Here is a 267,508-nt window from a genome sequence, read left to right on the forward strand (position 1 = left end):
TCCTGCAGCGGCTGGAAAATTCACTTGTCCTTGCCCAGTGCACCCTGACACCAACAACTTGGACAGCCGGAAAAGTAATTCAGAGTTTTGTTTTTCTGGTACTTCTTTGGGAGCATGTTAAGGTCTCAGAGATTTTCACTGCTGGAATGTTCTGCTCATATTAAACATGTCTGGGCAATTTAAGGCAACAGATGAATTTACTGAGTTTTAACGGGTTATTTTCTTTCACAGCAAACATCAGCAGGTATAGCATGACTGTGCAGAGCAGGGTGCATGAATATGCATGAACATAATAATTTTTGGATGCTCCCCAGTGTCCATTGAATACTCCCTGGAAACTTGGCATACTTCATTTACCTGTAGACAACCAGGATTAATATACTACTGACACATAAGCAGATAAAAAGTTGTGGGCAACTTTTGGCAGGTGACCATCTATTGACGTGACAAACGTGTTGCTTCCATGCCAAGCAACCATTTATGCGCTGCCTTTTTGTAATCCACAGTGTAGCTTACACAGACAGGGGAGTTCAAAGATCTGTTCTTATGAAATATATATTTTGTATGTGTAAATATAATTTATTTACTTAATGAGCTTGCCTGCAGAAAATCATGCTGCTCAGAATAAGAAAGCACTGTCAGCGTAGTCATCAGCAGGTCCAGCAGTAGTCCTCTGGCAAATATCCCCTTGTTTCATATAGAATGTAAAACTCATGCTTTAATTCCACTAGTTAATATTCAGAGAGTGCTTGCTATTATTCTCCCAGGAAATAACTGAACTATTTCATTTTGCCTGAACAGTTCTTCCTCATTTGTTAATGAACTCTTCTCTCTTTCTGTTCCACAGTGCATTAATATGATTTACATTTGCTTGTCTTTTTCTCTTGGTTTGAGGACAAAGAATTTGACAGTGCAATACGCAGTCCAAGTCTTTTTCCTTAAAAATGAAATAGAAGCAAAACATTCAGATCTTTTATAATCAATGACTGAAGAGGAATTTAGGTTTTAGGATTTTTTTTATTAGAAAATACTTTACAAAATGCTCTAAGAGTTGAGGTTAATGTTACATAAGACAAAAACAGGCAAGATAAGTAGTAAGATGTTCATGCCCTCAGCCTTAGCAACCTTTACCCCAGACACTTAGGATGCCATTAAACAACAATATGCAGCAGCAGATTCTTTTCCCTTGCAGTGGTCTTGCAAAAAAAAAACAAAGTTTCAGTACCATTAGGGTCACCAAGAAACTTCTGAATTTCCTAGTGAGCTGGAATGCCACACAGTGGATGTAGCAGAGAATCGTTGAGAGGTCCCTCCACAGTCCCTTCTCTGCTTCATAACACTTAAAGCCATGCAAACAAATGTCATGCTCAAAGAGTTGGAGAAATAAACATGGTCTGGTGTGAGAATGTGGCTGGGGAAAATCAGCTCATGAAAGCCAAACATTACATTACTTTTGGACTTCATTAGACTTATTTTTTTGTACAATCATAACCTCAGCTGTTGCTCTGGGGATAATAATGTAATATTTTAATTCTCAGTATTTCAGGCATCAGTTAGCAAATTTTTTGAGATAGTCATTATTTGTGTAACATAAAATATACCCACTTTATCTACTTTCCATGGTGTCCAATGAGAGGACAATGCAGGCATTTTCCTTGATGAACTCTGATTCAAGGAATTGAGCTAAATCTTAATACATGTGCACTATTAACACTCCAACTACACTTCATGTCAGCTCAGTGCATTTTACAGAAAAACTCCTTAAAAACCATATTTCACAGAATCACAGAACGGCCAGGGTTGGAAGGGACCTCAAGGATCATGAATCTCCAACCCCTCTGCCACAGGCTGAGCCACCAACCTCCCCATTTAATACCAGACCAGGCTGCCCAAAGCCTCATTCAGTCCGGCCTTGAACACTTCTAGGGACGGTGGCATCCACAACTTCTCTGGGCAGCTGTTCCAGCACCTCACCACTGTCTCTGTGAAGAACTTCCCCTTGACATCCAACCTAAATCTTCCCTCCCTCAACTTAAAACCATTTCCCCTTGTCCTGCTGTTACCTACCCTTTCAATGAGTTGATATTTCAAGCTGCTTTATGATAGACTAGTTCATTACTCTCTTCAGTGGAGCCTTAGGTCCTGTCTTCTTCATCATCATCTCTGCTTTAGCACAGCCTTTCGAGATGGATGCTGTGGAATATCTCTCCTAGCACTAAAGACAGCTCGTAGCTCCAAATCAGACACATCTCCAAGGAGTTACGAGAGCCCCTGCACATTATCAGAATTATAATGATATTTATAGTAAGGATATACTTAGGTTACTTTCAATTCCTCTTTTTCTATTGTTTCCATGCAGAATTACTTGTAATTCTTGGCGTTCTTGTTATCAAAGCTCACCATTCTGGCCTACATCAAAAAAAGGCTGCCTGGGTAGACTCCAATACTCCATGGGGTTTCCCAAGGTTCTCACTGAAATATGTGGGTATCATCCAGACAACTAGATGTTACCATACATACTTGAGGCAGTTTATTCTTCCCTATTTCCAAGCAAAACAAATCTTTGCTGGTAGACATTGAGAAATACAGCATGCTTCTCAATTACTTTAATTTTTTTTTAAAAATATGTTATAAAATTAAATATAAATATCCAAGCTTAATGATTTATAAATAACCCAGAATTTTATATTCCTCCATTGAGCATGGTGATTCCTTTTATTTCATTTTATATCATGATGTATAAATCCAGATCTTCAAAACCAGCTGCTAATCTTGATGTCTCCTTCTGGAACAGAGCTGAAAGGAATGTCAGAACATCTGAAACAAAGGTTGCCCCGTGTTGTCATTTCTTCCAGATGACAATAGCACTAGATGTAGAACTATGCAGATGTAATGACAGCAACTGAAAGAGAGAGGGGAAAAAATCTCACTAAGAGGATGAATATTGATTTAGACAAGAGGAGGAAATTTGATGCTCAGAGGAAAAAAACAAGGTATTGCCAGAGCACAAGAGTAGGAAAGAGCAGGTAGGATGCAATGTGGAATAATCAATGTGTTATTATGTGATCCAGACCACAATATAAATGCAATCAAAGTAGGGAAATATTAATTAGAAATGTTTTGAGATGATTATCAACAATTACCAGCATCATTTCTGTGCTTACTGCATTTCCGTTTGCTTTATCTGTGTTGCTGATGGCTCTTCTATAGAAAGTTGTTTCCATCAGTTCTCTTTGTAGCAGCATCTGTGAAAGTATCAGAGCAAATAAGGGCAAATGAAATGCAGAAGCTAGAAAAGAACAATTCTGGAAAGAAAGAAAGAAAAAAATAGCTGTAAAATAGCACAAGAAAGGAAAGGAAAATAAAAACAGTCAACCTAGCAACATACTGAAAGATGGGCAGAACAGTTCACTATATTTTACCAGATTTTATTTAGACATGAAATATTATTTTTTCTAACACGAAATTTTTGTCTCAAGTTTTCCCAAAATCAGAATGAGAAGAAAAATAGTTCATGCTCTAAAAATGGATCTATGCATTTTGTCAGACAGGAGACAGATGAGCATTAGCAGTGGGATGAATTAGAGATTTCTTGAGATCCATTCCAATTCCGCCTCCTACAATCCCACGATAAAGCAAAAAGCTATCACAGGCTCAGATACACAAAAATAACTGAACAGGTTGAACAAATATGAGACACGAGATCTTTTTTTTTTTTTTTTTTTCAAAGAACTCTGAAGAAAATACTATGTACAGGATTTATATTGTGACAGAATGATCTCAGTGGTTTTGGTTCATGTTTTAGGATTACTATCTTGCTACACATGAATTGGAACACTTGTTTGTGTTGGATGCTTCCCTTTTAAAAATTCCCCTGTGGCTTCTTTTTCAGATATAAATAAAGTTGGAAAAAATATGTGAAGTGTGGATGAAGGAGATAAACAACACATCCAGACTCCCTGGTACCATTCAGTGGTAGCAGATGCCAAAAATAACAAGTTTTACAAACTTAATGCACCAGTCACCTTTTTCAAGAAAACTGTGAGGCAAGAAAAAAGAGTTGCATTCTGCACCTCTCAGTAGTTACACATATCCATAAAACAGAGATATCTTTGATGCAGTGAATGAATCCTGTGCTTTTTGTTCATTTATGGCTACAGTCTAAAACTGAGCAAAAGCCTATAGGAGCTGCGTAGACTCAGAGGTGAGAGGTTCTGTCCTGCAACCTAGAAGAAAGGGGCCCATCTGTCTCCCTGTTGTATGAAGGCCACTTTAGAAAGACACTGTTCAGACTATTGTGTACTAAAGACACAAAGTTATTGATCTGCGGTCTGAGCACTGAGCTATATAAAAACAAATGAACAAACAAAAACTATGTTTTCATTGATACATAAAATGTTTCTGTTAATAGTCCGGAAAGATAATTGCCTGGTTTTGACATGGCTCTTTGACACCTCATCATGAGATTTACGTGATAGCAGCTAGTAGCCATGTCCCAGTGGTTTCAGATAGCTTGGTAAAGGAGATGTGTCTTTTAAAGTGCAAATTACAGTAATTACTCAAAACTGTGAAGTGAAATGTTTTTTCCTAAACACAGCAAACTATGTAAGGCCACCAGCCAGTGGTCTGCAATAGTTTTGATCCAGTTGACTACCATCTTTCAATATTGCAAGTAACTTTTTATTTATTTGTTTTTTAGTGTTCTCCTTATCCTTTTGGATGAACAACAGATGGAGCATGTTTTATCTGCCTAACAAGATGATACTTGTGATTACTTTATGATACTTTTCTGGTGCACACCTCCATAGTTTTTGTGATTGAATTCAATATCCACTTACAAAGGAGCATGAAGGTAGACTCCAGTGAAATTATTTTTATGTTAAGTTTTGACACATACATTTCTTCACTAGCATAGCTACTTTATCAACCTAGAAATGGAGTGATCACTAAGTTTGCAGTTAACCACCAGAGGGAGTTTACCTAGCTCCACATCTAGCACAAAATACCATCTCAAGAAGAAAGGAGGGAAGGAAGGGAGAGAGAGAAAATATTTCTGACTATAAATTTTAAAATAAAGTCTGATAATGCATCTCTGAAATAGGAAAACATGAGTGGTAACCCTACAGTATGTTCTGAGTATAATCTGTGTTTCCAAGTGTGTTTTAAGCACTTAAGTTAGAAAAGAAAGTCTTCTAGTTTGTTGATTTAATCAAGTATCATGCTGCTTCTGCCAGCTTTGAGATGTCTGGGGAGAAAAACAAAATCTAATGCACTGCTTTTCTTTAAGGAAAAAAAATTACAAAATCTTCTGACTGAAACTGATGAAATTTTCCAGAAATAACATGCTCATCTAAAATAATAGGTTCCATATCAGCATGCTGACTGAGTGCACAAAAACATGTTTTTGACAATAACTTAGAACAAAAAGCTCGCTGGTCCAAAATAGCATTTGCTTTATTTTTTTATACTTCTGATTAAATAACAGCATGAGAATTTCTTAAGTTGATGATTTATGCTTACAATTTTTTAATAGAAATGGCTTCTTAGTAACATTTGTTCTCCAAACCAGAAAACTCACAATGCATTCCTGTCATACTGAGGTCATCATTACAAATTCACTAATGTTTTCAATTTGATTTCATTTTGATATTCTAGTGCTTGGATCTAGAAAATAGTACTTAGTGTCTAGAAAACAGGATTTAGTTAGTATTTAAGTTTTTGTCCATCAGTGTCAGAGAAGACTTTTATTTCTTCTAAGTTTTAAATTGCTTAAGTCAAAATATATAAGTCCTGGAAAAAAACAATATCAAAGAAACGTATCCCATGCAGTATTCAAAGGGGTTACATTAATTGTAGTCTTCTCTTGGTATGCATACACTGCTTATATCACTCAGAAAGATGAAGATATATCATGCACCCATAATTCAACCCTGAACCCCACACTTAGGCAGTGCTGAGAATCAAATAAATGGCCACACTTTTATTTACCTGCCCATGTCATCTCTGTCAGCTTTCCAGACATCTCCTGGAGGCTCCAGCTGTATCCAGAGCACATCGCTCTGCACCTGTGCACAGAGGGTAAGATGTGCTAGCACAGCCTTTCAGTCCTCCCAGAACCATGATGATAGGGAAGTCCATTTGGTACATGGCCTACCCTCAGCCTGCTCTTATCTGGGCAGAACAAAGCGAGCAGTCACTCCAACTCCTTAGCTGCCAGCTGTACACTTCTGTCCAGGTGCTGCTGCATCTCCTTGCAAGGGATGGCAGTAGAGACCAGGACTCATGCAGAACACCCTTGGGTGCAATTCTGGCCCAGGTCCTTGCAGGCACCATAAGTTTTTCTGTCAGGCAGAATCTGCCCTATCACTGCATGGGAATTCTTCGTCCCCTTCTGCACGGAGGCAGTGCTGCTCTAACCCAGGGAGATGCTGGATTTTGTCTGCTCTAGGCAGCTGATGGCTCCAGTAGTGGCTCCTACTGTTCCAAGAGCTCCAAGTGGATTTTTTTCCCCGACAGAAGCAGGCATTTTCCCAGCAGGTGCCTGTTGATGGTACAGCAGCTTTTAGGCAGTCCTGAATGGTCCTGGGGCTGTGAGGTAAGAATTTGTAATCACTCATCTAGCTACACACCTCTGCAAAGCAGAGGTTTGTATGCATAGCATTCCTGTCTATAGTGCTGACAAACCCGAAGGAAATGTAGGAACAACAAAGAACAGAGGTCCTATACCAACCACTAAATAAAAATGGTCCTCCCACATAATAAAACAAAGAGAGGGTGAAGGGAATCAACTTTTTACAAAGATAGACAGTGATAGGACAAGGAGGAATGGTATAAGCTCAAGGAGGGAAATGGTTTAAATTGGATGTCAGTGAGAAGTTCTTCACAGAAGGAGTGCTGAGGTGCTGGAACAGCTGCCCAGAGATGCTGTGGATGCCCCATACCTGGAAGTGCTCAAGGCCAGGTTGGATGCAGCCCTGGGCAGCCTGGTCTAGCATTAAATGGGGAGGTTGGTGGCCCTGCATGTGGCAGGGGTTTTGGAGCTTCATGATCCTTGACGTCCCTTCCAACCATCTGGCCTACCAGGTCACTGCCAGCTGCTCCCATAGCTTTGAACTCCTCTTGAAGGAGTGCTCCTGCATGACACACTGAATGCACTGATTTATGAAGAGGAACCTGGACATGTTTGTTGGATTAGATTCTTCAAAATAATTCAAAGAGCTATGTCTTGAAATACTTAATTCCACAGAATGGCTGTGTTTGTTGTTCTGGATAGGTCAGCTTGTCAGCTACGAATGGCCTATTTACTTACCACCAGGCAGGAACTGGGAGGTTACTTTTCCTTCTTCCATGTTAATCTACAAATCTGCAAACAAGAAGGGGAGATGTCAGTCCATTATCATTACACTAATGTATCAGTACACTAGCAGCCACAGGAAGAATGCTCAGCGACCTCTAGGAAAAACAGAAGTTTTTATTTGCTAAGAAACTGTACACAATTGTACAACATAATACTTAGACATGCTCAGACAGAATTTTATTAATAACATTTTAACTTCTTATTCATTTTTTCCTGAACAGGTTAAGTGATTGTACTATTTAACCTGCTGGCATAATAGTACCGTATCATCTATTCTATTGAAATGAGGTGCTCGAAACCCTGTTTTTTGACATGCATAGCACTACTTCAATCAAAGAAAATAAATTACACTCTAAAATACAGCATATAGCCCACATGAAAAGAAGATTAAAAAAACAACATGCACAAAGTTTTTAGCTCCATTTCTAACTTATGCAGATTAAGTACTTATAAACATCCTCTGAAGACATCAAGTGAATCTCAGAAACTCACTTCTGAAGCTCCCATCTCTATGTCAATGGATTCCTCACTCTCTTAGGACTGCCGTGTTCCTCTTTAAACTTCTCTGAGCTCATGAAGTAGCTTTCTTACAAAAAATAAAAAAATAAAAATAAATTAATTTTAAAAATAATTCAACAGTTATAGTTTATTTAGACAGTATACTTTTTACTTTCTTGAGAGATGCATTTCTTTTCTCTCTATTCATGTTTAGCATTTGTTATCTTTTCAAGCATAAACTTGAAAGAAAAAGCTTTTCTAAGCCCAAACTTACTCCTTCATAGGATAAATTTAGTTGGAGCATACTGAAATAAAATTTGTTAAAGAAGGACACTGCTGCAAAACCAGATTTTTACTTAATAAGCACGAAAATAACTTAAAGAAAATATATGTGCTAATGCTCTTGTGGCTACAGTGCCAGGTTATTCTTTTGTGTTGCTACCCTGTTACTTACAGATCAAGGCATAATCAACATTAAATTGATAAACTAATTGTTATAACAGTCAGAGACAGTGCTATTTGGTGGAAATCAATTATGCTAGAAGTTTTTCATTTTTCCTACTTATCTTTCACCTGGTCTGCCCATAATGTAGACAGATGCCCCAAGTCAGTTTACAGCAAAATTGTAAACGATGCAAATTACAGCTGCATTTGGGCTGTGCAACTTTGAAATAAAGCAAATACTGTTTCATGCACGCTCGATGTGTGATGAAAAATTGTTCTCACATGCTCTTATGTTACATATTTCCAAAAAGGAAAAAAAATTCAGAGGACTAGAGATTGTGCTCTGAAGAAAATGACTAGAGACATTTGAAACAATCTTTTCTAGCATCTCCCTCTTTTAACCCACGCAAAAGCAAATATTTTGATAGATATTTTAAAATTTGAGCATGCTTTTTATTTTCTTTAATTCTAAGGATCTGGGTTTTTTGTTTGTCTTATTTTGTTTGACTTTTAGGGTTTTTTTAAACAGCAGGAGCACCAAGCCTTTGTATGCCTGGAAAGGAGGGAAGTCCATTTTTGGCAGACTGATTTTGGACAGACTATTATCAATAGTATTTTGAGTCCAGTTAATTTAATCACTTTATAATTTTTATGATGATAGATAACATAATCATCCATCAAGCTCTATTTAAGATTAAGGCTCCATTTTAAAGAGGGTTTGCAGTTTAGGATATACATGTGTGCTTTGCTGAATGAGATTTTCTCACCTAACTGCAGTTGCCCTAAAGTTAAGCATCTATGTATGCGTTTTGTAATCACCCTGTATACAGTGGAAACAGGCAGTCATCACACAATTCATCCTAATACAGCAGTTTAAGACACATAGGATTGCAGAGGAATTACCTTTTATTTTGATTCCCTCTTTCCATTCCCTATAAATTGCGCTGAATATGTTACAGTACATTTCTGCCTTTTAGAAAGCTAAAGACAGCTAAAACCTACATATATATGGAAATGCTGATGAGAAACTGAAATACAGGTTTTTGGAGCCATGAGTTGGATATGAGCATTCTTAAAATTCCAGCAGTCGTGTCAGGGAACAGAACTGTTTTCTCAGTTTCTGCTTTTAAATCAAACTGTTCACCCCACACAAGCTGAGAGGGGCAAACTATTTTAAAGCACTGAATATCTATGTAAGGGCAGAGCAGCACCTCCTTCATTCTGCATATGCGTAATCACCACAGAGGAACTGCTGGGATCTACAGACCTAGTCCTCCCCACAGCTCTCTAAAGACCCTCTTGGCAGCTGCCCTGGCAATGGTTTCAAAGACTTTTCACCCCTGAGAAAATACCAAATACTTTCTCTTAAAAATAGCATAACTCCTTATCTGTCCAAAAGTACAGGTTGCAATTTTTGGCCTCGCTTCTTATGCGCATTTTATCAATGGATGAATTAGCAAGCAATTTAGTTTAATGTTACAATAGCATAGACTATCTTACAAAAGAAATCTTGTAAAACTTAAAATCTGGGTTGTTCAATTCTACAGCAGCAACTGAAAACTGTCTGGCCCCTTAGGATATAGCAAGGCCACCAGTGCTGTAATGGAACTGGCAGATGTATCTATGTATTGCAGCCAATGTTTTATGCCAAGTAAGAGGAAAATAAACTTCCTTCCCAAAGGCTCGTGCTGCCAGAGTTTATGTCTATGATGGTGGACTGGGAGGTGACCTATTTTTCTTGCATGTCACTCATTTTCTTCCTCACTGACATCTTCTCTGCCTTCAGCCTTCGGCCATAGGGGCCCATGAGGTTCTCACACAAAAACCTTCCTCTTAGTACAGGTTATTTCCTATTCACCTTTTGCAAAGCTTCCAAACTGAGATTGGCCACAGAAGCCCATCATTTTGGAACCTTCTTCAGCTATCAAGTGATAACATAAAACCTGTGAGCTTTCATCCAAGTCCTACACTAGATGGGGATAGTACCACTGGCTGATAAACTTACACTGAGATGCAGCTCCGACTGCATTAACTTTTTAATGAAGTATGCATTTTTCAGCAGATTATTTTTCTCCCCAAAACCTGGCATTTGTGAATTGTAGTTGTTTTCATGAAATTGTTTTCACTATAGTTCTATATAATTCTACTATGGTTCCGAGTCCGATGTTCTCACACAGTTACTTTTTAATTGTACAGGGCTGTGGGTGAACAAATAACTACTCAGCATTTAGGCTGCACTACTGTGAACTCCTCACTTTCTTTAATGTGATTAAGACTGTGCTTGTCCCTACTAAGGGGGCCATAAGCAGAGGGCTGGAGAAGTGTAAGCTTCAGGCAAGTGGCTATGACAGTTCTCCTAAACACTGATCTACCTTCTACTATTCTAGAGCTTTGAGACATATTTCTTCTACACTGGCAAGGAATGCCTCAGGTCAACTACTTGCTAGCCACATATTTACATATGAATGATTCAAATACAAACCTTGACTAGCTTTGAGAAGCACTGACTAATGAAGACCAAAGCAAATCAAGTTATCTCAGAAGCTGCTGTGTATTTGCCATCATATTAGTCAGGTTTGGATTGAAGTGTTAAATAAAAACAAATATTTGCTAGGCGGCTTTCTGTCTCTTGTAAAGCATAAACAGTGGAGGACAATCATGACAGCAGACAAATGACAAATGTGTATTGTGGTAACCAAGGTTTCCCTTGCTGTGAGTGTTTTTAAAGATGGGGAAAAAAAAAAAAAGCTGTCCTTCCTCATAATTTTAATTTGGTTTAGTAAGGAAACCAGTGATGGTGAATTGAACATCTGAGTTGTTATAAAACCTGATAATTTGCATAACAGCTGTTTGTTTCTAATGCATGAAGAACACAGCTACTCAGCAAAGAATAAGACCAAGGTGCCAGAGCAATTATTTTTTTTAACATGCAATTAAAAGCTCAGATGGAAAGTGGCATATGCTTCATGGAAGAACAGTCATTCTGAGTGTAGTGCTCATTTGGCTAACTGGATGAGTGGGTACATGTGTCACACACACAGATTCCATAAATATTTGTGTTTTAATTTTTCTTAGTAAGGGTGACTCATTGCAGTGCTCTATCACTGCGAACAAGTACAGGCTCCGTAATAGCATTATTACTTTTTAAATATTTTCTAAATGGAAAAAATCAAATCTCTGAAATTTATGAACTCTGGTGGTTATTGTTCCCTTACTGCACTCAGCCATTTCCTTACAATACCACTTAGTGAGGAAATAGTCTTTAAGCATTTCTTGAACATTTATCTACGTGACTTTCTCTTAAGGAAGCTAATGGAACAGTATTTGCAACCTAATGTAGAGTTGGTACAAAGCTGGTGAGAATACACTGTTACAGAAGGATGCATTGAATGAAAGACAACAGTGGTCTATTGCAGGCCTGATAAGATTTAATATTCTCTTCAATGATGAAACGGGCACAGTGCTCATTATATTTGCGTTATATTTCCAAACAGGTGAAGCATAGCAAAATGATTCAAAATTGTCAAAACAGATTGGAGAAAATGTCAGTAAAAGGAAAGACAAAACTCAGCAAGGAATATGAGGTTTTACTCCATAGTCTGAGTAAACCATGTTATGGGTAAAAAATGAGGCTGAGTGTGAGTTCTGAATAAGATCACAACAAAAGACATCCCATCAGTGTCATACAATTACCAAAAAATACTACAACAAAAGACTGCATCACTAGCATGAAAGCCATTGAATTTTAGGTTAGCATGAGGAAAATGTTTTGTTGGCACTAGGTAGCAAAGCAATAAAACAGCTTTCTTGGTGTAGGTTTGGGTCTTCATCACTGGAGGTGATTAAAAATAGGTCTGACAAACATTTACCAACTGACCAGATGACCATTTGGGACTCACTCCTTCAGCTTTCTCCAAAATCTTTGTTGTGAGACTCTTTCAGTTCCTTTGATATTTAAGTCATTAAAAAGTCACGATGAGACTGCAGAGGCTGTTCCACTGGTACAGTACTTAGGTGAAACTGGTAAAGAGTCTCACATGTCAAGAAGTTACATGAATCTAATACATTTCACTGTAAAACCTTGATTCACATTGCTTAGAACTCTGTTAACTTTATTGTCTCATGCAGTTGTTTTGGGACAGATGAATTGCAATACAAGCAGAGTAGAATAATAAATACTATTTTACTTACACCTGAACAACATAGCTATTTTAGTCACGGGGCCCACAGGAGCTGCAGTAGAGGCAGGAGAGGTGCAGTGAAGAGGCTGTGCTGAGGTGTTACTGGCTTAAAAGAACCACTGGCTTGTAGGGCAAAAAGCAGAAATCACTTTTTTTGGAGGGTTCTTAGCTTCCTCAAGGCTAATCCAGAAAACATGGGAGCTGACAAAGGCATACAAAATGATAGGGAGGGACGGAAGAAAGACAGAAAGAGCAAAGGTCCATCCCTAAATAGCAATGTGGTAAGGCTAGTACTGGCATATTGAAGCTCACTGCCCAGGCAAAGAAACCACTGAAATATCAGGGATTCTAGAAAAACTCAAATCCCAGCTATCTCAAGCTAGAGATCCAAATTAGCAAGCACTTGTGTTTCACATGTATTTTTCATCCTCTGCTCATTGCCTGTAAAATGGGCAACAAAATTTCAAGGGAATACTCTACAGAAAGCATTCATCAGCATCTGTGAAGTTTAGATTCTGCAGCAAGGAGCCTGTCCCATCCCATTCCCTGATTTATTTTGGCTACTGAGAAGACCATGACTTTGACACAGTTCACTGACATAGATCAGGTGCACCAGACAATTCATTAAATGCACTCTTAGCAAGCTGCTGCACATATAATCTATAATTACACGGATTCTAAGCAAACAGTATTAGCTTATGACTAACCAGTATTCCTGGGGGGGGAAGGGGGGGGAGCAGGGGGAAGTAAACTAAGGCAGGAAAGGTGATACGACCTGTTTTGCCAACACGTTTTCATGGGATGAGGTCCAAGGGAAAGGGGGCTTGCAAACTGCAGGTCTCAGGCTGAGGGTAATTCTGAAAGCTGTCCTCCAGCATCCTGACTTCATTCTCTTTCTACATGTGGTTTTCAAAGGTGACAAACTGTAACAAGGCATGAAAACAAAGATGTAAGCAGAGGTATGAAAAACACACGACTTTGCAAAAAAAGCAAAGAAACTTCCATTGGTGCCTTAAGATCTGGTTTTAATTTCCTAACAATGTGAAGGATTGTTCCTAGGTTAATCATCACACGGTTTTACGGCCTCCATGTTTTTGCCAAAGGCAGCACTTTCTTTTTTCCTTGACAACTTCTAGTCATAGCTCAGGCCCCTGACATGAGCACTAGATTCCACATCCTGAGGCACAGATAAAGTGAGAGGAGTGACAGTGGTACAGCTATGGCCTTTCGCAGTCTGCATGGCCAGGGGCAGCTCTCATTGGCCAGAGGATGCTTACCAGACTGACATGCTATCCTATTCTTCAGTTTTTGCCCAGCCTCTCCCTTTCTTCAGCAGGCTATGCTAGGGCCACGAGCCACCGAGCCTTGCAGAAAAGGCTTCACTGAGGTAAATGATTTCGTCTTTAAAGCAGGCTTGGAACTGCATATAATAGTCGAGGTATGCAGGTGACTGTGGAAACCAGAGGCAGAGGTAGTGCAGTCAATGCTCCCTGAGAACAAGGCTCCTATGGAGATGTTCACATGTAATCACACAATTAAAGCAGGCACAGTACATACACACAGTGGTTTCAATCAAATTCCACAGGTAACCTTTGTCTTGGCATTTCTACTGATCAGGTTCTTGACTTTCCAGCCTTACTAGCACTGTCAGTGTTAGAGAGGTGGATTTACTGGCTGCAGAGGAAGGGCTGGCTGCAGTTCCCATTAGCATACATGGGTAGCCTTCTCTCCTTCCCTTTGCATTCTGGTTTTGTAGCACGAGTTCGAGCTGACTACCATTGTGCGTTTGTTGAACAGTAAGCAGACTAGAACCTGTGTCAAGTAGGATAAGGCCTTCCTTTAAATCCAGCTTAGTTTTTGGTTCAGTGATGCATGACTATCTCTTTGTCTATTGTACGTTTTGCAACCATTGTAAGTTTTCTTGTAGCATTAGTGGTTTTCAAAGTTAGTGTTCCTTGCTGGCAAAAGTGCTCAGCTAATGGCTGTGCCTATGTTGGAAAGCAGTACTTTACAGCTGACAATTTGCTCTGTTAAATGGTACTGTAACACTCCTTACATCTGCTGTAGTTTTCATGGAAATAAACAGCAGGCATTACTTCCATTTGATGACACTTTGAAATGAGAGAGCTAAAACCTTAATTTGTCCTTGTTACTGAGTGAAAAATAACACCAAAACTGACATCCTGTCTCCTTTTTATTTTATTCTGCTTCCACCCCATACTCCATTGGTGTGATAGATGACCACCCCCGAGTGTTTCAGAGAGCAGATTTGTAGTCCTGCCACACCAGCAATAAAGCCGTGGGTGCGAGTCCCGATGAAGTCAGAAAAGCAGTCAGTCCAGCAGAAAACCACTCAGAACCTAAGCACGACTAACTCTCACAGAGCACATGGGATGGAAGTCTCAAAGTCCTGCTGGGGAGGAATAACTATGTGCACCTGTACACGCTGGAGGCCGACCTGCAGGAAGGGATTTCTGAGCAAAAAGACCTGGGGTGTCCTAGCGGGCGACGAGCCAGCACCGCTCCGCTAAAGGCAAGGCGGACGGCCAACAGCGCGCAGCAGCACCTCCGCGCCTCAGCGCAGGGGGTCCCACAGACACTGCGCCCCGCCGCTCGCTCCCGCCTCGCCGCGCGCGCCCGCTCCCCCATCACGTGCCGAGGGGCGGGGCGGGAGTCACGTGAGCGCGGGCGGCCGGGTCGGAGGGAAGATGGCGGCGGAGCGGGAGCCCCCGCCGATGGGGGAGGCGCGGCCGGCCGAGCTGGAGGAGCTGGAAGACGGCGAGGACCTCTTCACCAGCACTGTGTCCACGCTGGAGGTGAGAGCCCGGCCCCCGCCCGCCCGGTGCCGCCTGTCGCTCGCTACGCGGCCCCGCCGCGGGAGCGGCTCCTCCTCCCGGCCCCGACCCGTCCTCCCGCGGGCGGCCCGGCTCCCGAGACGCCTCTGGTGCCGAAGTAATGATCGTAAGGAAAACGGACGGAGCCGTATCTGCGAGCGCTGCGGCGCCGGAGGCCGCTTCTTCAGCCCCGCCGCCTGGTTGTTCCGTGCCGCTCTGCCCCGCGCTGCTCGCGGCCCGCCCCGAGCGCTGCCGGCCCCGCCGCCGCACCGACGCTCGTTTGGCTCGCGCGACTCCGCGCTCTGCCCTGCCCCGGGGCGGCTGGCGGGTCGAGGGGTGAAACCCGTGAGAGGGTGGGTGCGGGGCACAGCGCAGTGCCAGAGCTGTGTCAGGAGGGAATAAACGGGGAAAAAGCAGCCTGCCAGGAAGCACTTCCTTTTCCTGAAAGCAGCTGGTGTGCCCGTTCATTGTGGCGGGTGCTTTTCTTGCTGCGTCGTTGTTGTATTCCCCCCTTGCCAGTGTCTTCTTCCAAACCTTATTGTTGTAGATGGTAAGCCTTTCACAAATAAAAGTGTTGCTGTGCCTCTCCCTGAAGTTTCCTGTCCTTGGCCTTTGCAGTAGTAGGATCAGCGTGTATTTCTTTGTTCTTCTGTGGCTATTGCCTGTCCTTAACAAAAACGGGTCAGAATACAAAGCAACTCTTAGAGTGTTTTAAAGCCTTTAAAGTTGTTTGTGATGCATCATCTGGGCAGCGGCAGAAAAAAGATGTGTGGAATCATGCCATGAAGGAATAATGAGTTGTGTCAACCTGCAGTTGGTGTCATTATGTCAACAGACTTCTGTCCATCTGTGTGGGACACTGTGTTACTGGAGTCCTTTTCTATCCATTTAGAAAGACTACAGTAAAATATAAGTATCATTTTTAGTGATAAATTACTGCGGCTTAAATTCTACACCACTATAGAATTAATGCCTAAATCACGGTTACAATGAGAAGCCCTCATCTTACTGATTAAATGTAGTTACTGAAAACTTCTCTACCTTGAACCTGGCAAAAAAATACAGTTAGATGGCTTGGTTGACATTTCTGTTTTGCCACTTGACTTTTGTATGCTGTTTATTAGGAGAAAATTAGCAAAGTAGAAAGGGAAGACCTCTTTGCTTTTTTTGATGTCTGATCAGCTATCAGAATTTGTGTATGATCACTGCTCTTGTGATTTTTATAGCAGATTTGGATGGAAGAGATCATGATTCATGAAGGAACAGAAGTTTGAACTTCTCAGTAGCATGATTCTAAGTAATTTAACATAAGCATGTAGAGCACCTTAATCTGAAGAGGAACAGTTATCCCACAGAGTGGGCCTTGTTAAGCTTCTGTCCTGATGTTTTAATCCATAATAAATGTTCTTGGAGTAGCTATTTGAAAATGGTAGTGGAAGTTTGATAAAGTAACAACAAAATGCCATTGCACTTTTCTTTGTGGATCACATACTTATTTGCAGATACTTCAGGTGAACATCACAAGGGATGATGTCTGGTGCCAATTTATATGAAGATGGTGCTGTGTGAAAAGGGGTCTTATTAGGTTTGTATTGGAGCTCTGCATTTGCTTTTGGTATGATAAATTTCTATTCTTGGTTCCTCTGAGCTTTTTTCTTGCTTTCGTTCTCTTTGAAATGCATAGAAAGCATCCTGCTCTTGCTTTATCTACAATTTGTCTGTGCACTGGAAAAACTGTAAAATTGCTAATAAGTCTTCCAAATAGCTTCCATTTTAAAAAGTCTCTTAGAAAACACATGCTGATTCATTCATGTTAGTTTTGACTAAATATAAATTTAGTGTACGTTATGAACAGCAAATAGCAAATATTTAAATGCAGTTTATAAGGAAGGCTCACTGACTTGGTTGTCTAATCAAATGGAGGCTTGTTTAATTTGAGCTGATTTCTCTCTGAAGAGAAAAAAGCTGAGCTTTATGTGCACAAAGAAGGCTATTGGAAGTTCATGTTTTGCATTAAACCCTCTTAATTCTAGAATATAAAATGTTAAGACATCACACTGAGTTGTAACATCTGGAAATTCTGGGGCGTAGCAAGAGAATGTTCTAGGGATTGAAAAGTTGCTGTGTTGAAGTTAATGAGAACGCTTCCCTTCCTGTGAAAACAGGACTTGAGAACTCTGGGCAGCTGTCTGAGCAGCAGCTTGTGTAAGCTGGTACAGTTCTCACTTCCTGGTCAGATATCTTCAGTGCCCCTGAGCAGTACAGTGATTCTTGAGTTTTCATGGTGCCAACACTATTGTAATGCCTCATGGAATATCTCCCATTAAATTCATGGGCACAGGGTGGTCTGTCTTTAGCTGCCACAGTTGCTCTCGTCAATGAAAACAGCCACACTAAATTGGACAAATGATCTGTCTGAGCCGAGACTGTATTTCCTGTGGTAGTCAGTGGTGTGTGTTATGTGAAGAATGTTACTGATGATTATTTCTGTTTGTGCTTATCTGCAGTACAGTCCCAGCTACTGTTTTTTTGTAGTTGCAGGACCAAGGTGCCCTAGGTAACATATTAATAATCCTCCATGATTTACTTAGTTTCCAAGTTTTCAGCAAACCTCTCTGTTCTGTAAAGCAGGGGCCATATGAACACATACCTAAGCTGCCACCTACTCATTTTAATTGATGTTTATATTTCACTTTCTATTATTGGACAAATGCATTGAGGCACTTTAAAACAGTGAGTGTGCAGTAGATATGGTAATCTGTCAAGTACTGTCATTTAGGTCAGGGTGTGTATGTAAATCCATTGACAGTTTAACAGTTTATGTCTAAGACCTGCAGTGTGTGCTTTTTTTTTTTTGTACAGGAGGCAAAATATGAAATACACATGTATCCAGTTATCTTTATTGTTGTGTGTTTAACAGAGACAGTTATGGTTTAAGTTGTAATGACCTCGGTGAAATATCTGACAGTAAAATGTTAAGTCCTTGAACACTGTACTGTATCTTCACAGAGCAGTAAGTCTGCATTCAGGATTAATTGGTATAATTCTAATGAAAGTGTGTCTTGCTCCTAGGTGTTAAATCCCATCTCTGATGGAAGCATCTATTAGTTTATTCTGGTATGACTGTTTGCATCCTCTTTCTTTCCACTATATGCCTCACTCTCCTACCTCTCTCTTTGTTCTGTTTAACCATGCAGTGATTTGTGAGCTTCTGTCCATGCTGTTTCAGTGAAAATGATCCAGGTTGCCAAAAATACTGGAACAGTATGGCAGTCTGCTTTTGTCAACCTGCTATGTTTGGGCCAAAGGAGGCTCAGCAGAGTTCAGGCAGCTCTTTAATTTGATCTGTGGGAGACCCTATGATTGAGAAAATGGATGATGACCAAACATTTAGGGCTGTAACTTCAGCCAACAGAAAATGTGAGAACTTGTTTTTGTGCTTTCCTACGCCAGAGCTATAGAGTTACTCATTTATTGACATGCCAATATAACTCACAATGAAAGTGAAGAAATTTGACCTTGTTACTGCCATTGTAGGTTGGAATGGACCCATAGAAAATCGCAGTGGCTGGACTTCTGGAGATCATCTAGTGTTCAATCCCCCTGTTTACTATAGCAGGTTCCCTAGTTAGGTTGTAAGTCTTCTCATCAGGAATCTGTTTGTTAGAGAACAAGTAAAGAAGAATCTTGAATGTCCTGCATACCCAGTGTCCCGATGTTTTGGCTGTTAGATGCTGCCCCTGTATTTCTTTCTGCTTAGGAGCCAGACAGCAGCTTCACAGGCATATATATTTCAGGAAATAAACAGGCTTGTGAGTCACTGGCATAAGGTAGGTTTAAAGCTTGTGAACAGCTATGCTGTCTGTGTGTGTCTTGTTAGTGAGTTGTTGTTAGTCTCTCTCTTCAGTTTCTTTTCTGGTACTTAGTTGTTCACTGCTTTGTGTATGTACTGGATTCTCTCTCAGCCTTTCTTAGACATTTTAGCTCTATATTGTAGTCATTAAAGGATGAAGTTGAGCTGGAGAATTTGGAATAAGCTCTCTTAACTTCCATCTGTAGCTTGATATTGCTATTGGTGTGGTTGCTGTTTTGTAGTTGGAAAGGCTGAACAGAATAATTAGGTGATTAGGCATTACTGGTTCTAGTTCTGACAGATTCAGGGCTAGTGGCTTTCTGTGTCTTTGTAGTTCACTGAGAACAGCTGTCCTGTTGAAGATGACTTTTGAGGATGACTAACAAAATTTCATTGCAAAACTCTGAGAAACAAGATGGTGCTGTTAATGTTCAGAGAAGGAATCATCTTTAAGAAGCTTGTATACACTCTGATTTAAGTTCTCTCTCTTTCTAGTTCTTTTTTCTTTTTTTAATATTAAGAAGGTATTTGACCTCATCCTTCGTTTATCACATCTGAGAATGACAACTGTTGAAAATTTCCAGAGAGCCATTGAAAGATCAGTCAGCTGGAAAATATCAGCAGAAGGCTGTTTGGAAGGAAAGACACTTTACCTGGAAATCATCTTCAAAGTTAAACTTTAATATTTTCTATTCTTAAAAACAGATCTTGAGATTATGCAGCACATACAAATTTTGTGTTATGTCCATATGGTAAATAATTAATGGAATGTCTTTTTCGCTGGAAATCTTTCTGAAAAGAGTCACTTCTAGATACTGTAACCTTTGAACACTTTTAACAGCTGCATGAATAAGCTTTGGTTCTTAAGCTTTCTGTTGTGCCTTTAGGGTTGTCTGAGGGATCTCATTTAGGTTATATTCTCCACCTGTGCTTCATGGACAGTTTTCCCCCACTGCCATCTTTCCATCCGTTTATGTCTGTTCCTACAAAGACTGTTTCCTTCAAAGTTGGAAGGCCTGGGTTATGTCCTCTGGTTATCTTGCTGATTTGGGTGCATAAGCGTTTTCATATTATGACATGTGTGGATCAAGTTCAAGAGTTCAAGGTGTATTTTTTTTTTTCTCTGCTAGGATTCCTTTTTGTAATTAGGAGCAGATATAATGAAAAATAACAATCAGTAAGTAAAATAGCTATCTCAGATAATACGAGGTAGATTAGGGGGATGCCTTGAAGATCTAAATAATCTTCAGTGACTTTTTTTTTTCCTCCATTCTTTAATCAGCTCAATTAAGGGATAAAGCTGGGTACAACCTGCTGCATGCACCAAGTGTTCAGGGAAGCTTGGCATTTTACAACTGTTTCTCATGGAGATGAGTTAGCAAAAAATTAACTACACGTGATTCTGCATCTGTGCTAGGGTGGAGTGCCACTTCAAGCTGAACCTCAGATCTGCAAATATGTAGTGGGGCTTTACTTGAAGTTGAACATCAGCAAAACTATTTTGAAATGAGTAATCTGTAAGTTTGTTTATTTTGTGCAGAATAGCTTTTGTTGATATAACTTTGAATTGCTTGGTTCTCAGAGGGAAATCAAGCTTTTCCTTGCTCTCCTGTCATAGTTGATGTGCAGTCCTGAATTTGTGGCTGAAACCGTACACAGAGATAGGCTGTTTCATCTGGAACATGTTACTTGGAAGGTCAACACTTAAGTAATTTGAGAACACCCATGCAATGCAAACTATCTGCACTGTCATTTGTAGAATAATGAAGCGTGTCAAGAGGTGAAGTTATTTTTAAATTTCCTAGTTATATCTTGTAATATAACTTAGGATGATACTTTAAAGTATGGAGAAATATAACTTTATTATCTCGTAGCACTGTATTTCCTGTGGAATTTATTTGGATATGGACATAGTATGAGGTGAGAAGTATATGTGTGTCCAGTCAACTGCTTGCTTGTAAGCTCACCCTCATGTGTTGAGCTCCCCACTGCTTCTGCCCTGACCTTCCTTGTAGGCTCTAGAGAGTCCAGCAAGCACTTCCAAAGTCTGCTCCTTTTGTTGCATATAACTTCGGGTTTTTGTGATTGTTTCCTTGTATTTGGGCTTCTCAGGGAGTGGCAGCCTATGACAAAGGAATATAATCTATTATTTGAATGAAACTGTTTCTCACTGCAGCAGTAGTAGAATTTACATTTAAATGAATCTGGTTTCCTTGTGTTTTCTTTCACCTTCTTCTGACTTCAGTAGGCAAGAGCTTAACACCTTTCCAAGTCAAGAGAGATTTCATATGTCCTGTGAAGAGCAATTCTGTGCTATTTTTGCATTTTTTCTGTCAGGACCTCTGCTGCTCCTTCCTTACTTGCTCTGACCAGAATTTCAGATGTCTGTGATTTGGATTGATTTAGGGGCCAGAGTCTTATTCTCTGCTGCTTGAAGTAAAGCAACAGTTCTGTATGTCATGCCAGAACATCTGCTTTTCTTGAAGAATCAGCTGTGAGGAATACCTCTCCCTTAGTTCTGATGGCTGTGCTACTGTGCAATATGTAATCTAGACAGGTTATTTCAGTGTTTTTATATTGTTTTTCAGGGTTGTTTTTAAGATCTTTTGGCATTTGTTGAAGTGTGACCTGAAACTTTTCATATCTGTTATGAATTGTGATCCTCAGCAACAGTGGCACAGTTTACAGACACCCCTTGTGAAGTGCACGTGTTTGTGAGCAGATAAGCTGTTGCTGAAAACTCCTTAAACAGATTTATTCCTTTGATAAAGCTGCAGGAAGTGAGTTTTTCAAGTTTTCTAGTACTGTTGGAATAACTGTGGTTGATACTTAGTAAGATTTGGTAACTGAAGTGCTGATCTTCAGTTGAAAGTAATCTGTTTTCTGAGTAAGCTGTACATCTGGTACCCCAGCTTCAGTATTGATTCTGTTTTCCTGAGTGTCCTCCTTTTCACAAGGAAAATTCTAGGCTTCAGTGATTAAAAACAAGACAAACAAACAAAAAAGCACGAATGTGCAACTGTGGTAGGCATAGTTTACATGTCAGTACAATGTTATCCTCTGCACCAATAATCCCCTAATTCAATCTGTTGTAAAGATACAAAAACTGCTTATGCCTACAGGCAAGGTTCTGTTCTTTTGGTGGCTTCAAGTTCTTTTAAAAATATATGAAAAATTTCTATAGGGAACTTGAAGGTATGGTTATTAGTTTTTCTGCATACACATCCAAATCTAAAAAATATAAGCCTTATATTGTAAGCCTGTAAAGGAGCTCAGTAATCAAATTACATTCAGCAGTACTAATAATTTTATTCTTGATGCTTCTGTAGCAGCTTTTGTTTCATGTTATTTAAGTTTGAGGAAATTAGTAACTTTTTTCTCCCTCAACAGAGGAATGGAGAGCTGTTGACTAGCTCATATCCTTTGTTCATTGTTATTACAATAGGAGTAGGAAATGGAAATAGCTGACATGGTTTCCCTTCTGTACATCTTCCCTTGTTTCTTTGCGATGAAAGAATGTTGCAGTAATTCCTACATGCTGACACATGGGAACTAGTTGTGTGCCAATTATTTCACATTGTTGTTGTTGTTTTTTAACAGTCAAGTCCTTCATCTCCAGAGCCAGCAAGTCTTCCAGCAGAAGATCTCAGCACAATCTTCAATGGTCCAAAGCCAGCAGAAATGATAGATGATGACAGAGAAGATCTTTTTGCTGGTAATTACTTTTTTCTTCTAGCATGTCAGTGTAAACTCTTGCTCTTGGATTTTAGGGAGTGTGCTTTTCTGAGAAGGAGAGTTAATGCTTTGTTGTGCTATTTAAAATCATTTTCATTGCCTGGGTGTGAGGAATTTTGAAGCCATTCCCTTTTAATGAAAACTTCAATTTTAATTTAATACAATTTGATATTGTAGCCAATTGTAACCATTGCTTGTTGTGTCAAAGGTACACTTCCTGGAAAGTTCATTGAGTAATGAATTAGTACATTTCAGTATTAGCAGTGTTGCTGGCTTTCATCAACATTCTTTACTGGATTCACCAGTCATATTTATTTCAAATCCTGTGATCTTCTTAAATATGCTGTTATATTTGTGAATTTGAAAATTGGCATGAGTAATAAGGAAGGAGGGACAAGTTTCTTTTTTCTTCAGATTTGTTTGTTCTGTAATTGCTGACATATTGATACTGACAATATCCTGATAGTACATTGTGAAACTGTTTTGGAGTGCAGCCTTTGAACTGAGAAGATTTTTACCTTGCTTTTTTAGTTAAAATAAAGTGATATGTGACTTATTTGGATTAGATGAGTTTTAATTTCATTGATAAATTAGGTCTGGGACTTTTTTCAACCAAATTTTAATGTGTTGTCTGAAGAGTAAACACTCTGTTATACCCGTGGCAATATATATATTTGTGGGGTAACAGAGAAGAATCGTTCTCATACTGAATAAGTGGCATCTTGGAAAACTTATTAAATAGAAAAGTTAAATTTTCTTAATTTGACAGTGATGTACAGTTTTTTTTCATGTGGAACTCCATAGCATTTGTTAAATCTTTTTACTGGGCGTCAGTTTATTGGTAGTGTGAACTGAGACTGCACAGTTCTCAGCAGTAACACTTTCCCTTCTACAACTTGTTGCTGAGTCGGTTCACAGTCTGTTTTGAATACAGTCCTAATCTAATATCATAGATTCCCTGATACAATCATTTGAAAATAAGTTCCTGTCTTATTTTTTATAGATAGCTGTATACACAAGTCCATTATCTTTATTCTGAACTTAACAAATTTCCATATATTTGAACTTTTATTTACTAAGGGACTTTAGAATATATTGACCGGTTTGTTGACTGTCTGAAACTATTTTAAGATAAGAGAGTGAAAAAACAGAAGGGCTTTCCTGGTTCTTTTGTATTTGTGTTATGTAATTTTATGACTTGAAGAGACAGTGGTTCAGGAATGAAGCTTTCTAGTGCTAGTAGTTTATACAGAATATAAAGGCAATCTTTTGTAGACACAGAGCTGTCTGGAATGGATATATTTTAGGACAGCCAATTCTCATCTGGCTATAAAAGAAGGTGGCTGGATTAGATATTGATGAGAACCTGACAGAAGGAACAAGAGTTAGCAGCCAGATTGTTTCAACTAAAGTGAGTGCTGTGAGAAAGTGAATGAAACTGATTTAATGAGTTTGAGTTTTTCTGTGGAAGACATTCTTTTAAATGCATATGGCGTTGAACTGAAAGCTTCTGACATACTGCATGTCTAACAAAGTAAAACCGGTTTGTGAAGGGCAGTTTGTGTACTGACTGAGGCTCTGTGGAGTTTCAAACAGGGAAGAACAGGAATTTATGGAGTGTAAGATAGATTTGCAGTATCTTGTTCTGATCAGGAAGTTTGTATAATACAGTTGTATCCCAGTGAAGAACTTCCAGCTTTGTATCTCTGGCAGCATGGGAGTTCTTTAAAGAAGAAAAAAAAAGGGTCATTTCACAGAATCACAGAATTGTAGGGGTTGGAATGGACCTCAAGAGATCATCGAGACCAACCCCCCTGCCAAAGCAGGTTTAGGTGCTACGCTTTCACAAGTATAATTACCTTTTCCTTTTTTAGGACCATTTTGCTGGACAGTGATGTTAATCCAGCCCTTCAGTAGAAGCAAAATGATAAGAATACACGAGGGATTTGCTTTAGGCTTGATGGTATAAACCTTAGTTTCTGTCAAGGAAAGACCTAATTAAAATATGAGTGTAACTGTGGTTTTTTTGTTCAATGTGTTGAAATTCCAGAAAAGTACATCTACCTAGCCTACTGGAACAGAGGCTAACTGGAGAGGAAAATAATGACATTCTACATTTCATAAATTATGTTGTTCCTTTATATTGAATTATTAGATGCTATAAAATCCAGACAAAAGGAAATGCTGTGGGTGGCTTCTGGAAGGAGAGACTGGCTCTTTGGGATTATAAACAATCACAGTTTTGCAGCCGAATTTGTAAAAAAAAAAAAAAAAAAAAGAGGGTATTCTTTAGCTCGTGTAGGTTTGAATGTATTTTTTTCATTATCCATCCATTAAAAAAAGGTGATAAGTAAATTATGATTTCCTAATCTGTGTTGATGTAAGTCTGGATCTGGGATATTTTTTTCAGACTTCTTTGACTGTATTACAGCTTCTTTGCTGTAGCTTTCCTGAGGCAGACATAGGAAAATATCTGAAATAATTTTTTTTAGATATTCCTTACCTCATCTCTGCTGACCCATAAGTTCTTTGACAGAACAAAATAAAACTGGGCTGTAAAGGTAGAAGAAAATGGGTTTTCCATCTGCTCTGTTGGAAGCTAATAAACCTCACTGCTGCATTCATGAGTATTGTGTTTCTTGGCTCTGTAAATAAACTGCCTTGCTAAACTCATTTAAGTATTTTCACTTTTAGTGTAAAAGTCACTTTGTTGTATATTTGGCCAAAAATGAATTACTTTATGTTGACCTATAGACCTCATACATATGGGGAACATTGTGATCAATGATTCATTTCGTATCAGCAATATTTTTAAGAGCTTTGAGATGTATTTAAATATTGTCCATCCATAAGTTTCTACTGTAGAGTAAGTAATTAGATCATGAGTTGTTGTCTGAAATACGGGCCTTCAGCTGCACGTGTAGCTGCTGGACATAGTTGCCTGTGCCTTCTGCCTCCAGTGCTCATAGAGGAGCAAGGCTGTTAAGTTACTCCCATACTCTTTCATTATTTACAGGAAAAAAAGAAAATTACAATTTTTCCACTCTTGCACCTGGGAAGGAATAACTGCAAGTATCAGTAGAGGTTGGGACATGATCCGCTGGAGACAAGGTCTGTAGGGAAGGACTCTGGTCCTGGGGGTTTTGGTGGATGACAGGTTGGCCATGAGCCAGCACTGTCCCTGGTGGTAAGGAAGGCCAGTGGGATCCTGGGGTGCATTAAAAGGAGCACGGCCAGCAGGTCAAGGGAGGTGATCCTCCCCCTCTGCTCTGCCCTGGTCAGGCCTCACCTGGTGTACTGCATCCAGTTCTGGGCTGCTTGGTACAAAACAGGGATCCCCGGAGAGAGAGTCCAGCAGAAGGACATGAAGATGATAAAGGGTCTGGAGCATCTCCCCCGTGAGGAAAGGCTGCGTGACCTGGCTCTGTGCAGCCTTGAGGAAAGAAGACTTAGAGGTGATCTTGTTAATGCTTATAAGTATCTTAAGAGTGGGAGTCAAAAGGATGTGGCCAACCTCTTGTCAGGGCTCTGTGGGGACAGGACAAGAGGAAATGACCATAAACTTGATCATAGGAAGTTCTGCACCAATATGAGAAGGAACTTCATAGTAAGGTGACAGAGGGCTGGAACAGGCTGCCCAGGGAGGCTGTGGATTCAGCATCTCTGGAGATATTTCAGACCTGCCTGGACACCCCACTGTGCAGCCTGCTGTAGGGAGCCCATTTTGCAGGGGGTTGGACTCAATGATCTCTGGAGGTCCCTTCTAACCCCTACAACTCTGTGATTCTGTGAAAGCTGGGAATGGATTCTCTTAAGCTGGTATCTGACTGCTCTGTCTTGGGGAGAAGTTGGTGCATTTTGGTGGGATTTTTTTCTTAGTGATGGTGTGTACTTCAGGTTCTTTTTAATTTATTTCCTTAAGATACATTTTAATATTTTTTTTTTCTACTCGCTTGGAAGTTTGTAGAGAAAAGAATATGCCAGTTCCATGAACCAGACAAGGCATAGTTTCCATTTCAGTTTTCATAGTTTCATCTTAGATGAACTGAACAGCAAGAATTTCTAGCAATAACATCTGTTAGTCAAGAGCTACTTGCTGGTGCTGGGCTGGTTATTAGAAACTGGTTATTGACTTTGGGTCTGAACCAAAAACAAAAATGTTTGAACCAACTAGTGGCTGTTCTGTTAACAGTGTTTGTTTTCTCACTGTGATTGTTTTAGTCCTTCTGTCATATTAGTAAGGGTCATGGCCTGTGACTTACTCATTTTAGAACAGTCTGTTCTGTGAGGTTGTCTGTCTTCAAAATATGCTAAACCTGCAGCAGCAGTTTTTTACCCAATGATTTCTCCTTTCTTCTGGGCAGCAGCTCTTACTGAAGTTTACTTCCAAATTTATGTGATCAACTTAGTAAACTTTCAAGGATAATAAGCTAATTTGAGCACTCTAGTGATGTCAGTATGTTAGAGATCTATGACATTTGGATGTGTGGTAGGTAAAAATAACTTAGCTCAGAAGTGAGCTGCTTGTAAGGAACTGCAACACTTGCGCTTCCTCATATGATGCTTGACAAATACTGGTGGTGAAAGGAGGTGCCTAATGCTGAGGTTAAGCTCGCTGCTTAAGTGCCAGTGTATCTGATTGCTTTCTTTAATAGGCTGATATATTTTCTTGTTCTTTGAGAGCTTAACATCTTGAGAATGATCTTTGATAAAAGACCTCTTTGTGAAGCTGGTGTTCATGTGTACAAATCTTGCAGTATCAAATTGGTGGGAGCTGTTAATATGTGCTGATAGCTGTCAGAACTGATGTGAGCATTGGATGTTAATGTTTTCCTCTGTGGAGCTGAGCATAAGAAGAACTTACACCTTTGAAAACTATACAGAAAAGCAAGTCATCCAGATCTCATTTTTCATGCAAATATTAATACAGAGTAAAAAAATATATATCTGGCCCCCTCACACAGCCAAATATATGAATTTTCTGTGGATCATCTAAAATGATTAAGTAAAGCAGGTGCTTCTGGAAGCACCATAGTTTCTTCTGTGAAACCTACCAAATTCACCCCTCAGTGAAAAAATAAACATCATTTACATTTTAATCCACACTGTATCATCTAATTTTCCATATTGAAATGATGAATGTAAGAAGTGTAACTGGCATAGGTCGTCCAGACTAATCTGTTTCTTGAGAAGTAATGCACGTGCTTGTCATAAAACATGTTTCTAAGCAGGGAAAAAAGGTAGGAAGCACAATAGCCTGCTATTCTTGCTGTAGAAATAATAATTCTTTTTTCCTTTGCAATGTGTCTTGAAAGTCAGTAATCTACTTCTGAAATTTTAAAACTTCTAAATGAAGAAAATGTCATCCTTGTCTGCTGCTGTCTCCCCTCAACACCCTTCTACCAAGCTTTCCATTTATCTCTTCTAGATACATGCTGTATGCTGGATGCATGCAGATTTGGAGTCAGAGATAGCAGGAGGGAGGGTAGCATGAACTATAATTTCTTCTTGAAAATAACTGACTTGATGTCTATTAAACATACCTTTTTTTCCTCTCACTAAGTTCCTCCAAGAAAAGAAGGGTTCATAGGCAACACCTTAAAAACTTTGTTCACGCTCAGCCAACTTGGACTCTCACAGGATTGGAAATACTGGTATGAGTAAAGTCTGCTCTTATGCCTGTTGTGATCATAAAGCTGCAAGATGGTGTTCTTGCATTTCTAGCCATGTCCTCTCTTGCAGAAATAGTGCAGCAGTGTCACTTCAGCCATTGCTGAACAGGGGTAGGGGGCTGGTCTAGGTTGTATTTCAGGTGATAATCAGCCTGGATTCATTAGTACTAATGTGTGTGAATAACAGACTGAGACAGAGAATTGGTAGGGAAAAAGTGTGCTATTGTTTCATCCTAAAGCAGTGCTGGTTTGGTGATTTGAATTCACTCTGTTTTCATGGTCTCATTTTCATGATAACGGGAATGTTTTCCCAACTGATGAGAGTGTGGAATGAATTACTTCATGTTTTGTATTATAAGCCCATCTAAAATTTGAAGGTACAGAAAGGTGCTTACTGTTGGTTAATGGTTTTTTTCCCAAATGTGCACTGGTATATAGCTGGTAACTGGAAAAGGAAAAATTGGAATTTGGTAGCTCGATTTGTATTTGTGTGTGTGCACAAGTGCATACACTGATACAACTACTGAATAGAAGTATGTACACTTGTATAAATCCTTATGTATGTTGAATGCTGCTAGACAACAAATGGTCTCTCTCTCTTCCACACTGAAATGCTGTTCTTCCACTTTAAAAGGTTCTTATTTTCCAGCTGTGTCAGCATGACTTTTCATGCTGACATGAAAAGTGTTTTGAATTAAACTTCTTTGTTGTACAAAAATGCAATATCTTTCCTGTGGCATTTGAGGGTAGAAACCATAAGTAGGATTCTTCTACAATTCCTAAAGATTTAACTAGAAAAACGAAGCAGTGGTAGGAGAACAGCCTTTTTCAAATAAGTATTTTAGATAATCTTTCTGATTTTAAAATATGAGAAAGTCCTTGTGCTTAACATTACTTTGAAAATAACAAATAACCTGAAATTAGAATAATGGTGCCAGGAAGTCAAGAAAGGTAGTCCTTCCCCTCTGCTCAATGCCAGTGAGCCCACACCAGTGGGCCCAGTTCTGAGCATCCCATTACCAGGGATAAATGGAGTGAGCTCATGAAATGGCCATTAACGTGATCAGGAGCATGAAGTGCTTGACACGGGAGCAGAGGCTGAGAGAGATGGAACTGTGCTGACCGGAGAAGAGAATGCTAGGATTGTTTAGGCTGGGAAGATCAAGTCCAGCCATCACCTGACACTACCAGTCCACCCACCTGTGTCCCTAAGCACCATGCCCACACATCTCTTAAATATTTCCAGTGTTTAAGATGATGATGCCACTGCTTCTCTGGACAGCCTGTTCCAATGTCTGACCACTCTCTAAGTGAGGGAGTTCTTCCTGATATCCAATTTAAACCTCCCCTTCTGCAACTTTATGCTGTTTTCTTTCATCCTTTCACTTGTCACTTGAGAAGAGAGACTGGTGCCCACCTACAACCACCTTTCAGGCTCTCCTGAGCCTCTTCGATTTCCCTCAGCTGTTAGTTATAACTCTAGTTTTGTAATCCGTTTAGCAGTTTGTTTTTCTTCCTTTAATGCATTCCAGCTAATCCATATCCCTCTTATAGTGAAAGGCCTTAAACCAAGCACAGTACTCAAGGTGCAGTTTCACAAGGATAGAGTATGTGAGGACAGTCATCCATCTCCTAGCCCTGCTGATGGCACTATGTCTGATACAAGCCTGGATGCCCATGGCCTTCTTGGCTGCCTGGGCACACTGCTGGCTCATGTCCAGCCAAGTGTCAACTAGCATCCCCAGATCCTTTTCCTCTCTTCTCAGTTTTCTAGCCCCAAACCTGTAGCAATACATGAGGTTGCTGTGACCAAAGTGTAGGACCTGGCTGATTGCCTTATTCAATGTCACAAGACTGGGCTCAGACCATCCAACCATCCTATCTCCCTCTGTAGTGTCTTCCCACCCTCGACAGATCAACACTGCCATCCAACTTGGTATCTTCTGCAAACTTACTGAGGACATGTTGGTCAAGATTATTGATAAAAATATTAAACAAAACTAGCCCTACCACTGCATGGTTGGGAGCACCACTAGTGACTGGTGCCAACTGGATTTAACTCTGTTTGCAGTGACCCTTTGCTCCCACCATCCAGCTTCTTACCCAGTGAACAGTCCATCCATCCAAGCCATGAGCAGCCAGTTTCTCCAGGGAAATGATGAGGGAAAAAATATCAAATGCTTTGCTGAAGTTCAAGTAAACAGCATCTACAACCTTTCCCTCATCATTAAGAGTGTCATCGCAAAAAATCAGGTTAGTCAGACATGACCTGCCTTTCATAAATCTGTACTGACTATGCCTGGTTGTCCTTAACATTCTGTATGATGGCACTCAAGATACCCTGCTCCATGAACTTTCCTGGCACTGAAGTCAGACTGACAGGCTTATAGTACCTCAGGTCCTCCTTCCTGTCCTTCTTATAGATGAGTGTTGCATTTGCCAACCTCCAGTCACCTGTGAACTCCCTAGAACTACTGGTAAATTATTGGAAGAAACTTGATGATCAAACTCAGAGAAATTCATCCAGGAGTACAAATACCTGATAGGAGGAATTAAAGAAGGAGGAATCAGACTTAGTGGTGCCCTCTGAGAAGACAAAGGGTAGTAGGCATAAATGGAAGTATGGGGGATACTATTTAAACATAAGGGGAAGCGTTTTTTTATTTTTTAATTTAATGGTGAATTTTTAAAGCACTGGTTTGTGTTGTCCAGAGAGAAAATGGAATCTCCATCCTTCAGGATGTTCAGAACCCAACTGGATGTGGTCCAGAGCAGTCTGTTGCAGACATTGCTTGAGTGGTTGGGTTAGGCTAAACAATGTCCAGAGGTTCTTTCTAACTTCAGCAGTTCTGTGGTATATTCCAAAACAAAGTGATGACAGCAAATTTTGTTTGCCTCAAGCCAGAATGAGCATATTTCAAACAGGCTAAGGCATGATGACCTTAAGTTTGTTTTTAATTTGAGTTCTGGTATCAAGCAAAAATTTAGGTATTCAGCCGTTTTCATCCCAGTAGTGTGGTTTTGAACATTTATGAAAAAGTGTCGTAGAAGAGTGGGAAATAGAACTGACTAGCAGAAATGGCAGCTGGGTGGCTTTGATATATTGATTATGAAAGACCATAATATTGCTTCTTTCAGTAATAACTGTTATGCTTCATTTAATGCTGTTTCCAGTTTTGCCAACATTGCTAGTAGATTAAAGGCTGTTCTGAAAAACTGAAAAATCAAGTGATGCTGTGGGGGATGAAAATGAGACTTTTTTCTTTTTTTTTACACATAATATAGTAATTTCACAAATTTAGGGTAGACCTGATTGTTAAACTGGCTTGTGTGTTGTTGTTTTTTTCTTAACCCTTGAATAAGAACTTGTAGTAAGAATAGGAATTGATGATGATCAAGATTTTCAGTGGTACATGGTGATAGGACAAGGGGAAATGGCCATGTACTGGTGTAGAACTTCCTGTGCACCAGTTTGAGAAGGAACTTGTTCACAGTGAGGTGTCGAGCACTGCAACAGGCTGCCCAGGGAGGCTGTGGATTCTCCTTCTCTGGAGATATTTCAGACCCGCCTGGACACCCAGCTGTGCAGCCTGCTGTAGGGAGCCTGCTTTGCAAGGGGTTGGACTTGATGATCTCTGGGGGTCCCTTCCAACCCCTGCAGTTGTGTGATTCTGTAATGCTCTTTATCCATACCAGGATTTAAGAAGTGGAAGGAATGTGGCTTAGTTTCTTTGGAAAATTGAGCTGTTACATAGACAAAAAAAAAAAAATGCAAGAACAGCTCTTTTCAAATTTGCATAATAATCTGTTTTGGAAACTTTGCAGGACTTAGAGTAGATCTGCATTAATGCCTGAAGCTATGCTTGGTAAAGTGGTTGGAACTGGTGTGGGAAGTCTAGTTGGTAATACATTCTGAGAACAGTGGTGGAATCGGTCTCTGTATCAAATGTTGTTTTGCGGTCAGTATTATCTTTAGAGGAACTGAATTTCTTGCAAATGCACATTTAGCAAGAACCACAGCATTAATCACTGAAACTAGAACAGGAACTTCTTGGTAGACAGAAAGAGGATAGCTTGCCAGTGGTCAAAACCAACTAATCAAGGAACACATGCAGGATTTGTAGTGCAGAGATTCAGATCCTCTTCAAATGTAGATGAACTGTATATGTTCTGAAAGTATTTAGCTTTGAATGAGCTATTGTAAGCCTAAAGGAGATTGTTGTAAATAAAAATGATCTTAAAGGTCAGAATGCCTCTAATGCTAAAAATATTTATTTGCTAGGTTATGGGCTTTGGGGTGGAAGCCTGCGTTATGGTTGTGTAACTTCCTTTAAAGCATGCTACTTTGCTGAATATGCTTGATTATCAGCCTGTATGATTAAATTAGTTGTTCAGGGTACAAAACCAGAAAAGAATAGTCTTAGGGATAGAAGAAACTGAGTTTTCTTTCATAGTATCTCTTACAGAAATAAATGACTAAAACTTCCATGGATATTCTAAAAGACTATTTACCTGACTATATAAAAAAAAGAATTACAATATTAATCATACTGTAGCCTAATACAAATGATGCATGTAGTTTTATACTTATTTAAAGAAATTACCAGCACAAGCAGGCGCTTCTTACGGAGGCTTTTACTAGACTTGTACATTTTCACTTTATTTTGTGTGTGTTTGTTATCTTTGTGATAGGCAACTGTCTCAGCTATACAAAAACTAACTCAAATTCTTTATCTAGAAGCCACAGAAGAAGTTTTATTGGACAGTCCAATACTTTCACCAGAACCAACTCCTGCAATCACTCCTGTGACACCTACTGCATTAGTAGCTCCTAGAATGGAATCGAAAAGTGGAACAGCCCCTGCAAGTTTTGATAGATCAAGAGAAGAGGTATACCTCAAGTTCGGAACTATCTAGTTTGGACTTGGAAGTTGTGGGTTATTTTGTTGTTGTTTTGTGTATTTCGTTGTTCATTACAGTTTCTAAATATTATTTCACAGGATTATCCTTTGGTTAGGAGAAATGTGTATATGTTTATATTTTTGGCACTTAAAATTTGATATACATTTGACTCTTTAAACAATACCGTGATAATTCATTACATAACTGTATTGGAGATCTGTAAATTAAGAAGTAACACTTCATTCCTGCAGGTTAGGCATTGTAAAAGTGGGTGTAGGAGCAAACCTTGAGCTTGATATGGGAGAAATGTTAATGATGTTATATTGCAACTCTATCAAGTTACTGATTTTAACTTTTGTTTATTAAGTAGTTAATGGGAAAATGAAAGGGGCAGTTGTTAGCATTATCCTGTATACTAACAAACAGAATGTTTGTTAGAATGATAAGGATTTAAACGTTGACGTTTGATGTTCCATTCAAAGTCAGGACATTGGCAAATGGCATTCATTCTACACTGTCCTCTTACTAGACAGTGTCAGTGTAAAGAGTTTGTAAACAAGACTTGTTTGTGACTCAGAAACTACTTCTTCCCCAGAATTTCTAAGATGGTATTTTATTCTTATTTTCTTCCTCTTCTGCCCCAACATACTGTCCTTTCTGCCACAGTGTTTCCTTAGATCCCTGTTTATCAAACTTTTGTACAATTGCATGTAAATTCTGCATGACTAGAGCCCAGGCAAGTATCAGAAATTATCTGCCTTTGACTTCTTCCTTCCCAAATATCTGTATTTTGATTTAAAGATTATAGAAACGCTGCTAACAAGAGCATTTTTTTTAACTATGTTATCTGCTGAGAGTGGAGGCAGTAATATGAGTATACCCACAAGATGAGTATTTATTAAAAATTCTGAGGCTACTTTATGTGAGAGGAAGCTTCCATACTAAAAAGGTTTTCCAGGAAGGCTTAAAATTAAGAGTCCTATGAGAAATTACGTTCACATAATGTTGGATGACAGGTCTGGAAGGGATTTTAAATTCACAAGCATACTGACTCATACTTCTACTTCCACTGTTCTCTTATTTTTGTACCTTCAAATAATATGAGTGCATATTAACTTGCTAACTGTTCATTTCCTAGATTGAAGAGGAAGCAAATGGAGATTTGTTTGATATAGAAATCAATGTGTCAGACCCAGAGAAAGTTGGTAAGTTTCTCCAGACTAGTAAATCAGATGATGGACTGTTTGACCTGTTAAAGGCCATTCTGAGATTTTAGCATTATTTCTTACTCAGTAATCTTTTGGGTGCTTTCAGTATCTAAGTGGAAATACACGTAATGTATATTTTGAATCAAAAAGTATCTGGAAGCATTAAACTAATTCTAGCATAAGTGTTTTCATTTTCTTTCAGGGGATGGCATGAACGCTTATATGGCATACAGAGTAACAACAAAGGTAACTAGTTCAACAAGTATTTACAGGTACCTTTGTATTATAACTAAGTAAATGCATCAGCAAGTCATCACTAAAATTGTTGTTGTTTTCTTCAAGACATCCATTTCTATGTTTCACCAAAGTGAGTTCTCTGTTAAAAGAAGATTCAGTGATTTTCTTGGCTTGCACAGCAAGTTAGCAACAAAGTACATGCACATTGGTTACATTGTGCCTCCAGCTCCAGAAAAAAGTATTGTAGGTAAGTCTAGTTCCTGTGCAGTTGAAAGTACGTGTGCATGTCATTTAATTACTGTAGTACAAATTAAACATTTTTATACCACTGTGCTTCTAAGGTGCTTCTAAGGTAATTACTGTTCTGTGCAGATATTTCTTCCTTCTTATCAGGTGTTCCAAATTACCATGTATTTCTCCTGTTCTCAATTTTTAGAAAGTTAGGGTTAAGCTGAAAAGATATGTTGTGGCCTCTTCTTAGCTCAAATCAGTGTTGGTAATAAGAAAGACATTCATCTTAATGCTTGGTGCTCTGTTTCTTATCTACTAGTCTTTCTTCACTGTTGCCCCTCAAGAGCTGATTAGTCTGTCAAAACAAAGATGTTAAAGGAAGGTTTATTTTTAACTTGTGTTGTTATCGGTTGTTCACAATACACAGAGCTTCATACATACCTCACCTCTCTGATATGTCAGTTGGTTTCTTCTAATCATTGTGAATGGTGAAATGCTTAGTTAATTCTTCAAAGTTCTAACTTTAAAAATATTTTTGAGTGACACTGGTTTTACTGAATACCTTGAAAGATAAGATTTTTGTTCCATCAGGTAGGGAACACTGTTTATGTAATGAAGCAAGTTTTTTAGCTCGAAGTAGGAGAAGATCTTTGAAGACAGTTAAACATTTAAAATAAGAAATGTGTGGAAGTCTAGTGGCTTTTCCATGTAAATAAATCAATGGACACTGGAATGCTACTTGATCTGTAGGAAATGACAGTTTTTTTTGTTTCATCTGTAAAGCATTAGAGCAGCAGCTTTTCATTAAAGTAGGGACTGACTTTCTTAAGATACAGATAAGTTGGGAAGTCTGTAGGTTGTTTTCAGGACGCATGAAAGTCATACCTCAAACCTGAACTGCTTGCCGTTCAGTGCAAGTTTGCTGTTTGGTTCTATCAAAAAATATATGGTCTAATTCAGGAGGAGTGAAAGGATGCTGGTTTAAGATGCAACTGAGAGCTGGTAAAACAGCTGAAAGATGGCAAATGAGTTTACATCACATGCTTATTTTAAAATTTAATATGAAACATTTTACATCCAGTTTTATGTGATGTGTGTTGTACAAAATCCTTAGTCTTTTGATTCTGTTACACTAGTTATAGGGCTCAGAGTTCGAAGTTAAAATCAATCATTATTATTATTGTTTTACCATCTATTTATTTGGTAGGAGTTGGGAGGGACCTGTGTTTAAGACAGTTCACAGATGCAAGTGTTGAATTACCAAATATCCTGTGAAACAACAGAATAGAACTGAGACATTGGTGATTCAGAGTTCAGTGTTCATCTAAACTGCCTCGTTTTCACATCTATTTTGAAAGTCATAGATTTTGCTTTAAAAAAAAAACAATTGGGAGTGAAGCAGTTTTGGAAAGTGCTGAGCTGACTGGCAACAGAGTACTTTTTCAAATGTTCAGAGCTTTCTACTCAGAATGTATAGTTTGAAAAGCACAGAAGTAATTGGACATGTAAAAATGACATGTCTGGATTATAATATAACTCTCCCATGCTTTAGAAAATGAGTGACTTTGAATGTTCAGTGTATCTTGTTGCTTTTTATAGCACTTGGGTTTCTAAGTCCTCTGAATATGAGTCTTAAGTATGAAAAATACTGACATCAACCACAGTTTGAGTTCTTTCTTGCTGAAGGAGAAAATATTTCACGTACCACAAGACATCAAGAACACTTGGTTGTAGTTGTAGTTCTTTGGCCACTGGTTGTAGTTCTTTGGCCACTCTTGACTTCAGCAGAGGAAGTGGTATAAAACTGTTTTTCAAAAATGCTGTGTGGTTTCCATTAGTTAATTAAAAGCTTCTTAGTTTTGAAGATTAGACTATAGTAGAATGAAAATATTGGCTATGAAAAAACAGTAAGTCTCATGTTAAAGCCTGTTTTCTTAATCTGCTTTATTAGCATGCTTTCTTCTTTTGAACATGACTGACCAGTAAGACTGATCACAATTTTCTGTTGCTCTCATAAACCCAAATTCAGTTCTTTCTTTGTTAACTTTTTAACCACAATAGTGCAGTACAGGAAACTGTATTTCACAGGACTGTTCCCAAAAGACTGTTCAGCCTGCAGTGTTTGTTCTTTCTGTTCCTGTGTAGTAATTTTTATTGTAATTTTACTTACATTATCTGAACATAGATGAGCTTTATCTTATAATCATATCAGCTATACTAACGATTTCTGTGTAATAAAGTAAAATCCATATGATGCCATTTTCTTCAAAGGCATGACCAAGGTTAAAGTAGGAAAGGAAGATTCTTCATCTACTGAATTTGTAGAAAAAAGAAGAGCAGCTCTTGAAAGGTAATGTGTGTATCTAAAACTTGTTAGTCTCTAACAGGTATCTGACCCATCTGTGTTTAGGTGTGTTCTGAAGATTGTATGCAGCTGTCTCTTTTTTGTTTAAAAAAAGTTGCATAATTCCCATTAATAACTGGAAATGTAGACACATTGATATGGTGAATTACAGCTACCACCTCTAGCTGGTCAGTGCTTAGTTTTGAGACTGTAGAGAACCAGTGTCTGAACTTTCTTCATTAGCTTGCGTTGGCAAAACTTGTGCAGGTATCTGAGCTTTTCAGTGTGATTTTTTAATATGTTATTGCTGTGATATGATTGCCTCATTTGAGAAGAATATTCCATACAATGGTTTCAGTTAAACTGGAAAATAAACAGAAGTCAAAACTTCTAGTTTGTCTCTGGAACTCCAAGGCCTCAAGAACTTCATACATCGTCAGCTAGATCAGTCTTTGGCCTAGTCTTAACCAAAAATTATCACTTTAGATTCCTGTCGCTAATATCTTTCTATTTTCTTAATAATATAAAAACATCTGAACAGATACTGAACCTCCAAATACTGACAGGTTGTACTGTCTTACAGATACCTGTCACTGGAATTTGGTGTATGACTTAATATTTGCTACTTGAAATTGTACCCAGAAGTTAACAAAGTAGTTCTGTCATCTGGAGTAGAACTGTGAAACATCATGTATGCTTAAACAAGTCTGTTGCTAAAGGAGTGCTGCCATGAGATATAAAGACTTGGAGTAACAGTTGGGATTGGAGGAATTAGATAAATGAGGTGACATTTCCTCACAACTTGAAGTCGGAGATTACTAACGGAGATTACTGTTTTCCCCCTTTATTTTGTCATGTGATCAATAGAACTGTAACTGGAACAAGTTTAACGCATGAACTTGTGTATGTGCTTTAAATGCTGTGGGGTTTTTTTTTCATTTATTTGTTAAAGGAGTTTTGCTGTTGTACTAGTTCTAGTGGATGTTGAGTGTATGTCAACATACTGAGGACTGAACTCATCAGGATATTTGATAATGTTTTTCAGAAAAACTGTGATAACATTACCTGTCAAAAAGCAACTTTTTCATCGTGCCAATTTTAGCTGGCTTTTGCTTTCAGAATCTTAAAGTTACATCCCTGTCAAGGTGTTCAAATGCCATTTAAAAGCAGTGGTTCTGTTGATCATTATGTAACCCAGGGGAAACATATTAATATGCTCCAGAAATCCAGACCAAATAATGTGCTTCAGTTTGTTCTTTCATGATCCCAAAGCTGTAGAGAAAGTGGGAGGAAAGACCTGTTGAGGTCGCTAAAATTTATCTTCTGGAGTATTGAACTTAAGTACTGCAAGTCTACCAGATGTCCTCAGGCAACACAGTCACTGGTGTCCAGTGAAAAAGTTAGTAATTCCCATGGACTGAGTTGTTCTGTAGTAGCAGATTTCTAAAGAAAAATATCTTTCCTTGACATGGCAACTTTAACTTACTAATTATCAGAACATGCAAGGAAAAGTTGAGCAATCTAATTTATGAAATTGTTCCACTGCAACAGTGAGTTTCTTTAGGAAGCACTGAGGACCCAATGACCATATCGAATGGCAGATGGAGAATATACCTGATCAGTGTACTCAGACTTTGAATTGAGTGTTCCATTCCATAGCACTTCGTAGGAGATTCTAAGTAATCTGAGAGTGTCCTGGGTCTGATGTGGTATTTCATAGCTGAGACTTAGGCAAAACTAATCGTTAAAAAAAGTACAAAAGGCAGTTGATAGTATTCTGTTAGCAGATTTTGACTGTTAATATCACATATTCTTATGCTCTTGTAGTCTTTTGAAATTCTGTATTCCTACAAGGCACTCTTTGTAAACATTTAACACTTTCTGTTAGTGTATAATACGGCAAACATTTATGAGAAACTTACAGTGCTTTTTACTGGAATAATACTGTTGAAATTTCACTCTTCAACCCATACTTGTTCAATAAGTAGTTTTTAAATTAACCAAAAATGGAAAAGAAAAAGAAAAAAAAAAGAAAGAAAACAGTAAGAGTTGCATTAATTTAATTTCTATGTGTATGTCAGAAGTAATGTGGAATGAAGATCTAGCATAGTTACCAAATAAAGAGCTCATGCCTGGAACATAACTGGCTCACTTTTTCAAGACTGTCTTTTATTCTAAAACGAGTAAGGCAGAATAAGCCATAACAAAAAAAAAAGAAAAAGAAAAAACATATATATATAGGATATATATATATATATATATATATATATATATATATATATATATAGGATATATATGTAAAAACATATGTATATATAGGATATATATATATATCCTATGTACACTCTATTGTGTAAGAATGTTTAAAGCATTTAATGTTTTTTCTTCTCTCTTAAATTGTTTTTCTGGCCTAAAATTGGCTGTTATTAGAGCAGGAGGATTTCATTTTATTGATGAAAATATGAAATATAATATTTTGACACTGTGAAATGTACAGTTATAGTAAGTCCCACCTAAGCTAAGTTAGCAACCAGCTACTTTGGTGTGTTATGGTATGATATACAGTGTGTGTGGCTGCATTTTATCAGAAGTTTCAGGTTTTGTGTCTACCTTACTAGACTAAGACCTCACTGAATGTTTAAACTGCTTAGTGGTGCTAGCCTATGTAGCTCTTAACCTACATGTATGTTGAAGGAAGGTGGCAGAATGCAGAAATATGATATGAACATTCAGTAGGGAGGCAAAGGATTGAAGCACTATGGAGTCTGAACTATTCCCTGACATGTTAGGGGTGACTTTACAAGTATTGAAGTCCCATTATGTAATATGGGACATTGTGTTCTCCCTGCATTATAAAGCTTTTTAGATGGAATTTTTCATTGCTGTCAGACACATTCAATCTGTTATCTAATATTTTAATTTTTAAATCACAGGTATTTACAACGAACAGTAAAACACCCGACCTTGTTACAGGATCCAGATTTAAGGCAGTTCTTGGAAAATTCTGAGGTATTTTGAGTTTTTTCATGTTCTATTTATTTTTGGATACTGTGACATACAAACTAATGTATTCTCTTTCTGCTGAGACCTAATCTCCTAGATTAATCTAATGTAGAATTGGATTGCACCCTTCATCATACAGTGGTACATGGTACAGAATAATAGAAGGATACTTAGGAAATGGTGTGTGTGTGCATCTGAGAGAAGTTAGGCTTACAGCGACCAAAAGCTATCTGCTGCACAGTTTCTTCTTGAGTTAGTTGGTCTCTACATTTCTAGTTAATGCTTGTGCACACGGTCGCTATCTGTAATTGATGTTGCTAATAGTTAAGTAAGGTTAAGAATTTAATAGCCTTGGAAACAGGTTTCTTACCTCTGTGAGTCCTTCTTGACATTTGTCAGTGTGATAATGTGAACCTGCTTGCAGTGCTACTGAACAAGCTAGATGTTTTGTGCATAGAGAACTTCAGCCACCAGTGCTATCAGCCTGATACCTACAAAATTAAATATATTGCTAAAGACATATGGTATCTCTTTATACATGTGCAAAGTGGATTTGCTGTAACGCTGAATTGTCTTTTGGATAATGTTAGTATTTTAGTTATGTGTGTAGTGGATTTGGCAACTGTACTAGCAGACAAAATGTTACATGTGAAAAGTCTGATGTGGGGGCCCACCTTGTACAGCATCTTTAGACTAACTTGAGTAATGCTAATATTTGTTAGCTTACCCTCTGCATATCTAAACAAATGCACAGTTCTCCCAATAATCATGAGGTAGGTGGAAAAATATATCCATCTTTTATGGTTACTATACAGTGCAAATCTTGCATTATGATGACGTGTTTGACAAATTTCTTCCTTCTAATTGTAAACATTGCTCTTCCTGTAGCAGCTTATTCTCTGTTGCTTATAGGTGGCTAGTTAGGACCTTTAGCTAGTTCATAATAACTTCAGACAAGTTGGCTGATTGTTCCATTTAAATGTAAAGATGTAGAAGAAAAGTAAATAGTCTATATTTTTAAGTTTTCCTCTGAGAATGTAAAAGTAGTAAATCCAAGAAATTAGATTCCACTATATTGAAACACATAGGACTGAAGAAAGCACTATATCCTTTTCTTTCCCCCTTGTGCCCCGTTAAGCCTCCATCCTTTTAACCAGTCTGTTTGCTCTTATTTGTCATTCAATTCCAGCTGCCGAGAGCGGTTAACACCCAAGCTCTGAGTGGAGCAGGAATATTGAGGATGGTGAACAAGGCTGCCGACGCTGTCAACAAAATGACAATCAAGATGAATGAATCGGATGCAGTAAGAGCTGAATTTTCGACTTGAATAATGAGACGAATTAATGAGGCTCAACAATTGCATTTTAAGGCTGTAGAAGTAGAAAATGGGTTATTAATTTGCTTATTGGCTTGGATTCTTAGCTGTATCAGTTGACCACCCTGGCAGTACATGGATAATTTGCTTCTTTAAACAAGAAATGTTGGTGGTAATCTAATTTGTAATGCTTGGTTCTTTCATCTTTTGTCAGTGGTTTGAAGAAAAACAGCAGCAATTTGAGAATCTGGATCAGCAACTTAGAAAACTTCATGCCAGCGTTGAAGCATTAGTCTGCCACAGAAAAGGTAGCTTCTCTTTCATGTGCTTACATGAACTTAAGTTTAGGAAGCGGTGATGAAAGGAGAACTTATTGTGTCAGAACTCTTGACTAATGAGTAGAGTTATGCAGGAAATTTTAATGCAAAAAATCTTGTAATTGTAGCTTTTACTGTAAACTGCTGTATCAATTTGATATACCTGCTATTAATTTTAATTCTCTCTAGAATATCAGCCATCCCTTCTGTTGAACTTGAAAGTTACTATATTGATCTGGTATAGTTTCTTTTCTTTTCTTGCAGAGTTCTAATACCATTCCTAGCAAGGATTCTACTGCAGTAGGCATATATAAATGTATCTCTAGATCTCATGGCAAGAGTAAATTCTTTCTGAGCAAAAAGTTACTGCATAAATCCATTCAAACATTGTATGTTTCTGTACTGCTCTGCTAAATGAGTTTAAGCTCTTAAATAGGCATTTTCTGTTATTCATTTGATTCACATAATGATACATCATCAAGCTGCTCTTCAGGTAAACTTTACTGAAAAGATCTTCTAAAAATATCAACTTTGGATTTATTTGTATTGGAGGGAAGTATTGCCTACAAGTTTATGTCTTGACCACCTTTGTAGCTGTTTTGTCAAAGACTGCTTTCCATTACGTAAAAACAAAACAACAAAACCACTTCTATTTGCAGTGCAAAGCTATAAATATGTCTTTTGGTTACTGCGCTACGTTAAAATTTATAGATTATGTTTCAACTCTGTACTTTCAAAAGTACACAGAGCTGCATCTTCCTTATACTACTATGAACTGTTCTCTGTAGTGTAAAAAACACAGACATGAAGAATCTTTGGGCAGATGACCTCAAGCTTGAATAGTATTTTAAGGAGTAATTCAATTGGAAAATTGACATGATTTTTTCTGTTGATTTGAGAAAGTGTTTGTTTAATTTTAAAGAAATTATTTAAATATGAGTATCACATATCTGAAGATGTTTTTTCTTCTGCAAACATTTCTGCTGTTAAGGATTCTACAAAAGCTGTAGAGTTGCAAACAAGCTTGCACTTTCAATTCTTAAGTATTTTGGATAAAAATATATATTCGAAGGTCCTTTATAGGAGTTAACTTTGTACAAGATGACTTGCATGGGATTTGATGAAACAGTTGCCTTATAATTAGTAGTAAATAAGCTGAGAACTTCAGTTTCATAGATACCAGCCAGCCACTCAGGTATATATTGTATTATTTTGTTGTATTTATTTTTTTTTCCTCTATGAAGTGTCAAAAGATAGCAGTGTGTTACATTATGTACAATTAGAAGAACTTCAGTCAATAGGACAGTCCAACAAAAATAAATTCACTTGTGGTGGAGGTGTTCTTGTGAGATACATAGGATTTTCCAACTCTTAACAGTGCTTTAGACCAGCTGAGGTTGGTTTGAAGTTGCTCTCAAGGTGACTTGGCTTAGGTTCTGTACGCTTGGACTTTTCCCAAACCAGGCATTTTGTTTATAATGAAGTAACATTTTTTTCCGTGTCTCCTGATAGAGATGATAACAGGGTCAGCAAAACATTTACTGATGGAGAATTCTGTGCACTGTGTTCTCCTAAATATGGTTTCGTTGTGAATGCCTTGTGTATTCTATCATGAGCTTTAGGAAGTACATCTTCTGTTTTTCATTTGGAATGAAGTTCATGAGGACTGCATTAGGGCCGAGGCTCTGCTGTGTTGATCTGTGCTGCAAAGTAATGTAAGTCGACTACATTGTACTGAATGTTGTTTCTGTATTTTAGAACTTTCAGCCAACACAGCTGCCTTTGCTAAAAGTGCTGCCATGTTAGGTAACTCTGAGGACCACACTGCTCTATCTAGGGCTTTGTCTCAGCTTGCAGAAGTTGAGGAGAAGATAGATCAATTGCATCAAGAACAAGCTTTTGCTGATTTCTACATGTTCTCAGAGCTGCTTGGTGATTATATTCGTCTCATTGCTGCAGTAAAAGTGAGTACTGGCCAAAAAAGAGCTAATTTTGTGTTTAAAGTCACAATCCTCAACTTGTACGTTCAAAGAAAATGAATGTTTGTGTGTATATGTACATTTTTTACACAGTTGACACAAAGCTTTTGCCTTTCATTCTGAGTAAAATAAATAAATTAGTGATCAATTATTCTAGTGTTAAAATTGGGAGGAATTTATAAGATGCAGAAAAAAGGTAATTGGTGAATATCTTCTTTAAGCAGTACTAATTGTATATAGGATCGTAGAATCACAAGGTTGGAAACGACCTATAAAATCATCTAGTCCAGCTGTCTAAATATATGGTTTTAGGGCAAGCTATATGCTGTGAAGTCTAAGCAAGAGTGTGTTTTGGCCACGCTTCTTGGCTAGCCAGAAGCTTCCTTAAATACGAAACAAATATAGATTTTGAATGTACGTGTCATTAAAGAAAGCATCCAGTTCTGTTGTTAGTCATACTGTATAATATAACTAGGTTTTGAAATGGAAAGGGATGTCTGAGAATTTTATCCAGAATTACCTCTGCACTTGTCAAAATAATCTTTTCTCTCTCCTCCCTTTCTCCATTTCCACCCCCTTTGGTTGCTTTGGTAATGTTTTGTTGGAATGAGGTACACAATGTACTATGGGGCACCGTCCACTCCAAAGAGGCTTGTTGAATGCCTTCTGTTATTTATAGATCATATTTAGCTGTGCAGCCATGCTGTTAAGTGAAACGCAAGTAGACGTGTTAGACACAGTGAAGTTTGAAAATAATTCTTCTAATTTTATTCAGAAACACCTTATCCTACAAAAAAATTAAATAGCTTTTACATTTCCAGTTGTTTAATAAATTCCTTCATTCTCACAGGGTGTGTTTGATCACCGAATGAAATGCTGGCAGAAGTGGCAAGATGCTCAGGTTACTTTACAAAAAAAACGTGAAGCTGAAGCAAAGCTCCAGCTTGCCAACAAACCTGACAAGTTGCAGCAAGCTAAAGATGAGATAAAAGAGGTAATGTTATCAAACATTATTTTGGTGATCAGACTTTCTGCTTTGACTCATTCATTCTGCATCAATGCACTACTTTATACCATTTTTATTTAAGAACTGCTTACTCATTTGCTGTCTGCCATATTTACTGAAATTGTTGAAATTTATTTTAAAAATGTGCACAATTTCTACACATTGTAAGATGTGGAAGGCAGTCGAAAGATGTCTCTACGGAGTCTGGGAAATGGGAGGAGGGAAAAATGGACGAGTTGAATTGCATTTACATTTTAACAAATGACTTGGATAGAAACAGGAGCATCTTCACTAAGATGCTAAAATTTCATACAAAAAAAAACCCACAAAAAAATAATGGAGAACTGTTCCCATGTTTTGCTTTATTGTGCAGCGTTTATCTACCCATATATATTTGTATGTATATATGGTGTGATTTCAGTAAAAATAAGTCTTACATGTTGAAGTGTCATAATTTATACACTTTTTCTATCATGCTTCACTAAGGAAATTGAAGAGGTAGGACAACTTAATTATTTAACATTAATGCATTCTGATTATGCAACAGTATTCTCTCATTAAATAATGGGAGAACGTTAGATTTCAAACCCTGTTATGCAGATATTTTGTTTGGCTTCCTCATTGGTCACTAATCACAAGCTGCTTTGTTCTTTCTATATTTCAGTGTATTTTGCATATGGCGTTGAAGTTTCCCATTAACTTGGCTCTTTCTTTTTCTTTAAAAAAGCCCTTGTTTACTGGGAAAACTTAGTGTGAGTCTTATGTGAGCATATTCTTTCTGGTTGGTATTCTTGACGTCATTCATCTGTTCACAGTACAAGTGATGTCATTCCTTGACCAAAATTTTCTGGAATATTGAGAGTAGTAAGAAATAGCCAGTGATCCTTTCTTAGTCCCAGCATGAAAAGAATTAATGGTGTTGTTCCTGAAGGATGTACTTTTCCTGCTTAGTTTATGACTAAAGAAGGTTGTTAGTAAACCCTCAGTTGGAATATGTGAACGGAAAATGGCTACCATTGAAACAGATTCAAAGTTGCTGATTCTGTAGTGATAATTCTTCTGGCAGAGACATTGCAAAATAGAAAACTACACGGATTGGACTTCGTAAACTGAGTTGTTTTTTGCTGGAAAAAAATAATGAAAGAGTATTTCCAAAAATACCACTATTGAAAACGGGAAATTCCTCTTTGATGGAAACTATAACATGACAGATCATCATTCAGTGATAATTTTAAACATGGTACCTGGACGTGGCAAAGCCAGGATAGGGGTCCATACAGAGTCAGACATTGAAGTCTCCTACAGCTCTAGTTGCAGTGGTAGATCAAAACAGACAGTCTGTGTACCCTTCCCTTGTCCGAGCTTTGTGTTGTTTCAGTTATTAGATAACTCCTAAGGTTGTGTTTCCTTGAAGCAAATCCAGTTATGGCATAACGTGTGGCTTTGTAAATGTGAATCTGAACATAAGGAGTTTCTGAATAAATGTGAACCAAAAATATAAATGTGCAGGTGCTTACTGGAACAGGTTCATCTCGTAACACGACAATAACTTGATAATGCAGCACAAGATGTTTTTATGGATATACAGCACCACTGACAGAAATGTGTTGCCTCCTGGCCTTTTTCTGAAGAAGATAACTGTTAATTGGATATATTAGCTTCTATGTTTCCGTTTGTAAGGTGGCATTTGAAATACCAGTTAACTGTATCTGCAGTGTCAGGCAGCAGATAACTGTTTTCACAGTGTATCTGTACGGATGCTATAAATTAATAACATAAATAATTGTGTTAAAGTAAATGCAAAAGAAAGCCTACTAGTTACAAGATAATGTTTGATGATAATCTTATTGTGTGGCTAGATGTGTTTTGGTATAAACTAAGGATAAATACAACCTACTGTGGTGTAATACTGTTGTGTAAATGCCACGCTTCCATTATGACAAAAATCCCAAGCTGTAACACCATTTTCTCTTAATTTTTCTTTTATATTCTTATCCTTAATAGCTTTTTTATTCCTCCTGTCTCGTTAGTCACCTCTGAAACAGACACTTGTTTTGATTGTCCCAAGCAACTTGCATCCTAACTGGAAGACCAAAAAATGTAGCATTGTGAGCTTGTCATTTCTGACACAAAGATAAGCATATGTATGACTGTAGGCAGAGAGAAAGATTTAATCACTTGTTCTGGGACTAGGAAAGTACAGGAAACTGACTTCTGAGACTCTTCTACATTCAGTTAGGTAGGCAGTCACAGAAAGCTTACAGATTGAGGTTTCTGTTATAGCAGCACCCGCAAATAATATCTAAAAAAGCTGTAGGGATCCTCTTCTTTTGCTAAAGAATCTCTAAAATCGATTTTATTAAGCTTTTATTTGTAACAATTCTGAGATGTTTTTGTCATCTACAGATGTCATTATGTTAGATGCCATTGTTTGATCTGATGTCATCGTATTCTGCAAACTGTTACGTAGAAGTCGTTATTTGTCCAAAGGATGAATAGGTCCTTTTCATTTCCTGAATTAATGTTGTTAACTTACTAGGAAGTTCACATACTGATTGACTGTGTGGGAAACACAAAGTCTCATCTCTGCATGTCTTTCCTTTGCCAGTGGGAGACAAAAGTTCAACAAGGGGAAAAAGATTTTGAACAGATCTCCAAAACGATTCGCAAGGAAGTGGGAAGATTTGAGGCATGTATAATTTTGTCTAAATAAATGATAGTTTTACTTGAGATGATATTGACATTCAAAGTAAAATTGATAAAGAGGATAATATGCTATAATTTATTTGTTAACAGAAGGAACGAGTGAAAGACTTTAAAACTGTTATTATCAAGTACTTAGAGTCATTAGTGCAAACACAACAGCAGGTAAGAAAAATTTTAAGTTTCATACATGTTAATGTTTAAAATGTTACATACCATTATTACAAAAGACAGTCTTTCAACTACTTCCAGTAGTGCTCTACTGAAGAAAACGGTGGCTTCAGGTTCCCAGCTGTTACTGGGCTTCCTTGCACAGCTCTTACCTAAGAGAAGCAGGGGAGAAGCTCCTGTTAGGGGAAGAGGGTGTGGGGAGGGTCTTGTCTTTTTCTGAATCTCAAATGCTTGCTCTTTAACAGTGGAGTAAATTCTAAATATGTACTTAGACCTACTGAAGAGACTGGAATACTCAAATGCTTATTGCTCTTTTTAAAAGTTTAATGTATTACTGAATATTGTAAAGCAGTAAAGTTGTTTTCAGTGACTCAGAAACAGACTTTGTTCCCTGAAGAGTATTTGCTAACATTTCAGCCTTTTTTAAATTGAGCAACAAAAACGTGATGCACGTTAGAGATAAAAGTAGCAAATGAACCTTGCAAACCCATTCTCTGTGTGTTCTGTAGTACTCTGCTCAATGTGTAATGATTACTATTAACCAGACTTACATATTTTTAAAACTTTTTTTTTGCATCATGTAATAATGAGAGTGGGTAATATTCAGCACCTGTGTCCTTACCTCATCCAGAAGAGAAAGTTTAACACAAGAGGAGGAAGGTATATTTGTTTTCCAGCATTTAGCTATGTAGTGATTCTTTTTTTTTTTTTTTCTTTAAGCTAATTAAATACTGGGAGGCATTCCTACCTGAAGCCAAAGCCATTGCCTAAAAGAAGAATATTCCAAATGAGAAGACATTCTGTATGTTTCTCCTGGATAAAATTAAATTCCACAGTGAAATCACTTTAAATCATCCAAATAAACCACAATATATTTTATGAATTAACATGTGGCTTTTTTTATAAACTACAGCATTTTATTAACAAGCTGCACGTCCTGACCCTCATTGAAGTGGACTGTGGCATGATGTTCTGCAATACATTGCTGAATTGAACACTATTGTGTCTTAATACTTGCACTAGAATGTGCACTGCAAGGCCAGAAAGCTGGTATTTTTGTTCTTTATGATACAGTGTTCTGTAGTTTATCTGATCTTTGTGAAACAATTTAATTGCTTCGATTAATGTTCACTTAAACATTCCTGTAAAAATCATGTTTTTGTGATCACAGTAATAAAGGGGATATTCATTGTGAAACATTAAGCTCTGTCTTTGTGTCTGTTTGCTATTTCTTACAAGTAGCGTTTATAACAATTTGAGATTGCATCAAAGGCTGAACAACACCGAGGAAAGGATTCTGAAGATGGCAATAAGGATCCATAGATAATTACATGTGGTAAACTCTTTTCTAATTCTTATTTACTTTTTTACAGACGTTCTTTTCAACTGAAATTACCATTGCATTAATACTCATAGTCAAAAGACACCTACAGTCTCATACAGAGTTTCTGAAGGACTAAAATTACTGGCATGATCCTACTGGACTGGTAAAGTTCAGCACTCTCCACTTTGAAAATAGCAAAAAAAAAATACAAAAAAAAAAAAAACAACCAAAGAAAAAACAACAACTTGGAAAAATTCTGGTAATCAAAGGAGGAGGAAAAGTCAGTCATTTGATGGAGAGCATTAGATAGTTGTAAGGGCAGGCATTCTCTTTGAGTAGAAAATGCATTTGCAGGAGCTAATTGTATCTTCTATTGGGAAGAAAATACTGGGACAGTTCAATATTTTTCTGAAATGCATAGCATTAACCTAGGAGATGCTGCTTTGTCTGTAGTGTCTTTTTAATGATACACTGAATTCATCAATGGAGAGTATTGATGTTAACAATTTTAAGACAATGCAATGCATATGAGAAGGTGCTCCTTTCAGCTGATCATAAGACAGCAGGACAAGCCTGTGAATTTGTATTGATGGTGAAGATAAATAAACGACCAATACTAATTCTGAACAGAATGGGAAATTGAAAGCAGTTGTAACGTCATACTCTGAGGATCTACAAAACAAAGTTAGAGTAAACTTCCAAGATTACTGTCTTCCAATCTTTTCTGTCTAGAATTCTGCTGACTCAGTATTTCTGGAAATTTTCCAGGGAAGTGGTATGGAGTCAAAGTTATTTGAAAACACGTCAAGCCTTTATTGAGTATCTTAAAATGCTGCAATGGTAGTACTTTAAGCTTATCACAACCCATGCATCAGTGGTAGTCATTTGGCTTGTAAGTACTTTTCAAAAGCTCAAGAATGCAGTAAGTTAATGGTGAAGAAATTGTACTAGGCATAATGCTACTAAGTGTTTGGCTTGCAAGATGCTCGTGAGAGCTGACCAGCAGCTCAATATTAAACGTGATCCAATGAGAGTGAAGGCGGGTACTGCTGGAGTTAGACTTAAATCAGATATGCAAATCTCAGAATGGATAGAATATACATTAATGATCTTTTTTTCATTGATTTTCCCAGCTTTTTTAGAACTTGTTTGTCTTGTATCAGAACAATTGAATTCAGGATCCAGTTTCTTTTCTTTCCGATAGGAGAATGAGAAATAGCCTTCACACAAGTATTCTTGTAGGGATTAGTGGGACTTTTTTGTCTCTAGTACTGGACAACTGAAAACAGAAAAGGCGTAAGTGTGCTTTTCTTCCTAAAACAAGAAGCCTGTGGTGAGTGTAGTAGCATTTTTGGAGTGCAATGTCACAATGGGTTACCAACACAAAAACAGTGTACTCTTTTTTTTTTTTTGCATTACGGTGCTCCAGTAAAATGTCACATTTGGCTTGCATAAAACCCTTGTTGTTTCAAGAACCTGTTTGTTTATTTTGTTCATATTCTCCCTGTCTCCTTCCTGGAGTACTACATTCAGGTGCCCAGCACAAGGACAGGAGCAGGCCCAGACGAGGGCCATGGAGAGGATCAGAGGGCTGGAGCACCTCCCCTATAGGGAAGGGGTGAGGGAACTGGGCTTGTTCAGCCTGGAGAAGAGAAGGCTCCGGGGAGACCCTGTTTTGCCTTCTGGTATCTAAAGGCGTCAGCAGAAAATACAAGAGACTCTTTCTCAGGACAAGAGAATAGTTTTAAACTAAAGGAGGGGGGGGTTGATATCTGATATTAGGAAGAAATTCTTCTGCCTGAGGATGGTGAGGTGCTGGCACAGACAGCCCAGAGAGGTGGGTGCTCCATCCATTGGAAGGGTTGAAAGCCAAGTTATCCAGTGGGTAGTGTCCCTGCCCCCAGCAACGGGTTGGAAGTAGATGATCTCCAAAGTCTCCAGCCCAAAATATTCTATAACTGTGAAGATTGAAGGTTTTCCATAATTCCTTGTATGATTAACAACTGTATTGGCAGGTGTCATTCAAACCAAGTGAACGGGGGCGCTGCAAAAGTATCATCTGAGAGGAACTCACTGCAGGGTATTGGACAAAAGTAAATGTTATTTCCCTGAAACTCCACACCTGGTTACTACTGAAGAATCACTTGTCTGAGCATAATGATTGCTGGCAAAATACTCAGCTACTGTAGTTCAAGCAACTAACCTTTAGAATGCTGTAAAAAAAAAGCAAAGAGCTCCTTCGTCTAATTTACTTTTTAGATTATGACACACTCAGCAGATATTTAGCACCGTGAAGTCTGGATTATGCCCATTCCTGTAGGTTATACTTTTTGGATTAAAAATGTATGCCTATTGAAAGACAACATGACAGCTCAAATCGAGGACATTGTTATCTTTCTAATAATAATATTCAGTCCACAGAATTCTCTGATTCTTTAGTCACTGTCCATTTTTAAATGGAATAGCCAGTCTTCTTACTATTCTCCATCCTACCTCTCCTGGGTTATTTTTTCTCTGAAGGCCTCATACAGGGATTTGCGTTTTGGCATCTCTCAAATCTGCGCCCCAGATATGTCCACTTCATTCAAATGGTGCTGGAGATGAGCTGCTGGCTGTGTTTAATTTGTAGAGCAGAAAGACTAGCAATCTGAATCTGACCAAATATGAATCTATTGTAACTGCATAGGAAAATTAACTTCAATATTGAAACGCGAAGAATTGGGGTTGCAGGGTGATTCAAATTGACTCTTACTTGCAAGGACGCAATTCTTTGTGTCTTTTGTTGTTGTTTCTTGGGTTTTTTTTGTTCATTTTCCATTGTCAAGTAAGAGAACTTCCAAATAAGCAAAATAACATTTGACCGTTCTACTGAAATAGTTTGTGGCAAGGTGGCTTTGTTTTCTTCTGCTTGCTTCTCTGTCTCAGAATCAGCAAGGCAGTGACTAATATCAGGAAGGAAAACAAAATAATCAAAATCTGCCTCCTGTCATTGAGAAACTTAACAAAATAGGTGTCAGAAAACAGTTTACACAGAGGATATTTATATGAAAACAAAAAACAAACAAAAAAAAGAAATAAGCAATAGAAATGAAAAGGGGAGAGAAAACTCAAGATAAATCATATAGCTGTGGTTTAGAGATACCGAGATAGGAAGAGCAAAAGGAAGGAAGATAGCACAAATCATGAGAAATAAAATGCCTTTATCTCAGCCTCACATCTGTTGTGGTGCTTGGGGAGGCTCTGCAGGTTAGAGGAGCACTGCACTGTATGAAAGTCTGTGGTTATCTTATGTAGTGGTAACAGACTCATTTCCCCCTTGCCCCACAACCCACCTCATACATGCTCTCCTGCTGAGAAAACTACTTACTTGTCAGCTCCAAGCATTCTGACCATTAGCAGAAAGGAGAAACAAGCTTTTTCTTCGATACTGTGAGTTACTGCAGAAAATTGGCTGATCTTTCCAGACTCAGCCTTTTCCACCTCTTTTTCCAATGCAGTCCTGTTTGCACTCGCTGGCTGCTGAAAGTCCTCTGTGACACTTTGGAAACAGCTGCATCTGCACCAAAGCAGGAGGGAAGATATGAACTCCTTAGTAAACAGATTTTGCTTCTCTGCATGAAGTTTTCTGATGCTTGACTTCTTACTGTTTATTTAGGATACCAGTGTCTGTCTGGTCACCAATTTACACAATGCCAGCTTTCTGGTAGCACCTGAATAGTTAGCAAACTGTTTGCATGGTTTTCTACTCACATTGATGGCATTTTATGGGTTCCAGTTCCTTAAATTTTTGTTTCTAGAAGTATGAGGTAGAAAGATGGTCCTTGGTCTGCTAACCATGTGGAGAAATCATGTTTTTTCTCGGAACTTTACCATGGAACTTTAGAGATACACAAACTAATGATGATCCATTGTTCAAATTAAGCGTTTAACATTCCAAAGCATATTGATGCTTTCGAATGCAGCTCAACATGTAATCTTCCCTGTTCCTCCTGGCTGATGCACAGTCACAAGTTCTATTATGTGCTATTGAATTTGAAACCAGATTAATGTCTCAAACTTTTCTTTGTCAATAAGTTATATGGTATAGGGGTGAAAAGCAGCTTTTTGAAATTACTGGTTATTAGATTGCCAACAACCACAAATATCCCTCCTGTGAAATTCTTCCATTGGCTTCTCATCAGTGCAAATGCATTGCACCACTCAAATTGTTCATCCACTTTGCACTCGGAGAACAGAAACCGAGCCTGAAACCAGAAACTTACAGTTACAATAGCATGATAATTGATAATTCTTCTTTAGCATGCTCAGATTTAATGGCCCAATTAAACTGTTAATACATGGCATGTCTTTCCTTGGGATGATTATAATCAAGTTTCCCTTGGGGAAAAATCAAACTCCTTGTTCAATGCCTTTGGTTTGACTGTGTTCCTAGGGCTTGACACCTGCAGCAAAAGAAGTACCAAGTAGGACTGGGGATGAAAATCTGTTTTCTTGAGCCACCGTTACCACAAGGCAGCACAGCGCTATCCCGATAGCAGCAGGAGCAGCACGTAGCAGCACAGTGCACATGTCCAAGGATATTAGTTTTGATTTCACACAGCTTTCAATAATGATAAGTACTTACATTGTTTGGGATTAGCTTTTTTTTCCTTCTTGTTCTTAGTAAACAGCATTTTATTTTGTACTGAATTCTTTGGGCCACAGGTCTTTGCTTAGAGAAAAACACATTTAAATTTACCTGACAGTAAAACATGGAGAAATGGAGATAAAAACAGCTTTCTGTCATCCTGCTGTGCTTCCAGGCGCTGTGAGCCCTGCAGGAACTGCACTGATGTCTGCAGATACGTCAGTGTGAGCCCTGCAGGTACGTGGTTCTGAGCCCTACAGGTGCATGGCTCTGCACCCTAAAGCTACGTGGTTCTGAGCCCCACAGGTACGCGCTTGTGAGGGAGCAGTGCATGGCCGCAGCCTCTCCTGCCCATCACTGGAATGTCCTGCGCTTCTCGATTTCCTCCGTTATATTTTGGACTGAGCGTTGTCATCCAGGCAACTGTTCTCAGCGCTGAGCCTCCTCTCCATTCCAAGCACCCTCTGACGCCGCGTCTAACCCCGTCAGACCCGATCGCCCGCCCCATCGCACCCCGGCCCGTCCCGTCCCGCCCCCCGGCCCGCGCGGTGTCACGTGCGCGGAGTCACGTGCTGCCCGGAGATGGCCGCGGCGGCGGCGGCGTTGGTCGGGTGCCCGCGGGCCTGAGCGCGGCGGAGCGGCGTGCGGTCGCCGGGCGGCCATGGAGGTGTACATCCCCTCCTTTCGCTACGAGGAGAGCGAGCTGGAGCGGGGCTACACGGTGAGCCTCGCCGCTCCGGGCCGGGCCCGCCCGCGCCCGCGAGGGGCTGCGACCCGGCCGACTGAGGCTGCGGTGGTCGCGCTGGGATGGGGCGGAGGGGGCACGTCCAGGCGGGGAGGCGAGGGAGGGAGCCGGGCTTCTCGGAGCCGGGCCGGCGGTCGTGCTGCCGCGGCCGAAGGCACCGCTATGCCCGGGGAGCGGCCCCGTCCCGGCGGGTTCCAGCAGCGGCCGCCGCCTCGGAGCGTTCTGCAGAAAGCAGGCGGCGCCGGCTTCTTTCCTCACGTGCGTTCGTTCGGAATCGCGTCCCCCAGAGCGGCTCCGTGTAGGTGAATGGCGTGGAGCGCTTCCCTCCTGCCGCCCGATGTGTGCCGCTCCGCGTTGTCGGCACGAGCAGAACCGTACCAGGCTGTGCGGGCTCTTACCGCTCTGCGCTCGGCTCCGTGACGCTGCCGACGTGGTGCAAAGCTGTACCTTCCTCGGGCGCCGCGCTTATCGATTAAATCAAAGCGGATGCGAGTAAGGGACGTCATTGCCCTTCCCTTGGCTGACGGTTGGGTCGTCATCTTCTGCCGCAGAGCCTCCGGGCAAACCTGAGAACTTCGGCAGCATTTTGCCTGCGTGTGGCCAGCGGTCTGTGAGTACCACGGCTGGTGCTCCTCCTGCTTGGGCCTCCGTAGGGATCTGTGCTGACACCGAGCGAGTCCTGTGCCGAGAGCCAAGGAGGATGTGCAGTGCTGTGTGTGCATTAGCAGGAGTGTGCATGAGCAGGAGATGTCCGGGCCTGCAGAACAGCTCAGCCTTGCAGACCATTCTGGATGCACGCAGATGGAAGGGTGACCACAACCATACTTCTGCCTCTTTGTTAAATTTGAGTGTGTGTGGTGACCTGCAGCGTGCTTTAGGAGTATGAGATCATCTGTAAAACATGGCTGAGTATTTAAAACAGGCATAGTCAATTGGAATCCAGCACGTCCCTCATCCCTTATGAAAAAAGGTTGAGGGAACTGGGCTTGTTTAGTTTGGAGAAGAGAACACTCTGGGGAGACCTCATTGCGGCCTTCCAGTAGTTGAAGGGAGCATATAAACAGGAGGGGGAACGGCTGTTTATGAGGGTGGATTGTGATAGGAAAAGGGGGAATGGGGAGGTTTAGGTGAGATATTAAGAGGAAGTTTTTCACACAGAAGGTGGTGATGCACTGGAACAGGTTGCCCAAGGGGGCTGTGGATGCCCCATCCCTGGAGGCATTCAAGGCCAGGCTGGATGTGGCTCTGGGCAGCCTGGCCTGATGGTTGGTGACCCTACACATGGCAGGGACTTGAAACTGGATGATTGTTGTGGTCTTTTTCAACCCAGGCCACTCTACAATTCGGTGATTCTGTCAAATAAATGTCCCTTGATTGGTTGGATTGGAAATGAAAGAGGGATGTGCAAGTTAGGCACACAAATCATTGCTTTTTTTTTTGCTTTTTTCTTCTAGCAATATATATATTTTTAATTTTTGAGTTAGTATTTTTTGAATGTCTGCAGTCTGACTCCTGCTACCCAGAGGATCTGTTCTTTCATTTTACATGCATCAAGCTGTGTAAGCATCAGAGAAAATCAGAAATGAAACTATCCAGAAACCATAGAAATAATTTCGAAAAAAAAATTTTTACAACACTGTTATTTTCTGGTCAGCTGCAGTGACTGAAGCTCGTGCAACTGAAACCTGCTTTTAGCTCAGTAGAGATGGATGATTATTCCTGCGTGATTACCTTACCTCTTCTATCACGTGATGAGTCAGAATTTCTACGAAACATCATATTGAAAAAAAATCATTCTGTAAACTGTTGGATCAGTTCTAGGGTTTACCTGAATATGAAACCATACTAAAATGTGTAGGCAGAGTTCCTCTGTGTCAGGTATATTTGTGGCAGAGAAGATGGAAGTCAGTCCTGATAGTGACATGGTGTTTTACTATGAGGGCTGCCTCCTGTTTTATGATGTTGGCACATGATTTAAGAGGTGGATCATGGTGATATGGCAGCAGAGGCTGAACCTTCTCACCAGTATTTCATTCCATGTCGTTGCCATGTGACAGATGGCAGCAGAGAAGCAGTCTGACAGAACTGGAAAAGCATATGAAGCAAATATGTGGAACTGAATTCCTCCATGCAGAAACAGTGGCACCCACTGACATTCCTTGACGTGCTGAAGTTTACAGAGACCCCAAGCAGTGGATGTGAGCACAGCAAGGGGTGGGCAGTGTATTTCAGCAGTAGTGACAGTGATGTGAAAGACAAGCCACATTCCAGATGGCCACTTACAAGTGTCACACCACGAAATGAAGAGCATCTTGACCATCTCATCCACTCAGATTGGCAGATTATAACCAGATAGCTGTGTATGGAGCTGAATATTAGGCTTCGGTGTGTTGGAAACTATGGTGAGTACTCTGGAATATCGCACAGTTCGCACCAGGTGGCTTCCACGAATGCTTACAGAGGAACAGAGAGAGCACCATATGCAAGTTTGTTAGGACCTTTTGAAGCAATGTGAGGCTGAAGGTGGCAGTTGCCTGGGTTCCATCATTACCTCTGACAAGATGTGGTGTCACCACTACAAGCCAGAGTCAAAATGGCAGCCCATGAAGTGGTGATATTGAATTCCCTATTGAAAGGAAAGCTCAGGATGCAGCCCTCGGGGCAAAGTGACATGCACTGTCTTTTGGTACAGGAAATGGATGAATCTTGTGAATTTCCTGGAACATGGAAAAACTATCAACTCAGACCACTACATTGTGATGCTAAGCTGAAGGCTTGAACTTCCAGAGTCATGCCAGGGAAGACAGACCTTTCTCTTGCAACATGGTAACATCAGGCGTCTACGGGTCTGAAGACTATGAAGCCTGGTGACAACCTTTTGCTGGATTGTCCTGCCACATGTGCTCTATAGTCTGGATTTGGTGCTGTCTGACTTCTATCTGCTCAGCCAATGGGTGATGGATTGTGTAGGCAGCATTTTCATAGCACCAAAGCCATTATAGCAGCTGTGAAACAGTGGGTCATCTCCACTAGTGCAGATTATTATGAGCTCAGTGTGGAGGCTCTTGTTCATCACTGGCAAAAATGCACTGCTGGTGGTGGTGACTGCGTTGAAGAAGAGTGTTCTATAGCTGAGAATTTGCTCTATCAAACAGCGTTACTGTGCTCTTTGTTGTAGGTTCCCTGGAAATAAGTAAGAGGCATTACTTTTGGAGCTATTTATCTACATAAATAGCTTAAGTGTTATACCAAGAACTGAACTTCATGGCCGGTGCAAATGAGGACACCATAAATCCTCCTTCCAGCAAAACTGAGGTTGATGAGAGCTCTGTTCGAGGTAGGAAGATACTTCATAGGAAGAGAGATTTCCTTGAGAGGAAAAAAGTAACAGAACAATTATCTTTTGTTGAACAAAAATTTCACCTGGAGAGTTGGAACATGTAAATATGCCAGAAGTTCAGACCATGTAAACTCTTTTTGGGATGGCCCACAGTGGGGTTATTATTCAGAGCTGTGCTCTAAAGTATGGGTTTTGCAGAGCATTGAAGTCTTTGTGATTAAGTAGACGTTTCACCACTTCTGAGCTATTAGGTGTGATGAATTAGAAAAGTTGAGATAAGAAAGGGATGCTGTTACATACCTAATCTCCTTGAAATATAGCCTTTGAATGAAAGATGGTTGCTATCCTGGGGCTCTGTAGCATATCTGAGTGATTGGTGTTTTTTCTATTAAATGTAATAGATAATTAGATTTCGATTATTTTATGTCATTAAGCTTGCATATTTTACTCACCTTTAAAACAGTATGATAATGTTCACAGAAGGGCTGCTTAACACAGCTGGTCTTGGACAGGTGATAACTTGGTCCCTGGTGTGACTGAAAGGAAGAATTATCAGAGGCAATGGGATCTAATGGTGCAAAAGCGTGATGGAAGTGGAGGCATGTGGATGGTTCTGCTGGGTTCCCTGCTAGCAGTGTGCCAGGAGGTCATAGAGGGCATCTTCTCTGCTCTGTGCTTATTAATGGGCCATTGCAGTGAAGGAGGGCTTTAGAGATGTTACTGATCGTGGTGGTGGTGGCCTCCTGCATGCTGTGGGTGGCTCTGCAGGCTCGTAGTGCTTTCCTGGCAATTCTGGCTTTCTGCTTTCTTATCTGTCAGAGCAGGATCTGTTTTCTCTCATACTCATCCTGCCACTGTCACACTGCCTGGAAAGGAGAGTGTTCATCCTTTGCTGTGAGGAAGCTTGATACCAACTTGCTTTTTTGCTTCCAGGTTGATTCAGAAAAAGAAGGGAGTACAAATAAAATGAAGCAAAAGTCTGCAATGCAACACTTTGAGGTGGTGCTTGCTCAACAGAACAAATGAAGAGCTGGGTTGCTTTCTGTCGTTGTTTCAGGGCTCATGCCAGAATGCTCTTCTCTTGTACAGAACTGTGAAAGTTTTTTTTCCCCCCCGAAAAATCTAGAGTAATCTTACACTTCTGCTCTTTTTTTTTAATTTTATTTTTTATTTTTGTGTATACATAAAGTGGTGCAACAGAGTAAGGAAAATGTCTGTTTTCCTTGTGGACAATTAGATTTCATTGTCAGTTTAAATTGATGACACTAGCTTCCAAACTATTGAGCCTGTGCTAATAAATGCAACAATTGTTCATAATTTGGCAGTGAATGACCTTTAAATGCAGATGCTTACTAAGGATATCCCTAGGGAACAATTTAACTTCGAAATGACACCCGTGTGTTCTTGTTATCATTTAAATATGCTCCCTTTGTCAATAACAGAATAATAAATACTAGTTAGATTTCTAATGTTGATTCAGATGCTAGGAAACTTACTGAATATATTACTGTACATTTGATTTATATTGACCAAAAATTTTTTACAGTGGTGTACTGCTGGTCAAGGTGACATACGTTTAAACGTGTTCTAGAGCAGAGGTCGTACTTGACTGACACATGTGCTTACTGTGTTTTTAATTAACACTTTATTACTACTCCCAGAATCGCTCCTGGTGTTGCAAATGTTGTGGAAGCAAGGTACAGCCTGTAAGACTGTAAAGTACCTTGGGTGTTTTGAGAGTCTGTAAGCTTTATCTGCACTGAAACAGTGTTTTGATCACTAGAATCATAGAATCGTAGAAACATTGAATGTCCCTGGATCAGAATTATCATTCTGGTTTCAACCGCCCTGCTATGTGCAGGGTCACCAACTACCAGACCAGGCTGCCCATTTAAAGGATTTATAAATATATAGACCTCAGTGATTCTTAGAGTAATTATCTTTAAATCTTAGCTGTCTTGGAATTCGCAAATAGGAAGGAAGTGAATGAAACTTTACTTATGCTGCAGCTTAGTGACCACATTGTGTTTCTTACTCAATAGGCTACTGAGGACAAAGTTTGGTCAGTCTTGATCCACCTTTGCTGAGCAGAACCACAGTTGTCAGGATCAGAAGGGACTCTTAAAGGTCATTAGTCCAACTCCCCTGCTCTGAACAGGGACATGTTCAGCTCAGTGAGGAGCTCGGAGCCCTGTCCAGCCTGTCCTTGAGTGTCTTCAAGGAACAGTGCATCCACCAACTCTCAGGACCACCTTTTCCCATGTCTCACCACCCTTAGCGTAAAAAATTTCTTCCTTACATCCAACGTGTATCTCCTCTCTTTAAGTCTGAAATCAGGGTCTTCACCTGACCACCATGACTGTTCAGACATCATCGAGATTGGCTTGGCGACTGCATCAGCCAATTCCTTCAGGACTCTGGGATGAGTTGCAAAAAAATCTCTTGAGGAGAGCTAAGGAAGCTGGCTGACCCAGGGGCCCGTTGTTGGGAGTGCTGTGCTGTCTGTTGGTGGAAGTGCTTCTGTTAAGTGCCCCTGTGAAGATGCAGCAATGCAGGATCTCCAGTGACAGCACTTTGGTTGTTCTTACTGTCAGCAAACATCGTTCTGTGTTACGATTTTACAAGAATTGAGTGAGGAAATCTATCAGCTTTTCATTTTCACTTCTTGTCAAGCTTTAGATTTCTGTGGTTTGAGGAAGACTAAAACTGCATTTTGTAGAGCCCTAGTAGTGAAAGAAGATTTTGATGACAAAGCAGAAACGTCATTTACTTTGAAGGTGCAATTGTATTTTTTAATGGGAAATGAAAGGATAAGTGTATGAAGTCTTTTAACAAGCTGTTTATCCTTGGATTTTCTGATGACAAATATCCTACCTGCAGGATACTCTTTCCTGAAACAGTCTGTTTTAGTCTTATTATTTCTACCTAAATACAGTGCTATAAGCAATTCACATTATGTAAACTAATACATGTTGTATGTTATTCTGTTTTAAATGAAGAACTTGGAGTGTGAAAAAGATGCTTGCATACTTCCAGGATTTGAAATAAGCTGGGACAGAAATGGGGGCAGAACATTGTCTGTACTCAGGTCTCTCCTCTATCTCTGCACAGCTGGCAGAGGGGAGCCTCCATCCCATCCTTAGCAGTCTCACCTCCAAAACGTGCAGGAAACCCATTGAATTGCTTTACAGAATCACAGGGTTGGAGGGGATCATGAATCTCCAACCCCCCTGCCACATGCAGGACCACCAACCTCCACATTTAATACTGGACCAGGCTGCCCAGGGCCCCATCCAACCTGACCTTAAACACCTCCAGGGACAGGGCATCCACAACCCCTCTGGGCAGCTGTTCCAGCACCTCACCACTCTCTCTGTAAAGAACTTCCCCCTGACATCCAACCTAAATCTCCCCTTCCTCAACTTCAAACCATTTCCCAGCTCAGGTGGAGGAGCTGTTTTGAAGGACAACATAAAGGAAGAGTAAAATTTCATGAAAAATCTGACTAACACTTTGCTGCATGTTTACAGAAGCCAAACTGTGGATGTGAGCACAGTGAGGGAGGTTGGTGCTGTTCAGCAGGGGTGACAGCAAAAGTGGTCACTTCTGCTGGTACAGATTTTTACAGGCATGGCATGCAGGCTCTTGTTCATTGCTGGTGAAAATGTATAGCTCATGATAGTGACTGTATTGAAAAATGTTTTGTAGCTGAGAATTTGCTCTATCAGGTACTGTTGTTTTGCTCCTGGTTGTCATTTCCATGGAAATAAATAGACAGCGGTGCTTCTGCAGTGACCTGCCTGAATGCAGGCAGAGAGAATTCATTCTTTACTCATTGTGTGCCAGGCAAGCCAAAAGGTTGGGCAACCTGGTGGATCTGTGTTGGTGAAACACAGTTAAGATTGTGGCCTCTAAGTGGCAGTTGTTAGATCGCTTGCATGGTGTGAAAATTCCTGCTTGAGAGGGAGTAGCCACGCTGGCAGTAGCTGTATGCCAATGAGGTGCTGTGAAAAATAGTGCCTGCCCTTAACTGTAGCTTTAGCGTTTGACTGCTTTGACTTGTGTATTGGACACAGCATAGAGTTAGGATGGTCTTTATTCCCACCAGTGCGACCTGAAAACTGTGAGATAAGGATTACTGATCTCTGTTATTTTATGTATTTTTTATCTTGCCCTGTAATTGATTCGCTTTTTAAAAATTGATTCTGCTTTTTGAACTGGAGCAGAGGGTGCTCATGTGCTGCAGTATCTCCAAATTGGAAAATGGTGAAATCTAAAGCTTTCCTATCACCTCCTGTGTAAGGACAAAGAAAGTCTTGATTGTGTGGTGAAATAATCAATTCATCAAAAGCAAGTTTATATTGATTACATGGAACTGCTTTTATGGAAAAGTGACCATATGCACTTCAGCTAAGTACCTCTTCCACAAGCCTCCTCATTTTTGGGTGTTTAGGTTGCTTTCTTGTTACTCAGTAATAAGCCCTTTCCAGGAAGAGGACTATTTGGTCTCACATCTGCTTTGCAGTCAAGTTGTGATGATAATTTCAGTCTAACTTTATTGTCCTTTAGAGATATGGAAACAGAAAAGCATGTCTTCATTTTAGTCATAAATTAAAGCATTAATAGATTTGTATTAATGTCAGAGAATGTTTTAACAATATTTGCTTTGTTTGAGAGCTGTGAAGAAATGGATATTCAGGGAAACCAGCATCAAACAGATTTGGAGTTGAATGCTATCTAACTGTAAAACAGATTTGGAGCTCCGTACTGTGACATTATAGACTCACAAAATGTAATAGCCTGTTGCCTTTCTATATTTTGCAAATTTGAAGAAAAAACGTATTCTGCAACAACATAAATGAAATTTCCAAACCTTCCATTTCTAAACATGTATCAGAGAACATTTAAACATTAAATTTTAATTGAAGTTAAGTTCTGCCTGTAAAATACCAAGACCTAGCTTCTGATTTTAAGTCATAGCATGGGAGCCTGGAAGGGCAGTACTGACTCAAAGCGTCTGTTTTTGTATAGAACTGAAAATATCAGAAGCTGTTCATTGTGTGGAGCACGTAAAAGGTGGTTGGTAGTGGTTCATTCTTTTTGCCATTTCATGTGAGTGTTTCAAGAAGTCCTGTTCTACACAGGCTACAAGGCTCAAGTACTCTCTGAAATAGGGCTGAATATACCATATTTTGTCTTCTGTATCTCCCCTGTACATCACAGTGTGGTTTTCTGGTATTTTCAGTTCTGCCTTCCCTTGGCAAAGAGTTCTTTCTTCTGTGTTTTTGCTAAACTTTTTTCAAATCAGTTGAGAAAAGGGAAAGAACGTTTTTTAGATGTTTTAAGAAAGAACTTGGTGAGAACTTGCCAGGAGCGTTAAGAGAAAACAATTACAGTCCTCTGTATATAAGTATACAAGACAATCTTTATGTTGGCCTGAATTAGAGAGAAAGTAGGAGAGGATATTTGAAGTTCACCACTTTTAGTCCAGAGGTCTTTTAGTATTTTCTCTTTTAGCACATAATTGCTACTGTATGGAAGGAAAATGTAAGTGGAATAGGAATCAGAAACAGTTCTAGGAAGCATGTTGTCTCTACAAGCATTTTAGTATTCACATTTGAATTTTTAATTTACTTTTAGATGCTAATTTCAGCTTTAGAAAACTCTAAACAGTTTTAAGACTGAAAAAAAGAAAAAGGATTACTACCTGGTTGGTAATTTGAAAATCTGAAATATGTCTGATTTTCGCCTCGTCCATGGGAAAAAGAAGGCATTTTTCTCTGAAAATGGAATGTTCTGTGAAGTAGGAAAAGGTGACTGTAATTTAGTTGTTTTAGTGTTGAGCACCTCTGCTTATTCTTTTGTTCTTCTTTTTTTTTTATTAATGTGGATATAATCATGAATGTCATTATTCTTTAAATCCAGTAGTCAAGATAATACTGCTCGTGCTGAACTGCCTTGGCTACCTAGGTGTTTGAATAACACATTTTGTGGACTTCCACAGAAAATGCAGTTACTTCAGTCTGGAAATAGATTTGGTGCCTGGGAAGGAACCAGCAACATGCTACACGCTCACAACTAGTGCATGCTACTTGCCAACTAAATGGTCAAAAATGGCTGATTTGAAAGGGGATGAAAACTTGCTTAAGGTAGTCACAGATACAACTGTTATCTGTTAAAGGCTAAGAACTTAATACCCTGTTTCTCAAATGAGATTTTACTATATCGAGATAGCTGTATCACACTCCTAAGTGAAAAGCTCATGAACTTGCATGGTTGCTTCCAACCTCTACTCTGCTAACAAGCTCCCAAAGTTGTTGTTGCTTATAAAAGTGGAAAATGAACCTGATAAAAATGTTTAGTGTGCAGGGCTGCGTTTTATTTATCATATCAGAAAAGAGCAATGTTTTGTTGCATCATGGTCAAAATAGAAGCGACCTTGCTTGTTCATGAGTGCTCAAAGCTTACAGATAAGAGGCAAAATAATAGAGTACAATAGAAAGAGTGTAGTGTAATTATTTGTGGCTTGTCAAGTGAAGCCCTCTCAGCCCCAAGTGATTCAAATCTGGGAACTCTGCACAATTCTGTACACTAACCATAGCCAGCATCAGAGAAATCTCACCCACCTTCTCCGACAGTGCTGAAATTGCATCAGTTTGTCATGCACTGAGCATGCCAGCTTCACGCAATATCATTTGCTTGCAAATGGGCCTGGCCCCGATGCCCTGAGACACATTCTTTGGTATCTGACTCTTGGCCTGTGATTTGTCATGTCTCTAGTGCTATCGGCACAAAGTAATTTTAATAGATTCTGATGGTTTGCTTGTGGAAGGTAAAGAATGCAGTACAGATTGTGTCAGGTAGCTCTCTGTGGCATGTAACATGGCTGAGCTCTCATGATGGTGATAGCCAAACAGAGTATGGAGAAATGGGAACCCTATTTTCAATAGTATTTAACACCCCTCTTCTCAGTACTCCGCTGGGGAAGAACTCCGTTGCTAATTCAGCAGAGCCAAGAATTTAGCAACTTAAGAGAGAAACATTATTTGTGCTTAAGAGCTGTTAGTGGATGGAAAGTGAGGACAAAAAATCTGTGGCTTTGTTCCTTCATGCAGGGGCAGAGGGAAGGCAGTACTTAGGTATAAAAATTTTCTGTGATTTCTGGGGAGTAAACTGTTTTCATTCCATTTTTATTTCCACAGTGTTTAACCAAATATTAATTATTTGGAGATTTAGTAATCTCTAAACAACATCACTGCATTTCTTAGGAGTTATGATCTTCAGCACTGTGTACAAAAAAAATAACAAAAAGTGGTTGTACAGTTTGTTCTAAAATGTATCTGATGTGAAATTGGATAAATACGATTTAGAATATAGATTTCAGAAGAATTTATCCGTAGATCCTAATTAGCTATTTGTGACTTGTTGGATAATTAAACTTTTGTTTAGAGTAGTTTCGTTTCATTATGAAAATAAACGTGTGACTTTTTTTACTCTTCTTATGACACCACTGAGATGAGATTATTTTGCCATTGACAACTCTGATCTTTGCATCATTTTTTTTTCAGCTGACTTCCTAAATTGATTACTACTTCTGAGTTGGAGCCTGCAGCATAGCTCACCAGAATTCTGCTGACACCAATCGATTAACGTGAAGGTGTTAATGTTAGTGATTTCATCTGAGAAACATTCAAAACCATGTCAGTAATCTGTTCTAAAAAACTGCCAGATCCTTGAATCTTGTTATTTTGAACATGTTAGTTTGGGTTAACAAGAATTTCTCTGAAGAGCAGAAAAAAAGAGTGTGTTACTGAGTCCTGTGGGAAGGGCAAATTTTAATCAGTTGTTGTACATTAGTATGGCATACGTGCACATGCTTTAATATTTAACAAACTGTTTTAAAAAAATGTTCTTATTAATATTCATGGCATCTCTGAGGAATTTATAAAAATGCTTGAGCACAATCCGTTTTTTTTTGTTTGTTTGTTTTACCTAGGGAATTCCTGACAGCAGTGTAACTCTGAGCACCCCGCCAGCAAATTTGTGCAGGTCTGCCATTTCCTTCCCCCTTCAGCTTCAACAGTTTTTAGCAGTTTTGTTTAGCTAAGCACGATGTTCCAGTGAGCCTGCATTTTTTCCCTTTCTGTTCTAAATATACTCAGAAAAATACTATTGTGTTACACAGTTTCTTAGAGAGGTTCTGGGCTTCAGCCAGAGCCCACTGTTCGTACTGTACACAGGAAGAAGGAAGAGTTCTTTTCCAGCGTGAGGTATACCAACTTCTGAAAATGTTTTGCTTTTATTTCATGGAGTTTTGTTATGGTATGATTTTTTTTTTTTTTAAAGCACAGTGCTAGCTGTTTTGTTATACGCACATCATTAAAACAGCTCTTGAGAGTTCATCCAAAGTAGCTCTGTTCTTCTCCCTTTGAAAGCGTTAGAGGTTCTCATAGTGGCAGGGTTGCTGAAATAGTCATGATCTGCTCCATCTCTGTCTCTCCAGGCAGGAAAAGAAATGTCTTTGGTTTGCTGAAGGTCTTCCTGTGGGATAGCCATTCTTTCTGTTCTTAAGTAGCATTACGTTTTGAGGCAGACTTGTTACATCAGATGTTTTATCCTTTTTTGAACACCACTAATACTATTCATAAAGCATTTTTGTTCTTTAGTACATCTTCTTTAGCACTTCAGACTTAAAAATGGTTAACAGTGAAGAATGGGACCGAGTGTATTTGTGTCTAACTGTGTACATACATAGAGTATGGCAGATACAGACCACTGGGGGAAAACTTACCAATCTTTAAGCTAATCAAGAAACTACAACAATTTGTTGCTACACTCCTACTTCATAGCACCTCTTCTTGTATATAATTTTCACCATAAAGTGGAAATTATCCTCTTTAAGTGCTCAGATTGCCAAGTGGCCAAGCTAGGAGGAGGTAGGGGAGTTGGTGGCTTGCCTGTGAAGCACAAAGCAGAGTCAGGACAGGAGTGGCAGGAAGGCAGAATTTTCAGGAGTTGATCAGAGAGTTGTATTTTTGAGAGTAAAAGAGTACTTCAGGGGGAATTGAGACAGTGACTGTTGTTGCTGCGTTGCATATGTTTATCTGCAGAAGTTACTGAAGGTATGATCTAATCTTGCATTTGCTTAATGCATTTATCAGTTACCTCTTTTTGACTTCATGGATGCGCTGTTCCTTGCCAATGCTAGCTTTGGTGCTTAAAGGTTTGTGCTGTCTGATTTGAGTGATGTTTCTTACATGTTCCCTACTAGTGCAGACCTTGTCTCTGACCTAATGCAGGAGGCACTATGTCATGGCTTTTTATGAGATTCTTGTCTGTTTCACCCTGTATGCCTTTTGTTGAGCACTGGTATGCTTCACTGAACCTTGGACCATGTATTTTGCCATACCTCAGAGGTGTAGGACAAGGCAATAAAGCAGCACTTTGGGATCTGCCGTTCCAGTTCCCTTTTGCTGTTTGCAGTCAGGCACATCCAGGTAGCTTAGCTTCACAGTATTCTCAGTGTCAGTAATTTACTTGTTGCTGATTTTTAGATGTAGCTTTTCCCCCTTAACAGCAAGGAAATGATCAAAGAATCTTCTGCAATTCCTACAGGGCTAGTATTTTAAAATAGAAGACCCAGTGCAAATATTGGATGTACAGCAGTATGATGATGTGCCTCTGGTCTAAACACTAAATAAGCACTTGTCTTTCACTGCTATCCTTGGCATTGGCAGAGTGTTTGACACTCACCAAATTAGAAGTGCTCAGATTCACTGTTATTAGCAAGCATGGTGACTAAGCAAAAAGGTCTATCTTCATTGTATCTCATGCAGGCAATTTCTGTGTTTCTTGGGAAAACAGTGAGATTATTTTGGGCAGAACGATAAGCAGACAAAAAAGGTCAGTGTTTATTCAGTCATCAGCTGCAAAATTTGTATGATGGAAGCCCCTTTTTACCACCTGCATTAAAACAGTTCTTAGTTCTAGCTTGTAGACATTGAAACACAATTCCATTTACAAATCTCCAACAGATTTACAGAAGAGATTGGGAAGTGACTGATCAATTTATCAGGACAGACAAGGGAGTAGCTAGGTAGCTTGTGTAGTGGCTGATATCCTTCGACTGTCAGCTGTTTGAAGGCCTCAGTGCTGGATCACCTGTGCACTTAACTAGAACAGTATTAAATTTTTATCTTGAAAACAACTTCAGCACAGACTTATTTGGAGAGATCTGACAAGACAGATTTGATTTTGATTACTGTTACATACGCAGGTCATCAAGAGTGGTTTTTACCCCAGAGTTCAGTATGTGCCAACTGAATAGCTGTTTCTGGAGAGATACTTCTTTGGACATTCAAATCTGCAGAGCAGACGATTTGCCACGAGGTTGTGCTTTGAGAAGGAGTTATGTAGAAATCCCCCAGTTTGCCAAATAGGTTCTCACATCCCTGCAGTCACAGTGTGGGTTTGCACTGCCACACAGAGATCAGGTTTTGGAAGTAGAAGCAGGTAAAAGGCCATCATTTGATCAGAGCAGCTTACTGATGAAGTAATATGTCTGGTACTGTAGCTGGCTGGGCAGTTGCACATGGGCAGCATAATTTCTTGAATTTCTGACTTTAGAGTGTGTAACTTTTAAGCTCAGTGTGCTTTGGCTATATTTTTATTGCCTAATAATGGCTAACTTCATATTTTTACAGGATGTATTGTGGTGCTCTGTGCACTTCAGTGAAAATAGTATCAAAGTTCAGTGTACAGTTTTGGAAAAAAAAGTCAAGTTACAGGCTTCTTAAATGTTTTATAGCATGTCAGTGTTGTTTTTTTTCCTTTCTTTTATTCTCCTTTGTGTAGCGTTGTAAATATTTAAATATAGGTCCCAAAAATAAAATCTCTTTAAAATGTGGAGCTTCTATTGAAGACTCTAGGGATTTAGTGTGCTAAATTAGCACTGGTTGAATGCATTCTAAAAACATCTTTTGGCTGCAGTTGTTCACTTCAACAACTTTGATGAATGGTCAGAAATGAAAAATCGTGTTTTGTAGACCAGACTGTGACCACTGAGAAGTTCAGAGGTCTTCATTTTGCCTCCGGGTCCCAGCTAGTCCTGAGCTTCTGGGAGTGGTAATGTTCATACTGGGAGCTTACAGAAAACAAGTCTTGGGCAATGCTGGATTGATGTGGAAATTTGCAGCAACTGCAGAATATTCCCCTTACTTTGCAGGAGTTTTGGAACAGTGACTTTTGTTTGTTACTTCAGCTTTCTCAGCAGAGGTTTCCTTTAGTAGTGGAAATAAGCATTGCTTCTGTTACTTCAAGACCTGCTCCAAAAGTAATGCCTCTTATTTTTTTATGTCTGGCCACGATGTCAGAGGCAGATGTTGGTGGTATGGCAGGAGAGGCTGAGCCTTCCCACCAGTATTCCATTACACGTTACGCTGTGTGACAGCTGTCTGCAGAGGGGCGCTCTGACAAAAGGGTGTCTGACCTGGAAGAGCCTAGGAAGCAAGAGGCTGGATCTGAATTCCCCCATATGGAAACTGCACCCACTGACATTCAGAAATGCTTGAACATTTATGGAGACCAAACAGTGGCATAAATGCTCTGAGAATTCACACTTGGTTCAAGCTTTACAGTTTCCAGGTTGCTTTTGAGCCAAGTTGAGTGCTGAATTTTCGTGTGTATATGTCTGTAATATGTAATTTATTTAATAAAAAAAAGGTGAACATTCAATACTTGATATAAAAAGCCTATTTTTCTTCGTTAATCTGTGAGCATACTCATATTGCTGCTAAGATCTTGAACTGTTTCTCCTACGACTTTAATTGTTAAATGAATAAAGAGTGTATTAGGTAACGTGTCTTGCAGAATCCATTATCAGTCACCTGGGTTATTAGTTGTGTGTTAAAGCAGGTAATGTTTAGACAAATAGTTAGATACTTCTACAACTTCCTCTATTATGTATAGTATAAGTAGTAGTGAACTTAATCTAATTTATGGGGACTTCTTGTAGCAATTGGTATTAATGTTAATTGGGGAAGCACAATAAAAATGTATTTTTGATTTAAAGACAGTAAACTAAAGGTTGTTCCTCCTAGGCATTTTTAAGATTTTTTGCAGGGGAAGTTTAAACTCGTAATAATAACTTCTCAGCCAAAGATGGAGGTATATGCTAAGTGTTCTTTACAAGTCCTTTTCTTGATTATTTCCTCATTTATATTAAAAAGAATAATTTAATTTTAAAAATTCCATCGAATACACTGGTGGATTTTTGCTTCTAAATTATTAGCCTCAATAATTCTGTGACTTGAACAAGGTAATTATACTCCTAGCTGAGTTTCGTCTGTATAAACTCACGTGGATTTGTTTCTGGAAGGGGTGGTTTTCTGTCGGGTTTATCTTTGCTCAGGTGCCTCGTTGACCGGTAGGGGTCACTCTGTGCATTGAATTTAGGAGGTATGTAAAGTCACTTTAATTACATTATTTTTAATTGCATGTGCTAGCATATTTAAACCATAAATCCTAGAAGAGAATTGTGCTTATTATTTGTTACATTATTCTACTGTGTTTGAGTTGGGAGTGTCTGTGCCAAGCTTAAATAGTGCTTAATGATTTAAGGGAAAACTGCAAAGCATTCAGCAAGGAATGTGTAACCTAATGCAGTCTCAGTTGACTTTGTAAGAGTCAAACTTCATAGCTTGAAGAAAACGTGAGTGGTTAGGAAGTGGCTCTGGTTGTATCTGCTATGTTTCTGTGCCCTAAAATACTGAAAAGACACTGGAAAATCTGATGAGACAGATCTGTGGACTACATGAATGCTTCAGTAATGTTTTCTTCCACTTCCCTCAAAATTAAAACTTTAAGGCCACTTTTAACAACTCCGGTGGAAAAATATCAAGCATGTGTTGTTTTTTGCTGAAGTGTGTATTTATTAAAGTAAATAGGTGCTTGTGAGTATTCTGCCCAAGTCTGTTGGATAATCATGCAACATCACTGTGGTCAATTCAAGTCACTGTGTAAAATCCATTTCCAGCTTTTCTGTATTGGCTGTATTAAGGAAAATCTCTTTTCTTCCCATAAAATCTATAGCTAAGGATTTGAAATACTTTAGTTTAAGATGAGTATAAGATAGAATGAATGGACATAAACATCTTGATGTATTCACAAATATGATTTATCAAATTTTGAATGAAATGGAAAGACTTTGTTGCTTATACTACTTTAATTACTGGAATTTCTTAATGAGGGATACATTGCACATAATTAAATGGAACAAACTGCTCTTTTAATTTTCATATCTTTTACCTGACCTCCTCTTCTAAACAAAGAGCAGAGTTTTCTGTTCCTGCATTGTTCTGTGCTACAGTCATGTTTGTTGAAGCTCACATACATATCCTGAGGAACCTTAACTCAGAATATGTTTTAGCAACTAAGCATCTTCCACTGAAGTGACCTATGGAAAAATCACTGTTTTCCAGCAAAATCACCCTCTTCTGATGCCCTATGTCAGATCTGAGAGTTCAGGTTTGGGTAAGTCACAGTGCTCTGATTGCTGCAGAAGAGCCTGAAGAGCCACGTGGAGTTGGTTAAAACTGAGATGAAGAGTAAGAGCATATTTTGAAGTTTTCTCTGTAATAACAGTCCTTACACTCAGAGCCTGCCTGTCAGGAGCAAACTGATTAATTTCTGTAATTCTGGTATGACAGCAGATTAGAGCAGAAAGAGGTAGCAGGCTATTAGGTAATAGTGTTGCGTGCTTTTCTGTACCTGCTGAGATTTGCTTAATTTGATTGATGAGTACCATCTAAAAACTTGTGTGGATCACTTCTGTACACATTCCACTCTGACAAGAGAATGAAAGATCTGCACATGCATGATCTCTTTCCATTATTTGACTGAGATTTATATTCTATTGGTAGTTTGGGCATTATAACAAAGAATATTTTTGCTTCTTTTCCTTCTCTTTACTGGGCATTGTATAGCTTTGAGAAGGGGAATAAACAGTTGGCAAAAGAGAACAACACTGTTTACACTGTATTTTTGTTTTGCTAAGTTGATATTTGGGTTGATTAGGTATTCTAAAAAATGATAGCATACAGGCCCAAATGCCTGTATGTCTTCAAGTGACTGATAAATGAAAGAAATGTCTTCAAGTGACTGATAAATACTTGATGGGAATTGAATAAAAAATTTAATCATTCTGACAAGGTGATAACATTTTGTTACAACTGTTAGTTGAACTAATAAAATTACTTCTGTGAAAGAATTCCTTAGTGTAGCATGAGATTACTTGCTTTTTCCTTCTTGTGATTTTTGTTCTCTGCATCTCCAGTGAAATAATCATAGCTTATAAGAAAAGCAGCTTTCCCTCTGCCTCTAAGTCTACTAGTTGGTCTGGTCACTTAAGCCTGACATTTTGATGCTTTTATTTCTTCAGATCTTTGAAACAGGCCTCCTGTGAGATTACCTAAATTTGTCAAAAATTAAGAAAACTGAATATGTGAATATTTCCGCCTCTCCAGTAGATGAATATGTGGCAAAATTCTGCTGGCTTCATCTTAATGATAGGTTGGTGACGTGCAAGGAATTGAGATGATTAGTTTCAGTTAGGTAATTCTAGTAGCTACATTTGTACATACTGATCAACATGACCTACGTGTGATTTATTCTGGTGGTTGATGATAATTGAGTAGTGATAATTGGAAGAGTATTGTATGTTCTTTTAAAAGGCAGTGTTTGGTTAGAACAAATGGCTGTTTTATTGCTTGGTGATTGATTGTATTATTTCTTGTAACTGCAGTTCTTTCTTCCAAAAAACTACTTATTCCACGGTAGTTTGAATAAGGCTTTCCATGGGTTCGAGGTTTTGATGCGAAATAGCTGGGTGACAAAATGTCAGCATCGTGAATGACGCTTTCAGACAGCAAGGTGGACCTTGGCAGTGGGGAATTAATTTTGCATCTTCATCCACGGAGGAAACCTGTACCCAACTCTTTCTGAAATATATGAAGAGTGTATTTTTTTAACTGTGTTGACAGGAGCACCAAATTTGTGTGTTCAGACAAAGAGAGCAGGTTCCAGGATCCTGCAAGTATAAAATATTCTATCACTGTATTGAGCACAACAGTGTTGTGGTGGATTTAAATGGGTGTTACTCTTTATCTACTGATTTTCTATACATATAAACCTTGGTTATATTTAGGTGTTCTTCTTCAGTCATAGATATAGTGATTGTATCTTTTTTAAACTGATTTGACTATCAAATGCATATGTACACTCATCTATCTTAACCTTAAAAATAAAAAAAAAAAGGCAAAAAAGAAGAACCCACCATAAAGAGTTCCATGCCCAGACTGTTGGTAATGTAACTAAGAGCTGATGACATTGAAGCTGCCTAGACAGGGAGGGCAGGTTACTGCTTGTGCACTGGATTTTGTGCACTAAACAAGTCAGTAATTTTACCAAGGAGCAGAGTAAGAAGGTTGAAAGTGAAACTGGGAACAAAAGTAAGATGGAACTACATTGCAGAAGTTCTTGTAGACCCTCATGAGTTGTGTGCTTTCAGTGCAAAGGTGGAACCCTTCTCAGAGCCTTTTCCTAAGTGGCATGTTGTGCAGTTATGTGATGCAGGCTGTCATGTGTTAGGCTTTGGGATTCAGGACAACAGAGGGAACTGTAAATTACTGTGTATAAGTAGCATGGAGGTGTTTGAGATCACAAGCACGTGTTTTTCAGGATTCCTTTTTAAAATGTTAGGTTCTCGGTTTATTATCAGCCTTTTAAAGACAACAGCCTATGGCACTAAAGTCTGTATTTTTCCACTAACAAAGAAGGTACCTCTGATGCATAATGAATGCAAGTACTTCTTTTTCTTTTGACTTTGACTTTAACTCCATTGAGTTAAACAAGGAAAACAAAATCATGGCTTCAGCTTAGTGTGCCTGTCTGGAAAGAAGTGATGATACTGCTACAGGCATGCTTTGAGCAATGGCTTGGGCATTTACCCAGCTCATATATCCCTGTCATAAAGAGTCAGTTTCTCGTCTTTTGAAGTCAGATGTAGTGATGTGGGCTTTCTGTGAATCACTCACAGGGAAGAAAAAGTATTCTGTCTCCTCTAAAACAGAAACATACCCATGATGGATGTTTTCCTGTAATGAAATAAAGGAATATTAAAGTAATGTCCTAAATGTGAGCAAATAATTTGGGTTATTGCATGATGGAGTTAGGAGCTGGCAATTGCCTTAGAAAAATAAAAGCTGAATCTAAAAGAGATTAAGTTGTAGCTATCGCATCTGAAAGTTAACATACGTTATCTTAAGACTGGAATAGTAAAGTGTGTTTATTGTAATTCTCTTTCAAATTCTGCTTGTCCTCCTGGATTCATATGTTAACAGCCTGTCATACAGTCTCCGTTTCCAGGCCTCTTAACTCCTTCTCTATTACAGTAGAACTACATGGCTTCTTGGTTTTCCTGAGAAAACTTGCTACAATCCTGAAAACATTGGGAATAAATACAAAGTAGTATATCCTTGATTTTCAGGTGGTTCAAAATAAGTTCACTGATTAAGCAGGAATGTTTCTTGTGCTTTGGATAGTTACTTTGCACTAGAATTAAAAGTCAGATTTGTGTTTAAATGTTGCGTTAATTTAGAAGTTCACTTTGGTAAGAGTGTTTGGGCTGATGTTTTTTTCATAATTGGTTATGAATTGCTGCCATCATCAGTGTAAGCATCGAGGCTTTGTGCCCACATATTTATGCGTATCAGATAACTGAGATGAAGAGAATTTCCTGTTTTCTGTATAAGCACAACATACAAGAGCCAGACTTGGAAAGGACAAAATGTAATTTGTCTGTGACTTCTTGTCTAAAGATATTCTTCCTGATACTGTAGAGTTCTGAAGAATAAAAGTTTATGCAGTAATGTTTTGGCAGAAATGTAAAAAACTTCTTTGTCTTTGTTTTCTTTGTTTATTTTTGCAATGACTTTTTAAAAAGCTTTTTAAATATAGATAAAATAATTCTTAAATATACATAAAATATCTGTATACCGTCAGTAGTCTCTAACTTCGTGAAGATTACGGAGGATTTGCGATTCAGAAATCAGCATCACAAACGTTGAATACATTTTATTTTTTTTTTATCATTCATTTCCCCTTAGATCTGTACATATTAAATATGTATGGTTTTGTGTATGTGCAAATAAATGCTGACACTGGCCGTAATATCTGAGATGACAGTTATTGCTAGATGTATGCTGAGCTAGATGTGTAAAAATGTTGAAGATATTTTCAAAAACCATTTGATAACATTCCATATTTCGTTTCATTTTTGAGTCATTGTAACTATCAGCTTGTAGTCAGAAATTTTCAGTCACAGGCAATAAGCACCCATTGAAATTCTTCCTGAGTTTCCGTGAGGTTAATTCACCTTCTGAGAGGAGAAAAAACTAAAAGGGAAAAAGATGCTTTGCCAGGGTTAATAAAATAAAAACAGTCTTGCATTTGCTGCTATGAAGAGCTGTAGTGCTGCGGTTTTTTGTGTGTAAATCATTCCCCCCTGCTCCCTTGGAGGTGAAATTGGGAAGTTTCATTAGAGTGAGAAAAGTAGTTGCTCTCTACCTCAAAGTTGATTAAAACTTAGCCAGATGGCCTTTGAAATTTCAGTTTACTCCAAGATGTTCTCTGTTCTCAAAGCAAAATTATTCTAGATTCTTTGCAGTACTTACGTTACAAGGGCACCAAGAAGAGAACATGCTTACCATTAATCTTTTTTTGTCTGATAGAGGTTTGAGTGATTCAATGAAACAGAAAACAGCAAGACTCTTGCCATCTTCCTCCTTTGTTGTTTATATGTGGTAAATAGGATTGTCCAAGTTGTTTCTGCTAAGGAAAATCACGTGATGCACCCTGTTTGTTTAAGTTATTCAGTTCCATTTCTCTGATACTCTTAAGACATGTATTTCTTTAGTAGTGTGGGACGTTGACTTAGTCATCCTTTGGTCTCATGCTGCTTGTTCGAAGTCAAGGAAAAGGAAGTCTTTCTTTCCTCTTGAAACAGAAGTAATTTTGAGTGTGTGAGGTGGCCGATAGCTTTGCTGAAGACTGTTTTCAATTACAAGTAAGTAGTTAAATAAGTGTATGGATTAACTTAGGCTGAGCAACAGTTATCAATCATGAAGAATGACTCTTGGACCATCTTTTTCTCCCTTAGGTTTTTCTTGTTTGAAACAAAGACTTACTTGTTTCCATCCACTCTAAGATATGAAATGAAGAGCAAGTTCTTCTGAGTTCTTCTCATTTATCAGCCTAAACCTAGGATTTTGTGATTTAAAGTTCTTCAGTTATTATGCTGGCATTTATTTTACATTGTTGCAGTTCACTTTGTCCTGACTGCTTTGAGTCTTTCATCTATACAGCTAATATAGATTCTGTGAGGACTGTCTGTACAGTTACATCCTTACAGATTACTCTGTGCAAAATAAGTTTATGGTGATAGGGAGATTCTATTCAAGGTGGACGAAAAGAAGGGAATAAAAATAAGAAAATGGATATTTTATCTGTAGGGCACTGTAGGACAGTGTGTGTGGAGAGCTGCTGTCCAAGAACTCTTCAGCATTTAAATCAATACAGATTGAAAGACTCTCATGCAAGTTGATATAATAACCTCTGAAATACTGATGATCAGTTATCCCTTCCATTGGGAAACTGTACCAGTCCCAAGCACAAAAATGGCCATTTAAAATGTCTTTACTAAGCAGCGCAGTATTCTGCAGAAGTAAATCTTGAGCAGATCTGGCTCACTAAATGGTAATTCCATCTTTTTTTAAAAGGTCAGCTCAATTAAATTTTGGCAAGATTGAGTCTTCAGTGTCTCTTAGTGTATTCATCGGGACACATTGGCTGGTAGCTTGCAAGTGTTCATGAGCAAATCGGGTTAATAATACATTGGTACCAGTACAAATAGATTGTCCTCATCACTGCATAGACAAAACACTCATGAGAACTGTGAGATTCTTTAAGTACTAGTGGCATGATATAATGAAGTTGTATTCCATTAAGCAGTTATATACAAGGGAGCAAAATGTCATCACCTGAGTGTGGCTGCATTTCTGTGATACAACCTCATCTGTTCCGTCAACTAGTTTTGCTGTGATCAATAAGCAGTTTTCTGTGGCCTTTCACTACTGTCAGATGTCATTGAATGATGCAAATACACGTCAGAAACTAGGAACTTGACAGCTCACCTAGACTAAAGAGAGAAGTGTGGGAGAGGGTGTGCTGCTGGGATTGACAGAAATGACAGCTGGATGTCTGCTGTGTATAAATGATTTGGTATTGCTTCAGACAAGATTTTTCATTTTCCATAAGTGTGCAGCAAGATGATTGTGGCTTGTACATGAGTCAAATAATTCAAAAATACTGAAGAGAAAAGAGCCTTCTTGTGTTACAGGGCACAGGATCAAGTATTTTGAATGGTCTGCTCACAAGTGACCTCTTCTTTTATTCTTATGTCTTGATAGTAAGTCTTGGGTACTACCTGCTCTTAAAATAAGGGAAGAGTAAATAAGTATTGAACATATTGTCCTCAGAAATACATGGTGGGGAAAGTCTCCAGTCACATTAGCATGCTCTTTCATCAAATAATTGCCTTGCATCAGTGACTTCAGGTTTTTGTTAGAAAAGCAAGGATCAAAGCTTTGGGAGTGTGTCGTCAGTTCTTTGTTTGTTTGTTTTGGTTTAGTTTAATTATGAAGTAGTTCTGAAATGGCTCTCAGAACTGACAGTGGAGGATTAAAGCAAAGGGATGTATTCCACTGTGATGAATTTTAAATGAAGCGTGCAGTTTTATTCTTATTTGAAATTTTTATGATACTTCATGATTCCAACAAGGCATCGGCTGTCATAGTTGTTAATAAAAAGAGGTTAGTGGTATTCAGTTTTGCATTTATAGTATTTAGGAATGGACTTTTGTTCCAATTTTAACGTAAGAAACTTACAGCTCAAATTCCAAGCAGAATTTTCTGGGAAATTAGGAAGTTTCTGTAATCGGTGTTTGGAGATAAATTGACATTTAAAGTGTTGAAGAAAGAGCATAGCATTTGGCTTTTAGTCTTAAGGGTTGATTTACTCCTTAAGAAACACAGGCTTCCTTACCGTAATTGCTGTCTCGTAGGAAGGAAAACGTGGAAGCTGTGATTTTGGAGAGAAAGCAAACAGTAAAATGAAATGTGCTTAAGAAAAAAATCTTGGCTTCAGTAATGTGAAATAGCATGAGATCTGTGCTTTAAGTTATTCATGACAGCAATCACTGTTACCTGGTAGCCTTCCATTCTTGCTGTCCTGACCGCTAGCAAAACTGCTTAGACGATGAGGGTTAAGGTTTCACAGCCTAAAGAAGATTAGCATGTTTAAAATGTTTTTCTCCTCTCAATGGAACAGAGTTTGCATGAAGGAAAGCTTCAGAATTCAGCTTGATACTTCAGCTGTGAGCGGCCTTAAGAATTTTTCATGCAGCCCCTGCTGCTAAACAGGAGATTTTGTCTTCAGCAGGGATGCTTGTGATACTGCCATGTTCATGCTGTGTCTCGCATGATCTCAGAGTCAGAATTCTGACTTCTGTAGTATTTGTTTTAGATTCTCAGGAGTATATCTCCTCTTCATCTCCATGGGTTTTCTAACAGAAGTTTCCAGCAGTAGCTCTCCTCAGCTGAAAGGCTTAGACCAGGTTTTCAGAGAAAGGCGTGAACCTGAGTTAAGAGTAACCAAGGAAAAACATAATAAATTAACTGCATTCCTGTTTTCTCAGGTGTTGGGTCTTGCCTCTACCTATCATTTATGTTGTTAATTGCTTGGAGTGAATTATCTTTGTTTTATATAGGAGGAATAGGCTAGTTGCTCATCTGCCCATACACATTTGCAACAAGTGCAGGGGAACGCAAGGCAGATGATGCTGAATCAGTAATTGCTGCTCTGCCAGCATACTTAAATTCATTTACTGGATATGATGAACTTGCAACTTTTGCGATGAAAGGAAGGCTGCTGCAAATGTTCTATGTAGGCTGATTCTTATTTTGAATCAGAAAGTGGTTTTGAATTAATTTCTAATTTGACTCATCAACTCACAGGCAAGGTTGTTCTTTTTGCAAGTGAGAAATGTTTTGCATGTAGAATAATGACCACAAGAAGAGCGGTGTCAAGGTGTAGCTATTAAGTGAGACTTTTGTCTCTCATCTCATTGTGACTGCTTTTAATGGGGGAGAAATGGTGATGGCTGACTTGGGGGGGGAGGGGGGGAGGAAGTAATTAGACAGGAGAAAGCTATTTCAACTGCAGTCTTACATGTGTGGACTCAGAATACCTTGAGAATGGTTACTGAAGATCTCTAGAAGTCAGCACGAGAGATCTTCTACAACATAGTGCTTTCCTGTGTTTTAAGATGCTTTCAGTTTTAAATGAGTCTACTCAGTATTAATTTCTTAAGTTTATTTTACAAAATCACTTTTACTGTATTATGGCTATTTGACTGCAAATACTGGTAAGATTAGATATTTCATAGTCCAGTATGAACCCTCTGAGTATTGTAACCTTCAGAATACTTTGAAAATTGCTATATCAAGACTGTAAAATTCCATTTTTCCATTGCTTACAGTCTTGCACTTAATATTATACGGTGTTTTTAAAACTGTTTCTAGAGCTATTCCTGCAGTAGTTCTGAAATCTCTTGCAATTCTACATGCACTGCACAGTGATAGTAAGATTTGGGATAAGAGAATTGTATAGTTGGCCAAACTTGTTGAGATCATATCAGTTTTCCATATCCTTCTGCTTTTTTCCTCTGTGTATTGCATCCAATAAGATAAATATATAGTTGGATTTTTGTATTTACAGATTTTGCAGTGTTTCTGTCGCTTCAAGTTCTTGTTCCTTATTAAGACTTCAGAGATACAAACCAGTAGCTCAGTAATTGCTTTCTTGAATCTGCCTTTAATAATTACATTTAGTAAAGCTGTATCGAAAATTAGAAAGGCAGACTAATGGAAAACTAGATTTTTCACTGAATTAGAAAGCAAGACAATCCATATATTGACAACATTTCAAGTTGAAACAGATCAGGAAAACTGTTTTGGACTGTCTGTGCAAAGAGGCAAACAGAGGCCTGATGTGCAGTGTCATCTGCATTTTATACAGCCAGAGAAACTATAAGAGATTTCATGTAAATAGGTGTCTTGAATGGGGACAGTACAAATCCGATTTGGAAGCAAGTCACTAGAGGTTTTTTTTTTAGTCAGAGATCTTTTTTGTTAACACTAACACTAAGAAGTCCAAGAAAGTGCAACATAGTGCTGATTAAAATACCTTGAAATAAAAGGCCAGGGAGAGAGGAAACATATTTTTAGTTGTTATTGTAGACTGGATCATAATCTGCAGAAGAATGTTTCTTGAGTTTGTTACGACAGCACTGTGAGCCAGTCTGTTTGAAGAGAGTAGAAAAGATATTTGGTCATTGTTTAGTCACAACTGAGACCTCTCACCAAAAATTTAAGGCATTTGGATTCCCATTTTAAGAACAAGCAAAAACATCGGAACTATTTTCAGACTTCTATTCCTGATATGCTGAATGTTTTAAATGCTTTAAATCAAGCAAGCACTTGATTTACTTACAAGCACAATACAAGCACAGTATCAAACAGGTGCTTGCAGCCATAGAGATATTTAAGGTTAGAGTAAGTGGATTTACATCAGGTTGGTCGCCAGTTGCCACTGGGGTTCCTCAGGAGAACCCTGTTTTGGAGTCAATTCTCTGTAAGGTTTTCGTTAATGGTCTGGATGCAGGACACCACTGTACACTATGTTGGTGGACAGTGCTGAATTGGAAGAGCTGTTTGACTCCTTCAACGGCACAGCAGCCTCGCAGAGAGATGTAGAGAGACTGGAGAGCTGGACAGTGTCAAACCATGTGAAGCTGAATGAGACCTTGTGCTGGATTCTGCACCTGAGACAGGACAGCCCTTGGCTCTGTGAGCAGACCCGGAGATGAGAAACTGCAGAGCAGCCCCACCAAAGGGATGCAGGATTCCAGCACAGGGTGTGGGTCTGGGTGCTGCTGTGTGGGGCAGGGGGTGGGGCTCAGGGGTCCTTGTGGGTCCCTTCTACCTCAGGATATTCTGTGATTATATGAACAATGAAGAAAGTATCACTAGACAGCCACAAATCTGAGAATTGCATGCATTTTAGAGCCTGTTAAAAGTGGTATGCTAATATTATTCTCCCTTGGAATGGAAATAATGAATGTATGAGAAAGCAGTGCCACTTAACACAAGTGCTGAGAAGAACAAAAGGGAGGCATGGCTTCAGTTTCCTCCTAGCTGTCTTCATTTGCTGATTGAACAGACCAGTATTACCTGTAATTTGGGGATGATTCTGTAGACTGTGAATAAATTACTACTTCAACAGTACCTTTTTATACCTGATCTTTTCAGTATCTGATGACAAAGATGAAAGACCCTTAGAAAAAACATTTTGAAATTAGTGGAAATACTTATTGTCTCTGTGGTTTAACACTAAGCACCACCCAGCCTCTTGCTGGGTAAGAGTGTGAGAACTTATGGCTTGAGTTGCAGTTTGCTAGGTAAAGCAAAACCTGCATGTGTGAACAGAGCAAAGCAAGGAATTCATGCACTACTTCCTGTGAGCAGGAAGACATTCATGCCCTTCCAGGAAAGCTCATCACATGTAACAGCGTGTTGGGAAGATGAATTCACTTTGAATTCCCTCTTCTTTACCCCTTTACCCCTTTTCTTTACTCTTTAACTACTTTACTCAGCATGACGCCGTATGGTATGAGCCATCCGTTTGGCCAGATTTTATAGAAAGTGTTCAGTGCAAAGGAAAGGTCTGCAAATAAGATAACAGACTTTACAGTATGTATTTCTATTTCTGATTGGTAGAATTTATAAGCTGTATATTTTGGGGCATGATGGGTTGACTTTTCTTTTGTGCAAAGAAATTTGCACAAAATTTCTATTTGAAACCCAGTGTGCTGTGTAGTAGTCATTGTAAACTGCAGTAATTCATCTTTTCTTCCTTCAAGTCCATTAGAAATGCTGCCAGGTTTTCCTGTCAGAAATGTTAATGTTCAGTTTTAGTTGAACGTTACAATTATACAAGAAATTAATGGTGAAGATCTTACAAAGCTAGTGTAAAAGAGTAAGAAAACGTCACCCTTCTACATATTATGGCAGTTTTTTTTTTTTTAACCTACATATCTTAATGAATTTTCCTCCATTTTCTATGAGCTTAAGTAATAATTAAGGAGTTTTTTTCTACAAAAAAATCCTCAGCTGGGTTAATTCCATATTCTTTATGCATTTCAATGATACAGAAGTTTTGAGAAAAATAACTTTTTATTGTATATCGAGAATGCCTTGCCAGTTATTATTGGTGGCATATCCCAAAAACACTGGCTGTAACAAAATACTGTGTTGGTTAATGACTGTGCAAATAACATCTTCTTGAGACTTCTTTTTCTCATGAAGCAGAGGAGCAGGGAAGTATTTTTCATGGAGAGTCGCCTTCTGCAGGTAGAAAAATCAATACGTTTTGTGGAATAGCTCTTCTGTTTCTCTGTAATATACTGTAGAAGGAGGAGCTGAGAAGTGTTGAACCTAAGAGTAGAATAACAGTGGTCCCTGCTGCAATTAGAATTCTGGTGTTAAATGAGATGCCTACACTGATGGTATGTGTAGAAAATGGCTTTGGACCATATGGGGCTTGTGTGTTTTCCCTCCATATTTTACAACCCTAATAAAGAGCTTTCAACAATGATGAAACAGCAAAATCAGGAAGAGGCAAGGAAGTTCAAGAGTCACAGATTCTCATGTCTGAAATGGGGACCAGTAGAGCCGTGTGTGTCATGGCTGTGTGTCTGTGTAAGCGTACTGGCTGTCTCTGGTCTAGGCCAACAGGCTCTCTGAGGACTTGGGCTTTTAACCTTAGGCCTCTGAATCATACCCAAGTGAGATGCTTTAAGTAGGTTTTCCTGGGGAAAACCATAAATTAAATCCTTTAGCACTGCAATAGCAAAATTCCCAGAGTCTGTAGATTTACAGTTTGCATTAATCTTGAGGCCATACTTTCTGTACACATCATTTTTTTGTGCTATTTCTTTCACACTCTCATTCTTACATGAGAAGAAGCCATAAAGGTATGTGCTTTGCTCGCTGGTTCCCACAACACTGGCAGTCGTGCAAGCGAAGCAGACATGCAGAGAGGAAAAGTAGTGTGCAGCTGACTGCTGAGAATGAGTTTGCAGAGCTGGATTGCTGTGTGTGGAAGGCTTAATAGACAACGCTGATGCTTGAGTGTTGAATCTGTAACCATCATTTCTTAAGGGTTTCCCTTTTCTACTGTTTATCTCTAAGAAAGCAAGTGGAGGTGAAAGGAAAGGAGTGCAGCATTTGGAGAGGTACTGCCCAGCTGTATGGTTGATGGATGTCCCTTGTGTAGACTCCTAGACTAATGAATGAATAAATGAATTTTTGAATGTTAAAATGTCTGTTCTTTTTTTTTCCTGTTATCACAATGGCTCCAGGTTTTTGGTGAACCATGAAAATTTGTTGTGTAGGCCTGAAATTTGCAGTAACTTTGTGGAGATTCCATAAAATTTCAGTAGCTTTTATCACAGAACCACAGAAACACCAAGGTTGGAAAAGACCTACAAGATCATCCAGTCAAACCATCCACCTACCCAATAGCTCTCAGTAAACCTTATTCCTCAACACAAAATCCGAAGCACTGACAGTGAAGCACTAGCAGTGGTGATGCCATTGGAAAACCTCTGTTACACAAATACTCTGTGTTCTGTTACAAGTTCCTTTTTTTTTTTTCTTTCAGAAAGGTATAGATTGGCCAAACTTTTTTTTCTTTTTTTTGTATCAGAGGTGGTGGTGGTTGTTTCTTTCTTTCTTTTTTTCACAAATAAAGTACATTTTTCTTTATGGATGTGCTTGGACTGTCTCAGTCAAAACTTTCTAAAAATATTTTCTATCTGAATCACATAACCTGGTACGGAAATGTCTAAGCCCAAAAATTAAAGGTTGGCAAAACTGTAAGAAACTGAGTACAGTCTTGTAATGGAAAATATTAGATTGTTCTAACTACTCGTGTCACAGCCAGTTATTTCTGTAATATATTTTACTAAATCAACTCCGTGTCATATCCTCTTGGTATGTTACTGAGCTGCTCACTAAAAATAGCACCAGTGTGTGTGAACTGCTGCATGAAGCAGAAGAATAAGTAATCCACTGATGCAAGGTGAATGCCCCTTCTTTATCCCTCCATGTTTCTTACTTGCGAAAGGCACGGGTGCAAGAGTAGGTTAGCAAGGAGGGAGAACGTACAGAGTGCTGAGCAGCTGCTACTTAAAGCAGCTGGAGGTAGTGCCTCATAAACATACAAGGCAAGGTAAGTTGCTGTAAACAGAGTTGATGTTTCTTGCAAATATGTAGAAAAAAAATTCCAAGTAAACTAAGAAAAGTTTTACATTCCTTCTGCAGGGAGGTACTGGAGACTCACAGTAATGGGGCTTTTGTAACAAAAAATATTTAAAGGAGTCATTTATGGCAGAGTTTTTTGTGAACAGAAACTGCAGAAGTTTTTCTGTTTTTTGTTTTTTCGTTTCTTTTTTAATAAATGGTGGGATCCAGAAAAATACAAAGATTCAGTGGGTTTTACATAAGGGTGTCTAGTTGTCATTAAGCTCATAATAAGTTAAAAAGAATATTTGAAGCCTCAGGATGAGGGAGTGAATGATGTCTGGATCACCTATTTGTGTAGTGACATCTTACTGTAATCCTTTTTTCTTATTTTTTCCCTTGATAGCACTTCTGAATTTGTGCAACAGGATTTAGGGGCTGTTCTTATCTGAGTGATTTGGTATCTGCAAGTGGTGTGCAAGCACGGCTTGTTTGGGAACAGTGAAACAAATGTGTTTCAGACCCAAGAATCAGGAGCTTGGAAGGTGTCTAACATTTCATGGAGAAGTTACCATTTGGGTACCTTTTTCTTGCAATGCTGTTTTTAGAAGTCCTCTAGCTTTTATTAGTGGAGTATCCAAGCCAAGGTGACTCTTCAGTAGTCTGTGCATGGCCGTGACTTAGAATCATAGAATCGTTTGAGTTGGAAGGGACCTCTAAAGGTCATCTCATCCAACTCCTGCAATGAGCAGGGACATTTTTACTCCGTCACTACTTCACAGTCAGAGCAGCAACGCCTGCAGAATGACTTTTTTTTTTCTGTATTTGAGAAAAAGGCACTTTCAGATTTTCAGACTTCCAAATTAGACATTTTGACTCTGATGCTTCTAGATTGCATTTGAAGAGAGTGATGTGTTGGATTACCTTTGGTTCTGATTACACATTTAGCACAATTTTCAGTGATCTGTTGCATGTCGCTTTGCCTGCAGTGAGCAGTTCTTGCACATTTCCAGCATCATACTCAAATTATAATGTTTCAAACCTTTCTGAAATTTGTTGTATCAGCCAAATAAAGTATTACATATACATGTACAGGCATGTAATGACTCACTGTTTACTTTACTATCTTCCAAATGATGGAAAGGCCAGTTACAAATTAACATAATCCTCATTGAATCAATTTTCATTGTCTTTGGAATTATCAGTATTTAATTGTACAACCAGTGCTCTCCGATAGGTTATTCAATCTTGTAGCACGGTATTGCTGAGAGGATGCTTCAGTTTTATATATTGTGCTGAATATTGGTTTGTATTAGTGTATCTGCTGCCTTTGAATCTACTTAATGCATTGATGTAATTGTACTGAATGTAGTTCTGTGTTTCAGATGTTGCATTATCTCAGGCACGGGCGTTGAGTTGAATTCTGTGCTGCCTGAAGTCTTCCACTACTGCCAGTACAAGTCTGTCTGAAATGTCTGTGATTCAGCTGCTTGCTGTATTTACTCTGTACAACTAGGAGCGAAAATTTGGAGATGTTTTTCTCTCATCCTTTTTTTTCTCCCATTGTGCTCGAGCCAAGATTTGTGACTACATTGAGTCCAAAAGGAAGTGCCTGCATCCCTCTGAATCCCTGCACCAGGGAGATTCAGGTTGCACATCAGGAATTACTTCTCCTAGAGAGTGGCTGAAATGGGCTGCCTGGGCTGGTGGTGGCGTCACTGTCAGTGGAGGTGTCCAAGGAATGTGTAGCTGTACTGAGGGACATGGGTTAGTGGGAAATACTGATGACAGGTGGATGGTTGGACTGGATGATCTTGGAGGTCTTTTCCAACACTGGTGATTCTGCAATTCTCTGATTCTCTGAACTTCACACTCATTCTGCTCCCTTCTGTTGGATGTCTCCATATCACCAGCTTCTGTTCCTGCAGATGTACCTTGATAGAGCTAGGCTGGTCCTGGCAGCACTAGGTTTTATTCAGACTTTGCTAAATTTTGCAGATTGTGCAGATGTAACCACTGCTTCTGTTTTGTTGCCAGCAATGCATGGACTAATTCTGGCTTACAACTGTCTACATTTATTGTGGCCACTAGGATAAGTATACCATAGATGTTGTTAGCCACATCAGGTGAATTCAGGAGCTTAGTAACTTAAATTTTAATCTGGGCCCAGTATTTTATTGTTTGTTTGGAACTGTTTGTGATGGTTACTCTTGCAGTTTCTCAAGTAGTTGCACAGGGTTTTTCATTTCCATTCTGTCTGCCTTCCATACGGGTAAAGAACCATCTTGTTTTCTCAAGTTTAATGCGTCAAAAAACAAATCCTGATAACCTCTTTCAAGTCTTTTCTCTGTAGCAGCAGGCTCAGTCCAGTAAGATATGAAGCTGCGTTGCAGCTTGAGTTTGTCTTCATCCCATTTTGAATTGCCATTCAAAAGAAATTAACTTCGCAGGGAAACCTTTGGTGAGCAAGATTGCATTCTTAAATGGCCATAATGACTCTTCAGAAACAAATGCTGATGTTAGAAATAAAGCTGCCAATTTTGTGTAAGAACAATAACGATAGCACACAACAGCTTAGGTAGTTGTGGCTCTGTTTCGAGGGGCAGAACAAACAGTATTTCTTTGCCTTGCACTAAGTTGATCTTTAGTACTGTGTGCTTTGTGTGTGCTGGCTAAATCCTATTGTGTTTAGTGTTCCTACGTGTTTAGTAACTTGTCAGCACAGGAAAAAGCTAAATTTGTGTATCACGGTAAACATATATCTGAGACAATCCCAAGCCACCTTCTCCAAACTGTGATGCTCATTACCATGCTGTGTTCTGTTTAAACTGATTTCTGACTGAGGAGTGGAGATCTGGGTTGCATGGCAAATATTTCTCTAAATGCAGTCATTACATGTCACTCACATGTTCTGAGTAATCGGTGTTTGTGCCAAGTGTTATCTCCTTCCTTAATATATCAAAGCCTTGAGGAATAGGATGTAATATCTTCACCTGCTCTGCTTGCAGGTGCCACTCAGCACTGTCACATAATGGTGCCTGGGCTTGGAGTTAGCTGGGCTATTGAGTTTTCAGCTAAACTCTAAGCTTCTGAAAGGGACATCTGACAAGGCTGTTATTCCCTGTTGGCTCAGGGAATGCTGCTGCACATTGGTTTAATCATGCCAGGGAGTTTATGGTAATTAAATGAGCAAGTTGGGAGAGTACTGAATTATTGCAAGTTCCATGGGGCTGCAGTGTACACTTTTTTAACATATTCTTGGACACATTGGAGATTTTTTTTAGCAGACATTTCAGTATCAACATTTTGGAAGTCCTGAATAGCCCACAAGTTTTCAGACAGCAATTATAAACGTGAAGAAAATAACACAGACTTTAAATTACCATAGAATCATAGCAGGAAGGGACCTTTAAAGGTCATCTGATCCAACTCCCCTGCAATGAACAGGCACACCTACACCTCGGTCAGATGCTCAGAGCCCTGTCCAGCCTGACCTTGAATGTCTGCAGGAAAAAAAACTTTGGTTTCAAGCTTCTAGTAAAGTGGACTTTCTTGCAGCTAGTTGGTTGCAGCAGGGGGATGTTTTCATTGTAGCTAGAAGCTGCCTCTTGCCTTGAAAAGTGCAGGGATTCTTCACAGTCTTTATGGATAAAATAGCAAAGTGTTTTCTGATTAAATATAAAACTCCTAACATCTCATCAGACATTGAATTCATCTGTTTTGTGTATATATTTTTGTCATCTTTTTTTTTTTTTTTTATTCAAGTATTTTATCTCAGTTTATTATTTTCATTAGAAAATTCACGTATCTTCCATTACAAAGCCTCATGGTTGTTCTATTAATAGAATATTTCTGGTAAAAGACATTGAGATAATCGAGATGAGCAAATGGAGCAGAGCAGGACATTGTTTTGTTTTGCTTTGTTTTGTGTGACTGTGAGGACTATAACGTGTTAGGAACCTTTTCCTTTTTCAGTAAAAGATAAAAACATTTTTTCTTGAGTTTAATTCAAAGGATGTTAGCCAGATAGGTGACCACACTGACAAGTAGGTTTTAAAGGGATGTCATCTGTGTAACAGTTGTTCTCTGCAGAACTAATACAGAAAAATAGCAAGAACAGGTCAGATCTGGTAGCTTCTTGGTTGGTTACAAATTAGATTTCCATAGTCAGTGTTTTACTGGCAAGGGAAAGGCGTTTTAGCTTGGAAAGTCAAGAAAGTTATTTTTCAGGAAATGACAGTGAAGTTCCTATGGGATTTTTTATTTATTTATTTATTTATTTATTTATTTATTATATGAACGATGTGCTTGGGAAAGATTGGTTTAAAGTGAATTGAAAAAATCAGAATACTACTTACTCTTATGTGTCAGCAGCTCCTTCACTCAGCAGTGACACTGGCGCAGAAGCCTCCCTCGAGCCTCCCATCTTGCAGGAGTTAGTCTCACTGGGTTGTGATATAAATCGTTTCACCAGCTCTCCCTCTAAGCCCCAAGAAGTGTGACATACTTAAAGGCCATCTTCAGAAAGAATTCCCTAGAGTTCTGTGCATGTTTTTTATATGTAATTCCTACTAATACTGTGCCATTTTATGAGTGTGGAACACCTATACTGCAAAAGAAGGTAGAATGTGGAATATCCTTAATTATTTCATAGGTTTGGTGGGAAGGACAAACTACATGCTGAAGACTGTTGAAGAGCCCATAGCCTGCTCTTCTTTTGTGGGCTTAATTAATACTTGACCTTGTAGGTAGGACTGAGTGTAACAGTTTGGATCTACGTAAGAGGGATCACAGTGTTTGGAGTGCAGGGATAATAGGGATTTTGAACTGAGTTTGGGTAAGACAGCATACCTGGAAACGTGATGGGTGTGAATCTCTTGGGAACCTTTATCAGTGAAACACAGAGTGTAGAGCCATATTGGAGGATGGAGTGTGTATGCATGTGTATAGAACTGGACTGGGGAGCAGGGAGGGGAGCAGGGCTGGGGGCTGCTGCTGCCTGCTGCCTGCTTTCATGCCATCTGGAAAATGGGATCAGCCTGTTTGGGCACCTCTGCCAGGAAGGAGGGATGCCCCACAGCTCTGTGCTTGTTCATCCTAATTCCCAACTCCATGTTTGTTCTCAGTTCCTGGAATTTAACTGCTATCTCTTTTTCATTTCCTGCCTCCAATAGCTGCCTTCATCTGTAAAGTACTCACAGAGCCCCAGCTAAACCAGCTGCTCCACTTCTCTCCTTACTATCCATTCCTACAGGGGAGGGCTGGTTGGGTACCAGCTGCTCACACTGGGTGGGGCTGCAGCTGCTGCAGGATGCAGGAGATGTGGCTGTAAGCAACTTGCTTAAGCTTAAGAATAGCTTAAGTCTCAGCAAGTGAGCATGGAGTCAATAACCCAAACAGGTGATGGGGGAAAGAGCTGCCCTGCACCCGCACGGAACTGATTTCTGTTACATTCCTATCTGTAATCCTTTGTGTCCTAGTAAGGATGAACTTAATTTCTTTCAGTGCAGTGTAATTTCTGGTAATTCATTGACTATGGGAAAAGCATTGTATTAATCAGTGATTAGTTGTTGCGTTTTTCATTTAACCATCTCCTCCAAAAAGTCATATGTCTTTTCAGTTATCTGTTCGTAGAACATGGGCATTTTTAAAAGTTATTCTCTTGCAGTGTTGCTTTTTTTTTTTCCCCACAGTTCTTCCATCTTTATTTTGGCACTTTGCTCTTTGTTCGCCTGTTTCCTCATATTGTTCTGTCAGGGCCTGCAATTCCCCCGTTAGATTTGTGAGGCTGGTAAATTGCTACTCCGAATTCACAAGGAGATTTGCTCTGTTGTAAGCCAGTGCCATCCTGCTGCATTTCACATACAGCCTTGTCCTCACGAAACTGCAGCACCAATTTAATTGTGCCATTAGGATGCTTCTATGAATTGTGATGTGGTAAATGTGGAGGAGACAAGCTTGGAATATGTGCACTAATGACAGTGTAATTACAACTGAATAATAATATAGCAGTCATAAGCACAGTATGTGATATTTCATGTACTTGCAGTTGTGCTTTAAGGCACTGTATAATTCAATTTAGTATTTAAATATTTTAGATGAAAACATTTACAGATGCCTGCTTAATATATTTTCTGCAAATTGCTTTAGATTTATGACATTTAGGTGCCGCTGTGAGTAAATAAGCATAATTTATGGTGTTGGGTTGGCATTTTTTTGTTTGTTCATTTCTCATGTTTTTTGTTTTAAACAGTACGTGCACTGTTCATGCACTGTAGATCCATTGTCCGTCTTCGTAAATTTCAGGTGGCTGCTAAAACTGAATCCAAGGGCTCTGCAGTGTAGGAGGCAAAGTCAAAGCATTTGTATTGACGGAGCCAATTGAAGCTCTGAAGGTGTCAAAACTGTGGTCTTGAAGTTGTCAATGTTGCATGCAGAAGGCTGTGGCTCTGTGTTTGCAGGTCTTCTGTGAAGATCCTGTAAACTTGTACGTCCTCTATCTGGCAAGACTTATGCAAACCGTGCTGGTAAGATTAAAAGGGAAGCCAGACAAGTGCTGCATACTTTTTGTTTCTGAAGACATTTGTACAATTCAGTAACCAGTGGTGAAACAGAGCAAAATAGGTACCAGCTTTGGAAAGAAGGTCAACAGAGGGATTTTTATTTCCCTTTTACCCCATGTTCCAACTATTCTCCTTCATAAATGACAAATCTGCTGTCTTTAGGCAAGAGATTTCCCTGAAGTTGCACATGCCTAAGATCAGGGTGGGTGTGCACGAGTCTGTGTGACACAGGAGGGTTACCTGCCCCAGGAGCGCTCACAGATGAGGCAGGAGCCTATTTGACATGCAGCCAGCAGAAGTGCTGAGCTAACGTTGGTGCTGAGGCTCTTACCTGACTGAGGTGCAGTTGGGTGTCATGAGTTGGTAGCAATTGCTGGAGCTTTAGTTAATTCAAAACCATTGCAGCATCTGAAGTGGCCACTTCACACTCCTAATTTAAGTATTTTTATATTCTGTTAGCCAGTCCTCCCACAAATTGTCCTTGAGTCTCCTTATCCACAACATGTTTCCTGTGCAATCAGAGGCGTTTTGTGCCTTGTGCCTATTTCTTTCATGCAGTGTGTAGAGTATAAGATGTAAGTAATGTTTTCCTCTAATATAATTAGGATGTTAAGTCTGGACTAAAGAAAAAAGTTTGCATTGATTTTTCTTTGCATCTGATCCTCTTTACAACTCTGAACTTAAAATATATTCCTGAGGGTACCTTGGAGTTTTTGCACATTGAGAGGAGAATTGTTTAATAGCCTATAGCTATTCTCCCAAAATAGTCTAAATGGACAAGGAAAAAAAAAATCAATGCACCCAAATAAGGTCATTTGCTCACAGTGATTAGGACACAGAAATAGTCCTTTTCAAGGAGGTGGAACGTATCTCAAGTTATTTTGATGGATTACCAAGGTCTGAACTAATTTTGGTAGTGTAAACATCGGTGTGAAGTGACTCTGGTCCCATCCATCCCGTGTTCAAAGGTGGATGTGTTTCAGGCTGGATTGAATAAAGTGCCATCTGGTTCTCATGTGGTTTGACTTGCCAGCAAGAGCCATCACAGTTAGAGCTGTGTTTGAAAGGCAGGTTCCAGCTGACAATAGGAAGCATTTATCCTGCATGATTCCTGCCTGTTTGCTCTGATCCGAGCTCTGAGCACATAACTGTCTCAGAAAACCCTTTTTTCTGTGCTCAGATGTGAACACTGTTTGCAAATTTATTTCGAAGTACTTTCACTTGCTCCAAGTCTCAGGTCTTGATGTAATCATCTTTTCTGACCATTGTCTTTCATTCTCCTGGAAATAATTATTTCCAGCATTTTCTGAGCAGAAAAGAAAATGAAAAAAAAGAAAGAAAAAAAAAAAAAAGAAAAAAAAAAACCTGGAAAGATCAGGCACCTTTTTTGTATTGCTTTTCTGCTGATCTTGTCTTCATTTAATAGACCATGTTTTCTTGAGTACTTCAAAATATTTCTCATCACTTGCCCTTAGTACTGACCTTGCAACCTGAGTATCAAGGAAGTGTCATGTTAGTGACTACTAATTAGTGCATCCAGAGAGCTGCTTCTGCTGGCCTTCAACCTCCTAGAGGCAGCAACCAAAGCTGTCACATGTATCATACAAAGAAAACAAGCGTTTGCCATAGCTTTTCTGTTGTTCCCCCCACACACCCCAGGTTACAGATAGTAGCATGAGCTCAATTGAAACTGCATCTGACTTTGTAGGTTAGGAAGTAATTAACCCGCAGTGTAGTAGTTGAATTTTTTTTCTCCATGCATAGCATAAGGCCTTTATTACCTGGTTCTTACTGCATTTGTGTTATTTTTGTGTTATATGTAAGAAAAGAGAATAAATCTCTATTTCCTTCCAGCCTTCTTGCTGTCGTTCCTACTCTCCTTTTCTTTTTTTAATACTTCCCACTATATTAAATATTTCTAAAATTGTCTTAACATTTAGATTTTAATATACAGTGTAAAGTCCACATGGAACTGTCTTTTTCTTTGTTGAACAAACTTGTTAATAGAAGAGTCAGCCATGATACCCATTTGTCATTTTTCTGTTTCTTTACCTGTTTCAGCTGTCATATTTTGGAACCACCCTACATTTTGGGTATAATGCGCAATCACAGTCTTGTCACAGAACTATCTGTGCAAAAACCATTTATGTCTTTTTTACTATTTATAATTTTTCAGGTCTTCAAAATAGAAGTGCTGATGAGTGGAAGGAAGCATTTTGTGGAGAAGAGGTATAGTGAATTCCATGCTCTCCATAAAAAGGTAATTATCTATTTACACGTAGCAGATTTGTTTCACTCTAATTGATTCCCCTCACTTGAAATTGTTAACATTTATGGTTTATCTTAAATACATCTTGTGATTCATGTCTCTGGAAAAGAGACCTTACCTTAAATAGCTGTCTGCTTTGTGGAAGTGAGGATGGTGGGTTGTGGGCTGATCCCTTCTCTGCTTTTCTATTGCTTTTTACATGCTGCATTGCTAAAATGGCATCCGCAGTATGTTGGGTTTTTTTTCTTCTTACAAAATGATGAAATACAGCACATTCCTATAGCAAAGCAATACAGCTTTGTTTTATATGCTGTTATGCAAGTAATTTATGTTAAATCTATAAATTGAATTGCTAACCTGCTGAGCTGAGGCAACAACTTGTGCACACCAGGAAACTAAACATGAAAAGGACTCTGCTGCTCTTCATTCAGTGATTGTGGTAGGAAATATCCCTTAATCTTTCATGACTGAGTGTCCACTAACTGTTTTGATGCTTTTGAAGGGAGGGTACAACTTCTCCTCCCCAGGCTGAACTAGATGCTTCTATTGCATCCTACCAAAAGGCAAATTTTAAATCGTTTCTGCCTTGTGAAAAGCAAATACTGTGAAGAATAATTCTGGAAAAGCAGCAGCCTACTGGTGTTGGGGGTATGCTGAAGAGCTTCAGTCCTTTCCTGGGACTTTTCTTGCTTTGGCATTGGAGGAGCATGTGTAGGCTTCACTGCTTTTGCTTGTGCTGCTTTTCTTCAGTACCAAAAATCTGCATCTGCAAAAAGAGAGGAACACAGGGAAAAGCTTGTGGCATTTACAGCTCCTGCCACTGCAGTGTCACAGGAGCTTGCTGATAACAGCATGTTTGGTATCCCTGAGTCATCTCATGAATGGTGTAATCCAGGGAGGAAGCAGAGAGAATGAATTTTGACAGCCTTATATTGATATAAGCCAACTTGGGACAACAGAAAGAAACTGCTGAGGTGTATGTGCCTTTGTCCTAAAGAATCTTTAAAAAAAAAAGATCTTGCTTTACTGCACAGTAATCAATATGTGCTATTATTTCTTGGCCTTTTGCTTCTTGCCCCAGCTGTGGTAATTGACTGCCACTTTATAAAGTGCATTTTCTTGTTTATTGCTTTAATTCAGATCTCTCTCACATCTTTTTTGCCTTGTGTTCTATTTCAATATGATAACATAGGAGCAACAGTGTCAGAATCAGCAGTACAAGTTTACAGTGTGCTTCTGCCGTACGTGTGCTTTATTTTACACACACTAAAACAACAAATGAAGGTAAAATAATAGGCTGACTAAGACACAACCAGTTAAGTTAGGAAGCATTGAAAGGGAAAAATTAACTTTTCTATGCTAAAAGTGAATATCTAAGTAGATTGTTTGCTGTAGTTGTCTGATTTCACTGTGGTTTCTGGTGTTGCATGGTTTAATTTCCAGTTATCTCTTGACTTACTTGCATGTTCCCCTCATTGCTCCACACAAGTGTCATGAATGATTGCAGTCTCAGTCTCAGGTTTGTCACCTTGCAGTAACTCCCTTTGTAGAGAATTATCCTTAAAGCACCAAAAGAGCCATTAATGACACCTCTTTTTTCTCTAACCAAAAATAGCAGCAAAATATTCAGCCAAAATTCAAACAGAACCCTTGGATTACCTTTCAGTCTGTTACATCTTACACCTCATCTGCTTGGTGTCCGTTTTAAGTTATGCTGTGGTTTTCTTAATTCTCCAGCACAGATGCAAAACACCCAATGTTTTTTGCTCAACGTGCTATTTAAGTCTTTTTTTCTTCCACAGTAACACTTAGGTTTGTAGTAAACAAAAAAGTTCAAGAGGTCCTGATCTGAGGCTTCAGTGCTTTCAGTGCATTCAGTTGCAGAAATATTGGAGAAAGAGTTCTCTAACAATACATTACGTCATTTCAGCCTTTATTCATCTGCCTTGTGTTAGAAAAAGCAGAAAATCTCAAAGCTCTTAAGATAGTACAATTCTCTTCTTCCCCTGTAATTCAAAACATGAGTTCCACTCTCCACTGCATGCCTGAGAATTATAAAGGTATCATTAAATGTACTGCATTTTCAAGGTGTCCTCAGCACTGCAGATGACTGGTGAGCAGCAGAAATAAAACCTTTGCTGGGGACAGGTGGGGTAGAGAGTGGGGCAGATCACACCTTTGTCTGAGAAGGCTGAGCTGCACTAGAGCCTTGTGAAGGAAGGGAAGGACTGTTGAGAGATGATTCGTTCATCAGAGTGCCAATAATGCCAATTAATATTTAGGTTCTTTTACTTATTTATTTAGTTTTGGTATTTTTTAGGAAAGCCATTTCCAAGATGGTGGTTGGATTTGTCTTTCTCTGCTCTCCTTCTCTTGCATACCAGGGCTGTGAAAGAGCTAAGCCCCATTTTCTTTGCAATCTGGCTGTAATGGAAAGGGTTTAAAATCTTCGAGGCTGCTACGACACACAAGTAGAAATTACTTCTTTGTCACATTAGAAATGTAATTGAAGTCTGAGTGAAACTTTTGTGATTTTCACTTAATTCATTTTTACAATGAATTAAAATCTTCCTGTCTGTATAACACAGTTAAAAATACGATGATGTACCCATATTTAGTCACTCCTCTTTTATTCCACTTTTTTTCTTTGCATTTCAGTAGTTCTTTTTTAGTATGAAAATGTTAGGTGGCAGTGAAACAACCAGTGCAATGAAATCTAGAAAACACCTAAGATCTACGCATCAAGTTTTGCAAATTATTTATAATTTTAGAGTAGTTGTTACTTTCCATATTTGGACAAATGATTCTATAATTGATCTTCTGAGACATCTGTTAGACTTGAGATAAATAGGGACTACAGTTTCATAAGTACCAGCGTTCTCAGCAGGTTTGCAGATGACACCAAGCTGAGTTGACACGCTAGATGGAAGAGATGCCATCCAGAGAGACCTGGACAGGCTTGAGAGGTGGGTTCATGCCAATCTCATGAAGTTCAGCAAGGTCAAGTGCAAGGTCCTGCACCAGAGTTTGGCAGTCACAAGCACAAATGCAGGCTGGTCAGAGAATGACTTGAGAGCAGCCCTAAAGAGAAGGATTTGGGGGTGTCAGTTGATGAAAGTCTCAACATAAGCCAGCAATGTGTGCTTGCAGCTCGGAAGACCAACTGTATCCTAGGTTGCATCAAGAGAAGGGAGATGATTCTGCCCCTCTGCTCAACTCTCATGAGAACCCACCTGGAGTTCTGTGGCCTCAACACAAGAAGGACATGGATCTGTTGGAGCAGGTCAGAGGAGGGCCATGAAGATGGTCAGAGGGCTGGAGCACCTCCCCTGTTACTACAGGGTAAGGGAGCTGGGGCTTTTCAGCATGGAGAAGAGAAGGCTCCACAAAGACTACATTCAGCCTACCAGCGTACTTGAAAAGGACCTACAGGAAAGCTGGGGAGGGACTTTTTATAAGGGGCAGGTAGTGACTAGAAGAGAGGAAATGGCTTTAAACCGGAATAGGGTAGATTTAGACTAAATATTAGGAAGAAATTCTTTACAGTGAAGGTGGTAAGACACTGGAAGAGGTTGCCCAAAGAGGTTGTGGATGCCCCTTTCCTGGAAGCACTCAAGGCCAGGCTGGATGGGGCTGTGAGCAACCTGGTGGAAAAATCAGATTTTGTGTTTTGGCTTTAAGGCCATTCAGTAAATGTACATGAGTTTGGTCAGATTTCATTTTCATTTCTTATTAAATTGTAATCTAGCACTGTTAAGAAATCAGGAAGTTGCAAAATATTTCCTGAGTGATCGAGATTTCTACGCTGGAGCTTTGTTACCTATGATTGTAGAGACGTAGATATGTTGGCACTGCTTTTTCCTATAGTGACATCTCAGCAATCTCAAAGATGAAATGTAAATTCTCAATCTCCCATGGGTACGCATGTCAAAGTCAATTTTGAGTTTCTTTCTTTGCCTCCTTTGCCTCAGATCTACTCAGAGGCAATATACAGCAGAAGGAATGTCCAACGTCACCTCCTATTAAAATGCATTGAGGCCTATTCCAGTTACTGTTTTTGCTCCATAGTTTTGAGGGAAATGTTAATACTGGTTGGTTTTGAAAAAAAAACGTTGCTCTAGAAAGAGAATTCTTTCTGCTGTCATAATAGATATTTGTGTCTGTCTGTCTGCTCTCATTTATGCATACGCACACACATTTCTACATATATCTATGAAAGATTTTGTATGGGAATCTTAGAGGAACAGTTGTGGAGCTCTGTTGGAAGTTATATTCAGTGGCAGTCTTGGTGTTTTTCTGTGTAAGCTACTGAACACAATTGTCAATCCATTGGGGCAAACTGAGGGCATGGATATCTTGCTCTCTTGATTCCATAAAAATGTTTAGCTCTTCTCCTTCCCCCACTTTTACATAAATGCCTATATCTGGTGTTAGAAATGATTGTGGTTTTTTGTCACCAGTCTTGTAATACCTGTGTACAGTGCAGTCATACTCTAACGTGTCATGCAAAGTCAATTAAAGAGGAAATGAAGCACAAGAGGAACTTAATGTTCTATCTTATATCTTCATTGGGTGCTTAAGGCTGCAGTGGGCACTGAATCCAGCTGTCAGGTGCTAGGTGTTCCTTCCTCATCTGCTATTAGCTGCTGTGAGGTAGGTTGAGCCCTTGCTCTGTGGTTTCTGGGCTTCTTGAGTGTTCTCCCAAGGCTCAGCCTTGCAAGTCACCTAAGTCGGAGATTGACATTGCTCTGCTTTAGTTATCCTTCAGCCCTCCTGCCCACTGCTCAGCTGCAGTCAGTTAACAGTCTGGCTCCAGCGTGTGATCAGTGTGACATAGTTCCTCATTTCATGTATCCTAAAGTAGCTGCTGCTGTTTGGCTGTAAAGCCATTAATGACAAGTTGTGCTAGGCTTTCTGTTCACTGAAAAGGGCAACTGAACACAGGGATTTTTAACTGCAGCCTGTAGGTATGAAGGGGCTTAAGACGTCAGTTGTTACTTCAGTGAGTTGAACTTGATTGGAGAGGATCTTGATTGCTGTGCTGTTTTCCTTTATGTGTGGTTGTTTTACTGATGCTGTCTCTCATCTCTAGTGTAAACGTGTTTACTTTAAAGGGGCACTATTATCCTTTCTCTTCGTCTGAATTTCTTTTTGTTTTAGCTCAAGAAATGCATAAGGACTCCAGAGATCCCTTCAAAGCATGTGAGGAACTGGGTCCCAAAGGTCTTGGAACAGAGACGACAAGGCTTGGAGTTGTACTTGCAGGTGAGTTTCCTCCCACTAGCGTGAAGTAAAAACAAAAATGTCTTTTCAGGGTTGTCTACTATCCAAAGCATCTCTAGGTAGTTCAGGTATGAAGTGGGCTGTTCACCTGTAAGCAACTTAAAATGTGGACTGCAAGTTGCATCCTTACTGGCAGTGTTCACTTAGCAAGTCTAGCAGCTGGACTGTTAGCATTTTGCTTCTCATTAGACTGCTTCTCATTAGGCTGCTGACTGACTTTGGCGAATTTACAGGCACTGTATTTTCCTGCATATAAAATAATACTATTCTTTCCAAATCTGATTTTATTGTACTAATGAAAAGTGCAACAGAAGAGAAAAAAAGGAGGCTTTATTTAACTAACCTTAGCTTAGGCAAACTACAGAAGCAGCAGCTCATCAAATTCATATCCCTCTTCTGTACATGTCTAGTTCATCTAGTTTAAGTAGGTATTCATCATCGCATACTCATCTCGCTGTTGGCACTGCATTTTTAGTCCTACCTGGACACTCATTATGCTCCAGACTGTAAAGGGCACCTACAGGAATTATTTGGATGTACAAATGTATAAATGATATATCCCATCCTTTTTTAATAGATGAAAATTCTACTCTCACTGTGAACTTCAGACACTCTTTAAAAAGCAAGTTGGAAAGAAAAGTCCAGCTCAATTTTTGGAAGTCCAGCTCAATTTTTGTTCTGAAATATGAGGAGAGTTTCCGGAAGTAGAGGGTTTTTTTTTTTTATTTTTTATTTTAAAACATTTAGTGACTATTTTTCAACTGAAACATAGAATCATATAATTTTTTGAGTTGGAAGGGATCCTTAAAGGCCAGATAGTCCTACTGCGCTGCATTGAACACCACCTACAGTGCCACCTACACTTTGATCAGGTTGCTCAGAGCCCCATCCAGCCTGACTTTGAATCCTCCAAGAATGGGGCTTCTGTACCACCTCACCGGGCAGCCTCTTTCAGTGCCCTACCATCCTTAAAAAATTCTTCCTCATATCCAATCTAGAGGTCTGTCCTTGAGTTTGAAACCATTTCCCCTTGTCTTGTCACAGTACTGTCTGCCAGCACTTGAAAGGGGCCTACAGGAAAGCTGAGGAGGAACGTTTTATAAGGGCAGGTAGTGACTGGAAGAGAGGAAATGGGTTTAAACTGGAATAGGGTAGATTCAGACTAGATATTAGGAAGAAACTCTTTACTGTGAGGGTGGTGAGACACTGGAACAGGTTGCTAGAGTGTCTGTCCACTTCTTACTTGTAGCCCCTCATTAGATACTGATAGGCCATTATTGGGTCTCCCCAGAGCCTTCTGTTCTCCAGGCTGAACAGCCCCAACTCTCAGCCTGTCCTCATAGTGTGGTGTTCCAACATCACAGTGGATGTCTTTGAGGAAGATGATAAAGAGCTTTGGTCCCAGTACTGACTCCTGAGGGATTCCACTTGTAACTGATATCCGTCCAGATGTTGAGCCATTCACCACCCTTCTCTGAGTACAATCTTGCAACCAGTTCCTGGTCCATCAAACAGTCCACCTCCAAATCCATGTCTTTCCAATTTGGGGAGAATGATGTCATGGGGAAACCTTACTGAAGTCCAGATAGATGATGTCAGTGGATCTTCCCTTGTCCATTGATGCAGTTACACCATCATAAAAAACATCAAGGTTGGTCAGGTAGGGCCTGCCCTCAGTGAAGCTATATTGGCTGCCCATATCATCACCCTTCTCTTCCATGTGCCTTAGCATATCTTTAGGATCTGTTCCATGGTCTTCCCTGGCACAGAGGTGATCCTGACAGGTAGTTGTTCCCTGTGCCCTCCTTTCTACCCGTCTTAAAAATGGGTGCAACATTGCCATTTCCAGTCACTGCGGTCTTCACCTGATGGTCGTGACTGTTCAAATATCGTCAAGAGTGACTAAATTTGTTATTGTGGGTGTAAAAAAAACATTGCAGTTACCAAGTCCTTTTGGTTTTGAAACAAAAGGATCTTTTTGGTTTTGTTGGCTGTCAGCACAGTTTATGCAATCAGTGTGTTTTTATTTTAAGGGCATTTTCTGTGACTTTCCTTTTTTTCATGATTTTCATGGAGTTGCCTTTTGGAGAGTATCAGTACTAAGGCACATACACCTATTTCTTGTATGAGGTTTTGTTAAGAAGGTACAAGGCTAAATTGCTTAGCATTTTTTAATTGGCGATTAAACTGTAAAAGAACATCTCCCCCTACTGGAAGACTTAGTCGGCTCTTGTACATTCTTCATGTAATTAACTTGTACCCTCTTCTTTTACTGGTGGATATCACAGGAAAATGCAGTGGTTAAGACAGGAAAGTACAGCTACGAGAGCCTGATTTTAGGAAAATGAATGCTCATATCAAGGCAGTTCACTTATCAGAGTGCCAAGCACTTTCAAGACAGTGTAGGAATGTGCTCCAACTTCAAAATACATTCTGTTTGTTTTTAATTCAGCATTGTGTGTATAAAGTGTGGCTGATGCATTTTCAAGTTATACTAAAGGAATTTAATCTTCAAAAGTAGGTTGGCTACTGCCATCATTAGTAATCAACCATTTCTGCAAGTGGTCAACTACAGTGGGCTTATTTTACTTGCTGTAGTTTTTTCAAAACCAGTTAGAATCTCACGCAAAGATTTTGAGCAGATACACAACTGTTACTTTCAAATTATTTGTTTTATGCAGCATATGGTAATTTTTCATTATTTTACTTTGCATCTTGGAAAAACCTGTGCCAAAGACAAATAACGCACTGTGCCAATTGCAGTTACACACAGACCTCTTTCTGACATATTGAGTTTTTAATATATTTTTAATGAAGTAACCTCCTGTAGTTGAAATTTGGATAAAAATAGTGAGATTAAATTAGAATATTTGATTTATCTCTGCATCAAATAGTAAGAAAAGCAAAGAATTCCATGGTCTGAGATTGAAAGTGCTGCTGCTTGAGGTACCTCATCTTCTCGTGGTGAAACCAGCCTTTCGGATTCTTTCAGTGTGTGTGTTTTATTTCGTGAAGTGCCTGGTCAGGAGCCCAGAAACATTTCGTTATAGTTTTCTAATGAACAGCAAAATGGTGAATAAACCAAATATTATTAGACTGTGATATAGAAATATGCACTCTAGCTATATTAGAACTATTCAGCAAAATCCACTGTCACCCATTGTCAGCTAAAATTCATCAGATAGGTAATTTTTGGTTTTGAAAGCTAGTTGAGGATGTGTTCTTCCTATAATGGTCTGATTTTCCTGAGAGTGTGAAAGGTTGGTTTATATGTGTTATTTTTAAGTATTTCTAAGTGTTTTTAAATGTGTAAGATGTTGGAGCAGCACTGAGGGCCTTATTTTTGGTTACTGTGACAAGTGCTTCAATCTGATGAGTATTTGTTGCAATTAGATTTTGTGTAATGTACTCTTGGAAGGAGCAGTTCTTATAGAGCTTGTTTTCAGTGAACTGCTAATAGGGAAGAATTTGATCTAACCACTGCCCTCTACTCATTTGAAATTAGGTCGTATCCTGGTCCCACTAAGCTGACACTGGACGTTATTCCATCCAGGCTCTCTGCCTGGGGTCTTGCCCTTTGTCAGGCTTGCCTTTTGACATTCAATGGAATAGACATTTTCCAACCCTTTGGTTGGAAGAAATTTCATCATTTGTTGATGTCATCAGTCCAACGAGATAGAAGACATGGTTAACAGAATTCACTGTAATGTGGCACCCACTCGACATCAGAATATGTCACTGCTAGTTTTCATTGAAATTATTTGATTTTAGAGAGATTTTGGAGAAGGCCTGTATTTGTGATGAGCTTCAGGTTACTGTCTTCTTTATTGTGGTCCAGGTGATCTGAAGAGATTCTTCCTGTGACTGGCAGGGATCTCATACAAAATTGAGGGCTATAAACCTTCTGAACCTGTCTGTGTGGAAGGATGTAAGGTCTGTATGTATGTACACCTCTAACCAGAGATAACACATAGAGATAATACTTCTCTCAGTAGATGTCAAGAAAGCGTACTTGCCTTTTATTTACTCTTGAACTTTGTGAAAAGAGAGCAGTTCTGATTCCTGAAGAATTGGCTGGAGCGCTGTTTGGCAGTGAGGTTTGAAGACTTGGTGAACTTTGATATTCCAGTTGTTTCAGGGTTCCCAATCTGCAAAATGAGTTATGTAGTTTAATGAAACTGGACTAGAGATTTGTTTTCTGTTTAGGGAAATAATCTCGAGATCTGGGAAGCACTTTGACCTGTATTTCAGTATTCTTCAACATGCAATTCTCTTTGAAAAAGTTCATGAGAAATATAAAGGAGAAAATCACTCATTACTGTACTCATTACTATACATAAAGTATATATACTATATACTTTTTTACTCTGGTTTGGGGAACTATGCAAAGCAAATGCCAAAGAAAAAAAATATTTCTTTAATTGTTGACTGCAGAAGAAAAAGTATCCTGTGGAAAATTTGGCCCAAGATGTCATTTCTTCATGAACTATGATGATTTTCTCTAATAACTTCACAAAATATTAAATTGCTTGTGATGAAGTTAAAGTGAATAAGCAAATATTCTTTTCTAACTAGACAACCTCAGTGAGGGGATTAAATAATTTGTAGCTCAAAAAGCAAACAAAAAAATCCAAGCTTTTGGTCACTTGTATTTATTTATATTCTGGAACATTTGAGCTACTGTCGTTTATGTTGACCTGGTTCTGTGCTGTTGCTTCATAAAGTTGTAGATTAAAAGAAATGTTTTTGTTAATTTGGAAGCAATTGCGGAGCATTGCCAAACTCGAACAGCGTTTCATATTGCAACTAAGGATATGAATCCTCTGTTGCCTTTGAGTGTTAGCCATTTTCACTATCATCCTGAGGAGTCAGATAATTTGATTTCCTAAGGCTTGTTTTATTTAATTGTGAAGAAAATAAGTTTTCCATCAGCTACTAGGAAGATCCATTAGTTCTTCACTGCTTAACTGTTCCAATTTTTGTTGGCCTCTTCCATTCTAACAAGGAGGAATATGAATTCGGGCATTTATAGCTTTACCCATCCTGAAGAACATTGGATAGGTCTCTGCTCAAAGAAAAGCCAGCTAGGCTGCTGATGCCAGTCAGCAGCTACTCCACAGAGTGCATGGTCTGGAGTTTTGCCTTTTTAATGTCTGAATAATCCTTTTCTGTAACTGTTGCTTAAGTGCTGCTTCAGAACTTTTTGTTGGAGGAGAACCAGAAGGTGAAAGTGGGGAAGCACAAATTCTCAGTGATAAGCACAGGATTTTTCACTTATTTCTCTTCCTTAGTAAAATAGAGGAAAAAAAAAGTGGTATTTATATCATGGTAATACATAAAAATCAGCCAAAGATCATGAGGGATCAAAGATCATCAAAAGGAGAGGGAAAAAAAAGCTAGACTGTCACATAAAAGGAGGGATATTTTGGTTAGTGGGTTGTATGGAGTTGGCATAGAAAACTGGAACCAGGAGCATTCTGTTTGTGCTTAATAGAAACAATTCTTGAACTTTATCTTAGAAAGAAAGAAAGGATGGAATAAAAAGGAATGACTTCAGAACATTTTTATCCTGTGCTGTTGCAGCTTTTTAGAAATACTCTGTATGTGATAAGTGCACTTCTGGGAGACACTGTTTTGCCTGTGCCCAACAGAATTGTTTGTTGCTAATTAGTTCTATAAATGTTAATGGCAAAATGATCATAGAACTGCTCAATGATCATTCAGCTATTTGAATTTTATTTCTGTGTTTTTCATTAATGACATGCACCCATTCTGTCAATTTCAGCATTCATTACAATTGCCCTTCCTTTATATTCTCAGAAATGTGCTCTATATCAAGAGTTGAGCTATTCCTGAATACCTGTGTGTTAATACATAAATGTATTGAGATTGCAAAAAGTTCAAACTGTTTAAATGGAAGAGTGGAAAAGCTCATGGAAGACTTCACACTTATCATAGGAAGTCTGTGACTTGGGTATAACTTTTGAGGCTGCTGGACTATTGAGGGAAAGTATCTCATGCTATTCATTTACACTCTTCCTTGGTAACCATTAATCACAGCCGTTTTTGGAGATGAGATACGGTACTAAATGCACCTCTGAGGATAATTTATTTGCATGTGTTGGGTAGCTGGCTTTATATTTAGAAGCTGAATGCACAGGAAGAAATTTTAAACATTGAAACTTATGTGCAAAATTTGGACCTGTTTTTGTTCTTCTCACTTGACTCTGTGTGTCTCATCTGTGGGCTTTTTCTCGCTGTGCTTCCTTTTAACCTTTCACCGTATCTGAGAGCAAGAGCTGGATAGGATTCACTTTGACTTCCTTATATCATTCATTAATCACCACAAAGATTTCTTTGGAAGCCATCTTCCCCTTTGTCCTATGTACACATTCTCTGTTGGAATCTATTTCTAACTAATTTAACACCAAATTGGCTTATTTGCAGAAAAAAAAAAAAAAAATCCCATCAGGTCCAGAACAGATGCTTATCTTTCTGATTGCTGTTTCTGGGAAGCAGTTTTCTTTTAAATGCAGATGAATACATCAAGAAGAAAGAGTTCAGTTTTAGAAAGTTGGAAGTAAAAGTTGGAAGCAGTGAAATAAGATCTAACTCATGTCTTGCTGGAAAGGCAGTTGGATCACACGTGTCCATTAATCACAATGAAAATTCTCTCTATTATCCGAAATTAATCAGTATCATCCTTCTCTAATGCTATTTAGTCTACGGTCATCGAGGTTGAACTCTACCTGTAAGGAGCTATAAAAACAACGGTATGACAAGAATAAAAAAGCAAAATGTTCTTTGTCCTTATTAAAGATTGTGAGCAGAGTGTTAAATAATATTAATGGCTTGGATTGTCAGTACTTAACAGTACTTTCCTAGTACAAGTGATTTTATTGATCGATACAGTCTCAATGTAACAGGGCAGATTATTCTACTGATTTTATCGAAACCTTAACTAAGTTTGTTAGTATACCACGTATCTTTAAATAGATCTAGATGATGATGTAGATTAAGAAAAGCAGACCACCATCCATCTTTTTTTGATTGGTTAATAACTTAAATCCATCATTGCTAAGACCAGCTCTTTTAAGATTCTGTTGTGCATACATGTTTCTTCGGTGGTACAGATACGTAGCTGGTTTTCAATGGCTGTGGGTTTTAAGAGAGTGTGTTTGATAGATGCAGACTTTTATATTGGCTTAGAGGAGCTGTAAAACAGGAGGGGAAAGCAAAATTAATTTTGCAGATCAATTAACAGAGAGCTTTTTAATAACAATCTCTGTTTACAAATGTGTACTCTGCAGCAATGTTTAAAGCTTCTTTCAAGTGTGCTTAGGAGAATTGCCTGATTTTCTTTTTGCTTTTTAAGTGTTGGTACTTTGTATTTTATGATTTTATGATGTATAGTTTCCTTCATCTTCAATAATCTGTGGATTTTTTTTGCTACATAGAACTATACTACATGATTTTCTCTCTCATTCTTCTCTTGAGTCAGAACTGATAAAAGTAAATTTTACTCAGTTAAAAGCAAAATTTACATTAAAAGTCATTAGAAATTTCAAAACCATACATAAGCAGTTTTCTCTTTTCATAATGCTGTAGTATAACTTACTGTTGCCCAAGTTAAGATGAACATCAAAGTGCATGTACTGCATATTGTATATACAGTGAGAAATGGTCTCCATCGTGACCTCACGTGCTCAGAGTAACCAAAAGATTTTGAGGGAAGAGAAAGAAATGGAGTTCTTTGCCCTGTGTCACAGCCTGTATAAGCAAGATATTAAATCTGGAGTCCCCATTTTGTGGCTCATGGCTGCAGTCTGCTGACTCAGTCGTTCCCATATCCATGATGCCTTCTAGAGCAATAGAAAGTTTGAGTCTCTCATTTTACTTAGCCATGATGAAAATAAGCATGTGACCATCTGTGATCCTGAAGGCAACTCCTCATTTAACACATAGATTTTACATTTTGATTCTTTTTTTCTCTTATACATATTTAGTAGATTTGTATGAGTTTGTGTAGGGGAAAAAAAAAAAAGAAAAAAGTTTCAAACAACTTCTGTCTGTTGTAGTAAAGGAAGGAGGGAGATGCAGCTCTTGTAAGGGCAGTTATCCCAGCCCAGAACTATGATAGAAAGATAGTTGCTCCCACTTTTTCATCAACACATAATATTTTAAACACATTTTCATTTTCTTCTCTATGTTGTTTTGCATAAGCCGATTCTTATTTTTCTGTGGACAAATGGTTATTGCTTTAAATTGTGCTTCCAAGGCCAGTTAAATTTTACAGACTTTTTCTTCAAAATCAACCTGCACATTTACTTACTGAATTGTCAATGAAGAAAAAAATACTTTCTAGTGAAAGAGTATTTTATTACTGCATGTGTAGTGCAATACACAATGGTCTGTTACGATTACTCAGCAGTATACACCTTACATAAGCAAGTAGTTTACACCTATGTTTGCCATATTGTTGCCTTGATGCAATCCAATTGTAGTCTGTTGCCTACACTCTTGTGTGACTGAAGGCCATTCATTAATTTTCTTTATGTGTTTGTGAAGTGTGTGTGAGTATAAAGGAAAAGTAGGTGGAGAAATGAATAAATCTGTCCTTATGGCAGGGTTTGAGTTTTTACATGTCAGGACATATTTGAAGGTGGGAGGTTGAAAACAAAGTAGCAAATATGTTCTGAATAACCAAATGCCATTCATTCTGTGCTTGGGATGAAGAACTGGCTTTTGGGGGTAAAAAGTAGTACGGGATCATGTAAGCAACAGTTAATGCATCTTTGAGAAAGCTGAATGAAAGTTTGAATGATAAAATTATTCTGACAGTTCTTCACTTTGAAGTGTGCGATAACTTCCGTGTTTTTATCTAGCGTTGTTTATATCTGGTAAAGGGTCTGGAGCACCAGTCTTATGAAGAGCTGCTGAGGGAACTGGGATTGTTTAGTCTGGAGAAGAAGAAGAGGATGAGGGCAGACCTCATCGCTCTCTGCAACTCCCCTGAAAGGAGGCTGCAGCAAGGAGGGTGTCAGTCTCTTTTCTCAAGTGACAAGTGATTTGACACAAAGCAACGGCCTCAGGTTGTGCTGCAGGGGTACAGATTGAATAGAGGATTCTTCACAGAAAGAGCAGTCAGGCTTTGAGACAGGCTGTTCATGGATGTGGTGGAGTCCTTGTCCCTGGAAGTATGTAAGAGATCTGTGGATATGGCATTTACGGGAATGGTGTAGCAGTGGCTTTGACAGTGTTAGGCGATGGCTGGAACTGGTGATCTTATGGTCCTTTCCAACCTAAAATGGATATTGTGTTTAAAGAGCACAGCCCAGTGACTGGTCTGGCGAAAGTGTGGACACACAGCTACTCTTCCTTAGATAGGCTGCAGGAGGATGATGCTCATTATTTTCTGCTAACAGAATCTTTGAACACATCAGCACTGTTTGCCTCGAATGTTCTGTTCGCTGTCTCATTGTCTCTGTAATAGGAATACAACGAGGGTTTGGCTAAGAGTTTTTTAAAAAAAGCTCCTGTTATTGAAACTATTGACTGTACAATGTCTTGACTGAGACAGACTGAATTTAAGTGCACACGTGTTTACAAATAAATACCTGCTACTAAATAATGGTAAACTTCTAATTGTGTTGTGCATTTTTCCTGTGGACATTAATGCCAGAAACTCATGAAGTTTCATTGTGATAAAGTACTATGATTTGTATGTAAGAAAATCTTATAAGATTTTCAAAGGAAATATACATAAATGAAGGTGTATAACATGATAAAGGCATATAATATAATAAAGGAAAGTTAGGTTTATGATGCAGTTTCTTTTTTTAAATTACTGATAACTGCTGTGATTTTATCTAAAATACTTTTTCTTCCATAGTTGAAAAAAGTTTGCAGAAACAAATCATGGAGTAGAGGCAGAACCTTAATTTCATTAGGCACGCTGTAACTGGTGAAGATTAATGCATATATCTCTTGCTAATTCTTTTCAATTACTCAGTTCATATAAATTCCCAAACCTTGTTAATTATGCTGAAGTCAAGTGGTAATTTTTAACAGTATTTCCACAGCAGGGGAATTTTCCTGGTGTAACCTTGCCCTCCTGCAGAAACTCTCAGCAGATTAGGCATTCTGACTCTAGTTCATTCATTTTCAGCACAAGCCTAATTGCTGCCGACTGCCTGCCACAGGTACCCCGGTTATCGTGCGTTTAAGGGATGTAGGTTCTTCTGAGAACAAATAAGGAAAGATTAATTGTTTGTTTTGTTTCATCCCAAGAGAAATGTGGGAGCTTAATCAAGAAAAATAATTTCTTCTGTTGATTTGGCTTATTTGTGGAAAGGGATAATTGTATAGAGGCAAAGCATAGAGCTATGCATTTTGAAAGAAATTTTGCTGTTTACCTACATGGGAAGCAAAGATAAAGCAAAATGAATGTAACACAGCATTGGAACTGATGGGGATGGTTCACATGTCTCATAGTAAGTAATTTGGCTGCTGGGCTTTTATTTGAACCAATATTGCTAGGTGGTATTGTCATTTGTTTTGTCTGCTTCTTTGGAAATCTAATCAAGGAGACAATAGTAGGTGGAAAAACGCTTTTCCAAATTGTCCTTAATTGCTGGAGCACGAAGTGAGCTAAACACTCTGGTATTTCCAATTAAAGAACTTGTTTCCAGCAAGGACCGTTAAATCTATCTTTCCCAATCTGATAAATAAGCTATCAAAGAGTGGAACAGATTAATTGAGAGCAATTAGTTCAAAGCTTGGTATAAAAGTCAGACTAAACCAGTGTTATCAATGAATGCAAATTTTACATGAAGAAGCTCTGTTGCAATGAAAAGAATTTAATCTGTGATGCAGATGTTTTCTCTTGCAGCAAGAGCATTAAAAGACACTTATTTGAGGACCTTAAGTAATGGGATGTCAAAACGTATTTGACAACTCCTTTGCTACGTACGTGTCTCTTACAACATAGTGCAAGGAATAATAGACATGTGAAGATCACAGATCCCACAGCTAAGAGCCAATCACAAGATTTACTCCACTTTTATCTAAAACTCAAGACAGCCCTGCTTGTGGAACCACAGAATGGCTTGGGTTGAACGGCACCGTAAGCCTCCCTGCTGAGGTCAAAGTTTTGTATCACGGTTCGTTACTGACTGAAAGATGTCATAATCTCTACCATGGTTTGTTTACATTTGTAACCAGTAGCAGTTGTAGCCTGGCATGTTAGACTATTATTCCTCTTTAATACAGCTACATCTCTACAATGATGCATACCTGGGGAGTTTTGAAGAGGGCCCCTTTCTCTCAGCTGCATTTGCATGCCAGTTTGTATTGGTGTACATGCGGCAAGCATCAGTCTGTGCGTGGCTCTTCTGAATATTTTGGGGTGTGGTTGGAGCCTGCTTTTGCAGAATTACGGTTTTCTAATGGTTCGATTAAAAATATTATTTCTTATGCTGTTACAAACCACTGGGTTTATCTATTCTAGGAAAATGCTAACTTTCCTGATAAGCGTTCCGAAAAAATGTCATTCCAGTTACATGTATCAGGCAGGGGGAGCTCATTTTTGATTTCTGAGAGTCTTTTCAAAATTGTTTCTAGAATATCATCATCAGTGGGGAAATACAGTATTCATAACTGTGGTAGTGTGTTGTCACATCACCTCATGTACTGATGATAACTAACATGGTTCAACAGACATAGTGATTTGAAAGGTCTGTTTCCAGTATTTTTCTTTAATGTCTTTGCTCTCAATTTACTTGGTGGTCACAGTGTACCCTGAGTAACTGGTTTTCTGAGCCCTGTCAAATTGGCTTCTGCAAGTTTTTTTTTAATGTCCTCAAGACATCACAAGGAAGTTAGAAGAGTGGAACCTCTCCCAGTTACTCCAGATGTCAGGACATCCGGATTTCCCAGTGTGCTTTTCAACATGAGATCCAGATCTCACACCGACTTCAGTGGTAAAATCTCTAGTTTAAAGTTTCAAAAGGACTCATAAAGCAACAGAACACTTCAGTAAAGCTGTAGTGGAACAGAATCTATGCACAGAATTCACAGTTTGCAGCCTTGTGGCCATCAGCAGTGTAGCATTTGTCTCTACATTATTCCATCAAATATTTTTCTGTGTATTTGGACAAATCTGAATCAAGGTCATGCACTGACGCATGCTAATGGTTTTAAACAGCAGCAGTTATGTAACTCCCTAATGAGGAAGCAGTTTGCTTCTTTGTAATGGTATAAATACCATTTATAAGTGCTATTGGCTGTAGAGGTGGATATCTTTATTGCTAGTTTTCAGTCAGCTCATACAATCCCAGTAAGTTTATCCAACTTTTAAAACTGAAATGATGAGGACACATACTGGAAGAATAAGTTACCTTAGCACATTAGGAACATTTTTAGTATTGGAAATAAAGGCTGGTGAGTTTTTTTTGTGCTCTAATGATGCAGTTGGCTGACAGTGATTATGGTTGAGTGCAGATATTCATGGAGGGCATTAGTCATGCAGAAGTAGAGGGATCATTTCAGTCTGGTCTGGCAGCTATGCTTGGCATCTGAAAAGAAATTGACACTGACCTAAAGGAGAAATAAAAATATCCCATTGTTCTAATTTGGGGAATTAATTTTGCCCAGATATTTCAAAGGGGTGATATTCACCAAGAAAATCAGGGTGGAGTCCAGACCAATCAGTTGATGCTGAGACAGTGGACAGGTGGAGAGGTTGTTCTTGTTGATGTGTGGATGGAGACATCTAAACTGTTTTCTCTGGTCTGTGTTTACCTGTTTTCTCAGTCAGCACGTCATTTTTAAATGTATATTGGATTCATTCAGCTTCTTCCCAGTTTTTCTGGATTGTCAGTTTTGTTTTAGATTTCATTTTGTCCTCTTGACTCATTCATGTGATTTAAGCAACAGTCATATTGTTGTCTGGTAATCATCAAGTGTTTGAGGTCACTTCCATGTCCAGCCAATAGCTGTAAACTGAAATTCTACTACAAACCCTCTCTGAACTCTTATGCTACATTCATATCCCACTTTGAGTTTTTGGCACCAGTTCTTGAGACATACTTAGGCTGATGGCATAGTTCAGTTTCATTTGTAATCACAGAGTCCAGAATCTGATCAAGCTCTCTGCACCATAATATTACCACACTTATCAGTCTCTTAAGAGGCAGTAAGAAATGTAACTTAAAATAACAATTTAAACTTCACTTCAGGTGCCTACAAGATTTATTTCTAGGGTAAGCCAAGGCCTTCAGGGACACAGTGACCACTAGGAATGGTGCAACAATCTTTTCACAAGCTTTTCTTCCTTGGGAAACCCAGAGACCAAGAAATGAATAATAGAAGTAAAGAAAATTTCTGTTTAAAAAATCTAGACTATGTGCTTGATGAACTAATGATTCCCAGTTTCAAACTCACTGGTAAGTTTTATTGTCAAAAATAAAGTAGTCGTCCAGTTGCTGGTTAAGGAACATAAAGCAATTGTAGGTAGGAAGATAGTATCAAAAACATTTTATTTATAGACAGCAGCTCAACTTTCTTGCACTGTTTTAATGTTGTGTTCGTTTTCAACAGAAATCCAGATAGCTGTGTTACTTCCATTAGGGAGCTCACTTGCAATCTTATTTATCCTTTGGAGAGAACTCATCCCTTCGTTAATGATATGGGATATGGGGAATATTTTGCCAAATCGGAGCCTTAACTGCAGAGCTGTATGCTGTAATAAATGCAGCTGCCCACTGACGCCGCTTGTCTGCCATCAGCACAGAGGAGGTAAATGAGCATTCACTGACCAAGTTGGGACTGTGTCTTTTCACAGGCAATTGCACTGTTCTCACCTTTATTGAGGAATCCCTTGCTGGCGAGTTTTGGGAGGGATAAGTGTCAAAGAACAGAACCATAATGAAGTACCTGTGATTGAGCAAAGATTACATTGCTCCGTTAATTCTGTAAAAACTTGTCAGTTTGCCACCCAAATAAATGCCCAGAGTGCGTAAAACATGGAGCAGGGTGACCTCTAGAAGAAAAATCAATGGCAATTCATATTTCATATGTCTATAATTGCTTGTGAGAGCATGGCAGCAGTTTGTTTATAGAGCAGCTTGTTCTACCAGGAATTGTTTCCTGACTTTTTCTTCTTTTCAGTGGTGGTGCCTCTCGTGGACCTTGAGTTACAGCCAGGTGCAGCAATAGAGAACTTTTATTGGTGGCGATTTTTTATTATTACTTTCACATTACTGTCTTCAGAATTGCTGTGTTTGAGCCGGAGCACTAACCTGTCATCACAGCTACTCCATGTTCACAACTGTTTCCTCGGAAGACTCCCGATGCTGTTTTCTGTTTCCCTTTTAGTAGGCAAGGCTTTATCTTCTGTGAAGTTATTCATTTGCTAGCATTTTAGCCGTCAAACTGAACACACTGTGAGACCTTCACTTTTATGCCGTTTCACAGAGAGACAAGGAATTCTCCATCTGCTAATTTAGAGACAGAAATTTCAAGATGCCTCCCCCGCCCTCTGCTTTGCTTTGTTTTTTCATTTCTTTTTTTTAAGATGCTGTTGTAAGATTTGTATCCCCACTGAGGACCAAGATGTCATAGGGATAGAGAAAATGCCGCTCACTTTATGGATTACTGTTAGGTCAACAAAACTTTGGCAGCATTGATTAACTTGACAGTGAGTACAGCAGTACATTTATCACTTATGGCTGTGCTGTAGAAAATCTAATAAGAGGCAAACAATTCCCTTTAGAGCAGTAACAGGTTCACTGTGGCTAACGGTGCATGCACTGGAAATTTCTGACTTTAAATTATACCCTTGCTGCTAGTTGGGTCATTGACTCAAAGCTACTGCACTTTTGCTGCCATGTTCTGTATTATTAATTTGATCAAAATTGCTTTGGCTTCTATAAATGTGATCAAACTGTATATTGGAGTTCATATCAGCTCGTATGTGTTTTTGAAGAAGGCATGTGGAATGAGGGGCAGCTATCACAGCTAAAGGCTGGGTTCTCACAAGATTGTATGATGAAAAGACTCAAGTGTTGCTCCTAAATTAATCTCCCCTTCAGATTTTGATAAACCCGTGCCTGACGCATATCTTGTTATTAAACAATTACTTCAGTGGTAGATCAGGAGGACTTTTTTCGTACATGTGATTCTGAATGTTATTAATTACCACATTTGCCTTAAAAATTCTCTGCATGTGTATTTATAGGTAGATTTATGGATTCGTTGGATTTATAGAACCTATATTTATGTACATACAGTTATCTTGTTTACTCAAAGAATTGTGAGGAACGAATAATGAATAAGTGATTCTTTTCTCTCCATTTATGAGTGCTGCTGTTTGACCAATAGTTACTGTTTGTTTCTAATACTTTATTTTGGATGCGAAGTGCTTTTTTCTGCAGTCTATTTATGCTCTTTAATATATATAAATTTTAATAAATATTTCCTAGAAGTCCACAGCCAATGCATTGGGAAGTGACTGTGTTGCAAATATATAAAATGTATGTTTTCTTTTGTTGCTGTTGTTGATTGTTCTTTTAAGTGAAGGGTAAGATATTGTTTTCCTGAAGCATCCAAAAAGCTTTCCTGTTCTTAAGATAAAGGCCTTGTTCCTGAATAATTGCATTCCTACGTACAAACAGGACAGAATGAGAACATACAAATTAGAACATCCTGTATGCAGTTTAATTTGTGGCTTTGTTTTTCAAACATGTTCAGCAAAATTACTGTTCAAATGAGAAAGCAATTAATTTGTTTAATGCAGGGGATAGAGCTCGCTGGAAAAGAGAGCGTTTGTGATTAATAACTGTATTTCAAGCACTTTGTGTTATTTTTGGAAACAGTTTAAATTGGTGGGTTTGTTCTGCAATATCTGTAAAAATGATGTTGTTTTCTTTGGTGGGAGAGAAGTATTCTGCTTGAATCAATTGTCAGGAGGCTTAATGTAATAAGGCAGTTTGTGGTCTGACTAAAAGAAACACTGTGCAAAAGAAATTCCCATAGCAGTTTGTTTTTAACAGAAAAACTGAGTTCACCTGAAATGCTGAAAATATATTGAGAAGCAAGACTTAATAAGGCGGAGCAGTTTCACTGGGTTTCTGGCCAGTGTGAGCCTTGTAATGGCTTTTATTTAACCAAGTATCTGTGCTAATGATAACATAGCTCAATTATCAGCATAACAACAGGTTCTGTGCTACAAATCATCAGGCAGGCTGGCCTAAGTAAGGCAAGAAATTGAAATAGTGTTTTCAGTTTCATTCTCCATTTTTTAATTTGAAGGCAGAAGTTGTGTTTCTCACTCAGATCATACATTAGAGGCAACAAGACACATTTCCACACGTTTTCCTGGGTTCATGCAATAAAGGAGTTACCCTACTGCCTGCCTTACTGAACAGAGACCTGATATTGATTAGCTATCACAGTGGCATCAGAACTACTCTTAGGATTCAATTTTTTTGTTGTTTTGCATATTTTATTGATCAGAAGTGGTAAATGAGCATCAAGCGTGCAAGAAGACGATGAATTGTTTACTTGCATAAAATAACCTTTCAATAAGCGAAGATGCATTGCTCACACTTTTGGTGCTGTTCTGCTGCCGAAGCAGATGGCATTCAGCTGCTATTGATTTGCTCCTATAGTTACAGAGCAGCATGTAACAGGGCACACTCATTTCACTGAAAGAGAGGTGAGGGATTTTTTGCCAGGGTGGTGGGCTTGAAAAAGGGAAGGGAGGGAAGGATTTTTTTGCCTGGCCTTTTTTTGGTGTGTGTGTGTTAAGATTTTTCTTAAGGGGGGGGTGGGAACCAAATAATAGAACGTAGGAAACCTTATAACTCTGTTAGCAGCATTACAAAAACAAGAAGCAGAGTGTGCATGGTTGCAGAGAAAGGGAGAGTTACTTTGTCTAATCCTAGCACTTCCAGTAACATTAATTTGTGATAAGGGCACATTGACTCTGAGCAAGCAAGTGCCTGAAACTGCAGAAAGCATCAAAAATCTACTATCACACAATCTACACCTGACTTCATAGTTTCTGTATTTTTTATTTATTTTTTTAAATTTACACATAGTTTTTATTTGCGTGAAGACCATCAGCTCCTTTGAGAGAGAAAATCACACTGTGATGTGCTGGGCTGGATTCTGCACACAGCTGATCTCGCTGATGAGTGAAGACTTTGGTAATTCGCCGTTGGATCTTTCCATGAGGTGGTGTGATGGCACAAAGAGCTTTTTCTGGCAGTGTATTCGAAAGGCAGTGTTTTGGCTCTAAGGGATGAGAAAGCAATAACTTTGACAGATTTTAAGGAAATGCAGATATATCATAAAGTACCGTGAATAGAGCAGAGGAATGGTTGTCCTAGGACAAAGCACTGCACTTAACAGTGCGGGCTCCTTTCTGGAAGAGTAGTGCTGCTGCCAGCATGGGGAAGTCCTGGGTCTCCTTTAAGATAGAAAGAAGTCTAAGGAATATTTTTCAAAGAGAGCAAACCTTGATGTTTCTTCAGAAAACAGATGCTTTAGAATCAATGTGTAGTGCTGTCAGCCAAGCATTTACCACATTGTTATGAGCTGATTGGATCTTGCCCTCCTATGGGGCTAGGGAAATGTTTTAAACATAAGAACTATTATGAGCAGATGTTAATTTAACGTGATCTGGAAAAGTGGGGTATATTTAAATGGAATTTTTTGTGCACAGTGTTTCTAGAGAAAACCAGTTGCCATCACAAATTAAAATAAATACCCTTATGTTGTTGCATGTATCCCTATGCTATCTCTTTATGCTGTTAGAGCTGACTTCTGTTTTGTCAGCTATCCCGTCTTCCTGAGTGTATATGTGATCAAAGCTTTGTGATTCATTGCTTTTGTATAAGAAGCCACATATTAGCTCCAGAATTTGGATATCAAAGTCAGTTGCTTGTATTAATTGTATTAAGCATTCGGCAACAGATGAAAGAGATTTTTACCATGCATTTGCTGCTGAGGATGAGTAAATATGGAGCAAATGCAATGTAGTATTTTCTTTTTAAGATGATTGAAATTTAACAAAAGCTTCTGGATTTTAGAACTAAGCAGACCAGTTTCCCTTACAGTTGCTCTTATAACATTGCAGATGCTAACAAAGTATCCTGCAGTCCTTATACAGCACCTGATTTTCTGTTGAAAAGACTACCAATTCTCAAAACTTAAAAAAAAAATAGAAAAAAAAGAAAAAAGAAAAACAAAATAAACATAAATCTGAATGTATTTGGTGGGTTTCCCCTTCTTCACCTCTGCAAAAATGGCACAATGAGTTCATTAACCCCCAGAGTAGTGAATTCCCTGTGCTTTCTGCATTCACTTGTTTGGACTTTGGAGTGGGCACCTGCTGCTTAGTCTAATTAGTTTCAAAGGGAATGTTGAATCATTACTCAGGAGTTTAGTCTGGCCCAAAATGTCTGACCAGAAAATATCAGGGAGACAAAATAAGTTCTCGTAAGGCTGAAAGCATTTTGTTACAGTCCCTTCTACAAACAGTGTGGATGGGGAATCATCCACGGGTGATTTCTAGATTTTTGGTAGCGTTTCTATGAAATTGTCAGTTTTGTGGAAAGCAAGATTTGTTTTCACAGTTTACTTCCTAAATCTTTATCAACCACCTGACTCCTTGTTCCCAGCAAAGCCAACAAATATGAGTTAGTGCTGTTGAATATTTCTTATGAGGCAAAAAAGCAAAGAAGAATATTATTTCAAGGCTACTCTTAAGTTCTTATGGGGACTTTCCAGTATTTTATTGTTTCTCTGGGCCTTTTTCAGTTCATTAGAAGCTACGTTTATCTGATCAGAACCTCATTATCTAATCAAAAAATGCCAACATCCAATCCAACATCTGCATCTGTTGCAGAATAGTCTGTAGCACACTGAGGTAGGGCTCATCCAGAGAGTGCTTTTTGAGAGAGCAAGAAAAAATCATCTTGCAAGGCTACTCGTGTTTCTCTGAGTATTGGGGGTACCAATCTATTGCACTGGGCTCTGAAGAATGAAGTAAAGCTGAATTCTTTGTTTGCTGCGTTTTCTTCAGGTTTTCTTCCTTAATGTGTATTTAAAGGCATAGTAAATACAGTGTACAGAAAATACACCGATATAGGGGAAAAAATGGAAAATCTTTTGCTCTTCCAAATGAAAAACAAAGGGAGGGGGAAAAAAAGAAAGGATGCATTTCAGAATGTCTAGAAATTAAACTTGAAAATACTTACAAACACTGTTGTGTTTTAGCTGTTCTGCAGCTAAAATTATACTCTTTCAAAGTTGGTGTGTTTTGTTGTTTTTTTTTTTTACCACATCAGTTCACTTAGTAGTTAAGCATTAATTGGAACTGTAAAGGTGTAATTAACTATCCCTCTAAATAAAGTACTCACTAAAAAGTCGCTTGGTAGATTTTTAATCAAAACAACTACAGTGTGTTAAAATTAGAATCATAGAATCATAGGATGGCCTAGGTTGAAGAGGACCACAATGACAATCTAGTTTCAACCCCCTGCTATATGCAGGGTCACCATCCACCAGGCCAGGCTGCCCAGAGCCACATCCAGCTTGGGAGATCAGGTAAGGCAAAAGTGAAAATGTGAATAGCCTGTAGGCTATTGAGAAACTTTCTTCACATGTATCCTCAGTGATGTTCCAGTTTAACCTGTCGCTGCTATCTAGTTCATTTATCCTGTGTAGTGTGAGGGTGCTGTGACAGGTGGCTTGATGGTTTTGTGGTTCAAGAGATGTATCTGAGTTTTGAATTCATCAGAAGAATTAAAAAAAAAAAAGTGATTGGAAAGCTGGTGTAGGAATTTTTTACTATTCTCTAGTCTTGAGGCTCAGAGAGTTTAACTTACAGGTATTGTCTTTTGGATCTGGGTATCCTGTAGTACCTACAGTCCAGGCTATCTTCCCTTTCACGCTCTGCTGTACAAATGGCACACCCGTCCTTCTGGATTCCTTTTGTTAGGTAGTCTTTGAGCACTGGCTAGCAGGTACTTTGTGTGGAGCGTCACTTCTGTGTTGTAGCGCATACAGTATCTGTACAGACCTTAAACATGATTGGTACCTTCTCTCATTGAGAGATTGCCCACCAGTGAATGTTTCTTTGGTGCTGAAAAATGGTGATTCCTTAATGTGACAGTGTAGGCGATGGATGTATTTAGGAACAGTTCTGATAGATGTAGTTCCCCCTTTCCGATGGCATACAACTGCATTCTCAGTGCAGAAAGGGGTGAGCTTCTTCACAGTTCTTCATAGTGGGGTAATACAAAGCACTATTCTGTCTGCTATTCAGAAAGGGGAACATTTGCTCTTAGAAGTCTGGTTCCTCTCTACTTGTTTTTTTAGTTAATAAGTTCTTTTGGTAACCTTTTTATCATTTCTTGGGACTGTGCAAAGCAGTTCAGGAAAAGCAGGTTAATAGAAGAATGTAGACTAAAGTGCTGTAAAAGATGCGGGTTTTGGTCCCAGTGGAGACTGACACTCCAGCCTACTTACTGTAGCTGGAATGTATTGATTTTCTTCTCCCCCTTTTTAGCTGCACCGCTGAATTAGGTGGTGTGAAGCATCTTTCCCTGTGAAGAGAGGAAAAACTGTCATGAACTTTCTCACCCTAACAGCACAGCATTTCAAACTAAACCCGATTGAAGGGAAAAGTCTGTTAGGACTCTTAAAAACCCTAAAACTCCGTGCCCCGCACTCGTTTCTCTCCGTAATGGCTGCTCCAGCAACCTTGAGAAGAAGCGGTGGGTAACTGTAAGAAATCATTTTTAAGTCTTTTTCATTAAAAAAGAAAAATAATTAAAAAAAAATATCTGTGAAAACAATACATTCTGAGTGACGATCTCCTAAGGTTAGCAGAGTGGTCTTGCTCGGGTTTTCAGCAGGCTGTTCAGTCATTGTTATAATTGGCTGATGAGTAGGTTTGGACCTAACTAGAATGCCAGTGTTCGATTTCACGGTGTCCTCTGTGAAGATATGTCACCACTTACCCTGGCTTTAGTGACAATTTTCTAAAAAGGAAACTCGTGGGAAATCATTATGCTGTTTATATGTCTCCCCTGTTGGAGAGCATTATCCTGTGATATTTTAGCACTGTTTTCCACTGCATGATGGCATCTAGCTAAGGTTAAGGCAGAACAAATCCCTTTGCAATTTTGTGACTATATTTTACTTGCTGAAGGAGAAAAGATGACCGACAATTAAGTATTTTGGATGTCACTGAGAGAACATGTGCAACCGATCAATGGCGTCCTTAGGGAGTGTGATTTTATGAAACTGATAAGGTAGAAAAATTGGGATTTTTGTGATTTATGCTACATAATAATAATTACATCCTTTCAATAACCAAAAAAAGAGTCATTTCTGCTGATATAAACATCAGACTTTCCTTTGTGCGTGTGATGGGAGGGGGGGGGCTTTTGTTTTTTGTTGTTGCTTTGGGTTTTTTTTCTGAAGGATGGAGTAGTTCATTAAAGTATGACAGTAACGGGTAAATACCCTCTATGATTTCCTAAGAAAATATAGCATTTCTGCTCTTGGTTCAACGAGTTTGAAAAAAGTATATTTGGAGTAACTTCTCAAATTAGCCAGAGATTGTTTGTGATGGGTGTTTTAGCTCAACAGGGTTTAGAGAAGAATTACGTGTTCTGTTTTTTGTCTTTAATTAGTTTACTTAAGATACTGAGGCCCATATTTGAAATTCATTACTGTTATGTTTATAGAATTCAGATGTATTAGAAAACCACATTACTGATAAACTAACTGTGAAGTTTTATCATCGTTAAGTTTCCGGTTGCAGAACAAGCAAGGTGTAGTTGCGTTGAGAATGTCGTACATTCAGTTGAACGAGGGTGACTATTGAGCACCTTACACAAATTACAGACTGTGATTCAGAGGTTTCACCTGCTCAGCTCTTCCTTACAGATGACCAAGTCTGTGAAATCCTATTAAAGTTTTCAGTCAGAAGTCAAAAATCTGTTCTATTGTGGGATGTTGGAAATATATTAATCCGACTACAAAAGCACTTACCTCTGATTTAACAGTATGTTTGAGGAACTTAAATGCAAAGTTGAGAACGTTTAGACTTTTCTCTGGACACTTTGGGCTGTCACCAGAGAGAGAAAATGAGGCTGGAAAGATGTCCTTAATTCAGTACGGCTGTTTTTCTGTTCTTCCCAAGTTTTGTTCTGAAAGTCTATCTGTACAGCAGGTCAGTTTCTATCATGTATTAAACAGCTGGTTCATGTGCTGGCCCTTTTTTTGCACTGAAGCCAGTCAGATCAGTATATTATTACCCACTTTTTAGTATAATCCTTTTATACTTTATTTTGTACTTATTTTTAAAACAATGTCACATTAAATTAATTGGAAAATCCTCTTCTTTTTTTTTTTTTTCTTTCTTTTTTTCCCAATGTAGTCGTACAATTCTGGAAATGGCAAAATTCCCTATCAGCAGAGGTGAGGTGGCATCCAGAATACAGTACAGTGTAAAACTGCCTTTGCTTCCCTCCAAGTTCTGCTTCTTGAAGTTTATTGAAGAGCTTATTGGAAAGTAAAGTTATTGATCTGTTTTTCTGTTTTTCAGTAGGACACTAAAAGAAAAGCTTTTTTTTTGTGAACTACATCTGGTCGGGGCAGGTTATCAGGGTTTGAGTTGACATGGCACATACCATGAAATAGAAATGGAAGGAAATAAAATGCAATATCCATCAACCGGAGTGAGCAGGAGCAGCAGCAAATAGGTTCATAGCAGCTGCCGAGTGCTTTCCTTTTATGCAACAACATATTCTCCTTTTCTTTCCTGGCAATCACTGCTCTGTGCAGCAGCCTCAGCAGGCAACTTTTCTTTTGGACAAAGCTTCCAGGAGGTGCAGATATGAGGCTGAACACAAGTGTTGTGTGCCCTTAAGCATCTTTAAACAACTTTTTCTAGCTGTCCATTTTAATATAATTAATTAGATGGTTTTATTTGACCATGTCATGGACATTGTTAGGCAATTCACACACCCTCTGAATATGTATCCACCTCCGCTCCTCCTTCTGTGCATAACCTAACTGCAGAACAAGATAAATTTTGCAGCAGCAGAGTGCTGATTTTACAGAATGCAAATGAAGTGGCATTTTTAATGCAGCATCTTTACATAGAGGTGAACTGAAAGGCTTAAAACCTGCCAACCACTCAGATCTTTCTGTTTCTTCTGTAAAAGTTGTTAGATCTCTTACAGTCTAGAACAGAAAATAGCAGTTTTTCCTGCCTTCATTTAACTTGTTAGTGATGGTGTCAGCTGTGGAAGAAATGTAGATTCTAAATTCATATCTGCAAATGAAACATGAAAAAAGAACCATTTACCAAATAGCTTTGTTTCCAAATGCTTCTCTTTAGATCTCTGCACACTGTATGTAATGTTTACATGAGCGAGGTTTTCCTTACACAGATAACCAAAATGTTATAAAACTTCAGCACGAAGTGCTTTGAGGCTGGAGTGGATGACCTCTACAAGTCTTTTCCAGCCCCATTTCTTTGTGAGCGTGTTACCCTCTACGTGCTGTTGCACTCTCCTAGTGATAGTACAGCATTGAATACAAACGTGGGAAGAAGTTATTTGTTTGTAGGCTAAGTAACATTCCCTCCTACCACTATTGGTATTTCTTCTTTAGATTTGTTTCTTCTGATAGAGAATGTGAACACGAACATAATGAACAGGAATAGCTTTGCTTGTGCAGCCACTTGTATGTAACCATTTATTTATAATTCTAGAGAGGTTTCTTCTGTGTGTATGTTTGTTCTAGACCAGATAACTTCGGCTTTCATTTGTATGTGAAGAGCTGTACTCGAACATCTGCTTATGTGTATGGACTGTTTTGTTTGCCTTGTGAAAAGCAGCTGCTGTTTTTCAGCCTGCCTCTACGAAACTGACAGAGCTCTGTTGTTTTCATTGAAAGTTATTCTTACATGATGAATGTACATGTAAGCATTTCATTTATTTGCCATGTGTTTTTAAGTGTACTTTTGATTGATTTATTTAAAATTGTAAGTCATCTTACCTGCAGAAAACCAAAGGATGCTGCAGTGCTCCCAGCCATCGTGTTGGTGCTGGGGAAGAATGTGTCAGGTCTGGCCAGCAGGCCTCTTGTCAGAGCTCCATCCTCAGGAGCCACGGCATGGATGGGGCAGCACACTGTATGCTGATCAAGAGCTGACACTATTAGCATTTCCTAAGATGTGCATTAGTAAAATTCTAAAAAGCTGAGACTTATGTTTTCCACCAATGTAGAAATAGAGATAAAAACAAATGGTGTTACTAATGGGAATGTTTTGATAGCTTGAACAGAAGAGTTGAATATTTAACATGTAAAAAAACTCTTTTCTGCTTGTTCCTTTTTTTTTTCATTTATTACAGACAGTCATTTTAGAAAATGAAGAGCTTCCTAAAATATTTCTCGATTTCCTGAATGTTCGACATGTACCTACCCTGCCAAAAGCAGAAAGCTGTGGGTAAGCTCTCATCTACAGAAAAACAAATGGAGGCCGGAAGGCCCATATCCACTCAGTGCTGATGCAATTTCATTGACTTAAAATGGTCTCTCTGCCAAATCTTAAAGCTGTAAAATAAATGGGCATTAGATTGACTTAAATGTGTTTATATATCCTCAAAATGTGGTAAAATAAATCCAGCTTCTTCGAAGGCAGAAGCAAAGTTTAAAATAGTGTTCTTGGAAAGTAGAGTTAAAGTAGGCTTTTCTTACAGTTCCTAAAGTATCAGGTGAATTTTAGAAGATATTCATAACTATTTCCTGCATAGAAAGCACTTGTTTGTGTGTGTTTTACAGCTAACATTTGGTCAAAGTAGAAATTCGTTCTGTGATCACTTCTGTGTTCACCCTTTCTGGGTTTGAAAAGAGGTCTTGCACTTCTACAATGACCCCAATAGCCCCACTGCCCTCTTCTGGTAAGGGTCTGTTCCTGGGGTTGAAAAGAGACTCGTGTTATGATCATGGTGAGTGTAGAGAAATTCCAAAATCAGTGTGACCAGAAGTTGTGTTATCATCTGCGGGTTTGTAGGGAGAAGCATTTCTGAACCTGTCGTGGTTGGGACTTCCAGCAGCACTGTGGAGTTGTCCCTTTTCCTCTTCAGAGAATATTCTGTGGGCCTGCAGTGGGGAGAGGGCAGGTTGGAAAGCATACAGGTTATGGTGGGGCCCTCTTGATGTAGAGGAAGGGATGGTCCTTAGTTATTTCTGCATGGGAATAAATCTGCTGCTGGTTTTCAGCAGGAAATTCTTTCAGCAGATTCTTAAACCATTCCCTACCTCCCTATATGGGCATTTTCATTAAGATAAGTTAAGGTCTACATCATAAGCCATGATTTTTCCCAGAGAATAATTGCTTTGCCATTCTAAAGATGAGCAGTAATAAACTGAAATTACTGTTTAGTTATGGCACAGCTAATGTTAAAGATCTGGAAGGATGATTCTACTATAACATGTTCACAGAGTGCCTTTGAGGGTGATATGTAGTAGTGAATATGCTCCATGTGCAGTCAGTGTGATGTTAACAGCCACACTACCCTCAACAGCTGGAGAAAACTTTATATACTAAATCCATATTGCCCATAAATAAATGATCAGGCATTAGTAATGCAGGGACAAGCTGGCAGGCTTGTAGCATTCACTTGTGGTTCATGATATCAGCCAGTGCCCCAAATGGGATTGCACCCCTGTCACTTTGTAGGTAGATGTGGCTATGAACCCATTGGAGGAGAGTGGATACTGACATTTCCAAGCGGTGGTAAAATAATAGGGCCTCCTACATTTGTGCTCTCACTGTGTTATGCAGCTACAGACCAGAGGAAAATTGCTCCTTTTGATGGTTCCTGAAGGCTTTCAGTTGGTTTATTTCTTCTTATGGAGTAATTTTATTAATTTTATTGTAATGGAAGTTTCCTTTCACTTTAATTGCAGCTCTTTTGATGAAACAGAGTCTGAAGAATCAAGGTGAGCTCTATTCTTACTCCTCCTGTGAGGTCAGGTTCATGAACTACTTGAAATGTTGGGCACTTGCTGTATTTTCCTTACAGTTGTCAAAATTAAGAGTAGTTTACCACTGTAATAGGATTTATTTGTTACATGTCATGGCTAGTTTTGTCAGTTGCATTAGCTCCATCTATCTGTGATGTCACTTGAGCCTAAACGCTTGTGTTTGGAGGTTCCCTACAAAATCCCATAGAATACCATCCTAAAGGAGCAGAGCTGAAGGTAGCTGCTGTGAGTGTGCCTCCATGGGAAGGCTGTGAATGGAACCTGCCCGCAGCAGCACGCAGGGTGCAGCATAGCCCTAAGCTGCCTGGCGACCTGTCTGTTGAAGCTGGTTTGTACAATGTTCTGTTTACTGTTCTCCAGTACCGACATCTCTGTTCTTCATCTTTGCAGCAGCAAACTGTCCCACCAGCCTGTGCTGCTGTTCCTGAGGGATCCCTATGTCTTGCCTAAAGCCAATGGTAATCAAACTTGTCATCTGTTAACAGTGCTGTATGACCTGCCCTGCACCGCGCCAACCGCATTATTATTAATACAAGCCGAGTCAAACAACACTGGTCTGAAACCTAACAGCCTGCCAATAAGGCAATAGCTCTTGAGTGAGAAACCATTACAGCTCGGGGTGGGGTGGGTGATTTGTAAAAGGGTGGATTTTTTCTCCTAGTTGTTTCTCAGACAAATCTACTGAGAATTCAAATCAGAAGACTGAGGACATTGCTTCTCTGTTTTTTGTTGTTGACCCTTGGGGCTGCTTTGCCTGAAGGATTTGAACTTAGAGGTCCCATCCTTTATAAGTGCTTTTTCCCTAAACATCAGTCCATCTGCTGTGAGCATGTTTGTATTTCCATTTGGATTATTACTATTTCTTATCATTTATAACCTCTAGATCTCTTGTGAGGGCCAAAAAAAAAAAGTATAATGGATGTGTTCAGAGAGCATTTATGTTAGCCTTCATCTCTTAATATGTTCTTCAAAAGAGTGTTTGAAATAGCTTGTTGTAAACCTTTTTTCCTTTCATTTTTTTAAAAGTGCTCTGCATTATTAATTTAGAGAGCATATATTCTGTTCTTTTGATAAAATCTTGATAAAACATGTGCAGGGATTAAGAAAAACAACATTTTTATACTGTGTTCCACCAGATTTGTCATCTTATTGTGAGAACTGTTACTTTTACTAAACCTTGCATTAAAACATTAGTTTAGTGAGTCATACTGCTTATCTCAGTCTTACTGTGTAAGGCTTGTCTTAATTGCAAACTTGGGGCCATCTGGAAGAGAGTGTAAATTATGAACGTCATTCAGTTGCACACTATTTCAGAGATAAAATGAACTTTATGCAGTTGTCTTGAAACACAAAGACAGTGCTTAAATGTTTCCAGCCCTCGTGTAAGGGTTTGTTGCAAGACCTCTGCTCAAGGATTTGCAATTCTGTGATGATGTTTATCTTTCTTCCCTAGTGTGTACACTGAGTCAGGCTGAAATTTCTTCTCTGGAAATCATTAGTAATTTTGTAATGAATTTTGTAATTATACAGTTTTGCTTTACTTTGGATCAGGATAAACGCCTCTCCTTATGCATGATGTTTAAATACTAAATAGACCTTGTTAGTGATAGCTGACACAAAGAACTTTCAAGGCCTTGGCTAAGGCATTCTTTTTTTTCTTTTTATTCTAAAAGATAGAATTCACTTGCAAATTACTCTCTATTTTAATGTATAGTGAATTAAAACACCAAGTAGAATGCCAGTTCTAGCATTAAAAAACGAGGGGAAAAAAAAACAACCTCTACATCCAGAGGCTCTTCTGTGCTGACTCAGCTTATCCAGAAAGAAAACAACTTACACAAAAAACCACTGCCTTTAAGATTTCTTTCTTGTCAGTTCAAACCATGGAGAAAGTGCAGAATGAGCTTTACTATAACATTGTCTCTGATCAGTTTCCACTGTGACGGATTCCTTTGCAAAAAGCAGCCAGAGCTACTCCAACTGATGAAAAGTGAGTTAGCAAACAACTATTCATCGCATTCCCTCTTTGAAGAAGGTCAGTTACGACAGTTGTTTAGATCAGAAGTGGAGTTAATCCTTCCTGGATACAAGAGTGCCCATGTTAACATCTTTTGAAAAAAATAGGAAACTGCATATTTGTGGATTTTAATGAAGTAAACAGCTGATTTTTGACTATAATGCACATTACTTGTCTTTATTAAAAAAAAAAAAAAAATTATTATAGTGTTGTCATGATTGTAATGACTTCAGGCATTGTTTTGTTGCTAGACGACTTCCCAAAAATGAGATTTACTATTACATACTTCATTGGTTTTCAGACCTACTTTTCATGGCTTAGCTAACACAGAAGTGCATGAGCGCCTCTGGTTTTGTCTGTGTGAGGTGGGCACTCTTTTTTTTGTGAGAGTAAAGGAAGGAAAAAAAAATAATACCAATTGTTTTTACTGTGTTGAAGAAAAGCTAAGGAAAAGCCTAAAATGCTGCAAGACTAAAATGGTACTGCAGAGGCTGAAAAACAAAACCTCAGATTTACTGTCACTGGATTGAAGATTCTTCTGATAGTTAAGCTATGTAGGTATCACATACTTGCAGGACTGTGCTTCACTGTAGTAATAGATTTAATTTAAATTAATTTGCTTTAAAAAAGCCACAAAGCTTCACAGCAGTTCTGATGGTGCAAAGATGTATTTTTTTAATAAATACTCATTTTCCTGTATGTCCTCTGTGGTATCCTACATATTACATCAGAACCACTACAGTTTGATGGAACCACGGAACTCAATTTAGAAAGAAAACATCAGACTGCTCTTAGCAGTGAGTTTTTAATAACATTAATGATATTAGCAAAGTGTTATCTGGGTAATTTGGGGTAGCTGAGCTCAGCTCACAGGACTTGGGGGATTGCTACAGGAGAAGTTAGAGAACACTGTATGCACGTCCTTTATGATGGAAGTTGCAGTTTGTGACAGGATCCTAAGACTCTTCTGTTTGTTGAGCCTGTAATACATTCAAATCATTAGTGTTAATAGGGAATGAGGTGGAATGTTTAAGCAAATGAGGATTTATTGTTTTTTATTGTTTTCTTACTGAGTCCAGGTCTGATTTTTTGCTCACCACTTTAGCTCTAAAATGATACAAGTAAAAGGACCAGGGTCAGAATCTAATTTATCAGCTATCTGGGCAGCTTTGTGAATGTGGCATCTGCCTTCTCTGAGCGTGCTTTAGACTCACAGCCAAAGGAAGGAAACTGGTTAGGGTGGAAAGTTATCCATCAGAAATAGTCTGATCTTTGGGTAGACTCATTCCTAGTGTACTAGCAATTCTGAGGTTGTAAAATGTAAAATCAGAAATTCTTACTCCTCATGCCTGGTAATTTAAGTCAAATTCATCGCCAAGAAGGTTGGAGTTGGCTGTTTGATTCAGTAACGTAATTCCTGGTGTTCCTCTGCGTGGGTATTTTATTACATTTCATCAGGTAATTCCTTCGTGTATATGTAACAACGAGAATTTAAGTGCCAGCATCCCACATAGTGGCTTTTTTTTCCTTAATGTATGATAGGATGACTTCTTGTGTCAATCGGTCACTCTGAAATTTCCCTGCCTCATAAAACCATCTGCATGGTAAAGGCATCCCCAGCTCTCCTCAGCCTGAACATCTTTTGCTGCAAACCACAGTGGAAAAACAGCTTTGAAGTATTCCCGGTAGCACTCTTGGAATTCCTTCAAGTATATTGAGATTTTGTTAGAAATTGAATTGCCAGTGTAATCCATCTTCCTTGTGAGAAGAGATTCAGATAAAGAGCGGGAGCCCAGCAGCATTAAGTATGAGAGCATCCCTTTAAATCAATAAGCTACAAATCTGGCAGCGCATTCATGCAATGCCCAGCGCTGCGCTGAAGTGGCTTTAGTGCTGAAACAGCACTACTAATAGCACATCCCAGCATGGGCAAGCAGTTTGGTGATGCAGTAACCCGGGTTAGACTAGGCCTTAACCAGTTAAATTTGACAAGAACACCTGTCCTTACTGACACAGATAACAAAACCAGGTTTTCTATCTTTTTTCAGATAACTTTCCAAATGTGGTTATAGAAGGCATCCTACATGGAATATTTTATCCTCATTTACTGCCAAGGTAGAAGAGATTCACGGCTAGAAGAAGCTGAAGCAAGTCTCCAAGTAATGTTTAATCAGATTAGTAAGAAGGAAATGGTGATGTGATTTTTGTGCTCAAAATCAAGAGGCACAACCTCTGCTTAACTTCAAGTGTTACTTTTTTTTTTTAATCAGTGTCACTACTGTTGCTGCTTTTAAAAAGATTTGGAAACAAGCATAGGGAAGGTAGTTGTACCTTGTTGATAGACTCTTTGTAACTATTTAACACTACAAGCTGAACATCGTACACTGAGTTACATTATCCTTTCAAAAGAATTAAAAGCTGTACTAATATTTTCTACCGTTTCTATCCTAAATTACACTAAACCTTTTTGCACCAGGCTTTTTCTCAGCACACAGGCCCATTGCTGGCAGTGGATGGATTGAAAGTGCTGGCACTGAAGTGAATGCATGAGAAACTGAGGAATTTGCTGAGCATTTTTCTTAAGTTATTTTCAATTTGCTTCTTAATTATTGGTTGGAAAAGAGCCAACGCAGGTATGTGCAGTTGCCATGAGAAATCATGCTTTTATGTTCTGAAATACGTAGCTCTCTTTTAGAAAATAGTCCAGATTTCAGTCACAGTGATGCTATCTACCAGGGGATCTTCACTCAGTTATGACACATAACCTGTGTGTATTCTTACTCTTTATTTTGCAGACTGTATTCTGTATCTTAGCATTTTACAAGTCACAGAGCATACGAACTTTAGCTTACTAAAGTTTGATTAAGTAGTAACATGTCAAAACTCATATATATACTTGTGTGTATATATATTCAGATTTAACTGGAAATTGTGTGCTACTGGAGATTACAAAATAAATTACTAGAACGTTGACGTACTGCTTCAGTGTATTTTGTTGTGCCTTTTTGTTCAAATAAAACATTTCTCAGAGGTTATCAACGAGGTCATCACATCTTCACATGATGCACAAGAACATGTTAGTTGCCTGTCTGTTTAAAACTCACAGTACCACACTTGCTATCTGAATGTATTACACTCATGGAATAGGGAAACTGAACTCGGACAAAGGCACAGAATCAGTAACTGCAAAGCTAGGCACTACCAAAACTGATCAGGAGGCACACATATTGCCTGACTACAAAATCTGCCTTAAAGCTGCTTGGAAATAGTGAAAAGTTTGGATTTGCTTAAAAAAAATCAACTTGCCCATGTGAGAGTCCTTGCTTTCCTGCCTGGGGGATCCACCTCCAGGAAAGCTTTCAGGTAGTAGTGGAAAGCAATTTAGGTGAGACTGTATGAGAAACTGCTGCTTTTCCTTCCAGTCTTCATTTCCCAGACTCTTTGCAGATTCTTACCTGCAAAGGCTAGGAAAAAATAAAAAAAAGCACAAACTGAGATGTAAAATGGTTGTCTGATTGCCTAATAGTAGGCAAATTTAGACACCACCTTCAAGCTTTCCTAAAATCAGAGAACCACCAAGGTTGGAAAAGACCTCTAGGACTGTCCAGTTTCTAACTGACAATCGTATTTAGTGAGACAGACCTGCTACTTCCTGATTGCAGGACTGTCATCTGAATGCACTGCTTTTTTTGAAAGACAGTAGAACTTCAACTCACACATTAAGGAAATCTGCCACCCTGCTCAAATCTTGAAACCTCATCTGAAAAGCAGCACTCCCGCATGGTTTGCAGACTCAAATGAAGTGGGAAGAAAGCAAAAAGGGAGAGAAAAACAAAAAACAAAACTCTTCATGAATTATCTGAAATCAAAGTTTTTTATTCAAAACATGTCTGTATTTTACTTTTTTTCCCCAGAGACGTGTATTTAAAAGAAGCAGATACTTCTACAGAAAATAACATTTTCAGTTAAAAGGCAGTAACAAATATTGTGAAAATTTCCAAAGAATACAAAATGACTATTTCAAGCCTTGAAAAAAGGAAGTACTTCTACAGTCTTTCATGAGAGATTTTCAGTAAGCTCTAGGAATGTGCAGGCTTTGTCCTGAGTTCTAAGGCCTGACTGCTCCATCCAGCTGTTACACACAGCACTATCTTTATGTAGCTGGCAACTTCGGAGCATCACCTGCATATAGCTTAATGTGTTTTAAGGAGAAAACTCAATAGACGATTGAGATCAGTCAAAAAACTTAGACCTCCAAGGATTACACTGTACTTTCTACACTGAGCACTGTTCTCACCAGTCATCTACTTCCACTACAAATGGCTCCTTTACAGCTATTTTGCCACTGTTCACGATCACGCAGTCATGAAGAGGGCGGTCATGTTCATCCGTCTGCTGAAGCTCTATCAAGTGCACCACAGACTGTAAAAAATAAAGCACAGATCAGTTGGATAAAGAAAGCTCCAGCGGCTCAAGTCTGGCACACAGCAAGCAGTTAAGTGCTCCTGGTGACCGCTACTACCTTTATTATATGTATTAGGCAAGAGATCGAAGTAGCTATTTCTAGGACAAAAGGACAAAATTCAGTTAGAAATACTGAGCACTCATTTTTTGTTATCTGCCAGTTCATCTAACTAGACTAAAACTTAGTTTTAATCTCTCTTCAATTATTTTTTTTCAGCTGCTGAGCTCCTAAGAATTGAATTGGATACTCAGGATGGAATGTGAGGGGAAGTGCTCTGATGAGGTCTGCAAACTCCTCAAAGAACTGGTGCAGAAGGTCGTGTTTACCCACTGATTTCAAAATATAGATTAAATGGAGTAATAAGTTACATGGAGTTAAAAGAAGTATAATCAATGGGAAATAACACTTCTGAACTTGCATACTGCTTGGCCCTTGCAGTGATGCACTTGATCAGTTTTGCTGCTGTGTACACGTGGAGGGTACTGACTATCATTTGTTTCCTTTTTAAACAGTTCTGAATATTTGTTTGTATACCTCACACTCATGTGACCTAACAACTAAAGAGTTACCTACAGCTTGCAGAAATATAATTATTTCATGGCTGGCAGCATTACTAGCAGGGGGACCTGAACTCTGCAGTCTGCAAAGTTGTCAATGTTGACTTCGTTGGCTAGTGATCTGAAGCAAGGGGCCATCATTTGGTATTTCAGTTCCAAATCTCCTAGCTTCAAGTTCTTCACATCCGTTCTCTACCAAATGCACATCAGATGAACACTCAGTTGTTGAAGATGGCTCTAAGTTACACTAACCAGTATAATGCAGGAGAATACTTCCCTGAATTATTTGCTTTCAGCTTACCATTCCATCAAGGACTTTGCCAAATACTACATGTTTTCCATCTAACCAGGAAGGTTTTGTCACACTGATAAAGAACTGGGATCCATTGCTGTCTGGGCCAGAATTAGCCATGCTAACCCATCCAATTCCATAATGTTTGAGCTTGAAGTTCTCGTCTGGAAACCTTTCTCCATAAATGCTTCTTCCTGTGACATAAAAAAAGTTTGCTTGTTTTTTTCTTAAAAAAGCGAACAACCCACAACCTTGTTAAAAAATGAAATGAGTACAAAGTCGAGACTTAAAAGATTCATCATTTGGAGTAAGCCTAACAACATCACCGTTGTGATTCAGTAACTGAAAAGATTTTGCATGTAGAGAAAAGAATAAGGTGAACTAAAACACCAGATACATGGAAAGAATATTTAAAGCTAGTGATGCTTTAGCCTCTGAATTTAACAAGCAAACTCAGCATCTTCAAAGATCCTACTGAAATACATCAGCAGTGATACTTCATCCCAGCAAATTCAAATTGCATCTTTATGGCCACTAAAAATAAGGTAGTCATGTTTTGTGGCAACTTTGGTACTCCTGTAACACTTTCTGCATAGTATATTTTTGTATTTTGCTTTAAACATGTTTATGAAGACTAGGGAAGCTAGTGTCACAGGCTCCATGTGTATCTATAGAAACATTACGTAACAATTTTGGTGCTTGAAAAGAGAAAGAATAGTCATGGTTAAATACTGTAACTTTGAAAAGAGAATGCTGCTGTGCTCCCTGTTGCACAGTGACTGTAGGGATGCTGCCCCAACACACCACCATAGCTATCCCAACAAACAGTAGTAGCAGGCAAACAAACCTTGCCTACCTTTAGTGCTAAAACTGTGTCTGTGGTATTTTAGCCTTCCCCACTGTTTGCTGCAAGGAAAAGGAATGTGTTTTCCATTCTGTCCCAGCGGGGAAGTCACTAACACTGCACGCAGACAGTTCAAATCGTAGCACCTGATGAACACGCGTGTAAAGGAAGAGAAGAAATCAGGCCAGAATGCATGCAATGCAAGAGATGGTGCACTAGACTGCTCTCCTGAACTGGCTGATGTGGTCTTCTGGAGGTTCAGGAGGCAGTTATAGATTTAGTGCAAGGAAAAAGAGAGTGCAAGACACTAATTTCAATTTCTCTGTCCCTGCTTTGGATTTCTCTCCTGCAGCACTTTTTGGAATGCTCCACAGAAATGGCTGAGCTGAGGACAAGGGAGGTCAGACTGCTCTTTCCCTACCTGCTTCCCCCTGAGTGCTTTCCTTGCTTTGTTGCAGATTAGTTTGCTGCTGGGTGACTGAAATTGGTCCACATATACTTGCAATCAGGAAAGCAGTGCTGTTGCAAAGCAGAGCAGGGGAATGGTGGAAATGGCTGTAGGAGCTGCTCAGCTGCTCAAAGGGCTTGCCATGCCCACTGCAAAGCCAGGCTCCTGACTGGGGAAAAGTCACAGACAGAAAGCGCTATCTGCAGAAGCTGAGGACAAGGAAGGTCTACGCACACTTTTATTTGGTAATCTGCATTTGTGCATCTTATCTTCCAAGATGCCTGGAAAAGAACTAGCTGTTTCTAAAATAAATGTTTTTTTTCTTGTTTATGGGAGTTGAAACAAAAAAGGAAAATACTTTTTCATCCATCTTTTCAGTAAACCCTCAAAGAAAGGAAAGAAGCCATAAGAAAGGTATGTTACCTCCTGATCCATCTCCAGCTGTAAAATCCCCTCCTTGAATCATGAAGTCTTTGATCACACGATGAAATTTACTTCCTTTGTATCCATATCCTCTCTAAGAAAATGAAATAATGAATGTAACACACAGTTCTGTATGATCATATGGAAATGTGCACGTGGTAAGTGGTCAGCTTTCAGAGAACATACCACCACCTGAGCCAAATGCTGGCAAGAAACAGCAGTGAGATGCAGGTGACTGCATAGAGGGTACAAGTCTGTCTGACCAGTGCTGACCACAGTGCCTCTGCATGGCACATCTGCTGGGCAGGGACACGCCATGGTGCTGACAGCCAGCCCCAGTGACATCTTGTGATGCAAGGACTTCTGTGTCTCACACAGCAGAGCACTCTTGCACTGACTGCACTGAGGTGAAGTGGACATTTCACAGCCAAAACGGCGTTTAAATACTCATTCCCCACTCCAAACTTTAGCACACAAAGGAAGAAAACTGCAAACCTACTTCTCCAGTTGCCAGCACGATGAAGTTCTCCACCGTTTTTGGGACAACCTTTCCAAATAACCCAATTGTAATTCTGCCAACATCTCTGTCTCCAATCTTCACGTCAAAGAACACCTAGATGTATTTGTTAAGAAAAGGGACACAAACATGAACAATGGTAAGAAATAGCCTCTGGGGCGCTCACGATTAATATTACAATCCTCAGGTGCTAGTTTCCTTCCAGTTTCCAAAACCAGATTATGCAGTGGGAAAAGGTGGGAAGAAAACCCTGCTGCTCCAGCAAGGTGTCCACTCCCCACATAGCAGCCCAGAACTGCATGGAGGAAGAAGCAGGCTGCAGTAGGTAGTTGGTTGCCTGAAGTCTTCTACATGTGTGTTGCTAAAAAGCATATGTGGAAAAGACAAAAGAGTTAGGAGGCATTTAACATAGTTCAGAATGTCTGTGTGTGTCTATGAACAGCAAAACTGTTCAAATGATTAAATAGGAGCAGCTGTCAGGAAATGAGGAGTTTTAAGTTCTGAAAAAGTTACATAAAAACTATTCCAACTTCTAGGAAACAGCAATGTGTATTCCTGTGATGTGGTATTTGCTGTTCTGCACTCGACCAAATATTACTAGTCTGCAACTCTAAGAAATTAGTCCAATTATCATAATAAATGACCACAGTCTCTCCAATGTCAATGCCCCTTTCATGCTTTCCTACCAAACATTTCTACTGTTTCTTCTTCTTCCATGTGGTTTTGACTGTTGAACTCCTGGCTAATGTTACAAAAGCTTTATAAAGAAAATAACATTCCTTTTGATGCACCTCATCCATTTTCTTGGCATTTGGCACCAAATACTTGTACTAGTTAGATGTGTGGCTTCCAAAGCATTAACAACAAACTTTCCCTGATTTCCTGGCATTTTTATAAATGCATCTTTCTTCATTTTGCAGTCAGCTCTCTTTAGGTATGGGCGCACAGGAAAAAAAAACCTGTGCAGGTTTTCTAAACACACCTTATTTTCTATGGAAATCTTGTCCAGGCAGGGTGCTGGTGACACAGCCAAGGCTGCCAGCAATGCCTGCTGGCAGCAGCACTATCAAATGCGTACACAGAGCACGGGAGAGAAGGCAAAGCTCCTATCCCAAACTGAGGCCAGGCTTCACAAGCGGCAGAGCTGCACATGAAAATGCCTGTTCTCCCCGAAACGTTAGGAAATGTGTCCCAACGCCCAACCCGGACCTCTCGGGCACAACCTGGGGTCACCACCTCTCTTCAAGTCCTTCGAAAAGGGAACGAAACGTCGCTGAGCCTTCAGACGCTGCAGCTTCAGATTTGCAGGGATAGAAGCCGAAGTTAAAAATCGCCGTAACGGGGCAGGCGACGGACACGGGCACGGCACGGCGGAGCGGGCAGCGGGACGGCCCGGCTCAGCGCCCGCGGCACCGGGACGGGAGCGAACGCAACAGCAAAGCCCCGGCGGGCAGCCCGAGCCAGCTCAGAGCTCCACGCGTCACCACACCGTGCGACAGCTCACGGAAACGGTGACGCCGCTCCGCGCCGCAGCGAGGCGATGGCAGCACCGGCACGGGGCGATAGGGCGGGGGCCGGGACACCCCAGGCCGCTCCTCGGGCTCTGCCGCGCGGTATCCCGCCGCAACGAGCGCGGCGCGGCCTCCGGGCACCGCTCCTCGCAGGCGAGGCGAGACGGGCGGAGCTCGCGGGCCGCCCCAGAGCAGACCGACAGACCGACCGCTTCCCGCCCGGCCCGGAGTCACCTTGGCCGTCACGCTGGGTCCCCTCCTCCTCAGCCCGTCGGCCGCCGCGACCAGCAGGCAGAGCCAGGCGATGGCGCCGAGCGCCGTCCGCCCGCGGGACATGGCGCGACCGAACGCTGCGGCGCCTGCGCCCGACGCCGGGCGGCTCCTCCCGCGCCATGCGGCGGAGGGGCGCTCAGCTCCGCCACGCGGCCGGCGCTGCCCCGCTACGCTCCAGGGGAGGGGCGGCGGGAGGACGGCGGCCGCCCCGCTCCGGACGGGGCTGTTTCCTCGGGGAGGTCGGCCGCCCGTATCGGCGTCGCGGGGAGATGGGGCTGCGCCGCCGGTCCGTGAGAAACGTGCAGGCTGTACCGCGGTGAGACCTGTGCGCTCCCAAGTTCCAGGACCTGAAGGAAAAATAGTTGCTGCGCGCCGCTGTGCTGCAGGCAGGAGGCTGACAGCGGCGTGTGCCAGCACGTCCAGGGCCAGAGCTCGCGGCTGCGCGGCGCTCGGTGCAGCCTTGCAACCCGGGCCGGCCTGCGTCTGCTCATGGCAGAGCTGCAGAGGTGCGGGACGCGGCGGTTGGTGCTGAGAAGCTGATCAGACAGCTGCTTGCTTTGCAGGTGTTCCGTCCTGCTAGCTAAATACCAGGTGGTTGAGGCATGCCAGGCAGGTTCCTGGATCATGGAATCCTAGAATGGCCTGGGTTGAAAAGGACCACAATGATCATCTGGTTTCAACCCTCGGGCTATGTTCAGGGTCACCAACCACCAGGCCAGGCTGCCCAGAGCCACATCCAGCCTGGCCTGGATCATACCTTCTGTTTGGGGATTCAGCATGTGCATGCTAAGGCCTCTGCAAAATTCATCAGTGCAATCCACCCATGTTACCTATTTAGACTTTGTCTGCTTTAAAGCCGTCTGTTTGCACAATGAAAAGATGCTGCACATCATGGCGTGTTCAGAGGAGTGTGATGAGAATAGAAGAATGTGCGTCATATCACATAGAGTGCATGTTAATAGCCTTCAGTGTTCTGAAGGCAGAATGTTTAGATTTTGGGGAATAGACCTACATGAGACATGGTATTTCTAATAGTCCGGATCAAGTGAGTCATACGGAGGGTACAGTCAGAAAGAGGAAAAGTATTAGCTGGTGAGAATTTGTTTTCCTGTATCTGTTCAGTCACAGTAGGCTGGTTCGGATGGCGAGGAGCAAGCAAGGGAAAGGCAACCAAGAGGACATGGTCTGGCTAGCAGGCTCATCTAACAGCTCTGAGATAGAGGGGCTTACTCCATGGAGGTGTGCTAAATAAAGGCATCCAGAACACTGTGCAGAGTTCCATTTCACTCAATAAAAATGCTGGTCTTTGCATGGACGATGTTGCTGTTTTTTGGGGGTGTAAATATGTTTTCTTTGTATAATGCTGGTGTGTAGGGCGATAAGTATTTCATAGCATGGAAAAGACTTGCAAACAAGATGAGAGTGTGTCTGACTTACAGTATCTTATAAAGTTTATGCATGTTGGTGATGCTAAATAACTTTTGGAAAAAGATAAAATAGCATTTAAACAGGAAATATCCAAATGAGGCAGAAACTTAATGTGTTCAATAAAAACTCAATTTCACATGGATAACCTTTTTCTGAGGCAAAATGCCATGCCTGTTTTTAGGAATCTGATGTGAATTGTGTGACTGAAGATAGAGTTCTGACAAACAGTATGGTTTGTAGGAACGGGAAAGAAAAAAAGATCTTTAGAATAAAATTAAGGAAGCCTCCTGTCAGAACCATAGACTCCTAGAATGGCTGGGTTGAAAAGGACCACAGTGATCATCTGGTTTCAACCCCCTGCTATGCGCAGGGCCACCAGAGGAGGTATGCACTCAGAATTAGGATAAATTCCTTTACTGTGAGGGTGGGTGGCCAGACGATGGAAGAGGCTTCCCAGAAAAATGGTTGGTGCCCCATGGGTGCTCAGGAGCCCTTTGGGCACTGCCCTCCTCAGTATGCTCTGACTCTTACTGGCCTTGAAGTGGTTGGGCAGTTGGACTCAGTCTGTAGGTCCCCTCTGAGTGAACTGTGCTGATAATCCAGCTCAACTAGGGAATAACATGTAACATTTGTTATGATTTCTTTGTTTTTCTGCCTCCGCTGTTCGCAACCATTGTGAAGATTTGGTGTACCTTTTGCTCAAGCACCCAGTACAGTCTGCTGACAGCCATGCTGAACTCCTGGCGGATTTGCACAGGCACAGTTTCTGTGTACAAAAAAAGTACAAAACCAAGGGAAATCAACAACAGACTTCTTTTCCTTTCCATCCTCCCTAGCTTGGGAGGATTTTGTTCACCTCTCTGTTGGAGTTAACTGGAAGGCTACTGCCATTTCTTCCTTTGGTTGTCTTTTCTGTACACTAAGAACCCCAGTGCACATGGTTCAGATACTGGAGCAGGTGTTACCTGGCTGTGTAGCTGTTAATTGCAGTACTAACTTTATCCTTTAAAAATCTGAGAAGTTACAAATAAGTGCATTGCCTTTTTTTTTGTTTGTTTTTAATAGATAAATGGCACAAGGATACTGTGACCCCCAAAACTGGATCATCGATTGAAAGAATGTTTTAAAACTGTCTCATGTTTGTGACTTGGTTCTCATGGCATTTTGCAGTGCAGTGCTAGTAGATGTGCGTTGTTTTGGTGCTTGTTGTCTTCTACAGTAATCAAGCCTTTAAGAGAATAAATGGCTACTGCCTGACAGCCTCCCATTTCAGTAATAGTATTTGTAATGAGGTGTTTCATTGCTTCTGAGAGAGTTTTTACAGTTTAAAATGGGTACAGAAGAGAGATATATTAAGCGTTTAGCATCTGACACTTTCTGATTTCTGGTGCTATGAGCATTGGCAGTAATTCCAGCACTTCCTTTCAGCTGTATGGCATTTTAGTGCGCTATGATTTATTGCAGTGATACAGAAATATTTCATATCCAAACTGCTCTAGTATATCATGTTACACAGGTAAAAAGAATTCTGGGCATGACATACATAATAATAATGTTTTATGGGTCTGTAGGCACTTTCATCAACGTTAACTGCTTGACAGTTGCCAGAATGAAACTTGAAGTAAGTATTGTGTTCTGTAAGGCTGCTGCAGCTGAGCTTTTATCTTTATTTCCTCGCTTTGAAATGGGTTTGTGATTCTCAGACCTGAATGGCTGGACGTGTGTCATCATTACCAGCCTCAGCTTCGGCCCGTATTGTTTCAGAAGCCCACTGCAGTACTTCTCTTGAGTTCTGATGTATCATGATCATGTATCAGCCATATATTTAAAGCCAAGCTTTAATCCCATAAAGACTTAAGAAATGACACCACTTCATCTTACGCATTGTCTGTGTTATAATAAAGTTAAAAGCTGTAAAGTATCAGGGCAGTGGTGATGGTGTATAGTTCTAAGAGACCACAGTTAAAAAAGACAGCAGTTTAAGGTCCACGAACTGTAAGTCACTATATATGGCCTTCATGAATAATGAAGAAATAAGTTTATGGGGAGTTTTGTTTGTATTTTTTTTTTTTGTCTTTTCCTTTATGTAACTTCAGAAAAATTGAGTGTATCATGTCTGCCGTCTCTTCTATTAAATCACTTGTAAAATGGCTTAAACTTCCCCTGTCATCCGGTGCACTTATGCAAAATAAATGTGTCCCATGCTCTAGATAAGTGTCTTCCTTTTGGTGAACAGTTTTTAAGCTTTTTAAATTTTGTATCCAAGCACAATTTGAAGTGTCATCCTTTCCACTCTAATGGTCAAAGCATTTATTTAGGTGATACTGGCAACGTGTTTTCAAAATATTACAGCTGGAGCCAGAACCGGTTTTGCTTTGAGCCCATTTGTTTTGCAGGATAGCAGAGCTATCTGTAATTGCACATCTCACTGGAGTGAGCATTTAACACATAGTCATTCATTTGAGTCTGTTCTACATGCAGCCTGCAGTTGCTTAAAATTCCGTAGGGGAAAAAAAAGAAAAGAGAAGCTGTAGCAGTTATGTCTAGCAGTAAGGAGGTGTGCAGTCAGTTTTGTTTGTTTTCAAAGCAACAGAGTTAAAACTTCTTAATAGCATCTCAGAATTATGATGATATATTTTTTAATTGCTCCAATTATTACTTAGTGTAAACATTCCAGGGCTCCAAATACTTTTGCACATCATTTGACTTTGGCTGTGGTCTCACCTCCGTGGAAGTACTTACACCTGAACATCAGTACAGGAGTGTTAGAAGGAGGTTGGGCCTTTGTCAATGAGCTCCAGTAGTCACAGAAGGGACCCATGAGATCGTGGAGTCCAAGTCCTGGATCCACACAGGAGCCACTCGTAAATCAGACCCTATGTCTGTGAACGCTGTGATTATTGCTAGTCCAATAGTGCCCAAAGGTGAAATTCAGGGGATGTGGTTTGCAGCTCTGGGCTCTTAAGAAAAAAGAGGAGAGGATTCCTTCTTTAAAATCTGAATGAGAAGTTCAGAAAGTTGTGAAACGAAGTCCTGTCTGATGACTGCAGTGAAGAATTGATCCAAATTTGCCATTTGCTTTACGAGGCTTTTAGTTATTGTTAAATAATACCGAGTAATCTGTTTTGGTTTTTTTTTTCATCACAGGGGAATGGGTTCATTCACCGAGGAATGAGGCAGGATGTGGGTTCATTAATTGATTAGGAGGTAAAAAGCTCAGAGGTAATAAAATAGGACTCAGCCTTGAGAGAGCACAGAAATGGGGTTGGAGACCACCTTCCTAACACTGCAGAGGACTGCAGCAGTGAAGAGGAGAAATGGGTCTTGCATCTGCTCAGGATGGAAGTGACAACAGCTTGTGTAATAACTTCTCCTGTGTAAGTAACAAAGAAAACAATCAGATGTTTAGAGAAATTTTATATGAAAAAAATGATAATGTTTAGAAAAGACTTTCTCAGAACCAGGGGTAAGGCTGTTCAGAGATGGTTTTACAAGGACGAAAAATGTTGTTTGTTTCAAGATGAGTGAAATGTGAGGATAAATGATACTTTTCAACTGATCTGGGAGCCTGCTGTGCTGACAGAAGTATGATGCTAGCTTCGTTAGTACAGAAAATATGGCTTAGAAGATACAGGAAGAGCAGATACATAGAGAAACTTAGAAGATACAGAAAGAGCAGATATTTCAGGCTCTGGAGTTCAGTGTTGTTACTACAACGCTAACAGTAGTATCTGACCAAGGACCCCATCTACCCAGTTTTCCATCTGGGACTCTCCTCAGTAAGATGCAATGTTATCATAAGGATGAATCCATTTGTCCTCTGACAGGGTGTGCTAGGAAAGCTGTCTCCAGCTGTCTGCGCAGATTTGGGGCCACTTCCTCATCTGTGTCCTCCCTTTCAATTTTGAAAGAGATTTCATATTTATGCATATTAGCCCTGTGTTTGCGTGGGCACTGTACTGGTGTTGGTTTGCAGGGGTGTTGTGGTTGGGCACTGAAGCTCTTCTGCTTTTCTTATCCATTATCTATTTGAAGTTGATTGTCCTATTTTAAAAAGCGTATTTGATAGAAATCCCCCTTGATCATGTTTTCCAAGTTCTGCATTTTAAGACCATTAACTTGTGTGAGCAATCACGTTTATCATAGGGCTTTATGTAGTGCTGGTGATATGTGGTAATGTGAGGGTGTTATTTTTGGGAAGGCAGTTCTTGTTAATTTGGAAATAACTCTGATTTTCAGTTTTAGAGAGCTGTGCCAATGCTTCATATTTAGAAGTCAGATGTTGACGGGTGATGGAAGGAGCTCAGCTTTACACTTCTGTTACCAAAGAGGTCCCAAGAGAGCCAACAGAGGGAGAAGCTGTGGGTTCCTCACTCCCTCTTCACTTTGGAAAGGCAGGTTTCAGGCACTGGGGAACTTTTCCATTGTGTTTTTAGACTTACCAGCATTAGCCTGCTGGATTAGAGTAGTGCTTTAAAGACATTTTAAAAGTGTGAACAAACCCCTGTGCGCCCTGAAGACTCTGCAAAGCATTTTAAAAGCAGAACTTCCTACAAAGTACATTCAATATACATAATGCATGGAAGTGCAGTTGTCTGGAATGGCAGTTTGCTTATACTGCTGTCACTTCTCAACATTTAATTTATCAAAAACTGATGCTAATGACATGTTCCACTTGCTATTTGTGCTCTCTGTATTTCCTATCTGGCAAGAATGTTAACTTTCAGCAGCCTTAGCTGTATTTGTTCTTAGTACATTCTCAGCAAATGTTACTGTGTTTGGTTTTCAGTTTGTTTGCTGTTTTTTGTTTGTTTGTTTGTTTTATAGATCATACATTGATATAAAGAACTGTAGCGTGAAAAAGAGCTGAATTTGTGACTGTGAGCAAGGAAAATTTGAATAAAGAGCTCAAGGATCAGATTAGTTTACATCCTTTTACTAAGAAATGCTTTCAGAATTGTGACATCACATTGTGTTTTATATGCTGTTGTCTAGTGTAACAATGCCATTTAAACTTTTGCTACTCAGTCATTAAACTGCATCATACTTTGTTGGATGCCAGATTTTTCTGTCTGGAAGCATATCTTCATTATGTGTTCTGGATGGCACATCCCACACAGTTGTGGTTGACAAAGTAATGGTCTGGATGATGAAACAAATTACAGAATCTCACTTATATAATTTAATCCATTAAATTCTAGATAATCCTCATTAAGAGCTCAAAAACCCTGCTTTGATTATTGTTTTCAAGTTCAAAATAGACTTTAGGGGATTCCACAAATGTTACCTGGAAGCTGATTTACTCATGTCCAATTTTATGTCTCTTAAAATATGTCTCTAGTTTCTAGCAGAAGCAACAGAGTAGAAACAGAGCAGATGTTTCTTTGATTGTATCTTGACATAGGGATATGTCAATGGTATTCTTAGAAATAGAGAGATTTTGGCTTGGCAAACTACTGGTGGCATTTTTCTTCTCATTAAAACTTCAGATTGATAAAGTCCATGTACTGCTCTGTTCTAAAATGTTCAGGCTTTTTTAAACATTAGCATTCTTATCATTTCATTGGCACTGCAGGCTTCTAGGGAACTTGCTTTCTCCAGATCTCTTCCTTCATGTCTTTCCTTCCACCAGCCTGACAAGTGAGAAAAAATTCACCCCTAAGACTGCCAGTTGTGGCTGCTGCTCAAGGCAGGGGATTACAGTGAATGCTTAAAATTCAGTTCCAGGAAGGCTTTTTCCTTTTTAGGGCTATGCCCTGTCTCCCTCTCAGTTGGCAGAAAACCCAGCACTTTCTTAGATTTAGCAATGTTTTGTGTCAGAATTCTCTAACTTCAGACAGCATTGCCAGGGAAGTGACAGCTTTATATGTATCCCTCTGTAAAAAAGCCTAGTGCTGTTGTAAATCCAGAGTTTATTCACAACTGTTGTGCTAACACATGCTATAAAGGCAGATTGATACATCATGTGACCTGCAAACTACTGTTTTCACACTTAGGATACCAATCTGAAAATCTGAACCAGTAAATCTTCTTAAGCATGAAGACAGAATTTGGTCCTCATTTCATAAACAAGCTGGCTATGTATATTATGTCTAATGCAGCAAATGTTCCTTGGAGGACAAACAATGTCATGCACAGCGAAAGTGTTATCCTTCAATGACATGGCTCGTAAATTATAATGTCATTAGGAACTCAGATTTAGAAAAGCAGTATGAGTGTTTGAAATGTAAATTAGAACTTGGATATTTTTTCTGCCTCTTTAGCATTGTGTAAACCCTGTTCTTACAGAGCAGCGTTTGCCTCTGTCGAAGCAGGATATTCGAGCCCATGAATGGCACGTCTATGAAGCCTTCCAGCAGGGGTGTCCTTGTTGGCTGACCTTCCCTTCCACTGTTTTCCATCTGTGATGCTTCATCATTAACTGTATTTTCTTTCTGAATAGGATTTTTACATTTGGTGGTGTAGGATTTGTCCATTTTGCAGTCTGTAAGGATTGACTTGGCTAGGGATGTTATTCTACCGAGACAAAGAGTGTCTACACGTATTCTTTTCTGCCAGAAGGTAAGAGCAGTAGAAGAGACATTTCACAGTTACCATCTAATTAAATGAAGCTTATCCACAGCTGTGTCTGAACCTCTTACCAGCTCAAAGATAGAGACGATTGGTGCATCTGTGTTCAGACCTAGGACAGGCCACTGTGTGAGTGCAGATGTTATCACAAGTCGTATTTCAGCCGTGGCATGAATGAGCAACATTGTCAAGTGTCCCAACCCCGATTGCTAGAGGAAAATAAGATGGCTGTGGCCTTCAGGTCAATTCATTAGAACGAACTTCTCAGTGGAAGCTGGAACAGAGAGAAGGTCATCTATGAGGAACAGGTAGGAAGGCAGACACAAGTTCAGACTGCAGCAAGTTGGCATAAATATGAAGAAGAGGCTTCAGGTTTCCTTTCCACTAAATTTATGAGATTTATGGAAAGTGCCAGCACAGTAACTTATCACACTACCTTATTACTGCAGAGATCAGCAACTCAGCTGCAGCTTCCTTTTGTATTTTTCAATAGTTACCATTGTGAGAGGAAGTGACGAGTCTTCTCTGGAGTTTATTCCAGCAATACAATGCCAGCTGTGTCCCTCTCTTCCAAGGGATGCTATAATACATCAGGATGTAGACAAGAAGTCAAGTGCAATTAGGTCATGCTGAATCACGGCAAAGTCAAAGTTATGCTGTACAACTACCTGCCTGAAATACTATTTCCAGCAGTAAGAAGATATCTGTGTCACTGTGTGAAGCCTGTATGAAATTGGATAATAAGGCAGCATCAGTATGCCATATATAACCTTCAGTTTGCCTGGAACCTGTGTCTTTTCCTGCTGGACAAGAACCTTATAAAGCCAGCTGTGAATTTTATTGATATCTTGAACAGGTCCCAGCTGTTTCAGTTGGAGCTGGCTGGCTGAGGCCACTATAAGCCCATCAGCCACTGAGTTCATATTCACCTTTGCATTCCCGTTTCCAACAAGATCATCTCTAGTGTCATGAGTTTTCCCAGTGAGCTGGACGAGGTAGAGAACAGTTGTCCATCCCTAAGCCTGTCCTTCCATAAGACCTGACAATGTTCTCTGTATTTACCTGGCAGTAATGTCAGCAAACCAAGTTAAAAATTATTCAAAGCTATGCTATCTTCTGACCTGAATGATGCCATGAATAATCACGGTTGCCATTAGTAATATCATGCATGTAATGGCTATAAAATCAAGTACATACACAGGGTTCAATCATAGAATCCTAGAATGCCATGGGTTGGGTGGGACCTGAAGGATCAGCAAGTTCCAGCTCCTGTGCTTCAGGTGGGGTTGCTATCTGCTAGATCAAGCACTAGATCAGATTGCCCAGGGCCCCTTCCAGCCCAGCCTTAAACACCTCTCGGGATGGGGCATCCAGAACCTCTATGGTCAACCTGTTCCAGCAACTCACCGCTCCCTCAGTGAAGAACTTCCCCCTACATCTAATCTAAATCTTCCCTCCTTTAGTCTAAAACCATTCCCCCTTGTCCTATCACTATTTACCACGTAAAAAGTAGACTTCTCTCTTGTTTTAAACTCCCTTTATATATTATGAGGCCGCTCTGAGGTTTTCCTGCAGCCTTCTCTTCTCCAGGCTGAACAAGCCCAGTTCAGTCAGCCTGTCTCCATAGGAGAGGTGCTCCAGCCCTTGGTTCATCCTTGTGGACCTCCTTCTGACCTTCTTCAAAAGTTCCACATCTTCCCTCTGTTGCAGGCCCCAGACTTAGATGCAGTACTCCAGGTGGGGCCTCATGAGGGAAGAACAGATGGTGTCATCACCTCTCTGTACCTGCTGGCCACCCCTCTTCTGATGGAACCTAGGATACCTTTGGCCTTCCATACTGCAAGCACACACTGCTGGCTCATATTTAGTTTTTTATCAATAAGGACTTCTAAGTCCTTCTCATCAGGGCTACTCTCAAGGACCTCTCCTTGCAGCTTGTGCACATATCAGGGATTACCTCGACCCAAGTGCAAAACCTTGCACTTTACTTTGTTGAACCTCATTATGTTCACAAGGGCCCATCTTCTGAGTTTATCAAAGTTCCTGGGGATAACTGTAAAGACATCTCTGATACAGATACAACTATAAGCTGTAGTGGTAATTCCATTTCTTTCACAATATTGGCTGTTGAAAAAAAGAGAGTTTTATATTTTGAGGATTTGTCTTTTGAAATGAACTAGTAACTTTACATACCACCTTGGAAAGAAACTTGCAAGAGACTTTGAAAGAAACCTCTGAAAATGTAGCCCAGAACTGTGCATGGGAATGGAGTAAGCAGGCTAACAGAGGCAACGAGTGCCTGGCCTGACTTCAGATGTCATCAAAGCTACCACTGATTTAAGGAGGCCTTAAGTTAGGTATGAAAGTCTGATATGACAAGCTGCTTGGATGCCTAGCTCAAAGTTGTGCCACTATAGTTGACCATCGTCAACTATATCAAGTATTGTGTTCTACGCAGTACACATCATTTTTAGCCCCATCTTATGATGAGTGTCATAATTTCTGTAGAACCTGGTGAACAGATTTTCTTTAGTTATTCTTCAAATGGTTGTTTTGATAATGCTAGTTTACTTCTTTACAGCCTTGTTCTCAAAGTTTAAACATAGTTGAAGAATCCATGAAAAAATAAGCAGAGAATGTTTATTTTGTATGCCGTTTTCCCCTAAGAGATCCCAAAAGCACACAAAGAAGAAGAATGAAACAGTAAGAATAATCTACACTCAGCAATATATCGTGCTATTTCCTTTTTCACTTGAAGTCAAAATGAAGATGTTAAAGTTTCCTGCTAATAACTCATAGCAGTAGTGGCTCTGTTAGGTGTAGGGATCCTTAGGTGTAAGGAGTGACATGAAATTCAGTTTTTAATTCAAATTCTTGTTGAATAAAATACCTGAGATACCTTTTTTTTTTTTTTTTTTTTTTTTTTAAAGGAAGAAACAGGCTTAAAATGTATGAAGATGGATATGCTTTTTATTTTCAAGAAATATGTGCATGAGTCATGTAGACATAACCTTTTCCATGATTGTAATTTTAGATAGCTTATTTCCATTATTTTCATTTCTGTTTAATTCAGTCAGTGTTCCTGGCCTGGTGAAATTACGTTTTTACTTGTTTGTGTTCAACCACATAGAAATAGCAGTAGCAGTACAGAATTTTGTGTAAAACAGCGAAATAGGGTACTGTTCAGAGGCCAAGGGACTTTTTTTTTCTTTTGTTCTACAGGACTGAAGTGGATGCTTCAGAAGGTGCCAGCTAAAAGTCACCTAAAGCTAATAGAGCTGTCTGACCCTTCGCTCAACCTGTCGGAACAGAAGCCTGAGAGATTGTAGAGTCACAGAACGGCCGGAGTTGGAAGGGCCCCTCAGGATCATCAAGTTCCATGGGTGCAGAGCTGCTTTTGGAGTTCAGCTGATTTACTGTATCCATTTTCCTTTCCTGATTGTAAAGTCCAGGAGCCAAGAGCCATATTTATTCACCAAGACAAACATGGCCAAACATTTTCGTGGTTTCATTAGTCCAATGTGCAAACATAACGTATCTCCAGATACGGTGTTGTGATTATAGTATTACATCCAAAGATCATTAAAGCAGTGATTCCTATTGAATTTCAGGGGAAAAGAAAGAGGCGAAGTATCGAGACCTTTTGTGTTTTGCAGAATTACTCACAAAACTTCTCCAGAGAAGATTTCTGTAGTAGATGGAATTGAACAGAAAGGCAATGAGTCTGAGTAGTCAATCACTTCAGAATCTGTAGTGATAACACTAGGCTCCGTTTTTGTATATCATTCCTGCATGTATGCTGCTGAGGGTTAGGAAGTGAATGCTATTGGTGAGAAGATTATTCTCTATCTCTTTAATTGATATTTTTCATTCTTTCATAGCCCATACTCCTTAACATGCTTTTCCTTAAGGCCTTTTCTCTGGTAGTTGAAGAAGGGGGGTAGTTGAAGAATTTATGTGTATAAAAACCAGAGGAGATGGTACAGGGCCAAAGCATGGCCTCTGGCATGCTACTGTCAGCAAGGAAGACTGTGAGGAGCCAGCCTGTGATACAACAAAAACAACAACAAAAAACTGCAAAATTCCAAAGGGAGTCCTTGAGTCCTTATGGATGCAGCAAGACTAGCCAGAATCAGAAACATTACCTGTTGCACTGTGACAGTGACTTTCTGTGTTGTACCTACTCTGACTGGTGAGGCACTGGAACAGGTTGCCCAAGGAGGCTGTGGATGCCCCATCCCTGGAGGCATCCAAGACCAGGCTGGATGTGGCTCTGGGCAGCCTGGTCTGGTGGTTGGTGACTCTGCACATAGCAGGGAGTTGAAACCAAATGAGCATTGTGGTCCTTTTCAACCCAAGCCGTTCTTTGATTCTATCACTTAATCGTGGGTTGTGCAGGCTCACACAACTGTGGACTGAGATAAAAAGGCTAAGAGAGATATACTTGGTAAATTGTGTTATTGTTTTCAGCCAAACATACAGATAATCAAGCTAAAGCATGCAGCTGTACTTACACAACCACAGTTCTTGCTAAAAACTTTCTTGCTGTCCAGCGTTTTCCTCCAGAAAATTTGTGCCTTTTTCTCCTCTATAGCATCATTAATTTATATTAAATAATATATCAAACCAGAACAACAAGTTACTGTTTATCATCATTTTAATTTTAGAATGTTTACTCTAACCCTGCTTTAATGCTAGAGTGGATGATTGGAGCCATTTCTCACTGCCCATGATGAGGGAGGCATGGACATGCTAACAAGAGCTCGATGTAGGACTGTAAAAATGATTTAGGGATGGAGCACCTCTCTTGCAAGGGGAAGCTGAGAGAGCTGGAACAGAATGCTCAAGGGAGGATCTTGACAGTAAGTACAAATACCCACAGCAAGGGTGCAGTGCGGACAGAGGCAGGCTCCTTTTAGGGATGGGACAAGAGGCAGTGGGCACAAAGGGGAGCACAGGAGGTTCCCTCTGGCCACCAGGCAGCACTGCTGTAGGGGTGACTGAACCCTGCCACAGGCTGCCCAGAGGCTGCGGGGTCTCCTCCTTATGCAGGTGCACAGAAGCTGCCTGGAGCAGTGCTGGGCACCCTGCTCTGCATATCCTTGCTTCAGCATGGATTGGGCCACATGGACACACAGCTCCCTGCCAGGCTTGACCATCTGCTTCCATTAACCTGTTTTCACCACGAGTATGAACTGCTGTCACCTGCTGCAAATGGCCCTTTCTGTTGATAAAATACATTATAATGTGATTTCCCAGCATGTCCGACTGTGCTGTATGATTCATCCACCAGAAGAAATGTCGGAATTATTGCCATATGCACTCTGTCTTTAGTCTTAAAAAATAAACACTGAAGCCATTGAGAGTGTAGCAAATTGCTCAGTTGCCTAAAATAGAACAAACAGTAATGTGTATCCCCTTCTTCATCATGCAACAGTAATTGAAGAATTCTCTGCTAATAATTAACGCAGGAAAAAAAAAATGTATAAAAGAAAAAATAGGCAAGACTTATGTGGAGGCAATTAAGAAAAGATTTTGCAACACAGAGTTAAACACCAACTCTTAAATGTCCCAGTCTCAGAGTTAGCTCCAAGAACAACACTGTACTTCATGATCTAGCTGCTGCAAACAGTTCTTTAAGTGGATTTACCAAAGATCCAAAGTCTCTTTTTTTCAAATTCAAGGGAAGCGGCAAGGAAAGCTGATTAACTTCTGGATCCCTTTCACTGAATGAGTTTCCACTGTGAAATTCATAAAATAAACAGCCTGAATGCTTCAATTCTGTGGCTACTATCAATTGTGGTTCATAAGACTATAGTTTTTCTCATGTTTTAAATGAAGCTGTCACCCATTTGCTTCATCCTCTCTGTAAGAATGTCACTCATTCATTGGGAGTTATTACTGAAATACATGCTGTGTACTTTGTGCAACAGGCTGTGACAGCAAAATAATGTCTAGGACGCTTGGATCTTGGCCACCAGAGGTGTGTATTTTGATAGGAAGATGCTCTTGCTGCATTGGAAGAAAAATTTGTGTTATGATGGTCTATAGGTTGCTGCTTGACTTTCTTTTCCAGGGTTAGGCATTCTGGTTATTTTAGTGTCATAATAGAAACTAGACTAGAGGTGAAGCACAGAATCAAAATCACTGTGAACATTAAAATTACAGGTTGTACAGTATTACAGAATCACAGAATCCCAGGGGTTGGAATGGACATTGAGAGATCATCAAGTCCAACAGCCCTGATAATGCCAGTTCCCTACAAAAGGCTGCATGGGCAGGTGTCCAGATTTTTTCCCTTGTATTTCACCACTCTTACACCTTTTTCCCATTTAATGCTGTGCTAACATCAGTTAAATACCTTTGAGCCACCCCACTTGAAGGCAAACAGTACAAAATTGGAAGACGTACTGAAAAATGAGTGTTCTGGGCTGCAAGTGAAACGCTGTTTGCGGACTCCTTGACTGTACACTTACAAGTTTGGACCACATAAATGTGTACAGAGATGTTTCGAAACGAGCCAGATCTGCTTATTATTCCAACTTAATTGCTGAGCAGGCAGACTGCCCTACTCTCTTGTAACTTTTTATTGCAAGGAAGCTGTCTAATCTGGCTCTTCCTCCACCAACAGAGCTTTTGTGAACTGTTCACATTCTGCTTTGAGAACAAAATTAAGATCACTGGGAGTCAGCTGCCCTCTAGCAAACCTGCCAACACTAACAATTCCATAATTCCAAATACTGAGCCTGTCACAATTCTCAGGCTACAAACACTTTCGGCATTTAATGCTCCAAAGCCTCAGGGCACTATTATGTTTTGCCAAATCTTTGGTCTAAGCAGTTACAGTTTTTCTTAATTCTCTAATCCCTCTGGGTTCTCACATTGTTAATCTTTCTTTGATGATGGAGAAATTCTTATTAGTGACACAAAGTAAAACAATTATCAGTCCAGTTTAAAAGAAAAAAAAAGAATCTGTTAGCAGTAGAAGATCCAGCATGTTTTCCATCTAATATTCAATCATCATTCCTTTTTTCCTTTTTAGTAATTTTAACACGTTGCAACTGCAGTGATATCTTTCAAAGAATGTATCTGGGCTTCCTCTATGGCTGGATCCTGTGAAACAATACTCTCAAGTGTTTATTTTGATCATCATACCCTGAACTGATCATAACTTTTTTTGGCTGCTGCTGCTTGACCTCTCTCTTTGGCACCATTTTGATCTTAATATAATATTAGGTCTCTTGGCAACGCAGATTGAGATATATTACACACACAGTCATTATGCCTTTCTTTCCTTCTCTTTCTTTCTCTCACACATCTATTCACAAATACAGACACTCAAGAGTATCTTGTATGTAATGTAACATAAAAAAGGCAAGTGGAAGTGCATACATAGTTAATACTCATCTCTAGGTTGGATGTCAGGGGGAAATTCTTTACAGAGGGAGTGTTGAGGTGCTGGAACAGCTGCCCAGAGAGGCTGTGGATGCCCCGTCCCTAGAGGTGCTCAAGGCCAGATTGGATGGGGCCCTGGGCAGCCTGGTCTGGTATTAAATGGGGAGGTTGGTGGCCCTGCATGTGGCAGGGGGTTGGAGGTTCATGATCCTTGAGGTCCCTTCCAACCCTGGCCATTCTGTGATTCTGTGATTCTATGTAATTCAATTAATGGATGCAACTTCTACCCACCTAGACCATTTTTCATCAGAAAGATAAGTTCTTACGAAGATGCATAAGAACCAGCATCTCTGTTGCATGCAGGAAAGTCAACCTGTTACACTGGTAGCTGATTGGGACACAGAAACCGAGATCTCAGCATTACAGGCCCGTGGCAAAAGGAGCATCATTACTGAAGTCCCTTGGCTTTTCAGCCATCCTGTCCCAGTCTATTTATAAGGCATAGTTTGGTGGTCACTGTTCAGGATATAAGCAGGATTAGTTCCTGGTTTTTTTAATCTCTGCAAGTCTCAGTGCAAATCCTGTCTGTTAGTTTGCAAAATGCTGAGTTCCACACCAATTTATTTGTATAGGACTGTCAGTTGGGTGTTCATTTGCCCAGATGATCTTAATGCTGCACACCCTGGTAGGCCTGGTTGGGTGTTCAGTGTTTGGCCACTCAATTTCTGAGCACAGTGTATCTTAGAATTTGTTCTTTGCTCAGCTCTTCCTGAAAGGTGAATGTAAGACATGTAAAGCTAAATCTCTCATCTTCAGTTCCAGAAAACAACTGCAGCTAGTTTCTGAGTTTGCATTCTTTAATGGTGCTTGAAGGATTCCTGTCTCATCAATCAAATGCCCTTTTTCACCAGCTCTTATCTTGTAGGTACCTAGTAGGTAATGTTTTCTGTCTGCATCTTACTACACTTGATATTGAAGTTGTGTTTCTTGAAAACACTGCCAGCATATCAGCCCATTCTTCTTTGTATATTAGATTATTTTAAACCTTTTATGTATTCACATGCTCCTCTTGTCAGCATCTAGTGTCCAGAATAACTTGAAACTGTCTGGGATATTCCAGTAAGTAATGTGACTTTCCTCAAAAAGAAAGTGAAATTTTTCATAAGGTGAGAAAAATGAAGCTTTAATTCCATTCTTCCTGGGTCATAGCTTCCCAGAGGCTTTTTGAGAACATATGAAATATTACCAGTGTATTTAATCAAAATATATTTTAGATGCATGCATCCATCAAGAACTCCAGGTATCAAATACCAGTGCATTTATTCAACTGGAATTGTGTGGGAAATTGTTTAACATATGGCTCTTCAGTGACTGTAACTGTGACGAAATGGAAAGGTCTCTGTTTTGATATCTCTTAGGTTTTCTGTATTCCATCTGTTCCTCTGAGGGCCTTCAGTACAGACAGTTGTGAAAACCTAACCTGTGGCTGTTATTTTTTCCTTTGCATCACACCGCATTACAGATAATAAAGAATCTCAGGTTAGCTAATCAATCTGCTTATCTTATATAAATGGAAAAGTATCTAGCTCATTCTCCCACAGCTGTGTTTATTCTACACAGCTACCAGGAATTAAAAGTGGTAAAAAAAAAAAAAAATTAAAAAAAAAAAATTAAAAAAAAAAAAGTATTCTAATTGTAGTTGTATTCTAATTGTAATTTTCCCTCCAAATCACTATTCTAGAGAATACTGTAGTCTTCACCTATGACATTGCTCTACATTAAAATGATTCTTGCTGCTTTTGTGCAATGTATGTGATCAAAGTATGCAAATCCTCAGTATTTTTCCGTGTCTTGGTTCTCTCCATAGCTCCTCAGCTTTTCTGAGTGCCTGCCATGACCTTCTGTGAATTTCTGCAAACCTGAAGAACTGCAAGGGAGCTCTACGAAGTCTGCAGAATGGACAACCAAACTAACAGTTGGGAATGGCAGGCAGAAGGCATTCTGAAAGGCATGTGCCAGGGTCACTCAGGGAACATTAACACAGTGGGGAAGTAAGACCAAAAGCATACCAGTCTCGCCTCAGGTATGATCTGCTGCTCAGAAACGTGAAGGACATCAGCCTGCCAGCACAGGCAGGAGAGTGAACTTTCTTTCTGGAGTCAATCTGAAATACAAAAGCACTGCAAGTTCAATGTCAGTGAGGGCATGTCATAGTTTAAATTGTCAGATTTATGTTGAATCAGTTTACTTAATCTCTACAACGAAGCTCACTTGTAACCTAGAAGGCTAAATGGTATAAACTAAATCAACCTTCAATTTTTACATCAACTGTGATTTTAAGGACATTTGATCTTAAATAGTGCCATTACATTGGAGCACGTGGCATGTTTTCATAATCTGAGTAGTTGCAAAATCAACAAGAAATTATTATGAAATTACATTTTGAAAGTCAGAGGACACTAGGTAATTTACTGGCATGGATTAGAAGCCAGTTCTAGCAGAGGAATGGGTGATTTGATTTCAAATGTAGAATCATAGAATCTTAGAATGGCCTGAGTTGAAAATGACCACAATGATCATCTAGTTTCAACCCCCCTGCTATGTGCAGGGTCGTCAACCACCAGACCAGGCTGTCCAGAGCCACATCCAGCCTGGCCTTGTAGTGATAATATTCCAGAATGTTTCAGATAAAGGGCACAGTAATCCATCCATATTCAAAAAGTAGGATTTGGGTTGGTGTGTCTGAATGGAAGCACCACCTGCAATGCTTAAATCAACTTTTGAAAAACCTCTACGGAACTTCATACACTTCCTGTCATTTAATTTCCTAGTCATATATTACACTGGCAACATAGATGTCTGGAAATGGAACTGTAGGAGTTGAAAGTAGGATTTTCTGGAAAATTCAAAATTATAAAGACTCAAGTGAAAACAGTAGCCCTTATCAAAAGATGTATAACAAAAGAATAAATCCTTTTTGTGTTTTAAGCTAGTAGTGTGACTACAAGCTAATAGTGCAAATATTACTCTAAAATAAGGTAGCAGTAAACATGTTTCCAAGATTAGCAATAAGCACACTCTGGTTAGTAGGCTTTTTTAAGAGAAAGAAATCTTAAAGCTGTCCCAGATGTTTTTTGAAGAGTGGTAGAGGTCATGTTGTAACTTCCTCTTGGACCAGTCTTCTCTAAGTGAAGCAGAGTGGTATATCAAAGTCTTTGGTGACACTTGAAGAGCAGACAGAAAATACGTTATCAGAGCAGCTGCATCTGTGAAGAAGTTACCAAACACTGATTATTTTATTGTCTCACGGCCAAAAATGATGAATTCAACCAGCACAAGAAGTAGTCTGGGAAGCCCCTTCCATTCAGCAATGTGCTTAAGTTAACCTGGCTCTAAGGATATGATCTGCTGATACAGTCAGAATAAGGATGTGATTCCTTTCCCTACATTTCTCATGACTGTAGCTTCAGATGCAATAAGAAATTATTTCAGGACAGCAGTTTCTTAAATTCCAAGAAGAAATTCCAGAACGGCTGTGTACTGTTAAAAGTATGATGCTGCAGCTAGGTGTGCAATATATGAAACACCTGTGCTTTACTACTTACACGTCATCCTACAAATCTCCTGTATCAACTGTCAACCCTGCTTTAAAAGAAAGAGCTTCTTCTACAATAAGTTTAATAACCAATGCAAAAGAGCAACAGAAGGTCAGAATTTCATAGACTGCAAACTCTAGGACCTTCCGTGTATGCTGTCTGTAAGGTCAAAATAGAATGCTTTAAGGTCACTGTAATGGGCTCATTGTAACAAAAATGGTAATCCTGTTGGAACTATCTGGAAGGAGATACCCTGTCTGTTTTTGCTGGTAGAACTATTTACTTACCAGTAGCAGAGTATGGGAGAAACAGACTTTACTTTCAGCTTTGGAGAGAAACCAAAGCCTAGTAACTGGTTTAGCTGATACTTCAGTTCATGTCAGAGACATAAGATTTGCTTACAACAGTTGTAGGGCAGAAGCTCTTTCAGCCAATGGTTTATGTGGACCTGCAGTGAATGCCATCAAAGTCTTCTCGTTCTGATCAAGTTCCTTTCTTTTGTTCTTCATGACCATTAGCGGTTTTGCAGACAGTTTGAGCAGCAGGGCTGCAGGTAGCCAGTGCCAAAATCTCCATCACTCTATCCTCCCACATTCCTGACTAATTCATTGTCAGGAAGTTAGATGGAGTTTTATAGCTTCTATTTGATGCTTAACCCTTAATTTTCCCCTTGGTTTCCCAAACTGCCAGCACAGACGTTACCTGATCCTAATTGCTAAAGGATGGCTCCCACTTCCTTTATCTTTGTACATGTCATACTGGGGTCACTGGCCTTGTTGTTTTCTTATGTGTGTTTCAGCATCAGCAATTGCTATGGACACAGTGCTTTCCTTAATAGTTTGGAGGATTCTTGACATTGTATAGTCCAGATTTCCCTTTTGAGATCAAATTGACATAGCGGAACTTCTCCCTGCAATTATCAGCAGCTGCTGGAGACATTTTAATTTCTTCTATTCTGTGTTTGGTGTTCACTGGCCAGGGTCATCATGGCATTGTAACTTGACCGATTTCTTTGCCAGTACAAACCCAACCCTTAACTGACAAAGAGTCAGAAACTGAGCTGAACCTTCTGTGAGGCAGAGAGAACTCTACTGTAATCCCTTAATGATTTTAACTGTTGATTTAAATACACCTGCTTGCATGTTCATATGCCATTCAGTTGTATTCTTTCACTTAGGAAACTAAACTCCACTAATATGAATAGCGTTCAAGCAGCCAACATTCTCCACATGGTGCTGAAGTTGTGAGCAGATGTTTTTTGCAGAACACATCACACATCATCACTTCCTAAGGGGGTACTGCCCTCTCCCCAGGTCCCAGCACATAGGTATCATTCAGTGATATCAGAACGCTCATCTTCCAGAGTTTGGCTGAGTTAGAAACTAAGAAAGAAAGGCTGTGAGTGGGTAGGCCGAGAAAATCTTCCAGAAAGGTGAATGTTGTGAAAAAGCAGTGAAGTGGTAAAAACAAGAGCTAGGTTTTTCCATTAAAAAATGCAGAGTCTTGATGATGACTCTCAGACAAAATCTGAAACAGAACACTGCCACTATTTCCACTTATATCTCCATTTACTTTTGCAAACTCTATGGTGAAACTATGGCATTCTCGCGGCAATACCAACCACCACAGTGCTACTATGCTTAAGTTTTCCCCAGACCTTATCACTCTCATGTCATACATAAATGATTATCTGTAATAGATTCTGTATTTATGAGAACAATTTTTATATAAGATTCAGGAAAACTCTCTCAGAGTTTTGCTGTTTGAGGCAGCTGCTCAGCGCTGCTCCAGCATTGGGAACGTTGAATCCCTTTGCTATGGAAAGCTTCACATAAGCACTGTATGAAAGCCTGAATTTTGGAGTGCTCCCTTACATCATTTCTGTAGCTACAGTCAATAAAATACATAAAAGAACAAGCAACACGTAGCAACACATAGGGAATAAATTTTTAAAAATGATAATAGCAATTAAAAAGAAAATACAAAACCCACACAAAAGCCATGCTTAGAGATCTTAGTGTTCAGTCTGGTAAGTTTATTATTCTGAGAATGTGTTTTATGTTGCATAATTCTCTTTGGAAAAGCTACTGTGTGGTTTGGTTTATTTCCTTGGTTTATATAGTTAGGATAGAATGGCATCCAATTATATCTTTGGTTAAGAATAATCTAACAACTGTGTTTGAATGGTCAATTCTCAGCTAACAAGAGATTTTCAGATGGGCTGTGCATGCAAAGAGGAACGGAGCAACCCCAAACTCAGCATGTGCTCCAACTCGGTTTATCTTCACTCGCAACGGAGCAATCCCTTCTCTCTTGCCATCTGTGTGGGTCCGCTTTGATGATGGACACGAATATCTGAATCCGTCCGTGCGGGGCGTTTGCTGGCTCAGGGGATCCGTAACAGACTACAGAGCGCCTCACATCAAAGGTCAGCGGTTCATATCCGTGTCGGGTCAATAGCGGCAGAAAGTCATTACGCGTCCGGCTGGCATCCGCTTGGTGGCCGCAGCCAAACCGTTCCGCATCTCGGAGCGATTCCGCACGGACAGGTGCTTTCTTTTCCGGCGCCGAGCTCCGCAAGGACCGCGAGCCGTGAGCCCCGACCCCCGAGCCGCGACCCCCGGCCCGCAGCCCCACCCGCCCGGCCCGGGGCCACGCGCGCCCCCTGGGGCCCCTCCCGGCGGCTGCAGGCCGGGACCCCGCGCTGCCGGCATCAGCCGCTGCGCTGCCCGGCGGCCCCGCTCACGTGCGCAGAAACGCGACCGCGCGCCGCCTTCCTCCGTCCCTCCTCCTCCTCTTCTCTTCGAGGGAAGCTGCATGGAGCGGCGGGAGGAAGGGGAGCGCGAATCCCATCTGAATAAACGTCTGTATTAATGAATTATTAACTCGGCCGCTCGTGACCTTAAAGCTGCAAAGAGGAGACGCCTAGGGCAAGAAGGAAAGCTGCTGCATCCTTTATCGGACTCCTGTCAGAGGGAACCGACCATTCGTCTTCCCCCGGATCGGGAGAATTAATTAATATGAAAGGCAAACTTTTTAATTCTGTGTCAAACGAAATCAGATAGGGTGTCCCCGACTGCATCCCTCCGCAAAGGGTTTTATCTCCCTTTTCTACAACCACTCTAACACCTTCCAGTTCCCAAAGAGACGGGCATCCTTCCTAGGGGTTATTAAAAAAAAAAAAAAAAAAAAAATCCCCAGGAAAATGATGAATTTGGGCAGTTAATTTATCGATCTTGGCTCCTCTTCCCGCTCGTTTTATTTTAGAGGTCATTAATCAATGAAGAAAAACACCACCGTGTTCCCCCTCTGCATTTAGTACACTTACCCTCCTTATTTATTTCTTTTGAACAAATTCCTTGCAAATATTCACCAATCGATCCACAGGCGATGGATTTTTATAAAGGTTTGATCGCTTTCTAAACGGTCTGTGTGATTTGTTTCAGTGCTTGTCCTCTGAATAATGGAAAAGCCGGGGAGAAGAGGAAGTCAAAATCTCCTTTCCGCCTTTCTTCCTTCCTTTATTTCTTTCTTTTTTTTTTTTTTTTTTTTTTTTTTCCCCTGCATCTTTACGCAGGAAGGCACATCCAGAAAGGGGGTTTATGAAACACACACGACGTAACAAACAGGCCTCAGTCCACCTCGGGCTGCTGGCACCGGGAGCGTGGAGAGCCGCCGGCCCGAGAAGCTCGGCCAGAGGTCGAGGCTCCGCCTGAGGGGAGCGGGCTGCGGCCGGGCCGTGCCGCACAGCCGCTGCGTCTCAGCGGACGAGGAGGGCGGGCCCGGAGCTGCGGGTCACGATGCCGCGGTCCGGGCCGGGAGGCAGCAACGCACCGGAGCGAGGAGCAGCTTCGCGCGGGCCCTCGGCTCGTTTAGCACCCGCAGCCGCCCTCCTCTTTTGCCAGCGCGCATCGAGCGGCTCCGACGCCGCGAGAAAAAGCCGAAAGACGGGGCTGGCGGGGCCGCCCGCTGCGGGCAGAGATGGGGCGCGGGTCCGCTCTCTTCGGCCCCGAGGGATGGGAGCGGCGGGATTCTCCGCGCTTCTTTCCCATCTTCCCCCACTGGACCGGGGATGGAAAGGAGCCGCGTCCGGGCTGCGGGCTCTGCGCTTCGTGCGCCAGCTCGGTCACACGGCGCGCTGCCCGAGGAAGCACCGCGCGGCAGCGGAGTGAAGTCCTCCCAGTAGGAGCCCGCGCAGAATATTTCTGTTAATAGCCGAAGGCAAATGCAGATATTGACAATGTACTTAAGCCCATTAGCTAGGAGCTTTTCCCCACTTCATCACGTTCACGTAGCGTGAAACGAATTTGAAGGGTCTGCCGCCCCTACAACTCCGTGTTTTTTAAAAGATGCCTGGTAATGAAAAGGGCAGTAATGCGGAGCTGCGCGTTAAAAATAAATAAATAAATAAATAGAAATAAAAATGGTCGGAAAGAACGGAATAAAACTGTCACCGGTCAGGAGCTGGTCAAGAAGGAGGCACTGCGTTAACGCGGTGCCAGTGCAGCAAAGCAGCAGCCGCGTGCCCCCAGCAGACGGACGCACCTCGCAGCGCACGGCGCGGCTCCCAGCCCGCCCCGCAGCCCACCGCCGACTGTCACAACTTCACAAAGTGCACTGATGGAGCGAGACGGCTGAAAATTCATCGTATCTTACGCCCTAGGGTCGATCAAAGACATTAAGAACGTTTTATAGCCAACTTCGTAAGCCGTAAGAATCAGATTTTTTTTTCTCGTACTTGTGTTTGCCTTTAACTTAGGTGTTATCAATCTGTACAGAAGATGACGGATGACCTTGTCAAAATGACGCCAGTCTAAACATTTTTTGCCTCAGCCCTGTTCAAATTTGTGTTAAAATGTCTTGCCTTAGACACAGACAAAATCCAAACAGCAGAAGCTTTCCCAGGCTCTGCGAGAAGTAAGGCTGGGAAAGAAACAAACTGGAAACAGGGTGGGGAATGGCGAAATGAGCGTGGGCTCACACGCTCTGCCGGTGAGCGAGTGGCGCGGCACCTGGCAGCGATGGCTGCTCTTCCAGCAGAGAGATGTTCTGGTGATAAAAGCACTTGGTCTGACTGTTCAGTCTTAAATGTGTCGGATACCATGTGCGTGTGATACACCTCAGACAGATGACACTTCTCGCCTAGTTTTGTTGTACGATGTAGGAAAAAAAGCGAAGAACCGGTGATATTCTCCCTGACAGGTGAACCCAACAGCTGAGTAAAGGAGTCGGAAAACATCATTTTTTTTAAGGAAAGCGGAGTGAAAAAGAAGTTAGAGAAGTATGTCGCCATAGCTTGCATCTCCACCAGCGTACTCATTGATTGGTGCTAAAACCGACAGAGAGAACAGGAATGAGATTTGCTGGTGGCCGAAAGGACGGGGTTTCAGGGGAGAGGAATTCCGCAGCGATGAGTTCCATCTCTGCTGGGAGCCCTGGGACAGGTCCTAGGTGACCGCGGACTGGCAGAGAGGCGTACGCGGCGCAGCCGGTAGGGCGGCACCGGAGCAGCGAATGGGCTGGGAAGGGCCATAACACCCACCTCGAGGGCCCAGGACGGGGAGAGCGGGGCCTCCTCTCCCCAGCCCGGCCAGGCCGGGCACCAAGCGGCTGCGGGGCCGCTGCTAGCGGATTCTCCTGCGGTGCTGCGCGCCCGTAGCCAGGGAGGACGGCAGGAGGGAGGAGGGACTGGGGGAGGGAAGGCAGAAGGGGACACCTTTAAAAGTTGAGCAAGGAACAAAGTGGGGGATGTTGCCAGAAAAAGGGCTCTGCGCTCAGGCTCGCTGGTAACTTCCCGCTCCCTCCCCTCCCTCTCGTACACACCACACACGCTTGTATTTTGCGCTGTCGTAAAACCCACGTGTCTAGCCCGGAGTCTGCCAGAGAGGAGCGAGAAGCCCGGCCGTGACTACCATGCGCAGCCACGGCAGAGGGAGCCTGGCGGCTCGCGTCTAGCCGGCACCCGAAGGGGACATCCCGTTTCCCGTCAACAAAGACGCAGAAAAGCCCTTCCCTCAGCCCTCCGCCGGCCCGAGGGCTCCCGGGTCCGCGCGCCCTCCCGCACGCCGACCGCGCAGTTCCTGCGTGCCCCGCTCAGGTAAGGGAGCTCCGGGCCGGGGGCGGCTCCGGCCCCGCCGCCTCGCAGGGGTGGGCTCCCCGGTGTGCTGGGAGCTCTATCCCCGTCCCAGTCTGGCTGGGAACAGACTCGTGCATGTCTGCGTGGGGCTAAAGTTTCCTCCGTCTCCCTGCTGCGAACTTTGAGAGCCGTTTGCTGCCGCGGAGAGAGGGGAAGAGATAAGGCAAGACGCCGCGTGCGCGGCTGCCGCTGGCACAGACGCCCCGGGGCGGCTCCGGCTCCCCGGCCGCTGCCCCCCGCCCAGGCTTCGCCGCTGCGCTCCGCACTTCCCCCCGCCGGCCCCGCAGGGGAGGGTGGCGGAGCTGCTCCCGCAGCCGAGCGCGGGGAGCTCATGCGTGGGCCGGGGCGGGGCGGGGGTCTCACGTTTGCTCTCCGCTTCTTCCCCGCTCCTCAGGCAGCGCGATGCTGAAGCCCGGCGACCCCGGCGGCTCCGCGTTCCTGAAGGTGGATCCTGCCTATCTGCAGCACTGGCAGCAGCTCTTCCCGCAGAGCGGCCAGCTCAAGAGCAGCGGGGTCCTCGCCCAGCTCCAGCCGCCCGAGAGAGCCGAGCCCCCGGCTGACAGCCTCCGCCAGCGCCCGGCCTCGCTCTCCTCTGCTTCTTCGTCCTCGTCTACTCCGTCTTCCTCATCCGCCTCGTCCTGCGTCGCCGCGGCGGCCGCGTCCCTGGCCGGCCTGACCGCCCTGCCGGTCACCCAGCTGCCCGTCTTCGCCCCGCTGCAGAGCTCCGAGCCCACGGCCGGGGGAGCGCCCGCTCCCCTGCAGGGCAAGGACTTGTGCGGGGCCGGCGGCGGCAGCAAATGCGGCGAGCGCGCTTCCGCCCGCTTCCGCTGCTCGGCCGAGGAGCTGGACTACTACCTGTACGGGCAGCAGCGCATGGAGATCATCCCCCTGAACCAGCACACCAGCGACCCCAACAACCGTACGTACCGGAGCCCCCCTCGCGCTTCCCGGCGCCCCGTCGCCGCCGTTCCCCGCCACGGGTCGGCATTCTGCCCGCACCGCGCTCCCTAGGGAGCACCTCTGCCCGTCGCCTCTTCCCGGCGCCGGGTGAGAGCGTCGGTGGTCGCGCTCCCGGGAGGAGGGCTGCAGCCACGGGGGGACCACCTTCGTGGTGGAGAGCCGGCTCCTTCTTCGGAAGGCAGGCTGCATCAGAAGGACTCTCGCGCGGTCTGTTTCTCTCGGAGGGCTGCTAGGGACGTAGTTCCACAAACGGAGCGTGTGAGGAGTTTGCCGTTCACCCGGCGCTTCCCCGCCTTGCCTGTACCACTTCGCTCCTGCCCGGAGAGCCTGGGCCTCGATGCATCCCCAGAAATCAATCCCTGCTCCGAGCTGGGCAGGAGAAAAGTTTCAGCTTCAGTCAGATGGAGCAGGGCAAAGTTTTTCTCCCTCTTATCTCGGAGTATCATTTTCCTTTCAGACCTCGTTAACACCTAGCTAGTTTTAGTTTTCATGCTCGCTGTAAAGCAGGACGCCGTCACTGTGTACGGAAAGCGCGGCTTTTGTGGAGGAGAAAAAGCCGTTTCCCCGAGTGTTAGAACTCGCTGAGCTCTTGGTGAATAGGAAATCTTGAATCCCTTTGCTAATTACAACTAGTTGTTTAGATTTTGTTTTTGTTTGTCTGCTTTTTGAGGCTGTGTTTGTTTGGTTTTGTTTTTGGAAGGGTAGGGACGCCCCAGTTATTAAACATCGGCATCTACTGCAGGTTCGTGACTCTTGAAGTTGGTTTTGCTCATCTGTAGTTCCTTTCTCTGCCCGTCCTCTTCGACCGAGGAAATTCGTGGGCTGAAAATAACCAATGAGCTTTATTAATTCACCAAATGTACTGCTAACTTCGCGAGCACGCATGTTGCCCTGTTAAAGCATCAGACCACGGCTTCGCCTTGTAGATTTTTATTAAATTGCATCAACCGCCCTCTCTTATCTAGTGTTTCCTAAAATCCTTTAATTCTGTGATCCCTATTCTTTGAAATGTCTGTTTAAGGGTGGCTGCTGAGCAGACAAGGATCACTAACATCCCAGCACAACGCATATTCGTTTCATTTCAATTCGGATGCGGAGTTTGTTCTGAAAGTTTCCGTGAAACTCAGTTGTGTGCTAAAAGTACAGAGTATGGGCGTTGGCGTGGTCCTAATCACGGTGTGTAAGCCTTGAAGAGCAGAAGGAAAGTTGGCACAGCGTCTGTTTGGTGGGCACTCCTGTCCCCTCCTAACACTGCGAACCTTTACACTTTGGGCACCAACTTTGTTTTGAGAGATTTCTTTGTGCTGAGCGTTGCCCCATAGCGAAATGTATTTGTGCATTTTCTGTACATAAAGCGTGATCTCTTAAATTGCATGCACTTAATGGAACCTGAAATCCACTCCTAATCGCCAGCTGAGCTGTTGAGACAATTCATGTTTCACTTCTACGGGCAGCTCTGTAAATCTGTAAGATAAAGGTTTTAAAAAGAGAAAGGAAGATAAAAAGAGATTTGGAGGGAGTGTTTTCATGGAACGAGCTGAATAACAGCGTGCTGCAGAACCGGTGGCGATGTCTGCGCCGTTTCTCCCCAGTCGCGATAGCGAATGTGGCTTCATGGGGCAACGCGGCTGCGAAAGGGCCGCGGCGAGCCGCGCTGCCGGGACGGGGCGGCGGCACCCGGAGTTGCCGGGCGGACCTCTCCTCTCTCGACCGCGAGATCCAAGCCTCTCTTCGCCGGGCTGGCTGGCTGGGCAGCTTTCACTCTAACACTGCTTCGGTTAACATTGCTTGCGTAAAGATTTCAGCTTGAGCGTTACCACCCTCTGGGACCAGGTGCGTTCGCTTCGAGTACACGCGTTCTTAAAAATCAAGAGAAAGCAACTTGTGAGGAAGGAGTGAGGGAATCTCGCAGTGCCACTCGCTCGCACGCACACGAACGTGGAAAAGGCAGAGCTGCTCGGCACCGGCCCGGCGGAAGGTCCCCGGGTGCTGGGGCACGCGGCGCGGACGTGGCTCTGTCCCAGGGCGCTCCCCGCTCCTGGGGTGCCACTCGGAGGGAAGAGCGGTCCGCGCTGCAGAGGAGGTTGGGAGCGATCGGCCTCCGCCCGAGCTCTCCCCTCTGTTCGCCCTCTGCGCGCCGTGGCCGGCGGGAGCGGGGTCACCCACGACACCGACCCTCTCCCCGGCGGCAGGACCCGCACCTCGGGCTGCCCCTGGGCCGCTCATCCGCGGCGAGAAGCTGCCGGCGAGCGCCCAGAGGCCCCGTCTCTGCCAGACGCCCCTCTCCGGGCATCCCCTTCCCCTGCGTGTGACGCCCCCTTCCCCGCTCCGCACAGAGGAACCTCCCCCCCTCTCCGGCCCGCAGATCCCCCCGCGGGCGGCGGTCATACGGCCCCGTCGCGGTACCGCGGGCACGGCGCGGCGCGGCGCGGGGGACGAGACCGACCGGGGGAACTGCGGGCGAAGCGTCAGCGTGGAAACGCGTTCAATTGAACGCCTGTTTAAAGAACAAATGCAGAGCTGGTTAGGGCCCTGCAGCCTCGGCGGGTGGATGGGGACCGCTTTCCACCCAGCTTCGGGTTCGGAAGGACGTTTTAGGGCGGTGCGGGGGTCTGATCCCCGGGGGTGGGGGTGCGGGGCAGCCGGGAGAGGACAGTCGGCCCTTGCGGGACTGCTCCCTGTGCCGGCACGCACCAGCGTGCCCCGGCAGTGAACGCAGAGCACGGTGTCACCCACGCCAACGGTTCCATTCGGTGTCGAGGTGAAAGCGTGTACGGCGAAGACGTTCGGCACCAGGGCTGTTGGGATGTTTTCTCCAGGCTGCTGGTAACCTGTATGATTTAGCTGTTTTACATCATTAGTTACCCAGCACCCTTAAATATAGCAGATAGCCATATATTAGATTGAGGTTAGGGAAGGTGGTGACTGTTTATTTAGGGTGATAAAATGGTCCATCAGCAGTAATCTCCATCGATATGTGCCACCAGTAGATGAAGGATGAGGGGACAAGCCACAATTAATTGCCCTGTAGTTTTGTAGGAGAGAGTGGAGCCGGTGCGGACTGAACTTCGATCTCCTTTCCCAGAACCTATTCATCATCTCTACATTGTATATGGGGGTCTCTCAGGGGCAGGGGGTGGCAAGGTTTATCTACACACAATATTCTTCTACCCTCCTTATACCTGACACGGGAATTTAATTCATTCAAACGTTCAATCGAAGGCAGAGAAAAACAAGCCCTGCTCCCCAGCCAGCCCCCCACCCGCCTCTCCAAAGGCAGAGCAGCCCCACAGCCGCTCTGCCGGCTCCCCTGTCCCCGAGGCGCGCAGGACACCTCAAATCCGCGGCGGAGCTCGGGCCGAGCGGCGACTCCGCTCCGGGGCGGCAGCGCAGTGACCGCGCCGTGTGTCCGGGACGCGGCCGCCCTCGGGAGGGAGCACCGTCCCGCGAGGGCGCTTCGCCGGTCGGGCTCGGGGCGGCAGCGGGGAACAGGCGCGGGAGCCGGCTGGGGGTCGCAGCGGAGCCGTTCGAGGCTCGCCGGAGGGTGAACCGCGACCCAGGGGCGGCGGGACCCGCGCGTATCCCGTGCAAAGCAACTCCCGAGACAGGGATCCGAAAGGGACAGGATGTCTGCGTTGGAAAGGGCGAAGGCTTGGCTCGCGTCAGGAAGGCTCAGAGCATATGCGAAACAGCGATTAATTTCTCTTTGCAGCAGTAAAAAGAGATTACTGTTAGCTCGTAGTGAGAAAACTGAGGCACAAAGGGGCACGATGGGCAGGAAAGCGTTGGCCTTCAGGAGATGAGGGGTCCAGCCTCGCCCTGCCACCCTCCTCCCGGCTGGGTACCTGGGCCCGGCCAAGGACGTAGCGCTGGCGGTGGTGATTTATGCTTACAAGGAGCAGCACGGTGTGAAATGATGGCCACTTGCACTGGATACCTGTGTGCTTGCAGTGAGTTATGAAGGAGGGGGTCAGAGGGCGTTCTTCTTTAAATACCAGCAAACTGCAGGTATCCAGTGTAACTGCACCTTTGAAGCGTATTATTGCCGAGACAAAAATGTATTTCTTCCATTTATTGTTACAGCTGGTTTGCTGGTTTAAGCGCTGTGTTGGGCTCTATCTTGTTCTGACAAAAGTTTTCTCCTCTCAGATTTCCTTTAAGATATGCTCTAGCAGTGCTATTTAGGTACGAGAATGTTTAGAATTATATTCTGGGGGCAACAGCCAGCGCTTTCCTTTTTGCTCAGCACTAGCACTTGTAAGCGTACTCATGGAGTTATGGTGCTGGCATTACACTGTGCTCATTTTTATGGAGCCAAATAAACGATAACATACTGCACTGTACCCAGAAGAGTCATACCAAACAGCTCCGCTAGGAATTTTTTTTTTCTCCTTGCTTTTTCCTTTCCTTAATCCTCACGTCTATAGGCCATGAAGGTATACAGAGAGGAACTGATCTCCTTCCATACAGCCTGGCTGCACTCAGACCTGCAGTAGTGCATTTCTAGTGACTTTTTATCAGGAGATACTCTGCTCTGACTGCAGTCCTCCTCACTTTTTCCATTTTCAGCAAATTCCTCAATTTTCTCCCATTTCTTACTTTGTTTCTTGATCTGGGGCTTGAATGTGTATCTCTGTTAGCCATCAGAGTACAGCCCTCAGATGAGGCCTGTGCTCACACTGCACTACGTGGCACTCCAGTGCAGAGCTCACACGTGTCCCACCGAGCCTCCCACACCTGTGGATCTTGCCCAAGAGTTTGCAGACTCTTGCAGTGGTCACAGCTCTTTCTGTCTCAAAAAACAGCACAGAGCCTTTTCTTCCATGTGTGCATGTTGTATTACATGCTATATAGTGTTTCTCTCAGGGATATTGTTAATCCTTTTTGCAAGGATGTGGGTAAGACCAAGTACGGTCCTATAAAGGGCTTCCTTCTGTTGTCCCAGGAGGCAAGGAAGTCCATGCATCGGGTTTCTGCAGGCAGACTGCCTTTAAATGGGTGGTATGGCACCACAGAAAGTGCATCTGCATCACAGCCTCCCATGCATGTCAAGGAAAAGAGGTGCACTGGCTTTTTTCTGAAGGCAAAGTAAATTGAACCCTGCAGGGCTCCCAATCCTCACAATATTTATTTAGTTTTTAGTTATTATTTTTAAAATTAAATAAAAACTGGATCTGTATAAACCATGCAACTTAGAAGAAATTTAGTACTTGAAGGCAGACTCCCTCCCTCTCTACAACAAGCCACAAGCCAAAGCAATTTGAGAAGATGTCCCATTTTCCAAACCTTCAGCTTTGGCAGGACAGAGGGAAAGGAGCACAGCAGGAGATAAGATACTGCAGCTGCCAAGCATTAAGATGTTACCAGTGTTTTTGGACAGCAGAAAATAAATAGCATTATGTGTGACTTTCTGCAAGGGTAAATGACAATGACATGGAGTTTGTTTACACTTCTCTTTGATTTCTTAATCTCTTTTCACTTAAGATGTTGAAATAAAATGTTTTACCCGTTCATATTGTCGGAAAGAAGTCAAGAAATCTTCATCATGGGCAGTTGCTACAAGTTGTGTGCCTGAAAGAATTTGCATGTCTGGGAGTAGGATGCAAATGACACCAAAAGTGGTCTGAATGGAGACATGAGGAAGCCTTTGCATGTCCAGTGTCTGTTGCTACAGGGGCACGGTGTCTCTGAAACAGTCCCTGGTAACATGGCATCAGGAAGGAGAATTATGTGTATAAAGATGACCAAGAATCATGGGCAGACTGGATTGAAGGGCCTGCCCTGGGTGCTAATTGATGTTGTAGTCAAGCATCCTCTCAGTAAGCCCTCACTTTTTCTGCCCCATATTTTCACTCTAGCTTGCATGGTAAGATGCAAGATTTATTCAAAGTGTGCTCAGATGCCAATTAGTTTAGTTTAGTTTAGTTTAGTTTTTTTTTTTTTTTTTCTATGTGGGATCTCTTCCTGCATGCTTCCTGCATGGGATAAATTGTGGTGCCACCTTTGAGATCTTTGGAAATGCCCAAAACACAGGGCTGCTTGGTTACAGGTTTCTGAGAAGGAAAGAAAGATGTTGTGCTGATACTTCCATTTCCAAATTAGCTGTGGGAACAATCCCAAGCCCCCATCATGTGTGTGCTGCCTTCTATCCATTGAGCCTAGAGATGGCTGTAGGAATATTGGCTGCACAGCAGTCTTCTCTCAGGACTTGCCAGAATCTTTTCCCCACAGTCTTGCAACATCAGCCCCCAGCCACCTCTGGCTGATACGGCCAAGCATGCAACCCATGCTGCAGCAGGGGCTTAACCCCACAGAGGGGTCCCTCACAGTGGGGTGTCTCCTTAACAAACTGCTCCAGGACCGTGCAGAGGTGTGATTCAGGTTGGTGTCCTGCTGGCCTTCAACCAGCACTGCACTGCTGAGTTGGGCTCCTGTGGGCTGTGGCGTGCAAAGCTTCTGTGGAGCACAGATCTGAAGGACACTCACGAAGGCATAGCAGACCCTCAGAAAACGAGCTACCAATATTGTCACAGTTCTGAACTCGGCAATTTTTGTGTGGTATAATGTAAAAGAGGTGGATGGAAAATAGGGCTTAGAAAGCCTGCCTAAAATTCAAGACAGGCTGCATTTCAAATACACAGCTTTCACAGATCTTCCGTGGCCTTAACTGAGCAAAGGAAGGTTCCCTCTGACGGCTGTGCAGGGAGAAGACCTGCCTGGCACAAGTGTGCCCACTGTGGGGTGAGGCACAGCTGCTGGGAGCTGTGGCCGCTGCCATCATCCAGCACAGGGCTGCAGCTAAGAGCAGCCACTCTTATAGTGAGTACTGTGCTGCACTTGTGTATGTAAGCAGTGTAAAATTATTAGAGAAAAGTCATAGGAACTTCTATGGGAGTACTACAGTATAGTTGCTGTTTTCCCTGTTTATTTGCATTTCTGGAATAAAAGCTTTTCCAGTAATACAGAAGTGAAACGTATGGAAGAGAGTAACACATTTCAGTAGATTTATTGTTGTGTTAACTCAGCAACCTCTAGAGAAATGGGTTTCCCAAGCATGAAACATTTTCCTGGAAGTGGTGCATTCATGGCATGTTCAACAGTGTGTAACGGAAACAATTTACCAAAATTTCCTTTGCTCAGAAAAGAACAACCAGATCCCAAAATAGAGCAACATCATCCTTTAGTCACGCAGTTAGGGAAATTAACATTTTTGTAAAAACGATCTTTCTTCTTCAGAGCTGCTCACCAAGCCAGGCGCTCTGTTCGTGGCCTCAGCTGCATAGAATTGCAGAATCCTTAGCAATTGGAAAAGACCTCTGGTATCACCTAGTCCATCACCATCCACGTGCTGCCAAAACTGCCCGTTAAACCGCATCCCTCTGTATGCAGCAGGCACAGACCCTGTGCTCCAGACCTAACACATTTTTCAAATATGTGCTAGGGAGAGATGATATTTGCTACAAAATATTAATTTTGAGATTAGATGTGGTCATGAGAAAGTAAATGTCTGCACATGCTCCCATTTGCCATTCATCGAGGTCCTGTAGAAATGTATTCAGGTCTTCACTCTGTAAATTTGGAGTGAATGTTCTTCTACAAAAGGGATGAAATTAAATTCCATTCCAAATAAACCAAGCTGTGGCAAGGCAGTTGGAAGGCACTTGTCAAGCGTTATCACTGGTGAATGCCTGGCTGGAACGCACCGCGGTGGCTTACACGCACTTTTGGTGACCCAAAAAGTAAAACTTAAATGTTGCATCACCAGAAAGGAGCCCTGGCAGGTCTGCAAACGCACTGAGTGTGCAGGATGCACACCGGGCCCTCCTTTGGGGTTTCTTATGAAGGGCCTGGCAAAGCAGGGGCCGTCCAGCGCAGCATGCCAATGGGCACCGCGTGACGTGGGCTGCGGGTGGGCCTCGGCAGCGCCGTGCTAACAGCTTCCCTCTGCCCCCAGGATGCGACATGTGTGCCGACAACCGCAACGGCGAGTGCCCCATGCATGGCCCGCTGCACTCCTTGCGGCGCTTGGTGGGCACAAGCAGCGCGGCCGCAGCCGCCCCGCCGCCCGAGATCCCTGAATGGCTGCGGGACCTTCCGCGTGAGGTCTGCCTCTGCACCAGCACCGTGCCTGGCCTGGCCTACGGCATCTGCGCTGCGCAGCGCATCCAGCAGGGCACCTGGATCGGGCCCTTCCAGGGCGTCCTGCTGCTGCCGGAGAAGGTCCAAGCGGGAGCCGTCAGGAACACTCAGCACCTCTGGGAAGTAAGTCGCTGCCTTTGTTCCTTGTCAGAGCTGGCTGTTTGGAAACAGACGTTGAGTGTAATCGTAGTTTTACAGAGTGAAAGCAGAAGAAAACAGATCAACAATGTAAGCCAGCTAACCCAGCGGGTTTGGAAATGTAGCCAAAAGCCTTGACCCACTGAGGGCACCCAGAAAACCACGGGCACCTCAGAGCACACATTGCAGAGCTGGTTGGGGCAGGTACTGTGGCACAGAGCACAGAGCTATAGCAGGGATTGCAGCACACAGCGGTTCTGGAATTCTGATATGAGAGGCAGGAGCTGCCGGAGCTGCTGGGCCACTGTCCCGGTTGTGTGTGTCACCTGGGTGTGTGGGGAGGACATGTGCTGTGCCCTGACACAGTCTGCGGGCAGTGCATGGAGCTGCTGCACTTCCAGGCACGACTTCTTGCTCACAGCTCAGTCCTCCTGCAGCCCTGCACTGACCACGGGTTCCCCTAGAGATGCTTCTGACACTTGCGTGCATTTCTGTTTGTCACCATCGTAGAGAGAGAAACAGGGATAGCTGCTGTGTTCAGGTTGCGGTGGATTGGTTTGTTTCATGATGAACGCTAAATAATCTGCTGTGGTTTGGCAGAAGAGCTTATACACCCTCCTTTGTGTTCCTTGACTGCAGAGGGACATGCATGGCCTTTACTGGTCACAACCCTGCACGCAGTGTCCCATGGAGCGCTGGATTCCATGCTGTTTGTTCATGGATGGTAACAATGTCCTATGATTAACTTAGGAAGAAGAGATGATATTTTATACACAGGCCTCACAGATAGTAGGGAACAAGTGCAGTCCTTGTGTGCATCAATACTTCTATAATTTCTAAGAGTGGCCTCCTGTCTACCTGGTCTTTTGCCATTAGTTCTTTACTTTGTCCTGGCAGGAGTTATTTCTTAGTCAAGTTCACCATAGCCACAGTAGCACTGTCAGACCAACTGCCACGAAGAGGTAGCAGGAGTGTGCCTACAGGTGTAAAGGTGGTGTTTGCCCACCTAGACCAAATCAGAATCTTCAGGAAATCAGGGCACATGCTTCCTGGTGAGGCACTTGACAAGAAATCCCAAAGATAGCAGGAACCCTTTTATTGTCTTCAGGATGATGCAAGTGAAAGGGAATGGATTCTCAAATATATTTGACGTTGTGAAGCTGATATGCTTAGTATAGAACTCATTCATGGAAAATGTGCATATTTAGCTGTTCAGTTCTTTGGGACTGGAAACCATTTCTTTTCATTCTTTTGTTCTGTTTTTCATGCTACCTGGCAAACATGACCTGTTTCCATTAGCTGGACCTCCTATGAAATTTCTCTGTGCAGATAAATAGTAATAACACATGAGGGGTTTGCCTTGAAGTATTTGCTCAAATGAGTCATTGTGGGAAAAGAGAATGCTTCATATTAAAGTGTAAAAGATCTATCCTGGTGCACACCTAAAGGTGTCCTACTCCATGAAATATTGTGTGACTTGAAATGATTGGGAGTTTTTTTGCTGCTTTCTGTAGAGGTGGTATTCCTCTGTTATATCAGGTGCTATTAAATCAGGCTTAAATCTGTTTCTGACAATGCCTGATTGTTACAACGAGAGCATTATAAGATAAGTTGTCAATCTTTTTTTTTTTTTTTTTAATATAATTTTATAATGACTTTGAAGTTTTATAATGTTCAACCTGGTTTAAACTACTTTGCTTATGAGAATGCTAAATAATAAAGCAAACTTGTCAGATCATTGGCTTACATAAACTATTGAAATTTAGTGAAATAAATGGAGTTAGGGAATTGCACATTAATTCTCACTATTAACATCATCCATTAAAAATTAGATTAATTCCATATGAATCAATGTTATGCCAGTTAAGTTACAAATACTGGTCTTTTTTTTTAACAGGCAAAAAATCGACTGATTTCAGGTTAACTTAAAAATTGTTGAAAGCAATCAAGGAAGGAGTTGGGATGGGGTGTGGGACGTGTCTGTGGGAAATTGCCAAAAGCAGAGAAGAAAAAGATCTCGAGAAAAAATAAGATTTCCAGACTCAGGCCACCAAAGAGTGTCAGCTGAGTTTTTGCATGGGTTTGGTCTTCTGTTCTTAACAGACAACACAGATTTCCTGCTGGCTAGCAAAAATGAGTGCGTATGAGTATTTTTAGTGATTTATCTTCAAAATAAGTACTCAATTTAGTTTTTTAGAGGGGAAGTATCACGGGCAGCTCAGATTATTTTTGCTAATGCCAGAAATTGTTAGCAAAGAATAACATACCCCAAGAATTAGCTAAACATAAAGCTTTGGCCATTTCTTATTTATTTTGACTTTCAATTTGGTATGTTTTACCTATCAGAGAACTAATGTTTAAGTAAAAAAACCCACATAGCTAAATAAAGTTGGCAGAAGGTGTGTGGGGGTTTACAAAGCTGAGCTATGAAAATAAATAAAAGCAATAGAAAGTATGCATTTGAGTAGTCTGTATTCTTTTAGTCTATATGGTATGAGAGCGTGGATTAAGTGACTGGAAGTGTTAAAGGAGTTTCTTACTGTCGTCCCTCTTTAAGCTGTGACTGCAGTAAATTCTTCTCCATGAATCTGTTCAAGATGGCTACAAATAGCGGTATGCCTACCGATCTGTTGTTCAGCATTAGGTCTTGATGGACCTCATGAAGATAAATTATCTTTCTTAGTATTGCAAATGGCTTTCTAATATATTTTTCTTTGTCTCTGCATTCCAAAGTAAAGTTGATACGTAGTTGTTTTCATTTACAGCTCTGTTTTCAATGTACCCCAGATAAATAGAATCACGAAGATTTTCAAGCACAGTTACTAATCTGGCGGCTTTTTCTTTTTATTTTTTTCAGTTCTCTTTGTTGTGGGAAACATCAAGAAAACACTGCATTTGATGTATAGTTCAACACTATGGAAATATGCTTTAGTCTGTCTGCACAAGTGTTCCCACCATGCAGTCAGTGTTTGCTTTGTATGTAATCCATATCGCATAATGTACGGCGACTCAGGGTGAATTACATACCATTCCATTACCTCACAAAAGGCCTTGACACCTATGGGTGTTCATGGGAAATTATTGAGTTCTCTAGCAATCAGCCAAGATGATTTTTTATAACTTACAAAAAGATCTGCCCCTCAGAAAGCCAAAAATATTAGTCATTTTCAGTTGTAGCTCTTTTTTCCCCTTTGGCCCTCTTCTATCATATCCAGAGTTTGCTTGTATTTTATAAAAATACAATAAACTCTGATTTGTTTAAAACAAAAACGGGACTGGGTGTATTAAATAAACACTCTCTTTAGTAATACAGACATTTATTCCAGCACTGCTTGATAATATTTTGGATTTTTTTTTTCATTTTGAAGTAATGAGAACAATCCTTTTGTTATTACAAAGAAAACAGAGACTTTCTCAGCAATTAAGTCCTACTGATGAGAATGAGATAATTTTCCCCTAATGTGTTTTCTAATAAAGAACTGAAAAGGCAAACTTGATTCCAACATATATGAAAACATTATCTCAATTATTAATGTGTCCTTATTCCCTGGAGATAAATTAATCTAGTTGCGCATGGTTTCCCCTTTCTGTTTAACATCAAAATTTAATAAGAGTAGACTTAAGGAATGTATATGATATACACTTAACATTCTAATAGAATAAAATGTGAGGTTTAAAAGGCATGAGCATTTTAGTACCCAAAGTTTTTCAGGCTCAAATCTTTCAACTGTGAGTTCTGGAAATAGTTAAATCATAAATTCCCCCCGTGAATACAGCTTAAAGGAAAAAAGTTTTACTGACAGACGTATCAAAGAATGGAACCTTACCGTTTCCTTTTCTTAATTTGCCCAATAAACAGTTTGCTGTCTTGCTTGTTTTTCTATTCGCTGGAGATGAAGTAGTCTTTTCCTTGGAATAGCCTAGCAGCATCAGATACATTATTTTAGTTTATTTTAACTTGACTTAGTTACAATTCTTTTTGTTTAATATATATATTTTTAATTTGCTATCTCTTTTTTTTTTCTTTTTTTTTTTTTCTTTTTTGCATTAATGTGCAAAATATACATACAATGTGATGTTCATTGGTGCACGTGCCCTGTTAATAAAGAACTCAGCAGTTCTTGTGCCTCAACTGAAGTCAAAGAAATCACTGCCTTTGGCTGCACCCAGACCTGTAATGTGCATTTTGCTGGGACACGTGCTGGCCGGAGTCCATGTGGTGGTACCTTCCACTTCTGTCCTGATTAATCTGCAGAGAGAATCCCTACCTTTTCAGTGGAGGACTCATTCCAGTTATGTTGATAGATTTGTATTTAAATTCTCAAAGCTGTAGTTTTGGGCTAAATTCACTGCTACAGCAAAGCACTAGGGGATAGAATTATGTGCATGCCATAGTTCTATTATAAAGTGAAAATTATGTTTCTCAGTAATCCATCATCTAGTATTCTAGACTGCTTGTCAGCCCTGTTTCAAATATGTCATGTTCATGAAATTCAAATAATTCTAGCTTAAAAAAAAAAACTTGCTGATACTACTATTATATCTTAAATTGTGCAAATTAACAGCTGCTGCCATTCTCTTGATGTTTTGTTTTGCTTTTCTGTGTTTGTTTGTTTTTTTCTGTTGTTTTGCATTTATTTTCTGTTACAGATCACATTAATTTTTACATTTATGCAGATTTTGAATTCACATACTGCCTACTGGAAACCTCCCCAGTGTTTTATTCAGTACCTTACTGGGCCAAATGTTGTTAGAGCAACTTCAGCATAGCAGCTGCTTTCATTTAGGTGCCATAGAAGAAAATCACACTAAGTTGCTATAAAGCAACTTGCCCACATTAATATTTCTGTATCACTTAATATCATGCATTTCCATTTTTTTTTTTTGTAAGTTATAGAGTCAATCTAAAGTTATTTTGATCCCAGATACAAAAGCTAGTTTGTATTTGATAATTCTATTTCTTAGGAAAACTAAATGAAAACCCTTTTCCTTTAGAAACCTTGCATGCTTGATAAGACACCTTATCTTTATATAACTCAGTATCTTCAACATATTTATTCCATGTAAAACAAGGTGTTTGTTGTATGCCAGAGCAAATATGTATCCCTAGGAGCATGTGCAAGAAAAAAACAAATCTCATTCGACTTCCTACTTAATGAAAGAAATTTTCCAATAAAATTTGGAGGGCAGTTGCATACTGTTGCAGAATCTCAACTCTGTTACAGAAAATGAAAATTCTGAGGGCAATACCAAAAAACAACAGCAAATCCCATATTGTCCATATGATCCAAATTGTGAGATTGTGCAGTGGCTGTTTTTCCATAGCATATACTGTCACCTTGGCAGTTATAATGTGTAATGCACATTAAGTGCTGACAACAGAACACAAGTAAATATAAAAGCTCATTTCTGTCTTTAATTGACTGCTTTCTGTCTTGTTCAGAAGTGATCCAATCACCCAAATTCTGGAAACATTTTCCCTTCCCTCTCCTCTTTGTTACAAAATTTCCATTGTTGGATAAAATCCACCTTTACAAAGCAAGAAATCACTCTTAATTTACAGTAACATTAGCAGTGAATTATTTCTACTGACTTTTGATTGAATATGGGTGAAAAATGCACTGTTTTAATGAGATATACAGACATCCAAAAATATATTGCAATACATGTAGGAGATGGATTTGATAAGCCAAAACTGCATCCAGCACTTTTCTGCATGGAGATGCTGCTCAGTATTTTTCAGAACTGCCTCAGCCACTTCATATGTTCTGTTTGCCCAGGTTGCATGTCATGGAACATGCGCTGACTTTAACATGCAGATGATGCTCAGTGTGATGCTCAGACTTTATATGTCTGCTTAACATAAAAACTGTAAAATTCAGCCTAGCATGTGCGTTCCTCCTATGTGTTTGGCACCTTTCTTCAGATAAGTTACAGAATTCCATTATCCAAATTGTTACACATGTGTGACAGAGGTTGACCTTTAGTCATGTCAATCCTTTTTGTGTAGGCCTCAGGCTCCAGCCTAATGGCTCAAAGCCTGATTTACTCACTGTAATAAGGGCAGGAGGTCGAGCAATTGTCAGCTTGCCTGCTCGTACTCGTCTCAGAGCCTGGTTGAAGGCTGTTAACACAAAGCTTTTCAAAGTGAATTTACAACCACCACCACTGACAGAGGCCAATCAGTACACCATAAATGTCAGGTTAGTGAGATTGAGCAGTAAGTAAAGTACTGGCAGCCCACTATTGGCTGAAATCAATTGCTTTAGGTTTACCGAGAATAGCAATCTGTGTATAACTACATTTCTGGAACTCGTTTAAGTATGGAGTGCAAGCCTGAGTACAGATTAGGGAGAATTACCCCCCAATAATAGCTGCAGCACGGAGCTCTTCATTTTTTATTCTTCTGCACTAATGGTTTATGTGATTAATGATCAGAAAGTTGTTGGACCTGCCTCTGAATTAAAGAAACAAGATTATTTCATGCACAGGGGAAAAGAAATAAGAATAAAAATAAAATGGCTTGCTATCTTATCTGGGCAAAGAGGACTGGGAATTTTTTAAATGTGTGGGCTCACTAGTACTGGACTGTTCCAGGGAAGGCTTTTTCACATGGAAACAGTGGCCTTCTGATGTTATTTTGCTACTGAGAACTATCACAGAATTCACTAATGAGTGATTACGTACTTGATGGTCTGAATATCCATGAGATGTTGTTACCCACAAGACTGGATGTTTTTATCATTTTGTGCAGTGACAGCTTGGACAACAATTCATTTGGCTTTGAAAGCATCAGCATTAAAATGTAGGAATCCATTAAAATGCTGTATGCCAGGATTTATAAATTAGGCAATTTCCTTGATTATTGCAATCATTTACAAAATTGATTATCCCAGTGTGGTATAGGCAGATTTCAGCAGTGATCATTGACAACAGGCATGTCCTCTAATATCTATACTCATTGTTCTCTAAAAGAAAAGCCACTCCACTGCTATGTTATTCTCCATCTCAAGGTCAATTACGCATTGCAAGAAGTCTACTGATGTAGAAGATCACACATCTTTAAAGGAAAACTACACCAGCTCTTTATAGATGGCAGCAATAGCCTGAAAGTGTTTTTTTGTGTTGATTTTTCTTGCCCTATTGTTTGTAATTTGCTTGCTGATAGTCAAGACATTCATTTGAATCTGCAGTGTGTATTCTCTTTGCGATCCATTATTGAAAGGTAAATAATTTTGGCAAATTGCAGCTGTAAATATTTATTTGATTGAAGATTTAAAAGTCAATACTGTGTTTTATTTGTTGCATCTAAAAGTTCTAATTAACCAATAGATATAGTGTATAGTAACTTCATTTGGGTCAATTATTTCTGCAAGACATTATAAAGACATTGTGTCACAAAGCAAATACACTGTAGAAGTTTTCCTATATTAAAACAAATACAATAAAACCACAAAGTGCTAGCTACCAACCACAAAATGACAGCTATTTCTACCTGTGTGAAAGTGAGCAATACGCACACGGTGAAAACCTCCAAATGCTAAAGCTCAAAATGCTGGTGAATATAGAAGATTATTTTTGCCACTGTACATGTGTTTCAGCTGGAACCACAATGAGCTAATTTGTGCCAAGCCTCATGCAGATTGTAAGCTTCCAGGGCTGGTATCCTGCAGTTGTTAATCAGCCCTTGCTTGGACAAGATAGCCATTGATGCTGTCAGGAACTTTGATTTAATGGGGTCTTCAGGCATGAGTGAATAACACAGTATCATTTTGATCACAGTTCTAAATCATTTTTTTCCAAGATAGGCCGACCATTCTTTCAGAGGCACAGAGGCATCTGCATGTTTGTCTGCTACTGTACATGCAACAACAGTAGTGCACAGTTAGCTTAACGGTTAGCTTAACCTTTGAATGAATGTTTTAATTTGACTTCAGAATAGTGTTTCACTGTGAAGAAAGAAAGGATTGCGCTGCTAATAACTATGTAGTGATATGTTTTATTTAGTTGAATAATTTTTAGCATCAATAATGTTTTTTTTGTATCTTGTAAGAAATCTGTAACTCGTACGTTTATTGCTCGTACTGTATTACATACATGTTTCATGGATTTATCAAGGTGTACATAAACTATTCAATATCTTCACAGCAATTCAACCTGGTGTGTTTTGCACAAGCAAATAAAGGTAGTAATTTCAGATCATTTCTGATAGTGGTTTGATTTTATCCATGAAACTATCAAGTTGAGAAAAGTGATTTTATCAGAAGTATGAATACTCCTACTGAAACAGATGCCTCAGGAAGGCTCTGTTCTTCATGCCATACCTGAAAGAGAACCCTGTGTTTGGATGTGAATGAATGTTCAGTATTCATTACAATCCTAATAACAATAATAATAGTAACAGTAACAATAAAAACAAGAATAATAATCTTATATTAAGTAAAATGTCATGTGTAAAGCAAATTGAGTATGCAAAGGTAGGATTCATGGCTGTTACCTAGGCCAATCTTCCGCTTGTTTAAAGATCAGTGCTTTTTAAAAAATTGTTTATTTCTTCTACTTGCTGCCCAGTGTCATGTCAGCAGTCACTATGGAGAGCATGGAATTAGCTTTTGTCAAGCTATCAAGAGAAATTTTAATAGCAGGAGGGTTTGGTGACTGATGTTATAGTTAGCACACTATTTTACAAGCAGTTACAATAGAAAGTAAAAAAAAACCAAACAAACAAGAATACCAACAAAACACAAAATTTTGTCTTTTCAAAATTCTTTTCCGTTTCTCAGTCTTAAGTTGTCTTGAATTCTGCCCCCACTTCTGTTGCTCCAGTAAAAGCAGATGAGTCAGATCCCCAATTACTCAGAAAAATGAGCTGGAGTTCCATAGTTATTTTTTGTCATTGTTTATTTGTTAGACTTTGGAATATCAGTTACTATTTGGTCACTTCTTAATTTCCAATTGGAGATGTGCAGTTTTACTGGGCTACAGATGTTTTCTTGGTTTTGTATTAACTCATGTTGTGGTGACCAGCAAGACCGCAGTGAGAACTGTGGACAGAAATATTTGTTCACCTTCAATGTGACAAACATCAGAAGATGCCTACTCTATGCTGTATGTGCATTTTGTGATAATGTTTCTCAAAGCAGTGATGAGCGGTGGAGCGGGCTGTGATACTGGTCAGCTAAATTTAGGTCTGGCCAGTTGCAGTAAAGGTAAAGCTTGTCTTGGTGTTTTTACATGCCTTAATTTTGAATTCGGAAGCACGTTGTTTTTGAGGCAATCATAGGTTGTCTCTGTGTTGCTGGGGTCTGCTCTCCAAGTTTAGCACAGCATCACAGACAACTCTGAAGTGGCATTAAAAAAGGAAAGAAGTCACTCTTTGATTGTGGATAGATCACAGCCTCTAGCTGAGGCTCTCTGAAGCTTTCTTACTACAGCTGTTTCCAACACCTTCATCCAGTGAATGCTAAACTTGTTACTCCAGGGAGATACCACTGTAGCATACTGCTTTAGGTGGCCCAATAGAGAGCACCTACTGCTTGAATTACTATTACTGCTTGTAAGCTTTGGCTCTGTAATACCTGAATGAATTCTGTACTGAATTTTTAGAATCATACAATCAATCACCAAGGTTGGTCTAAAATCTTGCAGTCCAACCATCCTCCTGTCACCAACATTTCCAACTAAACCATGTCCCTCAGAAAAGCATCTAAATGTTTTTTGAGCACCTCAATGGTCGGTGACTCCACCACTGCCCTGGGCAGACCATTCCAGCTGCCTGCTGAATGAAATGGCTTCTTCATACTCAGCGCTACTTCCTGGGAGAACAAAAATTGTTCAGCTGTCACAGGGTGCTGAAGCATCCTTGCTGGAGCAGCATTAAGGAAAGCAAATTATAATACTGGCAGGAGTTCAGATTGTGCCTGGTTATTTTGAATAGCATGCTGGAGGAGAGGTTCTTCTCATTGGCCATGTTTTAGCTTGAATTGAACTCTCTGCACACTGTGATGAAATCCTTTATGCATATACATTCACATATATATGATGGAACTAGACATACAGACTAATTTTTTTCACACTCCTAAGCATTGCCACTTACTTTAATTTAAACCACCTTGCCTCTGCCCATTCAACTCATGTATTTGCTATTACACTTTTCCATTCCATACAAAGGTAGACGAGGGCTTCTTTAGCTCTACCAGGTAGGCTTCCTAAAAGCAACAATTTTTGCATCTTGACTACATCTTGTGCTCGACTGCTAAAAAAACTGTGTGCAGAATTAGCAGATGGCAGTGAAGCAGCCTCACAAAACCTTCTGTGTGTTGCTGTCAAGTGATCTAACTTTGGAATGGAATTTAAGCTAGTCAAAAATGGAACCTCTGGTTTCTGCATTCCTAGAAGAAAAGTGTTTTTCTTTTATGAGTATGGTTTTATTTCTTTCTTGAAAGTGGTGAAAAGACCAAAAGATACCTTGTCTTTCAGAGCAAACATTCTGAGAAGAATTTGACTTTTCATGGCAGAGTATTTTATTTTTTTCAATTATTTGATTCCATGATGCAGGACTATTCTTCATTTCACAGTAGGAAAACAGCTGGATAGATTGGTTATGTGCCTCTAGATGGCATACACTGGTAAAATTCAAGAAAAAATACTAACATTTAATGCTTTTTTTTTTTTTTTTTTTTTTTAAAGTAGAGCAAATACGTAATGAGAATACTTAATCAAAATGGATAGGTCACAGGAAAAAAAGCTGGCTTTTTAGTGAGATTACTATTTTCATGGAAAAAGAAAGTACAGGTTGCAGGTTAGTAAACTGCCTTCTTAAATACACAAAAAGTTACATGAAAATTACAAATTTCACTTAATGCTGCTGCAGCCTTTTGGAGCAGCTGGTACAGTGCAGCAGTCCAAGACCTCAGCTATGCTTTCAGCAGTGTTCTTTCTCCCAGCTTTCCTTGCTCCCAAACCTGCAGATTGGCTGGCTCTGGCATCTCACCAGAGAGAAGTCCTTACTGAGAAACTAGAGGTCTCATTTTTGTGTTGTGACCAAAGTTTTTCATTGGACTGGACTCCTCCTGTTTTTCATGGCCTAACACAGAAGAATTTAGCTTGCTATCAACCTTCAAGCATATTTAAAGATCAGAAAAGAGTGTAGGAAGCTTTGTTTCTTATGCAATTACAATGAGAATCAAAGTGAAGATGAGCATCAGCATTTCCACAGAGCACACATTAATAATCACTGACATCTTAAGGAAAATACAGTACCGTTGTTCAGATCTTTGCATCAAAGTTTTCTGATTTGAATTTCATTCTCTTTCCTTTTCTGATGGAGCCACAATCCCAGCGGTGCGCCTGGGAGAAGAGGTAGCCTATTAAGAATATTAATTTGCTTCCCTTGTTTGTGCAGGATGGTGTCCACTGTATCCCCTGCCCAGAGGTCTGGTGAATTTCTAGCAGCAAGAGTTCTCCGGCAGCAATCACATGGCCTGTGCTCAGGGCTGTCTTAGCCATACACTGTCGCATTAGAGGAGGCCATATATCTGAGCCTGGGTGGGCTCAGACAGTAACTCTGGCTAAACAGCCATTTGACCTTGGGGTCTGCCATTCCCCACAAAAGATGGCTGTGGGTCAGGCTGAGGTCTACAGCCTCCCTTTCCTCCAGTAACCACATTTGTTTGTCTCTTTTCTTAACCTTTGTGTTTTCTTGTTTATTTAATCAAATGTTAATTTTTATGCCCTAATTATCCAAAAATGATGTATCCCAGAGGCATTAGTACTGCAGGAATTTAACCTCATCGTGTGAAGCAGAATTTTCCCTTACTTTTATGTACATTTTCAATGCTTGCTGCTAAGCCAAATCAGATGGTGTCTTTTCAGAGATATAACTGCCTTGTTGGATTACTTTAAGGTCTTAGTTGGGTCTTCATGGCTTATCCTTCCTTTGGAGCCTCTATTTCTTCCATATTATCTGAAATCTCAAACATCCTTTGACTGTACATTATGCTGTTTGCTCCCACTCTACAGCCTGCATGTGCCTGTGTTTCTGAGCAGAAATAGCCTCTCAGGACTCAGTCAATCACAACAAGAAGTCATGATAGGTGATGAAGAGGTACAAGCAATGCCTCCTGCCCTCTCCAGAGCTGAGTAGCACACAGCTTCCATACTACATCCACACCCGCTACTTGTGGATGGAAAATTCAGGAAAAACGCTCCTTTCTCTGTCACATTTCACCTTCACGTTATCTGTTTTGAGGGATGGCAAGCATCAAGAATTTAAACTTATTGCTGTACCCATGAAGAAAATTGCTGGCTACACTGTTAAACCATTAATCCATTTCCTGGCAATAATTTATGAATAGATCCAGCCCAGTGAAGCTACAGACCACCATGGTGTTCCTCTCACTCTTTTTTCTTTTTTTTTTTTTCACTTTTTCTCACTTTTGTTTGATAGTGCTATCATTTTTTAATTGTTTTTACTTCTGTTACTAAAGTGAAAATCGTATGTTAAATTTTTTTGGTGTTTTTTAAAAGAAGTATTTGCATTTGTCTTATTAATTTCTACAAAAAAGATAAACGTTCTGGCTTTTCCTTTTTGTGTAGAAGGTGACTTAATTTATGTGAGCATTAGCAGTAAGCTTTCTGTTGAGGTCATTCATCTCTAGTTCTAGATGTATTCCTATATAAAGTGTGAAAAAAATTTCTTTCACAGGGAAAGCTGGTCTGAATGTACATTCTTTATATTTGGCAGGTAATTCAATTCATTTATTTATTTAGATGTGGCTACAGACAGCCATTGAAACTTGATATTTATATGATAAATCTCTAAAAGTATTAGTATTGAGAAATTCCTGTGTGGGAAAGAGTCATAAAGCACTCAACAATCAGACTGGCATAGACAGAAAGACTGAATTTCTCCCTCCTTCATTGTCTTTGATGGTCAAACCATAGAAATAGGAGTGCTAGACTTCTGCTTCTCCTCAGCAAATTCATATATCTATGGAGCAGAAAAAGCAGAACTTTAGATCATAGGGAAAATTGGGGCATCAGTCAGATGCACGCTGCTAAAACAATGTGTTTGAAGAAGATGATGGAGAGCAGGATGGCTAGGCAATAAAGTGCCAATTAATTTGAAGATGGAGCCTGGACTCTCTCAGACGTGACTCTTGCATGAGATTACTGTCTCTTTTCTCTTTGTTCTCAGAGATTACAGGTAATTTCAGTGCTCTCTCATAAGGCAGGATAGATTTGTCTCATGAGCATTGGAGTGCTGACCACTTTCTGATCTGCTTTTCTGAAGGCAAGCTATGGATATCCCACAGACAGTCAAAGCAAACTATTAAGAAATGGCAGTATTCAGGGTTAGTTGTTTTCCTCCTGTCTTCTCATGGTTTTGTGCTCTGGGTTTTTCTCGCTCTCTTGTTGATTCATTTAAATATTTTACATAGTTTAAGGTATCAAACTTTCAAGTACTACAGAAGATATCTTGTGAACATTTTTGAGCATGAAAAGGTATTCTTGGAGATCTTTTGCCTAAGTGTATTTAGAACTGCAGTAGGAAATATGATACCACAGTAAGGATAGACCATGGTCAGGCACAAATGGGCACAATCTTGCTATCTCTCTGGGCTAAGTTGATCAGGTGCAAGCCTGAACTGGACTTCCAGCCTTGTGGGAGATGTCTGCTAACACAGCATAATTCTCTAGTGCTAGTGGTGCAAGCCAGTGTTTGTTGTGAGAGCTGGATGTCAGTGCCCTCCAGCACAGCTTTATCCTGTTCTAGTTAGGAAAACTGCATGTCTACTTGACCAGCAGCTTCCTGAATTTTCTGAAGACTTAAAGATGAGATAGTCTTCCACTTAGTTCACCTGTAGGAAGTTTAGACTGACCATACTAGTGACAGGACTTCTTACTGGTTCCAGATAAACCCTAAGCAGACAGTGCAATTACAAGTACTGAGTGAGGTCTCATACTTTCATAATAGGGCAACTATGTACATATACACCAGCTAAGTCAGTTTCATAATTCCTTATTATTTCCTGACATGAAAAATCCTAGTAACTTTGCTATTTAAGCAAACAAACAAACAAACAAAATCTCTCTCTTGTGTTCTTGACAGCAGTAAATATTATCAGTGGAGACTTGCATGCTGTAAGCTCACCCAACAATGTAATCCCAATCCTCTATTCCATTAATGGAGTGTGTTCCAGTATCAGAACCTGACGTCAGCTTGCAGGCTTGTACCACAGTCCAGCAAGAAGCAGCAGAAAGATTAGGTGAGCAGCAGTTTTTGGAGCTGTCTGGTGCTCTGAACCTCACAATGTGATACCAGAATGTGGAATTTTTAAAAATTATATGCCTGCATGTATTTCTTACTGACACGTATATATTTCGTTATATCTTTCATGGTGATTGTACTTGCAAATGAATAAAAAGACAACAAGGCTACTCCCCATTCTGGCAAAACAAAATGGCAGAAATTTCAAAGACTGCGGATATTTTAAATCCATATGTCAGTGCTTCACATTCTGCATCCTCATGGAGTCTGTTGGAAAGGCACCAGGGTGAAGGAGAGAGACTTTCTCCTTGTTCATGAGTAGAGGAGCATGTCTTTGAGCTCTCCAGTGAACACTGTGGCTTTTTACCTCACCAGCAGAAGGGTCATGGCAGCTGTAAATCGTTAAAAATGGGTAGTATTGTGTCACTGAAATATCTTTGAAGAGCTGCATTGTGTCTAGAGACCACAACCAGAGAACTGTGGGAAAACCCAGGAGAGTACGAGGTGGCTGTGGAGGCAGTCAACTTCTGGGAGAACACCATTGGATGGAGCTTAATGGGGTTTAATGTACTCTGTTAATGTCTTATTTGTGACTTTGAGTGCTTGCTTATACATAGAAAAAAATGGCAGAAGAAGCAGGTACCATGCTTTGGCTATAAAATGTTGTTATGTGTATCTTTCAGAGCTCTGTGCTCTACGCTGGGCGACCAGAGCCTTTGCCTTCACAGCCTGTGCAGCTCTGAACCTTTGCTTTACCTCCTAGGCCACTGAAGAGGAGAGTAAGACTGCTGCATCTCCCTGTCTGAGCTTTGCATGAGTAGTACAACCAGATCTCATTGTGTTTGTCTTCAGTGGGTGGTTACTGGGAATTTCTTCCTTCAGGTGACCAGGTATACTCTGTTTTCTCTGTGCTTTCCAGTGAGGCCTGGGACTGCCCACAGAGGTTGGACCAGTGACAGTGGTTTGAGATGTGGTGGGAAGAGTCATCTTTTATTACACTGTGTGTGTATTTGTGCTCTGTGCTGGCTGCCATTCACCTCTATAGGTTTGTCATAATCTCTGCAGCTTCAGATGGGGCTGACTCATCAATTCTTGCTCTAGCAAGCCTCCACCATTGAGGGTAGCAGATACCCATGGACACCGGTCCTTTCCCTTTTGTGCATTTTCTTGGATGAAATTTAATGGCTTACGAAGCATAGTCTGGAGTAGACAATAAAGGGATCACTCCTGGCTTTAAAATCCATGAAGCTATGAAGCCAACCAAGAAAAGTAACAGTGTCTGTGTAAACCTTATCAAAATGGAGCTCTGCTCAGTCTCCTAAGTAAGAGTTTCTGTGCTTATAAATTCCTCTCAGCCTCCTTTTCTGACAGAGTGCAGCACATCAGAGGAATTGTCTGATAAAGATGGGGAGAGAGGAGAGGGATTATTATAAAAGCCAGCCATGTGGCTTCTGCCCGGAAGTCTGCATATTTCCCTTACACATGAATTGGCATATACAGACTGCAGCTTAACCCAGTGCTCCAAAGAAATAATCATGTGGAAGTATGAGCAACAGTAGCTCTCAATTTTCATGCAGTGATGCTATTGCAACAGCACTGAATGCAGCCATACACCACAACCCCCACAGCTGTCTCTTTGGCAAACCTTTTGATAAATTGGATCTTGATATTTACAGAATCTATTAAAATACAGCCCATCATGTGTTTGTTTATATGTTGACAAGATGATGTACACCCTGTGGGTCAAGGGTGATGTGAACTGTTTTGGTGTTCTTGTCAAAGCAGCTAAAAAAAGAGCATTTAAATATTTTTTGTAGAATAATTGTCTAAGAATGCAAGAGCAACATACAGAATTCCTACTTTGAAAAAATCTCTACTGATCTGACACAAAAATCCGAGCTTGTTATCAATCAAAAAGACTTTCCTACTTCTTCTCTAATATGTTAGAAAATTGGCAGCTCAGATAGAAAAACAAATAGCAAAAATAAACAGAAAGGAATTGATTTAACTACTTGGGTGGCTTACACAGTACCATTGCAGACTTTTCAGTTGGTCAGTTATTAATTATATATTATTTTACCAAATGAGACTTGATTGCAGCACATAAGTAAGTCAGAATGGGCTTTATGAAGGTATCAAATGTATTTCTTTGAGCATCATTTACATGTATTTGAGGTTTTTTTTCTGTGAAAATATGAAGGAGAAACGCTGTTTGGAATTCAATCATGCCAGTCTAGTTCTTGTAAATCCAAATGCAATGATATTGAGTGTGTTACCTATCTAAAACTGGACCCCAGGCTCAAACACAGAAGTATTCCATGCTTCATTGTTATTATACTGTATTCTCATGAAGTGGAATAAGTGCTGAGATGACCTATTGTACAAGAATCTCTTTCCATCTCATATGTTCATTGCTTGCTTTTTTCAGAACCTTGGAGTCATGTGCCTCAGAAATAAATGAGACCTATTCCTGTCTGAACATAAAGATAACACATGATCATTTCAGTGTAAGAAAGGAAATAATGGAAAAGAGAGGTTACGGAGGATGAATTTCAGATGAGCAGTAAAACCCCAGTTCACTCAAATGAGTCATATACATATGAAAGTGTTGGGATATCCGAATATTCACTCTGTTCTGACAGCCACTACATTTTAGAAAGGAACATGTGCATTTGTAAAGTAGAATGGAGCTAGGATGGAAAGCTGACAGAGCAGAAGGGTATGTGAAAATGAAGAATGGGCAAGTAAAGCCAAGAGAAGGAAGAGCTATCTCTAAGCAGGGAGAGAAAGCAATGACATGGGGCATTGCCAGTGAGGAACATGAAGTATCTGAGCTGTCCTGAGGTGTTTTGCTGAAGAGATGGAAGGGTTTGGAGTTCCTCTTCCTGAAGAGAACAAGGTGTGATGGTTTGGTTCTGGTGGGAGCTTATTCCTGTGCCCAGTGGATCCTAGGAAGTCTGAGCTCTGGATCATGCATAGGAAAAGAAGGACAACAGACTCTTTGTCTGTTAGTATTGCAGAAAGTAGGTTTGGGGTTTTTCTGAGATAAAATGCTGCTAGATTTTTTTTCCTTATTTGTCTTTTCTGTTACATATTTCCAAATCTGTTTTGCCAAAAGAAGGAGAAAAAAAAAAAAAAAAAAGCTTATAACTTTGTTTCTAAACGCAAGCCAAGAGCCTCCTTCACAGATCTGGGAACTTCTCCCTTCCCCTTTACTCCTTCAGCTTGCTTTAACCTTGCTCCAGAAGCAATAATTTAAACATGGCTTTTATATTTTTTTAATTTTTTTTTTTTTTTTTTTTGGCTAGTGGTCCATGTCCATCAGTGTGCTAGTTGCAACTCTGTTCTGCAGACAGTTGCCAAAAGGAGGTGAGATGATAATACTACCAAAAGCAAAGATCATCAGGTGCTAATACCATTTGCTCATGCTGGACACATCTACATGCAATGAGGTGTCAAGCTGAATTATTTCTGAATGAGCTATGGTGTATGCACAGCACAATAGGGCTGATTTCTCAATATTGTTAGTGCAGATGCATCATTGCAGTGGGCCCAGGTGTGACACACTAGGCTGCATAATGTAAGATTTGAGATGCTGCTCCTGAAGCCACTCAGATCAGAGACCAGGGCAGTGAGCAGGCTCTTTTGTTAGTCTGAATTGAAGTCGTTACTGCTGTAAGAAAGAAAAAGAAAAAAAAAAAAAAAAATTGTCTCCATTTGCCCTTTCTGTTGAAAAAATGAGCTGTTTATTTCAATGGTCTCTGATTAGATATCCTAGATCTTTCAGCTGTGTGATATATGTGAACCTCAAATGAAAAAATCTTGAGGACGTTCATGTTTTCACTAAACTTAATTTAAAGTGTTAATCTCATAGCCAAATCAGAGATTCATTATCAAACCAATGAAAATACTTGTTCTGCTTAGTTCTCTGGAAGCTTACATAATGTTTTGTGTGTGAAGTTTTAACTACTTAAGCTGTAAAGTGTAAAGCAAAGGAAGAGGGTAAACACGATTTTAAACTCAGGATAGATGCAACAAAAAACCTTGACCAATCATTAAATTTTCCTTCCCTTCCCTTCCCTTCCCTTCCCTTCCCTTCCCTTCCCTTCCCTTCCCTTCCCTGTCCCTTTCCCTTCTTGCAGTGCAAGTTATACCCCTGTAAACTCAAACTGGAATTACAGACAAATGTCACCTTTGCATTACATTTTCCAGATTTTCCAAGTTTGTCAGGCTGAATGCTCTTTGGACAACGTTTCTGACAGTTTAATTAATTATAATGGAAATATAACAAAATGCTCATGCCTCTAACTGTATTCTTTGGCAAGTATTGCACTTTATGAAGAACTTCATAACTCTAAAAAGGAAAAAAAAAAAGCCAATATATTAGTTTGGCTTTTTCATTTTTATTAATGGTCTTTGTTATGTGCTTCCTTATGTGGGAAGCAGACTTTCAGGCAAGAAAAATGAAAACAAGAACAAAATAAAAGTCTCTTTCAACATCATGCTAAAGGGCTCAGCTCTCAAGAGCATTGTGAATGGATTAGCTCCCATTCAGTGAGTCTGTTTAGAAATAAAGAGGAATGGTTTAGAGTTTAATCAGTGGGTATAGGGACTGGTTATAGGTCAGGATTTGGAGGGGGGAGGAGGGGGATGGCATAAACAGAGAAAACAGCCAAGTAACCAACTTGTAAGAGCAGTTGCTTCCACCAGAGGCAATTTGTCCAAGGCTCCCTGGTGGTCTGTAGGACCTTGCAAAACGTTCTACAGATTACTTGGAGAACTGAGTTCAAAGCAGTCTCCCTAGGTGGTACGTTTGTGAGCTGCATTTCAGCAGCATTGTGACAGATGCTTTCCTTACGCAAGACAGGACCTGCACCATGCTTTGCACTGGCATTCCATGAAGATTTCCACATATCCAGTGAAGGATGGCTGTGTGCTCATTGAGCACTTGCATGCTAATGCAGGCATTCAGCCTGTCCATGAAGTCTTACCGTAGCGGAAAGCAAGTATCAGTGTTGGACACGGATACAGCTTGCCTCAGCAGCCTGTGACCTGGCCTTCCTTGTAGCTGGTCGCAGCGCCTGGATAATAATATTATGTTAAGAGTCACTAGATGACACTATTACATAGTTTCATGCAATCTTAGTGTCTTTGAAGTTATGTGGTACAGTCTTCAGTGTTAAAGTTTCTGATAGCTTACACTGCAGTGAGCACCAGGAATATTTTCCCTCTTTCTGGTTAGGTTTTGCTGGAGAAATGGAGTTGATCCTTCACTACAGACAAAACTGAATTTCACATCATTCTTATTCCTATTGTGCTTGTCCAGTCATCATAATGTAATGATAGAAAGTGTTTATACAATCTTCCCCCACCCACCTCCAAAAGCATGAGATTGCAACCAGTACTATGAAAATGACTGATGTTTTGAGCTCTAAACAGCAAGCTTTATCCAGGCTGTGGCATCTTGCATGCCATCATCCCCCTCTCTCAGTCACTAATATGTGATACTGATAAGTATCTAGTCTAAGTTGGTTAGCTTTGCTTGTGGAGCACTGCCTGCTGAAGGAACTTGTTTCTCTTCGTTTTCTCAGTGGAGACAAATGACACTGGGTTACTTAACCTTGGCTGGTAAATGTTATGGTAAATGCACCTTTAACTCACTAAAAACTGAATTTACACTTGATGTGAGCATAGGAAATGATCAGTTTGCCTTAATGTCAATTCACCTTTAAGGGTTTGTTACGTTGTAGCCAAAGATGCCCCTTCAGCTCCCAGCAGATGGAAATTATCTAGCTTCAATCAAGGCACATTTTTCAGCTCCATACGTTATGTAATTCCAGCAATACTGAGTTTGCCTTTGGATGTAAAACTCACATTAAAGGCTTGGTAATTAGCCTTTAGTACACACATGCTTAGGTTTACCCTGTTATTAGTGGCTCAGATAACTAATTTACACCTAGAGAAAAAATCTGTCTGCATCAGTCACTTCAGCTGCAGTGCAGACATGCACTAAGTCAGTGAAATTTAAAATTCTTTATTATACTTGATGTATATAAAGGCAAAATTGCATTGATATCCTCTCCCATGCAATGCACCTGATTTGTCTACTAAAGCAAAAACTATTTAATTTAAGCACTATTTTCCAGGCACAGAGCCACCAATGTTTTCATTGCAGAACATTTGTTCCCAATTGTAGCCATCAGAAGGTCAGAAAAAGTTCAAAATTGCATGATGGGGTTTAGCTACTTGTTTGGAAAAATAATCTGGTCATTGCCATAACCTGTTATAGTAAATTGTTTTGGTTGTATGATGTAGGATTTTCATATTAATTCCATATTTTACATGTATTTATAAAACAGTTGAGCTTTTACTATTACATCTCAGATCCGTACAGTTTTATAATTGAGACATTTGCAAATTTACAGTTAAAATCATTTCATCTGAGACTAAATATAAATGCATTTTAAAAGAAAAACTTCAGATAATTGCATTGTGATGGATCTTTTGAATCTTGTTCATTTCTTCTCTCAAAGATATTAAATCAATACAAATTTCAAGACTGACTGTATGCAATATATGAATGAAGTGTGTGATGAAACTAGATTTTTTTCTCATCTGTGTGCACATAATACAAATCTGTGCCATTAAAACTGACAGAGCATTTGGGCAGAATTGCAGTGTTATGTAATATTCTACCTCAGATGTAAAGTAAGGTTGCCTTTAAAGTAGTGTCTTTTATTTATTTCCATGGAAACTGCAACAGGTACAAAGAGCACAATAACACTGTCTGATAGAACAAATTCTCAGCAATAAAACAGCATTTTTCAGCATAGTCACTGCCATCTGTTGCTTTCGAGCATTTTAAGAGGACTCACAGAGAAAATACGTCACAAAAACAATATTTTCATTTTATGGATATAGAATATATAAAGAAATGAAATGTGTAATTGCCAATGATTTAACAATAGTACTTAGCATTGATTTAATCCATTTAATTGCCATTCTTAGAGGACAGTAATCCCTCCTTAATTTTCACTTAGTTTGAAGTAATAGATATTTAAGACAAAGTTAAATCTGAAATGTGGAAAAAGTAGCAAAAGTAAGTGGCAAGAGGAAATGTCATTTTCTTCTTTCAGGACTGCCAGACATTCTGTATAATACAGGATATCCTGTATATATAGTGAAGTCAAATACAAAAAGCATACAGGGCACACACTCTTCTGTATTGTCATGGCAATTATGCTTTTCCAAATACCCAGCAGCTTGAATTTCCAGAGGTTCAAAAAAATGGCAGCAGCATCTGAACCTATTGCAAGCACAATCAGTCCAGCACGTGATGTTCGTTGAGCCTGTGCAAAGTGTGCAACAAGAGCTTTTTGTCCAGCAGTGTTCCAGACTGTGCTCTCTTAGGATTTCATTTTCCATGGCGTGACTTCTGAAAGTAGTTAGGTGGAGTTGGGATGCTGTGGAGGAGGTTGTTGAAGACACCAATGAGTGTCAGTGGGGATCAGCAAAGGTCACTCTCCCAGTCAATATAGGAGCATAGAGCAAAACTTACAGTTTTACTTGTTTGCTTGGTTAGTTGTTTTGCTTGTTTTTGCTTTTGTGGGCCTTCATCATTAGTGTCACACTATTCTCTATTTTCACATCACAAAGTCAGGTATCCCGGGATGCCATTCGTCCTCTTTGATAGACTGCCTGGCATTTTGCTCTTTCATGTGCTGAACTTCTAGTGGTATCAGTTGAAGTGCAATGTGTGAAATAAGTGAAAAATATTTAGATATTTATGTTATACACTGGAATTATTGTAGACATGGAGATTATCACAGCAGTGAAAGCTTTGGTGACAAAGGACACACACCCTTCCTAAAACTAAGCTTTGTTAGTTGTGCTTACAGAACAATGAGCCTTTAAATTATGGAATGCTCCTGAATGTACCTCATTATTAAGCCTCTGGTAAGTGTCTTTTACTCTCAGTCAGTTTGTTTATCCATCCTTGATTCAAAGGAGTTGCTCAATTTTCTAGTAAGTATAATATATTTCCTATCCAGATACCACATGGGATTACAAGACAATTTACTTATCTGGACAAAATAAATGTCTTTTCTTTGAAGCCTGGAGTAACTCACATCCTTCTCTGCTCTCTACTGGAGAAAGAAAAGTCTTTGAGAAAGAGAAGCAAAATCTGTCACAGTGAAATACTGTTGTATTCTGTTGGACGATCCTCAGTATTTCTTGACAGGATGAGTCAGCAGAGGGTAGAATCATGGTGCATTAACCTCTCCTGTCTCACTCTTCCCATACTCCCAGGTTCTTGGAGAGTTTTTAGACAAATTTGAGCCAGCAAAGATGATGGTCCTGGAACTGCAGCAGCTGTTTGAGCTGTCTCAGTACACTGCCTTATCTAAAGTTGGCCGTGACTCTAAACTATCAGTGACTCCTTAATGCTGAAGTACTTTTTTTTTTTGTCTTCTCCTCTCACCTTTTACTTTGATTTTTGGCTGAAAATTTTGGCCTCTTTGGATTGCTGTTGTTAGGTGGGGTGAGTTCAAGACACAAAGCAACCAAGGGGGTTCGGTTTAGGAATGTGTTGTGAAAAACTATAAAATAGGAAATTTATGTTATCCACAATATATTGGAGGTCAGTTTGCCCTCAAAACATAATGTCTGACAATTGTGCTTTCTTAGTGTGGGTTAGAAAAAGAATATAGTGGACTAAGAAAAACATCATAATTTAAGAAGTGACACATTTCAACAAAGACATAAAACTGTAGGCAGTACAGAAAAGAAGCAAAACCTTAGGAAACCATTACTTCATTAGGACAAATATTTTATGTATTTTAAAAGATTACTTATTAAAAAGGGTGAACTGTAGGACATTCATGTCTGCATGAAATCATAAATCTGCCACTGGAGAACAAGAAGTTCTTCTTTCTATGGATAAATTAATTTTTATTACAGCTTCATCAAATTCTTTTAAAGCAGTTAATCTGAGTACATGTATAAGAGTCGATACACAGACAGTCATTTCCTTAATCTTTCATTTTTAAGTGTAGTGGTCGAGCCAGTTGGGAAAGTCAGCACTGTCCAGTAGTCTGCTGTGAAGCATTAAGAGAACTGAAGAAGGGCTCATTTGCCTACTGCTAGCAGCACCAGTTCATTTTAACAAACAACTGGCATAGAACATGAGGGTTTACTCTCTCATTGTCCACACTGCTTAGCTTCCATAGCCCCTTCTTCAGTATGCCTTCCAGCAGAAAGGCAGCTGGCAAAGAAGGGGTTTATTTTTGACCTGTTTGACAGAGATTCAGGGCTCATTTTCTCTGTGACTGTAACTGGTGGAGATTTGTGCCCCGCAGGGAAATCCAAGGCTACTCTCTTCTGCCAAGGGAGTGAGGGACCATTCCTATTTAGCTCTGGAAAACTGCAAAATTGCACTCCCTATTAATCTCTTCGTATTTAAGGAGAGAATTTTTGTGATTATGCATGAGGGAGAAAGAGAGAGACAAGAGGGGAGTGGGGAAAGGTTACGCTTTCATCACATTTTCTGGGTCTCCCAATTCATTTAGTCTTATCTGTGTCTTGTAGATTGCAAGCTCTTAGGTGCCATGACTGTTTTTATGTATGCCTTTAATGGCCTATCACTGCTGTACAGCAGATAACTAGTTACAAATTGTTGAGGTTTTCCAAGGAAACAATTTTTTTTCCCTAGAGAATGCTGAGAAACTAAAACTGTTTGCATAAAAATGTCAGTTTCAGGAAAACTCTCAATGAATAAAACTTTGGGGAAAATGGTTCAAAATCATCTAAACATGCTGTTCTTACATTTTCTAAACAGAAAGTTCATTTTTCCATTCAGAACTACTTTCATTTTTAAAGTTCAGTAAGCTTGTAATGAAACATTTTCTTTCAGTTTATAAAATCTTGAGATCATCCAGATGAATTTTTATTTTTTTTTTTCCAAAATAGCTTGCTCCAGAGCATTTTGTTATTATTATTAGTTTACAAATATTGTGGGGGTTTGGCTGTACCCAGTAAAATCATTCAGCACTCAGCTCTGCCACATACTGACTAATTTCCCCATTGTGTTAAACTTTGGGGACGGCTGGAAAATAATTTTTAAAAGAGCTAGTTTGTTTTACTTTGCTTTTTAGAATTTATACTTGGGATGAAACACAGCTCATTTTGCATGCCTTAAAAATTTCACCGTGCATTACAATCGCTGCTTCTATTGATCTTTAATTCACACATCTGCTTTGTGTTCCTTTGTGTAGAAGCTGACCTTTACGGCCAGTGCACTTGCGGATCAAACTCCCATTCCTGAAGTTTATGAGCACCCTCTGTGCCAGTCCACATAAGCACTCCCAAAATTTTCAGTTAAAATTGTTTGGTACCTAAGATTATTTTGGCATGTGGAGTGGAGCTGAGAAAGGCTGGAAGGAAGAATGAAGCTGCCTGGTGTTAAAGATGGACATCGAAAAAGGAAAAATGCAGAATGGTTGAAACAGGAGCCTTTGCAGTCAGTCCTCTGTTTCATAGCATTTTTCTGCTGTCTTGATAAAATGAGGGGCAGAAAAAAGGAACGTGATGAGACTGTAGAGGCAAGTAAAGAGAGTTGTGCATGACATCAAGAAGGCATAGAACTGATGGTAAGAAAAATGTTTCTTAATTTAATTAGAAATAAGGATGGAGAAGAACCGTAATAGCATAAGCAGCATTCTTGTAACAGAGTGCTGTACAGTCCTGGAACTGCATCACACGTAAATCTAACAGTAGGTAATTACAGAAAACATTTGTATATTATACACAGGTTGGCAGAATGGCAGGATGTGATTAGTTCTGAAAAGATGTAACTTGCCTCCTGCTGAACTGCCAACACTTTCTGTCAGCATCTGTGTGTCTCTTGGACATCTCTCATCCCAGTATGGACCTTCTTAGGTACGAGACTGAAGCCCTGCAGGACGTATTTTAGCTCTACTAGCAGAGGGCATCTCATGATACTGTGCTTGTATGGGATGCTTTAATAAGTATTTATTCCTAAATCTGTATAATCCTACAGTTGCAAAAACTGAGCTCATTGATTATATGTAGGGTAAATGAAGAGCAGGCTGCAGCATTACTGCTTGTTTCTAGATCAAGTCTGTCTGGGCTATATAGATGCATGAAACTAGAATGTGCACAGCTAAAAGGGGAAATGCTTCATTTTTACTACTGTCCAAGTAATTTTCCAAAATACATGCTTCCACTCTCATCTACTGAGGTTTCGGGTTGGATTTTAATTTTCACAGAGTAAAGATTCATGAGCACATAAGCAATTACTCAGATTTGCTGGTCACAGTCTGGGATTAATTGCAAAACACAGGTTTGCAACAATGAGCTTGCCAGAATCTATCAAATATTGATCCCTTTCCATGTCAGCAAATATGGAAGTGAAAAGGATGAAGGAAAGCTTCAGTTGAAGAGTGGTTGGAACCTGTTGTGTTTCGCTCACTTCAGCAGAGAGGCAAAACACTGCAGTGATGAGTCTGCCCTTTATTTACAGTATACACGATTTGTAACAGTGGTTTTTATAACTCTAAAAATTACACTTAATAAATATGAGAAGATACAGGTTTTCTTGATTGCTTAAACCTAAATGTTTATTCAAGCTTTCATGAAAAGTTTCTCTTAATTTAAACAGAGTGAGGGCTGCTTGAACGGATGCCATTTTTCTTGATGTGGACTCACTACACATGAAACAAGTCTTAATAACATTCACACTCCCTTCACTGGTAAAGTACTCTTCAGAGGCTTCGCTGCATGGTTTGCCTGCTGCAATCAGAATGAAACTCAAGTTGACTTTTTGTAGTTCGATTATGTTTGAGTGTTATTGTCCTTCATTACATGTAATAACATGATTTCTGGCTTTAATTAAAAAGAATCAGAAGAAACGTGTGTAAATATTGCTGCGGTAGTTCAGAGCAATGAGGTATTACTGGTATTTTTCCTTCTGGTGTTGATGTTATGTAAAGTTGGAGACACTAACACATTGTGGATATTGTTGCTGAGCAGGAGAAGGGAAAAAGATAGGCTTGAAACACAGCCTGTGAGATGGCACAGGGCCAACGTGCTGAAAAATGGCAAACGTCACATTTAACAGCTGGACGCAGAAATATTTCTCTTTAATTTGGAAGGAGAAAATTTTTTTCACAGCGGGGCACTCTCAGAAGAGTACAACATCAAAGAGGGTGGGTCTCCCCAGTCAAACATCATCTGGCTTCAGTGATGGAGCAAAATGAATGAACTGTCAGGACTTTTTTCCAGTGTGTATGTTTTTGCCAAGTGAAAAGTAAAAGGTTCAGTGGCTTGTTCTGATCGCAGACCAAATCCTGATAATGGAAAGCTGATTCCTTAAAGTCTTCCTCTGATCAGCTGACAGGCAACGTCTGAAGAAGACCCCAGATTGATTGATGGTCCACTTTGTATTGATGGCCCCTGCCACCCTTAGAGATAAGTGAGATACGCCAAATGCTTAACAGCTCTGGAGGGCTCCTGTGATTGTGACTCAAGCAATGTTCTAATCTAATGTTATAATCCTCACAGAAACAAACTATCTTCCAAAGAAAATTAGCATGAGACTTAACAACACCAGGCCTGCACTCCCGCAAGGAAAAAATCGTTTCTGTTCATCGACGTCTGCGTGCAAGAAATACCGGCACTCATCTTCAGTGCACCTTTTCATCTGCTTTCTGACCCTGACTCCAGTCCTCCAGTAGCTGCACTCTAAGCATTGCCATACTGCTTTTCTGAGAACCTTACCATCTCACAAATTTGTAGAAATAATACGGCACAGACATTTTTTTAACATGAAAACATGGCAACGCAGTTTGTGCAGCCATTACTCATTTGTTTTATGAGGAATCTCAAGCTTAGTTTATCATATACTTTATTACTTGACCTTTTAATCATCATCTGGGGAACTTAGCATTCCAGACATTCCAAAATATTATAAACTAAAAATATCAGTGCGCCTCATTATTTAGAACTCACAAAGGAGTTAAGTATATTTCCTAGAATATGTCATTTTTACTGAAATTCCTCATTTATGGGGAGATCTCGAAAACAAGACATTTATAAAAGAACAGAAAGAACTGCCTATGGAGTCTCTACTGTACCAGTGGGTAGATGTTCTGCTGAGATAGATGTTCTGCATTTCCAGCATAAAGTCAGCCTGATGTTCTGCATTTCCAGCATAAAGTCAGCCTGATGTTCTGCATTTCCAGCATAAAGTCAGCCTCTACCCATATTTGCTTACAATATCAGAGTGGAGGTAAACAATTGGTGCACAACAAATGCTATCAACATCCCAGCTGGAGGATCAAGAAACAGTTTAAGTACTTGCTGTAAGTCATATGGGAAACATTTTTCAGAGCAGGAGCTGAACTCAGACATCATCTGTGGAGTAATTCCAGTATCTGAGCAGAGGTTTTTAATGCCATTCTAGGCCCTGGAAAGCATCTAAGACATGCGCATAGGAGTGACGGGTAGGGTACAGATCTAAAGGAGACCTGCCTGCCTTCTGGATCAGTTGTTCAGAGCTGTCAGAAACAACAGTGAAAACTGATGTTTAGACCCCTGAATTTAACTCTTTCACCCCAGTCCTGAGCCTTACATGCCTCAGTGGGTCAGTTATGCTAGGCTCTTGTCACAGCAGAGTAATACTTGGCATGTTCCCTGAAAGTGAGGTTACTGGAAGAAAGCTTTAATTTCAGAAGGAAAGGTTGATTTTTTTTTGTTTGTTTTTATTTTTTTCCCTCATATTTTACAAGTAACTTGTTTTTCCTAGTTTGGTTTTACTACAGGACTGAGAGTATCTCTTGAAGCTGTGTCATTGAGAAGCTATTTATATATGTAAACCCATCCTTAAAGAGCCTCTGAGAACATCCTTAAAACATCCTAAAGGTAAAGAAAGGAATGACTATCTCCAAGTGCCTCAGAGTACTTTGTTTGTACTTCTGCACAAATAAAATCCTTAATCTAGCCTGCTTAATAGTGTGAAATGACACATGTTCTGTGTGTGATACTTCAGTATGTCTAAAAATATCCCTATGAGCACTGAAACTGGAATTGATAAATCTAAAATCCTGCCTGGAAAAGCTAATTTTCACACAGACACATCTTCATGCACAAAGCTATGAAAATGCAGCCTGAGAGCATGTTTTCAAAGTGTAGTCAGCAGAAGTTGCAAAGGCTCCTGTGCTATCAGCTTTCTCTTGGTCAGAAGCAAGCTAAGCCCTGAGTCAAAATGGAGCAAGTGATCTTCCTCACTCTCCCTCCATCTTCCTAATTTCCAATGTCTTTTGATTCAGAGTGTTTTTTTTAAGGTCACTGAGCTATCAGTTAGTCAGCTTCAGAGCAGAGTGTATCTACTCACCTGTTTCAGCCTGAAAACTCAAAATACTGATGAACTTGAAGCTGAGTGATAAGATTTGCCAAAACTTGGTTTTGTGCATCCTGGACTTAGATGCTGTCCACTGTCACATTATGTCCCTGGTGGCTATTTTGACCTTTAATTCTTTGCCCATCTGGATAGGTTTATTTACCGCAGGGAAGTAGGCTGAAAGAACATCTCAACTGAATGAGAGAGGACCCTCCTGGAGCTTTGGGTTGCTTGCAGAAGAATCAAAAGTTATGAAACAAGCACTTTTTAATTTTACTTAGTAATGTTCAGAGGCTTTGATAGGTAGCAGGAAGCTGCCTAACTTGTCACTAACTTGCAAAGGAACCAGCTGTGTTTTCAGGGATGCTGAGGTAACAAAGATCATCCACAGTAACTTTTTTGATTGTCTGGCTCAGAAAGTGATCTTAGGAATGTTATTATTGAGTAAGATTTCAGGTAAGAGAATGTTCAGCATCAGGCCCTTTCAATCTCCTTGTAAAAACTTCTCTGCATGTTGGAATACACACCTACAGCTGACTGGTGTGAGATTCTTTTGTTTTTGTTGCTTCTCTGCTTTTAAACAACCTATTTTTTTTAGTTGTCCCCTCCTCCCCCCCTTTTTTTTTAACACGGATCTCTGCACGTTTAGGTTGGATTGGCAATACTTTTTCTTTTCATGTTCATCATGTTCATGTTCATCATGTTTTCATTTCCATCAGGCATACCTGATGGAAATGGGACTGCAGAGAAGTCTATTGCCCCCTCCCCCCCCATGTTCTCCTGCTACCACGGCTCTGCTACCAAGCAATCTGTCCAGCTCATTGTGATCCGTACCTGGAGTGCCTCTGCTTTTTCAGTCATATATTGGAGCTGTCATGTGGAAAAGCAGACTTCGCGTGTTATGTCACTAGGTACACCAGGGGCATTCCCTCTTTTCAAATTATTTTGCATGGGTACGTAACTCTAAAACTTACCCATTTCTCTCTGTGCTCTCCTTTCTCCTATCCTGCTAAGTCACTACTGCCTTTGACAAAGCTCAAAGTGATCGAGAAACATTTAGATGTTGTACTCAGGGACATGGCTTTGTGGGGAAGTATTGGTGGTAGATGAATGGTTGGACTAGATGATCGTGGAGGTCTTTTCCAACCTTGGTGATTCTACATCCAGATTCACATGTACATCTTCTGTTCGATGTCCTCCCCTTTTTGTCCTGTTGATAGATACTGCTGGTGTGCATTGTGTGTTATGCTTCCCTGTGCTAAGGCCAACATGGATTAGAGTTAAAAAAAATTGTTGAGGCTTTACTTAGAAAAACAATTCAATCAAGTTGGCATAATCAGCAGTGCATTGCTCTCGTGGCACATTCTGGAATAATGCCCCAGTCCTCCAACCGCTTACACAGATGCTTGATTTTATGCACGAGCAGTCCCATTGAGATCAATGGGACTACAACATGTGCATAAGTGTTTGCTGGACTGGGGTCTAAGTGTGAGATGAAGCCTTTCACCTAGCGCAGACAGTTCAAAACAATGTTTATAGTTTCATATGCTATAATCCTTTGAGAAACATTAAATCTAAATAGCTTTTAATATTTGTTGGCAAGTATTCTCTTTTATAAAATTTGCTAGATGACGCCGGCTAGATTAAAGAGAAGAAACATTAAGCAGATATTACAAGATGTACGCTCCGTATCAGATATGTGTGACTGTAGAAATGGCTTTGGATAGTGTGAGCAGTTAAAGATCATTGGCTGCCAGGATCCATTTCTGTGTGTTTTCACAGAGAAGTTGCATCTCAGAGAGTGTATTGCCAGCAAATGCTGGACAACATTTTACTACGGTTTGTGACTCCTGATGTTTCTTCCTTATTCTCTTACTTCAGATCTCTATTCTGTTTGCAGTTTATCCCAGTTCAGAATGCTTCACTTTAGTTAAAAGCATTGGGAAATGGACACTGTTTTGTGTGTAACATAAAATTTTCAAAAGCAAAACCGTTGTTTAAATGAAATTCAACATTTTTCTAAATGGCAACAAAATATTTGCAGGTTATTTAAAAAGCTGAAGCACTTCAAGGTCAATAATCAGTTATGGGCATATTTATTTCACACACACATATAATCTGTAGTAACTAGCTTTCAATAACTACATAATGATACGCTGTTCTTATTTCATCGTAAGCCAAGAAGCTTAGATGTTATCCATATCACAGATACACGTATATATACGTATATATTTATATAAATCTGCCCATAAAGAATCTGAAGGCGTATTTTAAGTGTCAAAACAAATCAGTTAGACTTATCAAGCAAGGGAGAATATGAGAAGCTTTTACAGCTAATGCCTTTCCACAATAACATCTGTACAGATAAAAGGGAACCTGTCCAAACGTTTCCACTTATAGTAAAATGAGATTGCTGACATGTGTACTACCATTTCTTCGTACCAGTTTTATGTGTGTAGTTCACTGCTACAGATTCAATAATATTTATTAGGCATCAAAGTTAGAGTTATATGATGAGTAGACATTTCTTTATACTGTCCAAGAATAATTTGCTTGTTTATTGTACAGGTGATATAAAATACAGTATGTCATTTACAAAGTACTGCAATCTTTGAGATAGGCTCTTCATAAAGGATGTGATTATATGATGTTATTATTATCTATCAACATCAGTGTTTCTTTTTGGTTGGGCTGTGCTTGGAGAATTTTCCACGCATTACCAGTTGCTTCTGTTTTTCATTATATTTCTTATTTTCTTTTATACAGAGAGACTAAGAGTTGTTCTTAGAACATTTGCTAAATGGCCTGACCAGGTCACCAAGCTAATGAATGAAAGGAGTAAGATGTGGCTGCAAAAGGCGTAAAGACATAGCTTTCTCATTCAGTGTGTAACAGTGAGAAGATGCTTATTCAGAAGCGCCCACCTCTGAATCAGACGCTCAGAGCATGTAAAGTCTGAAACCATTCATTATTTAAACAGCTGTTTTAATCAAACATGAATGCAGTTGCAATTTGATTTCCTGCCTAAACCATGCTTCTTAAATGTGATCTATTCAGGAAATTTTGTTAGTTATCTTCTGTCTTTCAGTTCTCTCAACTGAAGCTCTCATGAACTTTTCCAGTTTTTTGGATAATGAGATCCTTTGACAGTGTTGATTCTAAAGGGAGCTGGGCACTGACACGCAGAATCCAACCTAAACAACTAAGTTATCAAGTCATGCATACAATCCAGTTTGTTTCCAGCTTGACATGGTTAGAAATGCTAACAAATAAATAATGTTTATGGGTCATAGTAAAGACTGGAGTCCATTGGCATTTTGCTCAACAGTCACTGCCTTAGTAAACCAAATTACTGTGCATTTATATGTGTCAATCTCATGGCTTTTCAGAAAAGTGACTGCTGTTTTGTCTCCTTTGGAACAGAATTAACCTTCTTCGTCATTTATAAGTTGGCTGTAGAGCTCTTGTCTACCAACAATATGATTGAATGCTCTCTGCCAGTCTATTACTGAACTTTTCTTACAGCAGTACTCTATGCTGGGATGAATAAAAATGCTAGAAAGCAAACTAAAAACAAAAAAAGTCCAACCAAACAAAAAACCCCACACCAGTAAGAAGAGGAACAAAGGTAAATGGATGTAACCTTCAATGGAAACAGAAGTGGAACTAGCCCAAAAATGACCATGTAGGCAAAGAAATCGCATGCCTTAGCTTCCTATAGCTTCCCCTTTTCAAAAGTCTAAGTGACTGATGGACAGAGAAATATGGATTGAGCGATTGATCTGTTACAGGCTCTAGAGAGGAGACTGCACCAGGGTTTGGGGTGCATTGTAGAGATTGTCCTCCAGTTGGTGGTTCTGACAAATGGACATGTAGAGGGCTGCTTGTCTCCTACGAAGTGGCAGTTACATACCCACATTTATCAAAGATTGCACTTTTTCATATTTTTAAACTCTTTTTTTGTATGCAGTTATTCATAGAGGATATTGCAGTATTGCTACTATCAAAAGCACAGGCTTGCAGTATTGAGTTTCACACAATGTAGACACTGTCCAGTTCTAATGTCCAGACTAGTAAAGAAATTTTCACTTTTACTGTGGTTTGTAGGTTCATACATTGTTACAGAAAGAATAAAACTTGGATGGATGCTACCATCTCTGACATATCAGACTGTTTAATCACAACCATCTTCTCTATGTTTCCAGTAGTTTGGAGTACACCTGTGGTTTTTATCTGTTTGGCTGGTGATTTATGAAAGGGGAATTATTAACTACAGGGAACATGTTTTAGCGTGGGGTTGGACTTGATGATCAGTGATTCTGTAGTTCTGTATGTACTCAGCAGAAGTGCTCCCTTGCTGTCTTCACTCTTTCCACTGAAGTCAAAGGTAAAAGTTATTATGGGAGAAAAAGGCTAATGCTGAGTGATTGGGAAATCCTGTGATCTTATGCATTTGATGTCAGAAAGAATAGTAGTGAAGAGCAAAAAGCAGGATCCCCTGGTATTGGTAAGAATTAATTCTTGCATGTTTTGTGGTTTCTTCACATCTTTTTCAACATCTTGCAGCATTAAAAAAATAATTAAAATAGTTAATTTTAGAATACAAAACTGTATACAAAGAGAAACTCCACTTTCAGGACTGGTCTGCCTGCAAGGAAAATGAGAGGTCAATTAAGTTGTACACTAACACCTTTTTTTATCTGATTAAGTGGAAAAATAAAATGCAGGCAGAATTTCAAAAGACACAATCCTTCACCAGGCCATGGAAAGAGAACAAAGGAAAGCAAAAGATAGAGAGGAACGAACTCCAATGAACTGACCACTTCTCCTCTCCCTGTCTCTTCTGTGAAATTGTTTTAAATTGCTTCACAGCTTGGCTTTCTCTGTGGCTGAGCAATTACATCCAGGCTCCGTTATCCCAAAACTCTGTGACATCTATGCCGGCAAGTGGTGCGACAGTCTTTAGTGCTGGAATCATATTTGTCCCCATCTGTCCAAGTTAGGCAAGAAGCAACACTGCTACCTTAGTATTGATCTGCGATTTCTCAGAGCACTGTGCATTATCCATTATGCAACTTAAATGTTACATGGTCCAGCCTTGACTTGGTATGTTGCCAGTGTGGCAGATGTTCCAGCGAGTGCTGTTTATTTTACCTAATAATAGCTGTTCATAGTTTTTAGACCATTAATTATGTGAGATGCTGCATGCTTTAGAAATTTTGTTACTATTGTCATTATATACCGCTATCGTCTTTGGCACTGCAAGCTTAAGTATCTACAGCTTCTAACCTATCAATAATCAATCCAGTAAGTAATGAATACGAGCTGTTCACACTGAATTTATTTGTGCATGCAAATAGAAGACAAAACTGACCAGTGCCAGTGTGTTGGATCCTAACTGCTTTTTCCCCACTCTACACAGTTGGCACAGTGAAATAGCAGTGGCAACCTGTAAAAGATTCTGTTATTAGAGCATGTATCTCTGTATCTGTGTTCTGAATGCTGTTAGTATGGAGAGTAATATAAAAAGAAAAGAAAAACAAAAAGGAAAAAAAGGGAAAAAAAGGTCGCTTTCTTGGAAAATGAAGCTCTTTTTTTTTGTGATTCTGAAATTTTGGAATAATAGTACATTTTGCATTCTAAGTCTTTTGATATGTGACATGTTAGAAACCTATTAATAATCAGTGAGCCTACTAAGAAGTAAATTAATTAGATGAGAATTACTAAGAAAGAGCAGCAAGCATGGCACACAGGAAGGCGAGTGCAGTCTTTTTTTGTCAGACTCGTCTCTGCTGGTAGGCTGATGCACTGCTCAGACCTGGAACAGGCCATATACAAAATATCTTCATGTGTTGAAGCATTTCAGGCACAAGCAAAACCAACCAACCAACCAAAAATCTCCCTGAATGCTCATAAAAAAACAAAGTCTAATAACTTCCTTCAGTCAGAAGGGGGGAGAGATCCAGTAAGCAGCATAGGTAGCATTTGCAGGAGTAATCAGAGAAGAAAAATGCAGTAGCTAATTTTTTTCCCCACAGTTTAGAGTAATGACTATTGTGAGATACATGTATTCACCACAGGGATTTGTGCAAAAGATATTTTATTTTGCCCTGAGACTCCTGCAATGCATTAAAAGTTATGCCAGAGTAGATCAATGCAGTCATCTGGTGAACGAGCCAAAGATTTTCAGTGAATTTGGCTCCTCACAGGATTCTACAGTGGGTTTTTTTTTTGTTGTTTTTCTTATTAGTCGCTGTGAATGTTTAAATACGTATACATGTGTAATGCAGAAGCAGATGAGTGTGTCCATCCATGTGGTGTGCTATAAATTCGTGTTCAAAACTTATGCTTGCAGGCTTACTTTTCCTCTTTTATGGCAAGCCATTATTTGCTCACTCATGATGGCTTCTTCATGCACAAATGTACTGTTTGCCAGATGTAGACAAATACAAAATTACCAAGAATGGTGCATGATGGTAATATGAATAATAACCGTAGCAGTTAAGTTTTTCCAGATCTGAATTAGATATTTGTAATTGGACAGGTAGACACAATGTAGTGCTGATATTTTCCTTTCAGTGACAAGGTATCTGCTTTATAGCTGGATTTTCATTCCTGTAACAACAGTACTAAGAGTGCTGCAGGTCAGAGTTTATAAATAGTATTTAACTATCTAGTTTTACTTGCAATGTCAGTAATGTCCCTTAGGAACAAAACACTGTCACTGGTGTAAGAATACTTGCAAGAATAAAGCATTTAGAAACAGTTTTCATAGGAATTTAGATGAAGCATTTGTAGCACCTTCTATCCCTTTCTTACAGCCCTTGCAGTTGATTCAAGGTAACGGAAAAGGTGATAGCACCTCCCAGCCATGGAAAGCAGAGCCATGGAGTGTTTTTCTCTTTGTTATTTCTATTTTCTCCAACAGAAAACACTGGTATGCTATGGGATAATGCTGAGAGTGATGAAAAAATCATGATCTAGAACCTGGTCCAGACCCAGCAACATATCCTGTGTCCTCCAGGTCATGGCCTGAGAGAGCTCAGTTTCTGTGTTTTTATGACAGATTTTTGTTTCTCATGTCAGCTCAGGACTGTCCATCCACACAGAGTTCTGTGCAGGTTCCCGTGTGTCTGGACATGGCTGCCAGTACTGACTGTGACAGTTTGTCTTTCTTGTTTCACAGAATTTGGAGATTGGGAAGCTATCAACTCTTCATTGGTGGAAATTGCCTTTTGCCTCATGTTAATCTATGGTAGTAAGCACCTTGTAAATGAATAGATAGTAAACACTGTGCAGAAACTTTTTGGGTAGATATTGCCAAAATGGTTGCATCCAAACACTTAATCATTGTTGTTGGTTTTGGTTTTGTTTTTTTTTTCCTTTTCATCCTCTTTGATGGCTGGTTTCCTGTACAATTTTTCAACTTCCATTACAGAATTTTATTGCTTAGCCTACGTTGCTCATATAATCAGAGAACATTAGCATGTTTACATAACAATAGGTCCCTGCTGGTAATCAGCAAGCTACCATATATTTAAAAAAAATGAACCAAGTCACCAGTATTGGAGTGTTTGCCTATGGACATTCCTTCTGTTTTCCCCGATTTCGTCCCACTGCTCAGCATCTTCCTTCTCTGTAAACTTTATTTCCCTCTCTCTCATGCCATAGCAATATATAAGTAATCTCTGAGTACTTCAGATCCCTCTTAGTCAAGAGAAAAAGCAAGGTAGATTCCTGAAGTGGAAATTCTTACATGGGGAAATAAGGCTCTGGATTCAGGTTACAGTGTATGGATTTGTTCGCACCATAGAAAAATCACATTTAATATTTCAGAAATATCAAACACCTTCACATGATTTCTGAGATGACGTCTCTTGACACTGAAATAGAAATGCAGGATTGTTAATTTGCTTCCCCTACAGGTGTTCAATTCAGTACAATAAATATTTTTCATCTTTAATTTGCAGGTTAGTACTTTCAAGAAAACAGATCAAGTTAGGCTCATAGAATTTCAAAAGGAAAACTTTGGGGTGGATGGAATTATTAAAAAGATCTGAAGATGTGATTTGCTTTGGATAAACACCTAATTGCTCAGATGCAACTTTGAATGTTAACAGTAACAGGTTAAAAAGCTTGTGAGATCCTGTGCTTAGGAGCAGCACTTCCTAGATTTCATTTTTAATGACACTAGGAGGGCAGCTGTGCACAGAATATGTATCTTCACATTTCAGCTCCTTCAGAGCAGCCTTAATCTTCGAGTTCAGAGGGAGCAACCAGTGCAGAATAAAGAGGTATTATTGTCTTTTTAAAACATTACCCTAAGTGACTCTCACATCCCTGGCAGGGCTGTCATATTTAGGGAAACTCTTATTCCCTTCGGACTGATTTGCACTGACTACTTCAAAACATTATATGTCTCCAGAGAGTTTCTAAAGGTGTCTTCAACTCTTTTTCCTTCCAGTCTCCTCTGTTTTTGTCTGATTAGTGCTATACCTCCCTTATGTGCCACGTGAGGTTACTGAAGTACGTGTGTTCTTGCTGCAACTGAGATGCAAAGGAAGGAATGCTTGTTTGGGGATTACTACTGCCCCTTGCTCAGATGTTCTAACCATTTAAATGCAGGCTTTACATCCAGATTTTCTTGTTTATCTGGCAGTTCATTATTTAAGGCCAGCCTGTCAAAATAGGTTAAATATTCTTTGGGAAACATGGTCACATCTTTGAGACACCACAAACATGTTTAATACAAAAAGATTGGCTTGATAAAAGAAACATGATAAACTTGCATCTCCTAAAATACTTTTCTGCTGTTCCATGTAGATTTCTAAAAGCATCAGTATGCAATGACAAATCTCAAGGCAATAAATTCCTGGAAAAGACACAGAGAGAAACCAGCAAAGCAGTGAAAATGATTGCTGATGATTTGTTCTAACTACTTGACCTTGTGACCTCTTCCCCAGATATATGACCAAGATGGGACATTGCAGCACTTTATTGATGGTGGAGAACCCAGTAAGTCAAGCTGGATGAGGTACATCCGATGTGCAAGGCACTGCGGGGAACAGAACTTAACAGTGGTTCAGTACAGGTAAAGCGTGTTTCAGTTTACTCAGTGCAACAAAAGAAGAAAGTTCATAGTGAAAATTCAGATTGTAAGTGTCACTCGTACTCTTGCTTTTGATTGCAAAGGCAACGGTAGGGCTTTTGTGAATGTGTTCTTCCAGGGCAATAATAAAGCTGCAGAGTGTGGTGAAGATGGGTTCAACTTTGGTTGCCAAGAGCTGAGGCCATGGCAGTGCACACATCAGACTGTTGCTCCTGGGTGCCCTGTGTGTGCCAATAGCATGCTGCAGGTGAGAGGGAAGGGGTAAAGGAAAGAGCCGCTGTAGAAATTAGGTTTTCGGGGAGTCAGCCATGATGCATGTGTGCACCTAGGGCTGATACTTGGTGTGCACCTGCTGGCCAAGGCTGCTAGCAGCGCTTGGGCCTGCTGTGTCACCGGTTAGAGAAGGTCACTGTGTGGAGAAAATGTACAGGATTTATTTCACGTCTTACTTTATGCTCGCAAACAGACCCAGAAAACCTAGACAATGTGTTGCATAAATACATGATCTCAGTTATAAACAAAACTCTTGCCTCAGAATCAGAAGCAACTGCTTGGCCTTGTTAAACATGATAGGAAGCACATCAAAGAGCAGCCTGTGTTTGCCAGCCACAGTGAGCAATCCTGATTTTGGCTAGTTATTTTAGAGAGTGGAGTTTCTTTTCCTTAGGAGGAATCTTAAACTTATTTAAAGTATCTTTAAAATTAAAAATAAAACATACAAAAAGCAAACTAAAATTAAACATATATAAAGGTTGATTTTCCCATAGTGTTCCAATTTAACAGTGGTAAAATTTTTCAATTGCATTTTCTGCTTTTTTATTCTCTGGCCAGTTGACTAAATAACGCCGCAATTAAAAAAATAACAATCCTACTTATACACTACAAGTATTTTATTATACTCCTAAATATCTGATAGTTTGAATCCTCTCAGATTTTAAATAAACACAGAAGGCAATGAATAAAGATGGCTATGATGAAAGAATGTTTTTGTAGGTATCTTGTGAACTATTTCTCAGTGTGGTGGTGTGTGTGTGCACATAAGTATATGTATAAAGATATAAAAATGTGCGTATGTATGTATATATAGATGACAAACCTAAATGAAACATGAACATGAGAAAGTCATTCCACATCTGTCAGTATTAAGTGGATTTTACAACTCTCCTTTCATGGTGGAGTTTTTTACTTAGAGTTCCCTCTGTTGATCTGTTTTTGATTACTTCAGATCTTTATAAAATGAACTACAAAAACACAATTTAAAAAACTGGCATCCATCACCAGTGACTGCATCCAAGTGTAAGAAAATAGAAAAGTTGGACACTGAAAAACCAGCCTAATTTTTATTGTACATGGACGTCCTCCTCACAGAAAGTCAGCTGGTTTAAATTCATTCTGTTATGATTTGTAATATCTAAATGGAATTTTCTTCAAAGTGCTCTTGATTGATTGACCCTTAGCTGAACGTTTTGTTTTTATTTTGAGGCTGACAATAATGTTTGTTGGCATGTGTTCTGCTTCAACTGCGTTGGGACGCCATGAAGCTATCTTTATGAGTCATCCAACCACAATACTAAATACATGTCAGCAAAGGAAATATTATCCGAAAAGGGAAAAATCCCTTTGATGTACTTCAGCATGCAGAGATTTCTGCGAGTTTTGGAAGCTCTGCACGCTTGTAAGGAACGGTGTACGCTTACACTTTTTTTTTCCGGCCTACTCCGTGCCTCACAGACCACCCATTGCTCAAAAACAGTTCTGCTCTTTCAGCGGCAAAGTGTGTCATTTGGTTTTTAGCACATTCATTTGCTGGGCTGCTGTGTTTATGTTAAGGGAAGCCAAACTGAGAGATGAAATGTTACAAGGGTGAAGTACAAAGTAGACTCAATTTTTCTCAAGTTAGGAGATGCTGGTAATTTATAGCGCGGCTCCAATTTTCATTTTTATGTAACAGTGGAAAGAATTAATGAAATGTGCGGCGCTGAGCAGAAGGAGAGGGAGAAGAGGAGAGGAGGAGGAGGGAAGGAGACACAAAAGGGAGAGTTTTTGTCAGATATTCATAGAACGGCAAGAAAACCATTCTGCTTAGCTAGCAGTGCCCTCCTGAGACAGGGTGGCAGTAAGCGAGGAAAATAACAAGATAAATGAAATTTTTGCAGCTGCTAGTAAAATATTGAGAATCTGCACTTTTTTATTGATCTTTATGATCCTGTTGCCAAGAGCCACTTTGCGGTGACAAAACATGTTGACAAGTGCATATCTCACTGCCATGAAAAATGTGGTAAAGGATTCTCCTTATGTCTGCAGTGTTATACAAGGAACAAATTGCATTGCTACAGCCAATTCTTTATAGAAAGTCTGAATTTAAGGCCTACCACCCTAAACACTTTTATCTTGAACTTCAGGCTAACGTTTGTAGCAATTCTTCACTGAGAAAACCAGTTGAGGCCTAACATTTTTTTTGGTGGTTTATAGATGTTTTTCTGCCTTACATAAGCTGTTATAAAAAATGGTCATTTCTTAGTACTTTGACTGTATCATTTTGGTATGTAATCCTTCAGCCAGAGTGGAGTGTTCTTCTTGTATATATCGAATTTCCATCCATCTCATGTGAGGGTGCTTTACTGTTCTATGTGAAGCCTAGGGGAAAAGGCATTACAAACTGATAACATTTTTATTTCATCTTGTGCCCAATTCTAATCTGACACAGCTTTAGTCCCTATGTAAATTTTTTCACAGTAGAATTGTCACTCTGAAGCTATTTATACCAGTACAAGATCAGGATAATGCTCTAGCTTTTTATGCTACAAACTCAATTTTTTTCTCTTTTATTTGGCCTAGGAATATCCACAGTCTTCCCACAGAGTGAGGCCACAGTGTTGATGGTAACACTAATTTATACTCACGGAAGGATCATCCGTGTCTTCCTCCCACTCCATTCAGAGGAAGATTTCTGTGGCTGCATGTTCAGATTTACTCTGTTTTTGGATTTCCCTAAGCTGAAGTCTGTTTCACCCAATAATCCAAAATCTCTCTTTTTGGTGGTATATATGGCTGTTATGAAAGAACACGTCGTACCATATCAAACTTGTGCTAAAAGAACATTTATTCAGATGAAAAGCATTGCCATTTTTTATTACTAAAATATGTTGACTTCAGCTTGGATAACAAATGCAAAGCTATTTCTATGGCTTAAATCACAGAACTGTGTGCACCCTGATCATAGTGCTGAATTTCTAAAATCACTTTGAAACAAGGTTGCAAAAATAATTTGTTAACCTATCCTACAGGTGCTGAACAAAGTCCTTCAATTATAATAGAGTCAGTTTTAAAATAATTGGTAAGAAGTTAATTTAGTTATCTGAAGAAATGTTCAGAACAATTGGTTTCTACTGTAATACTGCATATCACAAGAGTCTTCTGTTTTTAACAGAGGCCTTTTTTATTTTTCTCTCTCTTCTCTTCTGTTTAGATCAAATATATTTTACCGGGCTTGTGTAGATATCCCTCGTGGCACAGAGCTGTTGGTGTGGTACAATGACAGCTACACATCTTTCTTTGGAATCCCTCTCCAGTGCATTGCACAAGATGAAAATTGTAAGTTTGTTCTGCTTTTCTACACGCACAATCCATTTCATATCTAATCAGTTTTATTCCTTGAGTATTTTAAGGTATATTAAAACAAAATGACTATGTTTTTAGCAATGCTGATGTACACAAAATAAAAACCTTGAATCTGGTACACTTAAACTGCTCAGCATCATGGTATGATTATCCAAATTATCTGAGGGGTTTGTGCAGATAATTGTAGATTTCTTACTGTGACTGCCCCTGCTAATTTAATAGTGTGTGAAATTGTTCTTCTTCTAAGTGATTCACCATTACTTTATTCTTCACTGATTTGTTTGACCCTCTCCATTTGTCATCGGTTCTATCACAAGAGTCTGCCTAGCCAAAATAATAAAGTGTTGCAGGTTCATCAGCCCTCTATTAGTGATCCTCTTCATTCCACAACACTGAGTATGTTGAGAAAAGCTTTGTTTGAGTGATTGTAGATATGAGTTTCTTCTGCTTAAAAGGTAAAAGCTCAGTACAAGTTATGTAACCTGAAATGACAGTGAACTTCCATTCCATCTTGGCCATCTGTATTTCTGATCATTCTTCTACTTCTTCTGAATACTTAATTTTTATTTCACTAGGAATCATCACACAGTTACACAGGTAGTTTGTAACACAGACCAATTGCAATCTAGTGCTGGATACCTTCATCTGTAATGGGATAAGGTGCTCCAAGCACACCCTCCAGTTTGACTGTTTTTTGTGAGGTACCTGATTAGAGGTGGCATCAAAACCTTTATTCTATTTTCACATCAATATGCATCTAAATGGTGGGAGAAACTAGTAACAGTTGCTTGGTTGGCTTTGGTCTAAAGTGACTCCATGGCTGCCCATATATAATCAATTATATGGATAATGTTTTTTTTTTCTATCAAGTACTTGCATACTTAAACAACTATTCTAAAATGAACTCACATCTTCTAGCAACTTAAGTACTGAAGCATAGAGCAATAAAACAGTAAGATAGCAGGGATTAAACTGTCAAAAATAAACATCCTGTTTCATATTGAGTTTTCAAATCTGTTGGGCTTGAGAGGAGTTTAAAAGAAATTAAATTACTGGCAGTAATGTTTGCTGATAAAACTCACACTCTGCAGTGTACAATGTGGAAATATTATCTTTTCTTTCATGAGCTGAAGCTTACAAAACTTTTATTTAAAAAGCAAAGCATTATGGTTAAAATATATAAATATTGTCACTTGCAATTTTGCTGTGAGAGAAGTTTGAGTTTCATCTTCAGACTGACTGACAAGTCTAGATGAAATTAATCTCTGAGCACAGAGCCAAATGTAGCATCTGTATGACTTAAGTGTTGCTTAAACCCTCAGACAAGACTTCTGCAGGTCTACTGCATAGAGGTATTTACACTTTTAGAGCAAAATCTGCCTATATTCTTTAGTTTTTAATATCCTGACCTTATTGTTTCCATGGACTACTATGAAAACAATAAGAGACAAAGGAAAAGGAAAAGGAAAAGGAAAAGGAAAAGGAAAAGGAAAAGGAAAAGGAAAAGGAAAAGGAAAAGGAAAAGGAAAAGGAAAAGGAAAAGGAAAAGGAAAAGGAAAAGGAAAAGGAAAAGGAAAAGAAAGAAGAAGAAAAAGAGCTACTTCTTGTGTGAGGATGCTGAGGGAAAATGAAAGCATACACTTCACCCCTTGCACTGAACATTTGTAGAGGTATGAAAGATGCATTATATCTCAAAACTTGAAACAGGCAGCTCCAGAAATCAGGTCCTCAGATACTCCAGGGGAGAATACCATGGGAAGGACCTCAACTTCAGTAAATAAAACAGCATGTAATTTTACAATAATAGGGTTATTGTTATTGAGAAAAGATAGTAAAACATAACTCTTTGAAGTAACTGATGTTATATGAGATATTACCATAAGTTTGCATTACAATTTTATTGTGTATTAAATAATGTTGGATGATTCCAACTCACAAATAAAATTTGAATCTCATATTTGCTCTTAGAAATCTATTGCAATAACCTACTTAAACAAATCTGCAGTTTCTAATCACCTGTTTAATTAGGTAATTTGTACCTGTGTATACATGCATAAGCACTTTTGAGTGCAACTAAATATGTGAAAACATACACAGATATGTTCTGATAAGTATACAACATTTTTAATTTTAAGATGTCCATTAAAATGTCATGTCATGAAGTTGAGCCCACAAAGATTAGAAAGCACGAGAACGGGCACAGCTGTCCTGAGCAATGCCTCTTTTTGCACAGAGCTACACTCACTCTCCCATTAGCTGACTCCATTCTGTCCATAAGTCTTGTTTCATTCACTGCATGATCTAGATGGTACTGAAGGAACGTGACAGCTGTTCAGCTTTCTTTATTTGTTAAGCCCTGCCTTCCTTATCATGTAATATCCAAATTCAATGTTAAGTCTCTTGTTTGTGAGCGCAGTGTACTGCGTTCACAGCTCCAGTATCTGAGCACCTCACAAGTCATAGTTAATTCCTGTTTTGTAGAGCAGAAATTGATGCATAAAGATATCTCTACATTTACTTTGCACTGTTTCATGTTATTCTACATGCTATTAGCATTAATTAGACACGTTGTCGTGAAGCCACTGGCTTTATGTTGTACGACAGTTTGAGACGTAGTAACATCCTTAGTGGCTGCACACTGTGCTCGTAAGGGATCTATTGGTGTCGTAGGTATGCAAACCCTGTTTTATTTCAAGGAACATCTATGGTTTTTCCCCACACTTTCAAAATTCATGCTTGTCTGTGGTATAGCAATTACATGTGCGGACTGCAACGTGTAGAATCAAAGCATCACAAGTACAGAAGCGCATTCTTTCAGATGACAATCACTTTTATGTAATCAGTGTTTATCACAGTCAGACTTTTCTGAGTGCTTTCAGTCCCAGACAATTCTTTGCATGAGCTCTCATTCCAGTGTCACAGAATCAGCATCGTCTGTTCAGCTCACTGTCTCATTCCTCCTTTTTTTCATTGTTAAAATAAGAGTTTAATTCTAGCGTGAAGAAATTGGATATTGGTATGTTTTGCTGTCTCCCAATACTGTGTAAGTTTTAAAAAGGCTTTAACAAAGATCTTACTTACTTTTCTTGTTTTCTCCCAGTGAATGTCCCTTCGACTGTAATGGAGGCCATGTCCAGACAAGACACCCTACAGCCATTTAATAAAAGTAGCAAACTATCCCCTGCCACTCCACAGCGATCTGTAGTATTTCCACAGACTCCGTGCAGCAGAAATTTTTCTCTCCTGGATAAGTCTGGGTCCATCGAGTCAGGATTTAACCAGATCAGTGTCAAAAACCAACGAGTTCTTGCAAGCCCAACTTCAACAAGCCAACTAAATTCTGAGTTCAGTGACTGGCATCTTTGGAAATGTGGGCAATGCTTTAAGACTTTCACCCAGCGGATCCTCTTACAGATGCATGTGTGTACGCAGAACCCCGACAGGTAAAACCAGGCTTTCTTTATTTCTATATCTACTGATAGCCAGATCCACTGCTTTATTCTTTTATCACGCTGTTATCATTTCCAAAACTGAACCATTATTAGGAGGAGCTTGTACAACATAATTCACCTGCAGCTCTGTGAAGTAAGCTGATAAAAACCATTGCCTGACTTCACTATTTGTAAAAACATTTGGTGCCTAAGTGTACAGATAAAAGGAAATAGCTAAGGATATAATCTTTTTTTTTTTTTCAGAATGGTTTGGTACATCTATTGGAGGCAGCAAAATAGAAGGAGAATTTATGAATATCATAGAAGGAAAAATGAGGTCAAGATAATTAAAAGTCTCTCTGTCTTCCAAAGATAATCTAACTTGCTGCTCAGTGGCTGTCACAGTCATTTCAGGGTTCACCTATAGTGTGCAATGTGTATGAACTTAATTAAGTACTAAGAGGTAATGAATTGGAATTTTTTGCTTAGTACTATTTTTCTTCAGAGCATGCAAACCATAAATTGTGCAAAGCTGTCAAAAGGAAATACCTAGTCTACTAGTGATGTGGAGGAAAACAGATGCCACTTATTCAATAAACTAATATCCACACAGAAGAAAAATGTTGACTAGATACCTCAGAGTCAAAGTTGGTTTGAAAGTTTGTCAATACAGAATTTTATGGCCGTGAACTGAGGATGAAATTTAGCTGAACAAGTGAATTAAAATTTCAGGTACTCTGACCGGTGGCACAGTAAATATAATGGAACCATTATTTATGAATCAAAGCTGGTTTATTTGACAATTTTGATAGCTGGCGGGACAAAAGACAAAAATCAAATTAATTCAATAAATAAGGCTGCCCAAGTTTTGTCTCTTCTTCAGCTGCAAAAGGGTTTGAACAGAACAGCTAAATCCCTCGGAGATTATTCTAAAAACAGCATTTAATTGTGAATTACATTTAAACAAAACACCATAGAAATAGTTAGCTGTGAGTCTCCGTGTGAATGTGCTTGTGTCTGTCTCTTTGCATACTTGGTTACCTATGTATGTGTACACACTGGCTTGTCTGAAACTATGACTATGGAAGTATTGGCACATAAATCCAGTTTTCCAGGATGACACTTCAAGCATGAAGAATTCTATTCCATACAAATCTTCATAGAATTTGAAGAGTCGATTGTGTCGTGGCTGCAAAAACATTTCAACATGTTCTTATTCCAATGTTTTCTGAATATCATGCTGGTCTTCACAAAAGTAGGTGCTACACTGAGGAAGCTGCAGGACACAATGGTCAATCTAATGCCCCAATGTAAGATATAGGTCCTGAAAGGTCCAGTCTCCCAAGTTTCATAGACTTCTATGTTTCCAGTATAAAGCACTGTAAGCTCACTACAGAGCAGAAAATGCTGCATCAGGTCTAGAAGGGGTTTGTTATTCAGTCCCACACATACTGTCTCAGCAATTCATCGAGCTACATGTGAAGACTAGATTTCATCCTTTCCTTTGCTTGAATCTGCGTCTCCCTTTATAAGGTACCAAGCTGCAGGTAATAATGCATGAAGAGTTTCTTCTAATAGAGCTCTTTTTCAATCTAAGGGGCACTTAAATCTTCATTTTTCTAGTGAGAACACCTGAAGATAAGTCTAACAATTAGCACTGTCATCTTGGAGGTGAGAAGTTTGGCCTTGTTATTCTATTTTCTTTGAATTATTTTGTGACAAATGTATCTCAGAACACAGAAGTATAACTCCTCCCCTTTGAAGTGAACACCATTATTGGTAGGTTACTGTCTTTCCATCTTGCTTCTGCAGTGCGTATCTAAATTCTCCATGTAATGTTTTCCATGTAATTGTTTCCTCAGAATATCATAAAACATACTAGGCAAATAATCTAGATCAGACAGTAAGGTGGTTGCTTCTCTCCCATAGCAGCAACGAGGGAAGGATGATAGAGGAAAAGAAATGGAGATTAGTTGGTAAGTGAATACTGCATCAGAAGTGTTGAAAAGTAGAAACTTATAGGAAGATTAATACCTAAGGCCACATTTTCAACATTCATGCTAGCTAATTCTTTGGCTAGTTTGTTTTTTTGAATCTGTTCTTAACAGAAATTTGTACATGGTGTTATACAGAGAGTTTTGAACCTAGCAGAAGATGTGAGACAAACTTAGGATCAATCTGCTGCACAGTCACTGTGATGTTATGTTTTGTGACAAAGGCATTTCCTCTGTGCTGAAGAATGGTTTGCACCTCAGTCTTCTCATGGAGAGCCCATTGTGTACATTCCTTGTGGAGGCCAATTTCGTAATGTCTTCCTTGTTCTAATCAAGCACATCTCAACAAAAGTGTTGTAAAAACATTTTGTATGAGCTCTTCTGTGACCAAAATGATACAGATCTGTTCAAGCTCATTGCATTTGCATTACCAGAGTAACAGTGCAGATCCCAGCTGTCCTAGAATCTGGTTTCTCATATTCCTATTTAGGAATCATCACATGCTCAACTTACATCCTGGCTACCTTTCTGTTGATAAACAGGTGCTGGCAGATCAGCTACACAGTGGCAGGGAAAGAGTTGCCCTTTGTTTCTTAAGTGTACAATATTTCTCTGGATGAAAAATTTCTGAAGTGCAGTACAAGATTTACTAGAGTCAAGAAAATAGGGTATGATTTGTGAAGGCATACCTGCCTGCTGGCCTGCTGGACACAGCTCTCTGGCTGGCACTTCCTCACCAATATCTACAGCACTGCTCCTGCTGATAAACAGCTCCCCATTTATTGTCAGCAATTTGTGAGCACACCAGTCATTTTGTCTTTGATATGACTGAAGCAGCAGGGGCTGTCTTTTCTAGGAAATGGCCTCAGACTATCTGTTCTGGCTTTGTGTTTGTGTTTCAACAATGCTGATTACCTACAACATGAGGTACAGGGAAATCTTCTTTGAATTTGAACGGGAGTCTCATTCATGGGCAGAAATTCGAGGACAGCAGGATATCTGAGGTTTGAGAATTACAAAGAAAACACCCCAAAACCAACAAAATTCACCAAACCTTGAAGCCACTTAGATTCAGAAAACATCTGAATGGGAGCAGGGTAATAGATAGACATAAAAAGCCACAGATATATTTATTTCTGTTAGGCAGTGGGGGAAAAAAAAAAAAAATAAGCAGGGTCCCATTTGAGATATAAATGATGTGATAAATAAATATAAACTTTTTGAAAGAGATGAACCCAAAATAGGCAGAGTTTCAAGATCATCAGTGTTCGTTATTGTAATTTAGATTAAAATTAACTTCTGTTACTTCTGTCTTCCCACTGAGGTACACCTTAGCCCATTGAATGTTTTACAGTTCTTCTTGGAAGGTAATAGTAAATAGAGATGGAGGAAATTAGGAAGATGAAAACTTAAATCCATCTGAGTTCTGAGGTATTTCGTACTTTTTTTAAGGACTGCCCAGGCAGAAGTACTCTGAGCAACTGTTCTATGAAGCAGGAGTCACAAACAGATTTTCTCCTCAGGTTTCTGTTTGTTTATTTATTTGTTACCGTTGTCACTGTTGTCTATTGCTTTGCATTTTTTCCCCTGCTGCAGAATTTTCCAATGACACTATCTGGGGGGCTGCAGAAAGGGACGTGGAGAGGCCTCTGAGCAAAATGACTAATTTAGTGTGTGTATATATATGATATGATATGATATGATATGATATGATATGATATGATATATATATATATCACAATCACTTTTCTGACACAGTTTCTTCTAACAACTTACTTCTTTCTCACTTTGACTACTGCATTCAGGGTGCACTGTTGCTGGGTAAGGCAAATGTCTGCAGTTCCCGGGAGCTAACATGTGGCACCATTTCTCATACGACTTGCACATTTGTGTGATGTTTGTTTTTGTTGATTGTCAAAGTATTTAATCTTGACAATTTGAGGAAAAACCTTCTCTATATAATTGTGACTGTGACTGATTAATTGAGGATGTCATCAGACCCTCTCCATTCTTGCTTATTCAAAAGATCTTTTCATATGTGCACTCTTGGTGTTATACCTCAAAATTAAATTGCGAGAGGTTTGTTTCATTTTGTTTTTAAAACAGGTGCTTGACGTTTAAAATTACCAATTTGAAAGGTCTTTTTCTCTAAGACCATGGACCAGACCATTCTGCTTTTATCCTTTTCTTTATAGGTTCCATGTCTTTGACCTTGATGCTCGCCCCACGTCCACTAATTAATTCAAACATCTCCTGAAACAGACAAACAAAAAGTAAATGTGATCAAGAGTTGTCTATTTCTGTTTATAGCATGGCTATGGAATATTGCTCAATTAAAGTAAACATCATGCTGAAGTTAATGCTTGTTCTTGCATAATCTTTTCACAAAGGTTCACAAACTCCCAGTACTTGTAGTTAATAATAACAAAGCGTGCACCGAGCAGCACCTCTCCCTGACAGCTTCAAAAGTCTGACAACACTCACTTGCTCTGACTTTCTGGTTGTGTTAGCTCTTCCGCAAACATCTGCAGAGGCAACCCGAGGATCCCCGCTGGGCTCGGCTCCCCACACGCGCTGACGCCGTGCACGAAGTGCTTGGGGCTGTGGCCTTGCTGCGTTAGCAGAACAAGGCAGCAGCAGAGCACGCAGAGCTGGGCCTGCAGTTACTGTCAGTAGCTTCTCATGGCCCCTCTGGTGCTGAGTATGCTGCAGTCTGCAGTGCTCTCAGGCTCCGCTTTGTTCGCCTGCCTCTGAGGTCAGCTTGCTAGAAGATCTCCCTCTGAAACGTCTTTTTACTAGGAAAGCTGTGGCCTAGCTCCTCTGACTGCAGCTCCCCACTGCTGTTACTGCACGTTGTAGAGATACATGGATTCTGGTTGTGAAAACGTTGCTTGCAGCATTTCAGCATGCCTTGCTTTCACTTCCACTACAGGTTGTGCTCTGACAGCTTCCCCTCCCTCACCATGCAGCCCTGCCTGGGGTTCAGCCGTGTGTGCTGCCAATGGCTGTGCCACCACAGCGCCCAGACAAGTGCTCTGATTCCTTCTCCTTAGCTCTTAAGAAAGAGGAAAGCAGTTTCAACTGCATGTTAGTCTCTCAGTTTGTGCTTTCTGGGATTTTAAGATGACAGCAATGTGCTAGTTTGTCTCCCTGATGTGACAGCCTTTCAGTGATAGAATTACTGGTATTCAGGAGTTCACTATCAATAGAAATTAATATCTTAAATATTGCACTGGCATTCCAAGTAACCTCTGACAACAGCAAGTCTGGTTATGAAGAGGCCTCACTGGAAAACAACTCGTTGTAAAGGAAAGAATCTGAAAATTTGGTGGAAAGTAATTATAATATTTTTCAAGATCATAATAATTCATCAGATCTTTGATTTATGATTTAGAGTATATGTTTATATTGGCTGGATGCACTGAGATCTTGGGGCTGGAAAGAGCACTGTTCCAGTGGAGGAGCAGTAAAAGGCAATAGTTGGAGGGATAAGTTGTTCTTACTAAATCTAATCGGAATCAATTTAAATGTACAGTTGTCTGTTAGCAGCTAGTCCAGGTGCAAAAAAGTTTATATTTCTGTGGTTCCCTCCTAACATGTTACCCACCTTCCACACAAAGCATGGTCTTTGGTAGCCTTCAGTGAAACTCACAGAGGAACGTGGATTTTGTACTGGTCCTGTACAAGATTTCTCCTAGAAAAATTAAGATCTAAAAGTATATGGCATAAAAAAGTATATCACCAAATGGCAAAATTGTTTGAGGGATTTTCTAAATTGGGAAGCAAAAACTGCTCCTGACTGATTTTGTTTTGAAAATGTAACTTGAGAACCTTGGAAAAGCTCAAAATTTAAATCTCTACAAATCCTGAAAACTGCTACTTTACTGGTATCCTCTCCTGAATTTCACTTTCGTGTGCCATCATATAGTAAGGAACTGTAAGATTATACTCTCAAGAAAATGCTGATTGATGCTACATGGCAGTAAAGCTACATAACTGATTGATGGTCCATGGGGTCAATGACAAGTGTAATTTTTCTAACATGAGAGGTTGCTTCTAGGTAAGTAGATATCATTCCTTTAAGCTCAGACAGGAAGACAGAGAACTAGGAAAATATGTAGGTATGTGATTAATGAAAAACATTAGAACTGCTTTTGATGGCTGTCAGCACAGCACTTTCATCAGTACGTTTCTGTACATCAGCTCAGCTGTCCTTAAATGTCCTTAACATTCTTAAAAATACTAGATGAGAAGATTTTGATCAGGCTTGAGTTACATCCACAAGATAGAAAAACAGACAGATGAAAAAATCCCAAACTGCATTGCTCCTGATAATGATAGTTGAATAATTTTATAGAAAAAAAATCATTTCTTCAGATAGTCAGCATGTGCTGTCAAGCCCTGGTACAGCTCTTTCATCAAAATGATGACTTCCATACCTGCAAATCGCTCTATGCAGCTACCTGCAGGTAGGTAGGTATGCAGGCTTTTGTCTGCAACAGCAGTATACAAGCTATACTTGTATTCACCTGCACACCTTGGAGCTCAGGAAGGTATGGTATGTTCTCAGTAATTCCAGTGGGAACCAGCATTTCTGATCCGCGACGACAGTCCAGCTAGCAGCACATCACTGCAAAAACAGCCTATGACAATCACTGTTTTTGCCACTGTGCCCCTTCTCTTTCAGTCTGCAGCCCTCTGGTGTACAGAGATCACCATTTCAATTCAGTGTCCCAGTGCAGACCATCGTGATGGCAGAAAACATAACTGTTACATCAAAGACAGCCCTGCACTGCCCATGTCAATGTACTCACTGAACCGAGCATTGCTCATGTTCAGTCCTTCTGCACCAGTTTAAAAAACAACAACAAGTACAAAAAAGTATTGATTTTTTTTTTATTATTATTTTTTTTTCTGCCAGGAAAATTTTCTGAGTGAAATGGTTACCAAAGGGGAAAAAAAAAAACTTTTCTACTTATTGAATGCCTTTGGAAAAATATTGTTGTATGCAAAATTTATCAAAACTTGGCGTATTTGAATCTGTCTATTGCATAAATTACATATGGCATTTCAGAATTGTTGCTGTACTGCAATGCCTATATGGGATTTCCTTTTAAAATGAGCTCTTTAATGTGTCATGTATCGAGTTTGAAAAAATTACTTACTTAGCCCATTTGATTCTTAATCAGAATCATATGTGTATAAACTGGAGAAATATATGACCTAAAAAAGTAGGATAACTTTTTAAATATCTGTTCTGCCAAGAAAGGGATGAATGGAAAAAGACATAGTCTAAGTGATATAGCAGTAGGCCACCTAAAAGACATAGTCTAAGTGATATAGCAGTAGGCCACCTTTTACACATCTCTTTGTCTTGTACATCAGCCAGTGAAACTGGTTCCGAGTATATAATATATACTCATATCCCTTATAAAAAAGAAGCTTGTTTTGAGACAGCGTAGAGAGCAAAAAGATTGTTCTTGGTACCATGATGTTCTGTGATAACTGGTTGAGAATTGTGGCAATCCAAGTACAAGTTACGTTGTGGCTTCTCACAGTATGAAATTAATCACATTGACTGGTTAAAAAAAAGGGAAAAAAAAGAAAAAAAAGATTAATTGGTTTTATATCGTCTTGTATCATTTCTTGTGGTAGCTGTTAAAAATAGATAACCAGGGGCTAATAGATGTTAATGGTCCCTTTCACTATTAAAAAATCAATATTTCTTGGATAGTGCAAATTTTAACATGTTCTGTTTGCTTAAAAGTTCCTGATTTGAAGATTTCCTTACAAATAAGTCTGCATTTACACACCACATTTGTTTTGCTAGCATTTGAAATTTCATGAAAAGTTGGATAAATACATTTTGTGTAAATTAACCATACTTTTGCAGAAAGAAAACTAGAAAACACGTAGCTATTTGCCTTCCATTAAAAAAGTAGGTATTCTGCACACGGCATCTTTTTCTTAAAATATGATTTTGTATACATTTGTGTAATTTTCAAAGGCTGCATCATCCTGGTTAAGTAACCTATTCACAGCTTTTATATATTTATTTCAAATTTGTTGGAAAGCAGCTAGGTTTTCAAATGCAAGTAGTTAAAATTGTAAGCTATTGAGTTATTGACCAATACTGAGTTATTAATCAAGCTAAAAAATTCTACAAGCAGGGTTCAGTGCTCTGAAGCAGTGTAAGATAACAGTATTTGTGTTCAGTGATGCAAGTATCCACAATTAAGCAGTTCACTTGACAAATGAGATAGTTCACTTTACTTTGCACTGAAGTGAATTGTGTGTGTTTGGTCACCACTGTCCCTTTCCCTCTAGCTTCAGTTTCTTGCCACATAAGCATATACATTTATTAAAGAGAAAGCAATTAAGTTGGTGTTGACCATTGGCCCTAGAGATGCATATATCAAGAGCTGTGATTTAAAATGTGGGTAAAAAAACATTCGTATCCTCCTCTCCCTGCAGTTATTAATTTTCTTAACAAAAAGGCTGGTGAACATTTAGGGACTTTGCCACTGAACTAAATAAAATACGAAAAGGGAAAAGATCTGCAATGTTATGAAATCAGTTTTGCAAAGCAGAAGTGTATTGACAGTACTTCTTTGTACTTCAGTTAGCAAGGGTGTTCGCATTTCAGCTGTCCTGACTCACTTTGCTGTCTTGTTTTCTTTTCTTGTGTTTACAGTGTGTTTGTTATGGTTCTGAATTTGTAACGTCTCAGTCAGGTTTGTTTGTTTCCTGTGTTTGTTTTTAACAGATCTGTTTTAATCAGATAATGTCAAGAACCTAATCTGTGGGTTTCGTTTCAAGATCACAAAAAAGTCATTTTCAGTCTGGCTGCGAGAAACTTGATAACTAAAAGCAAATATAAAAGAAAACATAAAAGTGTTTTTAATCTTTCCAATGTCTCTCACAGCAAAGGTGATGTCAAAATAAAAGTAGTAATAATAACAAATAATCAGATTCTTCCAAAGCATTGTGAAGAGCTTCATTGCAAGTGGTCACAGAGCCCACCTGGAGCGTAGCTGCAACAGTTTGGCTTGCAATCCCATGGGACTCCCTGAGCCTTCTAACTCCAGCACGTGAGGAGTTCCCTGTGAGCTGGGCGTACTGTGCTGTGTGTGGAAAAAATAAGAGAGGCACAGAATGTGTAGTGCTCGCTCACTAGTGTGCTGGATTATGCTTTGCAGGGTCTGATGCCCTTAAGCTCTCAGGTAACTCCTGCAGGTGTATTTTGTACTTGCTAAAGACCATGAAGGCTGGGATTTGTGTCTACCAAGAAAGTCCCGGAGAAACAAACCTACAGCTCTCTTTGGAAATTATTGGGACGACTGGGCGCTCCTCCCCACGTGGCTTTTGATTCGTGACCACAGGATGAACTGACAGCCCGGTGTTCCTCTTTCCTCTGCAGGCCCTACCAGTGTGGTCACTGCTCCCAGTCCTTCTCCCAGCCCTCGGAGCTGAGGAACCACGTCGTCACACACTCCAGTGACAGACCTTTCAAGTGCGGTTACTGCGGCCGAGCCTTTGCTGGTGCTACAACGCTCAACAATCACATCCGGACGCACACTGGGGAAAAGCCCTTCAAGTGAGTACGTGAAGCCAGCAGCATGTCAGCTGCCACTGGACAGGGAAATGTGTAGCTGCCGCCCTGTAGCAACACACCGGTGTGAGGGAGAGCTCCCCTGGAAAGCCGAGGCAGACGAGTCCATCTGTGATGTGACCGAAATCAGAATTAAACCAGGCTTGTTTTCAGCTGCCTTGCATACCCAGAGCTATTTCCTATCCTCTGATGAGAACTTGATTCTTTTAGTTAAATGACAAGCTGCTGCCATAGAACCACAGCTGAAAATACAGTCCAGGCTGTTACAGGCAGTTCTGTAAGTTACTGACTTTCTGCGATGCCTGTGTGAAGAGCTGGGTGGAGCTTTGCCTTCAGCTAATTGGGAACCAGTTAAATGAAGAGCAGGTGGTGCTGGGGGTGCAATATGCATCTGTTTGTTTGGTATTTTTCTCAGAACCACTGCATAGAAAATATAACCCTGTCTTGTGGCTTAAGTTTGATAAGATCATAGTAATAAGCTGCTAGCGTTTAGCTACCCAAAACACTAAGAGAAAGGAACCTATTAGGAGGTTTTTTAAATTAAGCAGACTTTGCTGACTTGTGCAGTTTCTGCTTATTGAAATTAAAGCAAAGGACACATCTGCATCTCAGAAACTTTCTCTACTTTTACCTCCAGCAATAGTACAGCTGATCCAGGTCCATTTTACTTTCTGTTCTGCAGGACTCTGCCTACTCACCAGGAGATGTTCTCCAAGACAGAATACACTTTTTCCGTGTTGATGTGTGTGTCTTTTTTGAATTGACAGGCACAAATGTTATATTTACTGTATTTGGAAAATCCCACTTTGTTAGAAAAACTGTATATTGATATGAATCCGTAACATGTTGATATCACGTCCTTTGAGAGCTGCCCAGCCTTCCCAGGAGGAGGCTGGGGTAAGACTGGGAGAGGGTGGGTCTTCCCCTGTTCTACAAGGGCCACTTGTACTCAGCCAATTTTCCTCTCTTTGTCTTTCTTTTCCACTTTTGCCGCACTGTGCTCCAGGTCTGCTTAATGTAAGCCAGCTCAGCCACAGGGCCTGTCAGAACCCCTCATAACAAGCTCAGCAGAGATACCAATGCTTTGCCTCCATATATGGCTGAAAGGAAGCATGTCCTCCATACATGCCTCTGTTGGGGACAAGGGGGCAGAGCCAGGAGCCAAATGCTACATATCCAGGACAAAAAAAAAAAGTTTGCATACCAGAAACTGTGTCCTGTAGGTGGCAAAACTTGGAAACTGGGAGCATCTCAGTGATGAGTCTGCCAGAACCAGGCTGTTGGATGCCGAAAGCCCACAGAAAGAGAGCTAAAAACAGTGAGAGCAATCACATTGATTTTACCTAGTTGCTGTGTAAATAGATTTTAGTAATTAATGGAAGAGGTTTCTGGGTCAAAATGGAAAATAGATTTCTTTTAATGTTAAGGTGTTACTTATGTGTAACCCTGTTGACTTCACTTAATTTTTTCCCTAACATCCTGTTTTTGTCACGTTTCCAATAGATCTGCTCTTTTGCCCCATTTAAGGCCATTATTTGTCCCTGTTACTTTAGTAATTTTTCCGTTTTCCAAAATGGGTTTGACTGTAGTACAGTTCCTTTTGTGAAAGAAAAGGCTTAATGTACGTACTACAATTAACCAGTGGTCTGGAATTTGCTTCACAGTGCCTAATCTGAAGTATTTATGCATTCTGGGCTTCACCTTCCTTTTCCTAAAGTCACAGCGTAGGGCAACAAAAGATGTGGATGCTTTGTACAGCTACTTTATGGTGCATGTCAGTGGCTTTATTCAGTTCCTTCTTTGAACTCCAGAAGCAGCAGTTCCACTTTCTCACTGGAAGACTTGTCCAAGCATGTGGAGGAAGCTGACTGGTAATTTCACATGAAGCTAAAACTGGAGCTGCCATTCTTCCTGCCCCTGGTAGTCAGATAAGGGGATGCAGATGCCCTGATCCTGAAAGCTGTTTAGAAGCACAGACTTCACATCCCTGCAGGACAGCTTGCGCCTGCGGGAGGAGGGGCAGAGAACTTACCCAGAAAGCAATCCAGGCTCTCTGCTGGGGGAAAAACAGATAGCTGCAGCTCGTCCTGGTACCTCCTGACTGTTTAGATCCTCCTTTGAACAGGAGGGGTCCAAGACCTGGCATTATGTAAGCTAAATTAAAAAAAAGCAGCACAACAAACTCTAATAAACAGGGACAGTAAATGGGACAAGTATTTCTGTCTTGATCATGCAGTTTAGGTTTTATATGTTTGTCTGCAAAGGTATTTTGAGTGTTCTGTACCTCAAAAGTTCTGTACTTGTGGCAGTGCACACAATACTATTAGCAAGAAAGACCAGGTATGGAAAGTACTAAACTACTCACATTGCCAGTAAGATGTATTAAAAATAACAGGCATCATTTAAAATGTACTAAGTTCAATTTCATGGGTAAAAATGTGCAATCAGCTGCATAGTTAATGTGCACCTTCTGTGAATGCAACCTCGCCATTTCTCGTTCAGTAAGCCAACTGTGTTTGTAAGTGGCATTTGGAGAAATTATCTTGTACACATATTAAGCAGGCAGTGTCAGCCATTAAGTGCATGTTGTGTGGGCATTATTTCTAGAAAGCAAATTTGATTTATAGAGGGTGAAAGTATTTTTAAATATTTCAAATTATTTTCTGCTTAAGAGGAAAATCAACCATGGTTGGTTAAAAATCTTAGATGTGAGAAGACACTTTCTCTGTAGGTCTTAGTTAGCTCTGGATGCATGAAGGAAGACTTTCCTATTTGCTTTTCATTATAGATAACGATGCTAAGTGAGGTTATCTGTAGCCAAAGCTTTAGCTACACAGCCTGGACTGCAGGTCCAGTTAGAAGAGATTTTGTTTCATGTCACTACAAGCTATCAAGTCAGCCTCACCATTGTAATGTTTTTGTGTATTCTTATCTTTCTAAAGTCTCCGCTATGGCTGCTAGTCTGAGAACAAAGCCCTCTAGCAAATTAAAGGTAGGGGGAAAAGGGAAGTTTCTGTTGATTCTCATTTTAGTAAATTCTTCTCCTCTCAGCCTTTTCTATTTCTGAAAAATGTAAGGTTAGCTAAAGAACCTGCTTGCGGAGTCAGGGCTGGGCAAACGTAGTTTTCAGGAGTCAGTTGAAAGTAATGAAAGATTCCTTCTGGCTGGGATAAACCAGGTGCTTTTCATTTTTCTTACGGAAATACAAAACTAGAGAACATTCATTTCAGCTGAACAAAAATGTTGTATCTAACAGTGATACCTTACCTTTCTACTCTTTTTGTTGTTGTTTTTTTAACTTATCCAAACTATGCCAAAATTCAGAGTTAAATTTAATTACTGATCAAAATTTTAAAGTATTCATTGTGAAAATATCCAATGAGAGTGTTTTTTTGTAAGCTAGGCCTTATCTTTGTTTAATTGAGCTAAAGCCTTTCACAGAAGTTGATATAAACCTAGAAATCAAAGCAGTCACGATTATAATTCTCAATGCCAATACTTTAAAGGCACTCTAAAGCACACAGACCAGTGAGGGATATCTAACCAAGTTCAGAACCTGGCACCACAGAAATGCCCCAAAACTTGTTCATGTCTTTGAATTTAAGTATCATTTTGTTCAACTTATCCTCCCAAGTGACACAGAGAGGCCTTGTGGTAGGATGAAGTTTTGTGTAGGATGAAGCTGATTGTTGTGAGACAGTATGAGACTTTGTATGTAAAATGAAAGCATGTGCATGTTGTAAGAAATGATAGCATGGACCCACTGACACTGTCTAACTTGCGTGAAGAATTTGAATTGTTTCTTTTAATCTACCTTGTGCTGGCGGCTGTTTAACTAATATGCAGTGCCCTCAGAAGGATTAACTGGAATTCGAGTGTCCTCTCAAATAGCAGGCAGCATTATTGCAAACAATTGTATCTGTGTTTCAGGCTTTAAGAAAATTTTGGTTACTCCCAGTTTAGCCAGGCTTGGGCTCAGCTCCCATGATTAGTGTAGGAGCAGCGGAGTCATTTCGGTTTTGAATCTTTTGGCTACTATTAAATCTTTCAGCACAGTGTTAGCTGTATGTGGCTAGTAATATCAGAACACACACACAGAAAAATGCATGCATGTACTCAGCAAACTCAGATGTGGGTAACTGCAGTGGTTATTATGCTAAAATGGACTAGGAAAGGATGACTGCTAGAGGAAAAGTGTATAGCATAATTCAGAAGAAAGACCTTGATAGATCTCACCCAATTCCCCCTTGCTATGAGGCAGTTACAATTAGTACGTATCTGTCCACACCTTTCCTGCCATATTGTGTCTAGCAACACCTACTTCAGGTCAAACTGAAGAGAGGAATCAGGGGGATAATGCTTATCTCTTCTGCATGCCTTTTATTTACATATTCCAGGCTGTAAACTTTAATCACGCTCTTTGCAACTGCCTAGACAATACTCAGTACATAGGGTGCAATCTGAAGGTAACTCAGATGCATGAGGCTTAGCTGTCCAGCTGAAGGCTTTGTTCTGACTTCTACCCAAGGGCTCCTTAGTGCAGACAGCACAGTCTGACCAGAAATACCTGGTCTAGAGAGCAAATGGCAGTAGCAATAAATTTACTCTTCTCTAGTGTCTTCCTAGTGGAAGATACTACCTAGTGGATGATACAACCTTCCTGTCCCTCAGTAGTAACATGTCCCAGAACAACCTGCAGCTTGAAAGCAAGAGCATCGTCACTGGTGAAAGTCAGTGGACAAAGGACAGGAACTTGCATTTTAAAGGATCACTGGGACCCTTGTTCCATGCTTTCAGGAGATCCAAGAAGAATATGTACATAGCCAGTGGTTTAACTGAGGAGCTTTAGGTCATTTGATAACCTTATTCTCCTTCTCTGATTCACCTGTGGCCCTGGATGACCTGATATGGCATATTCCACTGCTTCGCCCAGGCTTTTTGAAGTTGGCTCTTGCCACACCTGATTTTATAGCTTACTATGAAATTGTACTACTTGCATCTCCGTAGGGCAAGGATCCAGACCTCCCATTACCCAGCAAGGAAAACTGCTTGTCTTTGTAGACATCAAAATAGCAAAACTATCAAGTTCAAGTAGGTGGCAATATCTCACACTGACTAAGTTAACCCCCAGCCTTAAAATTGATTCCAATGCCTCTGTGATAGATACATATAAATGTATATAAAAATAATATAATAATTTGTAAGTTTGTCAGGCAATGGAAGGTAGTATATTTTGACACACTAATCCAGTAACTAATCAGTTTTCTAATAAACAATCAGCAGTACACTAATGTGTCATCAGCACTTCAGGAGCTCTGGAGAGTGGATGATCTGCACATAGACGTTAATGAATACACCAAAAATCATTAAGTAATCAATACTTCTGAGTTATTTTCATTGAGCTGATAGCTCTGATACATTAAAGCTGACATTTTACATTTGTCGAGATCACAGTGCAGTTTTTAACAGTGGAACAGGCTGCTAAAAATATTCCACGAAAGACAGTCAAAGAAACACAACTTAAAAGTGCTTACATTTTAGGTTGGTACAGTAACTTGGATGAATGTGTCTGTAATGTCTGTGCTAAATGCTCCTTTAGCAGAACTTTCTTACTAAATGCTTCTAGTGTGAAGAACGTTCCACAATTATGCATCTATGTAAATATCTGTCTTTTCTATTTCTTTTGTAAGCAGCTACATCAGTGATAATTCACCTTCTATCACTCATATCAGTGAAGAGAAAAAGACAACTATGAATTAGCTTAGCCCATTGTTTTTCTCATTTCTCCTTTGAAGATGAAGAATGCATGGTAGTGATGCTTGTATGATAATCTTCTCTGAAGATAAAACATCACACAGCAGCATTAAATCAGAGGTGGCTTTTGGAGGGAGTGCCATGCAAGAGGGATCCAGTACGTCTGTATTTGCAGTTCATTAATCATCTCTATATAGTATTTGGAATGCAAATTAAGAGGATAGTTTTGGGGGGGTTAGATACAGTAGATTCTATTTGAAAGCAGGGACAGGGGATCCACTGGGAGCGAGTAACATCCCTCACCTTACCTCCCTTTTAGAAATCCAATAGCTTTGTTAATGTTTTCACATTTTATTTTTTCAGAGATTATAGTTATCTGAAGACAGAATAGGGTAGAAAGACTGAAGACATAACATGCAGCAAAGAAAATGCAGGTGATAGTTATGAGTTCTCTCTCAACCTAGAAATAGTGCGCATGTTTTCAGGTAATTAAGTAATCACTAACTCCATATGTGCCTGTTTTAAAATGAACCCCACTGCATAGTCAGATAAACTGCAGATCAGATAAGCAATGAGTTTTCTCTTGTTCTAACGCTAAACAAGTATTGCTTTCTGATTTCTCTTCTTCAAACAGGCAATTGTGGATTTTAAATTAGCAGAAGGTGAAATTCTATTTGTCATCAATTTCTCCTAGGGTTACAGAGCAGAAAACTGCAGACAAGCTGCTTCTTTGATGGCTCACTCCTAAAAATCTCTTTTTGTTCTTTATCTATTTGAACTGACAGTGATCAGAGCTGCAGCAGGACAGGCCTCTCTGGAGAAATCACCTTCCCCTTGTCTATTGACAGATTCCTCTGTTCTGAATCAGACAGGCCTTGTCCCATCATAGGCATCAAGGTCTTGGAAGTAGCCACCAATTAAACCTCTTGAGCCAGTAAAATCTGAAGCCACTTTTGAGTGTCTGTTCTGATTAGGCAGGATGAGACAAAGCCCATCACCCCCCCCCAGAGCAGCTCCCTGGTCTCAATTTTCTCCCTTGCCTTCACCAGGTGCGAGAGGTGTGAGAGGAGCTTCACACAAGCCACCCAGCTGAGTCGACACCAGAGGATGCCCAATGAGTGCAAGCCAATAACAGAGAGCACAGAATCAATTGAAGTGGATTAACTGATTGACTGGTTGGAATTAAACTGCAAGGAAAGTCATGATTAAATGTCACGGACACTTAAGCAAAACCAAAGATTTCCTCTGAGCAACTTTCAATCAGTCCCAGAAAACCAAAAGCAGTAATAAAATAAATAAGATGTTAAGAGATATTGATCCTGGCATGAAAGTGAGACCAGGAAAGAGATTATTTATTTATGACTAGGGATGAGTCTTATTTCAATTGACAAGTTACTTGGGACTGTTAACATTTCAAGTCCCACCATGTATTGCTTTAATTCTAAAAGCCTTTATAATTGTTATTTAATACCAAAGTGAGGAATCTCAAGGGTTCTTCTGCCCACAGTTATGACTGAGAATGCACATGGACTTGTTAATCGTTGCACCTTTTTGTAGCATGATTCAAAGAATCCAGATGTAACCCTTAGATTTGGCTGGACTGGGCTAAGTTGGTCTTGATGTGGCTGTAACAGAAATTTGTGTGGGATGGGGAGCAATCGAGAGCTATATCTGGGTCAGTGTCAGCCTCCTCAGACCAAAGGGCATTTCATTTCCGTAGTCTCATGCCTCACACTGTGTGCACTTTTTCATACAAGTAGTTTCATTCAACGACATTGCATTGGTACAGATATTCTTGGGGGGCGGGGAGGGGATGAGGAAAGGGGGGAGAAAGAGAAATGGAAAAAAGAAAAAAAACTAAAAAAAAAGGAATGTTGTATATCTGCAAATATACATTAAGTAAAGGAGCCGGTAGTAAAGCTAGCAGAACTATCAAATTCAGCCTCATAGATATGAAAGACAGTCGACTTGCAAATGATGCTGTGAGGAGCAAAATAGCAAGGTAATGTTTCTATGTTTCAATGATTGATTTAATGGTTTGCTTATGTTTAGAAAAGCTAAACAGAAATCCAGGCTATAGTTACTGACATTTTTATTCTTTCGACTTGGATCAAACTGAAAAATGCTCCTGTTTTAGATGAAACTTTATTCTTGGACTGAGCTTCAAAACAAAATAAGTCTGTACTCAGATACCTTGTAAAAGGTTTGGAGGCTTCATAATGCTCACTTTGCCTGATACAGTCATGAATGGAAGGAAGCCAAAGTCTTCACAGCATCAATGCAAAAAGCTCAGATGTTGTTATGTTGGTTTTCACAATTTTCATACTCAGTTACAGTGGCTATTTTCAAGCTTGTATCATTAATTTTCTTCAGATTTCATCATATTGTCAAGTTAAAGAATGATTTTCACTTTTAGAGACCAGCAGTGTTTATATATTGATTGTTTCAGTGCTAGAGCTGTAGTTTGATAAACGTACAAAATTAAAAAAAAAAGAAAAAAAAAAAAAGAAGAAGAAAAGAAAGGAAAAGGAGAGGTAAACTTCTCCAAGGTCATGCTATGTCGTGACATAATACTGCAAAATAAATTTGCTAGGATCATAGGAAATAAACCACATTTGTTCACTTTTACACCAAAACTGAAGTGCTGGCTAACTCCTAAGGGCTCAGTTGGTTGTATCATATACTTTTAAAACGTTGAAGAGCTCAAGCAGAAAAAGAGCATACAGTAAAAAATTCAAATACATTTAAAATGAACTTCAAATCTAAAGGCATTCTTACGTCAGGATGCTGTTTCATCACACTGCAAAACTACATTGCAGAGTCTGGAGTTTCCAAAGTTCTTTAGGGAATAACTTCAGGAATTACCATTTCTGTGGTTGTCCATTAAAAAAATATAAAACACTGTGAAAAATAGTGATTTTTATCATTGGTCTATTGAGTACCAGATTATCTTATAAAGAGGCTTTTGTCCTGTGAGCTTTTCAGCTCTGTTTCTCAGTGAGGAGTTATGGGGATTAAATAATTCAGTCATCGCTTGCCTGTTTTTATCCTCTAAGCTATAAGAGATTCGTAGCTACTATATAAATATGTTGCTTTTTGTTTTTGTGTTGTTGTTTTTCTTTTAGGTTGAAAGAAGCTGGATAGGGAGTATTATAACTTAAAGCTGACTATCTGAACATTGTTATGTTCCTAGCAAGGCTAAAATAAAAGGAAAAAGAACATCCAAACTGATGAAAAGCCTTTTGTACACTTTCTTCTAGTAATTCACATCTTCACTTATTCTAGAGACTTAAACTAAAGAAACCTCTAGGTGGGTCAGCAGGTTTTAGCTAACACTTGAGCAGCAGCTATAGATCATTGCTGCGAGCAAAGAGATGTTCCCACAAGAAAAATAGCTGAAATAGAGCAAATGGGAAAAGAGATATGTCATGCTCTGAAAAGCAAATGTGAGCTATGTGTTAGGTCACTGACTTGTGCTGTTGCTGTGCTCTCATGTTCTGGGAGGCAGTTTGTGGCAGTCCAAACTGATCAACATCTTGCAGACACTTACATTTGAATCTGTAATGCAGACTGCATGTAAGCATGTGCTTACCGACATGCCAAGTTTCCTGCTGAATACAGATAGGTTATTCACAGGTTTCTAATTAAGCATTTGTCTAAGTGTTCTCTTGAATGGGTGTGAAATAAAGTTCAGTTATTTCAAATTTATTGGTATTTTTTTCAATGTTGTTGTTCTTCCTTCCTTCCTTCCTTCCTTCCTTCCTTCCTTCCTTCCTTCCTTCCTTCCTTCCTTCCTTCCTTCCTTCCTTCCTTCCTTCCTTCCTTCCTTCCTTCCTTCCTTCCTTCCTTCCTTCCTTCCTTCCTTCCTTCCTTCCTTCCTTCCTTCCTTCCTTCCTTCCTTCCTTCCTTCCTTCCTTCCTTCCTTCCTTCCTTTCCTTCCCTCCCTTCCTTCCTTCCCTTCCTTCCCTTCCTTCCCTCCCTCCCTCCCTCCCTTCCTCCATTCCAACCTGCCTCCCTCCCTCCCTCGCTTCTTCCCTCCCTTCCTCCCTCCTCCCTCCCTTCCTCCATCCCTCCTTTCTTCCCTCCTTCCATTCTCTCTCCCCTCCCCTCCCCTCCCCTCCCCTCCCCTCCCCTCCCCTCCCCTCCCCTCCCCTCCCCTCCCCTCCCCTCCTCTCCTCTCCTCTCCTCTTTATTTTTAAGGCACCAGAGTGGGATTTCTGCAGAACTTACTTTTCTTCTTCCCAAAATTCTTTCTTGTGTAAGCTATTGTGATGTGCCAGATTCCTGAGCACAATTTCAGTTACTGTGTTATTTTATGTATGGCACTTTCATAACAGATTTGGCAGCATACAAAAGTAATTCACTGAATATTCATGGTTTCATATGGGTTTTTTTCTCAAGTACAACGATTGGCATTCAGTTACAATATAGCAAATGCAAAACTAGCATTGAGAAGCTAAAATACACCCTAGGTTTGAACTAAACAGAATCTAGCTCCTGTCTGCACTTCCTGAATGCTGAGTGACTTTCTGCTCGTGTATCAATGGAGCAACCATACATTTAGATCCATTATGAAGATGATGATATGTGTTTGCACATGGTAAACTAAAGCAGTAAGTGTAGTACGATCATCTTGGAATGTTGTGATTCTGTGCCTGCCTTTTCAGAATTTCAGAAGCATTTGGCATCTCTGCTTTGTAGATGGGTAAATAAATACAAGTGTTCGGGTATTCTTGTTTGTTTTCACTTGATTGTGTCCCATTCCGGACACATTGGAAGTCTTATTTAAAGCCTGTGCCAAGGTATGATTTCATTCAGTGTGTGGAATTGAATTTTTTACATTTTTGGAGTTATTCCTTTCAGGATGACATTAGGTCCTTTGTGAACCTCTGGTTGTATATCCTAAATGCGATCTTCCAAAATACAAATTGATTGTTTTCCCATGTGAGAAAACAGAGTTGAGAATCATGTAATAATTATACCACATTACATACTAGAAACTTGCAAGCAATGATGTGTACACCTGTTTTTTTCTCTTGGCAACATAATCTCTCCTTATAATTACTATTTATTTTATGTATGGTGCCGTTAGGTTATGTGATGCTGTCTTACAGCTGATGAAAGGATGTAGATTCTGAAGAATAAATAGGTGAAAGTCCAAAAGTAAGTGCTCATTGCTTTTGAGAGGCATCAATTGTTACTTTTCAAAATTATTCTTATTTTTCTTTATTTATCTTCAGTGCACTCTTCTGTTCCTTCCAAATTCTTTCTGTGAATGCGTTCCCAGAGAATAAAATGCTCTGGAACAACATGAGGTATTTCTTCCAACATTTTGTTAAGATTTGGAAGTTTTGACGAGACAAGCCAATCTGAAGAGCATAAACTGCCCAATAAAATGCAGAGCACACTGAAAGGGCCCTCTGTTGTTATAGAATTATAATGACAGTGTAACTAGAAAGGTAGGCAGCATTTTGAAAAATTTCATCGGCTAGCATCTTTTCTACTGCAAAGGACCAATGAAGTCATGCATGTAGTTGTATTCATGTGATATAAACTGTAAAGATTACATTGTGTTTAAATAAGAATAACAGGCACACATTTAAAAAGAAGACGAAGAAATGTAAATATATTTGATTAATAAAACATTTCTATTACCCTATGCTAAGTCTTTGTTTTATGTTATGGAATTTTGTGCACAGCGTGCAGAAAAATGTGTGCTTAAATGAATGTGCCTTGAAGGTAGCTCCAAATAATCACAGGACTTTGCTGTAGTGTTTATCCTGAGTTTCCAGAAGGGCTGCAGCTTGGATGTTGCAAATTGATTTGCAGGGAGAAGAGAATTGAGAGCAATTTCATTTTTCCTGGCGGAAGGCATTGTAATACTTCTACTGTTGTAACACTGAGAGCACCGTGCAGTCATATGCTCAAATAACTCCTCAACCATACACTGGATTTTTTGGGTGTAGGTTTGTGAGACAAATCGTGTTCTGCTGTATCCCGGTTTTCCTATTCTGCATGCTGAAATGCGTATTTTTACAGTTATCAGCCCAAGTCTTTTGTAGTTACTCAAAGCCTGATTTACAAGGATCACCATCTAGTGGACTGAGGCAGAATTTCAAAACTCCAGCTGATGTTATATCTGAGCTCAGTTAAAAAAAACTCATTCTAAAACCAAAACTATAACCACTAGCTTTGCTCACTGCAAGGGACCTTCAGTGCTTTTTGTAACATTATTTCACTGCATTGTATATGTCAAAGAGCAGTGATTAGTTCACTAAGTCACCCCTTGTTCCACTTGAAAAAATACCACTTGAGTCTGCGAAAAATATGTCAGTTTCTGTCATTTTTCATGCTATATGACCTTTTACATAAGCACCAGAACCACCACGGTAGAATAATTGCACAAAACTACTGTACTTGAGAAAATACTCAGGTAAATTGGCCAGCAGACTGCCTGCTGGTTTGCAAGTAGCGGGGATAGTCAATCATTCAAGGCAAGCTTCTAAACATGCAAGGAAAATTCTTTATAACACAAAATTGTATTGAGTCACGCTGTATGAGATTATATTGCCAAGCCCGTGTAATCTGTCATGAGCTAATGAGACACAAATGTCTGAGGGGGTGGCAGTGGGGAAGTCCTTTGGCTGATGGCCCAATCTGTGATATAAAAGTGTCCTGTGGGTCCTGGGGTCCACCTTCTTGGAACTCTTCTGGTGGATGATTTAGAAGGGGTGAGGCTCAGGTCTGCTAATATTTTTCTTTTAAGTCCTTAACTGAACATTTTCATTTGGATTGAGGGCTGGGAGTCTGGTACCTTCTTGCTTTTGTCCCTGTGTATATTTACTGAGATTTAGGGAAGGATCATGTGCAGTATTAAAGTACAGCATGGAAATCAGAAGAACAAAGCAAAACTGGTTTTGATGTTACATTGTTGGAGCTTTTTTCTAAACAAGGTGGACAATTTCTCCCAAACAAATAGAAATCAGCAGCTTCCAAGACATGGGGTACATTAAGTAGCTTCTCTGGCATCAGTAAGAATCTGCAGGTTGAAACAAGCACAAATCTAAGTATCACAAATCCGAATATATTTGAACAGGTAACACTTGTTACTTCTTTCTCTACCGAAAAGCCAGGAAAAGATTTGGCAGATTACTTGATCAATTCCATCTTCTGTGGCTGTAGGGATCTGATAATGTCTTGGAGCAGTCTGACAGCAAAAGACAGAGAGGTGGAGGGATGATGGGCCTGATGTAACCTGTTGTGTGGTAAAATAGAATACCAGTTAACATGCAACAGTGAAGTGCCTAAGAAGATGATCTGTAGAAGTCAGTGCACTGAAGAGGATTTTTGTCTTTGTCCTCAGTATTTCTTGGTGGCCATACTAAGCTTTCTTGCTCTAACTCTGAGTCATTTTTGTAGGCAAAACAACTAAGGCCATTGATAGCTGGACAAACAACAAGTATCTAAGGCCAAGAATAAACCACTGCTCTAGAAGACTTGATCTCCAAACATGACTAGAACCCATCCAAACACGATGCAATGGGAGAGAAAGGACAATCTGTCACAGAAAGAGATCAAAATCCTCACACTACGTTCAATAGGTCTCACTTTTGAAGACTGCATTGATATAACTTCAATATTTTTAAAAAAATAATTAAATATGTCTTAGTTACATAACTAAACACACAGTAGCATAGTAGTTAGTAACATAATTAGCACAATTGCCACAGTCTGTTCATGGAAAGTCGTATTAATGAATCATAGGCTATGCTCTGTAGCCATACCTGGGTCTCTCCAGGTTGCCCCAGATGTCCTCATCCAACACGCAAAGCAGATCATCCATACCAGTGCTTCCCAATAGATTTAAACTCTTTCCAGTCCTTACTCCCCTCCCATCTTGGCTCTCGTCATTTCCATCTATTATATTTCATTTTTATCTTCATTTTCCTCTTCCCCTCTCTGACATTACTGCATTCAATCATTTTCCCCATCTCTAGAGTTTCTCCAAATAAGCTTACAAATGACTACAGAAAGAACTTGCATTTGTTTATGTTGGCACAACAAGTCACAAAAATACATTTTCTTTTCTCTATAATCTCAGCCTCAATGGAATGAGTCAAAGTATAATAGTCATGCAGAGACTTTAACCTGGAATTTTTTTTTTAGGAAGCCAAGAACATTTTGGCCTACAGTGCACACACACTGTTAGCGATCAGATTCTCTTCTGGAAGCTATTTAGAATTTTTTGTCTTTAACTTTTTATCAGGGTAATTTCTTTTATTTTTTTCCCTATGGCATACAGTGTAATTAGATAGCCAGTAAACTGAAAGTTTCATATAGAAAATACTTTTTAGCAAGTTAAAAAAGCACAATTACATGCACATACTGAGCCTTACTTGCAACGTCCGTCTGTTAGTCTGCCTGTGTCTTTCTTCACTTTCTCCTTTTCCCCTTGAAGTACAAAAAGCAATTTATTCTGCTTACACACAAGATCTTCAAGAAAGGAGATAATATATGACTGTAATTCTACACAATATTCCCGCATGATGAAATGCTGCAGAAGTGTCTGATCAGTCAGTGATAAGAAGATTGTGTAGCTTCTGTCTCAGTTTTTGAAACTGCTTGTGTGAGGAAGACATATGTTCAATGAAGAGATAGGCAGATACAACTAAAAGCAGTATCTGACTCACTGCTGTGAGGTTGCTTACCTTGCTTTTATTTAATGAGCTAATGAAAGCAAGGAGGCTGCACTGTTCTTTAATGGGAGATAAGTAGATCTGGGAAGTTTTAAGCTCTAAAGGAGGTAGAGGGATGTTTTATCTGCCTATCATCTTACTAGCAATTCTTTGCTCTGTGCTAATACTTGAGGTCCCTGAGAAAGATCTTCTCCCAAGTGTGCATTTTTAGTAAAGTTCTTCATTCTTCCCTCTCAGAAAGTATTCTCAAAAAAAAAAAAACACCAAAACTGTTAACAGAGAGCTTGATTGAAGTCCAAAAAATGCCCCCACAAAACTCCACAGATAATCACACACACAAAAGTAGGCTGGGAAAACACAATAAATTTGGATTTTTCTTCCATGACTTCTATTAAAAAAGGAAGAAAAAATGTCTGTGCCTGATTCCTTGCCGTTCAACATTTGAGAGAAGATTTCTGTCTAGGACTAATGATTTGAGGATTAATTCTGACCATTTGCATACTCCCAGTCATGGCTCTCCTTGGGTTTTAGTGATTAATTCTTTTGTGTAATCTTCTCAATAATAACGTTGACTTTTAAATTACTCTTCTACTTTTTATTATGGCTACAAAGATCATATATCTCTTTCAGTCTCGCATGGTCATATGGTCTTAATTCGCCTCAAGTCCAGTCTTGATGAAGGTACTGCATTGTGCAGTTTCTCATATGTATTATGGAGTCATATTATAGACAGTGAAAGAACTTGAAACCATGTGTAGCTTTTCTCTTCTCTCTCTTTGGCTTGCCACTGCCTTTCTAGTTTAGAATTTTCCTGTGTTGAGAGCTCCCTTTTCGCCAGCAGCAGAGTACAATTGTTGTTTGCTTGCAAAATCCCAAGGCAAAGTCATGCTTCTAGATTTCCTCAAGTGGTAAAACTTTGCAGATCCGCTTCCATCCCATTGAAAGCTGCCCACTTTCAGCAGTTAAGCAACATGTGGTCATGAACCAGATGTTATTTTCTCATTTTTTGTTACCTGCCTCATTGTCTCTTTCTCTTGCCTCTTACCTTCACCTAAGCCATAAATGTCAGAAAGTGCGGAAGAGAAATCTGCAGTGTTGTTTACATAAGGTAAATCTTCACTTCTTCTTACTGTTCATTCATTCACTTTGGAATGTCTCCTTAACACATCAGCTGAAATCACAAGAACCAATACAAACAACCATGCTGAACTGAGGTAAGGGATTTAGTAGTAACACATCACATTATTCATACGTTAAATTAAAAATTATTATAATGCCACCAATTTATTCATTGTTGATACAGAAAAGTAGAGAAATCACTGTACTGGGAAAATATTTTTAACTCCTACAGCTTTTATGTACGTAGCAAATTAATTGGCTGTTAAAGTAGTGGATAGTGCATACTTTGGAGTGATAGCTTCATTTGTTTTATGTTGGGTTTTTTTCCTCAAGGGGGTAGGGGCTTGTTTTCCACAAAAAGCTCAACCTATTCAACCTACTTAGTGAGCCTGAGAAGATGCAATCTATCCCCAAATCTGTCACAACCAAAGATGTAGTCATTTAAAATAACCAATCCAATCATCCAGCTCTTGATTGTTCAATGCTCTTTCTGGCTTTACACTTTTGATTAAGAAGCTCAACAAAGAGGTGAAGTTGCAGAACAGCAAAGGGTTCCTTGACCTAAAGAACTTGAAGTCAGCAGGTCACTTATAGTGACTGTGATTTATTGAACAATAAACACAGCCTCTTCAAACCCTTTTCTTTCTTCGCTGGCCTTTTTTTTTGCAGTCATCATATTCTTGTTCAGAGGACGCATGCAGAGAACCTGTATAACAGAGAATCTTCTATATTAAAAAGAAAGTAACCATGATTCTGTCTAACTGTAATAATGCATTTCAATAAACTGCATTCTCAGAGATGAGATCAACTACTAATAACAATCTGTGAGTTTTACATACAGTATCGAAGATGGTTAGCATACTCTACTAAAGCAAAGAAAAACACTGTACTTCATTTTGTTAAAAAATGAAACTTCAGCAATGCTGCTTTTCTTTAGAAAGTGGGACAAAATTTTGGTCAGAGAGTAAAAAGGTTTCTTTCTTACTTAACATTTTGTTGCTGAGGTGCTGTAGGTGGCACAAGAACAACAGCACACAACAGGGAGAAGTATGCATACTTTTTTGATTTAAAGGTTTTGGGTTGTTTTCTTTTTGGTGAAAGACATGTAAAAGAAAATAACTGAAAGAAAGAAAGAAAACAACAGGAAAAAAAATCACGATTGCATGGAAATGTATGTTTTCATTACTTTCAGTATGAGAAATGCAGAATGATTGATAATAATTTTAAAAGATGGCTTTGAAGCACAAGGAAATAAATCACACTTCAGTAAAGACCAAGGCCAGATTTAAACAATCAAAACCTATGATGATTTTTATACTACTTTTGTCTGACACATTTTTCTTAATAAGTGTCTCCTGTAGCGTAGAGGCCTGCTGGCCTGCGTAGCTCACAGATGACAAGTACAAGCCCTCTCCCTGTGTGTGCAGATGTACACACGTGGGCATTCGTGCTGGTTCTCTCTCTAATCTTTACGAAGTCTTTCCTTATTCCAAACGTTTCTAAACTTTCTAAACTTCTCTAAACTTTTCACAAATGAAAAGAAAATGGAAACGTCAGGGAGGGAGGTGGTAAAGCTGAGTATTCATGAGAATAAGAAAGAAACTTCCTACCAGAAAATCTAACCGTCTAAATTTAATAAGCTTCAACAGAAGAACATGTATATGTCGCACATAATTTTTTCCTTAAAATTACTTTTCAGATAGGTGCTTCATTTTTTCTCAGGGTTCACTACACCGCTTTATGCCTTGCAGTAAATCAAGGTAATCTTTCACATGATAGATCATCTGGCTGCTGTTCTTATGTACGGTAGTACTTGGGACATTTGACAGTCTCTACCCTACAATTAAAATTAAATGCTCTGTAAGGAAATGAAAAATAAGCTTCTTCTAACCAAGACCTTTAAGAGAGAGGCAGATCACTCCCCCTCTGTTCTGAAGCATTCTGCCCAGCACGTGCTGCATTTGGGAAGATTGCTGCACTCTCACCACACTGCTGATGCCCCTGGTCTGGGCGCAATGCTAAAAACCAGCAAGATCCTGTCCCTAGTGGGCAATGATTTGACAGGACTCATTCCTACAACTGAAACTTGCAGAATTAAAAGTAGAGAAGGAGAAAACTCACCTACTGTTTCCACCCCAAATCTAACCTCATTACAAATGGGCTTATATAGACAGAAAAACAAAGAATGCTTCCAAGTGCCAGTCATCTGACAAAGACAGTGGTGTTCTTGGCAAGGAACGATAACGTTTGAAAGCTCTAGCTTTTTGCCTATTTGTTTGCTTGCAACAGCATTTTAAATGAAAACAGCCTGATGCAAAAATCTGGTAAGCTGGGGGCTGGCTCCGCAGATCTGGCTGGCTGGGGGCTGTTTACTTTCTGTGTCCACCCATGTCACTACAGATCTGCAGTGTTTGGGAGGAAATGTGCCTACCACCAGTTTGGGGACTGTGTGTGTGACATAATTTATGTTCTTAATGCTCTTCCATGCTACCCTTGTGTTTCCAAAGGTTTAACTATGCTAGGAGAAAATGATTTCTTTCCACTACTGCTTGGAGTGCCAGAAGGCAGGAGAAATTTAAACACAACTAAGATCAACATTGTGAGTTTACTTGGCCTCCACATCTAGCAACATAGCCATAAATTTCTTAGGCTTCTTATTAAAGAATTTAAAAGGCCCTATAGACTTGGCAAGGTTTCTGTAACAATGCCTCTTCTATACAGATTGTAAATGTTGGAAATCCTCAGAGCGGCGTTTTTGCATTGTTTGGTCGGGGGTGCAAGCTTTGTGTGACCAAGCCCTTTCCCACTTAGGTGCTATTTCACTGCTCAGCACTGCAGCGGGGACAACAAGCTAATGCCAGAAGTGCCAAGGAATGTCAGCGTGTCAGCTTCCAATCCTCTTCTTGAAGATGTTGTTCTTTCTTATGAGGGATGATTTTTCTGCCTCAACTCCCACTCCCTTTGTCTCTGGAGTTATTTTCAGCTGCAGTTTCTGCTGGGTGCACACACCTCAGAGCCCAGTGGCTGCACAGTGAAGCTCAGGGGGCTCAGTGTCCCAGGAGAAGCAGACACTGCTGTGGGTAGGTGGCAGTGGGCCTGGATGCTCGGGTGCTTGATGCACCACAGAGCATACACAGCTCATGCTGTGCTCACACCAGCGAGCGCTGACTGCAGTGGTCAGGCTCATGTCTGTGTCAGGACGTATCTCAGCTGCCCAAATGCTGCTGGTTAATGCACAGTCACCATGCGGCAGATCAATGCGGTCTGCATTGCTGCACATCACATAACTGATGATGTTCTGTGGAGCCTGTGGTAACAGGCAGCCTCTGGATGGCCAACTAATAACTAGGTTAATTCTATCAAAAGGCTCTTTATTACAGCAAGTCCACGCAAGCTCCTTTACTCCCTGTTGGTTTATGTTTTCCTCCTTAGAAAACATACTGTGGCTGAATTTAGGGAAGTGTTTTCTCCAAGTTGCATATTATGCAGCATAGAAAGTATTTCTCAAAGGATTCATCATTGTTCACTGTGACTTGGCCCCTGAAGGAAAGATAACACCAGGCATGCGGGCAGTGTGAGAAGTTCTCCAGCAAAGTTCTCCAATACTATCAATGAATGTAAAGTTGGGGATGATTCTTTTTTACACCCACAGAAGACAAAGGGGAAGCTTGTACTATCTATTGGTCAACCTTATGATTGTTACTGCTCAAATTTTATGACCACTTTAGGTACTGTTATCTTAATTTCTCCTCGTGCATTCCCTGTAAGGAGCACCGCCCTGCAACTACGGCTGGCCAGCAATACATTTTTAACTCTGGAATGCAGAAATTTTATAAAATAACCAAAATCCTCAGTATTGCCCTTCCTCATCCACCTGTGCACTTAACAAGGTGCAAAAGAAAGCCACAGGAACATTCTTTTTGATCACATCCCCCATTTTTCTGCAGCCCGGGCACAATGAAAAAATTCAAACAACAGATACAGAAAAGCACTACGGCTGTCCAACAGCATCCATTAATTTCTTTTGCCCCAGTGGCATTGACTTCAGTCTCAGCTTCATGAGTCATCATTTATGATCTCAGTAATTTACTGCAATGGTAAGATATACCACAAAATCAATGAAAGCAAAGGGAAATTCAGAACTAAGATCAGAGCCTGTAAGTCACTAATGTTTGAAAATGTTAGAGTGAGAATTATTACATGGATTCCTGCTGGCCTCAACTGCCTATGGTATAACTTGCCTGATCATAGCATGCATAGACTTTTCACTGTACCAGAATGAAGGTGCAGTCTGCTGATCCACTGGCCTCCTTAGCACTTAAAGATGAAGTGCAAATCAATTATGAAAATAGAGTTTAGTCCATATTTATGGGCTGAATGTCCCCACGAGCCAGCCTCTAGGGGACATTCAGAACAGAAATACATTTCAGCTGCTCCTTTAAGTAATTCTTTTTCCTATGTGAAATCCACTTGATAACATTTGGTTCCCTGCAGACATTTCAGAGTGCAACATCCAGTGATACCACGAACAGAACAAATTGCAGGGTAATGTTGATGGCTGTTGATGAACATGCTTCATCAGTGAAGAATGCATTCAGAAAATGCAGCGTTTAACATGCCTCTGTACAGGATGCCTCTACTTCTCTGTGGGGCTGTCTAGAGAGATGCTTGGGCCCGGTCTTTCGAATAAATTTATTAACACAAAGAAAACTTTCTACATGACAATCATACGTTAAAAGTTTTTGCTGTTTTTCCTGTTAAAACAAACTTGTGAGCAAAATAAAAAAAGTTGAATGCAACATTAGAAACTGAAAAATACCAGCCCTGAGGATGAGGACTAGCAGAACTGCATCCCAATCATGCACCCTGGCCAGGAAGTCTGCTCTCAAATACCTCATACCTTAGTAAGTGTATTCTAATTATTAAAGCTCACATTCAGCAGAGAAGACAGAAGCAAAGGAATTAACTGGGAAGATACAAACTCTTTTTTTTTTTTTTTTTTAACTTTTTTCATCATTTTCCTCTGTTTACCCTCATTCACTGTCCAAACTACACAAAGCACATTCAAAGGCTATTCTCAGCGTGGAAAATTGTGCCAACCCTTCTCTTTGTCTTTCAATCTTGTGGTTTGTTTTGGGAACAAAATAGTAGCAAGGAGGTGAAGGGAACTAGCAAACATGAGGGTACAGTGTGAGAGAAGTGCTACGCTCATCTCAGGAAGGGAGAAACAAGAACAGAAAACAAAGCAAGAAATAGACATGGAAAGGTTTTGGAGAATACCAGTGAGAAATGTAGGCAGTGGGCGGAGTTCATGTATGGAAAGAGTAAGAAAAGTGCACAAGTTGAAAAGGAAAAGTTTGATGAAAAAATAATCTAAAACCCTGTTTACCTGACTTGCTAGGATTTAAATCATTCCTTCAAAATATGTCAAAGGAATCAGCTCCACATGGCACCTGTCATAGCTTTAGCTGGATCTCCATCTGGACCAGGGTTGTAGCTAGACTGTGGTTGGAGAAGACAGAGAGGCCACGTGTGCCTGAGCCATGCTGCAGTTTGTGGTCAGATGGGTCTTTATTGTCATACTCAAGCTGGGATCTGGTTTTCCCAGGTCACTCAGACTGAGCTGACACTCAGCACTGGAAGGTTTATCTAGTTTCAACCCCTGCTATTCCAGAAGACCAACCCTATGCTACTCTGCACTGATGAGACTTCACCTGTACTGTGTCCAGATGTGGAGTCCTCAGTGCAGGACGGACATAGACTTGTTGCAGCATGTCCAGAGGAGGGCTATAGAAATGATCTGAGGGATAGAACACTTATCATCCTATGAGGACAGGCTGAGAGAGCTGGGTCTGTTCAGCCTGGAGAAGAAAAGGCTGCGAGGTGACCTGAGAACATCTTTTCAGTATCTAATGGGGAGTATGGGAAAGAAGGGGACAGACTCTTTAGCAGGGCCTGTGGTGACAGAACAAGGGAAATGGCTGCAAACTTAAAGAGGGTAGATTTAGGTCGGATATAAAGTGAGGGTGGTGAGGCACTGCAACAGGTTGCCCAGTGATGTGGTTGATGTCCTGTCCCTGGAGACTTTCACGGCAAAGCTGGATCAGGCCCTGGGCAACACAGTGGAGCTGCAATGTCCCTCTGCATTGCAGGGGAGTTGGACTGAATGGCCTTCGGAGGGGCCTTCCAACTGTAATGGCTCTACTCTATGGCATTAGGAGCAACTAATCCCAACTGAAAAGTAAGATAAGAGCAACATTTTAGGAAGCAATACTTTTTTCTTTTTAACCATCTGGTTGCTATCTCTGTTGCAGGAGTTAAGTGCCTCCTTAAATTTGGTGACGTTTAAATAAAAACAGAGAAAATAGGGAAAAACTGCAAAGCAGATCCAGAGGAGGTTTTAGGGGAGAATAAACTTGTTACCCACTCGTTTTGCCTGGAAGGTCCTCTTTTAGGGAAAAAAAAAAATCCCAGTGACTTCATCAAGAGATTAATGCATTCTTGTAGTTGGGCAACTGCCCTAGTTTGCTGGTAACAGAACATTTCCTGACTCAAGGCCTTTGGTCCACCTCACTGGAAGCTGTGCACGTTTCACAAAATCACCTGATAACCCAGCAGCAACATTAGATTTATTCACAGAGCTGCAGAACTCTGAGGGATGCTTGGATTTATATTTGTGCCTTAAATGTAAGATCTCTATCCAATATTTTGAACTTATTAGAGGATTTTCATAAAAGGAAACATGCTTTTGGCATGCACAACTTATCCTTCTGCCTTCATTCAAGGTTACTTTCAGAAGGAAGGGAGGGAGGGAGGGAAGGAGGGAGGGAGGGAAGGAAGGAGGGAAGGGAAGGAAGGGAAGGAAGGGAAGGAAGAAGGAAGGGAAGGAAGGGAGGAAGGGAGGAAGGGAGGAAGGGAAGGGAAGGGAAGGGAAGGGAAGGGAAGGGAAGGGAAGGGAAGGGAAGGGAAGGGAAGGGAAGGGAAGGGAAGGGAAGGGAAGGGAAGGGAAGGGAAGGGAAGGGAAGGGAAGGGAAGGGAAGGGAAGGGAAGGGAAGGGAAGGGAAGGGAAGGGAAGGGAAGGGAAGGGAAGGGAAGGGCGATTTTCGAATATTTTATACCAAGTTTTGAGTAAAAAAGAAAGAAAAGATAAAGGAGTGAAAACAAATTATAATCAATGTGCTTCATTTTGTACAGCAGAAAGGAAAATGACTCTGCTAAGAGACTATGCATAACTTTAAGCAATACCAGATGTGATACAGAGCTAAATATTAACTACTACTCACAGTTTGGAGTTCCTTTAAAGGCAGCTAAAAACAGGTAAATCTGATGGGTGAAAGTGCTGTGCCAGAAGAAGCCAGTTAATGAAGCAGAGTCAGACCCATTAAAAAACAAGAATAACACAGAGCTCAAGAACTTTGTAAGAATGATGTTATTCATTGATATAATGATTCTAACGAAAGCAATACCTGCATTATTTTTCTTGCATTTTTCTCATTTTAGTTTCTCTAAATTTTGACCTACCAAAAGTGAAGTTTAAGATGGTTCTCTGGAACTGTGACAGTGGTTGTAAGTGATCACTCTCACCCTTGGCCAGATCCCAGCGCTCTCAAAGGGCTGAGTGTGCATGCTTCACTTTGCAAACAAAAGCAAAAAGCACCCCCATACCCAGGGACTTCTGCTGGGTACTGCCCCCTCCCTGGCTGCTGCAGTCCAGCAGTGCCCACGTGGTCCAGGAGCAGCAAACTCAAATGAGTTTGCAGGCTCCTCAGAGGCTGTCTTGTGCATGGCACTTTTTGCTTGCTTGTGGCTTTTTTGGGTTGGTTGGTTGATTGGTTGTGTGTCTTTCTTCACAACATGCAATCTGAACTTCCAGCTGCCAAGTCATTGGTATTGTGTTAGTGTGGAAACTGTTCACCTGCATCTGTATATCTGGTTCAATGGGAAGTGCCACTGCAGCAGAAATGTTAAATTACAGCCTCAGGTTGCATCATTCATGTGACATGCAATAGTCTTTAATTCTCACCTCAGATGCAAATCAGCTCAGATGGTACTCAGAAGCTGCTTCAGATCGCTATGAAACACAGACCACAACAGAAATAAATAGCTATGCAGGGCATCCCTTTCACCTGCCTATACAGAGAGGTGCTGGCAGGCTGTCTCAATTCTCGTGCATTTCATCCAAATAAAACAAAATGACAACGGCTACCCAAAACACCCTTAACACAACCCTTTTCACTTCCCCAAAACAGCAGACCTCTCAGGACACACTTTCTCCTTTTCACCAGCTCCACAGTGCGTTACGAATACTACAAGCGCAGGCTCCAGGGAGCAATCCTTCACAGACAGGCAGACAGGCTAAATGAGGTAAGATTATTGCCAGCTGTAATTTTTCTGGTCTGTGATCTGTGCAGTATATTCTAAAAAGCCAAAAATATCCTCACACTCTCAGAGGATAGGTCAGACCTAGATGGGAGGCCAGGAAAGCACTGCAGGCTTCAACTTCAGAGCTGGTGAAGATAAGAGAGCTGGAGCTCACTGCTGGATCTCAGAGCTGGATCTCAGCTTCTACGCAGCCCCTGCTCACAGCCTGGAGTGCTGGTGGGGATACTGTGTGCTCCCTCTCCTTTTAGCAAATGGAGCTGCTGGGCACTGAGAGTGGTATGGAGCTGCTGGTTACATAAGATCAGAATACTTTAATTGAGATGAGAAGGTGGCTTTTGAAATCTACCAAGTGACTTCTACGGATGTGTGTGTGCCTGGCCCAGGGCTGGGGCTTGACCCAGCCACAATGGCACTGTGGGCTCAGGGAGATGCCCCATGTGTGGATTTCTCTGCAGAGCCTTGTAAAGGCTCCTTTCATATTTTCTCCTAGTGATTTAAGAAATGTTTCCTGGTGCATTTCAATGCTGTTGCATTGGATCAGCAGCCCAGCAAAACACATGAAATGCCATTAAATGTAACAGACCGGAGCCATCATTGCATAGATATGTATTTGTGACAGGCTGTGTTTGTGTGGTCCTGCTCACAGCCTGAGACAAGTGCTAAATAAGCCCTGTGTCTTTGCAGTGCCACCAGCCTGCATTTACCCATCAGCCACTCCATGAGTGTTACGCAGTCTGCGTTTCTTCCAAGGGGTTCAATTTCCATCCTCCGTCTCACAGATGCTTTAGAGAAGAGCTTATTTTGAATCATGTCACCAAAGTTGTTGTCCTCCCGAGTCTCTGATTTTATTTAAGAAAAGCGGAGATTTTTAGGTTGAAAATCACATCCAAATGGCATTCGAGGTATCCGGCCTGAAGTCTGCTGCCCTCAGGCAATCTTTATCCTGGCACAGTGTGTGCTGAGGTCACTGGGCACGAAGCCTGAATAAAGACCGAGGGCTGTGAGACGTGGCCCACTGGGCAAATTACTAGCAACGGACAAATGAGCTTGGATAGACTCGCAATGAAACAAAACCCGCGCTCAGAACCTCGGCTGATGTGAGGCCAGCCCTTGGCGTTGAGCTCTGTGCCTTTTGCAAATATCCATACGCACAGCTGGGTCTCTCCCTCCTGGCCCTGCAGGCTCCTGCTCAGTCCTTCTGCTGGCCCAGGAGCAGGCCTGCTCCCCGCAGGAGCTCACCCCGCAGGCGCCGTGCCGGGATGCCAACGAGGCCACGCTCACGGCAGGAACCAGGCTGGTCTTTTGCCTCAGAAAGTGGCGACTGACCACTGTTGTTACTATCATTTTTTTCCAAGAGACCAGAAGCAATGTCTGGTGGCAATTGAAGAGCACATCTCATTGCTGCTTCAGCTTTTTTTTTTTGCTCTGAGAGCGCTGCCAGATGTACCCGTCTGAGCTCCGGGGAGCTCTTCCTGGTGAAAGCAGCATGTGCATACTGCTTGGCACTTCGTCCTCCTCTTACATGTATTCAGGAGGATGCCCCTCTGCTCCCATGTGCTTGTCCTAACTTGGAAAAGGAGGATCAAGCCCTGAATCCTTCACCCACATGAATATGCAGCTCTACAGTCAGGACAGACATCAGGCTGCAGTGCGGCTGTGTAGGAGCAGGGTCATCAAGACAGCAGGCTGTCCTTGGCAAGACCAGAAAGTGCAAATGGAATCTTGCTGCCGTCAGACCAGTTACATTTTGTGGCACAAAGATGCTTAGAATCAGAATTACAGAATCATAGAATGGCCTGGGTTGAAAAGGACCACAATCATCCAGTTTCAACCCCCATGCTATGTGCAGGGTCACCAACCACCAGACCAGGCTGCCCAGAGCCACATCCAGCCTGGCCTTGAATGCCTCCAGGGATGGGGCATCCACAGCCTCCTTGGGCAACCTGTTCCAGTGCATCACCACCTTCTGAATGAAAAACTTCCAGATAAGCTACCAAAAAGGTGCCAGTCTTGTGAGTACTTAGAAAACCAGGGTGCTCAGGGACTTGAGTGCTGCACTTCAGCTACATGTTACAGTGTGGATAGTCCGTGTGCTGTCTAACAAAAAGACCTCCTCAGCTGGTTTGCACTCTCTTGGAGCAGAAGGGCAGTGGATCATTTATATAATTTCCTGATGGAAAACTTCATTTAAAAGTCTGATTTTGTTGTTGAGTGATGGGAAAACACTCATTGATATTTTTGAAGGTATCGAGGACACGTGCTGTAAATTTGGTCCTCATATATTATGGACTGTTGGTGATAAAATTTAAGAATAAATAATAAAGCATCTCTTCCAGATCATTTAAACTGCAAAGGCAAATGTACCTGCTATATATTAACGCTGTCAGCCACCTAGGCATTACAGTGGATTTTTAATGTGTTTCATCAAAACACTTAAAGGCACTACTTAAAATATACGACCCACTAAATAAAAAAACATAGGACACAATCTTCATGGCACACTGATTAATGCAAAATTGACTTGAACAAATGCAGCTTATGGCCATCATCCAGCAAGCTCTCTTGGTGCTAAAGAGTTTCATACAATAGTTTTCCATTTTCAAAATCACATCAATTTTTACTTACCACATTTTGAAAATAAGTACAGCAACTTTCAATCAACTGCCCAACAATAATTCAAAATCTCTTATCATTAAATTGTAAAGATTTTACTCATGAACAATGCTGTAGAGAGCTCATTTCCTGACTGTCATCATCCCTAGAGTGCTGTGCTGCTGTGCAGTATCACCTGTATGGAGACAGGGTGGGACAAATAATTCATTGCGAATAAGTTATGTGATGAATTTGTCTTTTCTAACATTTAAAAAAAATTATTTCAGTCTGTCAACCAACACTGGTTTCTCCAGACATCTTCCTGGCATATAGTCACAAAATATTTATGCAGCCAAAATCCACAGTATCACAGAATCACAGAATCACAGAATCACAGAATCACAGAATCACAGAATGGCTCGGATTGGAAGAGACCTCAGGTATCATGAAGCCCCAACCCCCCTGCCACAGCCAGGGCCACCAACCTCCACATTTAATACCAGACCAGGCTGCCCAGAGCCTCATATCCAACCTGGCTTTGAACACCTCCAGGGACAGGGCATCCACAACCTCTCTGGGCAGCCTGTTCCAGCACATCACCACTCTCTGTAAAGAAAGTATCATTTGTGCATGAAATATCCATGGTATTTGCTGACACTAAATGAGTATATAAAAGTAATTAAACCATACGAGATAGTCTGTGCCTTACCCTTGCCACACAACTTTAAGGACAATATCTGTAATTTCTTCCTGAAATTATTTCCTGTGTTTAGTCTCAGAATTTCTGTAATTAGCAGTAGACACCTGACCACGAGCACAAGCAGATGTCACTAGTGGTGTTATATTGACTGCAAGGATTTTAACTGCGATTAGCTTAGCCAGCATATATATGGTGAAAAAATACAACTAAGCCTTTTCCCCAAAGTACTTGCAAATAATAAGACATCCAGAATATATGCGCCAGATCAATCTACACCAACTGCACATCGCAGTGCTCTGCGGAGTGGGACATACTGAGAAGGCAGAGAAGGAAGTGAGAAGACAGACAGCACTGCTGTGTCTTTTAAAACTATTTTGTTTTATTGTAATTGCCTGAGAATGCTGTCCTGAGGCCAGGTGGATCAGATGCAGTGCTTCTTCTCAACTGCTGGGTGAGCTGAGGTTGGTCGGCAGTGCAGTCAGCAGCTTGCCTGCAGGCTGCAGCCCAAGATGAGAGGAGCTCAGCCAGGAGCAGCAATTGGTTCTGGTTTCTACTAAGGAACTCGGAAAAATAATCGGAACAGGAAACTAAGGCACCTGCTCTGTCTGCTGACTGCAGCCTGACAGGCACGTGATGTGATAGCGGTTGTGCAAGCGCTTCGCAGAAGGGATGCTGTTCTTGCCAAGCCAGCAAGCAGATCATTCAGTGTAGGTGCTGCTCATGATGCTCTTTTCAGAGGCTCTGGGAGCGCCAGAGGAGTTTGGAGGGCAGTTGCCCTACTCACCCTTCCTCCTCCAGAGGGGACAGGACTGGGTGATGACCTCCCTCTCCCAGCAACTTGGAGTTGGCAGCTGCCTGGTGACCTGTTGGTGGAAATCGGAGATGGGCGCATGGAGGTGTTATTTGAGGCACCTTACCCATAAGTGGATCAAAAAGCATTAAAGCTCTCATGAAAGAGCTCCCTGCATACAAAGAAAAGAAAAACAGGAAATGAAAAGAAAAGCACAGAGAATAAAAGTTCAGACAGTTTTCAGGGTTCCAACATCAATATTCTTTTTATAAGACAAAAAAGTCTGAGCCCTTTTTTTTTTTATGAAAAGAAAAGCCTGTTTTATTGACTGATGAAAGCTTTATGATGGCTCTATGATCTGGTCTATAACCTCTAAATTGTTCCTGAACTTCTCCCTCATGAGACTCCAAAGGCAGGCCAGGGAAATGGCAGCCTCTCAGTCTAGCAGTGTCACAGGCATCACCACCCCTGCAGAAGAGGAAGCAGATCAAGGGCATGGCCATGTCTTGCTCGTTTACCTTGTATCAAAATCCTAACGTAGGAAAGGATGTGGTCAGCATGATGCTCAGCCTTTGCCAAATGGGAACCCACATGCTGAAATTAATACCTTTCTGCTAGCTCTACAGTGCTGCTACAGAGGTCTCATTGCAGGCTGTCACATGCAAGCATTTCACATGAAGCATTTCACATGCAGACGTCAGGAACAGAGCAGGTGAGCACCTCTAAAATGAGCTACGAGTCTTAAAAATGGAGGATCAAAGTAAAATACACAGAGTTTGGGCTAATCAGAGCCACTAGCTTGTGAAACGGATTCTCTAGATGTGAATATTTGAGTGATATCAGGAATAAAGCTGACAACACCGAAACTAACAGGACATCATGTAAGTATCATATATGCTGGCAGCATAGCAACCTATGGGGTACCCCTGTCTGAGGACCAGGGAAGCTTTGAACCTAAACTGTAATGAAAGGCTTGCTCCCACTGGATCAAGCCTTTCAAACAGCTTGCTGTAAGGACATTTTCTGCTTCTCACTGATTCACAGCTGTCTCTTGGGTCCAATGCAATAAACTGCAAGAACAGTCTTCCACATCATAGCCCCAGTGGTGGGTGGGAACCAAGGGTCATCCCTTCAAAATCCTCTCTTCAGCCGTGCTGGATCACAAGAGCTGAGTGCTGGAGTTGATGCAACAGCTACAAAGCTTCTCGTTGCACAAGCTGTGTGTTGTCAATCCCCCCCCACTGCCTTGATGTATGAGCATTTCCAAAAAAACTACTACACGGAGACTCCTACGTGGCTGCAACAAATTGTGTAGGAGGAACAGGAGACAGAGATGATATATTTTCTTGCATTTTCTGCTAATACATCTCCAAGATGGGAACCCATCAAGATGTTTGTTGTGCATGCAAGGAGTGAGAATGAACATGTCTTTCCTCATGTTGAAAACTTGGTGTCGGCATCACAGTCATTAGACGTGTCTCCTAATTTACTCCTCCACTATAAACTCTCTTCTTTTCTGATAACTTCTGAGTTCTGGCCTTCATACTGGTGAAAACTGGTAATGCTGTGCATATCCCGTCCATTATTTTATTCAGGCCTCCTTGTAGGAGTGCCTTAATGAGTGCATGCAACATGAGAACCACTGCAGAGGACCTCTGCAGGCATTTGCCAGGTCAAACAGTGGCTGATCCAGTGCAAATAAAACTGCTCTGTAGCATCTTGGGCTGTAGGACACACTTAGAAAACTGGACACGTTCCCTTACAGAAAGGAGTGTACAAAGGGAGTCAGATTTCTGAGAGCTCTGGGTGTCCGTGGGGAAGGGCTGGTGCTCTGGGTAGGATGCAGCAGTGCTGTGCCAGTGGCTCTGTCTGCCTGCTGCATTCAGCAAAGGGAGCATTTTCCTGAGCCTTTATTACCTTTCACTCCATTAAATACTTTTCATCCTGATGTAGGGCTGAAAACATGGAATAGAGACTGTGCTGGTGTGACTTTGTAACTGCAGGGTGGTTCTTGTACCAAAGACAGCACTCTTGGAGCTGTCTCCAGATTTGGCTTGGGTTGCAGCTGAGAAGCACTTATGCTCATTACTGCAATGGGGAAAAGTGAGGTGGAAGTAGTTAAACTTATACAATGCTTTTCTCTCCCTTCCCTGCCCCCTTTCCCTTCAAGACCCATATTCTTTTGTGTTGTTTGAGTCCCCCATGCTCTACACGAGAATTCAGAAGTTGCATTCTCTAGAAACAATTGTTATGGCAGCTGACATGAACACAGAAAGCAACTTTTTTTCCAACATATCCATCAACTGCAATAGCCAAAACATTAATTCTCATTACACTTCAACAAAGTTCCTTCCTCTAATTCTGTCACCAGACTGCCTATATGCAATACTGCTTTGCAAACATTTCCAGTCACCTAACGAAAAGGATCTGGGGGAGGTTTAAGGATCACTAGAAAATATGCAGGAAAAAATAGAGATGAATTTAGCAGTGGTAACCTGGACCAGGATTTTCATGCTGACAGCAAGCATAGGGCAGTGTGTACTGTCCTGCTGGCCACCTTCAGCAGTCTCAATTCTCAGTTTTTTAAGGCAGACACTGTTCAAGAAAGTGCAGAGGAAAAAAACCAGCGTATTGAAGAGTATCCGCTATGGGGTATCATGATTTCTGTGGGCAGTCAGTAAAAAAATGGCAACATAATCAAAGATGCTACTAAAATGATTGGTAAGCACTGCTATTTAGAAACTATGACCACAGCAACTGTGTTGAGAAGGGTCTATGCTTTTTAAATGAAGTGCGCAGGCCCATCAGGCTCTCCAAAGGGCATTTTTACCTTCAAATAATGACCTAAAAACACATGCAAGAGCTGAGTTAAAGGGGATGAGAGCCACTAGGTTTGTCTGGAGAGAAGAACTGTGCCAGTTTAAGTCCAGTGACCCTTCTGATTGCGCCAAAGATTTATAAAAGAAATTCCCACCCACATTAGCAGAGGTTAGTATAGGTAACTGGCCTTGTAAATCAAGAACAGAATAGGCCCTATAATGTACAGCATTTTGAGGTATTTATCGGTTTGCTGACGCAGAAGGATTGAGCATGTAAATCTCAGTGATGGCCGCAGGCAGCAGAGAGCCCCACGCACCGCCCAGCACCCACAGCTCCCAGGAGGGGTCCCAGGCACCTCGTGGGGTCCTGGCAGCAGCACCCATGTGACATCCCTGCTGCAAACTGCATGCTGCCTGCCTTGATGCCCAGAGCACACGCCTTGTGTTCTTCATCTGCTGGCCCGCTCACTATTTTCTCCACATTTCTCTGCAGCTCTGCAGGATTTTCTTCCCTGAGCAGAATGTGTATTTAAATTATTCTCAATTCGACCCCATATCATGACAGAAAAAGTACATAAACCACTGCTGAATATGCTTCCAGAAAATTTCAAAGCGTCTGGAGCGGGAGAAAATAAATGATCCTGAGGTAAGCAGCATGCTACAGCCACCATTTCTGCTAATATATTCCAGAAATGTGCAATCACTTTAAGAATATATTGCAACCTTCAGATAATTGTTAATGCGTGTAAGTGTTCTTCAGAAAAAAAATCACTCTGGATTATCTGCAAAAAGCCCCCTAGAGTAGGGCTCCGTATCTCCAGGTATTTCTTTTGAAGGGGAACAGTTCAACAAAAATAACAAAGCTAGAAACCAAAAACATTAACTTTCACTTTGCCCAGCTACATGCTAGTGCTCTCGCTGTAATTATAACACAGAGGTCATTCCAAAGGAATTACCAGCCTTCAAATGATATGAGACAATTATTCTCCGGGGAGTCGGACAAATTTGTAAGACAAATACAGTTGAAATTTCAGACATCAATCTCTTTTTTACCATAGCATGGGAACAAGGGAGCTGTGAAATGTAATTTTACCCTAAGGCCCAACAAATGATGGCGTTAAAATGATTTAGAAAAAAAAGAAGAGAGAGAGAGAAAAAGCCTTTATATCTACTATAACTCAGAAGTGAGCGTGGCGTTGGGTTTCCTAAGGCACGAGCAGGGCACTGGATCCATTGGTGCAAGGCCAGCTGCACATGAGAGCTGAGCAGGATTCAGCCCGCACGTGTATCGAAGCAGTGAGCTGGGAAGTGCATATCGAAGAACTGCTCCTTGGCTTAGATTTGATTTGCAGGAACCTACAACAGTCTCATTCCTCAGAAAACAGGCTCAAATTGCAGCCTCAGCCTCAGTCTGGCACTGCATGCCCATGGTGCCCACATGTGTGGGGTCAGCACTGGGTTTCCTGTGGAGGAAAGAAGGGAAGCGTGTGTGCACAGAGGTGTGCCCACTTTCCCTGTCCTGGCATTCCTTTTCCAAGGATGGATTCCCATCCCAGTGACACCTCGTGTCAAATGCTGTTGAAGTGATCTCATTAGGTACAGCCTGTGCAAATATTTAGGCTTACCTGCTGACTTCCATTGATTGTATGAGAATGCTTCCCAAATGGAAGCTGACAAATTAATGAGAAATGCAAACACATCCTGGTTTAAATGAGTGCAAAGCAGAGCAGTGCCTCTCTGATTGATGAGGATGACTGACTGCAGAGAGCAAGTGACCTTCTGTGGTGCTTCGGGTGGGGAAAGTGCTCTGAATATCATCTCCACTCAGCCCCACTGAGGTTTGTTAAGGTACAGCAGCTTTCCCAAGAGGTCTAACAGATTGTTAGGAAAAAAACAGAAAACCCAGATGATGAATGAAAGGCATCCCAAAGTTACCACACGATGCCTCACCAGCAAACACTTTGCCCACCTTATTGTGGTAACACTGTTTGCCCCAGCAAGTTCCCAGAAGTTATGAGTCCCTGACACTATATAGTTTGTGAAGTTAGCTTTAAATTAATATGCTGTTGTATTATTTGACAAGCAGAAATGGAGTAACACAAGACAGCAAGAAAAAGGAAGAGTTATTCTCACAAAAAAAGCCTCACATGCACCAGAAATGCACATATGTATATTTTTATGCACATGTATCTTTTCGAAGACATAGGTAGAAAACCTTTTATTGTCTGCCTCTTGCCTGCATTTTATCCTAAGGACACTGGAAGTCCCATTTGCTGAGGTCAGTGCTGGTAGCAGCAGCCTCCAGCATGGGAGCAAACCGACGGACATCTGTCTGAGAGCAGAACCAAACACAAAGCGAGCCAGCACCGATCACAGGTAGGTGGCTGAGGGAGATGTCAGAGAGATGGTAAAACTAAGCTGCGTGCTTGTCACAAGGAAATGGTAAGTTTTAAACCAGAACCTGTTCCATAAGGATTCCCAAAGACAGTAGAAAGCAAAGCAGTTTAAAGTGATTGATTTTATTTCTTTTTCTGGTGGAAAAATAGGAAAAACTACCTAGAGTCATTGAAAGACTGTTTTCACTGTAAATCAGTACAAACAGCTTGGAGAACTGCTGCACTTGGATCAAGGGCACGTCTAACCCATATTCAGCCCAAGAGCTTAATTTTCAAAACTTGGCTCCCAGTTTTGGAAGCGTGAGATCAGGCCAAGATACATCTCCAGTAAAAGGCCGGAGCTCAGGGCTGGCGTTGAATTACAGAGCCCAGAAGTTTTACAGAAGAGTTTTATGAAAATTGTTTGCAAATGGGCTTAGAAAAGTTTTCTGCCCCTTGCTGGTTGCTTCGGGATCCAGTCCTGTCAGAAGAGCTGAGGAGCTCTCCTCCCGTCACCCTGGTGCAGAATGCTAACTGCCAAACTGGTGTCCTCTCGTGAGCTTGTGTGCCTTCCTGCAAGACGTACCTTTGCCAAGATGGGTGCTGCGCTGCCAGGGAGGCCGTGGGGCTCCTCCAGGACTGCTGGAGGAAACGTGAAGCCCTCGGATGCACAACATGAGGTTGCATGATCTAATGGCCTCTTCTGTCCTCAGGTACTCCATCCAAACTGGCAAATTAAGTGCTTTTTAATTCTGTTTGTCAGTTGCGCTCTTACCTGTAACAGTCTGGTAAGGAATAGAAGTATGAACTCAAGATTTTGCCCTGAGCAAAGCTGATTTACATTTGATTTCTCAGCTTTATTACTGTATCTGATATTCATTTAAAAGAATTTCATGGGGCCTGCAGGAATTACACTAATCAATGGGCAGTAAATTCATGTCTTTGTTGTCCCTGAACCCAGTGCAGTCATCACGTACATCAGGACTTGCACAGAAGTGGTTTGGTTCTGCCTCTGCTCCGGGAGAGCCCTGGAACCGGGCTGCTATTGCTAAATGCGTGTTCCCCTCAGAGCAGAACCGAAACGCAGAGACCCAGCAGGGTCAGCAGTTCTGAGAGGTCACAGGGAAACATATTTGCATCTCATTTAGACATACTTATGTCTGTATACTTAGAAATAGAGGCAAGTGCTTTTCAGTGAAGCCAAGTGTGTTTGGTTTGTAACAGCATCTGCTGAGTTCTGATTGCTGCTTTTTGCTTTTAATTCCCATCAGAATTTTTCTAATAATGTGTTCCAGTCTTTCTATCCTCTGAACCCGCGCATTTAGGTTAGAGAAGGAGAAATGCTCTCTTAAAAACCTACTCCTTCCTCCTAACAAAAGGCACGAGTGTGGTGCTGTGTTTAACATTCACAAGAGTGCATCCACTGCACCGTGAGAACAGAGACCGCATGAGCTGTGGATGAGGCACTTTGTGCCAGAAGACCCCAGGGAGACACTCAGGAGTGCTGACATGGCTCAGATGAAGAGTTTTCTGTGAGAATTCTTAAAATAGCTGTGTGGACTCCCCGAGATCTTTCAGCTGCATCCCTTTGGCTGTGACTGCTATGGCTTCAGGAGGAGTTATTGCCTACGGCTCATTCCACTCCTCTGCATTTCTTCTGCTAGCCTGTTGAGCACCATTCATTTCCCATTCCTATGCCAGCTGGACCCAAAGTGATAGAGGGGGACCTTGTGCTGTGTGAAAGATGTGATACACAAAGCGCTGTGCTTCACGCTCAGCTGGGTGTGCAAAAGAGGCTCTGTAAGGGACAGCATTTCCACCAGGGGTGTCAGCAGGGTATCTCAGGCTTCTCCCACAGACCTCAGTCTAACAGCTTTCCATTAACTAACACCCCCTGTGCTTGGAGGCAGTGGTGCTCTTAAGTGCTTTTCTAAGTAACGGGCCTTACAGAAGCTGATAGAAGGATCCACTTGCCTGTCTCCGCTATGCCATATTTCTTCTCTTCTTGTAAAAATATGAGCTGATTCTAAATGGAAGCTAGCTTAAACTTCAGTGATAGGCTGGTCATCTGCTGGTCATCGCTCTTTTGTACCGAAAAAGCTCTTTGCATGTGAGCCTGCAGTACATTTCACAAAATGGATTCCTTCCTGCAGGTGTATCCCACTTCTCACCTCCTCCTCCGTTCTGATTAACAATGGTGGCATGATCTCATCGGGCCCCGACAAGTATTGATGGGCCCTGGGATTGTGAGGCTAATAAAGTGTGCTGCCCGGAATTTCCTGGTGACACAAGAGCACTCCCTCATGAAAGGTGCAGGAGACAGTGCACGATGCAGTGCGAATGCCACTCACACAGCAGCGGTGGCGGTGGGCAGAGCAGGAGCAAGGTTTGTGCTGCCTGGGGGAATGAATGAAAGCAGAACACTGTGAGTGTCATCTGTGGCTGCTGCGGCTCTCCAGTGCTGCTTCTGGTGTGGCCACACTGTGAGCACTGCACCATGCACCACTGTGGGCGCTGTGAGCACTGTGTGTCAGTGCAGCACTGCAGCATAATGAGCGCTGTGAGTAATCTGAGCACTGCAGCACTGCATGCACTATGAGCACTGTCACACTGCAGCACTGCTGTGTTGTGTCCATGTGTGCTGGGCCAACAGTGCCAGGCCCAACCCAGCCTATGACTCCCCCCAGCTCTGGGCCCCCTGGCTGTCACTGAGGCTCTCCAGGGCAACTCCTTTAGTGAAAGAAGGGAGTAAAAATCTGACTAGAGGCGCAGCAATAGAGAAAATCCCTTTTCCAGCTCGCAAGCCCTTCCCCAGCCTCTGTGACTGCCTCACCTCCTGCACAGGCTCTGAATGTAAACTTTGCTCAGCGCACTCAGGGTAATCTTTTCACATCATAAAACTTATAATCCTCCTTAAGTGGTTTCCTAGGGTTTGAGGTATGATGCACTTATCAAATAACTGAAACAAATAAATCAGCTTATTTAGGCTGCGGCTGGTGCGTGTGTATCTCTGTGCACGCGGGGAGGAAGCCAGCACCATACCAGCATTTGTATACATTAGCCACAAAGCTGTCTGTGACAAGCTGTCCTCTGCACAACTAAATATTTAGTTGCATATCATCAGTAAATTCTCTGGCGATGAAGGCGGAAGGGTGCTCTGTGTTGTGTGGTGTGGAGCAGGACAGCAGGACAGTGGGACAGCAGGGCAGTGGGACAGCAGGACAGTGGGACAGCAGGACAGTGGGACTCAATCCCGCACTACCGCCTCTGCCCAGGAGCCCACACCAAGTGGAGTCCCACAGCCATCTGCCACCTTTGTACATATCTCGAGTTTTCTAATGTTTGTTGCTAACTTTTATTGGTGTTAGAGGAAGGTTTGTTGTTTTTTTGGGGTTTTTTTGCATGTCCAAAATTAAATCCATAAGCAACCTCATATTTCTAAATTATAGATTCTCTACTTCGCATTCACTACAAACCTGTTAATAAACTCTAAACGTATCAGCTTGTAAAGATGAGCTTTAAACAACAAGCCAGAAACACTATCCTAAGCTTGTTCTCTGTAAGCTTGTTCCATGCACACTTTTCTGCCCATAACTGCTGTTGGCGTCCGAACACCCGCAGAACAGAACTCACCCGACATGCTGGGCTGTTGGTATATTGGTAGGTTGATGCAAGGAGGTTGGTGGTGATTCACCTCGGTATGGAGGGGGAAGCTGTGTGCCCTCAGAACACGGCGCTCCTCCTGCCACACTGCCTCCACCAACCGCTTCTGGATGTGGCTGCTTGCATCTGGGACAGCAGAACAAGGAAGACAGCAGCACTGCTGTCTACTTTTCTAGAATAGGTTGGGTTAATAAGAAAATTAAATCTCAGATAAATACTCACCAGAAAGTAATTTCAGACTGTCATGGAAATTATCTACATTTATAAGTTATCTAAAGTAAAGTGAGCCATGCTCGCCTCCAGCAGCCCTGCAACCATTATGAATTATTGAATAAGTCATCTTTTTTTTATTGTTATTGACATAATAAATATATTTGCTTGAAAACATCCGCAGCTGCATAGCCACAGAAATATTTATGAGCCTGTGCCCTGTACAGCACTGTGTTACAGAGCACTGTGTTACAGGGCACTGTCAGCAGAGGGGAAGTGCAGACAGAGAAGGTCTCACCTCTGGCATTGGTTCCTCAGTTACCTGGTCTCTACAGGTCCTCATCTTCACAGGCAATGACGTGAAATTAAAATAAAACAGTTCAAGGTGAAGAGTGTGTACCTCATTTCTTATTCTTTTTACAGCCAATTCTTGGGCCACTAGTAAAATTCAATCCCGCAAACTGAAATAATGTGTTTTGGAAATGCGGAGCAGTGTAGGCTTTGAGGGTCCACCTCTGGAAGCTTTAAAAACCCAGAGGCACTGGAACCTCAGAGTGTTGTTAAGGCAACGGGAGATCTGCCAGGCACGTGGATGCTTGGGAGGGGACAGCACCTGCAGCATCAGCAGAAGCCATCCCAGCCAGTGACACTGCTGAGATCCCTGATGTCACAATGCAATTCCCCAGAGATATGCTCCAACAGCATGGAAATGCAAGGGGAAAAATATGGTGATAGGAAGTGCTGTGTGCAAGCATGTACACACAAAAATGGAAGTCAGCTTGACCTATGGCCGGGATGTGGCAGAGGCAAAGCCGGGGCTCAGCCCTGTCCTGGCAGCCCTCCTGTCTGAGGCAAGCTGGTTCAATTGCCCCTCAGTGCCTTCGGGGGCAGTTAAACACCCCTCTGGAAGACCACAGAGCATGTGGAGAAAGCTCTCCTCCTGTGCTAAGAGCTGCATTAACTTCTGCCCATCTCCATAGGCAGAACACACGGAGTTGATGTCTCTCCGTTTTCCTGTAAGTAAAAGGTTAGCTGTGACTTGCTGCGAGTCTGCAGGAACTCAGGGTACGAGCAAGCAGCAGCAGCAGCATGTTTTAAGGAGTGCTTCTCCCTGGAATGCAAGCCCAGAAGATTTAGCCTTTTTAAAATTAGAGTCTGGTGGAGCGACATGTCATAGCTTGGACGTGGAAAACAAATCAGCCTTTATTCAATTGTGAAAATTAAGGCATAAATTGCTGGTTGCTTAGCTCTCAAAACAATGTCACGTTACAAGAAATGTGATATTTTGAAGAGAAACAGGAAAAAATTTATCAAGGATTTTGTTATTGTTGAATTATCCTCCTGCTTGATCTGCTGGCTATAGATACTCGGTGTCTGCCTAAGTGCTTTCCATTCTTCCCATAAGCAAATTCTGGCTGAAGACCATATATCATTTCACTCTTGATCACTGCTAGTCTCAGTACCTCATTACAGCAGAGCACTTTTTGAAACTGAGCTATAGCCCAGATAAATGATTGTATAAAGTTTTAAATAAACATACAACATTTATGTTATGTTGTTTCACAGGGATGATTTATAGTCATTTTCTTCTTCCAGTCCTGAGCCCTGGACATAAAAGACACTGAGCTCTCTGCTGTTTATCCAAGCTAAATCCTCTGTTTGTTCTGCATAAGCGTTCTTGATTCTTTAATATATTGCAGGCTTTAGCTTCAGGTTTATTCCCTCTGGGATGGTGGAATTAGATACATTAACTGACAAAGATAAGGCACGGACACTGCAGCTTAATAGCCATTAAAATAGATACTGTGATAACAAAATTGGAGCTGGAGGAGGGGGTTGAGGTTGCAGCATTTTAAAAACATGTATTTATGAGACTGAGATGATTAAACGCAAGATTTCGGAAATCTCGGCAAGGAAAGGCACAAGTGGCAACGGGATTCTGCGTGGTTGGTTTTAGTTTCATAAGGAAAACGAGCAGGTTATGCTGCCTCTCATCTCTCCAAGGACAACTTCGTTCCATCCTAACATGACTTTAGGTGATCTGGATGCTGAGCTCTCAAGTTCTGCTCTGCGCAACAGGGGGAAATCAGGAGAGTGCTGCAGGACAGAGCAAGCCCCTCTGCCTGCAGAGCAACTAGGTGGATTCCAGTGACCACATTCCCGCTTCACCTGTGTTTCAAAACACATATATAAGTGTTCAGACTGCACAGGGGCCATCTAATTACTTCATTCGCAATAGAGTTCATTCACTGAAAGACAACAGCACCCAATGTCCGTTTTCTCTTTTTTTTTTTTGGAAAGCCTAAATAACCAAACCCACTAAAAATTGCTTTGCAGCTCATTTGATTCAGTAGTTGTTCTCAGACCCTCAGTGTTCACACAAAAGCTGTTTTTATCTCGAGTGAGCAGCAAGCAAAATAAGGGCACAAGTAGTGTTTTTAAAAAAATGAATTCCCTGCTCAAGATTGCTTTCAACAAAAGCATATAAAATGATGCATGCATATTACCTAATGAATACGTATTTTGGCTTTCATCATAAACAAATCACTGCCTGCTGGTGAAATCTGCTTTTCCCTTCACCGTGTGTCCATATGGCTGCAGTGAGCAGTTGGGGCTTGCTGTTACACATGTAGAGACAGAGGTTCCACAAGCAGCAGAGCTTGCAGCTCTTCCCCATCACAGTGAGTGCCTTCCAGACCCAGCTGTATCTGTCCTGACTGTTAGAATAATGGGAATTTGCTTTTATTAATATCTCAGTAAATCAGGAAAACATTTCTTATAAAAGCTTTCACTAAAACCCTTGCAACTGCTTATTTGTACGGCAAACACTGCTTGACCTTTTCCAAACACCTGTAACAACCAAGCATTAACTAGCTAGGTGTTCATCAAAACATCAGCACAATGAGGAATCCTCCTCTTCCTCTACCCAACAGAGAAGGAAGCCGGAGCAGACAGTACTGCCTCACATCTGATACGGCTGTGCCCAGGGCAGCAAAACTTGATAGGTGTTCCTTGAACAGCTTCTCCTGAAAGACTGCATGCAACTCAACTTGCTTAATTTCCTTCAGATAGAAATAAGGAGTTAAAGATTAAAACTTTTTTTTTTTTCATTTTTCTCCTGAAAATCTTCGGTTGAATTTATAGCTATTCAGAAAAATGGAAAAAGATACTGATTCATTTACTAAGAGAAGTTAGGTAATTTAAATAATTTCTAATTATTTGCCGAAGAAGTGTCCTGTTAGAAACTAGTGACTACCACGTTCAGGGCACTCAGAACACAGCATCCACCTCAGCATACAGTCTGAGGCTGAAGCAGTTTGTGAACTTCTTACACAGAAAACCTTTCCCCCCTTACTCTCATTTTGCTGCTGAGAAAAGGAGAGACTTGTTATACAGACAACCCACCGTCTGCCCACAGGAGCCCTTCCTCACAACTGCTTCAGGAAAGATGCCATCACGTTGCATGAAATAATGCAACACAAGCATTGCTTTGCCCTTATGCTGTGATGCAGAGATAACACCTTTTAAAATGTCCTCTTGCTAAGCTTAACTATTTCTATTTAGGTTATGACACACTGTCAAGGTGTCCAAGGCTTTCCATGAAGAGCAGTGCCCTCTCATGGAGGTAGATAGACCTACCAATTCCTTCTGGCAGCATTATTGTCTTGATCTTGACATCCTGCTTAGTCTGTTTATTTAGAGTTATTAGCCCCATTTCTGCTGTGTAATCACCAGAAAAATCGGGATGCAAAATAAACCTGAGCATACAAAACATCATATGCATACACATCAGAAGTGTTAAATTGCTGTACAAACATCAAAACTGCTATACAGTCTAAATAAAAGATGCTCGATGTTGCTTGACTGATTCCTAGTGAAGCAGGAGGGCTCAGCAGTTTGCACAAAACAGGCACTAATATTCATGCAAATGTATGAGTATTAGTGGCTCAAAGTGCTAGCTTTAAGAATGAACCACAAAGCTGTCTGACTTATTTGCATGAGAAGCTACATGTCAGTTTAATGCCTGCAACAAATGGTCTTCCTAACCTTCGTGTGCAACTCTGATAACAGAGCAAATAATAGCTTACAGTGCCCTACAGCCCTCATCTGCAACATCTACTGTATTATCATCTCATTGCCCAAACATCCTTCTTAGGTGAAGAACACGAATGGCCTGGGGTATTGTACAACCAGTGTCTCTTGATGGGAGAACAATTCAATCCTACTTTATCTCCAGAAACAAAACAAAAAATTCCTTCACTTACAACTAAGCTATTAAGCAAATAAAAAGCACTGAAGGCTTACCATTACCACTTCAACCTAAATTCTATAAAATGCCTACTAGCTTAATTTGCCTGCTCAACTTAAAACCTGATGATTTAATTTCATTGCTCTAAGCATAGAAAGGTCTGGGTCAGAAGAGACCCCATAGACCATCCAGTTCCAACTCCACTGTCATATGCAGGGACACCTCCCACTCCATCAGGGTGTCCAAATCTCCATCCCAGTTCTGGGACGTGGCACCCACACTCTTCTGTGCAGCCCAAACTTCAAGCACATATGTCTTTCTTTTACCTTCACTGCATTCCCTGATAAACAGCCTCTCCCCATCTGTACTGCAGATCTGATGGCTAACAAGTAATCTCTGGAAACAGTTGTTCTATCCCTTTCTCAGAGAACAGCTAAATCCACGAGCAATGCACAGTAGCTGTGCTCTACTCTCCCTGCTACAAGTAAGCCCATTTAAATGTTAATGCCTTATTTTGTCAATGCAGTTATGCCTCATCAAACCTCTTTCAGTCAAGTATTCCGTAACACCATACTTGCACAATCATCTACTTGCTGTGTATATTGTTAGAAGAAAACTTTCTGTAGCAAAACATAAATTGTTTAAAATGATGTCAAACTACTACAAGTATTTCAGTTGCAGGGGAAAAAAAAAAAAAAAAAAGTACTGGATGCCACTTTTCCAGAAATGTTGTTAATGAGGACTATTTTAGTCTTTGCTGATGAGGAACAACAGGCTGTAGCATTTCTTGAAGCTAAGAACAGAAAATAACTGCTTGCAAAACTTCAATGACTCACGTTAGAGCTGCCATGGGGTTGCTGCACATTTCTACATCAGAAAGTCAGTAAATTATTTTTCTATAGATTAGTCTCTCAAACTTGACTTTTTTCTTTTTCTTCTGAATGCCAAACTCCTGACTGCTTCTCCACCAGAGACTTCATATCTGGATAGCTGACATCTGTAAAAACACTTCTAATGAAAACACTACTAATACAACCCCCTGGGGAAACAAATTAAATGAGATCTAAGTATGCAGCCGCCTTTCTGCAGCTCTGCCTGTAACATTAGCAGAGCTGGTGCTTCCTATCCAAGACTTGACACAGGTCACGATCACTGAGGCACAGTAGTAGCAAAATAAATAATTGTGTAAATATATACAATGTATTTATAAACACTTCAGTAGCACTTACGAGATATGATAAAGGACTTCCATCTTTAGCCACGCATTAAGTTTTATCTCGGTGGATGGAAGA

General features: G+C 40.4%; 4 protein-coding genes and 2 long non-coding RNA genes across 8 annotated transcripts; 3 read left to right on the forward strand and 3 right to left on the reverse strand.

Annotated features, from left to right (window-relative positions):
- Window positions 1-1,099: 1,099 nt before the first annotated feature.
- On the reverse strand, window positions 1,100-13,344 carry LOC125686739 (uncharacterized). 2 transcript variants are annotated; one of them, XR_007373885.1, is made up of 5 exons: window positions 12,491-13,344; window positions 7,850-7,939; window positions 7,310-7,363; window positions 3,144-3,245; window positions 1,100-2,902 (listed from the first exon to the last, which is right to left on the reverse strand). It is a non-coding gene; the product is annotated as an uncharacterized LOC125686739 (long non-coding RNA). The 2 variants fall into 2 exon arrangements; XR_007373884.1 differs by having other exon boundaries at window positions 7,850-7,943.
- A 1,795-nt stretch (window positions 13,345-15,139) lies between these two features.
- On the forward strand, window positions 15,140-49,193 carry SNX2 (sorting nexin 2). Its single transcript, XM_048930714.1, has 15 exons — window positions 15,140-15,296; window positions 22,768-22,882; window positions 33,313-33,464; window positions 34,615-34,681; window positions 34,887-34,930; window positions 35,027-35,168; window positions 37,424-37,502; window positions 40,430-40,505; window positions 41,689-41,802; window positions 42,029-42,122; window positions 43,890-44,095; window positions 44,961-45,104; window positions 47,725-47,805; window positions 47,913-47,984; window positions 48,711-49,193. The coding sequence occupies exons 1-15, from the start codon at window positions 15,189-15,191 to the stop codon at window positions 48,759-48,761; spliced, it is 1,545 nt and encodes a 514-aa protein (XP_048786671.1). The 5' UTR covers window positions 15,140-15,188; the 3' UTR covers window positions 48,762-49,193.
- LOC125686586 (uncharacterized) lies at window positions 47,991-55,413 on the reverse strand. Its single transcript, XR_007373847.1, has 3 exons — window positions 55,085-55,413; window positions 52,682-52,870; window positions 47,991-48,142 (listed from the first exon to the last, which is right to left on the reverse strand). It is a non-coding gene; the product is annotated as an uncharacterized LOC125686586 (long non-coding RNA).
- On the forward strand, window positions 54,514-129,695 carry SNX24 (sorting nexin 24). Of its 2 annotated transcripts, none has more exons than XM_048930715.1 (7): window positions 54,514-54,662; window positions 93,243-93,326; window positions 98,496-98,600; window positions 123,062-123,156; window positions 124,623-124,655; window positions 125,091-125,158; window positions 128,766-129,695. In XM_048930715.1, exons 1-7 carry the CDS (start codon window positions 54,603-54,605, stop codon window positions 128,834-128,836), a joined length of 516 nt encoding a protein of 171 aa, XP_048786672.1. In that variant the 5' UTR covers window positions 54,514-54,602; the 3' UTR covers window positions 128,837-129,695. The 2 variants fall into 2 exon arrangements, with proteins under 2 accessions (XP_048786672.1, XP_048786673.1); XM_048930716.1 differs by having other exon boundaries at window positions 125,094-125,158.
- Window positions 129,696-130,568: 873 nt separating this feature from the next.
- PPIC (peptidylprolyl isomerase C) lies at window positions 130,569-136,180 on the reverse strand. The gene is made up of 5 exons (XM_048931885.1): window positions 136,009-136,180; window positions 134,246-134,359; window positions 133,747-133,840; window positions 132,041-132,225; window positions 130,569-131,139 (listed from the first exon to the last, which is right to left on the reverse strand). Exons 1-5 carry the CDS (start codon window positions 136,108-136,110, stop codon window positions 131,011-131,013), a joined length of 624 nt encoding a protein of 207 aa, XP_048787842.1. The 5' UTR covers window positions 136,111-136,180; the 3' UTR covers window positions 130,569-131,010.
- Window positions 136,181-160,799: 24,619 nt separating this feature from the next.
- On the forward strand, window positions 160,800-234,380 carry PRDM6 (PR/SET domain 6). Its single transcript, XM_048931972.1, has 8 exons — window positions 160,800-161,133; window positions 161,567-162,091; window positions 170,087-170,394; window positions 208,064-208,191; window positions 211,679-211,803; window positions 214,931-215,273; window positions 224,676-224,852; window positions 231,671-234,380. Exons 2-8 carry the CDS (start codon window positions 161,575-161,577, stop codon window positions 231,783-231,785), a joined length of 1,713 nt encoding a protein of 570 aa, XP_048787929.1. The 5' UTR covers window positions 160,800-161,133; window positions 161,567-161,574; the 3' UTR covers window positions 231,786-234,380.
- The last annotated feature ends 33,128 nt before the right edge of the window (window positions 234,381-267,508 follow it).

The sequence above is a fragment of the Lagopus muta genome, chromosome Z (genome assembly GCF_023343835.1).
Source record: "Lagopus muta isolate bLagMut1 chromosome Z, bLagMut1 primary, whole genome shotgun sequence".
In the NCBI taxonomy this organism is placed as follows: Eukaryota; Metazoa; Chordata; class Aves; order Galliformes; family Phasianidae; genus Lagopus; species Lagopus muta.

Bases quoted from the DNA above. Each gene is read 5' to 3' on its own strand.
- SNX24 (XM_048930715.1), top strand. From the start codon at position 54,603: ATGGAGGTGTACATCCCCTCCTTTCGCTACGAGGAGAGCGAGCTGGAG. The intron at 123,157-124,622 runs GTAAGCTCTCAT...CTTTAATTGCAG, and splicing joins CCAAAAGCAGAAAGCTGTGG to CTCTTTTGATGAAACAGAGT. The intron at 124,656-125,090 runs GTGAGCTCTATT...TCATCTTTGCAG, and splicing joins ACAGAGTCTGAAGAATCAAG to CAGCAAACTGTCCCACCAGC.
- SNX2 (XM_048930714.1), top strand. From the start codon at position 15,189: ATGGCGGCGGAGCGGGAGCCCCCGCCGATGGGGGAGGCGCGGCCGGCC. The intron at 15,297-22,767 runs GTGAGAGCCCGG...GTTTTTTAACAG, and splicing joins GCACTGTGTCCACGCTGGAG to TCAAGTCCTTCATCTCCAGA. The intron at 42,123-43,889 runs GTAGCTTCTCTT...TCTGTATTTTAG, and splicing joins ATTAGTCTGCCACAGAAAAG to AACTTTCAGCCAACACAGCT.
- PRDM6 (XM_048931972.1), top strand. From the start codon at position 161,575: ATGCTGAAGCCCGGCGACCCCGGCGGCTCCGCGTTCCTGAAGGTGGAT. The intron at 162,092-170,086 runs GTACGTACCGGA...CTCTGCCCCCAG, and splicing joins CACCAGCGACCCCAACAACC to GATGCGACATGTGTGCCGAC. The intron at 211,804-214,930 runs GTAAGTTTGTTC...GTTTTCTCCCAG, and splicing joins CATTGCACAAGATGAAAATT to TGAATGTCCCTTCGACTGTA.
- PPIC (XM_048931885.1), bottom strand. From the start codon at position 136,110: ATGTCCCGCGGGCGGACGGCGCTCGGCGCCATCGCCTGGCTCTGCCTG. The intron at 133,841-134,245 runs GTAGGTTTGCAG...TCATTTTCTTAG, and splicing joins TCGTGCTGGCAACTGGAGAA to AGAGGATATGGATACAAAGG. The intron at 132,226-133,746 runs GTAACATACCTT...TTTATGTCACAG, and splicing joins AGCTGGAGATGGATCAGGAG to GAAGAAGCATTTATGGAGAA.